The sequence below is a fragment of the Periplaneta americana genome, chromosome 3 (assembly GCF_040183065.1).
Source record: "Periplaneta americana isolate PAMFEO1 chromosome 3, P.americana_PAMFEO1_priV1, whole genome shotgun sequence".
Taxonomy (NCBI): Eukaryota; Metazoa; Arthropoda; class Insecta; order Blattodea; family Blattidae; genus Periplaneta; species Periplaneta americana.
In genome coordinates, this window is record NC_091119.1 from 162,670,608 (window position 1) to 162,958,965 (window position 288,358).

At 35.8% G+C, this 288,358-nt stretch overlaps 4 protein-coding genes and 2 non-coding genes across 18 annotated transcripts in view; 4 read left to right on the forward strand and 2 right to left on the reverse strand.

Annotated features, from left to right (window-relative positions):
- The first annotated feature begins 22,733 nt into the window (after positions 1-22,733).
- LOC138696794 (receptor-type tyrosine-protein phosphatase H-like) lies at positions 22,734-179,845 on the forward strand. 6 transcript variants are annotated; one of them, XM_069822198.1, is made up of 22 exons: positions 22,734-22,818; positions 22,929-23,070; positions 96,731-97,306; positions 101,246-101,518; positions 104,730-105,002; positions 109,346-109,618; positions 115,066-115,338; positions 120,345-120,623; positions 124,197-124,475; positions 128,075-128,353; positions 135,860-136,147; positions 140,296-140,604; positions 146,327-146,423; positions 150,417-150,646; positions 154,849-154,925; positions 157,744-157,878; positions 160,453-160,575; positions 162,056-162,207; positions 162,873-163,008; positions 164,119-164,185; positions 165,659-165,803; positions 172,949-179,845. In XM_069822198.1, exons 3-21 carry the CDS (start codon positions 96,823-96,825, stop codon positions 165,790-165,792), a joined length of 4,161 nt encoding a protein of 1,386 aa, XP_069678299.1. In that variant the 5' UTR covers positions 22,734-22,818; positions 22,929-23,070; positions 96,731-96,822; the 3' UTR covers positions 165,793-165,803; positions 172,949-179,845. The 6 variants fall into 6 exon arrangements, with proteins under 6 accessions (XP_069678299.1, XP_069678298.1, XP_069678301.1 ...); XM_069822197.1 differs by having other exon boundaries at positions 22,741-23,070; XM_069822200.1 differs by having other exon boundaries at positions 22,741-23,070; positions 165,659-165,747.
- Positions 179,846-244,086: 64,241 nt separating this feature from the next.
- On the forward strand, positions 244,087-283,223 carry LOC138696799 (thymidine phosphorylase-like). 2 transcript variants are annotated; one of them, XM_069822212.1, is made up of 9 exons: positions 244,087-244,248; positions 245,982-246,062; positions 248,756-248,947; positions 250,709-250,867; positions 253,378-253,496; positions 255,106-255,268; positions 258,002-258,229; positions 265,413-265,716; positions 275,500-283,223. In XM_069822212.1, exons 1-8 carry the CDS (start codon positions 244,116-244,118, stop codon positions 265,688-265,690), a joined length of 1,353 nt encoding a protein of 450 aa, XP_069678313.1. In that variant the 5' UTR covers positions 244,087-244,115; the 3' UTR covers positions 265,691-265,716; positions 275,500-283,223. The 2 variants fall into 2 exon arrangements, with proteins under 2 accessions (XP_069678313.1, XP_069678312.1); XM_069822211.1 differs by lacking the exon at positions 275,500-283,223 and having other exon boundaries at positions 265,413-265,859.
- On the reverse strand, positions 268,668-268,743 carry TRNAC-ACA (transfer RNA cysteine (anticodon ACA)). The gene has a single exon. It is a non-coding gene; the product is annotated as a tRNA-Cys (tRNA).
- Positions 269,012-269,087, forward strand: TRNAC-ACA (transfer RNA cysteine (anticodon ACA)). Its single transcript has one exon. It is a non-coding gene; the product is annotated as a tRNA-Cys (tRNA).
- LOC138696796 (uncharacterized) overlaps positions 275,657-288,358 on the reverse strand; it is a 420,480-nt gene continuing 407,778 nt past the window's right edge. For all 6 annotated transcript variants that reach the window (XM_069822205.1, XM_069822204.1, XM_069822203.1 and 3 more), the window contains one exon: positions 275,657-286,405. In XM_069822205.1, the coding sequence (XP_069678306.1) occupies positions 284,612-286,405 (1,794 nt within the window). In that variant the 3' untranslated portion in view covers positions 275,657-284,611. The remainder of the gene's footprint in view (positions 286,406-288,358) is intronic.
- Positions 287,154-288,358, forward strand: part of LOC138696798 (tigger transposable element-derived protein 1-like) — a 2,778-nt gene continuing 1,573 nt past the window's right edge. The window contains exons 1-2 of one of the 2 annotated variants that reach the window (XM_069822209.1): positions 287,154-287,324; positions 287,855-288,358. The exon at positions 287,855-288,358 is cut by the window's right edge and continues 807 nt beyond it. In XM_069822209.1, the coding sequence (XP_069678310.1) occupies positions 287,863-288,358 (496 nt within the window). In that variant the 5' untranslated portion in view covers positions 287,154-287,324; positions 287,855-287,862. Of the gene's footprint in view, positions 287,325-287,652 lie in introns of those variants that run through there. The other variant, XM_069822210.1, reaches the window with a different exon arrangement.

Sequence of the window (288,358 nt, forward strand, 5' to 3'; positions counted from 1 at the left end):
TGCACCCTGGTTCGAGTCCTCATTGGGGAAGAAATTTTCTGATGAAATTGTGGCCAGTGTATGGGACCAGTGCCCCCAAGCATCGTGATGCACTTGGGGAGCTATGATAGGTAGTAAAATCCGGTTGCGAAAGCCTGCTATAATGGCTGGGGGGATTATCTTGCTAACCACATAATACCTCCATTCTGGTTGGATGATCGTCCACCTCTGCTCCAGCATGTGAACGTGAGACCAGCAGCCAACTAGTCTGTCTGAGCTCTGAAAGGGCTGTGGTGTCACGGATTATTATTATTAAAAACATTACAATAGTGTAGGCTAACTTAGGAGTAAAGTACTGTATTGGTAAAATTTACTTCATTTGTGGTGACTAGTATAATCTAGATAAGCTGAGCATGCATACTTTCAAATTTGGGATAGTATCTGATTGGTTTCCAGCCACCAAATTGTGATAGTTAGCCATTTGTATTTAGATTTTAACGAGGACATATACTAATGTTTGTAGAAATTGCGACACCAAGAAGGATACATGTGACTGAAATGAAATTTATACCACAGATTAGGTACATGACAATACACAAATGATTAGAATTACAGAACTGTACATAATCTGTGACCGTGAGATTTCAGTATGGTGTGAAGCTTCCATGCACTGCTATCAGAGCCTCTAAGCATCGTGGAATGGATTCAAAGATATGTTCCTGGGGAATCTCCCTCCATGCAGTTTGTATGCAAGTCCATAAAGCGTCTAGTGAGTGCTGGAGGACCATGACAAGTTGCCGACCAACCGTATCTCACACATGTTCGATGGGCGACATGTCTGGTGAACGTGCAGGCCAGGGAAGCAGTGAACCTGTCTTTTTTCTTAGAAGACTTGCAGAATCCTCGCCACATGTGGCCGGGCATTGTCTTGCTGAAATATGGCATGTGGAGTTGCCTGAAGGAGGGGCAGTACCCAGGCTCTAAAACTTCCCTAATGAAGTGGTTGCTGTTCAGATTGCTCTGAATACGCAGGTGAGATCGCATATTGTATCCAATGGCACCCCCAAACCATCACACTAGGCATTTGTCCGCTATGCCACTCAACAATAGGCTCTCAGATTGTATTCACCACAGTAGCGTCTAACACGTATGCGGCCATCATTGTAGAACAAGTTGAAGCGGGACTCGTCCGAAAACACTACGCTTTGCCATTCAGCATGCCAGTGATGGTGTTCATGTGCCCGTTGCAGTCTGAGGCATTGGTGGTTTCTGAACAATGGAAGCTGATGCAGCGGCATGCGAGCCAGTAGTCCAGCCCTCAAAAGACAGTGACAAACCATTGACACAGACAGGTCCACACCCGTTGCAGTACTCCAATGTCGACTCAACACTGTGGATGAAGCTGTACAGTCACAGCCATGCAGAAAAGTTGGCAGTCATCTCGTGTTGTGGTCTCATTATGTGGTCCAGTACCCGCTCGTCTTTGCATACGACTCTCTTCTATCCACTGGTTCCACACACGCATCACTGTAGTAGCAGCATGCCCTTTACGAGCCGAAATGTCACGGTATGACAAACCTGCTTCCTGGAGACCAACCATTCTGCCTCATTCAAACTCACGTGCTAATATTGTGCCCTTCCACGATGATGAGGCATACCTGCACTAGCTTTTACATTTCCACTTCGTTTGGAAGCTCTGCACTGACTGAGCAAGGCATAACACTGACCTTGCTGGTGATGCAAGAGACGTCACTGTTGGGCCTATGTGTATGCCATCTCTCTGGAAACGTAATCAGTTATTGGTGGTACACTGTTCTACCATCTCCTGAGTTTGGAGTCGTTGGGGCCATTCTTTCTGTGTGTTGCACTTATTATAAACAGTAGTGTATATTCAACTTTTCTGTTGATGCACGGTGCTACTATGTGAGGTACAAGAAGGGAAATAAAATTTAATACATTTTTTTAGAACTGACAATATTTTATCTTCTGTGGTCAAACAGTTATATTAGCCTTCGAACCAGAGGTTCACTAGATCAAACCTGTCCGAGGGTGACAGATTTGTTGGGCAAGAAAAGCTATGGTAGAATTCCCCTGGGAGGAAAGTTGAGTTCTGGGTCCCATCAATTTGCAGCATGTAAAAGATCTTGGCTCAGTAATCGAATGTGTTAGTAAAATTACTTTGGCGGCCTTTCAATTGCAGAGATCTGTGCCCTGGCATTCTGAAGATAATTCTTGGGATACCAGTTTCCATTACATGAACGAGAAAGGACAAAAATTAGTGTTTCTTTTCACAAGATTTTTCTCCTTAATTTATGAGTACAGTAGCTCAAAAGAGTTGGGGGGGGGGGGAGTAGAAGAACTTTAATACATACAACATTGGATTTGAGTTCATGATTTAAGTAGGTTCATATTAAATGAAACCTATTTCATTGGTATGCCAGTGACAAGAGTTTGCTCAAGTCTGTCATGTTGGAGGCCTTTTTTTATTATTATTAGATTACCATTTACACTGGATACATAACAATGTAAAATGTTGAAAAATATTGATAAAATAAACATGAGATGAAAATGTGTTTAGTACTATATCGATGGCTAGTTTACATGACGACACTAGGTTTTGCAACTGGTTTTTACACTACTGTCTGTAGAAAGTGCAACAGCATGAAGGAATGTAGATAGGCATGTGAAAATTATACTAAATATAAAGCAGGATATGACAAGCTAGTGATTAAAATTTCAAAATGATTTTGCATCCCTGAACCCAGCAGTGCCCTCTGAACTATTGTAGTAGGTGCATAAATAGAAGGCTGTTTTGGAGTCAGACGAGCAGTATATTAAAGGCAGTAAACCTTTCTCTAAGAGTCACTATGCCTCGTGTTAAAAGGGCGCAGTTTGAACGGGGATGAATGATTGGACTGCGTAAAGGTGGATCTTTGTATTGTGATATTGCTGCTCGTGTGGGACATCATGCCACTACAGTGATGGGAGAGTGAAAGCAGTGGACCGAAGAGAATTGGACACATTGAAAATCAGGCAGTGGATTGTGATCAGTGACGAAACCATGGGATGACAAACATCTCGCCTACATACTAGTGACGGATCATTCAGCTTCATCACAAGTGTTAGCACAAAGGTGAAGCACTGTAACAGGTGTAGCATTGTTGGACATCTGCTTCGTAGAAGCTGGTTGCAGGCGGATTCCCTCGACCCTAGATCATCGTTGTCTCAGGCTACAATGGGCTCGTGAACACATAGAGAGGCGTGCAGATTGGCAACACATGTGTTGTTTCAACTTGGACTGCAATGATGGTCATATACACTTTAGACAATATGATCAGCGGTTTAATTCAGATTGCATTATCCAGCATCAGTCCACACCTGTGGAGTAACGGTCAGCGTGTCTGGCCGCAAAACTAGGTGGCCCGGGTTCGATTCCCAGTTGGGGCAAGTTACCTGGTTGAGGTTTTTCCGGGGTTTTCCCTCAACCCAAGATGAGCAAATGCTGGGTAACTTTCGGTGCTGGACCCTGGACTCATTTCACCGGCATTATCACCTTCATCTCATTCAGATGCAAAATAACCTAAGCTGTTGATAAAGCGTCTTAAAATAACCTACTAAAATAAAAAAAATCCAGCGTCATACTGGCCGAATGCCAGGCATAATGCTATGGGGTGTCATTTATGACCTCGGCTGCTATGTATTGAGAGTAGACTTAATAGCAACCAGTACATCGAGAACATTGTAGATGCAGAAGTCATATCTTCCTTCAGCACACTTCTGACCCATATTCCAGCAAGATAATACCCGATCACATGTTGGCAGGAATGTTAAATTTCTCTTCAACACACAGGACATTCAGCTTCCTCAATGCCCTGCCCATTTGCCAGACATGTAGTCTGTTGACATGTATGGGATATGGTTGATCAACAAGTAGTCCGTCAACAACTTTCAGCAGCCAGCTGAAATGAACTGTGGATATGTATGCAAACAACCTGGCAGGCCATTCCTCAGGAAGTCCAAGGCCTCTTTGATTAAATGCCACGATGTATAGCAGCTCTCATTGCAGCTCAGGGAGGTTTCACAAAATGCTGATGTATTCATGTGTATTGGTCTGAAATGTTAATTCAAGAAAGTACACCAATTTATGACAAAGGAAGACACAAAAACAGTGTTTCCGACATGCTATTACAAATGGATTAGAAAGTACAAAAGACATTTGAAAAAGCAACTAGTGTGACAGTAGTTCAGTTTCAAGGTTGAAAGAATTCGGATTCTAAAAGGAAGGCAGAAGAGAGGGAAGATGGAGAATGCTAGGTTTGCAGTCAAAGATCTGCCCTTGGGCAGAAAGCTATGAATGAGTGATTGATCGAAAGAAACACAAGTAGAAAGGGACTTCATCTGTCACTCCCAGCAAGAAGTAATACCCCCAAAAAATTATGATTCCACAAAACAGTTGCAGATTGTAAAATTAAAAAAAAATAATAATAATTTTGAAAATAGATCCATAAGTCATGAAAAAAATCATAAAAAATCTTATATTGAAATTGAAGACCGTGTTCTGTAGAAAATCACGAGAAAGCAAGAGAATAGACTCATGTTCTCGGAAGTATAGTAATACTTGAGTAAAATTTTTCGTTGTACCGTGGGTATGTTATAATGTGGATGTAAAGCATGTTTCCCAGCCCTGTGTTGTAATGAGGTTTTGCTTTAATTATAATGATAAGTAATGTCTGACAAAGTCAAGAAATATTTTTACTTCATTTTATTTATGTTACCACTGGCAGTCACTAGAACCATAATAGTTATTTATACAGTGCCGTCGAGAAGTCGTTCTGCAGCCCTGGTGCTGCTCGCCACCCACGAGAAGGTTGGTATTCCTTTCACATTCCTTTCAGTCCGGCAACAGGCAGCAGCTAGCTCTGCTAAAGGTTGGAGTGTGTAGTTGTGCTTGTAGCCTTGCAGTTGGCTGTTCAGTGAATTAAAATGTTTTCTATTGAACGTGTGTTTTTAGTGGAAAATGTTTTTGCAGAACATGGCAATTACACAGTAAAAGTGCAACAGAAGTTCGCCAAGAACTTTCCCAATTCAAGACTGCCACATTGTGATACTGTGCGTGATTTACTAAAGAAATTTCGATAGACAGGGTCAGTGCATAATGCCGCGAGGAGTGGTAGGCTGATCATTTTAACAGAAGAAAAACTAGTAGATATTTCGAATAAGAGTCCACACCTGTGGAGTAACGGTCAGCGCGTCTGGCTGCGAAACCAGGTGGCCCGGGTTCGAATCCCGGTCGGGGCAAGTTACCTGGTTAAGGTTTTTTCCGGGGTTTTTCCTCAACCCAATATGAGCAAATGCTGGGTAACTTTCGGTGCTGGACCCCGGACTCATTTCACCGGCATTATCACCTTCATATCATTCAGACGCTAAATAACCTAGATGTTGATACAGCGTCGTAAAATAACCCAATAATAATTTCGAATAAGATACCTACTAAAATGCCCCACGAAATCAATAAGCAAATTGGCCCAACAAACTGATATTTCGTATGGTTCCACATATAAAGCCGTGAGAAAACAACTCAAATTATATCCATATAAAGTGTTGGTAGTGCATGAATTGCAACCTACAGACTACGAGTAAAGGCTACATTATTGTGAATGGTTCCAGAGGTTTATTATGCACCATGGAACTGATGTGTTAGATAGGACATTTTGTACTGATGAAGCCTGGTTCCATCTATCAGGTTGTATCAATACACAAAATACCCGAATGTGGTCCTCTGAAAATCTCAGTGCAATTTATGAATCTCCATTACATACAGAGAAAATTGAAGTATGGAGCGTAATCTCTCATTTACGAATTAATGGGACAATTTTTTTCATTGCAACAAGACAATGCCATGGCTCAAACATCGCATCAATCAATGCGACTATTAAATGAAATTTTTGGGCAGAGAATAATTTCTCAAGGACTATGGCCACCATCAGGGGCGGACGCAGGATTTTTTTTCGGGGAGGGATTTGAGGAGATAGTAAAAATTGAATAATGAGAAATAAGTTTATATACTCACAATTTGTTTCCGAGTCACAAACATTTGCAAGTTGGCCTGAGTAGCGTAGTCGGTGTATAGCCTTCTGTGCTCGAAGTTGCGCGTTCTATCCCAGCACAGTTCGATGGCATTTAAGTGTGCTTAAATGTGACAGGCCTCATATCGGTAAATTTATTGGCATGTAAAAGAAGTCCTGTGGGAAAAATTTCTGGCGCACCAGTGACGCTGATATAACCTCGGCAATTGCGAGCGTTGTTAAATAAACCACAATTTTTAAATTTTAATATTTACAATGACTGCAATACAAAAACAATGACAGAGTGATATTTACAGAAGGTGACGAGGCTTCTTAGTCATTTCATCCAGTACTTCATAAGCTTTTATTTCAACATTTTTATGTATCATCATGAAGACCAGTCCATTTAATCTGTCTGCTCCTCAAGTAAGTCTTCAAACACTGCAATGTTGAGAACGACCGTTCTGGTGTTGCTGTAGTTACAGGCAATGTGCAGAAAAGTTTTAGCGCCTTGTGAGTGCAGGGAAAAATAATTTCATTGCACCTGTTCAAAGATGATATAAAATCATTAGGCATTAGGTAAAGATTTTTCTGATCAAGGAAATTTCTTCTCCACATCTTCAGTTCATTGAAGAAAGACTCTGGTGACGCATCAACATCACTGGGCCACTGATTTACTATAGCCTCAACAGCAGTTTCTAAATCTTCATCTGATGATCGCACTATGTTTTTAGGCAGCAAAGTTTGTATGGACTTTAGGATTCCCTTATGATTTAAAAAACCTGTCCTTGAGCTGACTAATGAAATAGTCCAAGAAGGGAAGGAGAATTGAAAGCCTAAAATACTCTTCAGGACTCTCTGTCTTGAAGTTAGGATGCTGTGTTTGTCTCCCTGCAGTTCTTGGAATTTCCAGCATAATTCCAGTAAGTTCAGCAACACTTCTTGCCTCTAGGTTCACTGGCTGAAAATTTAAACGAAAATCTTCCAGTTATCTTTGTAGATTCTCACATAGTTCAATGCATGTCTTAAGGTCCATCTGTTCTGACTGTAGTAGACTGGCTAAACCATGTGACAGGCTAAAAACATGGCTAGCTACAATCATTGACACTAAAAATGTTAGTTTCTGTATGGCTTATATTACGGTGTACCGAAGTACATATGATAATATTTCAGTGCAGAAATTCTGCGTCATCATAAGATGATGGAAGAGTGGAACAGAAAAATTCTCTCCGGCACCGGGATTTGAACCCGGGTTTTCAGCTCTACGTGCTGATCCTTTATCCACTAAGCCACACCGGATTCCCATCCCGATGTCAGATAGAATCCTCTCAGTTTAAGTTCCACTTCTTGGGTTCCCTCTAGTGGCCTACCCTCATGCACTGCGTCATAGAGATGTATGACTATGGCACAATGTCCAATACATGTGCAGAGGTGCATATCATGATACGCGAAAAATAATCACTTTGTGTTTTAAGATGGTGCTTATTCCGTCGGATCCTGGCCACTTAGTCACTCATAACGAGTTATATTATTAGTCCTCTTGCGTTGGATCTCTTGTAGTAAGTGTCAGAGAACATTGCTACTCTCCAGTGGGTGGTGGATCAGAGTTGCGAAGCAGAGGCAAGAAAAATCGCAGATATAGGGATTTCTTTCAATGCAAAGATACGTTTATTTAACATTTTAGCAAAGAGAATTTACGTGGAAAACCCTCTAATTCCTACGTACATTCACGAATTAAAATCAATATTATTTTTGTTTCTTGTTTGTATTTGTCCCAAAATTTCGGGAGGGGATATATCCCCTTAATCCCCCCCCCTTGCGTCCGCCACTGGCCATCATGATCCCCTGATCTAACTCCTCTAGATTATTTCCTTTTGTGGGGGGGGGGGGGGAGGCGCTAAATCATCAATCTATAGGGGCACTCCCAAAACAATTGATGAATTGAAAACGGTAATCAGTAATTACTTGAACTCTGTGATGAGAGAAATTTTAATTAAAGTTTTCGAAAATAAATTAAAGTGAGTGAATTTGTGTCTTCAAGAAAATGGTAAACATTTTCAACATCATCTGTAGTAGGCAAATTGCATATTATTTGTTTATTTTAATTTTTTACTTAATTCATTGTCACAGAACATTATCACTATACACTAGCTTTCACCTGAATTTCCCTTCCCTAGCAGAATCGCGGCTGCACACATGGTGCGGAGTGACTTCTCAATGGCACTGTACAAGTAGTGTATACAGAGATAACTTTTCCACTCAAGTAGTTGCATTTAAGGATAAAAATGTAGACAAAATGACTTAATAACTGGATTCTTTAATTTTAGTATTATTAGATAGTTTTAGGCCTATATATATATATATATATATATATATATATATATATATATATATATATATATATATATATATATATAAATACCAAACGGTTATAATGAGTGCCACTACCCCTTCTGGAGTCCTGATAATACATTGATAGCATGCATATGGCAAAATCAGAAGGAGATGTGAAAAATATGCCACAATTTGCTGTGAAGATGAAAAATGCAAAAATATGGAGGCCAGAAGAAGAAGATGATTCTGACTGCAGATGTGGAGGTTTCTAATACAGAAAATATAAAAGTAACGTTTTGTACATGCATAGTAGACTTTAAAGTAATTTTACCGAAACATTAAATTTTCCATGTTTAGGTACATTTTTCTCCAGCCATGAAATTATGCCCACAAGTTAAATGTAACAAAGGTGCATAAAATTAATGCAGGGCTATTTTAATACCTTGCTTAGAACTGATTTTTTATGCGTCATCAGCATTGTTTCTAGAGCTATTTCTTTGTCAATATTGAAAAAAATATATAATAACCGCAAAAGTAGTCTATATGCAGAAAAAGTGATTATAAAAAATTCAGTATATAGACACCACTTACAATGTGTATGCAAAATTGTAACTCTCTACAATGAAAACTGCAATAATGGCAACATATTTTGTAATTGACTGCATGTTTGCCTATGTCCCCCCAATACCTTAATGTAGAGCAGGTATACCCAGCTGGGGCAACTCTAGCCTTCAGACAAAGTGTGACGTAGAATATCTGTGCCTTTATGGTATTCTGAGATTCTAACGTCACTGTTGCATCTTGTTTGAAGGTTCGATCTGGTGTAGAGCATAGAATAACAATACAAATCTGAAGTAAATTAAAATTACGATGTGGTTATCATAGCCTGTCACAACTAAGTTGAACTAACAGTTCTTTGTTTTTCTAAATACAATAAAACCTTGGATTACGAGTAACTTGATTTGTGAATGTTTTGCAAAATGAGGGAACAATGAAGAAACAATTTTGTTTGATAAATGAGCAATGTCTTGCAATACGAACAGCATGATTTGTACATAACTTGCTTCGCTTGCGAGAAACAACAAGAGGCAATGGAGGGGATCTCATCTGAGGAGGAAGGGGAAAAAAAAGCAGACGAATTCCTCACTTCAAATAAGATTAAAGAGGTGTGTAAAAAGAGGGAAACTGTATAAAATTGTGTTCAAATTCATCACCCTGATAGGGTTGTAACAGTGTGTGCGATAAATCTGTTTAACAACAACGCAATGTCACATTTCCGCAAAAGCAGGTGTCATTGGATAGGTTCTTAATCAAAGAGAGTATTCTGAATCTGAGCACTGAGCAATCTGATGGCACACAGTGTTCCGAATTTCACCGATGGAGTCACTGATGCTCCACCGGTGTCGCACCGGTGCCATCAGCTTGCAGAGGTGGTGGCAGTCTCCATCAGCCGCCATCAGTGAATCTGATTGGTTCTTGTGTAGGGCGGGAATTAGCAGACAAATAACATCGTGCACTGTTGTGTCATGGCGGTATATTCTGCTTTAGTTCTGCTGTATTGTTTGTAATGAGCACAACGTAAAAACAATATGTTAATGGCTTATGAGCGAACATGTCAACGGACCAGTTATTACTACCGGTTCAAGAAATAAATTGTTTATGCTCTCTTTTCTTTGAACGAAGATGGCAGTACGGAAATTTCGCAAAATTTTGCTAGCGTAGCGCAGACAACAACTTATACAGTCGCCATGACAGCCATCGATCCTTCCAGCAGTTTTGTTCCTATTTCGCTGCAGCGTGACGTCATTGTTGTCCACCGGTCCGGTGAGATTCGGAATACGCTGAAAGCAAAAGATTCCAGTCAGTCAAGCAGTCTGAAGTGATTCCGTTAGTGACAATAAAAATATTTTCTTTAAATGTTCAAGAAGTTGACCAAACAGTAAAACAGATGAAAGACACTCAGAAACAAAATACAGTAAAGTAATTTGTGTTGCACTATTGTATTGAATTTTACCTAAATTATACTGTATTGTATATGATTAAAAAGTTGTGAAACGAATTAATCTGAGTTTGCATTGCTCTTTATGGAGAAAGTCTCTTTGAGCACGTTTTCTAAACGAATTATGCTCTTAATCCAAGGTTTTACTGTATTAGGTTTGATAGGTAACCAGTCAGTAAATAAGTTATAATTCACTACAAGATAATTGAATATAGGGATTGAAATGGTTTACTGTTGAAATTCATGAGGCAGCAAACACTGAAACTTCAAGCTTATTGCCTGAAAAGTCGAAGGATTTATGTAACATGGTACAGAAAAGGTTATCTATATGCACTCTCAACTATTTGGAAAGATCCACTTCAAAAATAAATAGTTGTTTCCAATAGTGTCTTGTTTAAATAAATTAAAGTTCAAAGTATGTAATATAATGAGCATTTTTGTTGTTTTATCAATTTTTACTGTTTCTAAATTCTTACGAAACACTGTTATTCAATTATTGTTGAAGTATTAAAAAGTAATATATTGGTGTGATGGGCCCTTGAAGGGCCAAGTCCGACTTAATTATAGTATAACTGATTATGTATTTTTAATCTAAAAAAACCATTAACTTTTACTTCTTCATTAGCCCCTTCATTAATTTTTACAATAAATTATTTTTTTATGACTCTTTCGCAGACAAATCAACTTGTGAATATTGAATACTGGTATGAAAAAATATGACCTGCAAATTTTACTTTCACTGTCAAGACCATTATTTAACTTGTATGTTGTTTGGTCAACAGTCCAAAGACAGGTTTGAACATCATAAATGACACCAATAACGCATCACTCATGAGGCCACTTAACCAGGAGATAATGGGTTAGGGTGGCCAGTTCCTTTCCCCAACGAATAATTATATTTAAAAAAATGCAAATTAAATTCTTTATACAGTCGAAGATATGCAGATATTTGCAATAATTATATATTTGAGTTCATTTAACAAAATGTGCATAAAGCAAAGAAACATGATTTTACTGCTAGGTATTTCTGTTTTAAAAATCTTAAAATGATGTATCTTGTTACTTTCGGGCTTCCTGCTTAGGTTCAACAATAATGTAGCAATTTGAAACTTTGGTAATGATTATTTTGACTAAGGATTAAGGAAATTGGCATATCATTGTTGATTCGTGCAACAAAAAGTTATTTCAGTTGAGTATTATATTTTGTTAGGAGTCTAATAGATAAATAGAACAATAAACAATAAGACACTGCTTCCGTCCGTTAGAAAGCGGAAAAAAGCTCTTGCTGGCCTCTAAGTTACTCAACTTCCTTGTCCGAGGAATTCCCCATATCATGTAAAGGATTGACAACTCTGACAACACTGATAAACTAACTGACTCTGAGTGAACACAATTGAAACATCAAGTGACGCAGATTTAGAACAATAAACAATAAGACACTGCTTCCGTGAAAAAGCTCTTGCTGGCCTCTGAGTTACTCAACTTCCTTGTCCGAGGAATTCCCCATATCATAAAGGATTGACAACACTGATAAACTAACTGGCTCTGAGTGACCACAATTGAAACATCAAGTGACGCAGATTTAGAACAATAAACAATAAGACACTGCTTCCGTCCGTTAGAAAGCGGAAAAAAGCTCTTGCTGGCCTCTAAGTTACTCAACTTCCTTGTCCGAGGAATTCCCCATATCATGTAAAGGATTGACAACTCTGACAACACTGATAAACTAACTGGCTCTGAGTGACCACAATTGAAACATCAAGTGACGCAGATTTTTGTAACAGTCTTTAGAAATTAAAGTTCATAAACCTCCCCTAATTCAGCATGTATTTAATTTCATTTTTAAATACATTATATTCACATACATTATCAGCATGTAGAGCTGAAAACCCGGGTTCAAATCCCTGCGCCGGAGAGAATTTTTCTCCATTCCATTACGCTTTCATCATACATTATATTCACCCAAATTTACAGCTTAAATTTTCTTTAGAACTATTAAGATGAAGGATCTTATTTGATATATCGCAGTGCTTGCACACTGGATGAGCGTAGGTTCTATCTTGCTTGTATCATACTTTCCAGAACAGTCTGTATGCCCAGGAACTCCTATTCTTGGGATCACTAATCTCTTTCAATACCGGTACCAAAATGAAAAATGGAAGCTTTTTTTTTTGCAGTCATTTCGTAGATTAGTTCAAAATATAGTGACTCTCCACTCCTACAAATAAGGTTCTTTTTGCCTTAAAATTTGTGTTATACCATTATTCCTGCTATTATTTTATTTAGTATTTCTAATTGTTACACTGGTGATGATATCGTCTACAATTAGAAAAGCAATAGACACGTTTGCAATAATAATAATAATAATAATAATAATAATAAAGGGAAGGGAAATGTTCCAGCTCGGGAGAAAACAATCGGAAATCATCGCTACATAAAATTCTTTACAAAGTTTGAATTAAATGTTTAGTTTTGTAACATGCAATAGAGTTTAATTTTCACGATGTTTCAGAAGAACGTAACGGTTACATCATCCAGATTGTGTTACTCGAAACCTAGATGAAGATAGCAATTTATAGAGGACAGGGGGTAGTGGTGGTTTCATCTGCACTGCAAAAAACATTACCGTCTTCTGCTGTTTATCCCAGCCAGAGATAATTCCTACCACCCACTGCATTTTCTTAAACGGATAACGAATGCAAGGTTAGAATAGGCAGTGAAGGTGGAAATGTACCGTTACTTCTATCTTGAATGGGGGTTCGAGGGAGAAACACGTGATTCACAAACTTTGTATTGTGGAGGGGGTGGAGAGGGTAAGTAACGGGAATTGTGCAGTGTGATAGATGTGCTAAAACAAGCATGTCGTGTAATAGTGCATTCTGTTGGTTTGTAGACCTACAAACCTGGAATAAGGTAGAAAATGTGTTTTAAACTACCTTCCGACCATAGGTAAATATTCACGTGAGAACTTTGTTCATATCTGCGAGTTAAATGTTAAATGTGAGCTAGTATGACGTCAAGATGAAATTTTGTTGTACTATTCAACAGCGCATTTTAACACTAGTTTGAGATTTAGAACAATTAAATAATAAAATTTATTATACGAACGAAAATAAGTTGTAATGTGATTTGTCGTCTGTCGTGATTTTGTATGAAATGGTGTTTTTATGCATTTATACTACGTTCACAATACGTAGTACTCAATTTATGAACGACGTGCATCCAGACCAAGTGTAATTAAAGTTATTCTGCGAGTGATGAATTTGTTCATTTGTTCGTGAAACCAAGAATTTGGAATCTGCAAGTACCGGTACCAGTAAGTTGTATAAAATGTAGACTTGTTGCAATTGTTATTAATATGGATACTTTTGTTATTAATTCATACATTCCGTTTAATACCAATATTTGGAATAATATTATTATATGTCTTTCTCGTGTTAAATTTTACCATACCTGGTTAACACGAGAAAGACGTATAATACATATTCCGAAGTGATATAGTGTCAAAAGTTGTGTAATCAAGATGAACCAATATTTATATGAGGTTATCACTCAATAACTTTGTACGTTCTTGTAAAATAACTTACTAGATTTGGTACAAGTTTACTCCATGTGTCAGTCCCCTATGCCTTAATTTTGGAGACAATAATATGCCATTCTAAAATTCAAAGTACCAGCACCATTCGTTTTTAACACGAATCTATATAGTGCCATGAATAATTGTAGATAGGCTACACATGCACCCCAGAATGTATATAATTATTACAAAAAGGATTGCGTTTTTGAATGCAATTATTTGTCTATTATATTATACCTGTATGACTGATTATTTTGGTAAATTATCATGCAACATCATAGATTTGGGATTTATATATAGGCCTATATATCAACATTTTGAATATGTGATCTTTCTGCATTTAACACACTTCACTATCATCTTCCAAAGTAGTTTATTTCTCGAGCTATAAAAAAAAACGATTTTAGAAAATCTCAAGCTCTGACTGCAAATATGTGTGGAATTTCCAAACGAACTTCAGAGATGCTCTCCACAGCATTGTGTATTTTTTGTACAATAGACTGTTTACATGTTATAACTTTCTTAAAGATCTTGCGGAACATCCCGAAAAAATTGCCACCATCGATTTTAGAAAATGTCAAGATCTGACTGGAAATAAGTGTGGAATTTCCAAACGAAATGTAAACAAGGTTTCTAGAAAGAGCTAAAATCTACAGAACATCTTGTAAAATTTTCTTCTCCTAGGAAAGCAATCAAACGACATCATCATGTGACAGATCTCAATGACTTCGATAAGGACATGTTGCGTCGTTGTATTGCACTGGGAATAAATATATTTCGTGCAGGCATACTACAGTGAATACATTTTATCTTTCCACGCTCGCATGTGAACAGCTGCGCTGTAGAGATGGGTAAAAAATAACACAACAGTTATTTTGGAACTGTTCCGGTCTCGGAACTGTTGCAAAAATGAACAGTAGGTCGGAACCTCCTGTTCCGAAATAACAGTGTTCCGACTCCGAGCTGCTCACTTGCCAACTGTTGCGGCCTCGCAGTACCGCGTGGCACAAGGTATGTTCCGACTCCCTCGGAACTGTTGCAAAAATGAACAGTAGGTCGGAACCTCCTGTTCCGAAACAACAGTGTTCCGACTCCGAGCTGCTCACTTGCCCAGCTGTTGCGGGCTCGCAGTACCGCGTTGCACAAGGTATGTTCCGACTCCGAGATAACAGTCGGAACGTCGGAGCTTGTTCCGATGAACCAACGACAGCTGCAGTTACACTGTACTTGAAACTCTCACGTGGTTGGAGGGGGGCGCATGGACATTGAAATCCTTGCGGTGGCGCGAACTTTAATATCAACATTTGTAAGATTGGCCAATCATCTGTAATGTTATAGTAAGTATTCAATAATCTGTAATATTGATTCCCGCTTTATGGTTTATTTCACCATTAGTTGACTAATTCTGTTTTATAAACATTCTACAAAGTCATAAAGTACGCATACTATTATTAATTAATTGATCAGCTGATTCTATACAAAGGTTAAAGTCGTAAATGGTAATGAGTGGTTTAGTTACAATGTCTGTATGTCGTTTGTTGAGGTTAAGTCTGACAAGCACAAGTTTTTGTGCTATCTTCTCTGTTATCAAAGAACGACAAAAATGTTGTAGCATTATTTGTTGGAAACTACCCATATAAGTACTGATTTGGAGAGCGAGGTTTAATGCGAAGTTTAAATTACACTTTGGTAAAGATGCGATTCCAACATTTTACTAACCCACAGCGGGGTTTCCAGGTTTCAGTACTGCCAATATATATCTTTTTTATTTATGAAATTGTAATATTTATTATTATTATTATTATTATTATTATTATTATTATTATTATTATTATTATTATAACTGTGCATTAAGAAAAGTAAAATTAAAAATTAATGATTTGTTTTTTTTTATTATGTAATAGAGAGAACAGAAATTACATACCATATGTTTTAAATGTTATGTTATTTTTTTTTAGTTGGCTACCATGTCTTTATAACTTTATGTACGAAAACAAAGTGTTGTATTCTGTCCTTGTAGTCAACAGCTGTGTAATTACTAACATTAAGCTTTTGAGTTCTGTCCGCATGCACAGCAATTTTCCAAAATCGATTCGAATGTGCATTGCAGTGCCATCTATAGATAAGAATGTGTACTATGTCATGCCTGTGAGTGCTCCAGTGTGAGCTGCATGGTGTTATTTGTCTATGGTGAAGAGGGAGGGTACTGTACCGTTCGTTTGAACGACTCCGACTCATCACCACTGGTGACTGTTATTTCGGAACTGTTATTTGGAACATAGTATTTTTTCGGAACCGGAACCGTCGGAACTGTTCCGGGAAAAGAACAACTTCGCCCATCACTACTGCGCTGTGCTCTGCCATTTCTGCTCTACTTCCGCGAGCGTGGAAAGATAACATTTATGCACTATATATTTAACATGTATGGACCAATGTTTTCGTAATGGGCATATTTCTCATTTATTGAAAGAACGGCTATATTTTATTAAGATTAATCTATTTTGCGCAGTCATATTATTCGAGTATTTAACATATTATATGGACAAATATCTCGAAAATATATATTTTTTATTTTTAAAGAAAGATCGTATTGTACTGGGGGTTAATCTATTTTGTGGAGGCGTGGAGCCAACGTTTGCATAATGTGCACATTTTTCATATTTTAAAGAACTGTTGTATTAATGCAACGAGCCTATAATGAAGGTAATTAAGAACAGAGTATGGATATTTATGAAACTCGCTTGCGCTCGTTTCATAATTTTCATACGAGCTTCTTAATTACCATTATAGGCGAGTTTCATACGACTTTTTATGCTCGACCATATTTCTAACTTGATATTATTAATTTTTTAGCAATGTCCCGTATGTTGTGAGATGTGCGCAGACGCGAAAGTATTGATTTTTTCCGAGGAACAGATGTCCACATTGACCTTGCTAGGCCATAAGAACCTTCAGGGATAACATTGAAATTAAATTAGACATTGAAAAACGAGATGACAAATTGAATTTATTTGAATATTATTTACAATTAACGCTAATTATTATAGTAACAGAACATAACCTTCTGCGACAGTATTGGTTTTCCAGCCTCCGTGACTTTTCGCTAATTCTCTTTCGATTGCATATCCGAGAATAATCGATACTTGCGGTTTTATAACGGTAGAAATCTGACCTGTCATTGGCTGAACAGTTGTAACCTGAGTCGTCATTGGCTGAAAGACCTGACCTTTAATGAGTAGGTGTACTTTAATGACATGCATTAAAGGTCTGCTACCAGGTGTATAATTACTACATTTCGGCATGGTCGAGCATAAACTATTTTATGCAGCTATATTATACAGTATTAAACATTAGGGCTCACTGTTTTCATAACGGGTACATTTCTTCAAGGATGGTTATATTGTACTGGAGATTAATCTATTTTATGCAGATATCACTTTTGTAGTAATAATATATAGGTCAATGTTTTTATTCAGGAGTATAGCACGCTGTGCATAAAGTTCGCTGGAAATTCTCTTTCCGTAAACATCTGGGGTACTATTCATAGACATTAAGCTAGCCCCCGCTACGAGCGTGCTAAACTAGCCCCGGTTATCGAGTGATTACTTGTACAGGATTCATATCATATCGCTAACACTGGTTTATGAATACAAAAAACTTTAGTTCGCTGATCATCCACCAGAAGTCCGCGCTAAGAATGTCTATGAATATGGCCCCTGATGACTGAACCGAAGCTGCAACTATGCATTGATCTTGAAGTGCATAATCAATTGATGCAGACTATAGTGATCAGGAGTACATTTTTGCCGATCCCTGCTTTACGTTGTCTTTAGGAGTAGATATGTGACTAAGCTTAGCAGGCCTAGTGGAAGGAGAATATCGTAGGGAAATCTGAGAGGGAGGAAGTAGTGAGAACTGATGAGAGAACTTGCTAGCGTAGCACAGGCAACAACTTGTACAGCTGCCATGATAGCCATTGAGCCTTCCAGCTGTTGTGCTCCTATTTCGCTGCAGCGTGACGTCATTGATGTCCACCAGTTCGCTGAGATTCGGAATACACTGTTCATGTAATCATCTGGTGCAGGTTGGGAGTGCGTCTAGCTGGAGTCATTATAAAAGTTCTCACAGAGGAACATCGCGCTAGGATTCGCCCTCCTCTTTCAGAAGAACTAATATAGAATAGCTCATCAGTGAGTCTTTGCACATGCCATCACTATTCAGCTTGGCTTGGCTTTTCAAGAGCTGGACCCTGGACGGACCGTACACTTAGGCCCGTAACACACTTGAAGAGTTTTCGCTAGCGAGAAATGTGTTGCGAGAAAATTGAAAAATTGATAACATGGATTCAAATGGACGTCCACACACTGGAAGAGATTCTCGTTCGAGGCAAAAACCTCGCGCGAGTTTCTCGCTGGAATCGGTAGCTCAGCGAATTTTCTTGACACATTTATCAAAGATGTTTGACATTTATACTCTTTATGACGATTGAATGTAGAAAAAGATATCACAGGTGGCGATGAATTGTATTGTTTTTATTTGAAAATGAGGAAAGATGGCTGATAAATGCAGTCAGAAACTTACCGAACTTATACGATGTCACCCGTAGGCCTATTTATAAGATACACGGGATGAAAACTATAAAAACACGAAACTTAAAGAAATCTGGAGAAAAATATCAGATTATCTGAAAATAAATAGGGCTATATTTTATTTTGACGAGATTTAAAAATATTAATTAAACATTTGAAATAATGTATCTATATGTCTTAAAAGTTTACATCATTTTAATCAGAAAATAGCAAAGAATTCTCTATTATATCATGAGTGGCAAAAAAACTGTGGTCCATTCAACCTGAAATAACGCCTAAACGTATCATCATTCAAATCGAAACCAGTGTCCAAAACTCGCCCTTATTTTCGTGAGATACAATGCGATTTTCAGATATTTCTGGCTTTAATTTTAGGCCTACTTTTTCTTTTCATTAACAAAATATGTTTATGTAACTCCATTTCCTCGTCATCTGAATACTTAGATTCAACATAGCGTTCGTACGTAATTTGTAAAGTACGACAATATATTTACAGGTTATATATTTAAGTACGACAATATACGTAAATACATAACCTATAATATTTCCCCCAACGAGTGATTACTATAATCAGAAAAATGCTTTCTGTATGAAGGCAGTGCATAGATGATCATAGCGAGGTGTGATCTGTGACAGCGAGAACTCGCCAAGTGTGTGTAGGGGTGCTCTTCGCCTCTTTCTCGCAACACATTTCTCGCTAGCGAAAACTCTGCAGGTGTGTTACGGGCCTTAGGCACGCTTTGGTCCATTGTGCGCCCTGTATGTGCAATGATTGTCCAAGTCAGACAGGTGGAATTCGTGAAGGTGGGCCATCCTGCCTCAGCCCCACATTTCTCATACGAATAGCCCGACAAGCCCCAGTGGCTCGGAGCTGTGTCAGCATCGGAAACTCCAACCTATTTTTAATCTTGCAGATGATAGGTGAAATGAGGGGGAGGTGGAGAGTGTAAGTGGAATGATAGATGGAAACGGGATACTGAAAAAAGTTTAGAAAATTTGGAACTCTATTTTGGAAAGTGTTTGAATATCGAAAGGGAAAATGTTCAGTATTATTTGTGACAGTAGTCGGTTGTGAAACTTGGACTCTCACTTTGAGAGAGGGACAGAGGTTAAGGTTGTTCGAGAATAAGGTACTTAGGAAAATATTTGGGGCTAAGAAGAATGAAATCACAGGAAAGTGGAGAAAGTAACACAATACAGAGCTGCACGCATTGTATTCTTCACCTAACATAATTAGGAACATTAAATACAGACGTTTGAGATGGGCAGGGCATGTAGCACGTATGGGCGAATTCAGAAATGCATATAGAGTGTTAGTTGAGAGATCGGAGGGAAAAAGACCTTTGGGGAGGCCGAGACGTAGATGGGAGGATAATATAGAAATGGATTTGAGGAAGGTGAGATATGAATGGTAGAGACTGGATTAATCTTGCTCAGGATAGGGACCGATGGCGGGCTTATGTGAGGGCGGCAATGAACCTGCGGGTTCCTTATAAACCATAAGTAAGTAAAATTACAGAGCAACTACATACTGTATTTCTGATTTGAATGTATTGCTTTGAACAAATGTCTCCAGGGTTGCCAGATGCTCTCTTCAGGAATCCTGGACAGTTGGTGATACCAGCGAATAGAGATTATAAAGAAAAGACACTGAGCGAATTTTCCTGTGTTTTGTTTCTCTGTGCACCGGCGTTTAGTTCCACTTTCAAGCGCTAGAGGTTAGTGTAATCGAGCATACGCTAAGCTAATAATTGAGTATAGAGTTGAGACACAGGATCCAAACATCGCCTACCTTATTGCATAATCCAGTAACGCTTTGCTTCAAATAAATTCAAGTTAACAGTTTTTTCTTATTTCTCAGTGACAAACTAGTTGTAATAATAATTTTTAATATTTTATATATAATAAATTATATTATAAAATAATATAATATATTATAAAATTATGTATCAAATTCGTTTAATATTTGTATATAATATTATATAATATACGTATATGGTTTCACTTCTCATAAGAATCTTGTTTTTCCATTTTCAGTGCTATCAAATCATTACATATTTTAATTGTTGTTGGGGGTAAACGTCTCAACTCTTATTATAAGGGAACTCTAGAGTCTAGATATTACAGTTAATGACTGATTTATTATTTTATGGATCCAGTTTATTTTATTTGAGTACATAATGTATCTAGATGTATTAATTATATGTGTTATATTTCCGCTGTGTCGGCTGCTAGCTGGTGTAATGTCAGCGCCAACTCTAGGGAGAAAGCAGAATCTCACGCTCTACCTGGCTTGAAGGTCATTGAAATTAGTCCGGCTACATCAAAGGTACTGACGCGAAGTTACCTATACGCTGGTGATACTGCGTACCTTAACGTAACTAAACATTTGAATTAATTCAATTTGCAATGCAGTTGATTTTATTCGTTTTATGTATTTCAACTAATTATATAGGCCTTGGACCTAAACTTTCAATTTTGTTACATTTTTGCTACTCGTAGATTATGAAATTTTCTTTGAATTACTAATGAAGTCTGGGAAAGTAGGTAATATATTACAGCCTGATCAATACAGAAAAAAACACACAATACAGTGTTTAAATCATATCAATAATAAATCAACTTCCAAAGAGAGTAAAGAATAAAGGTATTGTATTATAGCCTACCTAATTCATTCTACAGTATTATAATTTTTATTTCAATACAACCCGAAGGAGGCGCCAGGCGGCGTTGACGACGACATTGAACATAGGTTTGTAAAAGATCTTGAAAAAATTAATAAGGAATTTTAAAAATAATTTTATAGAAATTAGCAAAAAAAAATCATTTTTTCATTTCTTTTTTAACATTTCGGAACAAATATAACTCAATCCAGGAAAAAGGAGAGACCATTAAAATCCGGAACAATCCTGGGAAATCCAGAACGTCTGACAACTCTGATTGCCGCTGTCCAAGAAGGAAGCCATTGAATTGAACACAGCTATAATTTCAGATTATACTTTGTGATCAGCATATCGGCTTCAGTCTAGATTTTTCATCTGTCCACATACTCTTAGGCCTATTATTCACTGCTGTGAATTGTTGCCTATTGTTTTCCTATTCAGCAATTTTCTCTGAGAGGATAGAAAACATTGACATTTCGCTTCAAATTTTATTTCGCAGGACTTATAAAATAACACCCGGGAGGAAATTAAACGCAGAATAAATATGGGAAATGCCTGTTATTATTCGGTTGAGAAGCTTCTGTCATCTAGTCTGCTGTCAAAAAATTTGAAAGTTAAAATTAATGAAACAATTATATTATCGGTTGTTCTGTATGATTGTGAAACTTGGACTCTCACTTTGAGAGAGGAACAGAGATTAAGGGTGTTTGAGAATAAGGTGCTTAGGAAAATATTTGGTGCTAAGAGGGATGAACTTACAGGAGAATGGAGAAAGTTACACAACGCAGAACTGCACGCTTTGTATTCTTCACCTGACATAATTAGGAACATTAAATCCAGACATTTGACATGGGCAGGGCATGTAGCACGTATGGGCGAATTCAGAAATACATATAGAGTGTTGTTGGGAGGCCGGAGAGAAAACGACCTTTGGGGAGGCCGAGACGTAGATGGGAGAATAATATTAAAATGGAGTTGAGGAAGGTGGGATATAATGATAAAGGCTGAATTAATCTTGCACTGGATAGGGACCGATGGCGGGCTTATGTGAGGGCGCAGTGAACCTGCTGGTTCCTTAAAAGCCATTTGTAAGGAAGTAACTTAAGGACTTTTAGTGGGATAAAAAAAAGAATAAAAACAGGATATTTACAGAGATTTCAAGCTTTTTCTCTGGCCGTAAGGTAAGGGGCTAAAAAAAGGGGAGTATCCTGCGAAAGGCAGGACATCTGATCACCCTACGCTGTACTGTATGTAGGTTTAAAAATACACTTAATTCGGTGCACAAACCATACACTTTCCTTATTGCACTGTATTAGGGAAGTACAAAGAGTTCCTTATCATAAAAGACTGTATACACAGTTATTCAAACATTTTGATCAAAGAACATTGCCCTTCACATTTGTTTAAATAATATATACATATTTCATTCTTTCCCTTCTTGCAATCCTATCAGCTATCCCTCCCTTCCTCTCTGTTCCCCGCCGGAGCCTGAACTGCTATCGTTTCCTCCTGATAATACTTGGTGAGTAGTCAGTCAAGAGGCAGAGCATGACTAAAGCTGAACAACGTTTTGAGTGTATTCCCAGTGTTCTTGTGGAAATGTGTTTGTGAAGTATGTTATGAATTGTGAATTTGTGTTATTTTGCATGATAAACCAACCGCGTACACCCGAAATTCGTCTATATTTTGAGAATTTATTCCGTGACATTTATTCCTTAACAGAATTGTCAGGAGCATTTACATCAGTGAAGTGAATCTTGTTGAGGAGTCATAAAAAAGTGATTTACGACTCGGTGGACTGTTGCGACAAGAGTAATAAGTAGAAGGCTCTGTATTTTGCGTAAGAATATTTTATTGCCTGGTGGTAAGTGCATTTTTATTAGTTTGTGTACATAGAAATATGAACGAGCACGTGCGTACGTATGTGCATTTTACAGTTATAATATGAGTAGCTATGCACATAGGCTATACTTTTTTATGTCTGAGTTAGAGTACTTAACGAATACCGGCATATTTTAACTTTTAACACAAATAGCTTAATTGCTTGTGTGCAATCATAAATTAATGTAGATAAAATATATCAACTGGTATTTTATAAAGAGAAATCGTGCCTCCTCTGGTACAGTTTTCCTGGAGAATACAGTAAAACCTCCCTAAAACGAAACGCGATCGTTCCAGAATTTTTTTTTCTCGTTTTCACAGGTTTTCGTTTAGCAAAACTAAGAATAGACTACTGCAATATGTTCACTGTAGGAAGAACCCAATGAAGAAATAATTTGAAATAAAGTGCAAAGTGAATTTTATTTTCATAATTATTAACTTACCTTAACTTAACTTGCAGCCTCTCTCAGCGCCCTACTTTCTTGGCCACCACGTTTTTTTTTTAAGTGCATTGCCGCGACTTATTTATTTTTTTTGAAGGGAACGTTGTAGGATTTTCTTCTCGTCCTGTATCAATTCAGAGTGTAAATTGCGCCCTGATCCATCGGTTGTATAACAGAAGTTGTGTTTGATGGAAAATAGATTAACTTCACATTAGACAAATCAATCCTTGGATGGCAGGTAGCATTGTCTAAAAACAGTGTGACCTTACGACCTTGACATTTCATTGCTCCATTAAAATTATGAAGCCACTCTTCCATGATAGAACAGGTCATCTAGGCTATTTTTATTAAATCTTACAGTTTTACTTTATTCGCACTGTTATTTAACACTGTTATTGGCATATTAACACAAAACTGAGAATAAATAAACGGAAATGTGAAACTAAATTGGCACTACACTACAATTATTCACAGTTTTATTCTACTCGCACTGTCCTTTATCACTGTATTGGCTTGTTGGCACAAAACTGAGAATAAATGAAAGAAAATACAACAGGGTTGGAAGAAGTAACCTGCCTGGGTTCTTGACAATACACAAAGAATAGTGACATGGTTAGAGAAGCTTCACCCCTAAAGCCTGACAAAGAATAGCGAAAGTCTTCCAGATCATTGCATGTACAGTCACACAAAAAATTATGTTATGCTTCGTACAGTATTATCACAAAATGAAAAATGGTTTGAAAGAATTTAGCAATAGTTACGCTTAAAATTATCCGTTTTAGTCAGGTTTTTTTTTTAAAATCTAAATGGTGCCCAAAATGATTCCGTTTTCGCGTTAGGCAGTTTTCCGTTTTAAAGTTTTATTTTACATAGACAATCATTCCGTTCCCAAATTTATTTTTCGTTTGTGCAGGTTTTCTTTTTATAGAGGGTACGTTTTAGCAAGGTTTCACTGTATTAACTTAAAATATATTTCGTGATTTGTTTCAAATTTACTCATATAGATGCACACACATACACATAGTCCGGGGCATGAAGTTATGAATTACGAATATTATCAGAATATGTAATTTAAATTCTATTTCTTTGTTTATAACCGTAGACTGCGAAATTTCTACTAATATTAAATTTGCTCAAGAGTAACATTTAATTAATAATTTATTCCAGCATACTTTTCTTTAGAATTCAACATTTAATTTAAGAATGTAATATTTTGATATGTGACGTCTATATTAGACCTACATTAAGTTATAGGTAGAAAAATAAAAGGATTTGTTGGAATTAAACAGACACTGGTCGCTATGGAAATACTTACATACGTCACATCCGATAAACCTAACAATGTGAACGGGTCCATTCCTATAGGCCTAAGGAGTCCGCATGGTATGCATGTGACATAACCTACTTGGAAGAGTTTATTATAATCCATGGAGGGGTGTATGCATTATAAAATATTATTCAACTGTGCTTTGACATGAACCTGAAACAGACGCGTGCACAATACATACCTAACTATAGAAAGTTAATACAACGATGGCGTTACATCCAGATAGGTTAAAATAACAATACCAATATTTACGGGATATTCTCATGAATTTATATACAATATAGGCTTACCAGTTAACTGTCAATCGCTTGTCTTCCTAATAGTACAGATCTATATTGAATTACTCTACCTGAACTTAAAAAAACACATTGTAGCCTGCACTGTTATAAATGAAAAGGTGCTAGAAACCATCGTCTTCTTTCTTATTCTACTTACTGCGTTCGGATTATTGAGGTTTGGATTATCGAGGTTATACTGTATTACTATTTTTGGAGGGTTGACTTATTTGTACAGTAGTTTATGTAATTTCCCCTAATTTCTGTATAGACATGACATTCATTAAATTATAGGGTTTTCTTCAAATGCCCCGTCACTTTTTTTCTAGAGTATGTTACTGTAATTTATGATGTACGATAGGCCTCTATTAATATAAATTGAAGACTATAAACTTTTAGAAATGTACAAGATAAAAACATTTATTAATTTAATCATTTGTAGTCATATTGTTTCTCAATTTGTTTAACTTGATCGCAACACTTCTTCCCGTGTTCGAGTGTGTAGGCTACTCAGTGACGAATTTCCGGCACAATTCCGTTTTTTTTTTGTAGAAGCCGACTGTTATGTTTCGCATGCTGGGGAAAGTATTATAAAATATTTTGTTATGTAAATGAAATGTGTAACATTTATAAATAATAATAATAATAATAATAATAATAATAATAATAATAATAGACCTATTTTTATTTTGGTCAGAAAAAGAAAAGACTTACGTCAACGTAGCTAATTTAGACTACAATGAGTTCCCTTGTTGCTGAGATGCAAAAGTGGCCTGGCGAATGGCAGTAGAATAATACGATTGATGAACTCTTCATCATCTTCTCAATATCCATGGATTTAGTAGGCCTAAACTGCTTGTATATACACACAATATAAGAAGACTATTGAGTCCTCTGCTGTGGAATAACGGTTAGCACACCTGACCGTGAAACAAGCGGGCCAATGTTGAAATCCTGATTGAAGTTTTCCGGGGATTTCCCTCAACCCATTTAAAGCAAATGCTGGGTAACTTTCGGCGCTGGACCCTGGACTCATTTTGCTGACATCACCTTCATCTCATTCAGACGCTCGATAAACTTAGCAATTGATAAAGCGTCGTAAAATAACGAACGAAAAGCAAAAATGATTATCGAGATATTCTACTTTTATAGTTCTTCCTAAGTAGGTCTTCCCAAGCGCCATGACTGGTAACAGAATAAAAAATCATCAATTTTCAGTATTAAAGTTTTGTTCTATCGAGAAATACAGTTTAAGCCCTATTCCTTGAAAATCTGGATGAATAAAATTAACATCGATGTTGATATTCATTAAATTTTCTTTAGTTTGTTTCGATAGTATCATTTAGAGACTTGCGGGTTGATGGTCGAGGACGACACAGCAATTTCCAATGTTCCTTCACCTTCTTGGTTGGCGACGCATGCGACTTTTTTATTCTACTAACAGACTCATCTATCTTACTCTTATTTTAAATATAGTAATAGAATGATCAACTTACAGTTACAATATATGAGGGGCAGTCAAATGAAAACGGGTCATATGCCAAAAAATATAATAGAACATTTATTACCTCAAAAGTAATTTCCAAAACTGTTTATACATTTATCCCACTGCGAGACAAGTCGATCAGTCCCATTCTTGAAAAAGTCACACACGTCTTCGTCCGATGCAAAACGAAGTCCTCTAATGTCTTTCTTCAACTTTCCAAAAATATGAAAATCGCATGGGGAGATATCTGGGCTGTAGAAGAGGGGGTGTTGAAGCGTTTCCTAACCAAATCTCTGAATCGTATTCCTCACGGAGTTGGCAGTATGTGGGCGGACATATCATGAAGAAGGATAAAGGTACGGTCACACGTCGCTACTTTTGCAGCGATGCAGTACAAAAAACTGCGCAACTCTTGTACTGCGACGTGTGAACAACGGTGCAACCCGAAAAGTAGCGGCTGCCGAACCTGCTGCCCACTACTTTTCCATGCTGCGCGCAGCTTAAAAGTAGCGACGTGTGAACAGGGTTCTCAGGGTTGCAGCCGCAGCATTTTTGATATCGGTTTTGTTGAAAGTTTTGCTGCGGTTGCGACCAATGTTGCCACCCATATGTGCCAATGATACTTTTATTGTTTGGATGTATTTTAATGTTAGATGTAATGAAAATAAATTATTTGTAACAGTTATGAAATGCATAACACAGTCTGAGCATACTTGCTGACGATATAATTCATTTTTTTTTAATTTTCTGTAGTGTAGTTTCAAACAGGAGGGTTGCCAACATTGATTACGTGAATATGCTGTTTGTTATCATTTAAGTATATAGGCGTTTTTAAAAGCTTTATAGTAAAAATAATGCCAATTTCTGAATACTAGTTAGGGCAGAAAAGCAAATAATAGATAAGTAAACTTTCGCATGAGTTTCTTAATAATGCGAACATAACCACAAAATTTATATTGAGAAGTCAACACGGAGATGGAAACCTGCAGCATGACTGCGGCTGCAAAAGTAGCGCCTTGCGTGTGAACAGACTCGCAACCTCCAGTTGCAACTTTTGCTGCACACTGGGTTGCGCAGCACGAAAAGTAGCGCGCAGCGCGCTACTTTTGGCTTACGTGTGAACACGACACGCAACTTTTGCAGCTGCAGTACAAAAGTTGCGCAGCAAAAGTAGCGACGTGTGACCGTACCTTTTCGCCGTTCGATAGCATTCCAGGTCGTTTTGACTTCATGGTGCTCCTCAGTTTCTGTAAAGTTTCTTCATAACGCTGTGCCCATGCTCGAGAAATTAAACAAGTAGAGGACCTCTAGAATCGAAGAAGAATGTAAACATGACTTTACCGGAACTTGTGTGCATTCCTTTGGACTTTTTCGGTGGGGGAGAATCCATGTGTTTCCATTTTTGGCTCTGCCGTTTGCTCTCCATTCAAAATGGTGACACCAAGATTCATCGCCAGTGATAATACGGCAAAGAAATGCATACTCTTTCTCGTAGTATCGTTGCAAGTGATCCAGTGAAGCAGTCATTCTGTTTGTTTTTTGTTCCTCCAACTGATGTAGAACCCATTGGGCGCAGATTTTTCGGTAATGCAGGTGCTTCATCGCAATGAGTGTACGGAACCGTGACTTATTCCCACCAAACGACGAAGTTCTTCCACAGCGATCCGTCGATTTCCCCGTATAAGACCATCAACCTCAGCAATAACAGGAGTGATGGCACGATGAGCCTGTCCTGGACGAGCCTGCGGTAGCACGCGTCCCTCTCGGAATCTCTTGTGCCATTCTAATACACGCGAACGTGAGATGCTGTGTTCGCCGTAAACAGCAGACATGCGACGATGGATTTCTCGTCCTCCTACTTCTTCAGCAGTCAAAAATCGCACTACACCTCACTGTTCTTCTTTATCTGTCTTCATGAGTGATGTTGGAAGAATACACGTATCTCTAACCTCACTTCCAGCACAATAAACGAACTACAATCTTACTAATAAACCGTGTATAGTTTTTATACTAGACTTATGCAGAGTTGAGACAGAAAACTTTACTAATAAACCATGCAGAAGCGATGGACGTATAAACAGCCTGTAACTATACAATGGGAATTCCTTTGCAGTAGTTATATACACGAAACCCCTTGTTTAAGCGTTGTATATAGAGAAAAAATGGCCGCCCCTCTAACAGCTGTTCGTATCGACTGTCATTTTATGATGATGGTTGCCTAGTAACCAAAGAAGAACAAACCAAAGAGCACGGAATAATTAGAATAATATTACTGTAGCTTGTACTCTTTGACCAAAATATAGTATGGTAATCGATTAGAGCCAGTTGTACTATCGATACTTAACACGCCACACTAGAGCCCTCTACCGGATGCAATAGAGAACCTCAGATATTCTATTATCTTTCGTAACGAAGTAATGACGAAACTATGACGTAGCTGTGCAACATTTGTACTGTTATACGCGACGTATATAGTGATTATTAGTAAGAAATTTACACACCACGTATAAATGAGCTACTCATTGTATAAGATAGTTAAAGGTCTGTATATAGAGATTTTATTAGTAAGACCGCTAATGTGTAACTGTGCTTTCGCGAGTTGCCACTAGATGTCAGTTCAGCAATCAAATTCCAGTGGTACCAAATTGCCCGCCGTGAGATATACGCATGGTGACCCGTTTTCATTCGATTGCCCCTCATATTCGACAATACTACAAGACGTGAATAAAAAAAACTAAATGCATGCTACTAAATTAATAATAGCTACGTTTGAGTTTGAACAAGAAAGTTTGACTGCGATAACGGAGATATGGTCAAGTGGGGCTATTATGATACAAAAAATCAATCTTTTGCTGTAATTTTTCTATCAAAGCATATACAAATTTGAAAAAAACTAAGTCATGTGCTACTTTAGACACACATGAAGGACTTGGAGTTAAATTAATTTTTTATTTGTAATATTAGATACAATTAAAATAGAACCAGTGTATATACGATAGCCTTCTGTGTTGGCTATTGTGATACACCTAGAGGGCTATTCTAATACAGTGCTGTAGAGCTGGCCATATTATACAGATCAATGAAGTAAGGCTATTGTGATAAACACAGATGTTTAATCATAGGCGGAGAGAGAACTGTTTCCTTGGGGGGGGGGGGCAAAGCAAAACCATAGAATCCCGATATAACGAGATTATGGGGACATCGTTTATCTTCTCCCCCCATTATAGCTTGACCTTGGTACAGTATATCGGAATATGATCATTTAATAAAGGTATTTTAAAATAAAGTAAAATTGTAACAAAATATACAATGTTACTTTTTTTTCCCTCTTGTAAGGAAGAGGAACTCGAAGGCTTGCACTGCAGCCTGAGGCTTATTGTGCTTACCACTCCCATTTGTGAATGGGTAGCCGAACGGCTATGCTCTTGTACACGTATAGCACGCCACACAGTGAACTTAACCTGGGCTATTGTATGGATGGTGATATGTGAATTAGTGATGGCGAAATGAGTCCGAGGTCCAACATCGAAAATTACCCAGCAATTCTGCTTCAATTAGTTGAGGAAAAACCCGGAAAAACTCTAACCAAGTAACTTGTTCAAACCGCTCGTTTCATGGCCAGATGTGCTAACCATTACTGCACAGCGGTGGACCAAGTTTACATTATTATTTTATCTGTTTATTTAAAAGAGCAAGATATTGTATAAAATGTGAATTCTATAGTCCCGACGCTGTTATTTCCGGCGTGACTCCGCCTCTTTGCTTACGTTTTAGAAAGTGAAGGCTCTATAAAGTCTAGATAGGTAGTATCGTTCGCCATTTTTGTTCTTACGCTGCCGAACTACCATACGAGGAATCTATTTGCCACACCGTTAAACATTATCATGTCGTAGCTCCTATGATAATAAATCAAACGCAATGTAATTCAGCAAATAATTAAGCGGCAAATAACGTCTTCGTGTGCTTTCTGCGAACGCCAACGGAAGAGCTAAAATGGCGGGCGATTATTTTAAGTATTTATCGAGCCTTAAGAAATGAATCAGCGAATCACAAGACGCACACGTTTAAATGTAGCCGACCTGCAACGCGATTGGCTGCCGGAAATTGGAGCGACGGGACTATAATTATTTTATTTCATCTCGTCTTTAAGTTTAACCGGGATCACTTTTCTTTTTTCTGCATTGTTGTGCAGTATGTTATTCATATTTCTTCAAGTGGCTGCTTGAACACCAGCAGAGTTCTAACACATCAGTACAGTGTTAAAAAAAAAAAAAAAACATTATAGTGCTTCTATTCCTCAGATGAGGTATAGAAATTCTTATACATTCAGAAATTTAAAATAAATATTATAGTCCAGACACATGGTCTGAAGACAATAATTCGTCAATTTAAGCACAGAAACTTAATCATAAACAATAACAAGAAAAATCTTTTGAATTCAATATTTTCTAACGTTAATAGAAAACAAAAAAAGTGTTCGGCCAAGTTTGGGGGGGGCAGTGCCCCCATGCCCCCCCCATAACTCCGCCTATGTGTTTAATGTATTATCTATAAAAGTTTGGTTGAAATCACATTGAAATTGACTAAAATTTAGCAACTTTTGTAATGACCTTTTTCCCGTAAAAAATTTATATACTGTATATACAATTTACTGAAACTTTAACACTTTCTGCCAGTGCTAGGAAATTGTTGTATGTCCAAATATTTTTTTGTGTGTAAGGAAATAGATTGAAAAAATGATACAGTTTATATTGCTGAAATAAATTAAAATACGTTTTTAAATAATGATGAATGTATTTTCTAAGTTGTGTTAATGTTTATACCTGGTAAGGTTTATCTTGTCTCAGTAGCAATAAAACCAGGTCCCTTCAAATGAGGGTGGAGATTATAGGAGGGTTGTAAATTTTCAGGGTTCCTTTCAAAATCTTGTTATTGTACAGGCTGCCGAAACTCAGTTTCTTGAAAGACAAGCTCAGTGACGGAACTACACAGTACGAAGAGAGATATTTTGTTATTTTATTTTGCGCTACAGAATGTATCAACTAGTCTCTTCCGCCACTGGATGGATGGACGGCATTGCTCCATTCCCCCCATCGCCATAACAACACAGACGAAGATATCTCCTTTCTCTCTCTTTTCACAGTGAGACAAGATACATCACACAGCCTTTAGCAGAAAGGAGAGGATCTCGTCAGTATTTCACAAGAAGTAGCTATGACTTTATTTCAATTGCCCGTCCACGGACTCAGAACTACAATACACGATATCGTAATATATGATATGGCTTAATTATTTATCTTCATAACATGGTCATGAATAATAGTAAATTACAAAGGTCCAATTTCCATGTACTGAACGACTTTTATCTCTTGACGTGTGCTTCTTCGCAGAACAGTGATGCAATTTCATGCGGGTACATCCCCATCTTAGATTGTTCCAGCAAAATGAGGGCGTGTGAAATGGACTCAATTTACATGCTGAGCATTTGTATGTGATATGCCCGTAGTTTCAGTGACTTATCGGAAAATTGATGGGCTCCCCAACAAACATATTTGGATCTTCAACTCATTAACAAGTGTTGTAGTCATACCGGTATTAATAACTAGCCGTACCCGTGCGCTCCGCTGCACCCGTTAGAAATAAATATAAAGTAATTACATAATTAAAATAGGACATTTCATCCAGGCAAAATTCGTGTTTGATAGAAGGATAAATCGTTTAATATGTTACTTAATTTAAATCGGATCCAAATAATTAAAATGCGATCATTTTGGTCCAGAGACACTCATTTGGTGCAATGACAATTATTCCTTTAACATGTTTCTTAATTTTTATTACATGCAACCATAGTTTAATGAAGATTGATATCATTTAGATTTAATGTGTATATTTTATTTTACTTGTTATAGGTTTCAATTTAATTATGGAAATAACTTAATTTTAACCCTTGTTTTCTACGTATTCAGTAAATGGAGCTTGGCCCACTATGGTTCTGAACCCTTCAAATAACTTAAATTGTATTATATAATATTACATATAATATAATATAATATAATATAATATAATATAATATAATATAATATAATATAATATAATATAATATAATATAATATAATATAATATAATATAATATCAGAAGTTACTGTAATAATAGTATAGCATTATGTCCATCTAGAGAAACTACACTTTCCAATGGTGAAATAATAATTAATTATACAAATCGTTTAATTTAGCTTCCGATATTACTTCATACAAGCACAGAAACATTCTCTGTAGGTTATCTTTCATAGTTTTCGATTGTTGCTGTCCAAGGCCCCTTATAGACGAAGTCATTTGTTTTTAATTCATTACAATGCCTTAGATGGCAGTTATTTTAATTTTAAAATCCATTTATCTCATTAAATATCAGTCCTATCAAAATTTTTCAAGGGATAAAACTTATCGCAAATTATTTTTAAAGAAACTTTTGTTATGTAACATTTTTCACAAAAATCAATAATAAGCGAGATATTTCGATTTATTCAATTCAGGCCCCCTTATAACCCCCCTTTTAAATAACGTATTTTGAATGCCATATAGCCTAAAATCTAAGTTACAACGAACTTAATTTATATTCCAATTTTAATCGAAATCCGTTCAGCCATTATCGCGTGAAAAGGTAACATACAGACAGACAGACATGACATACAAACAAAAATTAAAAAAAAAGCGATTTTCGGTTTCAGGGTGGTTAATTATATATGGTAGGACCAATTATTTTTGAAAATTCGAAAATTACCAGAAAAATTTCGGCTACAGATTTATTATTAGTATAGATTAGTTGAACTAGTAACAACTCGCCTTTTCTTTATTTCATACAAATATAAGTTTTAGAATACAAGCAAAAATGTGAAATAAAAAATGGAATTGAATATTTTAAATTTAGAAGCTCTCTTCCCACTTTGCAGGGGCTATTGCGACGCCACTGCTTAGTTTGGTCTCAGAACTCGAACTTTTTCAATAGAGCGCCATCATTTTATCCGTGCTCGCTTTCAGCGGCGTCTTGGCCGCAGGAACACCACTCGCCTGCCGACATTATTAGTACAGTCCTCACGTGGTCAGCGGATCGACGCGATGCACCCACATTCTTATAGATCAAGGTAAATCGGATTAACGGAGAAGGCTAACTTAGTACTACTATTATTATGAAAATTAAAATTTTGGACGTGCATAACATTGCTTACTTTTTCAAAGAAGCTGTTAAAATTGTTCTCCTTGTCAATGAAACTGTTAAAATTGCTTACTCTTTCAAAGAAGCCGTTAAAATTGTTCTCCTTGTCAATGAAACTGTTAAAATTGCTTACTTTTTCAAAGAAGCTGTTAAAATTGTTCTTGTCAACGAAACTGTTAAAATTGCTTACTTTTTCAAAGAAGCAGTTAAAGTTGTTCTCCTTGTCAATGAAACTGTTAAAATTGCTTACTCTTTCAAAGAAGTTGTTAAAAATGTTCTCCTTGTCAATGAAACTGTTCAAATTGCTTACTCTTTCAAAGAAGTTGTTAAAATTGTTCTCCTTGTCAATGAAACTGTTAAAATTGCTTACTCTTTCAAAGAAGTTGTTAAAATTGTTCTCCTTGTCAATGAAACTGTTAAAATTGCTTACTCTTTCAAAGAAGTTGTTAAAAATGTTCTCCTTGTCAATGAAACTGTTAAAATTGCTTACTCTTTCAAAGAAGTTGTTAAAAATGTTCTCCTTGTCAATGAAACTGTTAAAATTGCTTACTCTTTCAAAGAAGTTGTTAAAAATGTTCTCCTTGTCAATGAAACTGTTAAAATTGCTTACTCTTTCAAAGAAGTTGTTAAAATTGTTCTCCTTGTCAATGAAACTGTTAAAATTGCTTGCTCTTTCAAAGAAGCTGTTAAAATTATTCACCTTGAGCTTCGAGATAGGTTATGTAACGTAACAAATTTTTATTCACACGTTGCAGCTCTGTGTGCGCATTTCTAATCGTGTGTTATTTTGCAGTTCCTAATGTTCACGGGTTTGATTCATACACTGCATTTAAAATGCCCCATAAATAAAAGTCATAGAGCGTTAAGTCTGGGGATCGAGGGCTACAACACTGTGCTAATTACTCTGTCACCAAAGACGTCACCACTCGCACGCAATGAAGTCCTAGCTGTATGAGTTTTAACCCCGTCTTGCTGAAGCACACCTTGCATTCCTTCCTTAAAAAATTACGGGTATCTACCAGGCAGCATTAATAATTTGTTTTGTAAAAATAAACAAAGTGCAAAATTGTATTCTCCTCTGCTGGTCCATGTCCTGTGTATGGACGAAATTTCAGTAATTTTGTCTCTTTATGTGCTGACTCGTAGCTGACGCCTGCTTGCGGGGTTAACTTAGAGACTTTCGTGGTGAATATTTTAATCGAGCATCGATAGGCCTATTATCAAGCTTTTTATCTGTTAAGACCTGATGTCTTCGATATTTTTTTTTCTGATTCAATACTGTTCCTGTAATTTTGAAAAGTCTTTGTTTTGTACTAAATTTCTGCACCATGACTCATTCACTGACAACCCAAGAGAACTGAATATCACGAAACGCTTCTCGACTACCTTATCTTGTTCGCAGCTGACCTTGCTTACCGTACTTATCACTACCCATTCGTGGGCGGGCGCGCTGTACTTTGCCGCGGAAATGTGCCGCTATACACGAGCCCGGATATATTGATGGGCCTGTATATCCAGACAGGATTCATCAGAAGAGCTGATATTATAGTCATTCGTCCGAAGAAAAGCAAAACTGTAGTTCTCGATCCTACAGTTCGGGTTTGCTTCCAGGACACTTCGGTCACTTCTCTTTGTCCCCCTCAAATACGGTCGTACACCTTTCGGTCATCGTCATATCGTCCACAACTTGAAAGTCCACACACAGTACGTCCAGCGTCAACAAGAATCTTTGAATATAATGTCCAGAGGCATGTAGGTAACAGACATTTCGGTCACCGCATATTTTCGGTAATAGACATTTTTGGTCACTGTAAAAACTCGTTGCTTTACCCTTCGTCCCATTAGATGATTTGGAAGACATATTAGATGGCCTATTGTACACCATCCGTGATGAAATACCATAAATAATGTTCCAACTTATATAGGAACTACTTTTATCATAGAACGTCCAGCCAGAAGTTGGAGACGAATTCTTTTACCACTTTTTGGACCTCAAATCTGGAACGTGTAGGCACAGTCTACTATATACAGTCACGAAGCTTGAGTTTTGAAGGTGCTAGAAACAATAGACTGTGACGGTACTATTTTGCATTGCCTGTAATGAGGCGATATTAGCGATCCTAGTGGTGAGCAACTATCTAATGTTTGCATATTTACTACGTATTGAGCTTCGCGACTGTATATACTAGACTGTGGTGTAGGTATGATCTGGTAATAAACAGGACGCAACCTACAAATATCTATGTTTAAGATTGGCATTCTCGTTTTGAGAGAATGTTAGTTACATATCACATATCTGTGTGGAAGTTTCTAGAACACATCCAGAAAGGCGAAAAGGATAATTCTGTATTACTATTACAATTGAAGGTCATGGCAATGCCAGCTATCCTATAAAAACGTTACATATAAAATCAGTAGCAAATTGAAAGAATTGTTGGCATATAGCCTATCAAGAACATAAAAGAAACGATGACATTGAATTGTACCTGCTTGCAATAAGTCATAAAATTAAATTATGGGCTTTGGAACCTGAAGGGGAAAACCAGAAACATTAGAAGTAACTGCGAAAAATTCCATCTTGTGTCAGTAAGAAACATTACGAACTCATTGTAATAAATTTCACTTTGTATTAAAATAGCCTAGTATCACTTGTAACAAATAAATTATGACCAAATAAAGTGGTGTGAGCTAAAATAAGTTGTGACCATAAAATGCATTTACTAAAAATAGTGAGAACGAAATCTATAGGCCTAGTAGACATAGTTTCAGTGACCAGGAGTGGCGTGAACAAAAAATAAAATTAACATAAATGTTAGTGGACTACACGTAGGGTGACCAAAAAAATTTGTTACCCCAGTGTTTATTACCCACTTGTCTGGGGATCTTCGGTTCGAAAGAACAATTGACCAGGCAAAGGAAGTTAACTTCGAAAAGAAAAGTATTTTGAACCTTGTATTCCTGACTTGAGCATGCGCTACGGTATGCCCCCCCCCCCCACCAGTAAAAGAACTGGCCAGTCATGAGACTACTTTTTGGTAGTGGAGTGAGGTAGTATTTCTAATTTTACATGGGAATATTAAAAAGTTTTGGTATTCACCACCAAACTGTGGAGAAAATTATCATAGGCATTATCAAAAATTCTTTAAGAATTTTGAATCATCATCTTTATTTTAAATCTTAATATTTTAATTTGATATAATATTGAGGCCGAATAATTCAAAATGTTCAGTTTTAATAGAAGTTACCTATAATTTTTTTTTAACATTCAAATATAATTTACTATTTTTCAAAACTCATAAATATCTGTTTTCTAGAATTCAGGATCCTTATGGTCTGCCAGTGTTATTGGTCTAGTATTTTTCACATAACATTAATATTGTTCGCGAAACTTACCTGGGCACTTTTTTGAGTGATGCGTGGGGGGTTGAGAGGTAGTTTCTAGCGGTAGCGAGGAAGGGAGAGGGGAGGACGGTCTACAAGACGGGGAAAATACATTTGCTTGTTTATTATGATCGAAGAGTTCGTTGTACTTACAGTTGTGTATTATTTTAATAATAATAATAATAATAATAATAATAATAATAATAATAATAATAATAATAATAATAATAATAATAATATCATTATTAAGTTACGGTATATTTATTAATATTATACTATATTCTAATATAACACATTCATGAATATTCTGATAAAATATTTGAAACGTAATTTTTTCACAGCCATCCAATTGTTTTGAATATTTTAACGTGTGTTTAATTTTGTATAATAAAAAATGCTTGTGTCATTACACAATAATTATATATATATATATATATATATATATATATATATATATATATATATAATCAACAGTTAATTGTATATGATAGCTAAGACACTTAACATTACAGGAAAATCCATAGAAACAATCAAATGTAATGAAATATATGTAATTTTATTTTAAAGTTCAAGGGAGGAGGGGGTTCAAACCCGATGATGATAATAATAATAATAATAATAATAATAATAATAATAATAATAATGTTTTATTTTCGCTGCAGAGTTAAGGCCATAAGGCCTTCTCTTCCACTCAACCAGCTTTAACCAATACAATACATATTTAAATTACGAATATTTACACTACACTTAAAAGATTCTCCAGCAATATTCTTCATTTAAGTTTTAACGACTAGTAGACTACATATTTATTTAAATTTAGATAAACCTATAGGGTAAAGTAGTAACTTAATTTATGAGCTAATTTAATTCAATCAATTATAATTAATTTGAGATTTGAGATAGCTAGTAAAATGATGAAAATTAATTTAATATAAGCTTACTAGAACTATGTTACAGGGAGAGAAAAAAAATATATATATATAAATCTAAAATATATTTCTATAATGAGAATATTAATGTAATTGGCATTAGAGGTTTTGTAAATCTATTTAGAGAAATTAATGATAATAATAATAATAATAATGGGCAGATGTTAGTTTCATTATATGTAATAAATATTAATCAGCAATTAATTTGTTAAGTAAGAATTGATGTAATCTCGACCTAAATGAAGTTATTGTCCAACAACCCCTTACATCATTCGGTAGCGAGTTCCAATTTCTAGCAACTGAAACTGTATAAGATGAAGAATATAAAGATGTCTTGTGGTAGGGTATAATGAGTAAATTGTTATGATGAGATCTTGTACTTAGTTGATGATATGCGGATAAATTTTGAAAACGAGAAGCCAAATAGATTGGGGTAGCGGTGCGCAGAATTTGAAATAAGAGAACAAGAGAATGCAGGGCTCGTCGATCGCTTAGCCTTAGCCAAGACAGAGTTTGGAAAGACGGTGAAACATGATCATTGATCATACTTACGAATATTACAAATATAACGGACGCACGCATTATGCACACGTTGTAGCCTGCTGCTCACATTTTCATTTAGGTTACTTAATATAATATCGCAGTAGTCGAAGTGTGGCATCATGAGTAACCCCCTCCCTTGCATACTTCCCCGTAACAGACCTATAGCGCTTCTAATTCTTACATTGGCGTCACTAGCATTCGATTGTTGTGGAGATACTCGGGTTTTCTCCAAACCCTTATCTGAGAGACCAAACGATCATCCTCATCAAACTTATGTACATTTTTTTTCTGCATTACTCTTAATTGAAATCATAATATATGAGCTCAGCTCTGATTTATTTTTATTTGTCATCATTTAATATTTCCTTTGGTTCACTTAAACTATAATTGGGATTTCGGATTAAAATAAAGATGATTCATAACTACTTTTACTACTACAATAACTACTATTTATTTGCGGTGTTATTATACTGCATCAATAACTCTGCTGTTAACTTGTTAATACAGTAGTAACATTACTCGTGAAATGGTAGAAGGGCAGATGCTAAATAACCTAGATGTTGATACATCGTCGTAAAATAACTCAATAAAATAAAAATGGTAAAAGGAGAAATACTGTTTTTAGTTGATAACAGTTCCGAGCACAAAACAGTTCTTTGTGTCTATTCTTGAAAATGAAAATGTTTGCGAACTTCTTGTTGTCAGTCCCATGAAGGAAGTCTACATGTCTGTGGATGTGACACGCTACTATAGGGTTCTGCCTTTTTGTGTTGCAGTTGACAGCAAGTTAAGTTATGAATCTGCGTAGTGTAAAGAAGCTTCTTTTTGCTTCACAGCTGGATGATTGACATGCCAGTAAAAGCCGGACATTTTCTACATTTCTGAATAGACCAGTGGCGAAGCACTTATGAGGTTTTTGAGGCTTAGCCTACCCAAAAAATTTTAATTATTATATATTTTAACAGCAGACCTATAAGTTCGTAATAAGTATTATCGTAACACTTGGTTTCACTCCGATCCTTCCATGTATTAAGTTCACTGTTGGCAGTCATTCCAAGCTGGAGTTCAGTGCGAGAGTCTTGTGGCAGAAGCCTCTGCAACGACGGCTACGACCTTGACTCGCAAGCGTGAGGGCGAACCGGCGAGGGGATATCGATTCGTTACAGTTCGGTGCGAAATGCGGCTAGCCTCTCCTTCACAATAATACATCGCGCGACATTGATGTTCTGTGAATGCGCTTCGTTGTTGAATGTTAGTTTAATCAAAAGTGCATGCGTGTGTGTGTTACATATTAATTTTGTGTTAAATTACGCATAATGAGATAAAATTGAGGTCATTATTTGTAGAATTAAAAGAAAAACCGTTTTCAAGTTGGACGTATGAAACAAAATGTGGTTACAAAGAGAGGAGATCGACACCACATTTACATATTAAAACAGCGGGTGAAGGAAGACAAAATAGAAAATTTCAATTTTCATGGTATAAGAAATATCCTTGACTAACAAGGTGCTGTGAGACAAATAAGTTATATTGTTATATCTGTATTGTGTTTAGAGGTGAAAATGAAAACCTTCTTGTGGGGTTTATGTCACAAAAAATTGATAGAAAGCCGAGAAATATCTGCTGTATAAACAGATATACATGTAAGGTAAGCAGATTTTTTCAGCCTACCCAGACACCTGAATTCTTTTGTCATTGACTTCAAAGCTTCTCTAATATTATTTAAGCAGGAAATCTTTTTTTTTTTTTTTTTTTTTTTTTTTTTTTGGAAAAACTATATTTTCACTTTAATGATGTAGCCTATCTATTTCAGAATAAGATTATATGTAACATATTTTCCCTTTTCATCAGGATATTTTCCAGCAGAACTTTTTTCGTTACACCACACCATGTGGATTCAGGACTAGAGTAATAATAAGACAACTCACTCATTTCCCACTTCTACACTCCTGACAGCTAGACGAGTTCAAGTACGAAGGATGAACGCTCCACTGCCATGACTATCTTCACAGACTTAAAGATTGTCGCATCCTTAAATTGAGGGGGTCCCGGCAAGAAACTGCCAAGCCACATTTTTACACTTTTGAGATAAGGCAAGTTGAATGTTTGATCAAATCCTCAAATCACAGAAAAAGTTAAATTTTGATTCTACATGCATAATGAGTTTCCTTGATACATTTTAAATTAAAATTTTAAATATATTGTACATATTTTTTTATTATTTTATATTACAAATTTATATTTAGATCTATACTGTTCTCTGGTTTGACAGTATCTTGGCCAAAACAATTACTAATTATATAGTGTGAAGTTTTATTAACATTAGAAATGTTATATTTTCAACTATTGTTTATCATTTTTAAGACAAAGAAACTTTATATTAATTTCGTTACTTCACAAAAGACAAACAATAACCTAAAATATAGGGTATTTCAAAAGTCAGTTCAAACATTAAACCCCTATAAATATTATATTTCAGATAGGGAAGAAACAAAAACATCACAGTGTTGGGCAAACAACGGGGTTTACAAAACATTGGGAAGATGTCCGCCGTTCTCTTCTTTAACGTACAGCATTCTGTCTGCGACACCATGCACAGCATTTTGCAGATAATGTCTTGGAATATTGACTTTTTTTGCTAGATGGCATCTTTCAGTTGCAGTAGGGTTGTTAGATGAGTGAGGAAAACTCGTTCTTTAAGGTAACCCCACAACCAAAAGTCGGCCAGATTTAAATCTGGAGATCGCGGAGCCACACTATTCGGAAAGTGCCTACTGATGACTTTGGTCGGAAAACGAACCTCAATTACGCGTGTTAATTGCACCATTAAGTTTTAGTAGGTTATTTTACGACGATTTATCAGCATCTTAGGTTATTTAGCGTCTGAATGAAATGAAGATGATAATGCCGGTGAAATGAGTCCGGGGTCGAGTACCGAAAATTACCCAGCATTTGCTCATATTGGGTTGAGGAAAAACCCCAAAAAAAACCTCAACCAAGTAACTTGCCCCGACCGAGAATCGAACCCGGGCCACCTGGTTTCCCGGCCAGACGCGCTAACCGTTACTTCACAGGTGTGGGGAAATAAAGGAATAAGGCAGACTGTTACAGTAAACGGGGAGCGCTACTACAGCATGTTACAGATCTTCGTCATCCCTAGACTGAGGAATTATGATATGGAAAACATAAAGATGGCGCTCCACCCCACATCTTTATCCCTGCAAAACAATTAATTACACAGATGTTTGGCGATCGTGTCATCAGTAGGCACGAAAATGGGTAAATGGACTCGCTTTTTAATGTCAGGACGCACTACACTCTTCAAATCGCCGTGTCTCTCATCCAGAACCTAATTTTAATCTTTTATTTTCCTTCGATACTAATTTTCGGAAAATTATTGCGGGGGGGGGGGGGCAGGTCATGACCCCCATGTAATCTTATAAATACTCTAGTTTACACAAATTCATTGTACAGTTTTCAAAAATAAGGTTTTAAAATCTTTGTTTTAGTAAACAAAATTAAGTTGCATTCTGAAAGGTTCCTGTAACATTTGCATCTGTCAGACAATTTTTCTGTACCTAGCTAAGAAGATTGATGTGTCAATTGTTTCTCATGATGTCGGTATCTACTACTTCACAATATTATCAGAAAAGTGATCTTTTCTTATCATTAACTAGTGTGATTCGCTATCTGACATTTTAACTTCATGTGGAATGGCCATTGAGACAACCTTTAGCTAGCAAGACGAGTTCCGATTCTACTGTTCCAAAACAGCACGTTCTTATTCTTTTGGGACGCGTTTGGCACGAGAGCGCTAGCTACCTTCCTTATCGCACATTAGGTTAATTATGCTTAAACCTCTGCTCAGTGATGTCATAGCAAGATCAAATAGATAACGCTAAGCCTTTGCGGCATATGGCATCAAATATCATGCCGACACTGTTGCACTATGGTGACAAAATGGCTTCTCTTCCTACGAGCGACCAGTGTGAATCATACATTGCATAAAATTGGCAAATTATTATCTTTTGGGAATATTTCGTCTTATAGGTTTGGGATTTTGATTCCTTTAAGGGGAGAGAACGATATGTTTTTGGTGAAAAATGAGTAAATTAAAAAAAAAAATTCTTTAGAATACTCTGTGATATGTGTGGAATGCATTGCATAACATTTTGTGGGTATTTGTGTCCTTAGCGGATGTTGAGACGCCATTTTTAAACTTTCTGCTCTATGGATTTTTAAATCACACGTTGTTGCTTCCGGTAAATTAAATTTTCAAAAAAAGAAAAAGAATTCTTTAAAATACTCTTTGATATGTGCGGAATGCATTGCATAACATTTTGTGGATATTTGTGCCCTTATCGGATGCTGAGACGCCATTTTTAAACTTCCTGCGCTATGGATTCTTAAATCGCACGCCCCCATTATCGTTGTTTCCGATAACTTCATTTTTTTGCTACATTGCCAGACAAAAATGAATATAATTTCTGAACTATTAAAGATACATGCATGGAATTTAGAACACACATTCTTTAGACTATTAGAAAACTTTCCGCTGTAACAGAGTTTTGTTAATTGATTTCATTTTAAAAATATGTCCGTTTGTTTGCGAAAAAGGAAATAAAAAAAGTGTTATTAAATTTTAATTGTTTATTTTACAAACGTAGGGACTAATATCAAAATTCTGTAACAGAATTTTGTAGAGCATGCTTTTGCAAGTATATTGCAAAAAACTGTTTGAATCTATCTTTAAAAATGGTTCAGATATATCGGTTTTAGTAAAATCCTGTATTGGGTATATTTTTTTCAAATCTGGGCCTCCAATTTTTTTTTCAAAATATCTATATTTGGTTGAGTTGCTACAGCCATGAACTCTCTACATACAAAAAATTAATATTTTACACCAAATAGGAAAAAGTTTAAAAAAATACCATCCTCTCCCCTTAAGATAATTACACACATCTTTTGTTTTCTATCGTCGCCTGGCAACCTGGATTGTTGTTATTGTTGATTAGAGCTGAAGAGAATAAAGCTACAAAAACTTATTGAGCATTTATTGCAAAACTTGTGTTTGTGTAGGCCTATTAAATTATTTGAAAATGGTGTATACCTTCAAGAGAGAGCATAAATCATCCTTATTGATTAAATTTAGGAAATTACACAAAATAAGCTGTGTATTCATCCTATAATCAACTGATGATAATAAAAATACAGGTTGTCAGGCATCGACAGAAAACAAAAGATGCGAAAACGAATGAGGTGTATAAATAATTGAATGCTCTTTCATATTTAAGTATAAAAATGTAGGGATGCCTTTTGCAATTTCAAAGTGAGGGTGGCTGGGGGTGGAAGTGAAATCTAAAATGCAATTAAGCCTGGTTTCAGACTTCCCCCTCAATATCTAAATTGACGTGTTTTTTTTTTGTTTAAATTGAATTAAATTTAAATAATTAGTTACTTAGACTGGGAAGTTTTGAAATAAGCCCTGTATATCTAATTCCTTAATATGTTAGACCAATGTGTATTATCGGTATTTTGAATTTCTACTTGTATGTGTAGTGTTTTTTATATTACTTTCATTTTTTCACACGTTATTATATTAGATTAATTTGCATGCTGATGATGTACACTTTTTCTTGTAGTTGTATTACATTTCTGGTGGTGTGGAAGAGAAGTTCTGAGTAAATAAATAAAATAAATAAATTTGTTATGCATTATTCCTACGTAAATTGATCTGCAAGTATTGAATAGGCCTATGAACAGATTCTCTCAATAGTTTAGAAGAAATGGCTGTGCACACATAGACGGCATAACCAAGCCCATTTTCTTGGTATCATGGACGCTATCTAAGTTCCCTGAAAATCTAGAAATTGACGTTTTTCAGCATCGCAATACTTTATATACTTCGTATAATAATAATAATAATAATAATAATAATAATAATAATAATAATAATAATAATAATAATAATAATAATAATAATCATAATGTAATAATAATAATAATAATAATAATAATAATAATAATAATAATGTAATAAAATGTACTAAATTATGAATCGTTTTATTGACTAGTTTAATAAAATTACAATGGATGCTCTCCATTGCATTTTGTATGCATCTGAAAGTTAACAAGTCAGAATATCTAATGCGTATTTTCACTGCCAGTCAAATGTGAGGATGAGATACAATTTTATGACAAACATTTCACTCGTATTTAACTCAAAACGGAACTCTTATTTCCGGGAATGTATTGGCGTGACCTTGTGTTATCTCAGATATTGTCACAGCTTTTTTAATTCCGCCTCATACATCGTTGACATTATTTCGTAAAATTAAATGCATCTTAGTCATTCAAATTGCAATAATGTTACAGTAGTTGTGAAAATGTTCTAAATGTATAGATAATAGCATTCAACTAAATTCATAATAAAAAATTGAGGTCGAATTCTAGTATAAATTGAATCGATTATTTGAGAAACCACACATGTTTTGAGAAAACTGGAAAAATCTCTCTGCAGCTAATAAATGTTGGATTATGTTCTTATCTTTTTTAGGGTGAATTTTATATGAATTGCAACATTTCTGAATATTTTAAAACAACCTTTAATTATACTTGAGACCGCCAGGTTACCCTAAAGTTTGTGGACATGTGTTGTTTCTGAAATTCCTTGAAATATTTGCTATTAAAATTGCAGTAGTTTTTATTTGTTTTGTATGTAAGTTAATGAGAACAAAAGCTATTTAACTAATTTACTTTTCGTTCTTCAAAGGAATTTTAAAATGTTACTTTTGTTCGGATCAAATTTCTGCCCATTAAAGGACAAAACTAAAATTCTTTCAATCGCTTAGGGCCTATTATCATAATAAACTGCTCTCTTAAATTGACTGAGCATATTGGGAATTAAAGCAATGGCTTTCCCAAAGATACTATGAAATGTTTCATATAAAATAAATTTTTTCTCGAAAAGGAAGCGAAAACGAGCAAAATTATGTTAAACTTTTTTGTCTGACATATTCAGAGAATAACCTCCTGAAGTTAGTTAATTAATTAATTTAGTAGGTTTATTTCTACTGGCAGAGTTAAGGCCATTCAAGCCTTCTCCTCCATTAAACCAGTACGTACCTATTGGAATAATAGCAAATATAAAAATGGCAGAAGTACAGGAACAATATACAAGTAATAATAATAATAATAATAATAATAATAATAATAATAATAATAATAGTAATAAAATGAAAACAAGTTTAGTTACATGTAATTCTAAGAATCAAACAATTATAGTAATGTGAACCAAAGTAATTGTTAAAATGATAAAGAAAATTTGTATGTTAAAAATAAAAATCATGTATTAGAAAAAAATTATATTTTAGGAAAGCTCACAGTCTAAGCAGTCTAGCTGACAACGGGTTTTGAAATTAGTAAATGTCTCACAGGCCCTTAGAGTATGAGGTAGGGAGTTGCAAAATGACGAGAAATTGAAACGGCGAATGATGAGTATCGGGAAGTGTTACGATGAGATATATTCAATGTACCGGTGATCTGAGATCGAGTATTTAGGTTATGGTTGGAGCATAAATAGACGAGACGACAGATAACTAGGGGTTGAGGTGCGCAGAATTTGAAATAGAAGAAAGAGAAAGTGTAAAGTTCTGCGATCGTTGAGCCGGAGCCAAGATAAAGATTCGAAAAATGGTGGAATATGATCGTATCGTTGGACATTGCACACATACCTTATACGCATATTATGAACAAGTTGTAATTTGTTCGAGAGTTCGGTGCTTAAGTCAGTGAAGAACACGGCATTACGAATGTTTGAACTGAAGTCAGTTTCAGTGGCGCGGGGAAGAAATGCTTGAACCGGCTTAACGAGTGAATAGACGAGCAGATTTTTAAGTGTGCTTTACTTGGTAATTCCAACTTAATGCGTTATCAAAATATATTCCTAGATTTTTAACGATAGGTGAGTAAGGAATTTCAATATTACTAAGCGTTATGGCCGGAATTTGACTATCGTTCAAAGTGTTCAGTAGTCTTTTGGCTCCGATGATTATGGCCTGAGTCTTAATTGCATTAAGTCTAAGTCCGAGTCTGCTGGCCCAAGTCGAGACTGAAATAAGATCGCTGTTTAATTTTTGGATAGAATCATTTAATGTTTCAGGTCGGAAATGTACATAGAGTTGGAGATAATCAGCATACTGTATAGGTGGTAGCGACAATGTACTATGTTCGTTGTTTATGTGAAATATCTTGAAAACGTATTTGTAAGCAAAATAATTTTGAATTCACCTGACATAATTAGGAACATTAAATCCAGACGTTTGAGATGGGCAGGGCATGTAGCACGTATGGGCGAATTCAGAAATGCATATAGAGTGTTAGTTAGGAGACCGGAGGGAAAAAAGACCTTTGGGGAGCCGAGACATAGATGGGAGGATAATATTAAAATTGATTTGAGGGAGGTGGGATATGATATAGACTGGATTAATCTTGCACAGGATAGGGACCGATGGCAGGCTTGTGTGACGGCGGCAATGAACCTGCGAGTTCCTTAAAAGCCATTTGTAAGTAAATAAGTAAGGCTACTAATTTCTATCTACTTACAAATAGGGGTCATACCTTTTAAAAGTAAACTTTTTTGTACTGTATTTGGTTACTTAACGACGATGTATCAACTACTCTTTTATTTATCGTCGATAGAATTAATGAGAGCGTGATGGTATTTGGCGAGATGAGATCGAGGATTCGCCTAAAAGTTGGTGAAAAACTCTGAAAAAGTCCAACTAGGTAATCAGCCTCAACGGGAATCGAATCCACATCCGAACGTAACTCCGGATGAGGGGATCCTCTTTTCCTCAGATTACTGCAGTGAGGAGCACTGGTCCTGATCTAAACTTCAAAGTTTGTTTGTTTGTTTGCATTCCATAATGAAAGTAAAGAATCATATCCCAACAGTGAACGAAATGGAGACACCCGAATCTGCCTAGCGGTACCGTATGGTACCATAGGTACATATAGTACTTTCCAGTCGCTGTGTTGGCAACAATGACTATTTTTACAATTTTTCATTGTTTAGTTTACTCATTGACATTCCAGTCTTTGTTAGAAAAATAATATTTTGAAATTATTTGGCTTTGAACAAATGTTGAAGAAATTACAAAAATTCGCCACATGTCAGAAAACCAGGCAGATTAGGGTTAATTCTCTTCCCCTCTTTCACTCTGATCTAACGAAAAGAATGTTCCCTTTGTTAGACAAGGGGGAGGGGAAACTTCGTAGATAATACAAGTTTATAGTGAAAATGATGTAATTATTTTTAATGCGGACTATCCAGAAGTTCAAATTTTCGCAGAACAACCATTAGATTTATTATTATTATTTAATATTATTATTATTATTATTATTATTATTATTATTATTATTATTATTATTATTATTATTATTAGGCCTATGTTCTTCACGATCACCCATTGGCTATTCTTTGTCCTCCCAGAGGGCCGAAGCCCATTCCCCGGATGAGAAACATCTATCCCATGCCTGTCAAACTCTTGCTCTTAAGGCGCGAACGATTACGGAGGGAGTGGCTACTAGTATCCTGATTGCCTCATGTCCCTTGAATTGACTCAACGTAAGGTAAGGCCGGGCGCGTGAACGTAAACGCAAGTGTTGTACTAGAGTCGACGGCAATTCGGAAGGCGGTAGTCTGCTAGCGTTTGCGTCGAGAGAGACAGATAGCGAGGGGTAGGCAGCGTACAACATTGCCACATCGTACTTCACGCGCACGTGCGATGCAAATAGCTCAGGTGAGAATTTAAATTATCAAAAGACAATAATGACCTTAGCCGTTGATTACTGTAAGCATGACACCAAACAAACCCTGTTTTCTTCACTAACAATATTCTTTGCACTGTTCTCAATCCCACACCACATGCTTCTGCAGTCTTTTCTTGCGTGTTGGCAACGTTGCAGCCAGCATCAAGATGACCTGCAGCGTTGTGCTCATCAACGTTTTTAAAATAATTATACACCTTAAACAATATTTGCTGCACCTGTCTGTGCAATACTTGTTGTTTTACAGTCTCTTCTTCCATTTATTTATCTTACACACACACACTCAGTAAATGTTAGTTTTACTTATTCAATGTATTGAAACACTCACACGTGAACAAACGAACTTGGGAAGTACTTGTTACAGACTGATTCCGATTGGTTCTGCTGTACAAGCTTGTGACGTCACATGCCAAAAATGCTACGGCGCATATAGCAGCCGAACGCCTTCCGAACTGCCGTCTAGTCCAGTAACAGTGGCGGCTGGTACTGTGGGTCTACTTTGCAGCCCTGTTTTGATATAATACTCGTACTTATTACTGTAATAACTTTATCATCATCTTTCTCAGTAGGCCTATTGGTCCGTAAAATGTATAGGCCTACACTGTTTTTTATTTTAGTGACCACCTCCTCCGTATTCGCTCGCGCCTTTGGAGCACGAGTTTGACAGGCATGATCTAAACAAAACTTTCCTTCCCAATTCAACAGACTTAGGACTGTCTGTACAACTATTAGGCTATACTTACTGTAATATGTACATATTTAAGCTGCACTAATAATATCCTATTGGTCAGTACACTCGTATTTATTTATGGTGTTGCACAGGTTTGGTTAAAAATCTTGTTTAGCAGGATTCTTAGTTCCAAATGTGTAATTTAAAAACTGCCATAGCGGTCAAAATTCTTAGAAGACATTGGGATGTCACTAACAGCTTTAATGAATAGAATGTAATTCTACAGAAGAACTAGACCAGGGGAAAAGAGCTTTATGCTCCGTCCTATTGCAGTACCACAGTCTAGTATATACAGACACTAAGCTCAATATGTAATAAATATGCATCCATAGATAGTTGCTATAAAAGTTAGTGGAACACAGAGTTCTGAAGTGTTTAAGGTCGTACGTAGTTTCGCTCGCTTACCCACCTTCCTCATGTACTGTTCCCTTTAGAAGTTACACTGGAAAAAATATTTTACCGCAAGTGTTGCTCATACGCAGGTGAATTTATTTAACATAATTTTGTTTTTGACTACCTCTGTGGTGGAGGGGTCAGCATGCTCGTCACTTACTCAGAGGACCCGGGTTCGATTCCCGGTCGGGTTGAATTTCCTGGTTGAGGTTCTTCATGATTTTCCTTCAACCGTAAGGCAAATGCCAGGGAATTCGGACCACAACATCCCTGAATATCACCGGCCTCATTCATCACCAACAATCATATTAATAAATCTGTAATATATCTACAGACGCCATGTAGTTCACAACAATATAACCAGTCTCAACAATAGTACACAGGCCTTCGGATTTCACCCAAAAGATTATAAGACCAGAGATGTTAAAGCGAGTACAAGTAATAGCGAAAAAAAATTGTTTTAATAATAAATATTTTGTTTTAACGTTTAATATGTTCAGTATGTTTAATGTACTTAATGGTTTTTGCATATTATTCTTTTGTTTTTATTTCCTGTAATTTCAATTGTAAATTTCTCATGCTTTTGTTAAATACGTTATAATATTTAAATAACGATTGTGAACATGAGTGAGAATGAATTTAAATTTAGTAAATAAATAGGCTAATTGAGGACCGTTTTTGCAAAACTTGCTAACTGAAAAAACTAAATTTTACAGGAGAGACAAAACATTGTATAGTCCCGCCGCTCTAATTTCCGGCAGCCAATCGCGTTGCAGGTCGGCTACATTTAAACGTGTGCGTCTTGTGATTCGCTTATGAAGACGTTATTCATTTCTTAAGGCTCGATAAATACTTAATATAATCGCCCGCCATTTTGGCTCTTTCGTTGGCGTTCGCAGAAAGCACACGAAGACGTTATTTGCCGCTGAATTAAAGTGCGTTTGATTTATTATCATAGGAGCTACGGCATGATAATGTTTAACGGTGTGGCAAATAGATTACTCGTATGGTAGCTCGGCAACGAAAGAACAAAAATGGCGAACGATAGTACCTGCCTAGACTCTATAGAGCCTTCACTTCCTAAGACGTAAGCAAAGAGGAGGAGTCACGCCGGGAATAACAGCGTCGCGACTAGTAGGTAAATAGGCTAATTGCGTCTTTCTTAAAAAAAAAAAAAAAACATGTAGCCTATTACTTGGAATTATTTATATTAGTGGTGGGACAGAAAATGACTTACGATCTCGTCCTAGTCGAATTACCTCATGCCCCAGCTCTGCAGATATTTTATCCAATTTGTATGTTCTGTACTTCTGCTTATGAAGTCGTACAAGAGCCAATAATTCATTCCTGGTTTTAGAATTGTCATGAGGAATGGACTTCTCCTCGAGCCACTTTCCTAGTTCAGCTTTCCTAGTGTTTGAGGAAGGTGTTTTTCTGTAAGCACAGAATGATAGCTTGCGTTATCCATCACTACTACGCATCCTTCCTCCAAACTGTGCAACATGTTAACATACCACTGTTTGGAAATATCTTACGTCATTTCACTGTGGTAGTCATTGTTGTTTGATCCAGATCAAAATACGAGTTTGGCGCAAGAAATGAAACCGAACTTAGCGGTGCCCGCATTGCAAACAATAAGACGACTCCCTTTAAACAGAGGGACTTTTAAACCCCCAGAATGATTATCTTGTCAAATGAACGATTTTGTGTGGTTCTGATTAGCCCACGTTTCATCTAGATAAACGATAGGTCTTGTGTCTTTATTCATTCTTAAAGACTGCATCTTTATTAAAAATGCAATCCTAGTTGCAACAATGTCTGTCCTCTCCATCAAGAATTTACGACCGTCGTTACATTTCTTGAATGAGAAACCAAGAGATCTTAACAATCTTCGAGTAGACTCTGCCGAACCACTGTAACCAATTTTGTCTCTTAATGCCTCTGAAATCTTAGCACACGTCGGGAACTGTCCAGAGCGTAAAATTCGTGCACTTTTCGACGTAAAATGTCCTTATTAAAATCATCCCTACCAGTCACTGGCTTTTTATTGGAAGTTTTCCTCTTCTGGGGAGAACGAAAATATGGGCGTGGTTCATCTTCTTCTAGAGAGGCCGACTCATTCGCTTCAATGCAGATATTTCTTACGGTGTTTAAACTCACATCATAAGTTTTCGCCGTAACTTCTTGTGTTTTACTAAAAATGGAAGAAATAGCAGGCCACTCACCCACTGGTAGAAAGATCTTTAAAGTATTTGTAAACGTTAAAAATAATCTCTTTTGTCTGACTGCGTATATTTCGACTGTGAGGCATACTTGAAGTACGTACACATAAAACACAGAACAAGACAATGTAAGTTTAGACAAGGCACTTAACTGTGTACGTATGCAGGGCTATAGCCCTGGTACGTATGTACATAAAACACAGACGAACACAATGTAAGTTTAGATAGGCACTTAACTGTTTACGTATGTAACAAGGAAGAGCACTGCACAAGCTTAGACAAGACACTGAATTTCAGCTTATTCTTTACAGTGTAGGAAGCTCAGATTTTTACCAGAGCTCTGTTTTTACAATAGAACCGGGCCCCAACCCCTCGCGGTGACATGAGGGTGAGTAAGATAGCAGTGAAAAGAGGGAAAAGTAAGTGACCTTGGCAACCATAAATGCTTGTGGACGACTTATAGCCACTAGGATCGCTACTACCGCCTCATTACAGACAATGCGAAATAGTACCTGCACAGTCTATCGTTCCTATACCCTATGTGGTGTAACTTGCCTCAGAGGCAATAAAACGTAAGACTCAGAGAGTGGGTGCAGGTTGGGCAAGCCGGTTTAGTGGAGGGTTGAAAACACAAGTGATCTCTTTTAAATAGTGACTTCTTATTGTGTAGCCGTAGAGAGGGTGAGTACTAATATCTCTTTCTCTTCAGGCAGGGAAAAGATACAGCAAACAGAGACTGTGACAGTACTTTGCACTTCTTCTCTCTGTAGCTTTATGAACGAGTTAAGAACATTGTAGGGGTGGTGGATGAGGGAGGGTTGACAAGGTCATGAAGCACTGTAGGAGTGGTGATTGAAGGTGGGGTAAGGACAAGGTCGTGCAGGGATCTAAAGGTTCAAGAATATAATGACTGAGATACGACTTGCACAAATGTTGTCCAGGAGATTAATAAAACTTAAACTTTAAAACATGCATAGGCTTACAAGTTAATCCATACAGAGATAAAACTAATTGTAAAACCATGTTGAATCTTTCGTACACTACTTTTAACACTTGAATATAAATAATTGATTAAATGACGATCTTAATCGTATTAATTATGTAAGCCACACATGCTTACATAATTAACACGAGTAAGATCGCCATTTAATCAATTATTTAACTGTAAAGAAACTGTTTGAAGTTGTGCTAACGGATAGCTAATAAGTATAATTAAATTATAATAATGATATTTTAAAAAATAAACTGAGACACAGTTTTATTAGGATAAACTAAGCATTTATATACTGTATATACAGTAGCCCTACATTATATTATTCAGAGCAATACTGAAACAAGATTTTCTTTGGAAAGGTAACCCCTTTCCGCATACTGGGACAGATATGGCACATTCCGGTTTTATATTCATATAACTTATAATATAAGAGTATAATATTTCAAACTGCATACTGGGACAGATATGGCATACTGTCAATAACTGAATTTGACCATATGTGACATCAGTTGAGAAAGATAGTACTACTTATGTTATTTGAATATAAAACCGGTGTGTGCAAAACTGTCCTATGCAGTAAGGGGTTAATAAACTTTGCTTTTCTGATTCAAGAAGGTGTGACCATTAAAGATTAATACGATTTTCTGGACTTTTAAATTCTCATTGAATTCTTTTGAAGGCAAGCTTACACTTTCAAAATCTCCTTTCTAAAGGATGTTGATTTAAAGTACTCTAATACAATAAAGTAGGTATTAATTAACTTACTAAAATTCTATTTAACTAATATTAGCTTCACCAAAACGTTTGAACGGAGCCGCCATTTTCAGTTGACTATCTAAGCGGGAAATAAATGAGCATGTTTTTTAGTACCGTAAAGAATTTTCATTTTGAAATGTTGGCAAACAAATGTTAGGAAGTAATAAAAATAAAAAAATGCAAGGGAAGTAATAAAAACAAACAAATGCTAGGAAAGTGATAAAATTGTAGCGATAAACAGCCATGATTGGTTAAAACACGTCCTTTCGTACCGTTTTATTTGTCAAAAGTAGTATGACGTAGTAGAAGTGTAATAGTCTTGTCAATCACCTTGGAAGAAATGAAGAATATCTTTAAAAGGCGCAAGTGGCGCACTTTATGGTTTAAAGCCTCTTATAGCCCATACATTTCTCTACAGTAAACTAAATTTTTGGATATGTATTTCTTTAAAGTCTGTTTAAAGTTCTAGAATAAAAATAATAATTATTACTTTTTTTTCCTAACGAATACTAGTTAACATCACAGATATACAGCTCTCAGTATATGTATATTATTACACCGAAAAGTTAACGTACTTTATCTTAAAAATCCAGTAGGAGTGGAAGCTTGCTCTTGTTCAGACTTCCTTGCAGCCACTAACTAATCTCACAATGACAATAACAGTGTGACGCCAGATGCGACGTCAGCATCTAAGCCTAAACTAAACATTCAACTTTCAGGCTCTGCCACACAGTATTATTTTAAATTACTCTTGTTTAAAGACTGAATCATGATAGGGCGGTATGTTTAGAGTAATACTGAACCATTTTTACTTACATCTTCAAGAATGACCAACATTTTTCTGTCCAACTAGTTTCGTGATTTGGACCACTGTGGATCGGTCCCTATCCTGTGCAAGATTAATCCAGTCCCTAGCATAATATCTCACCTCTCTTAAATCTATTATAATATTATCCTCCCATCTACGTCTCGGCCTCCCCAAAAGTCTTTTTCCCCTCTGGCCTTCCAACTAGCACTTTATATGCATTTCTGGATTCGCCCATACGTGCTATATGTACTCCCCATCTCAAACGTCTGGATTTAATATTCCTAATTTTGTTAGGTGAAGAATACAATGCATGCAGTTCTCCGTTGTGTAACTTTCTCCATTTTCCTGTAACTCTATTCCTCTTAGCCCCAAATATTTTCCTAAGCACTTTTTTCTGAAACACCCTTAACGTCTGTTCCTCTCCCAGAGTGAGAGTCCAAGTTTCACAACCATATAGATAGAACAACTGGTAATATAACTGTTTTTATCAATTCAAACTTTCAGATTTTTTTGAGAGCAGACTGGCATTCATATAATATGCAGACTGACATCATTTAAAAAAATAAAGAAAATGCCCAATTATAAATAAAATTAAGAAAATTAGAGATTTAACGATGTTTCTGGTAAACATTTCCTCCACCCGGCTGTTACGGATATTGCAACATTAAGATTACTGGAATCAGGTGGCCCGGGTTCGATTCCCGGTCGGGGCAAGTTACCTGGTTGAGGTTTTTTCCTGGGTTTTCTCTCAACCCAATATGAGCAAATGCTAGGTAACTTTCGGTGCTGGACCCCGGACTCATTTCACCGGCATTATCACCTTCATCTCATTCAGACGCTAAATAACCTAAGCTGTTGATAAAGCGTCGTAAAATAACCTACTAAAATAAAAAAAAAATATTACTGTATATATGTGCTTTGATTAAATCCTACATCACCTTCGAATGTTCCCTTTCCTTAAATTAAAAATAGTGACGTCATCTCTGATTCACATATGCTTTGGAAAAGGCGGAGGTGATGCTGAAACAGGACTTCTTGACAAACGTAAAAAGAAAGGTTTTCACTTAGGCCCATGTAGAATCTACAATTTAGGATATAACTTAGTAAAAATACGATGAAAGAGCAATGGAACGGAGAAAAATTCTCTCCGGCGCCGGTATTTGAACCCGGGTTTTCAGCTCTACGTGCTGACGCTTTATCCACTAAGCCACACCGGATACCCACCCCGGCGTCGGACAGAATCGTCTCAATTTAAGTTCCAACTCTTGGGTTCCCTGTAGTGGCCGCCCTCGGCACTACGTCATAGATGTCTATGAACGTAGGACTGAAGTCCACACATGTGCTGAGGTGCACTCGTTATGAGTGGCTTAGTGGATAAAGCGTCAACACGTAGAGCTGAAAACCCGGGTTCAAATCCCGGCGCCGGAGAGAATTTTTCTCCGTTCCATTACTCTTTCATCGTATGTTGATGCAGAATATCTGCATGGAAATATCATATGTACTTCGGTACATTAAAATAATATATTAGTGAAAATAGTTTAATTTCAGTGTGGGTTGTAACACAAAAAAACTACCGAAAAATTAGTTACCTATTCACTTTAGACCACAAGGCTGTGCTGACTCTTATCTTGTGTGAAGGACATTACTGACCCATTAACGACAGCTGATAAATGAAAATCGACCGTGTTTACAATTTGTTTGTTGTACCTGTATTGTGAATGATGATAACGATGACATTTGAAGCCTGCTTTGTTTTCATATTTAGCAATTTCCCGCCGTACTGTGGTTCCAAAGGTAAACAGATTCATCTGTAATGATTCAGCTACGTGTTCTGTTACAATTTTATTGCGTACTTATAATTGAAGACCTCCCCGGAAAAAGGATATAACATCAAATTAATGAAATATTTGAATTATAGTTTTGAAGCATTCATTTACAGCAATAAATTATTGCATCCGGTAGCTGAATAAACTTGTATCCTTGATTAGTTAAATGGTTCTAATAAATATAGGTCTAACGAAATATGCCCCTGAAATTATTTTCCTTTCTCCTGAAATAGGTATTTCAGATCTGCTGGTTACACCCTTTTTCCTAGGAGGTCTTCAATTACGCAATTTAAAGTGTTGAATTGAGACGTTTTCCTGGAATGAATATAAATCCAAGGTTGGTGTGAGCTGTCAATATGTTGTAAAGTCATTTAATGAAAAATAAGTATGAACTCTAACAATTCTTTCACCAGTATTCTTCCAGATACATTCATACTGGTTATCATTTTCAAACCAGAAATAAACTAGTAAGCAGTGTACTTTGCAATAGGGATTAAAATTTATATTTAGTCTTGTTTACATTTACATAATGTATTATTTATTTCTAACTTAATCCTCTTTATCCCAAATTATTTTGTGAAGTTAGAAAATGTTTTCAGGCCTCTACATTAGTTGATAGTGATCTAAATAGCACATATGAGTAAAATTATTATTTTTGGGTAATTTTTATTTTACGTGACATGGTTATGACTTCCAGGTAACGTTGGTCTTCAATGACTTGGTTGTAAAATAAATATTGACATCTAGAGGGCAAAATATGAACTTGGAGAACATTAAAAAACTTAGAAAACTGCAGTCATATTGTAACTTTGAAGTCTGGTCAACAATAGAAAGAACCAAGACCGTCTCCAATACTCAGACCTAAATACAGAAAAAAGATGGCCGCCGCTGCGGTCCAACCATTTCCATTTATATAGACGGTTCCGCCATATCTTTATGTCAAAATAGTTAAATTTTTCGCATCTATTAAGTTGAATTACTGAATTATGCCTCAAATAAACGTTAATTTATGAGCAATGTTATTTATTTATTTATTTATTTAACCTGGTAGAGATAAGGCCATCAGGACTTCTCTTCCCCTCTACCAAGGGATTGCAACAACAATATTAAGACTACAATTACAATTATAATTACAATTAAGATTGAATTTACAAATACAATAAAAATCAAAGTACTAAAAGATTAACAGACTAATAAAAGCTAGACAGTTCATTGTAAAAATTAAGAAGAGAGAATTTTTTTTTTATTAACTAAGTACAAATTAAACCTACTCTACGCAGTAAGAAAATGCTTAATAAGTTTGCTTTTGAACGCTACTAAATTCCGACAGTCTCTGATGTCACTGGGTAGGGTATTCCACAAGCGCGAAAGCGAGATTGTGTATGATGATGAATACGATGATGTCTTATGTGTTGGTATGTCTAGTATGAGGCTATTTTGCGTGCGTGTGAAGAGGTTATGATATGATGACAGGTAACTGAAACGGGAGGCAAGGTAGGTAGGTGTAGAAGTGTGAAGGACTTGGAAAAGGAGAACAAGAGAATGAAAATTTCTACGTTCGTTAAGCCGTAGCCAGTTTAGAGTTTGGAAGGATGGGGCAATGTGGTCAGCGCGACGGACATCGCAGACGAAGCGAACACAAGAATTATGAACACGTTGTAATCTTTGCGACTGGTTGACATTGAGGTCGGTCAGTAGAGAATCACAATAATCGAAGTGGAGCATTACTAGTGTTTCCACTAGTATTTTCTTGAGTGATAGCGGGAGAAATTTTGGAATGTTGTTTAAGGAATGTAGTATGGAAAGCACTTTTTTGATAATATGGGTTACTTGATAATTCCAGTTTAAATGCGTTAGGTTACATTTCAAAAGCGAGACAACAAGATAAGTACGGTACGAGTAGAAACAAATTACTATGAAGTTATGAACTTGACAGTGCAAACGCAGCCTGAAAATAGTTTTCAGTAAGTTGAAAATCATACCCAGAACTCCGTGTAAGTTACTGCAGTAAATGCAAACGTCCACTAATAGTTGTTGGGCATACAAAAAGATAACACTACTCAAAATCAATAACACAATTTATTAAAGAAGGTCAGCCAATATTAGGCCTATAATGTCTACTAAAACTACTACTGCTAATAATAATAATAATAATAATAATAATAATAATAATAATAATAATAATAATAATAATAATAATAAATCAGCTTAATAGATGGATATTGACAACCTAGGGTCTTTAGCTTAATTCGTCTTGAATTTCAATTCTTTATGTTTTGTCACTTTTAAACTTAGGCCTAACTCTTCATGACTTTTTTTTCACTTTTTTCGATTATTGGTTTGAAATGTTTTTCCCTTGTTCAACACCTTTGTATAGTTATTAATGATGGAATTTATTCTACACTGTCATCTTTCATATTTAAGAAAATAACATAGTCACCTTAAACAACAGTCATAAATGAAACCACACTTCTTTCCTGAACATCACTTTGAAACTGATCAAAAGTGCTAATAATATCCCTTTCACACCATTCCCTGAAAAGTTCTTCTCTCTCCATGTGGATTCTTTCTGGAGCTAGAATGACTGACAGTACGGTATGAAATTTGGTTAGGAAATATGGTTCTTTAGGCGTCATGGGTAAGACTCGAAATTTCCCGAGGAATACGAGAAGCATCACCATTTACGATAGGAAAAATATCTTTCCTAATAACTAATCTGGATTCAAAATATTTTATGTGTAACACAGTCATTTTAGAAAGATAGGAACTGGCCACTCTACCCCTTTTATCTATTGGCTTAGTTGTCTCATAAGTGGTGCATTGTTGGTATCATTTGTTAAGTTCAGACCTGTCTTCGGACACTTGACCAAGCTACAACAAACTGTAATTTCCGTAACTTTGAAGTTGTCACGATTATGCACCTAAACCATTTGTCGCGTAGTAAAGTTGTATTTTTCGGAATTTTAAACGCTAAATATGAGACACAGACCCACTATTATAATTATTACAACAATGTACACAACACGAACGGCCATTTCACGACGTAATTAACACAAGAAAACATCATAACAAAACCACGTGGTAATCATTCTTGGACCTCTACCGGCGCCATTTTTACCACTATCGATATCTATATTAAGGTCTGAGTATTGAAAGAACATTCCTTCTCTTGTTAAAAAAATAGAATTACTGAACGTGACTTTCAGGTCCCACGGACCAATAGAAGGTTAAGCTAATTTTATTATTTTTTAAATAGGATAAATGCATACTTAGAGTGCGGCAATTGTATGTGACGATTTACATAGCCTTCCTATAGGACACAGAGTCGAATGAAAAGAAAACATTTATTCTGGAAAAGATAACAGTACAATGGAATTTATCAATCTGTATTATTTTTAATTACCCGGGATACCCCATGTGCGGCCCAGATTCGGATTGTGCAAGCCCCCTTCTACCAATCCAGCGTCCTCCAAATGTTTGGAATATATTAATCAGGGTAGCTTTCTTCGTAAAATCGGCAAGCAACCCTCTCATTTCTTCCAACTTCCCGGTAAAACAGGAGCATGTCAATGTATTCAATTTTACTTATGATTGGAATTAGAAATTACAGACGCGTTTTACTACAGGTTGATGTTCTATCAACTGAACATGATATATAATATCCTTCACATTCTGCATTCGGGTCAGTATTCCCTTACTTACACTATTTACAGCTTAAAACACAGACGAATAGTGACCTTAATACCTGCTCTTAACTATGTCTTTTATGTCCTTTCACTTTCACTTATCCGTTCTAATTTATCACACTTTATTAAACTACTTCACTTTCTTATTCTCAGCTACACTAATAACTATTTATACTATTTTTTCCATTCAACTTCACTCTATCTTTCTCATAACTAAGTAAATAATTTGCCCTTACCTTTAAACTTATTAACTATAGAAGATCAATTCCTATTGACTATTTCAGGAAAAACATAACCTGTTATTAAATTCACCGTCGAAACAGTTTTAACACAATCACATTATCGCTCGTAACCTAGAACATTGGTTTCACTTGATTTATAACTTGGTCTTAAACAAAACAATTACATAACATTGACAAAGTACATCTGTTGAAATCCATTTTTACATTATATAACTAACCCTGCTATTATTTCGTCCAATAATACATCATTTCCTCAGATTGTATACTGTTTTTCTTTCCCTACTGCCCCCTCATTCCACATTCGATTAACACTTCCCGAACCTCCCCTTCTACTTCCCGCATTTGTTTCATTTCCCTTTCCACCATTCTCTTCTTTAGTTGATTCACCATTCTTCTCTCCCTTCTTCTGACTTCCAGCTCCAAGTTCTCCACCTCGGTTACCATCTGATACTTTACCTATTTCTCCACTTTTCTGCAACTTCGCACTTCTGACTTGGCCTTGGGGTGACGTCATTGCTGGTCGTCTCTCCGATGACGTCGTCGCCGCCGCCGTCACCTGAGAGTTCTTTAACGCCTGAGCGGAATTCGCTGACATTGATGATTTCTTCCGACATCCTTCCATCGCAATATCGTGTGACTCTGCCCTCATGCCTTTCTATTCTTTGCACTTTTATTTACAATCCCTCTTACTCTCTTCTTTATCTCTATTCTAACTCAATTTGTAAAAGAGTGTTGACGAATACACTTGCGCTTCCTCAACCACACTCACCAATTCCTACAATATTTACTTTTAAAACAGTCTAAAATAGAGCGACGCTTGACCTACACAAGGTCAATTCTCCTAGTGATGTCAAATAACACCTTTTGAATGTCGTGCACGTCGGGAGACCTATGTGCTAGGAGCGATCTTTTGTATGCCCTAGCGGAGAAAGGAGTGTTATCCGGTAAATAGTGTTTTTTTTTTGAGAAACGAAGATAATGGGATTAATTTTAGAGTTGCCACTTTACCTTGAATAATAATAATAATAATAATAATAATAATAATAATAATAATAATAATAATAAGAAGAAGAAGAAGAAGAAGAAGAAGATGATGAAACATTGAACAGCTAGTGGTGGAAATATACGATTTGCCATATGTGAAAGAACTTTTGAACTTTTGACGCTAGATAACCCAGTTGCTGAAAAGCGATCTCAAGGGGACACTCCACTAAAAATGACAACTTTTATCCTAACTATTTTTTTTTCAACCAAATTTTGAGAGAATGTTTACTATGTAAATGACTAACAAAATACAAATTTTGAACTTCCAGATATTTTTAGATTTGGTTTTTTTATTTCTATTCTCTTTAAAAAATATTTTCAAACTTAAGTTTTTATATATAAATCCCACAAGGGTAGCTGCCCTTCAGTAAAGGTTGCCAAAAGACAGCATACTAAGCAAATAAAAATAAACATTTGTGTTATGATTATTATTTTTAAATGGAAGCTACCCTTGGGAAAGTACGTTTATTCAATAATTACACTGAACAACAAATTTTTTCTTTTTGTCTTGCTCCGAAATAGAAATAGGTGAATATTACTAATATGTGTGCCCTAAATCTGAATTTAAAATCCAAATTGCCCCATCACGTACCATTTTCCGGGGAAGATTAATTGAATTTTTTATGAAAAAACTTATTTCTTTTAAATTTTTCACTGCTACTGATAAAATTACAACACACTAGGGATTGAAAATTCCTCATAATTCTTGAAAAATGTGTACTGGATACAAAAATGATTTTACATACTCGTAGTTTAAAAAACAACAACAAAAATATTCCATGCCTATAATGAGAAAAATCTCAGAATTTGAACTTACATTTAAAATAATTTTCAGGATGACTTCTGTTTATAACTAGACCCGGGACTGTATCTTACAAGGAACCAACAATAGTCTGCAAGTATGCTGGATGATGATATTCCTTTATATCGCCTTTCCATTTCTGATATTTCTTGATGAAATCTTTCCCCATGCTAGTCGCTTATCGCTCCATTATATTACACTTCATTTTCTCATATGGACTTAACATGGTTTCCACAACAAGATTTATGTAGTTCTCTGCCCTAGAATTTCCAAGGAAATTTGAGCAAACACCTTTGAAAGCGCGCCATGCCATTTTTGCTGTAACGGAAACTTTTTCCTCAAACAAAGGGTCAGCCATATTTTGTGAATTTGTGGACCGATGAAAATGCCCACTTTTAATTTGCCTTCACTCAAACTGGTAAACTTTTCCTTCAAATATTGAAAACCACACCCTTGTTTTTTCATTGCGTAGACCTCACTTGAACTATTATGAAATTAACTTAATAGAAGGGACCAATATCTGTTGATTTATTAGAAGTACGAAATAACATGCCAACAACAATAAGAAACCTGAAATAATTTATAAACTCATAAAATGCATTAGTTTTTGTTTTGGTTTATACCCCCAACCCGCGCCAGGTGTTTCCTGGGGGAGCGCTTATCGAAAAGTGAAATCATAGTATATCTTAAAAACCCTACGTGATACGAAGAAAAGAGATGCATTTTCGGATTCAGCGCACATCAAACCATAAGGGACACATTGTTTTAAGTCGAAACAAAATTCTTGTTGTTCAGTGTTATTAGTAATCAGATAGAATATAAAGAAATTTAGGTGTACAGGAAATTACGTAAAATCTGAACAGAATATTTAATTACGTCTACAGCATCAATCTGTCCTTTTATATGGTAATAATCCCTGAAGTATTCAATTGTAGGGTCATAGATGGTCTTCTTTTCTTCATGTACTGCTATGGGTTGTTCAACTGCAGTTTCAAAGCGCACGGTGGGATCGATCTAAATTTTTAAGCTCAGCCAAATCATTTTCCTCTTCCTCATCAGTTTCAGCATCATTCTTTCTTCACTCACTCTTTTCAGCACAACTTCATTTCTTATTCTGTCCGTCCACTTCACACGTTTCATCCTTCTCCATATCGACATTTCAAATGCTTCTATTCGCTTCTCTTCACTTCGTCGCAATGTCCATATTTCTGCTCCATACAATGCTACACTCTATACAAAGCACTTCACTAGTCTCTTCCTTAGTTCTTTCTCCAGAGGTCCGCAGAAGATGCTCCTTTTCCTATTAAAAGCTTCCTTTTCAATTGCTATCCTCCTTTTCACTTCCTGGCAGCAGCTAATGTTACTGCTTATAGTAGATCACAAGTATCAGAAGCTGACTACTTGCTCTACTGCTTCATTTAGAATTGACAAGTTAACCTTCTTTATTTTTCATTCTACGACCATGGTCTTCGTCTTGTTGGAATTTATCTTCATCTCATACTGCTTACAGCTGTCATTTAGCTCCACTAGCATGTCCCTTAGTATCATCTCCTCTTCTGCTAAAAACGCCAGTCATCAGTAAATCTTATGCAGTTTATTCTTCTTTCTCCTACTATTACTCCTCCCATGTTTTGAAAGCAGTAAGTTCTTAACTAAATCCCCCAAGTAGATGTTGAACAGGGTAGGTGATAAAGGGCATCCTTGACGTATTCTTCTCCCTATTTCACTTCCTTCTGACATATCTTCTCCTATCCTGAGTTTGACTCGTTAACACATTATCGAAATAATTTTATATTCAAACACACATTATTGAATACAGTTTTCTTACTTTTTAAGTGTTTGAAATTTTGAAAACAGCTATATATTTTTTATGCTCGACCATGCCGAAATGTAGTAATTATACACCTGGTAGCAGTCATTTAATGCATGTCATTAAAGTACACCTATTCATTAAAGTTCAGGTTTTCGATTATTCTCGGATATGCAATCGAAAGACAACTAGAGAAATGTCACGGAGGCTGGAAATCCAATACTGTCGCAGAAGGTTATGTTCTGTTACTATAATAATTAGCTTTAATTGTAAATAATATTCAAATAAATTCAATTTGTCATCTCGTTTTTCAATTCTAAATCAATTTCCAGGTTATATCAAGACTAATGTTCTCTCGGTGTATCAAGGTCAATGATATTCGTGCCTCGGAAAAAATCAATACTTTCGCGTCTGCGCACATCTCACAATTCAGTTCCGTTCGTGACTCACATAACCATAACATGAAAACTTAGAATAATTTCAAGTTAGAAATATGGTCGAGCATAAAAAGTCGTGAAACTTGTCTATAATGGTAACTAAGACGCTCGTATGAAAATTATGAAACTCGCTTGCGCTCATTTCATAAACAAACATACTTGCGTCTTAATTACTACCATCATAGGCTCTTTGCATAATGTACTATTATATTTCATGGCTTTTTAAGTAGGTTTATCAACATCTCAGATTATCTAGCGTCTGAATGAGATGAAGGTGATAATACCGGTGAAATGAGTCCGGGGTTCAGCACCGAAAGTTACCCAGCATTTGCTCACATTGGGTTGAGGGAAAACACCGGAATAAACCTCAACCAAGGAACTTGCCCCGACCGGGAATCGAACCCGGACCACCTGGTTTCGCGGCCAGACGCGCTAACCGTTACTCCACAGGTGTGGGCATTTCATGGTCATCCATAGTTTTGTTTCACACTGGCCCACGTACCACCAGTGGTACACGTATCATAAGTTGAGAACTGCTGCTCTAGCCTATATTAAAAGTTGAGTTACTGTTACAAAAATATTAAATTTATTTTGACGTTGTTCGGAATGGAATTATTGTGGCTTAAGTATACTTCCTTCCCTACTGTCTCTTCGCCTGAATTTGAAAGAAAGAGTTGGTAGGGATTGCCAATAACCGACAAAAAAATTTGGCTCCAGAAATGGAACACAGCACCTAAAAAAAAGTCAGATAGCACCCAACACTGGAACAAAACAGCTAAAAATTCCGGTGACGGCTAGATTAAATTTGTGTTAAAAAAAACTAGATCTAGCCGGAAAACGGTTATATTGGCAACAATGCATGCAACTCAACTGGAAGATAAGATGCACGATTAACTTAAACATGCAGACTGCCTCATTTTTGCGGTCGCAAGGCGTCACTGGGGAAACGCCTCCTCGCGAGACTTCTGTGGTTTTCTTCGAGATCGAGAAATACGCACACAAAATTTCTTCCTTCAGGGTCTACAGCCAATTCTGCCAGTTGGAGATCTGAAACGTTTGAGATCTGTTGTCAGGCGGATAAGATCAGAAAGTGGAACTGCGTTCCTGCACCACAACAATGCACCCGGTCACAGGCACTCAATTTTTTTACCAAAACATCCATCTCAACCGTAATACGCCCACCCTGTTCGCCCGACTTACACTAGTATTTTTTTTGTTTCCTAAAATGAAGGGTTTGATGAAAGGACAGCATTTTGAGTCTGTGGAATATATTATAAGCTCTGCGGCAACGTTCTTAAAGACTGTCAACAGAAAGGACGTCACGGAGTTTTTAAACAGTGACAAGAATGTTGTAAAGGAAGAGAGATAGCAAGGATATCTAATCATCAGGTGTGAAGGTCAGGTACAACAAGAACCAGAAAGTTTTGAATATCGTGAACTGTAATGAGTAGGATGGAAAAATATATCAAGAAGTACTGAACTACATAAAGAATACAGTACCGTTAAGTGGGGTTGCTATGGTCACTTTTTGGTTTTCTTTAAAAATACAAGTTGTATTTTGTTCCGTATGTAATTGAAAAAAATTTGGGAACATAGTTCTAGTGAAAAGTCATGCAATGGGTGTTTCAAATATTTTTAGCGTAGTAACTGTGGCTATAAAATAATTCTACATTGTGACCATACTCACCTACCAATCTGGGTACACTATGCTCACATTGTAAAGCACCATTTAAAACGTTAGGAAGAGGTATGGGGTTACAATGGTAATGAAGAGAATTTTTTCTGAACAAAATGATATGTACAGTGCGTATACTAACTGGCTCCGCAGGAGAAGTGGCAAGCAGAACGCCGGGACTCGAGCAGTTGTGTTGGTATCTTGGAGGTGTAAGCACAGTCTGGTATGTACAGTCACGAAGCTTGAGTTGTGAGGATGCTAGGAACAATAGACTGTGCAGGTACTATTTCGTATTGTTTGTAATGAGGCGATAGTAGCGATCCTAGTGGTTAGCAACTATTTATGGATGCATATTTACTACGTATTGAACTTCGTGACTGTATATACTAGACTGTGATGTAAGAGTCAATGACCTTGGCCGCTTTGAATGGTGGAGGGTGGGAGAGAGCGAGAGAGGAGATGTAATATTCCTACGTGTTCAAACCGGGCGCTACGCAGTATTTACCAAATTTACATCGCTGCCGGGTCGAATACTGCCGCTTGCTTCACTGCGGAGCCAGTTAATATACGCACTGTATTGATCTTTATTTTAGCTCCATTTTTAACAGTGAAGTAGTCAGCTTTTGAACTGAAATTTATTTTGACATTTTGCAAGACTAATTAAGACAATCAATATAATAGTAGAATATGACATAAGTAAATAAGTTTTAACGTAAATTGAAACCAGTACATCTAAGAAAGAAAGTTTTCCACGTCTGTCGTGTACTGGCTGTCTCCATATTTGAACTGTGTGATTTTCATTTACTACAGAAATGTCCGCAATTGCAGGCCACACAAAGTAGTTTTTGCACTCTACACATTCAGCATTTTTTACCTGTAATCCCAGATATTTCCTGCAGATTCAACGATAGTTCATACTGACGCTGATATAATCTTATACTGACATTGAACAGTTTAAGCCAACTAAATAAGTCTATTAAATAAAAATAGTTCCCAAATGTTAAGCAAATCATATAAAAAAAGTCAATGAAAGGCGTATACATGTAAAAAAGGAAATATACACTTCGGCAAACTTATAAGATTGTTCCTTTATCTGGCAAGGAAACTTACTTTTGTGTTTGTGACTATAGTAACCCCACTTGACGGTATCTGCATATTATGCGATATACGGCACCGTGGTTGGAAGAAAGGACGTCAGTACGGCCAAAATTAAGATATACTGTATAAATTAGTTATATGAATAGTACCTGTAACAAATAGAAGCAGCAGAAATTAACTGCCGAGAGGACTCGACGAGACCGAGTTAGAAATGAAAGGGGTAATTGGAGAACGGCAACTGAAATGGTTTGGCATGCTGTTGTGTGTCAAGGAAGGAAAGTAAAGCAGGTCAAGGAAGTGCGTGCTGAAGGGGTAATATGAAGAGGAAAACTTAGGATTACGTGGGAGAATACAATAGAAAAACAGGATCCGAAGAGAGGGAACAATGGTAGAGATAGGCAGAGAAACGTTTGCTCTCGCATGCATATTTTCACCTAAATCCCCACTCTTGTTGCAGCCTTACTCAAAAGTATACATTAGTGTAAAATGTTATCAGTGGTCTGTATATTACTGCAGGGTCCGGTATTTGGTTCTGACGAGTTTCAACATACTGTTATAAAGGGATTATAGCCTAAGGTTTAAAAATAAAAAACTAACACAGTATGTAGCTTGAATAATGCAATTCATTTTTTTTTAATTACACATTTTAAGTGATCCCCTTGGTATCTTATGACCTGTTGTAATCTTACATGAAAATTGTTCATGACACTTTGCAATAAACCTGGAGTTTAGTTGATTTCTTCCACTTCAGCCTGTATCCTGTTCTTCAGATCCTGGATAGAGTGTGGGCTGGTTTTAAACAGTCTTGCTTTGAGGTGTCCCCACAAAAAGAAGTCAAGAACTGTTAGATCTGTGGATCGAGCTGGCCAATTGATATCTCCAAACCGAGAAATTGTGCGTCCTGGGAAGAAATTTCTCAACAATCGCAGTGTGTCTCTGGCAATATGGGCCTTGTGCAATATCCGACGAACTGTCCTGTCAGATATGTCGCAACATGTCGCACTGCAGATCTTGACGGAGTTCGTTGCACTGCCAATCTCACTTTTTGGATATTTTCTGGAGTACGAACGTAACACTCACTACCATGAAAAGAAGGTCGTAAAGTGCTTCTGGCATTAAACATGTTAAACCAACTCACTATTGTGTTCCTAGAAGGAATCCTACCGTGTCTCTGAACCATAGAAGCATGTGGTTATGGGGAAGCATGGGAGGGGCACTGGCCCCCAAACTTGTCTGAACTTTTTTTCTCTATTAACATTAGAAAATATTGAATGCAAAAGACTTTTCTTGCTTTTGTTTATGATTAAGTTTATGTGCTTAAATTGACGAATTAATGTCTTCAGATCATGTGTCTAGACGTCTAGACTATAATATTTATTTTTAATTTCTGAATGTATAAGAATTTCTATACCTCGTTTGAGGAATGAAAGCACTGTAATGTTTCTTTTGTAACAGCCTGTGCTCCTGTGTTAGAAGTCTGCAGCGGCCATCTACTGAATTAGGTGTTAGTGAAAAAAAAAAAAAAAAAAAAAAACACCACAGTCTCGTGTTAAAGGAGTGAACATTTTCAGTAGTTTTCATAAAACAACTATAGTCCAAAGATTTGTTTGTGAAAACAGCCATTTTCTAGGAAGATGGTACTGTGGTAGCATTTACAAATAATATCCCATTCATAAACAAAAGCAAGAAAAGTCTTTTGAATTCAATATTTTGTAATGTTAATAGAAAAAACAGAGTTCAGACAAATTTGGGTGAAGGGGGCAGTGCTCCCACATACCCTCCCATAACTCTGCCTATGGTTATGCCCTATTTTAATTTGTAGTAGACTTACAGTTGAAGCCCTATATAACTCGGTCTGAAACATCGTGGATATGGATGTAACACTAGGCCTATAAGAAATATGCACCCCAAAAATACTTTTATTAAATGATCATATTCCGATATACTGTACCACGGTCAAGCTATAACAGGGGAGTAAATAAATGATATCCCCCGTAACCTCGTTATGTCAGGATTTTTTGCTTTGACCCCTCCCCCCCAAGGAAATGATTTTCCCTCTGCTATGCTCTGAACATTGAACTCTCTGCGAAATCGACGTTGTGTTTGAACATCGGACTTACTTTCAATATATACTGATACCACAAAAATGCGTACGTTAATTGGCCAAGCATCCATGATTAACAAAATTGCATGTTTGGAAGTTCATGTTACCTTGACAACGTTTCATTTTCGCTATTCTCATTTCATTTTACAGCTCTACCAAACTAATAGAACCAATTGCCGGACCCTGTAGTATTGGTCTCAGTCCATGCGCATACTCTTTTGACTTTTGTTTCTTTATAATTATGAAAGGTAATAAATCCGAGCTTCATTCCAGGGTATTAAAAATCAGTATGACAGTCTGGCCAAGCAAAGTAACCGATCATAGATTTACTCAAGCTCTCATGTATCGTACATCGAATACCATGAAATATTTGAGCTTATGTTGCAGTTATTTTCTTCCTAGATTCATATTTTGAACGTCTTCTTGTTCCCTTTGTGTTATTTGATTGCAACTTTACTTATTTTAATTAATTTCAAGTAAAATCTATTTTAGCATCTCAATATTCTATTCTGTTTCCCACAGATATTACCTAGGTATAAATCTATTACGTGCAATATCAATGTCGAATTGGCCAGTGTTATCTCCTCTGATATACAGTGAATGTAAAAAAGTATTCGCACGACGACTTTTTTACTACAAATTAAGACCTAAATGAAGTAATAATAACTGTTGGTATGAAATAAACTGTTCACGTATAATAAAAATGCATCATATAGCAAATACACATAAGAAATTTTCATAATTTTGCGTGTATGTTCTGTCACAGTTCAATAAATTGAATGCCTAACAAAATTACAGCGTAAAAAGTAATCGCACGCTCAACTCTGTTGACGAACAGAAGCACTCACGCGGAACGCAGTAGGCACGTGGTACTAAGGCAGCCGAGGCGAAAATGCGACTCACGAGCACATTGTGGCTCGCAGTGCTTTTCTCTCGCTTCCTACCTACAACCCCCACCCTCTTACTCACTGGAGTCAAACTCCGTTCTATTTGTATTTGTCTCGGACCTGCGAGTGGCGTATCGTCGCAATATCTCTCTCGAAACCATGTACCTCTATAAAAAAACGAAAGTTTCAAGTAGGATGGGAGGACGCATTCTTTTGCTTACAATATGATGAAAATATTAAATGTATGATTTGTTCACAAACATTACTAGGAAAACTGTTGTATAACATAAAACGGCATTATAAGTTACTACATGTTACTGATGAAACATTAAAAGGTTAAGTGTTGTTATTATTATTATTATTATTATTATTATTATTATTATTATTATTATTATTATTATTATTATTATTATTATCATCATCATCATCTCTGTACGTCGATTCTTTTACAGCAGATGTACGAATAATGCGGTTAGATTTTCAATTTAAACTCACAGATTTACAATGTGACGTTAAATGAAAGCTAGATGTAAGGACTTGACAGATATTGAACTTTTCAAATCTTTGGAAAAAAATAAATATTTGAAGCTTCGTTGTTTCGCTTGCTCTGTTGAAGCCATGTTCGCTGTAACTTACGTTTGTGAAAAATTATTTTCAACAATGAAAATAGTAAAAATCAAATTTAGATCACGACTGACAGACAAATAGGCCTACCTTTGTGATCAACTACGATTGGCAGTAAGTGACATAATTCCTGATTTTGAAACTTTGTCGCAGAGACATTCTGAAGACAGTTAATTTTAGGTTGTGATAATGTGTCCTATGTTTTCTTGTTCATTTCTTTCTTCGTTACACGTCCTAAACATTAACTTCCCCTTCGGTTGTCCGCCTCCCTCCACAGGTGCTATACACGTTGCAGCTTACACAGTGGCTCGGCGCACCATGGCCTTTTCGCCACGGCTTTACTAAGGAAACGCTCGTAATGCATGTTCCAAGTCAGTTTGATTCTAAAATCACACGTAGTGTACATCTATCACGCGAAATGTGGCGAAAAGGGAAAGAAACTTCTAAGGAAAAAAAAAGGATACTATCATTCGTCTGCATAATCAGTGTAAAACACGAGTGATTGTGAATAGAGGTAAGTCACCCATCAAGGGAATCATAGACACGGGGAAAGAAAATCGAACGAAAATTTAAGGAGAAGTGGCCAGCCGAGAAAAATAAATGAATACAGTGGCAGAGCAATCATACGAAAAATGAAAAAGAATCAACATATTAGTGTACCAAAAATTGCGGCAGAGCTTCAGTGTGATTTCGGTATAAGTGTATGTGACATACAATCCGAAATTACCTAAGTAATAGCGAATACCATGGTAAAATTGTCTGTAGGAAATACTACATCAGTAAAGTTAATAAAAAAAAAAAATAAACTTTGCTAAAGCAAATCTTAACCGGCCCCCAAGAATTTTGGAACTGAATGCTTTTCATTGATGAAAATAAGTTCAATATATTTCAGTCTGATTGGAGAAGTTTTGTGTGGAGAAAAAAAAAAATCTTCGTCCCACAGTAAAACACGGTGGAAGTGGAGTGCTAGTATGGGGGTGCATGGGTTCAGCAGGAGTGGGGTCGTTGGCTTTTATAAAGGGCGATATGGATCACCAACGTTACATTGATATTCTGAAGTAGTGCCGAAAATTTGAGCATCAGAGACAATTTCATATTCATGCAAGACAACGACTTCAAACATACGGCCCACAATATTCGATTGTGGATTCTCTATAACATCCCTTCATACCTTCAGACACCTCCCCAGTCACCAGACATCGATCTAGCACCTTTGACATTATTTAGAAAAAAAGACTTAGAACCAAGCATATTACCAGCAAAGAGTCTCTAAGGGCTTCAATCATAGAAGAGTGGAAAAGCATTCCAGCAAGTATTACTTCAAATTTAGTTAATTATATGGCCAGAAGGTTAGAGGCTGTTGTAAAATGCAAGAGCTACCCTACAAAGTATTGAAACTGAAAAGGAACTCACTAAAGTATGACCAGTGTGCGAATACTTTTTTGTTCCTATTTTTGTTTGGTATCGTATTTTAATCAAATGGAATGGTTTATTTTGAGAATTGTGCAATTAATTTTGTGTTTATATGTAAACAAATAACAGAGAATGTATATACTTGTACGTAACTTGTGTTCATTTCTAAAAAGTTGAGAGTATACTATTTGAAACACATTTATTATTGCTACATATTATTACCCGCCGTCCCGCGCCGTGGCGTCGCGGTCTAAGGCATCCTGCCTAGGACTCGTGTTACGGAATGCGCGCTGGTTCGAGTCCTCGTGGGGGAAGAAATTTTCTCATGAAATGGCACCAGTGCCCACCCAGCATCGTGATGCAGGGAGCTACGATAGGTTGCGAACTCTGGTTGCGAATGCCAGCTATAACGGCTGGGGGGATCATCGTGCTAACCACACGATACCTCCATTCTGGTTGGATGATCGTCCACCGACATGTGGGCGTGAGGCCAGCAGCCGGCTGGTCGGTCTAGGCCCTTCACGGGCTGTTGCGCCACGGATTATTATTATTATTATTATTATTATTATTATTATTATTATTATTATTATTATTATTATTATTATTACCCTCCGTGCGAATACCTTTTATACTCACTGAATATTACAGCAAATTGCTTTAAAGTTTATTACAAATACTATATGCTGCAGCGAAGAGAGGAATGGGTGTGAAAGCTTTATTACATATTCAAGTAACGAGATTTTGGCAAATAGATTAGTTGGAATTAACTTTAAAGAATATGCCACTGAAATTAACTGACGTCATTGATTTAAGAATTATGTTATCAATTAAGAATTAAGAAATAAATATCATCTTATTTAAGTTTTTGACGTTAACGTCAGTATACTGCATGTTGTTTATCTCAAAGTAGATCTGATAAATCATCCGATTAACAGCTGGGTTACAAATTTCTAAATACGTATGACAAACCTATCGTCAAGATACAACGAGATTTTGTTATCAGTGATGTAGTCTACACTTATCTCTGCTTTTGTAAATGAATTTAGTACGCAAACATCCACATCAGGTCTAAAAATCAAATGAAATGTCTTAAATTTTATGAACATCATATAGGCTAGGAGGTATGTTATTCTGTTTATTAATAGTTTGAATTGCACATGATGTAGAATTTCGGTAAATGTGTAACCACGCCTGCCGGATCCTTAGCCTTGTCTCGTTGTCACCAATTCAATGTATGCCAAGTAACCTAGTAGTTGGTACAGCCATAAGCGGAGAGAGAACCGTTTCCTTGGGAGGACAAAGCAAAACCATAGAATCCCCATATAACGGGGATATGGGGGACAGCATTTACCTCCCCCCCCCGTTATAGCTTGACCGTAGTACATTATATAGGAATATGATCATTTAAGGGGAGAGGATGGTATTTTTTTTTTAACTTTTTTCCTATTTGGTCTAAAATATTAATTTTTTGTATGTAGAGAGCTCATAGCTGTGGCAACTCAACTGAATAAAAATATTTTGAAAAAAAAAAAATATATTTGGGGGGCCCAAAATTGAAAAAAATAAATCCAATTTAGAATTTTACTAAAACTGATATATCTACACCGTTTTTAAAGATAGATTCAAACAGTTTTTTGCAATGTATTTGCAAAAGCATGTTCTACAAACTGTCTGTAACAGAATTTTGATATTAGTCCCTACGTTTGTAAAATAAACAATTAAAATTTAATAATAATTTTCTGATTTCCTTTCTTGCAAACAAACGGACGTATTTTTAAAATGAAATCAATTAACAAAATTCTGTTACAGAGAAAAGTTTCCTAATAGTCTAAAGAATGTGTGTTCTAAATTTCATGCATGTATCTTTAATAGTTCAGAAATTATGTCCATTTTTGTCTGGCAATGTAGCAAATAATATGAAGTTACTGGAAACCGATAAAAGCGGGCGTGTGATTTAAAAATCCATAGCGCAGGAAGTTTAAAAACGACGTCTCAACATCCGATAAGGGCACAAATACCCACAAAATGTTATGCAGTGCATTGCACACATATCAAAGTGTGTTTTAAAGAAAAAAACAATTTTTTTTTTTTGAAAATTTAATTTACCGGAAACAATAAGAGTGGACGAGTGATTTAAAAATCCATAACGCAGGAAGTTTAAAAATGGCGACTCAACATCCGATAAGGGCACAAATACCCACAAAATGTTATGCTATGCATTCCACACATATCACAGAGTATTTTAAAGATTTTTTTTTTTTAAATTTACTCACTTTTCACCAAAAAAAATACCATCCTCTCCCCTTAATAAAGGTATTTTCGGGGGCATGTTTCTTACAGTGATATCCGCGATGTTTCGGTCCGAGTTGTATAGGGCTTGAACTGTAGGTCTACCACAAATTATAATAGAGCATAACTTAAAACAATCTTCCTCTTTTTCTCTCTCATACAGAAACACATGTATACATCAATAAAACTACGTAACAGTGCTAACAGAAACTTTTTTTTATATGAAGCTTACTTTTCTGAAAACATCATATGAAACGTAAACTCTAATTATTTTATTTAATCTCATTAAGTTTACACATTATACCGGGATCACTTTTTTCTGCATTATTGTGCAGTGTTATTCATATTTCTCCAAGTAACGGCCTGAACACCTGCAGACTTCCAACACATGAGTACAGGCTGTTACAAAAGAAACACTACTTTTCTCCAACCAGGAGATCAGTGTTGCCAACACATAAATTGTATTCCCGTCAGTTTAGCACCTGGAAATCCGTCGGAATCCGTAAAAAAAATGTAAACAAGTCCCACTCAATGTATGTATATGTATGTATGTATGTATGTATGTATGTATGTATGTATGTATGTATGTATGTATGTATGTATGTATGTATGTATGTATGTATGTATGTATGTATGTATGTATGTATGTATGTATGAATGTATGTATGTGTATATGTATATAAGAAGCAAATTTTAACACAACTTACTTACAAATCTTAATTAAAATAATAATTCTTCAACCTCTGACTTGATTAACGGGATGTCTGAAACAGGGGATTCCTTAACATGGAACCGCACGAGCAGGGCTGTTCAAAGAAAAAGTAAAATCCCTACACAATTAAACAATTACAAACGACATTAGGTAAAAAAGTCAGAAGGCGATGTAAATCGTAATTTCCGCCACAAAATACGTCACCCGTCAAAGTCATTCTTTTCCGTCCGCTATATTGAAATTCCGTCACTTTTGACGGAATTTCCGTCCAGTTGGCAACACTGCAGGAGATTAACCGTGAAAGGAATTTGCTTACTATTGCGTCATCTATTGGAGCGAAGTAGATAGATAATATTACCGTTATAACGCCATTTTAAAGAACATGCCCTCTCCTGCATATGTTATTACCTTATGGAGAGATTAAAAGACCAGGAGATTAACCGTGATCTAATTTTGTAACTAGAGTAGTATAAGTATGTATCAGTGTTATCGTTGTTGCTTTGAGAGTTAGCCAATGGAGATGCGTGTACCCACGTGCGTGACCTTATGACATCTTACGACATCAACATTTATTCACAACATTACCCCGCTGCGTCTCATTCCCCTGAGACTTTCTCCTGGTTGGAGTATACTTCCATTCCTCAAATGAGGTATAGAAGTTCTTATACATTCAGAAATTTAAAATAAATATTATAGTCTAGACACATGATCTGAAGATATTAATTCATAAATTTAAGCACAGAAACTTAATCATAAACGAACGCAAAAAAATATCTTTTGAACTCAATATTTTCTAACGTTAATAGAAAAAAAAAAGAGTAGAGACAAGTTTGGGAGGGTCAGTGTCTTCCATACCCCCCATAACTCCGCCTATGGGTACAGCGTCTTTAAATAACGGTCTAAAGAAGTGTCTAAGAAGAAAAAAAAACATAATTAAATTTCCCCAATATACCCAATTTTAATTTTGAGTGAGTATGAATGCCAAGAAATGTTGCCAGTGCCTTATTTTTGGTATGTCCATTGAGATTCAGGGTGAAGTTTAAATTTAGCTGGGATAGCAAAAAATAAGTAACCGCCCTTTTTAACATTCGTTGTTGATTTTTTTATTCTGAAATCAGTTTTCTAATTGTTTAAGTGATTTAATTGCAGTGGTTTCCGCAGCTGTTAGACTTGGTTCATTGACTAGTACATTTGTGTCATCAGCAAAAAGCATTAACTTTCCTGGTATAACAGTGCTGACTAATACTGACTGACTTTTAATGCATGCGAACATAACACGTCGGGCTAACAATAAAGAAGTCCGAGTTACTAAAGGGCATAGGCCTAACATGTGTGCAGAAAAACGTCAGTGTTTTGCCTACGCTACAAGAATAACGTAAGTGCGAGATCGTTAAACTTTACTTTCTTAATATGGTTTGTGCGTATCAATTTTCTCACGTAACTTCTTTTAATGCATTACGTACGGTATGATTTTTATGTGAGCCTTCTTACAGATTTGTGGCTGCAGCTTCGAGTGCCAGCTACTTACTATTTGGACAAGCGCCCTCTGAAGTTCACATCTAAGTTTTAAGGGATAATGCAGTAGTTGTTTATCATTCCCCATAAGTGTGTCTTTTCTTCTTTCCTTTGATATGGAGGATACAAAGGGTAATAACATTAACTGGCGAAATTTTTAGGGTGTATTTGCTCAACCTATAGTCGCGACGCTGTTATTCCCGGCGTGACTCCTCCTCTTTGCTTACGTCTTAGGAAGTGAAGGCTCTGTAAAATCTAAGTAGGTAGTATCGTTCGCTGTTTTTGTTCTTTCGTTGCCGAACTATAGTCCCGTCGCTCTAATTTCCGGCAGCCAATCATGTTGCAGGTCGGCTACATTTAAACGTGTGCGTCTTGTGATTCGCTGATGAAGATGTAAAGCATTTCCTAATCCTGGATAAATACTTAATATATAATCGCCCGCCATTTTGGCTCTTTCGTTGGCGTTCGCAGAAAGCACACGAGGACGTTATTTGTCGCTCAATTATTTGCTGAATTACAGTGCGTTTGATTTATTATCATAGGAGCTACGACATGATAATGTTTAACGTGTGGCAAATACATCCCTCGTCTGGTAGCTCGGCAACAAAAGAACAAAAATGGCGAACGATATTACCTACCTAGACTTTATAGAGCCTTGACTTCCTAAGACGTAAGCAAAGAGGAGGAGTCACGCCGGAAATAACAGCGTCGCGACTATACCAGACGAGGAATCTATTTGCCACACCGTTAAACATTATCATGTCGTAGCTCCTATGATAATAAATAGAACGCACTGTAATTCAGCAAATAATTGAGCGGCAAATAACGTCCTCGTGTGCTTTCTGCGAACGCCAACGAAAGAGCCAAAATGGCGGGCGATTATATTAAGTATGTATCGAGCCTTAGGAAATGTATGACATCATCATCAGCGAATCACAAGACGCACACGTTTAAATGTAGCCGACCTGCAACGTGATTGGCTGCCGGAAATAAGAGCGACGGGACATAGATCCATATTTTATATTTAATGGCATGTGTTTAAATACGATTCAACATGATTTTTTTTTGCGCGTTGTAATATTACAAGACTTTGCCCTTTATAGACACAGCGGACTCCATTAATTAATTAATTAATTAATTAATTAATTAATTAATTCCTTCGTTCATTCATTCATTCATTCATTCATTCATTCATTCATTCATTCATTCATTCATTCATTCATTCATTCATTCATTCATTCATTCATTCATTCACGTAACAGACCTAGATAAACTACTCAGTGCCCACGGAAGTAGCCTCGATATGACAAACAAGCATACAAGCAAACCTTTCCAGTAGAAAATTTCCAGAAAACTCATTCTGTATGTACGAGTATACAGAGTGAAAGTGGAATAATCCCGCATATTTTTAGAGCGAATAGCTCATGTTGTATGTAACAAATAATGTAATACTATATTGGCGGAAAGTCTATAGTTTTCTGAGAAAAAATCTTTTCCCCAAAATGTTTAACACCTTCTTATTCGTTAACTATTGCGATTAAGATAGTGATTTTTGTCCTTATCGATAGAAAATCTAATAAAGAATCATTTATCCCTCTGGCGTATTTCAATGGCGTGGACGGTTTTCGTGTAGATTTAATTTAAAAACCACTAATTTGAAGTCACTGACCGATGCGACCAGCTTGCAACTTTGTGGCCAGAAAGGAAGATGGGAAGTGGTTCACTAAGGCAGACAGACCAGCTTAATTTTCTAATTATCCGTGCATTTAATCTCAAAACGAAATATAGTTTTTCTATTCATTTAAGTGTAGGTACACTATCGTCCCTTTCAATCTGCAGGATAATTTCACTTCCACTCTGTATGTCAATGGTTGCCAAACACCACGAAATCGTGACGTAATAGAAATGCAACCCACTCACCACTATCGCAGGGAGAGGGGTGGAGTGGGTATCTCCTCAGGTAATGCAGTGAATAACAGTGCAGACACGGACTGTGATAAAAAAAAATAGCAACATAATATTCTTCTACTTATTACCTATACACACTTTTTAATGTTAATTTTTTATCCTCCTATTCATTATTTTTCTATTATTAATAAAATAAATTTGTCTTATTTACTATAAAAAGAACGTATACTTTACATCAGCAGATATTTGAAATTAGAAAAGCGTACCAGGCTGGTCACAAAGTTGTAAATTACACTACATACTTAAAAAAGTCAAAGTATTTTACTCCAATTAAGACATTACACTACATACGTCGAAAAAAAAACGTGGAAGTATTTTACACCGATTAAGACATAGAAGCCAATACTTTTTATTGTTCATTTATTAATTAAATATTCAAATTACACTACATACGTCGAAAAAAGTCGAAGTATTTTATCCTGATTAAGACATAGAAGCCGATACTTTTTATTGTTTGTATATTAATGAAATGTTCAAGTTACAGGTAAGGGCGTGGTAGTCTTCATAACAAGAAGAATAATGACAACGTACACTGTTCTTTTATACTTCATTTAAAATTTACAACAAATTATGTATCTCATATTTTTGCCATCTGCACAAAATAAATACTTTTCTTCCCATACTCCTTAAAATTAAGTTTTTACTTATTATCTGTTTTCGAAAATACATCGAAACATAGGCCTATTATCCTACACACTTGTAACATTACATGTGTACGCCCGCTGCTGATAAATGTCTTTACTTATATCGAAGAGCTGGCTGTAAACAGAGGTTGGGGGTATGATGCTATGGTTACGCTTGAGTGGAGGCAGGGGCATGTGTCGCGACACAGCTTTTGGCGATCACTGCTGTATGTAATCCAGATACGACACTTTAATTTTTTTATGTACAAAATACTTGTGTATGGATATCTAAATGTTATTCGTAACTAGCCTTTAACTTCTAAATCGAATAGTACTAGGAAGTTACTACCAGAGTTTCGAAGTGCGGTATATGTTTATCATATTTGACGCATAACCTTAGTCTACCTTAATGACAGCATTTAAGTGCGGCGTGTGTCTCACAGTAACAATTCATTATGGACCACCTGTGGTTGACACTATAAATATACCTGTCGCGTTGCTGTTACAATAAATGACTTCATTGCCGGACAAGTATGAATCAGGTCACACAAATCAAGATAATCTCGCTGAGTTTGCACGGGAAATTTGAGTGTTATTTCTATTTGAAAATGTAAAGGCGATTTTCTTAAGAAAAAGAAGTGCATAGTAACTTAGTGAAATAGTGAACGGGTTGTTTGGAAATAGCACAAATCTCATTTAAGATGGATAAATACAACTTAGTAAGTTGCATTGAATTAAGTAAAAGTTTGTACACATACATACATACATACATACATACATACATACATACATACATACATACATACATACATACATACATACATACATACATACATACATACATACATACATACATACATACATACATACATACATGCACGCACGCCCGCGCGCACACACACACACACACACATACATACATACATACATACATACATACATACATACATACATACATACATACATATATACAGTACATGAATTGTTTGTATAGGCCTAAGTTACAATTTTGTATAAAATTATCAAACACAAAATTATTAAACATTGATGCATTTGTGTGCCAACAGTTTCTCTTATCTTTACACAAAAGACAAACAAATGCAGAATTTTATTGCGTGTCGTATTTCATGAAACTTTACACTGCTTATTCGAAAGTTCACGCTGGAGTGATTATAAACATAATCATAATTACGGTTCGAAGTTTGTACAGCATGTTGCTGTACTGTTCTGTGTGTCTTGATTTGTTACGTAATTTATATGCAGTTCTTTAAGTCTGGTATTTTGAAAAGGCTTAAAAGTTCTTTGCCTATATCTTGTCTCTTGGATGTATATTATGATTTTATCCATTCTCATTTAATGTATATGTCATTTATTTGGTGACATAATAAGAAAACTGCTTTGAGACCTTTACAAATTATTCAAAATAGAGCTGTAAGAAATTTATTGGGTTTTCATTATTTGACTCCAGTTAAATATCTATATCAATTTTTTTTTCGTTCTACCAGTTGAATCAGTTATCAAATTAGGTGCTGTTATTTTCATGTACAAAGTTATTAACAATTTAATACATAGTAATATTATATTTCAGTTTAATAAAGATATACATACTTATTTAACAAGACAAAAAGAAAATATATATTTTTCTCAGGAAAGCTCCGTAACTTATGGAACGAAAGGACAACCATTTTTTAACAACAACTTTTAACCAACTTCCTTTAGAATATAGAATTTTACCAAATTGCAGGTGTTTAAGAATTGTTTAAAAATACGTTTTTGGGAAGATTATTTATTTTAATTCTCAGTTGATTTATTTATTTCATGGTTTCAAACTTTTTCTTCTTTCTGCTCAAAACTTTATGTTATCTTACTATTTGTTCTTATTTTGCTTTATTTCTTTAATAAGTTCTTGTGTTATCATTTGTTTTTCACAGACTATAGTTTCATGACTTTTCAATTACATTGTACAAGATATGTATGTGTTCTTGTATAGCCCCTACATATGAGTTATACTCGTTGGGGCATACTCAAATTAAAAAAAAAAGGTAAACTTCTTAGGCAGAGTACGAGTCGAACGCTGTGAAACAAAATTTTGTGTGGGGACTTTTTAAGAGGGCTTTGCGTGTTGTTGCGGCATTGTGTATGTTGTTATGTTATCGTAAAAAAAGTTGTTACTTGCAGTTCTCCACCAGTTTACACAAATCATCATCGTAACACTTTTCATGGATTTGGACCAAATGGTTGATCCGTTCCGGTCTCAGTTGTCTAGTAGTCGTTTCAGCGGTCATCCCTGACATCTTGTTCCCCAAAGTTGGTAATTTTTCATTATTCCTGGGAGACGGATCTCGTGACATCCATTGGTTGTGTTCAAACCAGTTATATTTGTATTTTATCCAGCACTGATGTAACTTTTAAGTAATTGATTAACTAGCGGACTTACTCGTGTTAATTATGTAGGTTTGTGCAGCTTACAGCTGTTTCGGTGCTTCATCACCATTCTCAGAGCCTACTAGATCTCGGCGTCATCCCGAACTTCTCTGCCTGTTGTGTGGATGCGTTTGATTGTTGAAAGGTGTTGAAAGGTGGAGTCAAAGAGAGAGAGAGAGAGAGAGAGTGTGTGTGTGTGTGTGTGTGTGTGTGTGTGCTGAAATTGATCTGTGTGTTGAGAATTTGATCTGGGTGTGTTTTAGTGTTTTTGTATATTTCGTATTGTTCTAGTGTGTTGAGTTTTTGGTTCTTGGGTTGTAGCCTATGTGTAGGATTTCCATGTCCGCATTTATGTTATTGTATGTGTGGTTAGCATTGGTTATGTGATCGGCGTATGTAGATGTGTTGTGTCCTCTGGTTATTGCATTAATGCATTCTTTGTAGCGTGTTTGGAATGATCTGCCTGTCTGTCCAATGTAGAACTTGTCGCAACTATTACATGTGAGTTTGTATATACCTTTGTGGTCGTATTTTTTTTTTGTTTGTGTTTTTTGTGTGTTGAGATGTATTTTTAGTGTGTTTTCTGCTTTCTGAATGAAGTTGCGATCTTATGTGTGCTTTTGTTTTCATATATAACATATAACAAACAAATAAATACGACCACACAGGTGTATACAAACTCACATGTAATAGTTGCGACAAGTTCTTCATTGGACAGACAGGCAGATCATTCCAAACACGCTACAAAGAACGCATTAAAGCAATAACCAGAGGACACAATACATCTACATACGCCGATCACATAACCAATGCTAACCACACATACAATAACATAAATGCGGACATGGAAATCCTACACATACAACCCAAGAATCAACTCAACACACTAGAACAATACGAAATATACAAAAACACTAAAACACACCCAGATCAAATTCTCAACACAGATCAATTTCAGCACATACACACACACACACACACACACACACACACACTATTTGACTCCACCTTTCAACACCTTTCAACAATCAAACGCACCTACATAACAGGCAGAGAAGTTCGAGATGACGCCGAGATCTAGTAGGCTCTGAGGATGGTGATGAAGCACCGAAACAGCTGTAAGCCGCACAAACTTACATAATTAACACGAGTAAGTCCGCTAGTTAATCAATTACTTATATTCAAGTGTTAAAAGTAGTGTACGCAAGATTCAAAATGGATTATGTAACTTTTAGTTCATTTAAAATTTATTCATTAGTCTTGTGATCTAACAAAATATATTGCGCAGTTTTTCTCATGAATTTCATTTCAGCCGCGCCTGTTTTCTCTCAGCAAAGCTTTGTAGCGCGAAAAACTTCGTTCTACGTAACAAGAAGTAAGAGGGGTTTGCACAAAAGCTGTGAGCTGTTGTATAGAAAATTTTGTTGATTTTTAGGGTGTTTTTCTTTCGAGAATATCTTGAATTTCTTTAAGTTGATAATGGCCAGGGTTTTTGAAAAGAATATTTGCTGTTTTCTCGTTCACTTTATCTCCTACATTTCCTGGAACTGATGTTAAACTGGATATTGTTCTACCGAAATCTTCTAAAGACTGCAGTAAAGGAACACCAATTGCTAACTTGAGAGGCTCCCTATGAGGGCGTCATCGTTACGTTCAAAATTCATAAACATAAATTAGTCGTGTTTACGAGGTTACACATTTAAAAATGAAGGAAAGACAAACATACATATTATACAGTTTCCCTGCATATATGTTAAAATATGATGCTTTTATAAATAAAGGCAAAATATGCACTTTTATGCACAATAAAAGTAATATCATTGTATTCAGAAATTTGTGATTCATGTAGATAATCTTTCAACATATTCACACAACGATAGAGAACAAATATGCAAATCCATGAAGTTCCTTTCCCTATTAATAACCAATGGTAAACATTACAGATAATTCTATAGGACAAAAAAAATTAATCTTTATGTAGTTCATGATGCTAGCTCTCTTAGTATCATGTGTGGGCGGTGCTCATAATCTTCAAAAGGTTGAGTACCCCTAGTCTAAAGTTTGCTTTAGAATAACTTTTTAAATTAAAGAATTTTCAATACGTTATAATCTTCTACATAACTGAACGTAACAATTCGTATTTTATATGGAAATTAAATTCGACGTTTATTAGTGTTAAAAAGAGAAGAGAATAAATTATTAGATTATTTTACATGAATAACTAACTTGTCCATTTCCTTGTAGGCAGCCTTTCTTTGTAGTTCAGATCTCTCTGAGCAGGAAATGGTATGAAGCATTCGTGTTTGCAGGATGTAACTCGGTTACTAAACTTCCTTCTACAACGTTATCCTTTTGTTCTAACAGGATAAAATAAATTCATTATCTCTTTTGCTTAATCTTTATGATGAATACATTAATCTCCTTTAAATATTTACAATTTATTTACTCTTTTCCCTGTGTGTTGAAATTATTGTCCCATTGCACTTTTCTTGGGGACTTACGTGTTAATTGTAAACATAATTATTAGACCCTAATAAATGCGAGGAATGTACAGGAAGCGAAATAAAGGAGTGTCGCAAAGGTGACGCACTTTTTTATATTACGTTTTATGCGCTTCGCAACAAATAATTTCTTTCTTTATATATCAGCAATATAATAGTTCTTTTTCCACGCCCACTGCCCTAAGTAGCTATGTTCTTATTAGAGAAGTAAATGGATTTTATCGTGATAATGTTGGTTACTATTGACGAATTAAGTGAAAACATGTTTCGTTCAATAGTTATATATCTACAAACATAGGGACAGGCTACTCAAAACTCGACGATCCATTAGTTCTGATATTAAATCAAGTAAAATGAAAAATATATTTTGTGCGAGATCGTGCGTACTTGGTTTCCGCACAAAACCAATCCGCGGTAAGTCTAAAATTCCACATTCAGTATTCCCAATCTAACACACACAACAATTTCCCTCTTCTTACCGCTTAAGTGACATATTGACTTTACTGCTTTAGGCTTTTAACATATTATTTTTAGAGACGTTCAATATAGTAATAATTATAAATTGGAAACTTACCACTGCAATTTCACCTAAATTGCACTGTTAATTATTGTTTTTAAATATTTGCAAAAATTAAGTAAACTCTAAATCATTACATAACCTTAGCGTTTGTTTTAAGTTCGCATTTATAGACTGGGGGGGAAAAAAAAAGACAGACGTATATCACGGAATATGGTAAACACAGAAAACATTTTAAAGCAACAATGTTGAAGATAGATTTTGTTTTGCAAATTTGCCATCATTGAACAGAAACCAAGATGGAGATTTCATTGCAACTAATTAGAAATCTTTCAGGTATGTAATAAACGATCTTCGCACAAAATAATGTACGATACACGAGGGGCATGTTTTCTTTCAATTCTCGGAAATTAAAAAAGCTCGACTACGTTTCGCTTTTTCAAACTTTTCCTCGAACATGAAAACTTCAACATACCGCTCTAGTAACGCATATTACTATTTTGTATAATCATGCTCTTTTTGCCATCATAGTTGCATATCATGTAACTTGATGGTACAACACATTCAATCGTTACTATGGAAACGCTGGAAATAACAGTTCAGTAAGTAAATTAGAAACTTGAAATACAGTCACTTGTAAATTAAAAAAGAACAAGAACTCTAAGAGAACAAGCTGTAACTGTATTTACGAACATTAAAATTGAACGTGAAGTTTGAACAATTATTAAAATGTCGAAACTTTAATACAAAATATTCCTACAATTCAATTTCCTATATTGCAATAGCTTTTTATTTATTTGAACAATAAAAGACAGTCGTATCCAACAAATAAAACAAAAGAATATAAAAACACGGTCATCTAGAAAATTACACATTGCCATTAACAAAATGACAAACGTTCCGTTCAAAATTAATACACAACTAAAATAGGCCTACATAATAAATAAAATAAATATATAAATTATGATTGTGCAAAAAATAATATACAATGCACGGGCGTTAAGTGCATAACAGTCTCTCGGAAATTAAAAAAAAAAAAAAAAAAAACTCTGCACAAGCGCCTCATTTTCCAAACTTTCCCTCGCCTCTGTTATAGAGCACTTACCAATCCAGTATCGCAATATATTGTACCATTTATTACGTAAAATGTGGAAGTGGAAAAAACATTATATGCAATTCGTGAGTTAAGTAGAATTTCGGAATACTTACAGTAGACTCTAATTGCAGGCATCACTATCGCTCGGCCACAAACTTGTCCTCGACTAGTAAAAACTACTTACTTTTCTTAATACATAAATAACTATTATGTATTAAGGGAGGTAAGTAGTTTTTACTAGATGAGGACGAGTTTGCACCCGAGCGGTAGCCAGAACGGTAGGGATGGGAGGTTATTCGAAAATAACCGGTTATTTTAAAATTAATTTAACCTGAAGGAAGTTCAACGATCAGAAATAACCGGTTATTTTCCAGTTATCATTTTGTACCATTTTGAAGTCAGCAAATTAGTCGGGAAAACAAAATGAGAGGTTATTTACAATATAAATCAAATAACAATTAGCAATCAACTGTGAATCAATCAGAAGATAGTTGAAAGAACGTCATTAGATGCTGAAGATAATCAATTTAGTTAATTACTTCAGTCACATTAGGGTCATAGATAAGATAAATTAAAAATAACTTAAATTCCAAAATGTGTACAAATATAATCTTGTCTAGGACACATTCCGACGGACAATTTATTTTCCCGTAAGCAGATTTTTAATTAATGTCTTCTCCAACTTGTGAGGTTGCCATAAATAATAATGGAAATAAGATTTAAATCGAATAAAACCCGATAAGAAATCAGGAATTTTTCAATGTAGTGATCAAAATAAATTTTAACGTGGTAAAAGAGTGAAGAAAGTGGTACTAGAAAGGTAGCTCAGGACATGGAATAAAGATGATGTAGGATGTAAATTGGTAGCTTCAATGACTCAATAGCTGCTTCGTAAAGGGGTTAGGTACAGCTTACAGCAGTAAAATTTTTGGAAATATTCAACATTTTTTTCCTCCATTACTGTATCTTGTACAATAATGAAAATTGGTATGTGTAAGACACTGTCCTTCTGCTCTACGGAAAAAATAATATTACGATATTTCTATTTTTTTTTTTCAAAATTCAAAATAGTAGCAGTTTACTGTGCAATGATGAAGCGTTTCTCTCATAACTAATAAACTGAACTTTTTCATGTTCTCTCTTTTTTTATTTTACTGTTGAAACTCATGTTTACAATATCATGCTCTTTAAACTACATTCCTTAATAAATAATATATTTTTTTTTATTTTGTGTTAGAAGAAAATACTGATATTTGACCATTTTTGTAAAGAATTTACTTTTAATCAGACAATCCGTCAAAGATAGAGAAGTGATTTTGCATCATATTGTAGATATGACATGCATAAATACACACAAAAGATTTCATCACGGAATATTGGATAGTTTTTTAGTTATGTGAAACGCTTCATCACTGCACAGTGAACTGAATTAAAAAAAAATGTAAATAATTTTTTTTTAAATTGTAAAAATATTTTTTTTTCATATAGCAGAAGGACTGTGTTTTACACATATTAATTTTCATTATTGTACAGGATACAGTAATGGAGGAAAAAAATGTTGCATATTTACAAAATTGTACTGCTGTAAGCTGTTACCTAACTCCTTAATGATGGTACCTAGTTTGTATTTGAAAGCGTATGCAGAAAGAAAGGAGACGAGTAGTGATGGTTCCTCTTGCATCAATAAACAAATCAATAATTTTTATATCGCTAAGATGGTAGGCATTTTTACAGTAGGGAATGGTCGGCTCATAGATGGATTTTTTTTCCCGCGTCCTCGTCAGGTTGGCTTCTGTGAGACTCAAATCTGATAGTTGGACCCACTGTATTATATCATTTTGTATTATCAGGTTTAAAGGCGATAATCTCGATTCGACGTACACTGAAATGAAAATTTCTCGCCGTTTGAAATGTTCCAACAACCGCAGATATATTATAAGCCAATCGGAGAAAGTGAGCGATTAAAATAAGCATAGATTATTGATATTAAATCGAAGTCTAATTTCATTTTGCCACCTGTGGACAGGCGAAGTAAGTAAAGTATACCCTGTCTAGTAATGGCCTCCGAGATAATTTTTATACAGAATTGATTACATAGAGTACAAAATAATAAAATGTAACGATGTTCGACTGACATTAAATTTGAGATGGACTTAAAATAAATTTGATTCGGTGTCTATTTAAAAAAAAATAACCGGTTATCAGGTTAAACCGGCAAGTAAAAATAACCGGCAATTAATAACTGATTGTTGTCGTTTAGTCAACTGTCCGAAGACAGGTCTGAATCTCACAAGTGATACCAAGAAGGCACCACTTATGAGGCAGCTAGGCCAGGAGATAATGGGGTAGGGTGGCCAGTTCATTTCCCCTTCCATTGCATACATCGCCGACTAGCTACATATTACACTTGAGATGCATACAAACAATTGTTCTTCCTCTGACACATCGTCAAGTGAGATGTACTGCCTGATAATAGATGTACATATCAGCCAGAATCTCAATCAGATTAACCGCATGAAAATAACTGATTATTTTTATCCATCCCTAGAGGACGGGAATTGCTGTAAGTAGTTCGAGACTATATCTATTTTTTTCTAAAGATGAGACATGACATTAGCGCTGTGATCAGAAAAAAAAAACTGAAATCACGTAGCGTGGAGGCCTGTTGCTATGGAAACTACGATTGTGTTGCCAGAATTACATTTCCCACGTGATGAGTGCTCAATAGCTCTCTTTGCGCCATTTGTTGTGCACGCAGTGTCAGCTGCCTGCCCGCTTTCCGTGCTACATTCTGTGTCGATTTTTGTATTTCGCGACAATGAAAGTTTTAAGTGAGCTATCTAACGTCAACTGGTAGCTCGCATCAGCTGATCGCGTGGTCGTCAAAATTGGCAACATAGCGCTGTAGTTCCAAGTACGGCCGCTTTTGTCTTGCCCATCTTTCGAAAACAAAAAAAACACACACACAAAAAGAAAACAAAAGACAGGTGTAGCAAATTCTACTTAACTCACGAATTGCATACAATGTTCTTTCACTCCCACATTTTACGTGATTTAATATCAGAACTGTAGGCAGGGTAATGCAGATTTGAGTATTCTTTTGTTTGTTAATATGCGACTGTTGAACGAAACATATTTTCACCTATGTTTTGATTAAAATTACTTTATGATCGCCAGCGAATGCATCCTTAGAGCATTGTTGCTCTTCCGATACTTGATGCACGCTCACGATCTGTCGGTGTTTTTCGATATCAAACAAACATCATACCGCGAAACTGAGTTTCATTCCATAATAAAGACATGTCTGAACAAATGTTGACAAATTAAAAAAAATCGCCACATGTCAGAAAACCAGGCAGATTAGGGTTAAATAACTGCTGTCATAGCAATCCATTCTTCATAGACCATCGTATCAAACTACCCGTAATTACAAATTTATATTTTATTTCTTTATTACCTTACCTAATTATTTTATAATGCTGTCGTACAAAAAAATAGCGTATGGAACACGTTTATAATGTGACACAGTTATTGTATTCGTCAAAATTAGGAAAGAGCGAATCCAAAACATTGACTTGTGCAATAAGGTGTAACATTATAAACAAATTTCATACCTACTAGTATCGTGCTACGAATAATATTATTGTTTATGATGCCTTTTCTTGAACTGTTACCAAAAGAAATACAGCAAGGAGATGATTAATCCTACTCAGTCACCCTGTTCTGCCCTGTTTTCACTTACTCTCCCCAGCAGATTGTGTAACCTCGGGCTTTCAAAATGTAGGATGTATTAGAAAAAAAGTAAAAGTAATTTTGTATGTAACAATAAATTTCTGTTATACGAACGTTTTAAGTTGAATGCTTTGATTTCAAATAAAGTGATTTTATGAGAAATCGCTTTATTTATAGAGACAGTACGTTCAGAATCACTTTTTTGGTATCAGATGCCAATTCTACTGCCTCTTGTAATCTGAAGATACATTAGCGTGTATAATAAAAGCAAAGACGACTTGGATGAGGAACGTCCTCCTCACATTTTTCTTCTTTTGAAAGTAAATACCAAATAAAATATGTGCCTTGAAATTCAAGGACGATTCGATAATTTTTCACAGCTATAAGAGGTTGATCGAGTTTTAAACGAATCGCGCTCATGTGCTGCTAGAAAACTGTGAGAAAGATGCGAGATTGTTTATGTGGAGGAAAGTCAATCCATTCCTCCTTTACTGCAGTTAGCACACACAGACAACAGCGCACTCGCGACCAGAGAAAGAAGCACAGTTTTAAAGCGAGTAAATGAACGGAAAGGGAGGAGATCCTCCTCTGAATCAGTGCATGGGCGGGAAATAGAAACCGACTGGTCGTGCAGCAAGCTCGCTATTGCTGCCATCTAGCGATCTTGCATTCAACCAGACTATAACACATCTAGGAGGCACAATAAAAACAGTTTTAACGCAACGCAATAAAAACACCATAATATAAACATTTTTTAAAATTATAAATCAAAAATATTATTCATTGCACTTTATGTAGGCTACTATTCATGGTTTGAAACTTTCAAGGATATTTGAAAGTTAAAGTCGGGTTTATATAAAACAAAGAGGTAGTTCTACGTTAGTATCGCAGATCTTTTTGGCCCCTGAAATTCACTTCCATTCATTGTGTACTAGACAGGGCAACAGCCAACTTTGTCAGTTTTGTACAAATATATTTGAAATTGAAAGTAGATACTCCAAACTACATTATTTTTAACATAAAAAATTGGCCACCGGCAACTTTGAACAATAATGGTAGTATGACTTTACAAAAACTGATATTCTTCAAAAGCATGTGATACTGAACTTGTAAAATGTACATGTGGCAACACAGACCACGTGGGTGGGTACAGTGTTCTCGCTTTCCTCAGATTATTTCCCATTCCCGTTGTTCCGATTACGTGTTAGTAGCTATAGTTTCTTCCAATACATGTGATGCTGTAGTGTGCTCGAAAAATGCTGCCAGGTGAATTTCCTTGTAATTGTTAATTTGTGCAATTATTCAACAATAAATGGAAATGAAAACATTATATATTTTGGACAATTTAGGAAACTCAGTTTACAAGAACAGATTATTGCTATACAGAAGGGAAGGCCAACCTCAACACTACCTGGTCTTACATGTATGCATGTTGGCTAATTTATAGCTTGTTTCATTCAAGAAGGTGTCATTTCGTCCTGTTATCTTTTTTTCCTCCTCTTAAGAAATACGCAGGAGCCGCCACTGCTATTAGGTATGGTCCAGTACGTATTGTATTAACTCATATTTATGCTTAAGAATCATGAAATTTAATATATATATATATATATATATATATATATATATATATATATATATATATATAGTTATGATTCAACTCTTCCATCTTTCTCATAAGATCAAACCAGACAGTTGCCTCCTTGAAACTGCAGTTTCCGGCATACTATCTAACAGTTGCTCTCTCTCCTTCTGTGTGCAGCGTCTGTCTCCTTCAATCAGTCTGCATACAGCAGTATCTCCTAAAACCATTTCATAGATTTTGTTCATATTCACTCTGTTTCCAATAAACAGGGTAATTTCAAATTTTTGTCATAAAGATCTACAGATTTAATACCACTCGACTTTCTGTAGAGCCTCCATAAGGAAAAATATATGGAAATAAGCAGCCCTCAGAGAAGTCATACTGGTATGCAAGAAGGTATAGTCATTAGTAAGGATACTGAAAAAAGTTTAGAAAATTTGGAATTCTATTTTGAAAAGTGTTTGAATATCGAAAAGGAATTTGTTCAGTATTATTTGTGAGAGTAGTCGGTTGTGGAACTTGGACTCTCACTTTGAGAGAGGAACAGAGGTTAAGGGTGTTCGAGAATAATGTGCTTAGGAAAATATTTGGGGCCAAGAAGAATGAAATCACAGGAGAATGGAGAAAGTAACACAACACAGAACTGCACACATTGTATTCTTCACCTGACATAATTAGGAACATTAAATCCAGACGTTTGAGATGGGCAGGATACGTAGCACGTATGGATGAATCCAGAAATGCGTATAGAGTGTTAGTTGGGAGACTAAGGGAAGACCTTTGGGGAAGTCGAGACGTAGATAGGAGGATAATATTAAAATGTATTTGAGGGAAGTGAGATATGATAGGGATTGGATTAATCTTGCTCTGGATAGAGACCGATGGCGGGCTTAAATGAGGGTGGCAATGAACCTCCGGGTTCTCTAAGAGCCATTTGTAAGTAAGTAAGTCTATTGTATAAAGTTCAAGATATGTATGTAGAAATAATTGTTATACAGATTAAAAATATATTATGACTTTATTGCGAAAAGTTTGGGACCACTAGTGAGTAAATTATTCTTCATATCAAAAGCAGAGACTCAGAGCACAGTAACCAGAGAACTGCTTCTGTAATCTTCCACGTACCTGATAAAGGTATTTGTCTATCCTGATATGTTTACTGCATTGGTAAATACATAAGGAAAAAGAAATACTTCTTGCCCGATTGTAAGCTTCACGACAGACATAACAAACTACAAAATGAGGAATAGTACATATTGTTGAATACTGAGTTTAAAGTCTGAAAGTAGGCTACTCAGGTCAGTAGCGATTAACTGTGCCTAAAAAAAAAAAATGAACTAATTGTTAAAATTTTACCTCAAAGTGTAGTACGTAGTTCTCTATATTCGCTTGTTATGTACGAGAGAGGATAATTTCAATTCTGCTTCTGGGTGTATAATATAACCTGGTGATCTGTTTTACTTGGTTGCTAAGTGCTGTAGCAGGGGCGTATGTAGTGGGTGAGGTGGGGAGCAAGAGGTTCTTTCCTTCCCCCGAAAATTCAACCTCTATGGAAATAAACAATTGTGAGAAGTTCTCGTATCTGGCAATTGTGGGACAGAGCCAGTGCCGGATAATTGGAAGATACGTTTATAGGTTAGGCCTATATAAAGACATACTGTACTGCACAAACATTTTTTTCCATGTTGAAATTTAGTAATTTTCATACAGATATTTAAAAATAAAGTTTTGAAATACCGGTACCTACTATGTTTATTTTTACTACTGAATACGGTAATATACAGTACGTTCATCAGTTCATAATTATTGTAACACATAATAGCGTAAAAAATTCGAAACATTTTCGTAACCTTATGCCAATTTTAAATAGTGGCCATGTGACATGAAGAACAGTGTAGCTAACGTCGCAACTATAAAGATGAAGTAGCGCTCGATGATTTGAACCTCTTTAACATAGCTCTAATATCTGCTTGTTTATATTTATACTATCTCTCACTCGAATGAAACTTTTACGCGCTGTAGGAACAGATAATTTCTCACTACTTTTTAGACTCGTCCAACACTCTTTCGAAACGGGCGAGTTCAAGTGATAAATTTAAAGATATCTTCTCTGCGCATTTTTTGCGAGACCCAAGTGACAGCTTACCGATGCTGATGCTATCGCATCTACGCGTGAACAATGTAAAGAGTAAACAATATGTGGCATGTGCGATCCACGAAAACCACTAACATCTTCCTCCGACTCTACCCTTACGCATGAATGACTTTTTTTTTGGCCTAGCCAAAAGTGCCGTTGTTTTGGTATTGCCGCTTATTTGGGTGCCGGATACGAGGGATTTTACTGTAATTTGACCACATTCTTAAGTTCTCCTAAAAATGTACTCCGGTAATAAATAAATACAATCAATGTTATAATAATTATAAATATCCGTATTTTTATAATGGTGTCTAATGCAGCGACCAAAGGTGCAACCTTCAAGCAATGATGAAAATTTTCGTGCATTGTTGCGCTACTGAGCTTAACAGTGGGGATGAAGTCCTGAAAGATAAATTACAAAATTGTGATGGGAAATTAATGTAGCCTACACTAGCTCACTTATTCAGAATTAATAATTGAGTAATTGTTTTGGTAAATTAATTTAAAGAAAATTGTGTATAAAATGAAAAATTCAAGATTTTATACAGTTTTAGCTAATGAGACTACTGAAATTAGCTAGGTTGAACAGTTTTCATTGTGCACTAAGTACTTCAGTCAAGACATTAAAAAACTAAGAGAAGATTTTCTTACTTTTATTCCCGTCAAAGATCTATCTGTTTGTTACTGGATACCTTGTTTAGGCTTGGTTTTAATGTGAATGACTTGAGGGGACAAGGATATGATAGAGCAGCTGCAATGCAAGGATCGTTCCATGGTGTACAGACTAGAGTATTCCTTTAAAGGAAATATTTCCTAAAGCTGTTTATACACATTGTACTTCATCATTGTTCTGAGCTATATGCTTACAGAAACCTACACTTTATCTGAAAACTTGCAGAGAAAAAGAATACCGATATCTCTCTTCCTGAAGATATGTCACTGGTAGATGACATCATCGGCATATTCCAGTTAATGAGGAACGAACCTGAAGAACATTTCAAATCCACTTATGAAATAACAAAAATATTAGATGAAGAAAAGCTCAAAAGAACATGTGCAATATCCCTTATCATACATTAGACGAATACTTCCAAAGAGAAGTTTTAATTCCCTATCTGGATGACTTCATTGCAGCTCTACAAGGACGATTCCAGTCGCACAAAAATACATTTTTTGTTTCTCTTCGGAATTTTCTACCTGTTCCTGGTCTCCACTAGAGCCAGCAGTAACGTTTTATAAGCCTGACCTGGAGTATCCTGAAATAGTAGAAAGTAAATTTAGTTTATGGCAAATAAAATGGAGACAAAGAAAAATTCTTGAAACTGCAGTGGATGCCTTGATTAAGTGTACGAAGTATCAACTGCATCTACTGAGAAAAGTTTCTCTGGTCTTCTTAGGTTAAAAACTTATTTGATCATGAGGAGAGATTTGAAAATCTAAATAAGTTTTTTCTCTAACATTTACCATTTTAGAGGAAGTCATTATGTTTCTGTGAAGCATTTGGCAACATTACGGCAACTGCAATAACTCTAACCAAGCGCGGCCTGCACTCCTTACCTTCCTATCCCCCTCTGCTGTACTCCGTAACACGCGGCGTGTATTGCGTTGCAAGATTTATTTAAACGATTTTTGGTATTCTGTTTAAAGTCATGGCTAGACGGTTTAATTTGCAAAAAATGATTCAAGACATTAACTGTTCAGATTATTTTTACCTATCTGCTTGTATAGCAATGAGCCATTTCTCTCGGGCCATTAATGCAATAGAGCGCTGCAAACATTGGGCAAAGACTATTTTTTTCCTGCTTAACAGTGCTTCATTGAAGAAAAAGTGTAATAAAAGTTTGTTATATTTAACATGTAGAATCACCTCTTAAATTTTGGTGCATAGATTACCATTCACCGTGTATTTCTTTAATTTGTATGTATCTTAATGTTCTATTTAGCAATTTATTTATATTATTTAAAAATCCAGTTGAATGTGTCTCAGAACTTCAAATAGCTTGGATAATTATTGAATCGTTTTACCGTTATATTTTATAATGACACAAGGAATTCTTTACTATTTAGTTATTAAATACAATAAGTACAGTAATGTTTTAATTTTTCAATCTTATGACTTATCAATTTAATATTAACATTTGTTAATACATACATGTTAAATATTAAAATGATGTATGAACGTTTTCACCTATTATACACATATATAATTGTTATAACACCAATTTGATGGTTTACTATAAGAGTAGCTTGAGGAGTTGGGTGCAATAAGAGAATAATTCCGCTTGTGTAATGAAATAAGTTCTATAAAGGGTTGCAGCTGTGGGATAGTAAGCATTAAACTCGCACATGAGAAGAGCAAATTGAAACACTTAAAATGTTGGGTGTTAAAATAACTTAAAATAACAAATAGATAAATAAACTTCCGATTTATTTTTAAAAGAAAAAAAAAAGGGCAAAAATAGACATTTGTTTTTATTTATTTAAAAACGCTATATCAACTACTGCGTCCACACCTGTGGAGTAACAGTTAGCAAGTCTGGCCGTGAAACCAGGTGGCCCGGGTTCGATTCCCGGTCGGGGCAAGTTACCTGGTTGAGTTTTTCTCTGGGGTTTTTCCTCAACCCATATGAGCAAATGCTGGGTAATTTTCGGTGTTGGACCCCGGACTCATTTCACCGGCATTATCACCTTCATCTCATTCAGATGCTAAATAACCTAAGCTGTTGATAAAGCATCGTAAAATAACCTACGAAAATAAAAATAAAAATAAATAAAAAATCAACTACTGCGTTATTTAGCATCGTTGAAATTGGGATAGTGAGATGGTATTTGGCGAGATAAGGCTGAGGATTCGCCATAGATTACCTGAGATTCGCCTTATGATTGGGAAAACCTCGTAAAAAAATTCCAACCAACCAAAATTGAGCCCAAGTGGGAATCGAACCTATGCCTGAGCACAGCTCCGGCTCAGCAGACAAACGTGCTACTGACTGAGCTACACCAGTGTCTCACTTGTTCTTTAAATAGGCAAAATAAAAATGGGTGCTATCACTTCTAAAATATACTTCGAAACACATTTAAAATGTATGTAATTTTGACATGATATATCAACCCAGTAATAAAAGGCATTTTGCCAAACATCTAGGCTGTAACAATTGAAGAGTCCACTGCAAGAATGATGGATGTCACTTTCTTGTCGAAAATGAACCAGGACTGTCAATGCATAGCTTAAGACATATAGAATGTACATAGAGAATTATATGACATTAACACTGATGGTCATTGTCCAGTAATGATCGGAAAATCTCAGTTAGGCTTTGAGCGCTAAGCATTTCAAACTTTCATTTGCTTCTCCTGCAAAATGTATTCCAAATGACATTCATCATTCTTGCAGTGGACTCTTCAATTATTATAAAACATTAGATTTATATACTTTCTACCTAGAATTATGCCCACATGTTTCACGGGCAGAGGAATGATCTTTACCAGTAGCATTCTACTTGGAAGCTGTTGTGTAGCTCAAAAATGACACTGTATTAATACCACTTCTTGTTCCATTTATTGATTTCAGGTAATGACACCCACTACATGAGTTGCAGAAAGATGCATAGAAGAGATTCAAGTGGCGATTAAAATTACATTTTCTGAAAAGTATAATTCATTATGCTCTGCCAGGCCTCAGGCGTATGTTTCTTGTTGCTCGTCTCTGCAATCAACTTGTCAACGTCAGACAACTCATCACTTCCTAATACTATAGCTGAAAATATCCTCTTTGATACAAACACCACATCTATTAAGAACAAACTTCAGTCAACGAATAATGAAGACACAGAATATTCAGTACAGACAGCTACAGAATTAATATATGATGGTTTAACAACAGAACTAACATTTAATGATATAGCAGAGTTTAATGATTCATCAACAGACTTTACATCCACTGATTCAACAACAGACTTCACTTCCACTGATTCAACAACAACTTTAACATCTACTGATTCAACAACAGCCTTAACATCTACTGATTCAACAACAGCCGTAACATCTACTGATTCAACAACAGACTTGACATCTATTGACCCAACAACAGAGTCAACTACTATAGAAGTCACGAGTACAGAATTAACAACAACAACATGTCCAAGCAGTAAGTAATTACCGTATTACCCGAATATAAGACGACACCTAGTTTTCCAATGGCTTCTATAGGATTAAAATTTTTAAGGTATTTTTGTTGATGAGTTCACTGACAATTAACTCATTTTTAACTACGGTTCTAAAAGTCGGAAAATTTCAAGTTTACCAGTAGGTCTACTGACTTCTGTAAAATTTCTTGTAGGGCCTAACAGTCCAATATTCTGTTTACAAACAAAAAAAAATTGTGTACACGAACTAACTGCTAGGGGTTGAAGTCAAAGTATGGTAAATATTTCGAGCATTTTTTTTTTGTCCTATGCCATGTAATTCGATATTATTATGAACAGGTGGTCTGTGGGAGAAATGACAGCATGTATGGCATTGTTTCGTGTACAACATAAACAAATTGACGCAACTTGTGTATTTTTCTTAATACCTGTGCTCGAATTTAAGACAACCCCCTCCCCCCCCCCATTTTTCAAATGCAAAAAAAAAAAAAAAACTCGTCTTATATTCGGGTAAATAGGGTAGCCATTAGCCCTTTTGCAATAGTAAGATCACATTTATACCAGTCGTTCCCATAAAATATTTTACAAATAACGTGGAATTTGTAAAAAACATTTTAATAAATTTGAACAGAATAGGATTATCCATAGATTAAGAAATTAAAAGAAAACAAATAATTATCACCAGACGTGTGTATGGTGATTTATGATTCTTGTTTTTATACAAATTTCATAAAGGTAGTTATTCTGATACTGAAAATATGTCGATATTAGACATTCAGATACCTAAAGTGCGCTCATTTATTATGCATCACTTTACTCTGTAAAGGACATGAGTAGCTCAGTTGATGGAACCGGCTATAAACTGAAAGGTCCTGGGTGTAATCCCGGATGGTGACAGTTTTTTTTCTCATTGCCAAACTTCCAAAACGAATCCAAGATCCACTCAGCCTCCTGTCAAATTGAGTACTATCAGGTCTCTCAAAGAAGTGGAAGACGGTCTGAGCATGGTGCCGACCGTACCACCTTATTTTAGTGTCAAGATCATGAAGGTATGGAACTCTACCTCCATGTCGTCTTATACTTTCATGATGTGTAAAGGGGATACCTTTACTTTTTATGCTTTATATTATTAAAGCATGTCTAAAAAAATTTTATGAAAACCTGAAGTTATGCAATAGTCGGTAGGAGGCTGAGCTTGAGTGTAATTTCAAATGTTGCTTGGGCTGGTTACCAGATTGAGTTTATCTCCCAACTTTTCTCCAACTGGAAGACGAGTGTCAAGTATTCCCTGACATTCTCAGACTCATCCCGCCAAAATACCATCTCACTGCTATCGGTTTTACCGTTGCTAGAATTCAGTACTCATCCTTCTCATAGAAGGTACTGAAAGAGTTGGCATTTTGTGCGATGCTCAATCTACATCTTCTTAAAAAACTATCACTTACACGCGTCAGTTTCTCTGCATTAACGGACCTAATTTCTGTTCGAATATTTCCTTTTAGTTCATCTAGAGTGTGAGAGTTAGTTGCATACACTTTACTACACTTCACTTTTTGATCTTTCTGTTGTCGATTGCAGAACACAATTACTGAACCGCAATTGAGAAAGCTAACCTAAAACCCGTATTCCATATCTCGATAGCTCAGTGCTAGCGTGTTGGACTTATAAGCCGGGGGGCCTGGGTTCAAATCCTGGTCGATCGACCCAGTATTTATAACTGGAGCTTGTGTTGAATAAACCTCTTGTCTAGGCAGCACAAGAGTTTTCTCTGGGTACTTCGGCTTTCCTGTGATACACAACAACTCTCCATCATCATCATCATCGTCGTCGTCGTCGTCGTCGTCGTCGTCACCACCACCACAATTATCATCATCATCATCATCATCATCATCATCATCATCATCATCATCATCAATTATAAGTTTAATGTAGACCCAGTGCCTGTGGTGCACTCTGGCTAGTCTCTGACGAACTAAGTACTTTAAACTTCTTGGCTCTAACAACATTTATGAACCACTTTCATATACAGGGTGAACCGTAAGTAGTGCCATTAATTTCAATTGAGATATTTGAAACAAAAAGGTTTAATACACTATTGCTCGTTTTTGCTTCCTTTTCGGGAAAAAAATTGTTTTGTATGAAACATTTCATAGCGTGTTTTGGGAAAGCTATTGTTTTCATTCCCAATATGCTCAGTCAATTTAAGAAAGCAGTGTATTATGATAATAAATAATTGAAAGAATTTTAGTTTTGTCATTTAAATGTGCAGAAATTTTATCCAAACAAATGAAACATTTTAAAATTCCTTTGCAGAATTAAAAATTATTGTACGTTTTTCGGATCACATTTCTGCACATTTAAAGGACAAAACTAAAATTCTTTCAACCATTTGTTATCATAATACGAGGGGGATCCAGGAAATAACGACCGTTTTGTTGTAATAATTAAAAAAAAATATTTATTTGAAAAAACCAAGTCTGTTACATAACTGAAGCTTCCTTTACTTCTCTACATAATCACCGCCTACATTTAAACATTTGTCGTATCTGTTCACTAGCTTTAGAATTCCCGTGTTATACTCCTCTGCCGCCAGTTCATTAAGCCAGGTGTTCACTGTATTCTTCAACTCTTCATCACTTCCAAAACGCGTACCACCCAGAAAGTCTTTCAGCTTAGTGAAAAGGTGAAAATCGCTAGGAGCAAGGTCTGGACTATAGGGCGGATGATCAAAGATTTCCCAACCGAATTGATCCTGCAATTCTCGAGTTGAAGCAGCAGTGTGCGGGCGGGCACAGATTTTGTGGTAGCCAAGATGTTGCGACACAATTTCACCAAGCAAAGAACGAGAAATGTCAGGAGAGGCAATATGCAATTCGTCGAGTGATGTGCGCCTGTATTGCAAGATTCTGTCGTTCACTTTAGTCTTCAGGTCTTCTGTGATGAGTGATGGGCGTCCGCGTCGAGTTTCATCGTGGACATTTGTTCGCCGATTGTTGAACATTTCGCACCATTTTCTCACATTTATTTCATTCATTACAGTATCACCATACACTTCTTTCAATTGCCGGTAAATTTCTGCAGGTTTCAAATGTCGGGCATTCAAAAATCGAATCACACTCCTCACCTCACAGTCGGCGGGATTATCAATCACGTCGTTCATTTTGAAGTAACACAAAATGCACAATGGCGACTTGTTGCAACCAGTACTCACAACATTATGAGAACACATGTTAAGGAAGCCAGTTGACCTTCAAACAAGGAAGGGGAGTCAGCTGCGCGGCGGGTATGCGCGAACGGTTGTTATTTCCTGGATCCCCCTCGTACACTGCTCTCTTAAACTGACTGAGCATATTGATAATTAAAATGAATGGCTTTCCCAAAACACGCTATGAAATATTTAATATAAAATTATTTTTATCTCGAAACGGAAGGAAAAACGAGCATAATTGTATTAAACTTTTTTGTTTGAAATATCTCAAAGAATAATTCCCTGAAATTAATGACATTACTTACGGTTCATCCTGTAGAGTCAGGAGTATGTCGTCAAGTTAAGGACATTGCCATTGCACACACAAAACAAATTCAAGTTCTCTTGCCCACTATATTATATGCATTTACTCTCCACCCAGGAAATTCCATTACCCCTCTCTTTCTCTGTCTTCAGCCCTACTACATTATCGTTGTGTCCTCACTCTTCCTTATGTCAATGCCCCAGGAAAAAAGAGCCTTCTGTTATAATATTGATTTTCACCGTGGAAACCCTGTTTCTCGTAACTGGTGAGCCAGTGAAAAAACATCTAATGTAATATACCAGTGTTATGTAACAATAATTTTTCCTTTCTTTATTATTGCATCCCCACCCCAAAAAAGTTCGAGCTCTCTTGTCCATGATCCCGTGTTCTGTTGTTGATAATGATATTTAAATTAATATTATTTTACAGTTCCTGAAAATGTTGAAACCATAACTTTGGAGCCAGACAAATATTCCATAATGGTGCGGTGGACAAGTAATAGCAACAGTGATTGTGTGTCTGAATATAATATAAAATGGAAGCCAGTTGTCAAAGATGACATTATGGAGGAGTACACAAGTGCATCGGAGTATAATATAACAGACCTTGAAGCTTGCACAGAATATGAAGTAACTGTTACTGCGATTTATGATGGTAGTATGTCGAAACCTGTATCACAGAAAAATTTCACAGAGACAGGTGGTAAGTAAGAGCGACAAGCCATATATTTGTACTATCAGAAGTTGTACTTAAGATATAAGACCTATTAAAAAACTAACAGGATGAAGGTTTTTCAGGTCAGGCAGAGCAAAATATTTTCTGGTGATGGTTTGCAAGTTTTTGTAATTTGTTCATTCATTCATAGTGTTCTGCCCAATGGCAGGTATTTCACTGCAAACCCAGCATTCTCCAGTCTTTCCTATTTTCTGTCTTCCTCTTAGTCCCCGCATATGATCCACCTTAATTTCATCTATTATTTGATATCTTCTTCTGCCCCGAACTCTTCTTCTGTTCACCATTCTTTCCAGTGCATCCGTCAGTAGACAGTTTCTTCTCAGCCAGTGACCCAGCCAATTCTTTTTTCTCTTTCTAATCAGTTTCAATATCATTATTTCTTCACCCACTCTTTGTAACAGAGCTTCGTTTCTTATTCTGTCTGTTCATATCACATGCTCCATTCTTCTCCATATCCACATTTCAAGTGTTTCTATAGGTATCCTACAAACAAAACTCAGGTCGGACTCCTTGCGGCGTGCATATTTTACTCCTCTTACTCCTCTCCAGTAGGTGGAAATGGGAGCATACGTCATCTGCGCGAGACAGTCTCACCCGCTGGTTTCTGTGCACTGAGTTTTCCTTATTGGATGCCTATAGTTGCTTCTCTTCAGTTCGTCGTTATGTCCATTGTACTCCACACAAAGCATTTCACTAGTCTCTTCCTTAGTTCTTTTTCCAGAAGTCCGCAGATGATGTCCCTTTTTCTATTAAAAGCTTCCTTTGCCATTGCTATCCTTTTGACTTCCTGGCAGCAGCTCATGTTACTACTTATAGTACACTCCAAGTATTTGAAGCTGTCAACTTGCTCTACTTCCTCATTTAAAATTCGCAAGTTTACCTTCTTTCCTTTTCTTCCTATGACCATGGTCTTTGTCTTGTTGGCATTTATCTTCATCCCATACTGCTCACTGTCATTTAGCTCGAGTAGGATATCTCTTAGTATCATCTCCTTTCCGCTAACAATGCCATATCCTCAGCAAATCTTATGCACTTCATTCTCCTTCTTCCTCCTACTATCAGTCCTCCTATGTTCTGAAAGCAGTTCTTCACTAAATCCTCCAAGTAATGTTGAACAGGGTAGGTGGTAAAGGGGATCCTTGCCCTACTTCTCTCCCTATTTCGCTTCCTTCTGACATTCCTGTTCCTCTCCTGACTTTTACTCGTTTCATATAGAGGTTACAGAACAGCCTCCTCTCTTACCAATCCACACTAATTTTCAGTTTATTCCAATCCACTCCGTCAAACGCCTTTTCTAAATCCACAAATACTACATACATTTATTTGTTCTTCTCTAGGTACCTTTTTCTGATTGTTTGTAGCAGTCCAATTGCATTCTCGTACTTTTTTCCTTCTTGAAGTCAAACTGCTCTTCTTCCAACTGTTCTTTCATCTTAGAATATAAATGCCGATTCAATATTCGCAAGAGAATCTTCGCCAAGTGATCAGGCTGATAGTCATGAACTTGTTACATTTCTTGGTATTACTTTTCTTCGGTAGTGGAAGCAACACTGTCTCCGTAAAATCTTGAGGCTAGTCGCCTCTGTATAATGACAGAATTTCCTTCTTGTCTTCACCCAAGCATTTCACAAATTCAATGGTGATTCCATGAACTGATGTTGTCATAAAAGTCAATACCAGTATAAAAATAGTATTGGGTTGGTGCATACGTTCGTAGCGTTTTTGTTTCGTGTGTTAGTACTCCGGTTGCTATGGGTTTATTTATTGATTGTATTTTTTTATTTGAAGTTCAATTATTGTTGTGCTTGAGTTTACATATTGAAGTTTTCATTTTTTCAGATAGTGAATGGAGCCATGGACGCTAGAAAAATGGAGTGTCAAGTGGAGAAAGTGGAACATTTCCGACATATTCTTCTTTTTGAGTTCAGTAGAGGTGCAAAAGCAGTGGAGGCAGCCAGAAACATTTGCGCCGTGTATGGGGATAATGCTATCGGAGAGAGCATGGCAAAGAAATGGTTTTCTCGTTTTAAGGAGGGTCGTTTTGATATTAGTGACACTCCACGTTTAGGAAGACCTTCAGGGTTTTATGAAGACCATTTAAACACATTAATCCACAATGGTCAACATTAGTGTACCCGAGAACTGCCAAATGTGATAAACTGTGACCATTCCACTATCGTGTGACATTTGCATTCAATGGGAAAGGTTAAAAAATCAGGTATATGGGTACCGCATGCTCTAAGCCAAAACCACAAAAATCAGTGTAGATCTTTGCTTGCTCATCATCGATTAGCTCGTGAATAACATCGAACATTTCTATCCAATATCGTTACTGTGACGAGAAATGGTGTCTTTATGCTAACATAAGGAAAAGAAAGGAATGGTTGAGCCCGAACAAAAAAGCAACTCCCTATACAAAGGCCAGCCTTCATCCACAAAACATAATGTTATGCATCTGGTGGAACTGCGAGGATGTGCTGTACTACGAATTGCTTCTCCGAGGTGTAACCATCACTGCCGACATTTATTGCCACCAACTGAGACGTCTTGCACACGCAATCCAAGAAAAACGACCGAGACTGTGTGAAGTGATGCTACTCCACGATAACACCTGTCCGCACTCTGCTAACCTGACACAAAACACTATCCAGGAGTTGGGTTGGGAAGTCATTCCGCACCCACCTTATTCAACTGATCTTGCGCCCTCAGATTTTCATCTTTTCTGCTCTCTATCGAACAACCTTCAAGGAACTTCCTTTCTGGATGAAAATGCACTTCGAACATGGCTTGATGACTTCTTTAATTCAAAACCACGCGATTTCTACAGGCGTGGAATCGAAAAACTACTCCAGCATTGTCAGATTGTTGCAAATAGTGAAGGAGAATATATTGTTGATGATTAACTTCTCTCTTATGTGTATCTGATGTATTGGATAAACTTATGAAAAATCGATATGGAATTATGCACCAACCTAATAATTTCTTAACATTCTTCTTATTTTCTTGATTAATAACCCATTTTCATTTTATGGTAACTGATGTTACAGATGAACGAAATAAAATCTTTTTTCATTTAAAAATGTTTAAGAATAATCTTACACTATTATAATTGGAATGATGTTACATTGAATTACTATTGATGTTGTTATTGGTATTTACATGAATGTATATTTTACAGATCTTCGAAAAGTTGAAAATTTGAAACTGAGACCAGAAACAAATTCCGTAATAGTGACGTGGTCAGAACCACCACATAGCGGTGCATGTGTCGAAGAATACTACATAGAATGGAAGGATGAATCTGACAGTCCCAGTAATGTCAGCGTAAAAGAATTATCTCATACCATTCCAAAGCTCAGAGCTTGTACAGAGTATGAAATACATGTTACTGCTGTGTATGAAAGTGGAGACTCTGAGTCTGAATATGCAACAACCAGTACAGATTTTGCTGGTAAGTAATGATAAAGACAAAGTGGTCAAAATATTTTTATATATTTATGCTTATATGTGCTTACATGCTATTTGTGTGTACCCTATTTACCCGAATATAAGACGAGTTTTTTTTTTTTTTGCATTTGAAAATTGGTGAGGGGGGGGTTGTCTTAAATTCGAGTACAGGTATTAAGAAAGATACACAAGTGAAGAAAGAATAATGCTAGAACTGATCAGAAAGAGGAAAAGAGACTGAAGGATACACTGGAAGGAATGGAGAACAGGAAAAATCTTCGAGGCAGAAGAAGATATCAGATGATAGACAACATTAATATACAAATCTAGTCTTCCAGGTAAAGCTCCCTGTAAAGCAGATTTGAATAATTTCAAGGGAAAAATTGTTCCGGGGCCGGGTATCGATCCCAGGACCTCTGGTTGAACGTACCAGCGCTCTGCCAACTGAGCTACCTGGGAACTCCACCCGACACCATCTCAACTTTTCCCTTTATATCCGCACAACTCGCGTGGGCTGACGAAATGCCAGAGACCCACATCGAGCACACACAATCTCTGTGACTTGGAATTGTGGTTTTCTGTTAAAGTACACAGTGACCTGGAAAACTAGATTTGCATAATATATACGTCACTGCGTACGTTAACAGAAAACCACAATTCCAAGTCACACAGAGATTGTGTGCACTCGATGTGGGTCTCTGGCATTTCGTCAGCCCACGCGAGTTGTGTGGATATAAAGGGAAAAGTTGAGACGGTGTTGGGTGGAGTTCCCGGGTAGCTCAGTTGGCAGAGCGCTGGTACGTTCAACCAGAGGTCCCGGGATCGATACCCGGCCCCAGAACAATTTTTCCCTTGAAATTATTCAACATTAATATATATGGATCGTATGTGGAGACTAAGATGAAGGTGGAAAATAAGAAAGATTGGAGAGTGCACGGCTGGGAGCTCCATTGCATGTTGGATCTCACAATACAAGTGAAATGAGATACTTAAGATCCATTAAAGACTTTACTAGGCTAGAACAAATAGTTGGGAGGCTGGAGGGAAAAAGACCTTTGGGAAGGCAGACGTAGATAGAAAGATAATATTAAAATGGATTTGAGGGAGGTGGGATATGATGATAGAGACAGGATTAATCTTGCTCAGGATAATAATAATAATAATAATAATAATAATAATAATAATAATAATAATAATAATAATAATAATAATAATAATAATAATAATAATAATGTTTTATTTTCGCTGGCAAAGTTAAGGCCATAAGGCCTTCTCTTCCACTCAATCAGCCTTAATCAGTACAATACATATTTAAATTACGAATATTTACACTACACTTAAAAGGTTCTCCAGCAATATTCTTCAGTTAAGTTTTAACGACTAGTAGACTACTTATTTATGTAAATTTAGATAAACCTATAAGGTAAAGTAGTAACTTAATTTATGAGCTAATTTAATTCAATCAATTATAATTAATTTGAGATTTGAGATAGCTAGTAAAATGATGAAAATTAATTTAATATAAGTTTACTAGAACTATGTTACAGGGAGAAAAAAAAAAAAAAAAAATATATATATATATATATATATATATATATATATAAAATATATTTCTATAATGAGAATATTAATGTAATTGGCATTAGAGGTTTTGTAAATCTATTTAGAGAAATTAATGATAATAATAAGAATGAACAGGTGTTAGTTTCATTATATGCAATAAATATTAATCAGCAATTAATTTCTTAAGTAAGAATTTATGTAATTTTGACCTAAATGATAGGGACCTATGGCGGGCATATGTGAGGGCAACAATGAACATTCGGGTTCCTTAAAAGCCAGTAAGTAAGTAAGAACAAATAAAATCAGGATATAAGAGAGGAATAACTACAACTCGCCCTCTTACCAAGAAATTAGACGATTACAAAAATTTGGTTGGACAGAATACAAGATCATGGATTAACTAAACAAATTTTATTTTACAAATCTAGAGGAAGCGGATATCAAGATCGACCTTAGAACATTAATTAATTAATTAATTAACTAATTAATTAATTCATTCATTCAGTCGACCTGGTTGGCGAGTTGGTATAGCGCTGGCCTTCTATGCCCCAATGCCCTCGATCCCGGGCCAGGTTGATAGCATTTAAGTGTGCTAAAATGCGACAGGCTCATGTCAGTAGATTTACTGGCATGTAAAAGAGCTCCTGGGAGACAAAATTCGGGCATATCTGGCGACGCTGATATAACCTCTGCAGTTGCGAGCATCGTTAAATAAAACATAACATTTTCATTCATTCATTCATTCATTCATTCATTCATTCATTCATTCATTCATTCATCCATCCATCCATCCATCCATCCATCCATCCATCCATCCACCCACCCACCCACCCACCCACCCACCCACCCACCCACCCATCCACCCACCCACCCACCCATCCAGGCACTACAGACCATGAAGGACCTTAGCCTCTCCTACAGCTCTCACCCAATCTTTCTTGTCCACAGTACACCTCCAATGCCTAATTCCCAGCACCTGTACATCCTCTCTGACATCATCCATCCAATTCTTTCTGGGTCGCCCTTGTTTCCTCCTACCTTCTGGGTGTAGTTCAAGGGTCTTCTTGGGGACTTTCTCCTCTTCCATTCTCACAACATGACCCAACTAGTATAATCGTCTCTTCTTTGCCTTAGTCTGTTGCATAAAAAATTGTGTCACTAAGCTATTATAACATTTCATAAAAATTACAGGACAATGGTATTTTCATTATGATTTAAGACTCATGATGTCCAACATCGTGCGAATTCTAGAGAATAATGCTTGCTAATGAATCCAACAGATAGGTTACCCACCGCTTATATTCCTTGATGCTGATGCTAAGATCCAAAATGTTGGATGTCTCTTATCTTTGACATGCGTCTTATTTTCCCTTTGATGATGTTATAATTCTACTGCATCCAGTGAGGGAAGTGAGACTGTATGCTCCGGTATGGAATGCCATCACTGGTTTCTATGGCCAGAAAACATACCATTAGTGAAAAATGACATACTGTCACTGAAAAAATGTAATCCCTAAAAATTTGTTTATACTTTCTTTCACAGTAAAGAGTACTATCTGTTTTCTTCGTGGATCTAAACCACAGCTTTCTGGAACTGTATTCAACGCGTATTTAGACACGTTTATTTGATAAGCCAACCCCTGGAATGGTTAACAATGGTAGCATTTCAAGTATAGAAGGCTGTTCTCTGTAGCTTGTGGTGGCCATTATTGCAAATTTAATGACTATGTCATCAGTTCTTATTCTTTTAAAATATTTGTCAGTGACAGATATCGTTACTTATCTATTATTTAAATAGGGTTACGTACAAGTACCCTATTTTAAGTATTCTCACTTTGAAGCTTTAACATTATTTTAAATGATAAATCTCAATAATTTTATGGGGAAATGGAACCAAAATTGGAAGCGTCTTGATTTTACAAAAGAAAGCCATTAGAATTTTATGTAAATCAAACTATCTGGAACACTGTCGGCCACTTTTCAGGCAATCACGGATTTTAACAATCATAAATTTGTATATATATGATCTAGTACTTTACACTCGACAAAATATCGACAATTACTCATTAGTGGCCAATATACATGATCATGAAATTAGAAATAGTGAACAAATTAATATTCCATATTGTAGATTACACAAGAGCAACACAAACTTTTTAATTATGGGGATGAAATTATATAATAAGCTCCCAAGTCAATATTATAAATTACCAATCAATAGTTTCAAAACTAGATTTTGCAATTGGTTATTAAATAATCTTTTTTTATTCTGTTGCTGAGTTTTTCAATACAAATTTGTATGAAATTGTATTTTAATAAATAAGTTTAATTGCAATTTAGTTAGATTTCTTCAATTTAAAAGTTTCAGATTATTTCATGTTTTTATTGTATTACTTAAATTTTACCGTTTCTGTTATTAGTGTTTTTTAAAATGTATTTTTATGTTTTTTCAATGTATTCTGATGAAGCCTAAAACTGTTTGTCTAATGGCCAAATAAATTGAATTGAATTGAATGAGCATTGCAAAATAATCTATTAAATGACTGAAGTAACTTGAAATTATTTTATTAAGAAGTTTAATGTGTTGCATAAGCTTCAAAAACTCGCGTTACTGACTAAACAGAACAATTTATTGTGTATGTCACGAACGTGTATGTTGTAAAGGGAGTGGTAGGCGTAAGCCTTTTTAAATCGAGGTATGCCACGGGAAAATCTCTGGTTTTTTCCCCAATTCCCTCAATGACTGTATCACAATTTACATTTATATGAACATTTATTTTACAGATCCTCAAGAAGTTGAAAATTTGTTAATGGAGCCAGACACACGTTCTATAAAGGTGACCTGGTCAGAACCAAACGGTAGCGATGCATGTATCAGAACATACAACATAAAATGGCAAGATGAAGCAGGCAATCCTCTTCAAGCCAATACATCAGATTTACATTATAATATATCAAATCTCAAAGCTTGCACATTTTATGAAGTAAATGTTACTGCTATTTATAAAAATGATGAGTCTGTTCTTGCATCTATAATGGACACTACAAAGACCGCTGGTAAGTAAAGACGGTAATATAATGACATCTGTGTCACCTATGACGTTTGTGTGTGTTGCACCAGGAGTTGTGAGAGAAGCTATGCTTTACCTTACAGGTGTATTAAGTTTTTGAAATAGTAATAGACTATTTTAATTACTGACCTTTCAAATGCACTAAAAGGACGATACATGTGCAGTCAATGGATTTTAGGACTGGCTGTATAGGAGATTAGAGTAAAATCAGGATATAAGAGGCGAATTATTAGTTACCAGTACCCTATTACTAAAAAAATGTATGATTACAAAATAAATTGGTTGGGGAGAATGCAAAATCGTTGATGATGATGATGATGATGATGATGATGATGATGATGATAAACTTGGAGTACATGTTCTTAGCATTGTCAATATCTAATATGGGTATGCATATTAATCATTCTTATTTATATGACAATTACTTACTTACTTACAAATGGCTTTTAAGGAACCCGAAGGTTCATTGCCGCCCTCACATAAGCCCGCCAGTGGTCCCTATCCTGTGCAAGATTAATCCAGTCTCTATCATCATACCCCACCTCCCTCAAATCCATTTTAATATTATCCTCCCATCTACGTCTCGGCCTCCCTAAAGGTCTTTTTCCCTCCGGTCTCCCAACTAACACTCTATATGCATTTCTGGATTCGCCCATACGTGCTACATGCCCTGCCCATCTCAAACGTCTGGATTTAATGTTCCTAATTATGTCAGGTGAACAATACAATGCGTGCAGTTCTGTGTTGTGTAACTTTCTCCATTCTCCTGTAACTTATTCCCACTTAGCCCCAAATATTTTCCTAAGCACCTTATTCTCAAACACCCTTAACCTATGTTCCTCTCTCAGAGTGAGAGTCCAAGTTTCACAGCCATACAGAAGAACCGGTAATATAACTGTTTTATAAATTCTAACTTTCAGATTTTTGGACAGCAAACTGGATGATAAGAGCTTCTCAACCGAATAATAACACGCATTTCCCATATTTATTCTGCGTTTAATTTCCTCCCAAGTGTCATTTATATTTGTTACTGTTGCTCCAAGATATTTGAATTTTTCCACCTCTTCGAAGGATAAATCACCAATTTTTATATTTCCATTTCGTACAATATTCTGGTCATGAGACATAATCATAAACTTTGTCTTTCCGGGATTTACTTCCAAACCGATCGCTTTACTTGCTTCAAGTAAAATTTCCGTGTTTTCCCTAATCGTTTGTGTATTTTCTCCTAACATATTCACGTCATCCGCATAGACAAGAAGCTGATGTAACCCGTTCAATTCCAAACCCTGCCTGTTATCCTGAACTTTCCTAATGTCATATTCTAGAGCGAAGTTAAAAAGTAAAGGTGATAGTGCATCTCCCTGCTTTAGCCCGCAGTAAATTGGAAAAGCATCAGATAGAAACTGACCTATAAGGACTCTGCTGTATGTTTCACTGAGACACATTTTAATTAATCGAACTAGTTCCTTGGGAATACCAAATTCAATAAGAATATCATATAATACTTCCCTCTTAACCGAGTCATATGCCTTTTTGAAATCTATGAATAACTGATGCACTGTACCCTTATACTCCCATTTTTTCTCCATTATCTGTCGAATACAAAAAATCTGATAAATAGTCGATCTATTACGCCGAAAACCGCACTGATGATCCCCAATAATTTCATCTACGTACAGAGTTAATCTCCTCAAAAGAATATTGGACAAAATTTTGTACGACGTCAACAAAAGTGATATTCCTCGAAAGTTACTACAGTTGGTTTTGTCCCCCTTTTTAAAAATAGGTACAATTATGGACTCCTTCCATTGTTCTGGTACAATTTCCTTTTCCCAAATAGCAAGTACAAGTTTATAAATTTCGCTATATAATGCACTTCCACCCTCTTGTATTAATTCTGCTGGAATTTGATCGATACCTGGAGACTTGTACTTTTTCAGATTTTCTATCGCAGTTTCGACTTCTGAAAGCGTGGGTTCGGGTATAAATGGCTCAGCAGTTTGTATTTCAATTTCGTCCTGATCATTTCTATTTGGCCTATGTACATTTAGTAGTTGCGCAAAATAGTTTTTCCATCTGTTTAGGATTGATGGAGAGTCTGCAAGCAAGTCACCATTCTCATCCTTGATCATGTTTACCCTTGGCTGATATCCGTTCTTAAATTCCTTTATACCCTTATATAAATCTCGAATGTTTTTATTCTTACTGTTTGTTTCTACCTCATTCAGTTTTTCCTTCAAGTAACCTCTCTTTTTATTCCTAAGTGTACGACTTGCTTCCCATCTTTCATTGAAATAATTATCTCTCTTCTCCTCAACTGGATCCTGTAAGAATTTCAATTTTGCCTGTTTCCTTCTTTCTACTACCATGCAACAATCTTCATCAAACCACGGTTTCTTTTTCTTAGTTTCATAATAACCTATGCTCTGCTCAGCTGCAATTTTGATACTATCTCTGATATTTTCCCACACGCTATTAACATCTAATTCTTTCTCAACTTCGTCGGAACTTTCTAAAGTGGCAAACCTATTCGAAATTTCGACCTGATAATTTTGCTTAGCTTCCTCGTCCTTTAATTTCAAAATATTGAATTTAGTAATATTAACTTGTTGCTCTACTCGCTTGGCTACTGATAATTTTTCTCTTAATTCTCCAATCACCAAATAATGATCAGAATTACAGTCTGCACCCCTGAAAGTTCGAATATCTACTATACAGTATGTCTCCGTTTATCTATCAAGATGTGATCTATTTGGTTGTGTGTCAATCCACCTGGAGAAGTCCAAGCATATTTATGTATATCCTTATGGGGGAATGTTGTACTTTTGACAATTAAATTTTTCGATGTGGCAAAGTTGACTAATCTAACTCCATTGTCACTACTAATTGCGTGTAGGCTCTCTTTTCCAATAGTTGGTCTAAAAATATCCTCCCGTCCTACTTTAGCATTGAAGTCCCCCAGTAAAATTTTCATGTGATATCTAGGGAACTGATCAAAAGTATGTTCCAATTCCTAATAGAACCTATCCTTTATATGGTCGTCTTTCTCTTCTGTAGGGGCGTGAGCATTTATAACTATGATGTCGCACCATCTACCCTTAAGTACTAAATATGATAACCTGTCACTGATAAATTCGACCTTTTTTACTGCTGATTTTATTCTTTTATGAACAAAGAATCCTGTTCCTAATTGGTGATTATTGTTTTCTTCCCCATAATACAACAAGTAATCTCCTATTTGTGATATGCCATTCCCATCTAACCTAACCTCTTGTACTCCCACGAAGTCTATTCTATATCTAGCTAGTTCTTTAGCTACTAATGTTACCCCTCCTGTTACGTTCCAAGTGCCAAATATCAAAACCTTATTCCTTTGCCGTGGTCGTGCCAGAGAATCAGTCCTATTCCGAGGCTTATTGTAGGGATTTGTAACAAGCTGTTTTTTACGGTGATGTGTTGTTAGCCCTTCGCCCAACCCCCAAGCTGGAGGACCACCCCTTATCTGCTGTCCACGACTGCTTATTCAATATATTCGCAGCTACCCTCCATATCTGGAGGCCGTCTCCTCTATCCGCAACCTGAGGATTTATATGACAGTTAATATTACAATTTAATCGGAGATAGTAATACAGTTACAGAAAACTTAATTATAGCCTATGATTTAAAAAGACAATATTTAGGTACCGTCATTTCCCATAACTATGGTCCACTATATAACTATTCAAAGAACATAGACCATTCGTAGATAGCTGCAGTGACTTGACTTCAAACTACAGTACAGCAAAAATATAAACGAGATACTACGTTATGGAGTACAAAATTTGAATGGCCCATACTTGTGTTCCAGAACCATAGTTATGAGAAATGACGGTACCCTGATTATATTAATATTATTATAGAATTACTTGATTTTCATATCACATTTACCTGTAAAACTAATTTTATTTATTTAATAGTTATAACAATTATCTGTTCATATACATGTACAATTTGTTTATTTATTAGCAGTAAGTCAATGACATTTATCATATTTAGCCTACAAGATCGTCTTATTTAGTAAAATGACATAAAAACAATTAAACTTTACGTAAAGATTAATTTTTGGTCCTACAGAATGTATCTGTTATGGTAACAATTGATATTAAAGGAGAAAAATTCGCTCCGGTACTGGGGATCGAACCTGGGTCCCAAGCGCTTTAATCACTGAGCTGTGCCAAAGTTCAATTTGCAGCACTGGATCGAATCCCTTTCCTCTAATGTTTTTCCCTTTGTGGCCTTACTCCATGTTTAACATACATGTTGGCGTATTATTAAGTCAACTGCCATTATACAAGAAGCACACTCATTTGAGTGACTTAGTGGCTGGGATTCCACAGTATATGCACTGTTGGGCGAAGATTATACATAAAGATTAATTTTTGGTTCTACAGAATATATCTGTTATGGTAACAATTGATATTAGAGGAGAAAAATTCGCTCCAGCTCTGGGGATCGAACCCCAGTTCTTGGTTCTATGTACCAAGCGCTCTAACCACTGAGCTACGCCGAAGTTCAATCCACAGCACCAGGTCGAATCCCTCTCCTCTAGTGTTTTTTCCTTTGTTACCAGCCTTTGAGTTATGTTTTTTAAATTCTATTTTAAATCTACTACTTTTTATTGCTTTAAGTTGTATTGGTTGCAATATATTATACAATTTTGCTACATTTACTAGTGATTATTTTTCCATGATTTTTTTTATGTATCCTTGTATATTATATTACATTTTCTCCTTGTGTTACAATCATGGATACCAATCTGAATTTATTGGAATATTTGGAGCATTTTTCGAGTTTTGCAACAGTATCACTCTATACACATAGAGAGATACAACTGTTAGAGTCCACACCTGTGGAGTAACGGTCAGCGCGTCTGGCCGCGAAACCAGGTGGCCCGGGTTCGAATCCCAGTCGGGGCATGTTACCTGGTTGAGGTTTTTTCCGGGGTTTTCCCTCAACCCAATACGAGCAAATGCTGGGTAACTTTCGGTGCTGGACCCCGGACTCATTTCACCGGCATTATCACCTTCATTTCATTCAGACGCTAAATGACCTAGATGTTGATACAGCGTCGTAAAATAACCCAATAAAATAAAAAAAAACAACTTTTATCTTAGAAAATCACCTGCAAGAATATTTAGCGTTAATATTTGATATTATTTGTACTCATTTTTTTTTTTTTTTTGAAGAACCAATAACCTATTATTATTATTTACATTGGGATCCAATAGATAGGTTATCCATTACTTGTATTCCTTTTGATGCTGGAACTAACACATAAAATTCAAAATGTTGATGTTTCTATATCTTTGACATGCTTCTTGTTTTCCTTTTGATGTTGTTATAATTAACCTACTATTTCAATTTACATTTATATGAACATTTATTTTACAGATCCTCAAAAAGTTGAAAATTTGGTAACGGAGTCAGACACACATTCTATAATGGTGACCTGGTTAAAACCAAAAGATAGTGATGCATGTATCAAAACATACAACTTAAAATGGAAAGATGACGCAGGCAGTCCTCTTCAAGCTAATACATTAGATTTATTTTATAATATATCAAATCTCAAAGCTTGCACACATTATGAAATAAATGTAACTGCTATTTATATAAATGATAGGTCTTTTCTTGTACCTATAAGGAACACTACAAAGACTGCTGGTAAGTAACGGTAATGTAATGACATCTGTGTCACCTGTGACGTTTGTGTGTGTTGAAGAAGCTGTGGTAGAAGCTATGTTTTGCTATATATACCGTATAATGTTTTTGAAATAATAATAGACTAATTTAAATTACTGACCTTTTCATTGCACTAAATACATAGTGCAGTCAGTAGGTTCTAAGACTGGCTGCATAGCACTGCTATTGCTTGTAACATGCTTTTGAGCTGTTAAGTGTAGTAGATATCAATTGACTTGCCTGCTAGAATGTGTGTTGATAAGGCAAATAGTTTTAGATTTACGAATTTCCATTTAGTGTTCCATTCCAGGCAGATATTAGGACGGTAACCTCTGTAGACGATGTCACAGAGAAATCGAAACTCTTGCTCACGTTCTGGGATCATGTCCATCCATATGGAGAGGTTCTGCATAACAGACATTATAAAATTTGATCTGAAATTGCTAGATTTTCATAATGTTATGAAATCAGTCTCACTTTCTGGCACTTTTAGTGGCAATTAAAATAATTGAAATTATATAAAATGCTATTCTTGCAGCTGTTATTTGTTAAAGATAATCTCAATAATAGAATTTTTTAAATATTTTTAATACTTTATCAAATTAAGATATCATAATCTAGGTTAATTTTATGAAATGCATTTGTATTCCACTATGTCAGACCAAAGATATGACTAGAGATTTCTTAGTCCGAAAGAAATTTCTTAAGTAGATTTTCATCACTTGATGAAGTCAGCCTTAAAAATTTACGACACAATTTGTTGTAATATGTAGTGTAGGCCTACTTTCCAAATTTAGTTTACATCGAAATGAATCTTTCGATATTGTTAGAAATCCTGTCTTGCTCCATCATACTTACAGCTTGATTCAGGAATTTTGGCCCTTGCAAAAAGTAAATAGATAGTCTGTCGATTAAACAGTGTCATGGTGACTTATATTTTCTTGATATGAGTGTCGCTCAGCTACGAGCGAAGATATTATTTTCATTCTTTCTCTTTCCTCTTCCCCTCCTTTGCACGTTTGTGATCAAATTTCTTTCTTATGACGTAACACACAGCTCGCTCATTAGCCAAACAACCAAGGACAGGGGCCAATAACGTTGAATCAAGCTATACCATTATGATTTCCCTTTCAGCAATAAAAGGATACAAGTAAATGATGCAGAAGTTTTTAAATTCTCATTTTCTGCAGTAATTATTATAGCATCATCACGTGCGATAACTTTCATTACCGTAATTATAATCAATTAATTTCTTCACTTTTTAGCGTACTTTTACAACTTCATTACACAAGGCGCGGCGAAGGAGTTTGATAGTTTTAAAAGGCCATTTACTAAGCAACATGGGGGCTTATGGACATTGATCGACCATCATTAACATTTTTGATGACATTTTGTGTAATCGTGGAGGTGTGGAGTGCGGAACATCATGCTTTTATCTTCAAGACATTTTTCAAGAATGGTGATTCAGTTTTAAAAACACGTTGGCCGCCATGGAGCCATTTCTAGTTGCAATATCATACTGAGATGGGTAAAAAATATCGATTAACATCATTAGCTTCCAATAAGAAACTACCAGACCAAGTTCGAAGTGTACGGACGCTAGAAAACATTGAGCGAGTAAGAGAGGCAAATATGAGGAGTCCACATCAATCAGCTAGACGACAGGCTACAGTGCTGCAACTTGCAAATCGTTGTGTGTGGCGAATCTTACATTTAGATCTCAGGTTTCATCTTCATGAACTCATGATTGTTCAGCAATTAAATGAGAGAGAGACTATGCCCAATGTAAGACATTCACCGAGATAATACTCAATATTTTGGTAGACGAAATGGTTGTGTTCACGAGTGAGAGGCGCATTTCCATTTGATGATTATGTAAATAAGCAAGACTTTAGATACTGGACGCCCAAGAGTCCAAAAGAACTACACGAGCAGATGCTTCACAGTGCAAAGGTTACAGTTTGGTGTGCCATGTCTAGATTCTATATCATAGGCCCTTATTTTTTTAGGAGAACGGGAACACTGTGACAGTGACTAGTGAATGCTACATATATCGAAATGCTGACCAGATTTCTTCAACCATATCTGAGTAGGCGTCTTCCTGGGATTAATGGGCAGATGGTATAGTTTCAGCAAGATGGTACCACACAGTGGCGGCTCGTGGGTATTGAATTCAGGGGGGCTGCATACAATAAACCATGCAACTTACCTTATTTAAAGATTAGTTCTATGCGCCTTGTCTTGTAGGTTGCAAACTTTTGAATCATCTTATTAAAATCCGATATGTTGTTTAACATAGTCTTTACAATGGGAAACATAGCTAATGCGGTCAGTCTCTTTTCTCTCATCGTATTTCTAAGATAGGATTTCACTCTTTTCAAACACGAAAAACAAAGTTCTGGTTCGGAAGTTGTCATTGGCATGGTGATAGCTATGCGTAGTAGTTTCACAACTTCTGAAAATGAGGCCTGCAAGTTCTCAGATAGAAGAAACTGCAAGAGCTTGACTGCGTCACTGATATTTCTGAATTCTTGTCTCTGATACAACACAGTGAGTTCCGTTTTTAGTTTGTCTTTATCGAACATTAGAAAAAGTTTCACACATACATTTAGGTCATTTTCAGGAAATGAGCTTCTGTAGCATTCAAATTTTTCTTGACACAGAAGAGAAGATAATATTAGATTATCTATGAACTGGAATCGGGTGTTAGCTTGTGTGATAATGAGGTCACACATTTCCTTGGCTGCCGCAACCCTTGTCTGAATCCCTTCGACCTTACGACGCTTTTTAGGGTTTTCATTTTCGCAGAGTCGGCCTCGGTAGCATAGTCGGTTGCGAGTTCGATCCCGGCCCAGGTCGATGGCATTTAAGTGTGTTTAAATGAGACAAGCTCATGTCAGTAGATTTACTGGCATTTAAAAGAATCCCGCGGGACAAAATTTCGGCACACCGGCGACACTGATATAACCCCTGCAGTTACGGGTGTCGTTAAATAAACCATAATTTAATTTTTTTACATGCAGATTTGAACCTTAGAAATATCTAACTGGCGATGTTGTAGTTGGTTGTATAATATATCTACATGATACATCAATAAATGAAAAAAACTGATCCAGAAATTGAATTCAGGATTTTAAAGAGCACGCACCAGGGCGCTTGGCTCATTTATTGTGATGTTGTTAGATGTTTCAGATTCAATTATGGTTTGAAAACATTCTAGCAATGGCTCCTTCTTCTCATGAACAACATTTACTGTTCTTATTTTAAAACTCCATCTTATTGCCCCAGCTGATGGAATTGTCTTTAAAACACGTTAATCTAATATAGACTGTATGGAGATCGAGAAAAGAAAGCGGGGATACTGGATAAATTAGCAAAAAATATGCGAGCCTTTGTATTTTGTTTAGCGGCTCTTTTCATTATGAGATTCAACTGATGGGCACTTAATTTCACATTTCTCCTGAATTGTTAAGGTACTGAACTGAATAGACTGTAAATATTGTACAGAATTAAACATTGTTGCACTTGTTACACTCACAACGTTAAAGAAAATGTATTTAAAACTGCGCGCTAGAGATATCTGCTGCAAATTTTGCAGCTCTTGGAAACTCTGGATTCAAGGCCAGGGGCAACAGGGGGAGGGAAAAAACTAACGCGCAAAGCATCCGAGACGAGACTGGCAGCTCCAGGGGAGGAAGTGGCTTCACCCATAGTCCTTGTCTCTGGCTTCACTCTGGCAGCACCAGAGGAGAAAGTGACTTCACTAACGATTGCGTGGAAGTCAATGAGAGTGAAATTTAAAAAAATTCGAGCCGCTAAATAGAGACTGTATAATAAATGTATTTCAAAACATAAAACGAGACGAGAGCCACAAATGTCTGGGGGTGCTGCAGCTCTGCGGCCCCTCTTCGAAAGCCGCCCCTGGTACCACAGCTCATAAGACAGAAAATTCCATGACAGTTCTGGGCTGCATGTTCTCAGAACACACAATTTCTCGGTACAGTGACATTTCCTGGTCTCCCTGTTCGCCTGACTTTACCATCTGCGACTATTTTCTGTGGAGTTACCTGAAGTCAAAAGTGTATGTAAACAGGCCCCGAACAATCGATGACCTGAAGATTGTCATTGACCAGGAAATCGCTAACATTTTGGCGAAATGTTGGAAAGAGTGATATGTAACTTCAGGGAAAGACGTGAAGAGTGCATGGAGAGGGACGGACAACATTTGAGGGATGTAATTTTCAAGACAGCCTAAATGTATGTACAAATGGCACACATAGCCAGATTTTTCGGCATTAATAAATTTGTTATGATGTACAGTAGTGGCAAAAAAAAAAACAGACCGACCCGTGTAGCTGATTTCAGAGCCTTGTTCACTCCAGAGCACGATAGACTGGTAACTAAGATTTTCGTGGTTCGATATCTGCCTGGGAAGGAAACTTTTTTTTTGTTCCTTATTCAAATTTATTCCTAATATTTTCGATTGCAGCGATATTTTACTACTTAATTAACTTATTATTCCCAGAACATGAATTTTTACCAGCAATCGAAAAGTATTGAGAATAAATTTGAATAAGGAACAAAAAAAAGTTTCCTTCGCAGGCAGGATTCGAACCACGAAAGTCTTAGTTACCAGTCTATCATGCTCTGGAGTGAACAAGGCTCTGAAATCAGCAACAAGGGTCGGTCTGGTTTTTTGCCACTACTGTATATAACCACATCACGTCATTCTGGTGCCGAGGTCATGGAAAGCATGGGGCTCTACCTCCATGCCCCCCAAGTGCCTTCATGGCATGTTACGGGGATACTTTTACCTTTTTTTTTTTTACTATACATAACCACTATTACTTCCATTTGAAAACTGTCCAACTCTCTTGCCGCACCTTGTAGTATTATTTAATAACGTAGGCCTATTGCTATGACATTATTATAACCTAGGTATCTCATTAAGTATATTCAGATGTGTGATTTCAGTATTTATGTTACAGTACCTGGACACATTACAAATCTAAGTTTGAAACCAGACCAGTATTCCATAATGGTGAATTGGAATAAACCATTAGCTGATGCTGAATGTGTTGCTTCTTATATTATTCAATATAAAAGCACTGCAAGCAACGATTTTATACTAGGAAATACAATGGATTTAAGTTATAAAATAATAAATCTGAAAGCATGTACGGATTATGAAATACAGGTCTTTGCCAGAAATGAAGACTACAATGATTCTGTTCTTATGTCTGGGCAAAATAGAACATTGACTGCTGGTAAGAAAAATTTCAGTGGTGGTTTTATGCGTATCCAGATTGCTTACACATGCATACATGTACACAGAATTAGGTTTGAGTTCTCTGTCTCTGACTTAATCGTCACATTACTTACAGTAATTCAAAGTAAAGGCAGAAAATTGGGGGTAACTAGTGAAATGTGGGGTGGGTGCTTCTCTCAGTTTTGCAGCTACTATTGTATTCATGCAAGAAACATATATTACCATACCTGGTCGGAATCTTCCGCTGAAGTTTCAGAAACAAATTATCTTTGAGGTCAATGTCAGAATCCATGTTTCAAAGAACTATGCCTCCTGTTACGTCTTAAACGACTCCTTCTCTTTCCCAATGCTGCTTTTCCATCATTTCCACATGCTTACAGAATCACTTAATCATGCACATTGACTTGATCCACACCCCAGTCAAGTAACCTAACACGTGACATCTGCACCGACATTGTTGTCTGTCATTAGACACTTTATTTTTCCACACTAATTCAATTGGATTTAGTTGCACCGTCAGTAGAGTTCATCTTTTCCCAGAACGTCATTACGAGGGCTAGATTTATATGCATTGAAAATTAGTATTTTCACTCGGTATAGTTTTTAAACCTATAAGAAATTTTTTTTTTCAGTGCCATATTTCGATTCCGATAAGTCATTGTACTACAAATTTCATAACAATATTTCAGTATATACTCATCATTCACCTACTTTGAAAGTTAAGTATAAACTGAAATATTGTTAAGAAACTTGTCTGGGTCTTACCTTTGTCCCTTTAAGATTACTTACTTACAAATAGCTTTTAAGGAACCCACAGGTTCATTGCCGCCCTCACATATGTCCGCCATTGTCCCTATCCTGTGCAAGATTAATCCAGTCTCTATCATCATATCCCACCTCCATCAAATCCATTTTTATATTATCCTCCCATCTACGTCTCGGCCTCCCCAAAGATCTTTTTCCCTCTGGTCTCCCAACTAAGCATCTTACTCTCAAACACCCTTAATCTCTATTCCTCTCTCAAAGTGAGAGTCCAAGTTTCACAACCATACGGAACAACCGGTAATATAACTGTTTTATAATTCTAACTTTCAGATTTTTTGACAGCAGATTAGACAAAAGCTTCTCAACCAAATAATAACAGGCATTTTCCATTTTTATTCTGCATTTAATTTCCTCCCAAGGTCATTTATATTTGTTATTGTTGCTCCAAGATATTCAAATTTTTCAACCTCTTCGAAGGATAAATCTCCAATTTTTATGTTGCCATTTCGTAGAATACTCTGATCACGAGACATAATCATATACTTTGTCTTTTCGGGATTTACTTCCAAATCTATCACTTTACTTGCGTCAAGAAAAATTTCCGCTTTTTCCCTAATCGTATGTGAATTTTCTCCTAACAAATTCACGTCATCCACATAGACAAGAAGTTGATGTAACTCATTCAATTCCAAACCCTGTGTGTTATCCTGAACTTTCCTAATGGCATATTCTAGAGCGAAGTTAAAAAAGTAAAGGTGATAGTGCGTCTCCTTGCTTTAGCCCGCAGTGAATTGGAAAAGCATCAGGTAGATTTGGCCTATACGGACTCTGCTATAAGTTTCACTGAGACACATTTTAATTAATCGAACTAGTTTCTTGGTAATACCAAATTCAATAAGAATATTATATAAAACTTTTCTTTTAGCCGAGTCATATGCCTTTTTGAAATCTATGAATAACTGATGTACTGTACCCTTATACTCCCATTTTTTCTTCAGTATCTGTAGAATACAAAAAATCTGATCAATAGTCGATCTGTTACGCCTAAAACCGCACTGATGATCCCCAATAATTTCATCTACGTACAGAGTTAATCTTCTCAAAAGAATATTGGACAAAATTTTGTACGACATCAACAAAAAGTGATATTCCTCGAAAGTTACCACAGTTAGTCTGTCCCCCTTCTTAAAAATAGGTACAATTATGGACTCTTGCCATTGTTTTGGTGGCTCTTTTCATTATGAGATTCAACTGATGGGCACTTAATTTCACATTTCTCCTGAATTGTTAAGGTACTGAACTGAATAGACTGTAAATATTGTACAGAATTAAACATTGTTGCACTTGTTATACTCACAACGTTAAAGAAAATGTATTTAAAACTGCGCGCTAGAGATATCTGCTGCAAATTTTGCAACTCCTGGAAACTCTGGATTCAAGGCCAGGGGCAACAGGGGGAGGGAAAAAACTAACGCGCAAAGCATCCGAGACGAGACTGGCAGCTCCAGGGGAGGAAGTGGCTTCACCCATAGTCCTTGTCTCTGACTTTGCTCTGGCAGCACCAGAGGAGAAAGTGACTTCACTAACGATTGCGTGCAAGTCAATGAGAGCGAAATTAAAAAAAATTCGAGCCGCTAAATAGAGACTGTATAATAAATGTATTTCAAAACATAAAACGAGACAAGAGCCACATATGTCTGGGGGTGCTGCAGCTCTGCAGCCCCTCTTCGAAAGCCGCCCCTGGTACCACAGCTCATAAGACAGAAAATTCCATGACAGTTCTGGGCTGCATGTTCTCAGAACACACAATTTCTCAGTACAGCGACATTTCCTGGTCTCCCTGTTCGCCTGACTTTACCATCTGCGACTATTTTCTGTGGAGTTACCTGAAGTCAAAAGTGTATGTAAACAGGCCCCGAACAATCGATGACCTGAAGATTGTCATTGACCAGGAAATCGCTAACATTTTGGCGAAATGTTGGAAAGAGCGACATGTAACTTCAGGGAAAGACGTGAAGAGTGCATGGAGAGGGACGGACAACATTTGAGGGATGTAATTTTCAAGACAGCCTAAATGTATGTACAAATGGCACACATAGCCAGATTTTTCGGCATTAATAAATTTGTTATGATGTACAGTAGTGGCAAAAAAAAAAAACAGACCGACCCTTGTAGCTGATTTCAGAGCCTTGTTCACTCCAGAGCACGATAGACTGGTGACTAAGATTTTCGTGGTTCGATATCTGCCTGGGAAGGAAACTTTTTTTTTGTTCCTTATTCAAATTTATTCCTAATATTTCCGATTGCAGCGATATTTTACTGCTTAATTAACTTATTATTCCCAGAACATGAATTTTACCAGCAATCGAGAAGTATTGAGAATAAATTTGAATAAGGAACAAAAAAAAGTTTCCTTCGCAGGCAGGATTCGAACCACGAAAGTCTTAGTTACCAGTCTATCGTGCTCTGGAGTGAACAAGGCTCTGAAATCAGCAACAAGGGTCGGTCCGGTTTTTTGCCACTACTGTATATAACCACATCACCTCATTCTAGTGCCGAGGTCATGGAAAGCATGGGGCTCTACCTCCATGCCCCCCAAGTGCCTTCATGGCATGTTACGGGGATACTTTTACCTTTTTTTTTTTACTATACATAACCACTATTACTTCCATTTGAAAACTGTCCAACTCTCTTGCCGCACCTAGTAGTATTATTTAATTGCGTAGGCCTATTGCTATGACAGTATTATAACCTAGGTATCTCATTAAGTATATTCAGATGTGTGATTTCATTATTTATGTTACAGTACCTGGACACGTTACAAATCTAAGTTTGAAACCAGACCAGTATTCCATAATAGTGAATTGGAATAAACCATTAGCTGATGCTGAATGTGTTGCTTCTTATATTATTCAATATAAAAGCACTGCAAGCAACGATTTTATAGTAGGAAATACAATGGATTTAAGTTATAAAATAATAAATCTGAAAGCATGTACGGATTATGAAATACAGGTCTTTGCCAGAAATGAAGACTACAATGATTCTGTTCTTATGTCTGGGCAAAATAGAACATTGACTGCTGGTAAGAAAAATTTCAGTGGTGGTTTTATGCGTATCCAGATTGCTTACACATGCATACATGTACACAGAATTAGGTTTGAGTTCTCTGTCTCTGACTTAATCGTCACATTACTTACAGTAATTCAAAGTAAAGGCAGAAAATTGGGGGTAACTAGTGAAATGTGGGGTGGGTGCTTCTCTCAGTTTTGCAGCTACTATTGTATTCATGCAAGAAACATATATTACCATACCTGGTCGGAATCTTCCGCTGAAGTTTCAGAAACAAGTTATGTTTGAGGTCACTGTCAGAATCCATGTTTCAAAGAACTATGCCTCCTGTTACGTCTTAAACGATTCCTTCTCTTTCCCAATGCTGCTCTTCCATCATTTCCACATGCTTACAGAATCACTTAATCATGCACATTGACTTGATACACTTCCCAGTTAAGTAACCTAACACGTGACATCTGCACCGACATTGTTGTCTGTCATTAGACACTTTATTTTTCCACACTAATTCAATTGGATTTAGTTGCACCGTCAGTAGAGTTCATCTTTTCCCAGAACGTCATTACGAGGGCTAGATTTATATGCATTGAAAATTAGTATTTTCACTCGGTATAGTTTTTAAACCTATAAGAATTTTTTTTTTTCAGTGCCATTTTTCGATTCCGATAAGTCATTGTACTACAAATTTCATAACGATATTTGAGTATATACTTATCATTCACCTACATTGAAAGTTAAGTATGAAGTGAAATATTGTTAAGAAACTTGTCCACCTTTCTTTCTACATTACTGGGTCCTACCTTTGTCCCTTTAAGATTACTTACTTACAAATAGCTTTTAAGGAACCCACAGGTTCATTGCCGCCCTCACATAAGCCCGCCATTGTCCCTATCCTGTGCAAGATTAATCCAGTCTCTATCATCATATAACACCTCCATCAAATCCATTTTTATATTATCCTCCCATATACGTCTCGGCCTCCCCAAAGGTCTTTTTCCCTCTGGTCTCCCAACTAAGCATCTTACTCTCAAACACCCTTAATCTCTATTCCTCTCTCAAAGTGAGAGTCCAAGTTTCACAACCATACAGAACAACCGGTAATATAACTGTTTTATAATTCTAACTTTCAGATTTTTTGACAGCAGATTAGACAAAAGCTTCTCAACCAAATAATAACAGGCATTTTCCATTTTTATTCTGCATTTAATTTCCTGCCAAGGTCATTTATATTTGTTATTGTTGCTCCAAGATATTCGAATTTTTCAACCTCTTCGAAGGATAAATCTCCAATTTTTATGTTGCCATTTCGTAGAATATTCTGATCACGAGACATAATCATATACTTTGTCTTTTCGGGATTTACTTCCAAATCTATCACTTTACTTGCGTCAAGTAAAATTTCCGCTTTTTCCCTAATCGTATGTGAATTTTCTCCTAACAAATTCACGTCATCCACATAGACAAGAAGTTGATGTAACTAATTCAATTCCAAACCCTGTGTGTTATCCTGAACTTTCCTAATGGCATATTCTAGAGCGAAGTTAAAAAAGTAAAGGTGATAGTGCGTCTCCTTGCTTTAGCCCACAGTGAATTGGAAAAGCATCAGGTAGAAATTGGCCTATACGGACTCTGCTACAAGTTTCACTGAGACACATTTTAATTAATTGAACTAGTTTCTTGGTAATACCAAATTCAATAAGAATATTATATGAAACTTTTCTTTTAACCGAGTCATATGCCTTTTTGAAATCTATGAATAATTGATGTACTGTACTCTTATACTCCCATTTTTTTCTTCAGTATCTGTAGAATACAAAAAATCTGAACAATAGTCGATCTGTTACGCCTAAAACCGCACTGATGATCCCCAATAATTTCATCTACGTACAGAGTTAATCTTCTCAAAAGAATATTGGACAAAATTTTGTACGACATCAACGAAAAGTGATATTCCTCGAAAGTTACCACAGTTAGTCTGTCCCCCTTCTTAAAAATAGGTACAATTATGGACTCTTGCCATTGTTTTGGTGGCTCTTTTCATTATGAGATTCAACTGATGGGCACTTAATTTCACATTTCTCCTGAATTGTTAAGGTACTGAACTGAATAGACTGTAAATATTGTACAGAATTAAACATTGTTGCACTTGTTATACTCACAACGTTAAAGAAAATGTATTTAAAACTGCGCGCTAGAGATATCTGCTGCAAATTTTGCAACTCCTGGAAACTCTGGATTCAAGGCCAGGGGCAGCAGGGGGTGGGGAAAAACTAACGCGCAAAGCATCCGAGACGAGACTGGCAGCTCCAGGGGAGGAAGTGGCTTCACCCATAGTCCTTGTCTCTGACTTCGCTCTGGCAGCACCAGAGGAGAAAGTGACTTCACTAATGATTGCGTGGAAGTCAATGAGAGCGAAATTAAAAAAAATTCGAGCCGCTAAATAGAGACTGTATAATAAATGTATTTCAAAACATAAAACGAGACAAGAGCCACAAATGTCTGGGGGTGCTGCAGCTCTGCGGCCCCTCTTCGAAAGCCACCCCTGGTACCACAGCTCATAAGACAGAAAATTCCATGACAGTTCTGGGCTGTATGTTCTCAGAACACACAATTTCTCGGTATAGCGACATTTCCTGGTCTCCCTGTTCGCCTGACTTTACCATCTGCGACTGTTTTCTGTGGAGTTACCTGAAGTCAAAAGTGTATGTAAACAGGCCCCGAACAATCGATGACCTGAAGATTGTCATTGACCAGGAAATCGCTAACATTGTTGGCGAAATGTTGGAAAGAGCGATATGGAACTTCAGGGAAAGACTTGAAGAGTGCATGGAGAAGGACGGACAACATTTGAGGGATGTAATTTTCAAGACAGCCTAAATGTATGTACAAATGGCACACATAGCCAGATTTTTCGGCATTAATAAATTTGTTATGATGTACAGTAGTGGCAAAAAAAAAAACATACCGACCCTTGTAGCTGATTTCAGAGCCTTGTTCACTCCAGAGCACGATAGACTGGTAACTAAGATTTTCGTGGTTCGAATCTTGCCTGGGAAGGAAACTTTTTTTTTTTTGTTCCTTATTCAAATTTATTCCTAATATTTTCGATTGCAGCGATATTTTACTACTTAATTAACTTATTATTCCCAGAACATGAATTTTTACCAGCAATCGAAAAGTATTGAGAATAAATTTGAATAAGGAACAAAAAAAAGTTTCCTTCGCAGGCAGGATTCGAACCACGAAAGTCTTAGTTACCAGTCTATCGTGCTCTGGAGTGAACAAGGCTCTGAAATCAGCAACAAGGGTCGGTCTGGTTTTTTGCCACTACTGTATATAACCACATCACCTCATTCTAGTGCCGAGGTCATGGAAAGCATGGGGCTCTACCTCCATGCCCCCCAAGTGCCTTCATGGCATGTTACGGGGATACTTTTACCTTTTTTTTTTTACTATACATAACCACTATTACTTCCATTTGAAAACTGTCCAACTCTCTTGCCGCACCTTGTAGTATTATTTAATTGCGTAGGCCTATTGCTATGACAGTATTATAACCTAGGTATCTCATTAAGTATATTCAGATGTGTGATTTCATTATTTATGTTACAGTACCTGGACACGTTACAAATCTAAGTTTGAAACCAGACCAGTATTCCATAATAGTGAATTGGAATAAACCATTAGCTGATGCTGAATGTGTTGCTTCTTATATTATTCAATATAAAAGCACTGCAAGCAACGATTTTATAGTAGGAAATACAATGGATTTAAGTTATAAAATAATAAATCTGAAAGCATGTACGGATTATGAAATACAGGTCTTTGCCAGAAATGAAGACTACAATGATTCTGTTCTTATGTCTGGGCAAAATAGAACATTGACTGCTGGTAAGAAAAATTTCAGTGGTGGTTTTATGCGTATCCAGATTGCTTACACATGCATACATGTACACAGAATTAGGTTTGAGTTCTCTGTCTCTGACTTAATCGTCACATTACTTACAGTAATTCAAAGTAAAGGCAGAAAATTGGGGGTAACTAGTGAAATGTGGGGTGGGTGCTTCTCTCAGTTTTGCAGCTACTATTGTATTCATGCAAGAAACATATATTACCATACCTGGTCGGAATCTTCCGCTGAAGTTTCAGAAACAAGTTATGTTTGAGGTCACTGTCAGAATCCATGTTTCAAAGAACTATGCCTCCTGTTACGTCTTAAACGACTCCTTCTCTTTCCCAATGCTGCTTTTCCATCATTTCCACATGCTTACAGAATCACTTAATCATGCACATTGACTTGATCCACACCCCAGTCAAGTAACCTAACACGTGACATCTGCACCGACATTGTTGTCTGTCATTAGACACTTTATTTTTCCACACTAATTCAATTGGATTTAGTTGCACCGTCAGTAGAGTTCATCTTTTCCCAGAACGTCATTACGAGGGCTAGATTTATATGCATTGAAAATTAGTATTTTCACTCGGTATAGTTTTTAAACCTATAAGAAATTTTTTTTTTCAGTGCCATTTTTCGATTCCGATAAGTCATTGTACTACAAATTTCATAACGATATTTGAGTATATACTTATCATTCACCTACTTTGAAAGTTAAGTATAAACTGAAATATTGTTAAGAAACTTGTCTGGGTCTTACCTTTGTCCCTTTAAGATTACTTACTTACAAATAGCTTTTAAGGAACCCACAGGTTCATTGCCGCCCTCACATATGTCCGCCATTGTCCCTATCCTGTGCAAGATTAATCCAGTCTCTATCATCATATCCCACCTCCATCAAATCCATTTTTATATTATCCTCCCATCTACGTCTCGGCCTCCCCAAAGATCTTTTTCCCTCTGGTCTCCCAACTAAGCATCTTACTCTCAAACACCCTTAATCTCTATTCCTCTCTCAAAGTGAGAGTCCAAGTTTCACAACCATACGGAACAACCGGTAATATAACTGTTTTATAATTCTAACTTTCAGATTTTTTGACAGCAGATTATACAAAAGCTTCTCAACCAAATAATAACATGCATTTTCCATATTTATTCTGCATTTAATTTCCTGCCAAGGTCATTTATATTTGTTATTGTTGCTCCAAGATATTTGCATTTTTCAACCTCTTCGAAGGATAAATCTCCAATATTTATGTTGCCATTTCGTAGAATATTCTGATCACGAGACATAATCATATACTTTGTCTTTTCGGGATTTACTTCCAAATCTATCACTTTACTTGCGTCAAGTAAAATTTCCGCTTTTTCCCTAATCGTATGTGAATTTTCTCCTAACAAATTCACGTCATCCACATAGACAAGAAGTTGATGTAACTCATTCAATTCCAAACCCTGTGTGTTATCCTGAACTTTCCTAATGGCATATTCTAGAGCGAAGTTAAAAAAGTAAAGGTGATAGTGCGTCTCCTTGCTTTAGCCCACAGTGAATTGGAAAAGCATCAGGTAGAAATTGGCCTATACGGACTCTGCTATAAGTTTCACTGAGACACATTTTAATTAATTGAACTAGTTTCTTGGTAATACCATATTCAATAAGAATATTATATGAAACTTTTCTTTTAACCGAGTCATATGCCTTTTTGAAATCTATGAATAATTGATGTACTGTACTCTTATACTCCCATTTTTTTCTTCAGTATCTGTAGAATACAAAAAATCTGATCAATAGTCGATCTGTTACGCCTAAAACCGCACTGATGATCCCCAATAATTTCATCTACGTACAGAGTTAATCTTCTCAAAAGAATATTGGACAAAATTTTGTATGACATCAACAAAAAGTTATATTCCTCGAAAGTTACCACAGTTAGTCTGTCCCCATTCTTAAAAATAGGTACAATTATGGACTTTTTCCATTGTTTTGGTACAATTTCCTTTTTCCAAATAGCAAGTATAAGTTTATAAACTTCGCTAGATAATGCGTTTCCACCCTCTTGTATTAATTCAGCTGGAATTTGATCGATACCTGGAAACTTGTACTTTTTCAGATTTTCTATCGCAATGTCGACTTCAGAAAATGTGGATTCGGGTATAAATGGCTCAGTAGTTTGTATTTGAATGTACATTTAGGAGTTGCCCAAAACAGTTTTTCCATCTGTTCAGGATTGAATGAAAGTCTGGAAGCAAGTCACCATTCTCATCCTTGATCACGTTTACCCTTTATATCCTTATATAAATCTCGAATGTTTTTATTTTTACTATTTGTTTCTACGTCATTCAGTTTTTCCGTCAAGTAACCTTTCTTTTTATTTCTAAGTGTACGACTTGCTTCCTGTCTTTTACTGAAATAATTATCTCTGTTCTCCTCAACTGGATCCTGTAAGAATTTCAATTTTGCCTGTTTCCTTCTTTCTACTACCATGCAAAAATCTTCATCATACCACGGTTTCATAATAGCCTGTGCTCTGCTCAGCTGCAATTTTGATACTATCTCTGATATTTTCCCACACACTATTAACATCTAACTCTTTCTCAACTTCGTCGGAACTTCCTAAAGTGGCAAACCTATTCGAAATTTTGACCTGATAATGTTGCTTAGTTTTCCCGTCCTTTAATTTCAGAATATTGAATTTACTAATATTAACTTGTTGCTCTACTCCCTTGGCTACTGATAGTCTTTCTCTTAATTCCCCAATTACCAAATAATGGTCATAATTACAGTCTGCTCCCCTGAAAGTTCGAATGTCTACTATACCAGTATGTCTCCGTTTATCTATCAAGATGTGATCTATTTGGTTGTGTGTCAATCCATTAGGAGAATTCCGAGTATATTTATGTATATCCTTATGGAGAAATGTTGTACTTTTGACAATTAAATTGTTTGATGTCGCAAAGTTGAGTAACCTAACTCCATTGTCATTACTAGTTACATGTAGGCTCTCTTTTCCAATAGTTGGTTTAAAAATATCTTCCCGTCCTACTTTAGCATTGAAATTCCCCAATAAAATTTTCTTGTGATATCTAGATAACTGATCCAAAGTATGTTTTAATTCCCTTTAAGATTACAGGATCAAAAACCACACCCTCCATATTATCCGAATTTTTGCTTATCTGGATTGCCCTCAGCCTGTATAATCCGGATAATTGGGACTGTACTGTATATAGATTAATTTCTATGTCGTTTCGAAAAAGCTAATTATGAAATTAATTTTAATATTTATGTTAAATATTTCAGTTTCTATATTGATTTAAAAAGATGACATAATGCCATGTAATAGTACAAAATAGTTAATTCTGTGATCTTGACACAACAAATTTATAGTTCTTTGTAAATCAGCATTTCGACTGTAGTTGGCTTTTTGCTTTTTTGTGCTTTGAGTCGTAGATACATAAAAATACAGTTAAACTTTATAACAATTGTAACCTTTGTTAGTTTATGAATAGCCTATTTATATGTGCTTATATATGTGCTTGCTTTATAAATATATCCATGTTTCCAGATCCGTATTCCTGCAAGAGCCCTCTTTTTCATACCTTAGACCTAACAGATTTGGCTATATTGATATCCCAGTAAGATTTTGATATATTTTATCCATTCTTAGGCTAAGATTAACTCTGTAGCTTTTTATGTATAAAATTAGCATAACTACAGTACATATATTGTTATTGAAATGATCGATTTGAGCTGTGAGTTATCTCTAATTCCTAATTAACATTTTATTCAAGTTAATTTGATTATTTGCTGTTGGGGATTAAATTATAGCTCTGGAGACAAAAGGATTTAAATTTTTACTTTTGTTATTATAGTTCAAACTTTTCTCTCCATTGCAGAGAAATCATTTTTTATTTATTTGCAGTATTTTGACTCATCTTCTCAAATATGTGTTCAGGTTACCAGACTTGGCATTTAAAATTTTTCAGTCAACTTTCATCTTTTGTAAGTTTGTCGTTCATGTTCAGAAACTTGTATTTGCATTACAATTCGGAAAACTTGTGGTAAACATTATGTGCCAACATAATTGCTACAGCATTTATGCTCAATTAATGAGCGTGGGGCAGATGAAAAGTGGGAGGAAAGGGAGTGGAAAAAAGATTATTTTTATTATGTATAGAATAAAAATTAAATTAATGTACGGTAATACTTTTGTGAAAAGTATTTAAGATATGTTGTTGTTGTTTTCTAATGCCAGGAGTTTGACAATAAAGCCATTTGACCTCTTGCACTCCAATATTTTTCAAAGATATTATCATGGTCAGCCACTGAAGCACAGATTTTGAGGTGTTCCGAATCCATTTCTTGGTTTGAGTTGCACAATGATATTTGAGTACCATTAACTGAACTGTTAAAGTGTCGGCCTTGCTCGCTGGTAATCCGGTTCTAATCCTGGTTTATCCATGTGGAATTTATTGTGCTTGGTGGTAGGTTTCCGCAAGGTACTTCCATTTCCCTTACCAGCATTCCACTATTGTCCCATTAATATCATAATCATGGAGGGAGTGCTATATATTTCGCCTCCTATGATGTACTGAGGGCAATGCCTACAGTGAAAAAAAAAAACAACAGCCTCACCTCATTGTTCATAGATGGGGATGCTTGGGTGAATGACGCAGTCGTGTACCCGCCATTGGATTAAAAATACATTTGAGTAGGCCTACATGTTAACGAAAACTTTGCAGAGTACTATTATAGAAGCTGTATTACTGTAGCCGTCATTTTGAACTATAAATAGCCTACATTAGGGATTTCTAAATTCTAAATACTGTTTTATAGTGACGAATTACAGAGTAATTCAAAAGTCCTGATACATTTTCAAAAACAACTTATTTATTGAATAATTTGAAGGGAAAAATTGTTCCAGGGCTGGGTATCGAATCTCGGAACCTTTGGCCGAACGCACTAATGCTCTACCGACTGAGCTACTCAGGAACTTCACCCGAAACCGTCTCAATTTTTCCCTTTACTTCCATATAACTCGAGTGGGCTGACAAGATGCCAGAAACCCACATTGAGTGCACACAAACTCTGTGTGACTTGAAATTGTGGTTCTCTGTTAATGTACCAGGAACGATATCTGGTCCTGGAACAATTTTTCCCTCGAAATTATTCAAGTCTGCTTCACAGGGATCTTTATCTGAAAGTTAAATTTGCACAACTTACTTATTGATTGCAAAACATCACAAATCAAACAAATTCCTCCATAGGATGTGGAATCAGTATAATTCAACACGATCTCCTTGCATTTCTAGGCACAATTACCACTGCTCCACAGTTGATCTGAACACTCGTTGCAAACGTTCTGGTGTAATGGTGTTCACAGCAGCTCGAATTCGATTTTTCAATTCGGATATCCCCCCACTTATCTTCACCTGGTAAACCTGTGTCTTGATATATCCCCAGACAAAGAAATCAAGAGATGTCAGATCAGGTGAGCCTTGTCCAATCCACCTGCCAGGAAATGCTGCATTCAAGTGCTCATGTATGCTGTTAGCAAAGTGGGGCAGTGCGCCATCCTGTTGGAACACAGCTGTATCGAAAATCTGATCTTGAACCAATTGTGGCTCTAAGAACAGTTCAAGTATATCCTGATACTTTGCACCACAGATTGTGGGTTCAGCGAACATGAAAGGCACATACACTTTTGTCTTAAGGGGACTGGGTAGTCTGAGCATATGGCTGTTGTGTATAAGTGAAATATGTGAAGAGATTTTGTTATTACTCTTCAACTCTTGAATTTATCAATTTACAATTTTTACAGCATACACAGTGTTAGAAGGTATAATTTGGTTTTTAGATTATCTTTCTTCCTCACATACTTGATTTTATAAAAAATTGTAAACCTGAAAAATATTAATTAAATATAAGTTAAAAACATGGATAATTTAGGAACTTCTTTCTCAGAAACTACAAGGGCTAGGAGGCTAATATTTTGCATACTCCTATTTCATATGGTAGTGAAGAAGCATGGCCACTTTCGCATGGTTATCAAAATTATTATTGATTTTTCAGTCAAAAAATTATGAAGAAATATGAGAATTTTTAAACATTTTTTTTTCATGATGGGATGGAAAGTAATTTCTTTCTAACGAATGAATATTTATAATGTGATGAAAATGGCGGTAAATATAGTCAACTGCATTGAAAATATGCTTGAATTTTTAGGAACCTGTAGTGCAAAGGGTTTCTAAAATGCCTATGTTTTTAACTTACATTTAATGAACATTTTTCAGATTAAACAGTTTTATAAAATAAAATATATTAGGTAGAAAGATAATCTGAAAACCAAAATATACCTCCTAATGTAGTATTTATTTATTTATTTATTTACTTACTTACTTATTTATTTACTTATTTATTTATTTATTTATTTATTTATTTACTTATTTATTTATTTACTTATTTATTTATTTATTTATTTACTTATTTATTTATTTATTTAGGCCATAAGGCCTTCTCTTCCATCCTACCAGATAGCACATATAAATACAAAAAAAGAAATACAGACGCTGATGAAAATAATACAAATTAAATTAAAGCCCTATAGAGGGTCAACAGGGTCAAAAGAACAATATAGAGCTCTCATCGAGCTAATACAAGAAAAAAAGAAAGAAAAACAGAGATAGCAATGATGATAGTGATAACTGATAATAATAATAATAATAGTAATAATAATAATAATAATAATAATAATAATAATAATAATAATAAATACATTACATATTAATTGTCAATTTTACAACAGTATAGTTACAATATTTACTATATGTCATAAGTTAAGCCGAAGTTGCGCAACCTGACAGGTGTTCAACAAGCAATTCCATGAACTAGAATGTGTGTATGCTGTAAAAATTGTAAATTGATAGATTCAAAAGTTGAAGTGTAATAGCAAAATTTCTTCACTCATATACAACAGCCATATGCTCAGACTACCCAGCCCCCTTAATCACACCCCACTCAAAAGTATCATGATGCTGTTCTTCATCCCATAATGCTGCTATTGTGACGGTTTACCAATTCACACACATGGAAGGTTGCCTCATCACTAAACAAGCACTGTGAACTTAACTCTGGCTATGGTAATGATGATAATGATATGTCAATAAATGAGTGCGAAATATGTCTGAGGTCCAGCACTGAAAGTTACCGAGTAATACTGCTTCGATTGGTTGAGGGGAAATTCTCGGAAAAAAAAAAACTCAACCAGGTAGCTTGTTCCAATTAGGATTTTAATATAGGCCCGCTCATTTCATGGTCACACATGCTGTTACTCCACAGCTGTGGACGTATGTACATTTAATTTATTACTGGTGAGTTAAAATGTCAAGTCTGATCATATTGTAAAATGTGTTGTAACATACTTGTACGTATTTTAAATGTAGATAAAATATGTATATTTCGATTCTTATATTCTTTTCTTTCTTTCTTTTTTAATTTTCAGTGCCTGAAATCGTTACGAATTTAAGTGTGAAAGCAGTTACTTTAAGCAGTTTATCTGTACAATGGAAGAGGCCAGAAAGAACTGGTAACTGTATAAAGAAATATAAATTAGAGTGGAAAGATGTCGCAGGAAACTATAGTACCAATAATAATACTTTTCCTAACACTGAAAGCTATGAACTGAAGGATCTTATTCCTTGTGCTACTTACGAAATATCTGTACAAGCTGTTAATACTGACGAATCTTATTCGGACAGTGTAAGTGGGAAAGAAAAGACATTGGCAGAAGGTAAGTGAGAGTGAATAATAATGTAAACTTTATAGATTATTTAATTTTATATTTCATAGGATAATGCAGTAGGCCTACTTATTACAGAGCATTCCAGCGATAAGTATCGGTTTATTTGTCGGCCACTGGGGGCACGGTGCTTGAGCAACTGCTGGCAACCGTGCCCTTAAACTCATGGCACTTTACCGAATTAAAACACATGCATGCTTATTAACCATAATATGTTGTATTTAACATTAATTATTGTGTGTTATATTAATTACAGAATTTTGTACTCACCCTCATGACAGTAGCTGTAGGAAGTGTTGACCATTTTGCGTGTGTATGTGAAGAACTGACATATCATGAATGGTTAACTGGGTATTTTCAACAAGATAATGCAACCGCTCATACTGGCAGTGCATCTATGACAGAGCTCAGCCGCATCTTTGGGCAAAGAATTATCAGTAGCAGATTATGGCCAGCTCGTTCCCCAGATCTAATATCGTTAGATTTTTATTTGCAGGGAACACTAAAAGACAGAGTGTATGCAAATAATCCTCGCGCAATTGAACAACTGAAAGATAACGTTCTTGATGCAATTAGACAAATGAGTGCAGTGGAGCTCATGAATGTGAACAGTGGCTTTTTTTATGGTGATGTGAACTGTGTATAGCGTAAAATGGTCAACACTTCCAGAAGCTATTGCCATGAGGGTGAGTACAAAATTATGTAATTAATGATTAATGTTAAATACCGGTACAACATACTGTGGTTAGTAAGTACACATGTAAGTAAAATTTGGTGAAGCGCCATGAGTTCAAGGGCCCAGAAACATTTCATAACATCTTTTGGAAAAGCCATTGATGTAATCCCAATATGCTGAGTCAATTTAAGAGAGCAGTGTATTATGATAATAAGTGATTGAAAGCGTTTTAATTTTGTCCTTCAAATGTGCAAAAATTTGATCGGAACAAATGTAACATTTTAAAATTCATTTGCAGAACAAAAAGTTATATTTGTTAAAAAAAAAATTCTGCACATTTAAAGAACAAAACTAAAATTCTTTCAACTATTTATTGTCACAATACACTGCTCTCTTAAATTGATTGAGAATATTGGGATTAAATCAATGGCTTTTCCAAAACACGCTGTGAAATGTTTCATATAAATCAATTTATATAAGAATGCAAAAACGAGCAAAATTGTATTATATTTTTTGTTTGAAATAGCTCAAAGAATAATCCCCTGAAATTAGTGACATTAGTTACGGTTCACTCTGTATATTAACTATTAGTCTTAGGTTTATTGTGTGAAGATTAAATTTCATAATTTATTTTATCTTCATTTATGCACGTGATGTTTTCTTTGCTTCTGTATAAACTTCGCTGTGTATTTGATATAATTGTATTAATTCTAGTGTCCAATCATTTGTCCAATATTGTATTGAGCATTAGGCACCATGTTGTTATTATATATATATATAAAATTTTTATTTACCTACTAGCTGTACCCGTTAGAAATAAATATAAAGTAATTACATAATTAAAATAGGACGTTTGATCTAGGGAACATTCGTTTTTGATAGAAGGATAAATCGTTTAATATGTTACTTAATTTAAATTGTATTTAAATAATTAAAATGCTATCATTTTGGTCCAGAGAGCACTCATTTGGTGCAATGACAATTCCTTTAACATGTTTCTTAATTGTTATTACATGCAACCATAGTTTAATGAAGATTGACATTTCATTTAGTTTTAATATGTATACTTCATCATATTACTTGCTATATGTTTCCATTGAATTATGGTAATAACTTAATTTTAACCCTTGTTTTCTACGTCTTCAGTAAATGGCGTTTGGCCCACCATGGTTCTGAACCCTTCAAAAACTTAAATAGTGATACAGCATAAACAGTGATATGTAATTATATTCCTTTCTTTCGAAAATGTAAGAATTTACGATCTCCTATGTACCATTGCCATGGAATGAATAAATGTGTTTTTTTTTTCCTACTCAAAAATTTTATATTTTGCACATAGGAGTTACTGCAGGAACAACGCTATAATCTGAGGTGACGGTGAAAATGTATTGTATTGTTATTTTGAAAGTCTTGTATATCCTTAAATTTCACTCAGAAATTACTGTAATAACATTATAGAATTATGTCCATCTAGAGAAACTACACTTTCCAAAGGTGAAATAATAATTAAAAAATTAATTAGCTTTCGATATTACTTCATACAAACACAGAAACATTCTCTGTAGGCTATGTATAATAGCTTTCGATTGTTGTTGTCCAAGGCCCCTTATAGACGAAGTCATTTGTTTTTATTTCAATGCAGCACCTTAGATGGCATTGTTATTGTAATTTTAAAACTCATTTATCTCATTAAATATCAGTCCTATCAAAATTTTGTAAAGAATAAAACTTGTCGGAAATTATTTTTAAAGAAACGTTTTTTATGTAACTTTTTCATGAAAATTAATAATATGGGAGATATTTCGATTTATTTAATTCAGGCCCCTTTATAACCCCCCTTTTAAATAAAGTATTTTGAATGCCGTATAGCCTAAAATCTAAGTTACGACGAACTTAATTTATATTCCAATTTTCATACTGGGTGTTCAGTTCAAAGTGTGTCATGGCTCACTGTATGCCGTCATGTGGCTAGCCGATGAGCCTAGAGAATTCAATCTTCCTACACTTCCGCAGAGGTGTATAACCTATGAGGCAGAGAAGTTGCCTAGCAAGTACGGCATTCATTCTGAAGCGTACGTACCGATACGTACGGTAACTCCGATAGTGGCAGGAATGTGAACTGTTTGGAAATACGTACTGTCGGGATATGGGGAGAGGGTTAAGATGATTACTTACGTATTTGTTGATATTAACTTCGACGGTCAACATGGACACGGAGCATTTGATTTGTGTTGTGGAATGTTACCGTACGCAACCGATGATAACAAATACCCTGCGTACGACTTGCCGGCACAAAATACAGTTCGAAAGAGGTTATGGTAGAACACAGACCGTACAGACCGCCATCTGTTGCTACTACATTCAAGTTATACCATACACGTTCTCAAGTTCAGATTGAAGAACGCCTTAAATAATGGCAACTTCTCTGACATATAAGCTGAAACTCGCTTCAAATCGGTGACCCAACAACAGTGACGTCATGACACACTTTGAAATGAACACCCAGTATAAATCGGTTCAGCCATTATCGCGTGAAAAGGTAACAAACATCCAGACAGACAGACAGATAGACAGACAGACATAGAAACAAAAATTTCAAAAAAGCGATTTTCGGTTTCAGGATGATTAATTATACATGTTAACACCAATTATTTTTGGAAAATCGAAAATTACCAGAAAAAATTTGGCTACAGATTTATTATTAGTATAGATTATTTTGCTAATGTGTATTAGTTTTAGAATGGAGAAAGTTACACAATGCAGAACTGCACGTATTGTATTCTTCACCTGACATAATTAGGAACATTAAATGCAGGCATTTGAGATGGGCAGGACATGTAGCACATATGGGCGAATCCAGAAATGCACGTAGAGTGTTAGTTAGAAGGCTGGAGGGAAAAATACCTTTGGGGAGGCTGAGACGCAGATGGGAGATAATATTAAAATGGATTTGAGGGAGGTGGGATATGATTGTAGAGACTGGATTAATCTTGCACAGGATAGGGACTGATGGCGGGGTCATGTGAGGGCAGCAATGAATCTCCGGGTTCCTTAAAAGCTATAAGTAAGTAAGCAGGTATTAGTTTTAGAACTAATTCTAGTTTTAATATCTTTTGATGTGTCCAACATCATCCTGTGTGATTCTTACAACGAAATAAAATACATACCTACACATACGTACATATATTTTTTTGAAAGAAAATTAGAAAAAGGAATGACATTTTTAAAATACGGGACATTTAGCACCCCATTCATATTTTTCTCGAGACACTGGACAAGAGGCTGAAAAAAGGGACAATCCCTTTGAAAATGGGGTATCTGGTCACCCTAGTCTGTGGACAGTTCTGAAGTAGATATTGAAGTGTAGTTTCTGTGTATGCAGTAATGTTATATATTTTACTTGTATTACTTCTATTCTGTTTATTGTACAGAAGTCATACTTAATATTGTCTTATGATTACAGTGTCAGACGCACCTTCTGATCCTCAGCAAGTATGCACGGGAACAGACAATGTTTGTTTGAGGTGGACGTTGCCGGATATTAATTCGAACAGATGTAATCGTTTAAAGTTTACAGCTGTGTGTACTGAAAAGGACACACCTGAACAATTAAAATTTGAAGCCACATCTTTTGATTTGAACAATGACACTATTGATATAAATGTCATGGGACTTTCATCCTCCACTGCTTATTTGTGTCAAGGAAAAATGGAAAATAATGCTGGCATTTCTAACTTAAGTGAAATCATTGAAGTTGTTACTGAATCAGATGGTAAGTTTCTGTAAATACTACACTAAGTTAAGTGCATAAAATTGTAGTGTATATTTTACTTGTTTTTACTTTGTGTTACAAGTTTGTCATGATAACAATTTCTTTTACTTTCTCATAAGTAAATTGGAGATTAGGATAGTCTGTTGTAAGATTCCTTCAAGAGGTTCGAAACAAATGTGATTGCAGTCTATATAAAATGTAGTAAAAATAGCAACTATGGAAATTTTATTTCTTTTTTTGTTTTTGTCGATACCCTGACTCAGAATTAAGTGCATTTTTCTCTGTATGTTACGTTTCCAATACATTCAAAACAAGGAAGGATTGATTATATAAGGAACAACAAAAAGGGTGAAATAATTACATAAATATTTTTCTAAACGATAACAAAAATGATAAGGAAACTGTTGTGGTGCATATTTCTACTCGTGATGATCATTGTAGTAGTGATGAAGACCTTGGGCGTAGCCAGATAGGCAGCTATCCACTCCACTAAATCAAATAAATACGAGTATATAAAAATACTTCACTAAAAGCGGAACTAATACATAGGTTGGATAAAAAGTAATGGCAACACTGCTGTCACATGACGATGGTGCGTTCGAGAGCTGCCAACTGTGTGGACATGAACAAGGACTGTTAGATGAGTTAGTGCAGCCAACAGCGACAGTACTCTGTCAATCTACTGCAGTGTGTAGAATGTTGACTTTCATAGGGATAGTGTGAACGCCCTAAGACCACGTTTACAAAACTAGAGCAACGTTTCTGGATCAAAATTGAAATGGCACGAGGTCGTAATGCACAAGAATGTTTTCAGGGACTATGTGGCGATGCAGCGTTGCCATAACGCACAACGGCACGATGGGTTAAAGCGTTTCGAGAAGGCCTTGTTGGACTGGTACCAAAGGGAAGGTGACGACTTTCTTGGACGAATCGTCGCTATGGACAAAACCTGGGCTCGCTCATATGAACCAAACTTAAAACGCCAATCAAATGAATGGAAGCATCCTGGTTCTCCTCGTCCAAAGAAAGTGCGCCCTACACAAAGTGCTGTGAAGGTGATGTTCATTGTGGCGTATGACATTGATGGTGTAATACTGCACCACGCTCTAAGTCCAAGGCAGACGGCAAATGCGGACTACTACTGCAGGTTCCTGCAGCACCACCTTCGTCCAGCCCTCAGGAGAAAACGACGACACTTGGTGGTACAGACACAAGTGGTATCATTCTTCATGATAATGCAAGGAGTCACACCGCTGCTGCTGTCAAGGACCTCTTGCGCCGCTGGCAATGGAAGATTCTGGAATATCTACCGTACTCCCCCAATATGAGTCCATGCGATTACGATCTTCTCACCAAGTGAAAGAACTACTGGGAAGGACCCGGTACAATACCAGAGATGAACTTATCTGTGCTATAGGGCAGTCAATACAGAACATCAACAAAGATGGACGCGCTGATGGTGTATGATGCCTTCCAAACATTTGGCAAAAGGTAATAAATAAGGGGGGCGACTATAAAATGTTGTACTCCTGTGAATAAAGCCATGTCAGAAATATCGAACTGTTGCCATTACTTTTTATCCAGCCCTAGTATGTACGAGACGTGGGAAAAATTAAGTTTTGAAATCTCTTAAATTTGGCAACACATACCACAACAGTATGCCTTTATTAAGGCAGAGAATAAGGGAGGGTAGGTGTTCTGTCTCTTCCCCCTACTTAACATAAATCCTGGCTACACCCACGATTGAAGACAGCAATTTTGATGGTGGTGATGAGACTATTCTCGGGATTGTCCCATCATTCTACTGTCGCTCTACATTTCAATACTCATTGTTGTCATTACAATTTATTTTATTTATTTAATGCAGCAGAGACACTTGATTTACGTCACTGGTCTCAAGGAAAGCAAAGAAAATGAATATAACAATGTATCAAGAAATACATTTTATAGCAAGACAAAATAGCTACCGGTAATTATGATGAAGAGATTGCAAGGTTGTCTCTGACTTCCCAGTAACTCGTCTTTGTTAGAGCAGTGCAGACTTTTAGATGTTCTGCATCCATGGTGGAATTCTTGTTGCAGAGGTTTCAGAGAGGGCTGCTGCAGATGCCTATTCGTTGGAGATGCTTTGCCATGCAGTCATTACTTGTTGTCATTCTGAATTCTCCAATTGCTTCACTTCTTGGCCAGTCAGCAATATCTGTGGGCTTGGTTGTCCACGTTCTGCCCCGAGTTCTGTCTTCAAGCTTTTGGTTGTATTCATCTGTGATTTCTTGGTATATATTTCTTGCCGTATGATAAGATATTTTTTCCTTCTTGAGATAAATCCAAACAAGACGAAGATCATGATTACCGGAAGAAAAATAAAGAAGGTAAACCTGCGAATTCGAAATGAGGCAGTAGAACAAATGGACAGCTTCAAATATGTGGAGTGTACTATAAGTAGTAACATGGGCTGCTGCCTGGAAATCAAAAGGAGGATAGCAGTGGCAAAGGAAGCTTTTAATAGAAAAAGGAGCATCTTCTGCAGACCTCTGGAAAGGGAACTAAGTAAGAGACTAATGAAATGTTTTGAGTGGAGTGTGACATTGTACGAGGAGAAACATGGACATTACGACGAAATGAAGAGAAACAACTAGAAGCATTTTAAATGTGGATATGTTGTTGTTTTCTAATGCCAGGCGTTTGACAATAAAGTCATTTGACCTCTTGCACTCCAATATTTTTCAAAGATATTATCGTGGCCAGCCACTGAAGCACAGATTTTGAGGTGTTCCGAATCCATTTCTTGGTTTGAGTCGCACAATGGGCAGTTAGAGGACTGATATATTCCAATTCTATCCAGGTGTTTGGCCAAACAATCATGGCCTGTTGCCAATCTGAATGCAGCTACAGACGATTTTCGTGGTAAATCAGGAATTAACTGTGGATTTTGATGCAGAGAGTTTCATTTTTTCCCTTGAGATTGTGTTATCAAATTTTGTTTGTTGAAGTCTAAGTATGTAGATTTAATAAATCTTTTCACAGAGTAATACGTAAATTTAGTAACAGGTCTGTAAGTAGCAGTGCTGCCCTTTTTTGCTAAAGCATCCGCATTCTCGTTTCCCAGGATTTCACAATGGGATGGTATCCATTGAAATACAATTCTTTTATTGAGTGATATTAATTGAGAGAGCATTTTAGTTATTTCTGCTGTTTGAGATGAAGGTGTGTGTTTAGAGACTATTGATAGAATAGCTGCTTTGGAGTCTGACAATATAGCAGCATTCTTAAATTTATTGATGTGGCATAGAAGATTCCTGAGACTTTCACTTACTGCAATGATTTCACCATCAAAACTTGTTGTTCCATATCCAATAGATCTATAAAGTGAGAAGAGAAGCACGCAACACCTGCACCGGCACCTTGTTCTCTGGAGATCAAGGATCCGTCGGTGTATAAATGAAGCCAGTTTTGTGGAGGGTACCTAATATTAATTGTCTCTAAAGACTGTTGTTTCAGTGTTTCACTGTTTACTTCTGATTTCAATATTTATTCTGTTAAATTTAGATTATATTCTATATTTAATAGAGTTAAAGGGTTTGGTTTAATTTGTAAGTTTTCTTTTAAATTTGGGATATTGATTTTCTGTTTTAATTCTTGAACAATGGATATGACACTTTTTTGAGTTTTCAATCTACAGAGAGGACTGTATGAATGCCAATTGTTTCCTGGTAATCTGATAAGTTTTTCATATTGAATCAGTGCTTTTTCTTCTATTGTCATTTTGATGCTGTTAATATTAGTGAGAAATCTCATAGAATTTATTGGAGTTGTTTTGATTCCACCAGTAATGAGCCTGAGAGCTTGGTTTTGAACATATTCTATTTCGTTTATGAAAGGTAAAGTAATTAAAATTTCTCCGCACTGGCTGTATAAACATGTTGTATGTAATGTTCAAAGTATTCCTAGAGCATCCCCATTTCTTTCCTGCTAGTCTTTTTAGAAGGGAGAATCTTTTACAAGCTTTTTCAGAAATGTATTTCAAATGGTTGCTCCATGTTAACTTACTATCGGAAATAACTCCAAGATATTTGGATTCATAAGTCCTAGGAAGGTGTTGGCCATTGTTATTGCAGTCTATATAAAATGTAGTAAAAATAGCAACTATGGAAATTTTATTTCTTTTTTTGTTTTTGTCGATACCCTGACTCAGAATTAAGTGCATTTTTCTCTGTATGTTACGTTTCCAATACATTCAAAACAAGGAAGGATTGATTATATAAGAAACAACAAAAAGGGTGAAATAATTATATAAATTTTTTCTAAATGATAACAAAAATGGAATGAAAAATGAAGAATGAAACATGTGAAATGGAAAGACAAAATAAGAAATGAAGCTGTGCTAGAAAGAGTGGGTGAAGAAAGAATAATGCTGAAACTGATCAGGAGAAGAAAAAGTAGATATTAAACAGGGTAGGTTATAAAGGACATCCTTAATGTACTCCTCTCCGTGTTCCACTAGTATTCTCTCATTTCTATCCACACCAGTTTTCTTTAGAATTTCCATAAGTTTATTTCAATCCTCTGTGTCAAAAGCCTTTTCCAGTTCCACATATACCTAATATGAGCAGTTATTATTATTTTTTTTTTTGGTTTATTTGCTGTGAAAAACTACAAATAATGTGCTCAGTAAATTGTTATGTGAAGTTATTTATACTTCCCATGGAAGTCCTTTTATGGCAGTATAAAATGTTAAACGCCATGTATTGAATAACTGTTGCCTGTTCAAGTGGTTTGTTAGTGATTAGGTACAATTTTGCATCTGACATGATTCTTCCTCGCAATGACATTTGTTTTTTATTCCTTGTTTGATATTTTAAGATTATATTCTTCTGGCGCACAGTGGTACACTTTCCGAATTTCCTGCCAAAACCTCCAAAAGATGAATTACGATTCCGAAAGAACTTAAGAATGGATATAAAGTTGAATGGTTGCGAAAACTCATATTTAGTATATATTTATAGCCTTTTATTTACACATTTGTTTAATCTAATTGATAACATTTCAAATAATGGAATTAAAATCATTTAATGATAAGAACATCATTGGTTAATGTTGAGACATACAGTTTTTACATAATGTGCATGAAGTACCTACTGAAAATAATTAGATCATTTGCAAATGAGATTGTGTTTAAAATTGTCATTCATTTTTAAATCTTCGGGTCAAATGTTTTGACATATTTATATAGCATCATTATTATAAATACAAAAGGGAAGTGGAGAAAATGGACACCCTTGTTTTACATGTTAATATTAATATTGATAATTTGATTGCTTTCACTGGCTACATTGTCAATAGATGTAGATATTACTATTTTCATATCACGCTTTGTATTATTGGCATGAAATCTGTACATACATTTTAAAAATCTATATCCTGAAACCTAATTTTAGTACGGTAGCTACTTCAGATTCAAAATGCCAGGGCTTAATTATTACATGTAAGGTAAGAGAAGATGTTGAATGAAAATATAATTTAATTACCTAGATACTTTTGCGGTTAGCGATAAATACCGTAAAAAGACACACGGTAAACGATAAAATTATATCCCGAATTCTTTTCATGTGAAATCTGTGTTACCTAAATATAATATCGCGAATTTCAGATGAGATTAGTTTTTTAGGAGTTATATTTACTTTATATTTAAATAAATTTACCGTCATTTATTTTTTTTCAGTTCCAGTTGGAATGATCGTTGGTATTCTGCTGGCTGTGGTAGCATTGGGAATCTTTGCATTGCTGTATGTCTCGTATCGGAAGGGAGCTTTAGTGTGGTAAGTCTGTCAAGCATCTTTCATGATGGTGATTGTTCGAATGATATTATCATTCCTTGGTTCATAATTTATTTTCTTGAACTGTTATTCAACAGACATACCTGAATGAAATCATTTAATATGCAATTGGTTACACACAAAAATCATTCTCTGGCATCCAAAAATTGAGACATTTGACTTCATTTCTGTTGCTCAGGAGCTCTCATTGTGGAGAAGGTTTAACTCGAGCGAGTTGGGGGTGGGGGTGGGTGCGAGCTCGATTTTTAGATAGAAAGAGAAAGACAGAAAATAGAATATTCACAAAACTTGTTTTTTACCTGAAAGATGAATTCTGTTAAATCACATATTATTGAAATGAGTCATCAGCGAGTTTTAGCCGAGTATGGACGTGTGCTGAAGAAGCGGAGACCGAACAGTGTAGAGAGGCATTGACCTATGAGCGAGTGATTGAGCAGAAGTTACAATATAAAATGGAAAAAGTGCTACAACGAGAAGTGATAAAGAAGGGGAGAAATGAAGTTAGGAATGGAGGACTACAAATGCAGAACAGTACAGGAAACTCGAAGAATCAAGTGGATATAACATCAGAAAGCTGGAAGTGCAAAATGGAAGACATCAGTGCGAAGATCGATTATCTGGTACGGGATAATGAGCAAATGAAAGAGAAAATCAAATATTATGAAGATAAGCAAAAGAAAGAAGAATTTAATATTCTTCAGGGTGGAAGAAGAGGGTCATGAATATGAAATGGATACATATGAGACTGTATGTAACGTGTGCGATAAGATTTTTGGTATCGATGTGAGAGTGGGCCATATTGAACAGACTTATAGAATTGGGAAAGGAAAATTCAGACCTATTTTAATATCATTCGTAAGCATGAGAACAAGAGAAGTTATCTTAAGGAACTTAAGAAAATTAAGAATGACGAAATTAATGGTTGAAAAAGACGTAAACTATGAAACAAGAAGCAGACGCAAATCACTGATACCGTTCATAAAAGCAGCTAGAAATAAGGATATATGAAGACAAACTGAAAGTCAGCGGGAGATACTATGACCTGGAGTTTTGTGAGAAGAACGTAAATCATCCGAATTTTTGATTAAATAACGTGGCAGAGAAACATCAGAGGCAGACTGACAAACACGCGCAGTGGGAATCGAAAGCAGGAGAGGAGAATGAAATCAAGTGAACAGAGCAACCGACTTTGAAGGATAACATTGGAGTTAATGTAGAATATGTAGTGGATCAGGAGATGTGCAAGGTACAAACTAAAGAGAATAAAAATTTCGCAAAGCACAATGTGGAAAGCCAAGAAATGTTGGTAAAGCAATGGTTTGATTTAATACCGAGTAATGGGACGAAACAGCTGTTACAATCCGAACGTGATGTGAAGCATGGAGTGAAAAATGATGAATCAGGAGTCGGAGCAAGAAGGCGACAAACGCAGAAAGAAGACATTGAACCAGGGAGCAAAAACGGAACACCAAGCAAAATTCTACCAAGCTAGCAGACAGTGAGAAGCACACTTCAAAGAAGAGTGGCATAAAGGCTACAGCGGGAAAGAAGTATGCGAGTGATAAGAGAAAGAATGGTTTAAGTTGTGTGATGATGAATGAGTCTAGTGAAGAAGGGGGAGCTACTGATGGTTATGAATCAAGTGAGAGGATAATAGAGGTAAGAAGAAGGAGAGAGAAGGAGAGGAGTCCAGGGTTGGGAATAATAGGAGAATCATCTAAGGGAAATATGGAGAGTATAAGGAAAGGAGTCTTTGCGAGTGCAAGTCCGAGTGTAAGTTACGTAAGGGACTGCGACTAAGAGAAGAAAGAAGTCGAGAATACAACAGACAACGAGAGCGCAGATGATCAAAGGCCAGCAACCGTGGGTGATATTGAGAGGGAACTAAAAAAGATGTGCGAAAAACTAGATGAAACTTGTATAAAAATTCAGCGAGTTATGTGATAGTTAAAGAAACAAGGAAGTGCAAACTAAGACGTGTGAAGTGTAACAAGTGAACTAGAGGAGAGATCTGACTTAGTCTGAGGCATTAGATGCGGTCAAAAATGTATTAGATCAATTAGTGTAACTGAAGTGGAACTGTGAATAATATAGAGGAACAAGTAATGAAGTGTTAATAGAAGATGAATAGAGTAAATTAGAGAGAAGAAAAGCAATATGGTAGTGAGACTAATAAGAGTAGGAGATAGTATGTAAATAATAGGTAGGGTTTGATGTAATTGAGAAGGAAAATATGGGAAGTGAGGAGGTAGAAAGTGAGTGCAAGTAGTGAGAGTGAACCGTAAAAGTTATCCATTAAAGTGAAAAAGTGATAAGTGAATCGAACAAGAAATAGCAAGGAGGTATCACAAATATTAGAACATTGCATTAATAATTGAGACAAATAATATAATAAGATAAAGTAGATGAGATAGCAGAAATATTAGTGAATACTAGTCAGAGATAAAAAGGTTTTTTAAGATAAACATAAAAGTAAGGATAACAGTAATGAAAGATGACAATGATAGTAGTAGAGATGGAGGAGTAGATGTAGACGAGAATGTTTCTATATAAGAGTAAGGTGGACAGTATTGCATAGCATTCGGGAATTGTATTTAGGGAAGACAAAGAAGGTTAAGAGTTGTAAATACTGTACATCAGAAAGGATGGAGGAGGAAATAGACAGAAGCAGGGTTAAACTTTAGATAATTGGAAGATTTGGGGAGACATAGATGATAAGAGAAATATAAAGGATATATGATGGAATGTAAGCAAGGTAGTGGTGGACCGTATGCGGAAATGTGAGGGAAACCACTACCTGAAAGCTGTATGATGACAATAAATATGAATATTATTGAAATAGTAATTATGTTTCCATCGAAGTTAAGACTTTTCGTCACTCTACGTATTATTGTAGCTTTTGGTGAATGTAGGTTCAATAAACTGAAGTTAATCAAGAATCACTTGCGAACAACCTACCGAGCGTGAACTGGTTTCATAGGTAAACTTCAGTACAGTAGGGTCACAGAACAATTATTTCTATCTGCCAGATTGAGACAATTCAATATGCTGTCTGCTTAGAATTTATTTTGTGATTATCATGTGACTGGAATGCATATTAGAACAGCGACTGTTTATGTTTGTTATGTACTGATACTCACTAACACTGCCCTACAAGTATAAAAGAGGTTTGCAGAGAATTTTCCAGATGTCAAAGTTCTCATTCTTCGTACAGTACTACATAATCTTGTTAGAAAAGTGAGAGAATTGAAAGCGTGTAGGACAAAAGCAGAAGAAAAGAAGGTGATATGTCTTGACTCAGGGAACTCTAAACAATAGAAAATTTGGTGCAGAACATTTTTAAATAAAGCTATGTATTTAATTTTAATTTTTAATGTACCATAATAAGAATTAGTGATAATAATGAGTGACTGCCCAAAAATTTCGTTTGCTACTGTTTTATGGGCCACACAACGAAAGCTAGTACCAGTAGTGAACAAATATGCTTGTACTTATGATATAGCGATATGTTTATACTATTGTTTAGTTGGGGGACCAAATATCTACCAGTAAATGGCACTCCTTTTACCTCAGACCTTGCATTCATTCACTTTTATACTGGACTACAAAATATTTAGTAATGTTCACCAACAGAAACTAAATAGAACTAATATTATATAAAAGAATCAGTATATTTTTATAATTATTTTGGACGATACTAGTAATTGTTAAGTGGTCATTTTAAATTAAATATTTAACATCTGCCTTATTTTTAGTCAGAATTTCCATAGCTGTGTCCTAAATTACTTCCATAAAATAAATGTTCGTTTCAGATTATGGTAACTCTTAGTCTGTACATGTATTAGGTTTTCTAATTGCCAATTTTGCCAGTCTAATGGGTAGAATTATGATGTAATTTGAACAGATTTTGATTCTTTGAACATAAAATTTGTGGACGTTGTTTCTGTATATAATAACTATTTTTCATTTTAACAGGCCACCGAAGTTTTTCTCAGGTGCTAAACAAACTACAGTTCGACCTCAGCCAGTTCTGGTGAGGAAGTTTCCAGAATATTGTACTCGAATGTTGGAAATACCAACCAGACTTGACAACGAATACCAGTTGCTGAAAACTCTGAGTGTTGACATAGAAACATCTAACACATTTGATAATGGAAAATTGCCTGCGAATAAAAGAAAGAACAGATATGTCAATATACTACCATGTGAGTTCTACATCTTTACTACTTTTTATCCCTTCTCTTTCAGAAATGCTGAAATATTTTATCATGACCATCTTGGCATAGATTTCTTTTCAGTGTTGCAGTGCTTTATTTGTTATTTATATGACTTGTTTCTGGAGAATAACAATAAAACACAGTTGGCCTGGGTAGCATAATCGGTATAACGCTGGCCTTCTGTGCTCGAGGTTGCGGGTTCGATCCCGACCCAGATTGATGGTATTTAAGTGTGTTTAAATGCGACAGGCTCATGTCAGTAGATTTACTGGCATGTAAAAGAACTCCTGCGGGACAAAATTCCGACACACCAGCGATGCTGATATAATCTCTGCAGTTGCGAGCATCATTAAATAAACCATATTTTTTTTAACAATAAAAAAAATAAAACTGACTTCAAATGGATTGATTAATGACTGAATAACTTATGATATCATTACTGTGTTAACTTTTGCAAATTACCTGGCTGACTAGTTTCGAAGTGGTATCCTTCATTGTCCAAAGCCTAGTGAAGATCCGACGCTGTCTTATAGTTTCCTGTTATAGTGAGGTGTGTTCATGATTGTGTCGAAAAGGGTGTGTGTTTTGAAATTTAATTGAGTGTTCAGGATGTGATGTGGGTGTGTTTATGTATGTTTATAAATTTAATATTGTTCGAGGGTGTTAAGTTTCTGGTTTATTTTCAAGTCAGTGTGTATGTTGCTATAGTTGTGATTGGCCTTACTTACTGACTGGCTTTTAAAGAACCCGGAGGTTCATTGCCGCCCTCACATAAGCCCGCCATTGGTCCCTATCCTGAGCAAGATTAATCCAGTCTCTACCATCATATCCCACCTCCCTCAAATCCATTTTAATATTATCTTCCCACCTACGTCTCGGCCTCCCCAAAGGTCTTTTTCCCTCCGGCCTCCCAACTAACACTCTATATGCATTTCTGGATTCGCCCATACGTGCTACATGTCCTGCCCATCTCAAACGTCTGGATTTTATGTTCCTAATTATGTCAGGTGAAGAATACAATGCGTGCAGTTCTGCATTGTGTAAATTTCTCCATTCTCCTGTAACTTCATCCCTCTTAGTCCCAAATATTTTCTTAAGAACCTTATTCTCAAACAACCTTAAGTTGTAATTGGCCTATAATTATAAAATCTCTGTAGGAAGAAATATTTAAATAGATTGTCAAAGTGTATTCCGGAAGAACGAATGTAATTAAGCAGTGTAAAATTGTAATATTTTGTCAGTTTAAAGTATGATTTTAAAATGTTTAAAGTTTACCACTGGACTAACATAAAAAGGGAAAGTGATTCCACATTGCCGTTCCAGTAATCTTTTACAATAATAATGTGACGCATATAAGTATACAGGGTGTTCAAAAAAAGGATATAATCTTTTAAGAGGTGGTAGAACTCATCAAAACAGTTTATAAAAAGTCTAATAAGCATGTATTCTGAAATTAATATCTTCCGAGTTATTAGAACTTAATTGTTAATAGCAGATACTGGATGTGACTTCCATTCATCATAACACATCCTCGTGCTCGACGTCTTAGGTAACGACACAACCTTTCGGACATCTTTGGTTGGTCTCTGATATACTGACAAGCAGGGTGCGAATTAACGGGGTGGGAATGGGGGGGGGAGGTTTCTCCCTGTTGGAAAGTTATCCCCCTCTCATAAATTCATATTAACATCCCTACCAGGGATAACTTCTATCCCTCCTTCACAAAATGTAATTGTTTTAATACGAGTATACTTTATAATATTCATGTATTATCACCAGCAAGCTGACAACAATCAATAACTTAGGAATTACACATCTTATCTTAAACATGCTCATAGATATTATTATTATTATTATTATTATTATTATTATTATTATTATTATTATTATTATTATTATTATAATCAAGATGCAAGACAAAAAACTCTGTAGAACCAAGCGTTGAGGCATATCGAATGAGGATAATAATAATTTTATGTATGGTATTCTCTGTCTAGGATTCTATCCTCCCCTCAACAGAAATCTTAATTCGCTCCCTGCTGACAGGCATTGAAAAAACGCTCCTATAGTGTTTGAGGATTTTCAATGGGTGTTGCATACACTAAGGCTTTCAGATGTTCCCATAACCAAAAGTTCAGGGATTAAGATCTGGGGAACTAACAGGCCATGGTACAGGACCTTCTCGTCCAATCCATCAAAGATTAAATATCCGAAATATCCGTGTTGGATGTTGTCTGACTCTGTTATGGTAATGGGCTGGTGCTCCGTCATGCATAAACCACATTTGTAGACAGGCATTGGTTTGCTACAAAACAGAGATACTGAGAACCAGTTATTCTACTGGGTAGAATGTGTGACCTTATTTACCTGTCACCAGTTTTAAAGTACGTTTTCTGTAAAAGCTATTAATTTTAGAACTCATGTTTATTGGACTTTTTTTTCTAGTTGTAGTGCATACAGAAATTCAGTAATCAGAAAAATTGCAGAGTATAATAAACAGTATAAAAACAGTTTTATGGTAAGCTTTGTCTTTTAGTCAGTCTCTACTTGGAGGAAGCTGAATAAATAAAGTTTATTCAAAATAGATATGTATATACACTAGTGGCAAAAAAAACCAGACCGACTGAATAATCAAAGTCACTGAAATGAGCCGCTGCACATGCCACGCCCGCATTCACAAGATAGTGAGTAATCTATTGAAATTGTTGTAGTTTTGACTGCTGACGTAGCCCATTTCGAAAGCTATTAGAAAATAAGCTGGTAAAATTCATGTTCTGGGAATAATAAGTTAATTACTTACTTTTACTTTTGAGGGCTTCTCCACTATTTTTCAGTGGTTACCCTGTATTCCCATCTGCCAATCTTCCCGGTCGAACCATTCATCTCCTTCCAAAGACCTGTCACTCATCAATCTATGGATCTGTCCTCTCCAGGTTGTTCTTGGTCTATCCCGCTTCCTTCTACCATGAGGTGACCATTCCAAAAGAGTTTTAGGCCACCTACTTTCCTCCAATCTTCTGACATGTCCATACCATTGAAGAGTTCGTCTCTCAATTCTGTCCATCACTGTCTCCTCCATATCCATCATCCGTCTTACTTCTTCATTTCTCCTTCTTTCTAATCTGGAAACTCTGGCGCTACGTCGTATTCCATCCATTTCCACTGCCAAAATCTTAGATTTTTTACTTTCTACCAACGTCCACCCCTCTGCACCATATGTCATTATACTTTCCACAATCGCCGTCAAGATCCTCTTCTTGGTGTCATTCAATATCGTCCTACTCCACAGTACTCCATTCAACATCCTTATGTCCACACCTGTGGAGTAACGGTTAGAGCGTCTGGCCGCGAAACCAGGTGGCCCGGGTTCGAATCCCGGTCGGGGCAAGTTACCTGGTTGAGGTTTTTTCCAGGGTTTTCCCTCAACCCAATACGAGCAAATGCTGGGTAACTTTCGGTGCTGGACCTCGGGAGTCATTTCACCGGCATTATCACCTTCATTTCATTCAGACGCTAAATAGCCTTAGATGTTGATACAGCGTCGTAAAATAACCCAATAAAATAAAAAAAATAAAATCAACATCCTTATGGCTTTTCTTGCTTGCACCAATCTACTATCTATTTCGGAATTACAACTCCCTAAATCATCAATATATGACCCCAAATATTTAAATTTTTGAACAGCTCTAATAGTTCCTTAATTAAGTAGTAAAATATCGCTGCAATCGAAAAGTATTGGGAATAAATTTGAATAAGGAACAAAAAAAAGTTTCCTTCCCAGGCAGGATTCGAACCACGAAAGTCTTAGTTACCAGTCTATCGTGCTCTGGAGTGAACACAGCTCTGAATTCAGCTACAAGGGTTGGTCCGGTTTTTTTTGCCACTACTGTACATATGCAAGTTCCAGTTATATACTGAGCATGCACAGTATGTTATAACTGGAACTTGGAAAATTCAGGTGGCCCAAATTTTGTTTCTAGGTCTGTACAAGAATGTTGTAAAAATTTTTTTACAGAAGGCATAGACAATGTTGTTTTTAAAAATTTGTATTTCATTTGCAGTAATATGAATAAGTACAATCTTTCTTGAATAAATTTATTTTTCAATTACTTATATACACCACTGTCACATTGACAATTATATGAAATTAATGATAGAGTTTTAATTTAATCAATTTTAACTTATTTCAGATGATGCTACGAGAGTAACACTGGATGTGATTGATGGAGATCCAACATCCCACTACATTAATGCATCTTTCATTAAGGTACATAGTACTACATTTAAAAAAAAGTATCAGAGCAGAGGTTACAGATAAAAACATCAGAAATTCATCAGTTACATTTTGTAATTGTGAGAAAAGTTTACAAATCTTTTGAGACGCTGATGTGGAAAATATTGATGACTTTGTAGATTTAGCAAGGTTATCCCCCATCCAGATTTTACCAGAGAATCCGGGAATTCAAATATTTGCCCAAATCTTAACCCAACATCAAGGTCGCAAACCCATTTATCAATAACAACTCTCAAAAAAGATTATGCTGTTATCCCTAAGGTAATTTAATCTTATAATCAACAAAAATGGATCAACTATTCATAAATAAATGTCCGGAATAATGCAACTCCAGACGTGTGAAAGTTTGGAAATATCAAGCATTTGGGCCATACTTATCAGTTGTATTATTGGGGTGATGCTGTAAGAGTCTCAGTACAAATGCTGGCATTTCTGGGGAGCAATATAGACGTATAAAGGACACTTTTACTTGGGTTCATTTCAGTTCTTGTTCTCCCATGAAGGTTTTAAACAGTGTATCAAAAATTACAACAAAGACATTTTTGGCATATAAATGTTAAATTTTCCTAAATGTAAAGATAACTGCACAAATCTGTGAAATAAAAATTAAGAACATTAGTGCTAATTACTTACTGTGAGGCCAATTATGGACGTAACAAAACTTGTGACAGAAGTTTACTTATAAGAAAAACAGTCTCTATATGTCTATTTGTCAGATTTTATTTTTTGTTTACATTTTATTAAGAAAATACCGTACATTAATTATGTATTCAGCTTTGTCTCTGACATACTTTAAATCTCTCTTGTCCACGCCTGTGGAGTAACGGTTAGCACGTCTAGCCGCGAAACCAGGTGGCCCGGGTTCGATTCCCGGTCGGGGCAAGTTACCTGGTTGAGGTTTTTTCCGGGGTTTTCCCTCAACCCAATATGAGCAAATGCTGGGTAACTTTCGGTGTTGGACCTCGGACTCATTTCACCGGCATTATCACTTTCATCTCATTCAGACGCTAAATAACCAAAGATGTTGATAAAGCGTCGTAAAATAACCTACTAAAAAAAAAAAAAAAAAAATCTCTCTTTCTCTCTCTCGCTTTTTGGGGGGGGGTGTCCTGTTTAAAAGCTATTTTGTAGTTTAAAAATGGCCATAAACCTGCCTGTGAAATGTACGGCAACTCTTGATAAAAAAGTACATGAAATCATATTTTTGCTAATACCAGTAGTTAATAATATTACTCATTTATTTCATAACAGTTTCTGAAAAGGTGCTGGAGAAACTTCTCTTCTAATAATGTCATCCATTTCTTCTAAAGTGCGGAACTTACAGTTATACACTTTGTCTTTTAAATTTCTCTACGTGGAAAAGGCATACAGTGTGAAATCTGGAGAGAGATTTCTCTCTTTTATTACCTAAGATCACAGTATTCATTTTGTTTCTAAAATAAGCATGCCACTTTCTGTTTTGTTTACGATTTTGTATATTGTAGTCTTGCTCTGGATGACTACGAGGAAGAATTTCCTGTGATTTTCTTGTTCCCAGTGACTCAGTTTTCACTTAGGTATCACACACAAATGTTGCTAATGTGTATTGTATTCACAGCATGATCAGTTGATCACGTTTAACAACTGATTATAAACAACTTGGTTTCTAACTAGAGTGAAACATTGTTTGTCCGAACTTGAAGTGCAGGCGACTTGATAATCTTTTCAATTTGCTTAGAAGTTATAGTCCCGTCGCTCTAATTTCCTGCAGCCAATCGCGTTGCAGGTCGGCTACATTTAAACATGTGCGTCATGTGATTTGCTGAGGAAGACGTTATTCATTTCTTAAGGCTCGATAAATACTTAATATAATCGCCCGCCATTTTGGCTCTTTCATTGGCGTACGCAGAAAGCACACGAAAACGTTATTTGCCGCTCAATTATTTGCTGAATTACAGTGCGTTTGATTTATTATCATAGGCGCTACGACATGATAATGTTTAACGGTGTGGCAAATAGATTCCTTGTATGGTAGCTTGGCAACGAAAGAACAAAAATGGCGAACGATACTACCTACCTAGACTTTATAGAGCCTTCACTTCCTAAGACGTAAGCAAAGAGGAGGAGTCACGCCAGGAATAACAGCATCGCGACTATAGATGCAGATGTGTGTTTTCACCGCAAGGTGGTTCTCAAACTTTTTCAAGGCGTGACCCACTTTTGGGTAAGACATTTTTTGCAACCTCCAATTATCATACTTTTACTCAATTCCATATAAAAAAATACAAATTACTGTAAAATCGAAAACAACGATAATTTTATTCAAAACCAGTGGATACCACCCACGTACTGGTACCTGCAAGGGAGAAATCAGAATATGCAAACCTATTTTCCAATTTTCTTTGACTTCTTAGACTTACCTTCCTTGCTTTTATATTTTTCGAACATTTAAACATTTTGAGTAGTAGTTTGCAAGGCCAATATGTTATTGTAATAACAGCCAGAGATAAAATCTTCGGATTTGTAAGAAAATTTGATTTCTGGTCGACATCACTTGACAAAAGAAAATTTGATTGATTTCAGTGTATTAAAAAACCCATGGAAAATTTAGCTATGTATCGTATGATATGACAAATAGTGAGTTTGTTTTTACGGACATACAATTAAGTTTGCACAATTTTAAACAACAGTTTTTTTTAGTATTGTCTTTGTACTCTAAATTTAGGGTACTGGTGTAACTTCGTACATACTAAAGTTATGTTATGGTTATAAATACAGTAGTATTATTTTTGAGTGGTCGGTCATGTTTCAGGGATACAATGATGATATTGAATACATTGCTGCACAAGGACCAACAGAAGACACTACTATGGACTTTTGGCGTATGGTGTTTCAACATGATGTCCGTGTTATTGTTATGGTTACAAATCTTGTAGAACAAGAAAGAGTGAGTTATAATGAAAGTGGTTTAAATTTGTTATTTATATTTTTACTGTAATGTGTCAATAACTGCTTTCCATTTTACTGTATATTGAATTCAGAATTATGGGGTACTTTGTCTCAAATTATTATTCATTGTTTGTTGCCAGAAAAATACAATACAAAGAAATTATAAATTTACAAAATTCTAGCACTCCCCTGAAAGAGATTGTTCCTGTGCTCGGGGAGGATTTGTTACATAATAAATTTACATGCATAAATTAAAACAAAATAACATCTAAAAAGTTATAATTACTCATAACATATTTACATAAATTTTTTAATTTCATACCGTTAGAGGTAAATAAACGTAGGTATTTCTTTATTAATTTGTTATAAATTCTAGGGCCTATATGGTTGAAAGCAGTACTCGTTAAACACTTGGGTTCAAACAGACGAATTGGATCTATGCATTTGGTTTTGTGTTTGTGAGTAATTATATGATCTGAAATATGTGTGATTTTTTTTTTTTGTTTAAAATTTAATAATTCATTGATATAAATTTGATGTATTTTCAAGACTTTAAATTCTAAAAACAATTTTTTTAGTAGGGTAATCAATAGGTTTTTTAGGCATCTTTTAATTATTCTTCTCTGTAATAAATCTAGTGGATTAAGGTTAGTTTTATAAGTACTATCTCATCGTAATATTCCATATTGGGTTACAGACTGAAATAAGGCAAGGCAAACTGTTTGTAATACATCCATTGCTAAGTAATTTCGTAACTGAACAAAGTAATACGTAATTTGTTACAAAGGTAATTGATTTGTTTGCCTTATTTCAGATGTTTATCATTAATGATTCCTAAATATTTAACCTCTGGAGATTCATTTATAATTGGACAACTACAGCAAATTGCGGAACAACCAAAGTTGTGTAGTTTAATGTTTAGGGGAGAATTAGGCAATTTATAAGATTTACTAGTTCATGGAAAAAGAATAACTGTAGTTTTAGCAGTGTTAAGAAAAAGAATATTCGAACGGAACCATGTTGTTATTAATTTTAAACGATTATTTGAATTAAAATGAGTTTGTGCTAAAATTTTTCCCCAAACAATAATACTGTACCAGCTGCATGAAATATTTAATTAAAATATGTTAACTCACTTAAGAAAAATATTCATTTAAAGTATTGTAAAATTGTCTTCGTTACATTTTTGTCTCCCTTGCTTTAAACAGTAAAAAAATTATTTAATTTTGATTTTTTTCACGTATTATGATATAAACAATGCAGTGGAATCTCATTAATTGGGAATAAAATGGGGGAAAATCCAGTCTGAATTAGTGAAAGTAGTACGAATTATAGAGAATTTACAGGAGTAGATTATTTCCACAATTGAAAAAAATAATGATATTATATAGCCGTTTAATTACTAACTTAGTGTTTAATCATTCTATGTTACAAACATACTTGTGGAACACACATCATTAATTTTAAAAAAATGAGAAGAGGTAAGTGATTTCTGCATATATTTGCGCTGCTGCTCTTCACATACATCATGACGCATTTCTTGGCAAGTAAAATTTCTTATATATAGTTCGGTTACAGACTACAAATTCAATTAATGTATCTAAATGAATTTTATGTTGGATAATTTGAATTTATCACCACTTTTTCTACTTCATAATTTACTAATTACACCAGTCTTTTTGTATACATAAGTGATTTCTACAACTTTCCTGCGATTTTCTAAATATGATTGAACCAATTTAAGGCTATTCCTCTAATTACAAATGAAGGATCCATGGAAAGAACAAGCTAAGTCACTTTTTGTTTATTTTTGTTTTTTGGTCTCCTCTGGTAGCTCATAAAGTGAACTAACTATCTTTCTAGTAAATCAGAATGGCAAAAAGCCTGCATTGTGACATGGTAACTTAAACTGAATGAAATGTAAACTAATGATGTCTTATCAGTGTATTAAAGTTAAAAAATGCTCTGCTGTAAAATGTAAGAAAAGTAACTTGGCATGTTCTTTCCATGCACCCTTCAAATGCTTATAACTTTTCTAGTAAGGTAGTGTGGCTCCGTGACATCGAAAGCTTTTGACAAATTTAGAAATAGTCCTGTTGTTGTTTTCTAATGCCAGGCATTTGACAATAAAGTCATTTGACTTCTTACATTCCGTTACTTTTCAAAGATATTGTCGTATACTTACATCTTTCTTATTGTCCACGCCTGTGGAGTAATGGTTAGCACGTCTAGCCGTGAAACCAGGTGGCCCGGGTTCGATTCCCGGTCGGGACAAGTTACCTGGTTGAGGTTTTTTCCGGGGTTTTCCCTCAATCCAATATGAGCAAATGCTGGGTAACTTACGGTGTTGGACCCCGGACTCATTTCACCGGCATTATCATCTTCATCTCATTCAGACGCTAAATAACCAAAGCTGTTGATAAAGCATCGTAAAATAACGTACTAAAAAAAATATTTCTTATTCATAGACTCATATACATTCTGTTGTGTCACTGTGGATTTCCCTTGCTAAAAAATATGTTTAGCATTAAATTTAAAAGTAGACTTTTTAATGCGTGTACATTTATTCCAGATAAAATGTCACCAGTATTATCCAAATCTTCGTGAAAATGTTACTTATGGAGATATGACAATATGTTGTACAACAGAGATCAAGTTCCCCATCCACACTGCCAGAACACTTGTTCTTATGAAGGTACAGTATTACACAATAAGATATTTAAACACTATGTAACACATTTATAGTTTATAAATAAAGTTAATGCTAGTGGACTATATAACCAATTATAGGCCCTACAGTAGAATTGTTATATAAGGTGTCTATAAATGGGCTTTTTTAATTTGTTGAGAAAATTTTTCCTTTTGGTGTTGCCAACAATTTTTGACCATCATTTATTTAACAATACTATGCCATTTGCAGAAACAATGTTTGACCGTCATCTGTTTAACAATACTATGCCAGAAACATGGATCGATGGAATGAATTTCCACGAGCAGTAGCTGTTAAAGCTTTTTATAAAAATGGTGATAGTGTGGCTGCTGCTCAAAGGGAATATCGGCGTTATTTTAATATCAGAAGAGACAGTCCTGTCCCACAGTAACATCTAGGTATGCCAATATGGTAAACACATTCTTCGTACGGAAACTTGCTAGATTCCAGCAAGATGGGGCTACGTCGCATTCAGCGAGAATTTCTATGCAAGCAGTGCAGCAAATTTTCCACAACCACATCATCTCTAGGAATGATGACATTGATTGGCCCCCCAGGTCACCTGACTTAAATGCGTGTGATTATTTCCTTTAGAGGCACCCGAAAAGCATATTGTATGCAAGTTGGCCACACACCATTGAAGACCTCAAGAATAACGTCTATGTTGTAATCAAATCTATCACTATTGCGATTATTATGATGTACCGAAGTACATATGATATTCCTTCGTATGGACATTGTGCTACTGTCATACATCTATGACGCAGTGCATGAGGGTAGGCCACTAGAGGGAATCCAAGAGGATCCAATCTGACATCGGGATGGGAATCCGGTGTGGCTTAGTGGATATAACATCAGCACGTAGAGCTGAAAACCTGGTTTCAAATCCCAGTGCCGGAGAGAATTTTTCTCTGTTCCACTCATCCTTTACTATTGCGATGTTGGAACATGTCAATATTGATCTCCATCACAGGCTCTCTGAGTGTGAACATTGTCAAGATTGTCACCTGCCAGACATAATCAAAATTTGAATGTGATTGTTGTTACACAAATGGCGATATGTAATGTTACAATTCTTATATTTTTTTCTGTCTTATTATGCAGCGTATTTATTTTAATGTATTTAGAAAAGCCTGTTTATTTGAGACACCTTGTATTAAGGGGATACATATATCTTCATTTTAAAAAATACTGATTCAGCATTTTTATTAACTTACTTTTGCACAATAGCAACTTGTGGTTTTAAAATTAGAGAAGACTGTAAATGAGTACGTAATAATGCCTATAAGTTGTCCCCAGAAGCTATAAGTATAACTTTTGGGTTTCATTAAAAAGTATTAATATTTTCAGTCATTATTCAATAAGAAGCAGTTAGCCAGAAACTGGTTGTTACTTTTGTCATCTGCTGTATCCATTTCTTGAAGATATTCATTTTTATTTTAATTCGCCATGTAATTTTTTTAAGGGCGACAGGAAAAGAACATTATCACACCTGCACTTCAGGGAATGGCCAGATTTTGGTGTCCCACATAGTACAGATCTAATGATTCAGTTCTGTCAGACAATGCGGCACCATGCATTTGCAGCTGAGCTGGGGCTAATTCTTGTGCACTGCAGGTAACTTGTGGAGCTTATCAGTATAACATTTTTTTTTTTTTTTTTGCTAATACTGTAAGTTGTCAGAAATTAGTTATACAAATTGGTTTTTGTATTGACCACATGATGGACATCTTTATTTTCAACTATTAACTTTTTCATTGACGAGAAACACTTTCTATCTTATTGCACTTGCATACATATGTATTGAAGAATGGACTTGATGCACCATGAGTCCATCCAACCTGCTGTCTAACAGTGTTGCATCTTTGCTGACTGAATGAGGTCTAGCAATGGCAGAAAAGTACATAAACAGTATTTCGAAATATTAATGTTCGAAGTTAAACTAGGTGTATGTTTGTAATCAAATGAGCAATATTTGGATATATGGTATGACTAATTTTGACCTGAAATTAATGTAGACAGTGTATAAATAATAAGCAAACAAATCTAAAATTGTAGTAATAAAATTTGATAAAAAATATTTAAATTTTAATGAAATAGTTTTACATCTTGATTACACAACTTTTAACACTGTATCACTTTGGAGAACATATTATATGTATTTCACATGTTAACACGGTAACATAAAATTTAACACGTGAAAGATACATAATACATTTTCCAAAGAAATAGTTTTTATATTTTTTTATGGCTAATCTGTTAATATTTGTGTGTGTAATTAGTGCTGGAGTGGGAAGAACTGGCACACTCATTGCTGTGGATATTTTGTTACAACATATTTGTGAAAACAAGAAGGTGGATATTTTTGGAACTGTTTTCAAGTTACGTAAGCAACGAATGAATATGGTACAAACTGAGGTGAGTGAAGTGTTGTATAATTTGATAAAAATATATGCATAAAAACTTTCTTAGAACGTTTTGTTACACAGGATATGTCTGACTTATCAGCTACTCTTTTAGAGTAAGAAGTTTTGAAATTACTTAATTGCAAAGATAAAAGATCACTTACTTACTGGGTTTTAAGGAACCCTGAGGTTCATTGCCAACCTCACATACGCCCGCCATTGGTCCCTATCCTTAGCAAGATTAATCCATTCTCTATCATCATATCAAACCTCCCTCAAATCCATTTTAATATTATCTTCCCATCTACGTCTCGGCCTCTCTAAAGGTCTTTTTCCCTCCAGCCTCCCAACTAACACTCTATATGCATTTCTGGATTCCCCCATACGTGCTACATGCCCTGCCCATCTCAAACGTCTGGATTTAATGTTCCTAATTATGTCAGGTGAAGAATACAATGCGTGCAGTTCTGTGTTGTGTAACTTTCTCCATTCTCCTGTAACTTCATCCCTCTTAGCCCCAAATATTTTCCTAAGCACCTTATTCTCAAACACCCTTAACCTATGTTCCTCTCTCAAAGTGAGAGTCCAAGTTTCACAACCATAAAGAACAACCAGTAATATAACTGTTTTATAAATTCTAACTTTCAGATTTTTTGACAGCAGACTGGATGATAAAAGTTTCTCAACCGAATAATAACAGGCATTTCCCATATTTATTCTGTGTTTAATTTCCTCCCGAGTATCATTTATATTTCCATTCCGAGGCTTATTTGAAGGATTCGTAACAAGCTGTTTTTTTTTTACGGTGATGGGTTGTTAGCCCTTCGCCCAACCCCCAAGCTGGAGGACCAGATAAAAGATCACAGTCTAATAAATTTAATACTTCTAAGTGAGACATATTCAGAACAATAAAATTACAGTCAACACAGCATACTGCGTATCATGTTAATATGATCAGTAGGCTATAATATAGAACTTACCATGATTATTACAGAGTATATATAACTTACACTTTACACTGATTTTTTTATGTAGCATATTTGAACCATTCTTTGATTGTATTATGTATAAATTACTTAAAACTTGCTCGTCAAAAATGTTAAACTAATGTTATTCTTTACAGGGTCAATATGCATATATTTATAGATGTATCAAAGATGCTGTCGAAGATCCAACAATTGTAAAGAATGGTGAGTTTAATAAAATTAAATCTTCGTAATGAAATGCAGTATTTCTGATGTATAAACCTCAGAACTTAACATCATATTATTTTCAATAATTATAAATTATTTCAGTAATTTAAATTTATTAAATATCTTCGAAAAACTTTCCAATTGATTACTTAATACACAAACAACAGACATACATGTTCTGGTACAATTCTCAAGAGCAAATAACTGCTGGGATGTTTTGTAGAACTGGCTTTCTATGCTGCGATTGGGAGGAAAGAAAGTTGGCCAGCAGTGGAATGATGCGAAGTTTCCTCATAAAATGAGAGCACTCGATATATTATTGTTATTATTATTATTATTATTGTTGTTATTGTTATTATTATTATTATTATTATTATTATTATTATTATTATTATTACATGTTCGTAGAAATATTTGTTGTTATTTTGTATCCAGAAATACACGCGCAAAGTTCTTTTAAGGCAATAATAGAATGGTGAAAATATGAAAAATCTTCAAAAAATGAAAATTCAGTTGATTGTTCCAAAAATAGTTTAATGATTCACTTTTCATAATCTGTAGTTTGTTCACCTCTATGTCAATTAAGTCCAAACATATGGAGTTGGGCGATTGTAAGGTGAATACATATTGTGACGTGTGTGTTAATGTTCATGTCATTTTCTCAACTTTCTGGTTTTCAGCACATTTTATACTTCAAAATACTCTGATGAATAAAGTTTTTCTTCAAATGACCTGAAATTTTGCACAGGTCATAAATGTTGTAAATAAACTTACTTATTCTTTTTATTGCACTAATTAAAATGTTGTGACCATCAATTGTTTAAGTTATAATGGTTAAAAAAAAAAGTGAAAAAAACCTGGAACTTAGAAACTAGAAAATTAAGTATTTTTGTCTCAGAAACTTGCTTTCTAAATGCAAAGAGCGTATGTAAGTTTCCTTATTCATGTATTAAGAATAGAGGAACATTTTTTTGGGGAAAAATAATTTGAATTATGAAAATTAGTACAATATTTATACTATGTAAATTAAAACAATATAGAATTAATAACCCCAAAATTAATAGAGATATGAGAATGAAAATTTGTATGATGCGTGCCCATATGGCCTGTAATGTATGATAAAAATTTCAGTTTTGTAGGACTGAAAATATAGAATTTGCAAATTTCAGAGGCCCATCACCTTCAAAGCACACATGCGACTGAAGGCTGGTTCACAATAAACTGGGAACGGAAGCGACAAAGAGAGCGAGAACGGAAATATTGTTAAAATAAATATATTTAAATGTGAGCATTCACAATTAACTATTGTGAACGCCCACATTTAAATACATTTATTTTAACATTTCCGTTCTCGTTCTCGTCGTTTCAGTTCCCGGTGTATTGTGAACCAGCCTTGACTCTGTATGTGCATAAAAGAATAAGAATAGAATAAGATACCATTTTTATACACATTACATTTCTGACCAACAGGCACACCCACTAATAACTCTCTGGAGCCTATTTATGAGAATGTGGGCACTTCTCTGAATACTCTACAACAGTACGAGAAACTACCCAAGGTGAGCTCGAAGAATAGCAGCTCGGAAAGTGAATGTGAATTGTAGAACTTAAACATGTAAGTCGAACAGACCAGGCCAACGATTGGTTAGAGCTCTTTTCCCTGCCACCATTAATCTCTTCTGGTTCAGTATGAAGAGAAATGTATATTGCTTATTAAAGCTGAAGTTTCTACAGGCAGAAAGCAGCAATGAGAGCAGCAAAATATATTTATTTTGTCAATATGGCAAACGCCTACAGCTTTGTTGTCGCTGTTGTCTTCAGCTTCTTTGTTGCTTCTGCTTCTTGACTTCTTTTGCATCATCTATTGTCTTCTTTGTGTGAGCACTAGTAATTTCCTTCATCGTGTATTTTTTTCTTACTGTGAGTACTTTATTCAGAATTTGTAAAGTAATAATTATCTAATGTCTCAAATCTGATTTTATTGTAGTGTTAAGTATCTAGTTGTAATTTTTAGTATTTAATTAACTTTAAATTTATTTACTCTTATGTATTTATTTACATTCATGCCCACAAAGCACCTGTATGGGGATAACTTTACTTTTATTTATACACATTATCTTTTTTCGATGAAGTAGACATTTCACAGAAAATTTCTAAATGCATCAAAATAATGGGAATAATTAACACTATTATGAAACCTTCCCTAGTACAAAGGCATACTCGAATTCGCCTTTACAAGACCTTGGCGAGACCTGTACTTTGTTACGGCAGTGAGGCATGGACATTGAGGAAGAAAGACGAAAGCAGAATAATGGCTAATGAAATTAAATTTATGAGATATAGTGCGGGATATACGAAATGGGGTCACAAACGCAATGAAGATGTAATGGAAGAATTACAACTAGAACCTGTAATTAATCACGTAAAACATTATCAGAACAACTGGATAAATCATCTGCATCGCATGCAAAGAGATACCGGAGTAGGGGCTGCTATAGCAGCAGGAAGCCATGATGAAAATGGAATTTGAGCTCTCTTAGTTATAGCTGCTATAACTACAAGAAAAGAAATAATTTATATTTCAAAACTACCCTTTAATAATTCCAAATAATAAATATAATTCCATCTTCCAAAATTTAGTATTCATGAAATAGCTATTAATAAACAAACATCCGTAGAAATATAAGGTATAAATCATATAGAACCTATAAATCTTGAATATAAGTAAAACTTAATAGACAACAACTTATTACCAATATTAATCCTAGAAATTTCATATCCAAATCAACCGCCTAGAAATCTAACCAACAATACTAAAGTTTTTAAATAAAAAGGCAAGCAAATTAATAAAGGAGTAGGAAAAATAATTCAACTAAGGAATCTACCTCCTATAATAGCCATAATTAATAAACCTAATATTCCCTAAGAATCCCAAAAGTTAAGCTCCACTATCGTCCAAACAGGAAGAGATCTCTCGGTCGTCCAAAGAAGCGCTGGATTGAAAATTCAACTGTGAGATCGTAACAGCCCATTTGGCCTAATACTTGAAGGGAAGAAGAAGAAGAAGAAGAAGAAGAAGAAGAAGAAGAAGAAGAAGAAGAAGAAGAAGAAGAAGAAGATTAATATATAGAGGGTGATCCAGAAAAGCACTGACTTTGCAGACTTGTACGAGTCTTTTGAAGTAGGAAACATATCTGCTCATGTTTTGTTTTGATGCTGTGAAGTTCTTAATGAAATGGAAATGCATAATTCATTCTAATCCATTAATATTTAATTAATTTTGTAATGTAGAATAATAAAGGAGCTAGTATAAATATCACATATCTCTTTTGCGTTTCCCAACACTGTACTACAGAGAGAAGCAGCAAAAATTTACCGCACTATGCAGGGAATGTTGGGGAACAAATTACCTGCAATCCATTGCTCGACTCAATGGTAAGCTATAGCAGTGCGGGTGGGTATTCAGTTTCATTGTGGTAGGCCTAAATTATTAGTTAAGAGTTACATAATGAATGAATGAATGAATGAAGTGAAGTGGAGAACTGATGTAGATCTTACCTTTCATCAAAGCAGCTTTTGAAAATGATGTCCAGCATTCTCGATACAAACGTTGCATCATGTTAAAAAATTCCGAAACACTCGTATCTCCGCTTCTGAAATTTCAGATATCACTTGTCTGATTTCTTTCTCCAGAGCTGCAAGAGTATGTGGATTGTTCTTTTACATTTTCTGTTTTGAAGTTCCCCACAAATAAAAATTACAGGCACTTAAATCGGGGGAATGATTGTACCCTCTTCTATGGTTCTCTCTTTTTGTTTAAAACAGACCCTGTTTCTCGCCATTTTCTGAATAATTTGGTTATGTATTGTCTCTAAGGCATTGCAGCATCACAAAACTGACGTAGAAACTTGCGTACTGTCATATGATGTTTTCTTTAGGATAAATGTCTCAACTATAAAAATCCGTTGTGAAATACTATACGTCACCATACTGATAGCGAACATAACACAAATAATATTCAATAGCAAGTGTAGTGATGCAACACTATATAATAACGTGTGCTGAACATCAACTAAATGGATGCTTCCCGCTGTCTGTGCACTCCATCCCCACCACTCGAGAATTTTAGGCCTACTGTAATGAAACTGAGTGCCCACCCGCACTGCTACAGCTTACTGGTGAGTCGATCAATGGATTGCGGGCAGTCTGTTACCCAACATCCCGTGCATACTGCAGTAACTTTTCGCTGCCTCTCTCTCTGTATAAACAAAGTGTATATTTGAAATCTCTGTCCATGTAAAACGATGCAGTTTCATTAGTCTGAATAACCTACTAACATAGGATTACGCTAGATTTTATACTCTTATTTTAAAGAGTTGAGAAAGGAGAAGTAGGCCTACTGTGTATAATCCATTAAGAACAGTGGTAGCTCTCGAATTTTTAATCTAGGCTCACATTCGGGTTGGCAGAACTTAGTGTGGGTAATCTTCCTACCTTGCTCCCCACATCATTGAATTATTTTGGTAGTAGATTATTGTTGGTTAAGTTACTTCGTTTTCCATTTGCATACCGCCTAAATGAGAAAAAATAAATAAATTATAATAAAATAAAATAATACAAGATAGTAGGAGCTAGAGTTCAAAGAAGATTTAACAAATTAAAACTTGCTGCATTTCCTTTAGTTATTGTACGAACCTCCATTCCATTTACACTAATGAGCTAAGTAGCTTAGAACTTAAACGCTGTATTTTTATTTAGAGGTTCCGAGTTGAGATTTTTCTGTAATTCTTTCTTTTTTACCATTTTTTTTTTACGATTAGAGTTGAAGCTGTAATTTACTTACGGATGATTATTTACTTGTTTCCTATACATTTAAAATAATAAAGGAGCAGAAGTATTGTTTCTTTTCTATACTGCGTTCTTAATGATAGACGAAATAAACATTGCCAGCAGAGGTAAAGTGGTGGATAATTGCTGAATAACCAATGGCAAAGATCATAGTCCAGGCTTATCTTGACGTTGGGCCGTAGCAGAACACTTCAGACTGCTCAACTTCAAAATAAGTGTGGAATGTAACCTCTGCCATTGGTTGTTTAGCAATTATCCGCCTCCCTACCTCTACTGGCAATGTTTATGTCTCCTGTCAGATATTATGGAATGCAGTATAGATAGACTGCCTTACTGTGAGCAATAGGCCTACTATTTCACCTTCTAAGGTGTTCAGACGGAAGGTATCCAAATGTACTTGGGGAGGAAAAAAATATATAAATTTCCTATGGTTCTCAGTTTGTTGACCCAGATTCCAATTCCACGTTGAAGGCTCAATTTCATATTGCGTTCTAAAAAGACCTGAACAGACTTTAACTTCAACTAGCACATAACTTTGTCCAGTGGTGTCGAAATTGTTTACTGAGCTCGGGCAAAATCAACAGAGTATGGTTAAAAGTTAAGAGATTCCCTTTACGATGGAGTAAACCGAAAGTGTCTATAATACACTGTGTTTCAAAATGGTGGTAATACTTTTATATGATTATTTTTAAGTACCGGTATTGATTAGAGACTAACATGGTACATGTCAATTGATAGTCAAACTCTCAAAAATTTCAAATTTTAAGTTTCGGAAAACATATTATTTCTGTTGCCATGAGAGACATTGTTGAAATATGTCAACTTCAAACATAAATTGTTTTGCTTTCTGCAGCTTGCAAAAACAAATTCAATTACAATTGTATAAGGTTGTTTCGCAGACATTTTCGAATTTATCATCTACCACATCGTTGAATTGGACATGCTGCCGCAACTAATCTACCCTATTACCCTTGACCTCCTAGGTCGCCGGATTTGACATCATATGACTTCTTTCTTTAGGGGTATGTGAAGGATGCAGTTTAAGTGCCACTTCTACCCCAAGACCTTGAAAATCTAAAACATCAGTTCATTGCTGCGATTGCATCCATAAACGGATGTGTTGGAGAGAGAGTGTGGCAAGAATTTAATCATTGTGTTGATGTATGCCATGTAACAAGAGATTTTTCACATTGAATGTTTAAAACGTGCGAATAAAATCTTTGAACGTTTTTCAAACAAATTATATGTGCCAAGTTATTGTATCATTGATACTTACTTAATAATAATCACATGAAAAGTGTCACTATAATTTTGAAACATAATGTAAATACTTTTTATCACATAATTTTTTTATTTAGGATACCTTTTATCCTGACACCCAGTATCATCTCACTACTACCAATCCAACCATTGCTAAATACTGTAATTGTACAGTACAGTTAATATAGCTTCGTTAAATAATAGATTTAAACAAATGGCTGTGCTTTAATTCGTTTTAATAATTACATTGTACCTGAAACAAAACTATTAAAATGGGTGATCCCTCTTTATGTTAGACAAGATTTTTCTCTTGCACTGCATAAACTCTTCCGGCTTATGAGAACAGATGATTTAAATGTACTCTGAAAGTGTTCAGTGTAATTGTAAGTGTGTTAATGCAACAAAGTGATGCACGTATGTGTTTATACTAGATTCGAAATTTTTCTGGCTTCTAGGCCAGACATGGGCATCAGTAGTACATGTCGAACTGAGTCGAACGCAAGGACATGATCTCCCTCCCTCCACACCCCTAGCTGGGGTACCTGTCCGACCGGTTGAAGTACTGGCAGTCAGCGGTGGATTTCACTAAAAAAAATGTCGCTCTCTAAGGAAGCTCCTGAAGTAAAAAAGTCCAAAAATATTATTTCCACAAAGAATGGGAAAATGAATTCTTTTGTTGCGAAGAAGGGGAAAGCATTAGGTGCTTATTATGCTACAAAATTTTACTAGCACGTTGAGCGACATTATGAAAAGACTCGTTTTAATGGAACAAATTTTTTTTATTTTATTTTTTATAATAGTAGTCCACACCTGTGGAGTAACGGTTAGCGCGTCTGGCCACGAAACCCCAAGTGCAAGTGCACAAATATGGCTGGTTTAGATGTATATAAGCTTAAACAACTTTGCAAAGTAAAATATTCACATCTTCGGAGTTTTGTTATGGAAATTGCTTCTATGTTTGGCTCAACCTTTATTTGTGAACAGTTTTTTTCTCAGTTGGCCATTGTAAAATCCAAATCAAGATCACGCATTTCAGACGAAAATTTATTCTATCAGCTCACAATTGCAATGTCTGACATAACTCCAAATTTTGAAACATTTGCTGATTTACGTGACGAAGAAGAATAAACGAATCCTTTCTTTTAAGGGCATGAGTCAATTGACATAAATTGACAAAAAACAACAAAGAACTACAGTAGGAAGTTTAAAAAATAGCCTAATTGTTGTTTTTCTGTTTCTTAGTAATCTTCTTGATATTTTGTTAAGAATCTATTTTTCCTTAGTTTCTTAATTTTATTTTGAAAGGATGCAAATTAGTGACTGATGCCCTTTCAAAACAAATAGGTTCAGATTATGGCATTACTTTTTAACTGTTGTGGAATTGTACGTTTTATATCATTTTATAAGGTTTTTACAGTAATTGTTTAAATTAGAAATACAGTTATGTTTCAGCTTTTTGTAAAAAAGTTTGTATTTGTTTTGGAAAATTTGTTTTCTTTCATTGTCATTATTCATAAAAATAACATTGTAGAAAACTGTGTATCTTTTTGTCCTGCGTAATTACTGAACGTTCCGTGTTTCAATACTTCACAGGATCCACCGCTGAGTATTACGTTAACAGGTGATGCGTGTTGCAGCAATCAGAGTAGTATGGCGCATCTCTTTAAATGCCCACGTCTATTCTAGGCGCTTGTTTGGGTAGTGTATTTAGTTATTTTACACTCTTCCATTCATTATTCTTGAGCACTTCTTACCAACTGTTCAGGTATTAGAATGACGCATTTGAATTACGCAGGTAGCTGTAATTTATCATGATAATCATAATCAGTCCTCTGATTGAGATTCTGGCTGATATGTACCTCTATTATCAGGCAGTACATCTCACTTGACGATGTGTGTCAGAGGAAGAACGGTTGTTTGTATGCATCTGAAGTCTGACTAGTGTTATATGTAGCTAGTCAGTGATATATTCAATAGAGGGGGAAAGGAAGTGGCCATCCTATCGCATTATCTTCTGTCCTAGTTGCCTCATAAGTGGTGCCTTCTTGGTATCACTTGTGAGGTTCACACCTGTCTTCGGGCAGTTGACTAAACAATCATAATCATCATCATCATCATTAATCTTACAAGGTGTAGGCCCAGAAGATCTGTTCCGGTTGCAGATCACAACTATTGTTCTATCTTCTGACTGGTCTTCCGCTGTTACTGTATCCTTTATATAGTGAAGTAAATTGTATAGAATTCTATTTTCTTGCATTATATTTATGTGCTGGAATCACTTATGATGTTACTCATCTATTTTATCATTTATTGAAAATATAGAGTTCTTCTTTTATTTCTTTATCTGCTAATTTATATCCAGCCATTTGTTATATCCAACCTCACTTCTGCCACTTCAATTCACTTCCGTATCTTTTTAGTGGTTACCCAGCATTCTAAACCATATATAAATATTGGGACTGCCATAATTTTATAAAATTTTAAAATTATTTCTCTTCTGACCTTTCCAATTAGTCCATCTTATTGTCCCGCATAAATACTGAAATTGGCTAAGTTTGTTATTTATATCTTGATCTTTGTTACACCTAAATATACTCCCATATAGCAATAATTTATTTGCTTTTTAATTGGGTTCTTTGTTATGTTTTACAGTGGCCAAATAAAGATGGCGAAGTATAGCAGACTAAGTAATGGATACCATCCAGGAAGATTGACGATTCTGTCTGATGTTCGTAACTTTCTGAGGAAGGACTATTTGGACAGAAGAAACACTGATCAATATGTAATCTCTTACATAGACATCAGTATGTAACAAAATGGGGAGCTTTATAAGTACTTACCATTCTTATTTCTTAAAAATAACAGTAATAGGAACATAGTTTCAAATGGGCTGCATTAGTGATGACAAAATGAAGGAATTTCGAAAGTTCCTTACCTAGTAGAACTTTTTACTCTGTCATCACTAAATGAATCCTCAGAACATGTGTGTCGTGGGTAAGTGATATTACAGCCAGAATACATACCAAACTTTTCTGACCAAAGGTTTATTTTGTATTAAGTGTTTACATCTTTCAGGACGAATAGATACATATTTTTAAAATAATGTACTGAACAAAACTGTTTTATAATTTTATTATCCTTGCATTTATTGCCATGTACATACCCAAGAGTGCCTAGAAGTGTAACTTGTAAATATATACGTAACTTCAAAGTAATATACGAGGCCTGTCTAAAAAGTATCCGATCTTTAGCCAGAAAAAATATTTCAAATACCTGACGGGGTTGGGACCCTAATCCCCTTCAAAGTAGGCCCCTTGTACTTGCACACACTTAGCTCACCGATCCTTCCACTGCCGGAAACATCTCTGGAAGTCTTCTTTTGGAATGGTGTTCAGCTCTGTCGTCGCGTTCCGCATTATCTCTTCTCTACTCTCAAAACGGGATCCTTTCAGTGGTGTCTTCAATTTTGGAAACAACCAGAAGTCGCAAGGAGCAAGGTCTGGAGAGTAGGGAGGTTGGCGAACGGTTGTAAATCCATGTTTGGCCAAGAAAGTGTGGATCAATTGGGATGAACGTGCGGGGCGTTGTCGTGATGCAAGTGCCAGTTGTTCGCCGTCCACATGTCTGGTCTTTTGCGCCGAACTGCATCACGGAGTCGCTGGAGAACATCGTGATAGTACTCCTTTGTCACCGTTTCTCCTTTCGGTGCGTATTCGTGATGCACAATTCCACGGACATGAAAGAAAACAGTCAGCATCACCTTGATTTTGCTTCGCACCTGCCACGCTTTCTTCGGCCTTGGAGATTTGGGATGCTTCCATTGCGGCGACTGTCTTTTTTGTTTCTGGGTCGTACCCGTACACCCATGACTCATCTCCAGTTATCACGGTGTTCAGAAACCCAGGATCAGTGTTGGCAGTGTCCAGAAGGTCCTGTGCAACGTCACGAAGGAGGTCTTTTTGTTCCGGGGACAACAACTTGGGCACGAATTTCGCGCCACTCGGTTCATGTTCAAATCATCACGCAAAATTGCATGTGCAGAATCTTTACTCACTCCAACCTCTTTGGCAATCTCCCGCACGGTCAAATGACGATCTGCCATCACCAAATTTCGCACCCTCTCAACAACAGCTGCACTCCGAGCAGTTTGGGGCCTGCCACAACGCTGCTCACTCTCTGCTGATGTGCGGCCATCTTTGAATCGGTTGAACCACTCCTTAATTTGTGTTACACCCATCGCATCTTTCCCAAACACCTGCTGAATCTTACGAATTGTTTGACTTTGAGAATCAGCAAGCTTTTGACAAAATTTGATGCAGTATCTTTGCTCAATTCGTTCAGTCATCTTGCGAGAAAACTAAATCCGACAAACACTTAGAACAGCACCTTACTTGGCGACCACCAGCCAGTGACTGGCACAAGCGAATGCGGTGAAAAAATTCAAGCATGCACATTACGGTTCCTCCTTCCACCGTGCACAGTGGCGCCGCCTTAGAATCACTACTTTGCGCGGGAAAATTTAAGGTCGGATACTTTTTAGACAGGCCTCGTATATCAAAATGGCTGTGCAAATTTAAGTTTCCAGAGTAATGTTATCACATTAGTTATTTCCTTTTAGTGTTTTCATCCTTTCGTGTAAATAAACGATATTTAACGAGGATGTCATTTCACATAACACGTCAAACTGATTTTGTCTGAAACTTTATATAGATACATGATTTTAAAAAAAGGTGTATGCTGGAGACATTAGCATTATGATGTAGAAATAGTTCCATTAAGTTATTACCTTTATATTTTATAGTCCGAGTTATTCTGTTTTTAATCGCGTTATTGTGAAAATGAACTTAATTTCTTTCATGAAGAAACTTTGCTATATGTACAGTAAAACCTCTCATTTACGGACATCAAAGGGACGTAACAATCTGTCCGCAACTGGAAGGTGTCCTTTATTGGGAGGGAGGCTCCCCAGTTAAACAGTAAATTTATAATATGCATTATGTATCTCTTCACGCTTTAAATGAAATGTATTACTGTAGTTTAATTCTAAATACAATATACTATACTACAGTAAATTCTTTGCAACTTTGAACTACAGTAGCTAAGGAAAATATAGTACTGTGCCATGCAATTTCATTCTAGGGCTACAGTTATGCAGTACTGTAATTTACAGTTTTCAACTTAACCTTTATGTTCAGGTGCCATGTCTCTCGAATCAGAAAAACTGGTTGAATTGAAGAGAATAATCCTACTAACTCTATCATGTGTCGAATACAATTTCACGATCGCGGAAACCTTGGACCCATCAGACAGGTTAAATGTTATGACTTTGTTTATTCACCCGCTTCCAGTAACAAGGGGTAGTTGGCTGGGCTAGTGGTAGCCTACGAGACCCTTATTGTTTTCTTCCATGTTAAAGAATTTCTGTACTAAATTTTTCATTTTTTTAACACATTAGGTCTTGAAATCCAAGTTCTGTCCGCAGTCAGGAGGTAAAGGAAGCTTTAGGACTGTGAAACAGCTGACCGTGTCAGTGTCTGAGAGTGTCCGTAAATGAGAGTTTAATTTATCATTATTTCTATATTATTTCAGTTGGGACATAAAAATCTGTCCGTATATGAGGAGTGTCCATATCTTAGGGGTGTCCGTAAGGAGAGGTTTCACTGTACCAGTATAGTGCAAAAAAATAATATATATACCTCTATTCTAAACTGATAGCATATTTCGTTCATGTAACAGCAAGAGTTAAAAAAGCTTTTGATGAGCTGGATCAACTCTTCTGGCCCAGCTTCATGAAGAATATATTGATGGCTAAGAGCACGAAGGTTGTATGTCCAAAAATTGAGGGGTTGGGGAAGAGAGAGAGTTATTGGTATTGGTTGATTTGTCTTGGTGTAATCTTCATTCTGAACAAATGTAACTAGTATGTCCTTCCTTGAAGGAAATGCCATAAAAATGATCATGACAGTAAGGTAAAATCCCAGGATTGACTACTCTCAAAAACTTATTTTGCCATTACCCAAAAATTGTATTTTATGGACATATAACCTTTGTATTCTTATCCATCGATATATTTTGGTACAATATCTTTTTGAAGAATATGAACCTGATTGTTTTTATGAAGTCTGTTATGTGTTACACATGAATGTCGTATTTCAAAATCGTTAGTCTGTATTTTGAGGAACCTTTGCTTCTGCTTAGTACTCAAAATGAAAGCAAAAGTGTTAAGGTAATTTTAGTGGCTTGTACTGATACTGTATATGTACAAGTTTTCATACAAGAATAGGGAAGGATTTTTCTTCATTTTTTCAAACCATTAGCCACATGTTTAATTAACAGAATAAAATTAATACTTGTATCATGAAGATGCATGCCTACATTGAGATACATAGTTAGAGGCTAGTCTGGTTCTTGCAATCCAATTTTAGTTTAAAAATATAATTTTTATCGCTTCCTGATATAATAATAATAATAATAATAATAATAATAATAATAATAATAATAATAATAGAACTGGGGGTCCCGAGTTCGATCCTTGGTGCCGGAGCGAATTTTTCTCCATTAATAACAAATGGTAACCATACCATTTGCAATACAACAAACTCTCGATTATCTATGTGCATATTATCCATGCACCGCTGAAGTCTATTTTACTTTATTTTTGTCACGAAATACATGTGAACCGAGCTTGGAATTCGAGTGCACGAATCTCAAAAGTGATTTTAATGTAAAAATAGTCTGTTCGTAAAACGACACTTCTTCCAGCTTTATTTCCTGTTCGAAATCTGTTAACGTGTTATATATATTATATTTCTCAACTGACGACGAGACAAAACGATTATTGATTGGTTGAACACTTATAATTGTTCACAACAATAAATCATTGTTATCCTTATCGTTCTCTCTGCTGTATGTACTCGTACAATAATAAGAATAATGTTATGAAGCGCAACAACTTCAGTGTAATTAAAATTCTATTGTTCCACATAATCTAGAACAGTACCAACACATCCCAAAGCAGTGGCGGTTACTCTATTATAGCACTTGAGCACGTGAACCCCCAGTAAAAAATGTAGTAGAATAGTATTCAATAAATATATTACAACAATAGAAAAAGAACGTCGTAGAATTATTTGCTTCTGAGCGCTCTAAGAGAAAAGATAAACATTCTTGCACTGCGGCAGAAAGATTGCATTTGTCGTCTGCTTAGGAGCATGTGCTATGATACGTCAGTGGGAGAAAGACTGGTTGACTCTTAAAAGTGAGATGGTGGGGGTAGCTTCCCTATAAGCTACCATGTGAGCAAATGCCATTCGTGCCTAAGGATCTTGCGAGGATGGCTAGTAAAGTTAGCGAGTTGAAATGCTGCTGTTTTCTAACTTATCGTTGGATAAGAAGTTAGAATTAAATAAAAGGATAGACAAACATCTCAGCTCAATATTGTGGAGGTAATAAAATCCAAAAAAAAAGAAAGATTTTAAAAGAGAATTTGAGTGTGATGTTCATGAAGGAAATGCATGGATTTGCGGCTGTGAGGCGACCAATTGTTTGTACTGTTTTCCATGCTTGTTATTTGAGAAAGAAGTTGGCAAACCTGATTGGTTAAAGCTTGGTGTCAGTGATTTGGCTCACTTTAAGTCATAAAATAAATAAATATGAAAATGCGCAGTCAGACCTTTATTCTCTCCTAGAGTTAAATATTTTAGGGAAAGTGGACTTTAACTACAGGTTAATAGTGTTTATGGCCGCAATATAAAGATACATAATGAATAAATCTCGGAAAATCGTTATGTGCTTTCTAAAATTGATGAATGCATTAAATTTTGCGGTGCATTTGAACTAAAACTTTGAGGCCCAGATGAAAGTGCAGATCCAAGCAATCCAGGTGTTTTAACTCAACTTCTCGGCAGAGTTAGATGCTTCTTTAAGGAACCATATATATTTTTTTTGGTTATTTATCGACGCTGTATCAACTGCTGGATTATTTAGCATCAATGGAATTGATGATAGACGGTATTTAGCGAGATTAGGGCAAGGATTTATTATAGATTATCTGACATTTGCCCTATGTTTAGGGAAAATCTCGGGAAAATCCCAATCTGTTAATTATACCAAGTGGAAATCGAACCCATGCCTGAGCACAGCTCTGGATCGGAAGACAGGCATCTTTGTTGACTGAGCTACACCGGTGGCTGGGGACCACCTTACCAATGCTACCGTCAAATTATACGAATATGAGTGGCGCAATCGGTCTTTTGTAGTTACTTATAGAAAACAACTTACAAAATACATTTTCAGAGACTTAAAAGATTCTCGTTGTTACTACAATAATTTGATTTTTCCCTGTAGTAGTCTTCATATTTATTATTTAAGTTTAGTGTCAGACCTTTTCAAACTGAGTTTTATTTCCAGTATTTTGAAAATATTTGTCTTAAATTATTGGAAATTAAAGGCACCTTAAGAAAGGGACAACATTTAAATAGTAGTCTTTTTTTATTATTCATATACCATTGTGAACCCCCAATTTAATAACTCACGAGCCGCCACTGCCCCAATGCTTACTGTTAAAGTAATATTAAGTGTGGCAATGTTTGACATATTAAATTTCCTAACACATTGCTTAGTATAAAGGTTCATTCTGCAGTAAAAAGCGAAAAATAATATTATGCGTGTTTTCAGTTACTCATATGCATTTGTCCAGTGACTAGTCCAGATAATCTAGAGTTTGTTGTATTCTGATAAATAATTAGGTACTGAAATTAGTTATAATGAAAATATTTCAGAAGAGTAACTTTATTTGTAGGCCTAACGTTAAATTCGCGTGGCTTCTCTGAGACATATTTGTTACTCATGTAACAGTTACTTCCCACTATCACAGTTAGACAAATTGGCATGCTTTCCCTTTGATATATTAATTATGAATAGTTGATTGAACCTAGATGACAGTTCAACACAATGGATTTGCAGGCTTTCTTGCAATGACAAAAATAATTAATGCTTCTCTAAAACGCCAAATGATTACTGCAGGGTTAATAAGAAGTACACAGTGTGAATTTTCCTGAGGTTGATCTTATAATATTTACTGCATAAAATATACACTGATAGAATATGTGAAATTTATATTGTATTTTGTTTTTATAATGTGGTAACATTGTTTTGAAGTTTTCTCTATTGAACATTGAACATTTTTCTATTAGTGATTGTGAATTATACGTATTTTGAAATGATAGGAGTATGTTAATGAAATATTTTGGAGATATAAGATAAAATTAAATAATTTCCTAACAATATTATGTTCAGTCCATACCAATATACTCTGTATAGATAAAAAAGAAAAGTATTATATTATAATCTGTTAAGCATTTGAAATCCTAGATTACGAAAGGTTGTGAAACATGTGTATATTAATGTATCGAGGAGAACAACATGTCTGTAAAATAAATTTTGTAAGTATAAAAGTAAGTAAATATGTGTTTGTAATGTTATAGATAACATAACTTCTCTACTCTTAGTAATCATTAAAAAAAAAAATAAAAGGCATCTTGTCATTTATGTACCGGTAACTTTATATTCTATTTGGAAAATCTTAAATTCAAATACAGTAAAACCTCGATAAGACGCGCCCACTTATTACACTATCCCATGTAATACGCGTTTTTTGTCTGGCCCCTGCACATTTCATATACAGCGCCTTTATAAAATACCCCATTTGTTGCGGTCAAGTCCCGCATAATTCGCTGTTTTTGTGGAATATTTTCGATGTAATTTTCAGCAATGTACTGTAACAGCAATTAAACACCTTAGTCATTGAACTCACTGGTGCCATTAATCTGGAAAGTATTGGTATTCGACCTTTTACCTGCGCATTTAAACCTTCATACTTCATACCTTAGTATACCCCACCCTCTTGTTACGCTCTCTTATTCGACTCCTTATCTGCGTGGTTAAAGCCTACATACAGTTACAATACCTCACCCTCTTGCTAACCCTCTCTCTTAAACAACATTCCTCACTCGACCATAATAAAATTCTGGAAATTTTTGCTGGCCAGTTTGTTGTCCTTTAGTGTATTGAAGTGTCTATGAATGTGATTACAATGAGTCATCATCATCATCATCATCATCCTTCACGAATTAGGCCTCTGTAGACCTGTTTCGGCCCCATCTAGCAGTCTTCTTAAAGGTCTTCCTGGTCGACGATGTCCTCTAGGTTTATACTGCATCATAATTTTTGGGATTCTTGAATTTTTCCATTCTTCTTACATGATCTAGTCAATTGAATTTGTATGTTAAACAAAAAGTGCTTTCTGTATCGGAAAAATTGGGAATCTTACGAAAGTACGATGAGAACAGTACTCTTACTCAGAAACAACTCTCTGATGCATTAGGAATCCCATCATCGACATTAAGAATGATAATAAAAAATCACGACTCAATCACTACAGCTGCGATGTCGGGCGAATGTAATCGCAGAAACTGAAGTGTGGTAAACATGAGCACTTGGAGTACACGCACATGGCAAACAATTATAAATGACTTTTTTTTTTCGAAAGAATTAAGTACAGTACATATTGTAAATGTCTTTGACGTACAGTACAGTAATTACATAATGGAGTAATACTGTATTACCTTTCATGAATCATGTATTTCAATAAAGAAAAATGTTAATAGACTGTATATAAGTCAAAATTAGTATACCCGCCTAATACGTGGTCCTGGCTAATAATCATTTTGCACCCGGCCCCTTGAGCAGCATCTTATCGGGGTTTTACTGTATATGAAAATATTTCCAGTTTTGCGTCACAATTTGTAATATCTTCTATAAAAGCACAGTGTCATTTTTAAGTTGCAAACATTGCAAGCTACATACTTGCAATGACCATTACTCTACCTGCGGAACATGTGTATAACTTTCTTTAGGAAAGCAGTTGGAGTTGGATTTAATACTAGATTAACATCAATACCCATCCATTTCATGACAGTAGCTGTAAATGTTCTCTGTTAGAACCTAGGCATGATAGTTTTGATACATTGTGTACAGCTGCTTGTAGTCTACGTGATCAGATTCACAGGACTTGTCAAAACTTTACAAGTTGTACTGTCAAATCACTTACAATAATTTAAAAATGTTTGATTGTTTTGAAAGTAAATAATAACATGTTCTAAGTGATCAAGTACTTGACAATTCTTTGAAGGAATTGACCAATGGGATTAAAAGATATTACGGTGCCAAGAACCACACATAAAAAAAATGTGTCTGTGTCGGGGACACAGCCGTGAATACGTAGACGAGAGCTTTCGTTTGTCACACAAAATCAGGACCCTAGCATATTAGAGTCGCGATGTATAGGCCTACTGCGCATTTCCATTTCGTGAGATTATTCGAGCCAGGAACACCTCGTTTAGAACGTCTAAGAAATTATCACAGTGTGAGCTGTAGTCTTGTCCTGCTGAAACCAAAGATCCTCGAATTCAATATCACGTTGTAACTCTGGTTCAAGAAAGTTGTGCAGCATGTCGGTGTAGTGATCTGATGTTATTGTAATTACTTTTTCTTCTTCATCTTTAAAGAAGTAGGGGCTAGTTACCCCAAAAGATGCCATATGACACCATGCAATAATCTTTTCAGCTGCCCAGCAGTGATAGCTCTGGATATTGTTATATTAAATAAAAGAGGGATCCTGCCAGTACTCGAACCCTAGTCTTTACCTGGAAACTGACACGTCATATGGTCGCAAGTGTTGTCAGCAAATGCCTTTGACGCTGGGCATGCATAATGCTTAATTCTTCTACCTAGAAATATTTCAGCCCGATAATCGTTTTGCCTGCCATTGTACAAAGCTGGACAATGAGTCTCCTAAGTTACCCATTAGTTTTTAATGTAATTGTTGGTGTATTAATTTCATCTGTTAAATATAAAAGTCGCAAAGTTGGTACTGCAATCACGAAAAATTCCAAGAAAATATGATGAGTATATAGGCAATTTCAAAAACAATTTTACTAATCACTACTGATACTAAAGTTAAAAATGGAAAATTGTATCACGAAGTTATGGATCTAAAAATTGCCAGAAATTAAGGTTTAACCTAGAAATTTCTGAACAGTATTTTAGTCTATACTTATATTAGATGAATACAACAATTTTACAACTTATATATATATATATATATATATATATATAATTGAACTAACATTTTCGCTTTTACATGAAGCATCTTCAGGTTCTATAACAAGAATTTTTCTCCGACTTAAAACAATGTGTCCCTTATGGTTTTGTGTGCGCTGAATCCGAAAATGCATCTGTTTTCTTCGTATCACGTAATTTTTTTAAGATATATTATGATTTCACTTTTTGATAACTGCTCTCCCAGGAAACATTTGATGCGGGTTGGGAGTTGTACACTAAAATAAAAGCTAATGCATTTTATAAGTTTATGACCTATTTCCGATTTCTTATGGTTGTTGACATGTTCATTTGTACTTCTAATAAATAAACAGATATTGGTCCCTTCTATTCAGTAAATTTCAAAACAGTTCAAAGCGAGATCTATGCAATGAACAAACAAGGGTGTGATTTTCAGTATTTAAAAGAAAATTTTACCAGTTTGAGTGAAGGCAAATTGAAAGAGGACATTTTCATCGGTCCACAAATTCGCAAAGTTATGGTTGACTCTTTGTTTGAGGAAAAACTTTCTGTTACGGAAAGAATGGCATGGCACGCTTTCAAAAATGTTTGCTCAAATTTCCTTTGAAATTCTAGGACAGACAACTACATCGAACTTGTGGAAACCATGTTAAGTGCATATGAGGAAATGGGGTGTAATATGTCTCTCAAAATATATTTTTACATTCTCATTTGGATTTCTTTCCTCCTAATCTTGAAGCGGTAAGCGATGAGCATGGGGAAAGATTTCATCAAGAAATATCTGAACTGTAAAGGCAATATAAAGAAAGATTATCATCCAGCATCTTTGCAGACTATAGTTGGTTCCTGGTAGAAGACTGTCCTGGGTCTAGTTATAAACAGAAGTCTTCCAGAAAATCCTTTTAAATGGTAAGTTCAAATTCTGAGATTTTTCTCATTATACACATGAAATATTTTTATTGTTGTTATGTGTTTTGTGTTTTAAACTATGTAACATCATTCAGAAAGAGAAAAACCTGCTTCGCTTGTGCCAGAGGAAAATGGAAAGGAAAGTCCTACAACTGAGACTGCAAGACAGGATAAGAAACACCGACATCCGAATAAGAAGCGGTATGCAGGATGCAGTGATGCTGGCACAACGACTCAAATGGAAATGGGGCGTACACATGAGTAGGATGGACTGCAGCAGGTGGACCTGTGCCTCGATCATGTGAAAGAAGCAGACGTCCAAGGAGAAGGTGATCAGATGCTTTCTGGAGAGAGATTGGAGCGCAGTGGATGAGTACAGTGAGGAAACAGGCAGGCATGAATAGACTGGAAGAAATTACGAACACTATTTAAACTGTGTATAGTTGTGTACTGTTTATATAGTTCTTTTTCTGTGTATTAGTTTGGATAGCTTGTTTCCGTGTTTAGTTGGTATAATTTATGTATTTAGTTGGTATAATTTATGTGTTTAATTGTATAGTTTTTGCATAGGTTGTGTGTTTAGACTGTATAATTTATGTGTTAAGTCTGTATAGTTTTTCGTGTTTAGTTTGTATAGTTTGTTTATGTGTGTAGCTCGTAATTATAATGTAGGCTGTCTTGGACTGGCTCCCCAAGTGTAGCAGACCTTCAGCTCACCCTACACTCCTGTAGGAGGTGTTGCCCTTACGGAATTTCAGGCTTTTGATATTTCACATAACATCATTCTTGTATTCAGTGCACATTTTTTTCAAGTATTATGAGACATTTGAATCGCTAGTCTGTTGTAATTTATCAGTAGCATTGGGGGGGGGGGAAGTTTCTTCATTAAAAAAAATCAATTCACTTTCCCCGGAAAATGATACGTGATGGGGCAATTTGGATTTTAAATTCAGATTTAGGGCACACATATTAATAATCTTCACCTATTTTTATTTCGGGGCAAGGCAAAAAGTAAAATTTGTTGTTCATTGTTGTTGTTGTTATTATTATTATTATTATTATTATTATTATTATTATTATTATTATTATTATTATTATTATTGAGAACTGTACTAAGGTTTGACAGGTTAATTTCGTTACATACTTTGAAGCATAGTTTAATACATTATAACCTCTATTATCCATGGTGATGAAGGGGATGTACTGAACAGTTAATCGAAAAAATCGGATAATCCGTACCATAATATATTTTCATAAATTTAATGTATAATACAGTTTCGTAATTTTCTCCGTGATTTTGTATTTAACATGCTAGATAGTGGATCAAAAGTTCACTAATTTAAGTCTTGTTGTCAATGACGGGTTTTTAAGAGTCAAGGATTTTCCTTGTGATGGTTGTCTGTGGAAAGATAGGAATAGTACAGTTTTCGTGTTGCAGACTTACGTACTTTATTTACTTTATCATTTTTTATTAAATCGCGGACATTTGTAACGTCAATATCATAGGTCTATTCTGATGCAAGATAAGTGACAGTTTTTCCATTCCCAAACTGCTTAATTATTTGCACTTTTTTCAGTACTTGGCACGTTTTTTTGGCACCCATGCAAGACATTCTGTATAGAAATTATATAGTATCGCCACTCAAACAGTAGGACAAGAACTGAATTGTGCACGGTTTGCAATTGTGTGAACATTTTTGCGGTCATTTCTTTGAAAGCAGGTAGTACGTATTTTACAAGTTGAAACACCCTCTCCCGCAAGTAACTGTTTCTCCTTGTAATGACCCTCGTTAGAAAAAATACGTATTAAGATCATGCACAATACTTGATATTTTTTCTACAGCAAAAAAAGAAAAAAAGAGTGAGAGAAAGACAGTCGGATAATCAGCCGATCAGTTAATAGGGCGATGGATAATCAGGATTCTACTGTATTACAATATTACGCTTGCTGTGAATGGTACAATTACAGCACCAAACCCACATGGTTGCCATGCTAATTAAGAATACCATACAATAACAGCAGCGCAATTTTAGCAACAGAGTCATCCTTACATCAAATACAACAAGATGCTACAACCTGAAAAAGAATTTGAGAACATGTATATGGGGGGGGGGGAGAAATTTTGGTTAAATTCATTGCTAATAAAACTAAGGTCTATAGGATTTACAATTTATATAATTTTAATCTGTTCACTTTTAACTTATTTTGTTCTAAAAAATAAATATATGTCTTTTAATCCAACACTTCAAAGTCTGTACCCAAATTAATTTATCAAATCTTAGTACAATGTTCAATATAAACAACAACAACAACAATAATAATAATACAGTAATAATAATAATAATAATAATAATAATAATAATAATAATAATAATAATAATAGAACCTGGAGGAAAGGAACTGCAGACTACCCCATTAACTCCTGGCTTAGTTGCCTCATGAGTGAAGGTTTATTGGTGTCACTTGAGAGGTTGAGACCTGTCTTCGGACAATTGACTAAACAACAGCAATAGGACCTGATGATGTTTTATGTAAAAGGCGAAAACGTTAGTTCAGTTATAGATATGCATAGTAATGTGTAAAACTATTGTATTCACCTAATGTGATAAAAAAAATTTAGACTGAAACATTGTTAAGAAATTTGTAATACAAACAAAATTATCGGAAAAGAACAACGACAATGAAAATTTAACATAGAAGTTGCAACATTTCTGTAGGAAATAGAAATCTTTGTTCTTGGGGATGATTAATGTTTTCAAAAAAATCTTAAACTTTACTAAATTGATATTGATGGCGACTGCTTTCCTCTGCACATAATAATAATAATAATAATAATAATAATAATAATAATAATAATAATAATAATAATGCAGAAAAAATGGGAGTATAAGGGTACAGTACATCAGTTATTCATAGATTTCAAAAAGGCATATTTCTCGGTTAAGAGAGAAGTTTTATATAATATTCTTATTGAATTTGCTATTCCCAAGAAACTAGTTCGATTAATTGAAATGTGTCTCAGTGAAACTTACAGCAGAGTCCGTATAGGTCAGTTTCTATCTGTTGCTTTTCCAGTTCACTGCGGGCTAAAGCAAAGAGATGCACTATCACCTTTACTTTTTAACTTCGCTCTAGAATATGTCATTAGGAAAGTTCAGGATAACAGACAGGGTTTGGAATTGAACAGGTTACATCAGCTTCTTGTCTATGTGGATGACGTGAATATGTTAGGAGAAAATTCACAAACGATTAAGGAAAACACGGAAATTTTACTTGAAGCAAGTAAAGCGATAGGTTTGGAAGTAAATCCCGAAAAGACAAAGTACATGATTATGTCTCGTGACCAGAAAATTGTACGAAATGGAAATGTAAAAATTGGAGATTTATCCTTCGAAGAAGTGGAAAAATTCAAATATCCTGGATCATACTTACTGGCTTTTAAGGAACCTCGAGGTTCATTGCCGCCCTCACATAAGCCCGCCATTGGTCCCTATCCTGAGCAAGATTAATCCAGTCTCTACCATCATATCCCACCTCCCTCAAATCCATTTTAATATTATCTTCCCATCTACGTCTCGGCCTCCCCAAAGGTCTTTTTCCCTCCGGCCTCCCAACTAACACTCTATATGCATTTTCTGGATTCGCCCATATGTGCTACATGCCCTGCCCATTTCAAACGTCTGGATTTAATGTTCCTAATTATGTCAGTTGAAGAATATAATGCGACCTGGAGCAACAGTAACAAATATAAATGACACTCAGGAGGAAATTAAACGGAGAATAAATATGGGAAATGCCTATTATTATTCGGTTGAGAAGCTTTTGTCATCAAGTTTGCTATCAAAAAATCTGAAAGTTAGAATTTATAAAACAGTTATATTACTGGTTGTTCTGTATGGTTGTGAAACTTGGACTCTCACTTTGAGAGAGGAACAGAGATTAAGGGTGTTTGAGAATAAGGTTCTTAGGAAAATATTTGATGCTAAGAGGGATGAAGTTACAGGAGAATGGAGAAAGTTACACAACGCAGAAGTCATGCATTGTATTCTTCACCTGACAAAATTCTGTGTACGCCACTGTTTCTCACTTTCATATTACATAAAACCCGATCTCTGCTAATAATAATGTGTAGCTAGACTGAAGATTTTGTTGCAAAAATCATTTACTAGACTTCATACCAGAGAAAGTGAATTTTTAAAGATAGCGTTAACAATATGGTAGAACGTTCATTTTATTGTTTCTGAAGACTGAAGAATAACTGCGATCAGCAATGCCTCAAACATGGCTAAATTCCATTGCTGTCACAAATTGCTGCAAGGAATGGACTCCACTGCTGATGGGTCTTCTGGTTGTAACGAGCACAGGAGATTCACATTCTCTGGAAAAAATTAAGGTAAGATAATTATAATTTTTTCTCCACCTCCCAAAATATTGTTTCCAAGTCTGTGCCACTCGTCCTTTTAAATACAAATCTGTATCTGTAAATACATAGGCCTAACTAGTTCGCAATTACTGTAGTCTGCTATAACTTGAGTGATACACTTGTGTAAATATAGTTGAACTTGGTTAATAGGGCCTCAAATGTGATGTTGCAATGAACTAATTGAGCCTCAAACGTGATGTCGCAATGAACTAATGTTAGTAGTAATAATAATCCGTGGTGCTATAGTCCTTTAAGGGCGCAGACTGACCAGCCGACTGCTGGCCTCATGGTCACATGTTGAAGATGAGGTGGACGATCGTCCAACTAGAATAGAGGCATTGTAGGGTTAGCACGATGATTCTCCAACTGGCTTTCGTAACCGGATTTCGCTACCAGTCATAGCTCCTCAAGTGCATCACGATGCTGGGTGGGTACTGGTTCCATACACTGGCCGAAATCTCCTGAGAAAATTTCTTCACCCATGAGGACTCGAACCAGCGTGCATTCCATAACGCGAGTCCTAAGCAGGATACCTTAGACCAGGCATGCCCAGCCAGAGCAACTCTAGCCTTTAATCGAGGTGCGACGGTGACGTAGAATATCTTTTATGCGTGTGCCTGCATGGGATTCTGAGATTCTACGTCACTGTTGCACCCAGACCAATATACTGCAGTTTTGTTAATTCGGCCACAGAAGACGGTGATATTATGTTAGTCATATAAGGAATGAAATTTATGACCCTAAAAAATACTGCTTGAAAGTAACATCATATAAGTAGCAAAATTTGATTTGTTATATTGAATTATTTCAACATTACAATTGCGTGTTTGTTAAAATGTGTTTGTGATAAAGTTATGCAATTTGTGCTCTTTTGTTTTGTGTGTTTTTGGAAAATATAATTTCAATTAATGCTCCATCATAAATGTTGTAACTAAAACCTTGTGCATCCCTCGTGTTTATCGTACGGCTCGTACTCTCCCATACGTTACCTGCACTTTCTTTAGGTTTCACTGTGCCTAAAGGAGATGTTCTACTGCAGTCTTGCGATGGTGACTAATATTTGCGGGCGAGAGCTATTTTCTGCCCGCAGCGCGCGCAGGGAGCTCTTTTACCTATAAACATTGCTAAAGGATGTACAGATCTTAGAACACAGCACATCATGACGGAACAAAAGTGCTCATACAATAAAGTTTCAAGGAAGAGTGGAAGATACAATATTTATGCTTCGAACATGGTGATGAAGTCCAGTGTTTGTGTAAAAAAAAATATCATTTGTAAAAAAAGCAACATAAAATGGCATTATGAGATGCAACATTAAAAAAAAAATATAGGCATTTTTCAGGAGAAGAGAGAAATCAATTTATTTCGGAATTGACATCGAAGATAAATTAATTTACATTTGGGTCAGTAGATTGTATCTAGATTCCTTTTATTTCTTTATTTTAAATGTATTGTTTTTTTTTTGTTTGTTGCTTGTTTCTGGATATTTACTTTTATTAGACTGACAAATTTATCAAAAGAGAATTACATAAAAACAATAAAAACAATATTACTAGTACAAAATCTGAAATATTTCATCAAAATTTTACTTCCAAAGAATTAACTCTAGCTATACAAAATTTAAAAACCAAGAAATCTCCTGGCCCTGACAACATTCATTCCGAATTTTTTAAACATCTGGGGGAAAAAGCCAAGTCTGTACTTTTATCCATTTTCAATTTATCATGGAACACCTCAATTCCTGTAGCTTGGAAAAAAGCAATCATTGTACCAATTCACAAAAAAGGGAAACCTGCTCATGATGTTAATAGTTATCGACCAATAGCACTATTAAGCATGATAGCAAAAACCATGGAGTCCATGATCTCCAACAGATTAACTTGGTATTTAGAATCCCAAAATCCATCACCAAGACAACCCAGTTTTCGACAACTACACTCTACCAATGAACAAGTCATACGCCTCGGCCAAGAAATAAAAGACAGTTTTAACAAGAAAGAAGATACCTTGGCAATATTTATTGACTTTCAGTTAGTATATGACTCTGTTTGGAGAAATAAATTATTACTAAAACTCCAGAAATTAGGTATCTCCAGCAATATGTTCAGATGGATATCAGAATTCCTTAGTCAAAGATTCATTGCCACTAAACTCAATAACTCACTTTCTAGTTATAGACAAACATATCGAGGTCTACCTCAAGGCGCTGTCTTCAGCACAACTTTATTCAATATTTATATAAATGACTTACCCTCCCTATTAGAGGAATAAAACATGAAAACAGCACTATTTGCAGATGATATAGTTTTGTGGACTTCCGGATCTTACAGACATAGAGACAAAATTCAAAATTCTGCTCCTAAAGCTCTAAATCAACTACATGAATGGAATACATCAAATTTGATGACACTCAATTTAAGCAAAAGTAACTACCAAATATTTTCACTCGGTAAAAAAAGAAAGAGAATTCAATATCCAATGCAATGGCCAACACCTTCCTAGGACTTTGGAATGCTCCAAGCTTTCGACTGCTATCTCTGCAGCCATCTTCAGGGAAGTGATGTCCGAACAGAAAGTCGAAAGGTTATATAGATGTGGCTGTCTCAGGTGAAACGGGATTGGTTGGCGGATCGGCCAATCCGGGGCCGGGAATTGTCATCGCTCGTAAGCTCCGCCCCTCCCGGGATTACTGCGTGAAGTTTGGCGGGCGGCGAGCCCTGTTCCGCCGGTTGGAATCGGTTGCCGTCCTCGGTCCGTGATCTTCATGACCTTGATTGTAAGAGGGCCTGAGTTGGTCTAAGGCCGGTGTCCATGCCTGACTGAGCTGGAGTCCACTGTCTCTGTTAAAGTTGTTTTTCTCCAGCTTGATCTCTATGGCCTCCTTGATTGTACGATCCCAGTAGTGGCTTGATTTGTTAATGACCTTGGTGTGGTCAAACAGTATTTTATGCTCCTTTTCTATGCTGTGTTGCGCCACTGCAGATTTTTCCGGGTAATACAGCCTCAGGTTCCTCTTCTGTTCTTTGATTCTGTCTTCTATTGTGCGGCCAGTCTGCCCTATGTATACTTCGCCACACTCGCATGGAATCTTGTAAATCCCTGGAGTCCTTAAGCCCTGACTGTCTTTAACCTGACGTAGATGACTCCGGATTTTGCTCTGTGGTTTATGGATGGTTTTGATATTAACCTTCTGGAGGATTCTGCTTATTTTGTGTGACACGCTCCCGCAGAATGGAATGAAAGCTTTCTTTGTCGGTTCTTGCTTGCTGTCTAAGTCTATTGTGTTACATCTCGTGGTAACTTGTTTGAGGGCTTTGCTGATGTCTCTCCGGCTGTAGTTGTTTTGCTGTAGTGTTCTACGAAGATGGTCCATTTCTGCAGGCAAGTTGTTGATATCGGAAATGACTATGGCGCGATGTAGTAGACTAGTCAGGACGGACTTCTTCTGCGAAGGGTGGTGGAGGCTGAGCGCATTCAGGTACAGATCTGTGTGCGTCGGCTTTCTATACACGCCATGTCCGAGAGTACCATCTGCTTTCCTGTGTATGTGGATATCCAGGAACGGCAGTGAGCCCTCTGACTCCACCTCCATGGTGAACTGGATATTCGCGTGGATGCTGTTGAGATGTTGTAGGAACTCTTGTAGCTTGTCTTGTCCGTGCGGCCAGACCACGAAGGTGTCGTCTACGTAGCGGAAGAAGTGGCTCGGCTTGTGTGTGGCTGAGTCTAGGGCCTGGTGTTCGAAGTGCTGCATGTAAAAGTTAGCAATAGCAGGTGACAGCGGGGAGCCCATTGCCACGCCGTCGGTTTGTTCGTAGAACTCACTGTTGTACGTGAAGTAAGTAGTAGTCAAGGCCAGTCTGAAGAGTTGTAGAATATCATCCGGGAATTGTTCCGCTACCAGTTCAAGAGCCTCTTTTATCGGAACCTTTGTGAAGAGTGAAATTACATCGAAGCTCCCTAGTAGATCTGATGGGACCACTGTGATGTTCTCCAGAATTCTAACAAATTCTGTAGAGTTTTTCACATGATGTTCACACGTTCCAATCAGGGGTTGGAGCATGTTGGTTAGATGCTTGGCCAGGTGGTATGTGGGCGACCCGATGGTGCTAACAATGGGTCGTAATGGTAGCCCTTGTTTGTGGATCTTGGGGAGCCCGTAAATCCGAGGTGGTGTGGCCGAGTGTGGTAGTAGAACTTTTATAACCTCGGCAGGCAGCGAGGAAGATTTCAGCAGCGTGGTGGTTCTTCTTATGATCCTGTTAGTGGGATCACGTGTCAGTTTCTTGTAGGTCGTGTCTGCTAGTAGTTCAACAATTTTCTGGTGGTACGTTGAAGAGTCCAACACCACCGTAGCGTTTCCTTTGTCGGCCTGGAGAACGACTATACTCTCATCTTCACGTAGCTCCCGGAGCGCTAGTCGTTCATTCCTCGTGATATTGGGTTTGGGTGGTCTGGCTGTGTTGATTATTCGGCAGACATCTCTTCTCACTTCTTCAGATATTCCAGGAGGAAGAGAGGAGATAGCTTGCTCCACTCCACTGATAATGTCCTTGACTGGATATTTTCTTGGAGCTGGAACGAAATTTAGGCCCTTGGCTAGTACCGATATGGTGTCTTCGTCCAATGTTTTACTTGATACATTAATGACAAGTTTGTTCTTGTCCAGCGGTTGGATGCCTGGCTGTGAGGGGGCCAATCTGTGGAATTTCTCCATTTGCCTCCCTCTGACTTTCTTCATATGCATCTGCACCTGGGCGGTTAGTGACCTGTCGATCCATTCTTGATCAGATGGTTGTAGCCTCCCGTAGCATTGTAAGCGTAGCTGTAGTAGCTCCCGTGAGATGTTGTTGAGTTCCAGGTATGTGTGATGAATTCTCTCCCTTATGAGGGCCAAGCTGGCTCGTCTGCATATTCTCTGGGCCTTCACTGTTCGAATTTCATGTTTAACGACAGCAAATTTAGGGACGACTTTCTTGTCTCGACATCTACGTAGGAAGGCAAGTGTACATAGTAGACTTGCCCTCTTCTTGTGTCCTTGTTCCAATCTCTGAAGGACATGGTATACTTCCTCCCCGTAGAGGTGATGTATGTATGATTTGAGGCTTTCTCGGCGTTGGTTCGCTAATATGTTTTCGCGGGATATCAGCCGAGTTAAGATTTTGGAATGCTCCAAGCTTTCGACTGCTATCTCTGCAGCCATCTTCAGGGAAGTGATGTCCGAACAGAAAGTCGAAAGGTTATATAGATGTGGCTGTCTCAGGTGAAACGGGATTGGTTGGCGGATCGGCCAATCCGGGGCCGGGAATTGTCATCGCTCGTAAGCTCCGCCCCTCCCGGGATTACTGCGTGAAGTTTGGCGGGCGGCGAGCCCTGTTCCGCCGGTTGGAATCGGTTGCCGTCCTCGGTCCGTGATCTTCATGACCTTGATTGTAAGAGGGCCTGAGTTGGTCTAAGGCCGGTGTCCATGCCTGACTGAGCTGGAGTCCACTGTCTCACGACTAGCGCTCCGGGAGCTACGTGAAGATGAGAGTATAGTCGTTGTCCAGGCCGACAAAGGAAACGCTACGGTGGTGTTGGACTCTTCAACGTACCACCAGAAAATTGTTGAACTACTAGCAGACACGACCTACAAGAAACTGACACGTGATCCCACTAACAGGATCATAAGAAGAACCACCACGCTGCTGAAATCTTCCTCGCTGCCTGCCGAGGTTATAAAAGTTCTACTACCACACTCGGCCACACCACCTCGGATTTACGGGCTCCCCAAGATCCACAAACAAGGGCTACCATTACGACCCATTGTTAGCACCATCGGGTCGCCCACATACCACCTGGCCAAGCATCTAACCAACATGCTCCAACCCCTGATTGGAACGTGTGAACATCATGTGAAAAACTCTACAGAATTTGTTAGAATTCTGGAGAACATCACAGTGGTCCCATCAGATCTACTAGTGAGCTTCGATGTAATTTCACTCTTCACAAAGGTTCCGATAAAAGAGGCTCTTGAACTGGTAGCGGAACAATTCCCGGATGATATTCTACAACTCTTCAGACTGGCCTTGACTACTACTTACTTCACGTACAACAGTGAGTTCTACGAACAAACCGACGGCGTGGCAATGGGCTCCCCGCTGTCACCTGCTATTGCTAACTTTTACATGCAGCACTTCGAACACCAGGCCCTAGACTCAGCCACACACAAGCCGAGCCACTTCTTCCGCTACGTAGACGACACCTTCGTGGTCTGGCCGCACGGACAAGACAAGCTACAAGAGTTCCTACAACATCTCAACAGCATCCACGCGAATATCCAGTTCACCATGGAGGTGGAGTCAGAGGGCTCACTGCCGTTCCTGGATATCCACATACACAGGAAAGCAGTTGGTACTCTCGGACATGGCGTGTATAGAAAGCCGACGCACACAGATCTGTACCTGAATGCACTCAGCCTCCACCACCCTTCGCAGAAGAAGTCCGTCCTGACTAGTCTACTACATCGCGCCATAGTCATTTCCGATATCAACAACTTGCCTGCAGAAATGGACCATCTTCGTAGAACACTAAAGCAAAACAACTACAGCCGGAGAGACATCAGCAAAGCCCTCAAACAAGTTACCACGAGATGTAACACAATAGACTTAGACAGCAAGCAAGAACCGACAAAGAAAGCTTTCATTCCATTCTGCGGGAGCGTGTCACACAAAATAAGCAGAATCCTCCAGAAGGTTAATATCAAAACCATCCATAAACCACAGAGCAAAATCCGGAGTCATCTACGTCAGGTTAAAGACAGTCAGGGCTTAAGGACTCCAGGGATTTACAAGATTCCATGCGAGTGTGGCGAAGTATACATAGGGCAGACTGGCCGCACAATAGAAGACAGAATCAAAGAACAGAAGAGGAACCTGAGGCTGTATTACCCGGAAAAATCTGCAGTGGCGCAACACAGCATAGAAAAGGAGCATAAAATACTGTTTGACCACACCAAGGTCATTAACAAATCAAGCCACTACTGGGATCGTACAATCAAGGAGGCCATAGAGATCAAGCTGGAGAAAAACAACTTTAACAGAGACAGTGGACTCCAGCTCAGTCAGGCATGGACACCGGCCTTAGACCAACTCAGGCCCTCTTACAATCAAGGTCATGAAGATCACGGACCGAGGACGGCAACCGATTCCAACCGGCGGAACAGGGCTCGCCGCCCGCCAAACTTCACGCAGTAATCCCGGGAGGGGCGGAGCTTACGAGCGATGACAATTCCCGGCCCCGGATTGGCCGATCCGCCAACCAATCCCGTTTCACCTGAGACAGCCACATCTATATAACCTTTCGACTTTCTGTTCGGACATCACTTCCCTGAAGATGGCTGCAGAGATAGCAGTCGAAAGCTTGGAGCATTCCAAAATCTTAACTCGGCTGATATCCCGCGAAAACATATTAGCGAACCAACGCCGAGAAAGCCTCAAATCATACACCTTCCTAGGACTTATGAATCCAAATATCTTGGAGTTATTTTCGATAGTAAGTTAACATGGAGCTGCGAATATATTGAATAAGCAGTCGTGGACAGCCGATAAGGAGTGGTCCTCCAGCTTGGGGGTAGGGCGAAGGGCTAACAACCCATCACCGTAAAAAACAGCTTGTTACGTATCCCTATAATGAGCCTCGGAATAGGACTGATTCTCTGGCACGACCACAGCAAAGGAATAAGGATTTGAGATTTGGCACTTGGAAAGTAACTAGTCTTTATAGAACAGGAGGGGTAACATTAGTAGCAAAAGAGCTAGCTAGATATAGAATAGACTTCGTAGGAGTACAAGAGGTTAGGTTAGATGGGAATGACATATCACAAATAGGAGATTACTTGTTGTATTATGGGGAAGGAAACAATAATCACCAATTAGGAACAGGATTCTTTGTTCATAAAAGAATAAAATCAGCAGTAAAAAAGGTCGAATTTATCAGTGACAGGTTATCATATTTAGTACTTAAGGGTAGATGGTGCGATATCATAGTTATAAATGCTCACGCCCCTACAGAAGAGAAAGACCACCATATAAAGAATAGCTTCTATGAGGAATTGGAACATACTTTTGATCAGTTCCCTAGATATCACATGAAAATTTTATTGGGGGATTTCAATGCTAAAGTAGGACGGGAGGATATTTTTAGACCAACTATTGGAAAAGAGAGCCTACACGCAATTAGTAGTGACAATGGAGTTAGATTAGTCAACTTTGCCACATCGAAAAATTTAATTGTCAAAAGTACAACATTCCCCCATAAGGATATACATAAATATACTTGGACTTCTCCAGATGGATTGACACAACCAAATAGATCACATCTTGATAGATAAACGGAGACATACTAGTATAGTAGATATTCGAACTTTCAGGGGTGCAGACTGTAATTCTGACCATTATTTGGTGATTGGAGAATTAAGAGAAAGATTATCAGTAGCCAAGCGAGTAGAGCAAAAAGTTAATATTACTAAATTCAATATTTTGAAATTAAAGGACGAGGAAGCTAAGCAAAATTATCAGGTCGAAATTTCGAATAGGTTTGCCACTTTAGAAAGTTCCGACGAAGTTGAGAAAGAATTAGATGTTAATAGCGTGTGGGAAAATATCAGAGATAGTATCAAAATTGCAGCTGAGCAGAGCATAGGTTATTATGAAACTAAGAAAAAGAAACCGTGGTTTGATGAAGATTGTTGCATGGTAGTAGAAAGAAGGAAACAGGCAAAATTGAAATTCTTACAGGATCCAGTTGAGGAGAAGAGAGATAATTATTTCAATGAAAGACGGGAAGCAAGTCGTACACTTAGGAATAAAAAGAGAGGTTACTTGAAGGAAAAACTGAATGAGGTAGAAACAAATAGTAAGAATAAAAACATTCGAGATTTATATAAGGGTATAAAGGAATTTAAGAACGGATATCAGCCAAGGGCAAACGTGATCAAGGATGAGAATGGTGACTTGCTTGCAGACTCTCCATCAATCCTAAACAGATGGAAAAACTATTTTGCGCAATTACTAAATGTACATAGGCCAAATAGAAATGATCGGGACGAAATTGAAATACAAACTGCTGAGCCATTTATACACGAACCCACGCCTTCAGAAGTCGAAATTGCGATAGAAAATCTGAAAAAGTACAAGTCTCCAGGTATCGATCAAATTCCAGCAGAATTAATACAAGAGGGTGGGAGTGCATTATATAGCGAAATTTATAAACTTGTACTTGCTATATGGGAAAAGGAAATTGTACCAGAACAATGGAAGGAGTCCATAATTGTACCTATTTTTAAAAAGGGGGACAAAACCAACTGTGGTAACTTTCGAGGAATATCACTTTTGTTGACGTCGTACAAAATTTTGTCCAATATTCTTTTGAGAAGATTAACTCCGTACGTAGATGAAATTATTGGGGATCATCAGTGCGGTTTTCGGCGTAATAGATCGACTATTGATCAGATTTTTTGTATTCGACAGATAATGGAGAAAAAATGGGAGTATAAGGGTACAGTACATCAGTTATTCATAGATTTCAAAAAGGCATATGACTCGGTTAAGAGGGAAGTATTATATGATATTCTTATTGAATTTGGTATTCCCAAGAAACTAGTTCGATTAATTAAAATGTGTCTCAGTGAAACATACAGCAGAGTCCGTATAGGTCAGTTTCTATCTGATGCTTTTCCAATTCACTGCGGGCTAAAGCAGGGAGATGCACTATCACCTTTACTTTTTAACTTCGCTCTAGAATATGCCATTAGGAAAGTTCAGGATAACAGGCAGGGTTTGGAATTGAACGGGTTACATCAGCTTCTTGTCTATGCGGATGACGTGAATATGTTAGGAGAAAATACACAAACGATTAGGGAAAACACGGAAATTTTACTTGAAGCAAGTAGAGCGATCGGTTTGGAAGTAAATCCCGAAAAGACAAAGTATATGATTATGTCTCGTGACCAGAATATTGTACGAAATGGAAATATAAAAATTGGAGATTTATCCTTCGAAGAGGTGGAAAAATTCAAATATCTTGCAGCAACAGTAACAAATATAAATGACACTCGGGAGGAAATTAAACGCAGAATAAATATGGGAAATGCGTGTTATTATTCGGTTGAGAAGCTCTTATCATCCAGTCTGCTGTCCAAAAATCTGAAAGTTAGAATTTATAAAACAGTTATATTACCGGTTCTTCTGTATGGTTGTGAAACTTGGACTCTCACTCTGAGAGAGGAACATAGGTTCAGGGTGTTTGAGAATAAGGTGCTAAGGAAAATATTTGGGGCTAAGCGGGATGAAGTTACAGGAGAATGGAGAAAGTTACACAACACAGAACTGCACGCATTGTATTCTTCACCTGACATAATTAGGAGCATTAAATCCAGACGTTTGAGATGGGCAGGGCATGTAGCACGTATGGGCGAATCCAGAAATGCATATAGAGTGTTAGTTGGGAGACCGGAGGGAAAAAGACCTTTAGGGAGGCCGAGACGTAGATGGGAGGATAATATTAAAATGGATTTGAGGGAGGTGGGGTATGATGATAGAGACTGGATTAATCTTGCACAGGATAGGGACCGCTGGCGGGCTTATGTGAGGGCGGCAATGAACCTTCGGGTTCCTTAAAAGCCATTTGTAAGTAAGTAAGTAAGTAAGTTAACATGGAGCAACCATTTGAAATACATTTCTGAAAAAGCTCGTAAAAGATTCTCCCTTCTAAAAAGACTAGCAGGAAAGAAATGAGGATGCTCTAGGAATACTTTGAACACTACATACAAAATGTTTATACAGCCAGTGCTGACATACTGCGGAGAAATTTTAATTATTTCACCTTTCATAAACGAAATAGAATATGTTCAAAACCAAGCTCTCAGACTCATTACTGGTGGAATCAAAACAACTCCAATAGATTCTATGAGATTCCTCACTAATATTAACAGCATCAAAATGACAATAGAAGAAAAAGCACTGATTCAATATGAAAAACTTATCAGATTACCAGGAAACAATTGACATTCATACAGTCCTCTCTGTAGATTGAAAACTCAAAAAAGTTTCATATCCATTGTTCAAGAATTAAAACAGAAAATCAATATCCCGAATTTAAAAGAAAACTTACAAATTAAACCAAACCCTTTAACTCTATTAAATATAGAATATAATCTAAATTTAGCAGAAGAAATACTGAAATCGGAAGTAAAGATTGAAATACTGAAACAATTGTCTTTAGAGACAATTAATATTAGGTACCCTCCACAAAACTGGCTTCATTTATACACCGACGGATCCTTGATCTCCAGAGAACAAGGTGCCGATGCAGGTGTTATGTGCTGTCTCTTCTCACTTTATAGATCTCTTGGATATGGAACAACAAGTTTTGATGGTGAAATCATTGCAATAAGTGAATGTCTCAGGAATCTTCTATGCCACATCAATAAATTTATGAATGCAGTTAAATTGTCAGACTCCAAAGCAGCTATTCTATGAATAGTCTCTAAACACACATCTTCATCTCAAACAGCAGAAATAGCTAAAATGCTCTCTCAATTAATATCACTCAATAAAATAATTGTATTCCAATGGATACCACCCCATTGTAGAATCCTGGGAAACGAGAATGCGGATGGATGCTTTAGCAAAGAAGGGCAGCACCTGCATAGAATTGGAATATATCAGTGCCCTAACTGCCCATTGTGCAACTCAAACCAAGAAATGGATTCGGAACACCTCAAAATCTGTGCTTCAGTGGCTGGTCATGATAATATCTTGAAAAATATTGGAGTGCAAGAGGTCAAATGACTTTATTGTCAAACGCCTGGCATTAGAAAACAACAACTTTTATTAGACTACGTGTTTCTTTAATTTAGAAATAATATTTTATCTTTGATTGCACTTTAACTTATACTATTACTAAGCTTAAAAAGCCAATTCACTTTTATTCCAATAACTATTTTCAAGATTTTGAGCAAATATGAACTAAACATTTTGAAAACTTTGATGCAAGGAGCTTTTTTAGTAACGTCAATATAAAATATACTTAAAAATATAATTTCAAAACTATTAGACCTAATTGCACCCAATTTTGTACAGATATTATTATAGATCTGTTTATATAGTTTAAATTTCACAAATTTTTGGCTGAAAAGTGTGGAAGTTTTAAAAGTCATACATATCCCCTTAAATGATTGACCCCAAAAATTATGATGGCTCTCAATATCTTAATTTAGTCAATTTGTTTTTTTGTGTTACATGCATCTCACAAATCACTCTAAGAAAACTCATTACATAATCACGACTGGAGAGTAAGGATTACATTTTCACAATCACACAATCAATATACTCTATTTCAATCAATATTGTCATTATTATATTTTTCAACAAATACTCAAAAGTACTTAGAGATCACACATGTCGAGCAGGTAGACCCTATTAGTGTCTCCTAACCAATGAAGTGAAGTATTTACATAATAAATAATTGCTTTTAACAAGAAAATGGTTTACATACAATTAACTTTTCCTATTTCTCTTTTTGTTCCTAAAACACCCTTAACATTGCGAATTGTTTATATATGTACATGTATATTAAATAACTGAATAATTAGCCCTATTACATAGCCAGAAATTTAGTAACGCAAGTTATTGTAATAATTGCTGCCTTTATTCGCTGCATGTGCATGTACATCCCTGTTGTCTACGTTACAGTGGATGCGCTATGCGCCCGTGATCAAGGTCGAGCTCTTCTACCGTGATTGGCAGCTAATATCGTCTCATCCCTGCTCTACTGTATTTGGTAACGTGTACAAGTGCAATATCGAAACACCAGTCGTATTATTTGCATTCATCATTGACATCCTGTGATGCTGAACGGTCGTTCTTCAGATTCCCTAAAGACCAAGAGAAAATCATAACTCAGTCATAACTTATAATTCACGCTGTAGGTAGTTATGTTACCTATTGAACTAGACTGTACTACATTTGTTTATGTCCGCAGTGTGCGCCCAGTACCTAGTGTGTAAAAGCTATAGTCAATGCTTGCGTACATTGATTGCTAAAGTATCCTGGTTCCACCCTCTACATATGACATAAGCATTTTTATGACGACCGAAGTCAAATAACTGCAATGAATTTTCCGTTCTACAAAATCCTTTAATTTTTTTTCCAGTAATGTAGGCTATTTGTATGTCAGGAAGGAGAGTTTAAATAAAAACAAAGTAAATACCTGTTACAGTATATTATTGTTTTGCGGAGATCATGTGTAAATGTGTAACCATTCCGATTTTTGATAATGTATCTACAGTTTTTAATGCAAGTAATTCCATAATTTTTGTATTCGTGTTTTTTTCTTTATATTTTTCAAAAGTTGAATGTTACATTGCATTCAAATAGGGATTATGGTGTTATTTTTTTCAAGAATTCATGGCGTATTATAATCCTTTTGCAAAATATTCACTTCTTGAATAAATCCAGACTGTGTCGATAAATTTCTGATGTGTTGGTGTAGATTCATGTGGCAGACGTATTAAGTTCTCAAGAAATAAAAGAGCCTTTTTAAATTTAATATAAAAAGCAATCTTTTCTGTAATAATTTGCATGACTGTTATTGGTGTTGATTTTACGTTACCAGTGATTATTTGAGCCGTTCAGAGCAGAAGTAGTGTAAGTCAAAATTAGGTAATGAGGTTTAAAGTAAAAATTCTGTAAAATACAGAGCAAAGTAGCAATTAATATATCCTTCGTGCTATTCACTGACTACTAATAGTTTATATAAATTCAATATTAACTGCTACTTTGCGCTGTATTTTACAGAACGTTTACTTTAACCCTCATTACCCATTTTTGACTTCTGCTCTGAAAATAAAATTAGGCCTACATTTTCTGAGTTAATTGAAGTTACAATTTTTTCAACAAAGTTGTGTATTCATTTGTTCTCACCTACGTCATAATAACAGTAAGTGCATGTAAATTACGTATTATATAGGTAGGGTAAGTTAAAATTAAGCTTATGTGTGAAAACTGGAAATGTAATGTAAAATGCGGTAAACTTCCCATAAAAATTTAAACCATAATATCAGCACTATTAGAGACTCAAAATAATAATAAAAAAATTGAAAAATAATGAACGTCATAAATCAGTGTCTGTCAAATTAAGGTTTAAATCTTCCCCTTTTTTATTTTTAAGTTTACCTCAGCGGCCGAGTTTACCCCAATTTGCGGTATGGAAAATAGTTAATTTCTCAGGAAGTAGGGAGAGGAGTCCACCACGCGATGTACCCTACGAGATATGCCCTACAATTTTGACTCTTCTCACAGGAAATATAGAGTTCCAATGGTTTATAAATATATTTAGGAATGAATTGAATTAACTGTCCACGTACAAACAATTATATTATTTCAAACCATGATACGTGATCAGGGCCATGATTCAGTTGTAAGGAGCAGAAAGAATTACGTTTATTCCCAGCTTCTGAAACTTGTAGATTAACTGCATGTGAAATTCTTCCAGGATTCTAAAGTAGAATTAGTAAGAACCATATACACTTATTGTATAGCATAAAAATATAAAATAAATTACGCAAAACCCGTTTTCTGATGTGTTATCATATGTCGTGTGCACACTTTTAACTTGCCTGCCGCTAGAGGGCTACTGTCGCTCCAGCTGTCAAATGTTGGCATATTTCATACGTGAGTTGCGTGACTGTATCTATTAGACTGTGGCATGACTTCTTGATTTTACTGTAATATATAACGCTTACGTTATGTTTAATTTTCATTATGAATGAGCCTTTACACGTCAAAAATTGGGAAGACAGTATTTCATAAAAACTCATAAAATAACTATTTTTCTCCTTAGTGCTAGATAGTAAAAAATTCAAACTTTTTACAACCAACTACTAGAATTACTAGATGAATGGATAGAAGAGAAATCTCAACCTGCCTCTCGGCCGAGTCATTCTCAGGTTTCGGTTACGCAGAGTGTGTGTTATTGGCGATACCATGCAGTGCATTATCTATAATTCGACACATATTAATGTAAATCATTATTAAATATAAACAGTTAAAATATCATTTGCTCATCCATATTAAGAAAGAAGACAGTGAAACTACTGCAACTGCTGCCTTCTTTCAAATATTTATCGTACCATTGAAGAAGTGACGAAACACTCGGTGCAGTCTCCTTCGACAAATGAAGATGCTCTTTTGTCGGATGCTATTTTTTAGTTCTTCAAAGTTATGCAGATTATTTGTTGCGCACATTATCTCCAGAGATATAAGTCAAAAGGGGTAATTCTACCAAAAGTATCTTATTTTTGTTTTGTTCTGGGGATCTTACGATATGTCCTATTCACGTTAGCCTTTTTAGCTTTGATTTTTTGCAACTGTTTTTCGTTTGTTAATTGGGTCGCATACTGCAAAAAATACTTTTCTCAAAATATTACTTTCAAAGAGTTTCATTTCGTATTCATCTCTTTTCGCGATTGTCCAGGGATCAGATACATTAATCAATGTAGGTGTAATTAGCAATTTTTATATGTGCAGTTTTTTCTTGAAATTAATTTAATCTTCAAGACGTTTATTAAAACATATTGACATCGATTTGCATTCTGAATTCTAATGCTAGTTTATTTTAAATTGTTAATCAAATTTATTTGTGTTCCTTACTTACTGTACTTACTTTCTTACAAATTGCTTTTAGAGAACCCGGAGATTCATTGCCGTCCTCACATAAGCCCGCCATCGGTCCCTATCCTGAGCAAGATTAATCCAGTCCCTAGCATCATATCCCACCGCCTCAAATCCATTTTAATCCCAAGTATTGGTATTTAAAATCATCAACTTTTCAAAATGTAAGCTATTTGTGTTAATGTTTAGGTGATTGCATGAAGAAAGGCTTCGAGAAACTATTACCGGTAAATACTTTTGTTTTTCAGTAGGCCTATTCATTTCCAAACTAGTTGCAGATATAATATTGCAGAATTTTATTCAATTTTAACAACTTTTATGTTATATTCATTTTTTTTTTCAGTAATACTAAATAGTCAGTACAAGCCAGGCCTGGACGTTAATATGTCAATTGAGGTATTACTGCAGCCTGCAGACTACTTCCCATTTCACATTCCCCGACAGAAACAGTAACTTTTATATATATATATATATATATATATATATATATATATATATATATATATATATATATATATATATATCGGACCGATAAGAGTAGATCTGAAAGCAAGCATTGCTGAGTGACGGATTATACAGGGACATCATTTTATTTTTACTTCAATTTTTATTGCACCTGCGTTTTTGAATGTACTTCACTCCCACCCCTTCCACTAATGAAGTTCAACCGTCCTCCACACAGATTCAAGATCGCATATACAGTCATAGTAGCCTTACGGTCATAGTAAACAGTACGTTCCAAAAATATGTTCGCGTTTTCCAGACGAAAGAGCTTTCAATATTGGATCATTTTCGCACAGGTATGGAAATACTGTCGTCCATTTGCTTACGTCGTATCCCGGTTTCCCCCACCAGCTTTTATTCGCCAGCTAGTGGCTGGGCTGTCTTAGCTCTTTTCTGAGAACATTAATTTCTGTTAGGAATTGGACGTCTACGTAATATTATACAACTGTTTAAAATAACAAATAAAAAGGCCTCCTTAAGTAATTAATTGTCACGTGATTTCCTCCCTTTCTACGACTCTACGACATAACCACTTGGCCGGACAGTAGATAGTATGTCTGAGTAATTTTATCTTTTTGGATCGGGCAGAAGTGAAGATTGAATTTACAGTACGTAAGGTACTCTTTTATACATAGAGTAGGTACAAAATTATTTCAACATGAGTTACTAGTACAAAGAACGAAACTAGTAATTGGGATTAGGTACAGTAGTCTGTAGTGCGATAATATGTACGTTAGAACTGAAGCCTGTATCGGAATGAACGGCCACCATTTTTTAAAATGTGTTTAAATATCCATATTATGATAATTTTTCAATTTAACTTCATTCTCTATATTGTACGCTAATGTACTATAGACAGTATAATATACACTTAATAATGAATACGTCCACATGGACAGCTCAGTTCGTGAGTAAAAACACTCATTGTTAATACTGTACTGTATTTTGATTAAACAAAAACCTAATGAAAATGATGAAACTCAAAAACGCAATATTTCCTAGTTTACGTAAATGGATGAACTACTTTTCTTCTCTCCTTTACCTAGTAAAGTGATTCGTTTGTACATTACGCCAGTATCGTCGAACTCCAGTCGTGGAAGGGGATTGCAAACGGCGTTGATGCAGAGGTATAGGCAAGTTAATATTAGAAATGTTAGTAAAAATAAAATAATGTCCCTGTATAAGGCATGCATCATAGCTTTCGACTTTCGCTAGTTGCGTAAAATTCACCACCGAAGCAGTGAAGCGGAAAGGATATGGGCGGGGGCATCTCCTTTCCTTTCTTCTTCCCCTCTTATGTCCAGGGCTGCCATTGTATTATTAATTTATTAATAATATGTTAGGGTAAAACTAAAAATTATGAAGTTACGGTTAAGACTGCATATTTTTTTGAACACTTTCTAGGCCTATATTAAGTAGACAGGATCTTACGTTGGTGGTCAACCTATTGAGGAAAGCCCGTGCGTAGAAGTGGAGTTTTGTTGGTCCCATGATAATGCGGACAACTAAGACGGCCATGTTAAGAGTGGTTAATTTTTTACTTTACTTTTTTCTTTGGTGTCTACAGAAGGTAAAGAAGAGGGAAAGCATTTATTTTAGTATGTGTGAATACTCGCTCTGAGTGGTACACACTTTCGTACTGACGTCATGAAGTAGATAGCAAGGCCATGTTCCTGAGAGAAAAATGTTGTTACGTAAATATGCGCTGTACTTTGTAATCAAAAGATAAAAACCTTTTCTGTGTCAAGTGTTTCACTTCCGTGTATGCCATTCAACTTCAGCACGCCTCAGTACGGTAGGCCTACTGTTTATTAAGACGTAATATCATTATGGTCTAAATCTCAATGCAAGAACATCAGTGTGGTTTTAAAGATACAGTAACTGATTACTAGACTTCGTGGAATTGTCACGAGAATCGTAAGGTTTACTACGCACTGTATGAGATGTGCAACGGATGGAGTATGCCTCTTATGTAAACACTGAGCAGTACACTGCGGTTACAATAAAACCTGTATCCTGCATTCAAGAAATATAATGAATGATCATTGAAGTAGGAAACTTCTAAACATGTAAATACACAATTATTTTCTAGTGAGATAAATTAACTCTTAAAATCTAATGTAATATGCTCACATCATCCTTGAATATGTGCATTGCAGTGAAGAGTTACGTACATTTTGAGCGACTGCGATGGTCACTCAAACAGTTTTTATATTGAGAAAATGTACGTTCAACATCACACGATGTAATAGGTGCATATTTGAAGAACGGAAAGTCACTACTTTTTAGTATACCAACTTCAGACGTCTTGTCGTGACCTCATAGTACATCATTTATAATACGAAGTTGTGAATAGGCAGAATTTTTAGCAATAATGTTTCTCAACTTACATTTCACTTTTTCTGAAATTAATGAATTGTTATTTTGGATAACGGTTTGTGATACTTTATACACTATATTAAGGGCTTCTGAGAGTTATAGTTTAGACGATTCTAACAGGATGATGCTTTTGGACACGATTTTAAAATTAAAATCAATGAACAGAATATCTTCCAATAGCTGTTCAGAAGGCTGCAACAGCAAAACCGTCTGTGCTATCCAATGCATATACCGTATTACCTCCATTATTTTGCCGTAATATTTTGCATAATAATTAACAGCATCCAACAACCACGTTTTCTAACGGGTCAAGACTGGTTGCGGGGGTAAGGGTATTCCAGGGGCAATTGTTTGGAACAGCAACACTCTCATTGTAGTATGTTTGATTGAATGCTTGTCTGCACTGAACAAATGTTAAGCTTTCACTATTCCAACCATAATAATGCAAAAACAAGTGCTTACATAGGTATACATTAGCTGTAGCTGCTCTATCTATTTGGACCGGTCACATCTCTTAACATGAACATTAACTTACGAGACCGGGAAGTCGCTCACCTCTTCTATACTACCGTACATCGGCAACCTGATTGCATGCTGCGTGTGGCAATTCAACGAAGTCTACTGATTACAGTTTTACGCAGGTAAAGAAGTTTTACAATCATACATTGTGTGTTCCTAATTTTATGAATATAAAATTTTGTTTTAATCGTTAGGCCTATAGTACAGGACAATTGAAGAGTGTGATCCCAAAACGCGTTCAGCCCGTTTTTATGAAAGGACTGGGCTAATTTTTTTTATCCACCGGCAGTAGCTGCCCGCGGTTACAAAAAGTTGGCAGTTCTGCATGAAAAAATAAGTGTATTCAGCAAACGCATGTAATCATAGCTCGCCTTGTCGTAGTTGACTGTGCACCCGAATATTGTGCTCCAAGTATCCGCGCGCCTTACCCATCCCCTGCGCAACACCTCCCACCCGACACAACTAAACGACATTTCATACAAGTTGAGAGGATGTGAAGGCATTTCTTTCCCCTTATACTTGCACCTAGTGCGTCAGCGACAGAGATGGTAGCTGTTACCTCTTATACCTGCACCCCCAAGCTGGACACACGAGAAAATAAAATATTAAATAAAGTACTAAGTAAATAATAAAATACAGCCATACAGATGTTTGACAATTACATGTTTGGGCATATTTTAGTGCCGTTCATACAATATTTTCAACTAATAATTAATTAAATGAAGGAATGTTAGCTTCTAAACGGCATTTCTTGCAAGTTGAGAGGGCGCGAAGACATTCTTTTCCCCCTCCCTATTCCTCAGATACAGCTGTTACTTCTTATACCTGCACCCCCTACGCTGTACACAGAACAAAATAAAATATTTAATAAAGTACACTAGGGGATATAAAATGCAGCCATACAGATGTTTGACAATGACTTGTTTCAGTATATTTTAGTGTCATTGTTATAATATTTTCAACTGGCTACTAATAAAATTAACGAATGTTGGTTTGAATGTTGGGGAGCGACACAGTGCAGATTGTCCCAGTGTGTATGTCGCAGTGTAGCAACTAGCGGTGGAGAAAACATTTATCTTTTGCCCTGAGTGGTTTGAGATTTGTTTCGTCCTGACAGTTTACTTCGTAGTGTTTTGTGAATATCGGTATAGGAAATAGTGTACATAGTGTAGTGTTAATTTCTTATACAAGTACATAGTTTTTTTATTTAGGATTAGGACCGTATTTTATCGTAGTTTGTAAATTATTTAACGAACATTATGGGTTCCATCAATGTTATAAAACATAAAAAAAAACAATGCGAAGTGGTCAGAAGAGATGTGTGTTGAATTTATTTCAAACGTTATGTACTGAAAATCCAACTTACAGTTTAGAAAAGGTGGCTGAGATAACGGGGAAACTGACGGGAGTGGGAAAAGCAAGTGTTTATCGCATCAGAAGAGAGGCGAAGATGAATGACAATAAATTAGAGAGTCCGGTGAAATTTCGCAAAACTGTTCCACTATTAGAAAAATACGACGAATTCACAAAATCAGCAATAAGATCTAAAGTTCGCCAATTCTTTTTTCGTCAAGAACTGCCAACTTTAGACAAAATATTAGCTGCTGTGAACGGTGATGAAGATAATAGTGATAAGATAAGACGTAAAAAGGTATGTTAATTTAAATTAATTCTTGATTTCCTCACAAAACAGATTATGAAAGTCTATAAAAATATTTCTAGTTCTAATTTTATTATAATGCATGTCATAATACAGGCTTTGTATTATAATGTTATTATTCATAATTCCACTTAAATTCACTGCATAGTACTATAATTTGTGTAGCTGAACGTAGAAACGCATTACTACTGGTTCATTAGACCTATGCTTATTAAGATCGAAATACTTAAATTTAATATGTCAGTTGTACGCCTGTTTTAGTATTTATTTCTTCTTACGTTACAAGTAACTGTCGTATATTGAACTCATTAAATATTTTAATATGCAAATTATTGATATAGATAGTAATAAAAATAGAATTGACTTCTTAGTATAGACTTTCGAAATATAGATTTTGACACTTTGTGTTGTAAGTCAATTAGTCGAACGTTTTTACGACGGACTGTAGCACCTTCCCCTTCACTGACGGTAGAGAGAGTGAATAGAGGGGAAAGCCTCTCAACCAAACTGAAATAGGGATTAGTATGCATTTAGAGGGGAACGACACAGTGCAGACTGTCCCATTCTATATGCCGTAGAGTAGCAACTAGCGGTGAAGAAAACATTTATCTTCTGCTGTCAGTAGCTTTTTAATGTGCCTGTTGATTTTAACAACAATGAAAATTAAATATAAATGCTTAGTGTAGACTTCCGAAATAAAGATTACTGGTAGGCCTACAAATGTTAAATAATGAAATTTGTCACTGTGTTGAAAGTCAAATAGTCGAATGTTTGTGAAATGGACAGAAGCATCTTCCCCTTCACTGATGGTAGAGAGTGTGGGTAGAGGGGAAAGGGCTATCAACCAAACTGAAATGGGGTTTAGTCGCTTAGTGGAGGATATGCCCCACATGTTGATACCTGAAAGAACAACCATCAGGAACTATCTATCGAACTCCTACCGAATTTCGTTACGCCAACTTTTCTAGCCTACATCCGTACCGACAGATGAAATAATAAGACACTATCACGTCAAAAGCTGGGAGTTCCTACAGATTTGCAATAAAATATCGTGCCCTAACTTGACTAGCTTGTGAACGTTGAACACACACACACACACACACACACACACACACACACACGTACGTACAGTACGATTATTTAGTCATGACAGTCGCCGGAGATGTGCGTCTAGGTCAGGCTAGTCCATTTAGTTACGCCAAGGGGTGTTTGGGTTATTCACTCGCTTGCCTTCGGAGCGATCATGCGTGCACTAGAGCGGTATGTTTCCAGTACAATTAAGCTGTATTGCATTCCTTTACCGACCGCTCGCCCTTATCTCTACTCCGGAACTCTCTCCACTCCCCCTATTACTTCCCCTCTTTCGCGTCGCTGAGCTGTCAGGACTAAATAATCGGTCTGTACGCACGTACAAATGTATGTATGTTTTTTTTCTGTAACCCCTGATCAGTATATAACAGATTGCTCAGCCTTATAGGCTTTGACGGCAACAACTTTTATCAGTTTCACTGTGCTGCCATCTAGCTACTGCATAAGAAGTCGCGTTTTAACTCTCATTTAAATTGCATGGAGCAACTGTACTTCCATCTAGCGGTCGTTCCCAATCGACGGTGACGATTCCGGTGGTTCTCTTTCCACATGTTACTGCTTTTAACATTGGGATGGCCACTCTGTTATGTATGTATGTGATCTGGGCTGTAACTCTCCATGTTTCCCACTCATTACGTTAGCCCCACCATTAACACAGAACAATTAATTTATGTGGTTCAATATCTGGCTGACGATTGATCAGATGCAAAAAAAAAAAAAAAAAAAAAAGAACAAAACAAAACAAAAAAAAAAGTCTATTGAAGTTTTATTTGAAACACAGAGTTTCTGTAATGAGAACCAATGCGAAGTAACTCTAGTTTGTAATGAAATTCAACAAGTCCGATTCGAGTTTGAAAATAATATAATACCATTTCTTATCATAAATATAAATTGATTAAACACCGTCCCAACAGATTACGTCGACTTTACTAAATGCATCGACTCAGTAGTAGGTTAAATAAACATTTGTTACTATGATAGGGCCTACCTGAATATTTACATTAATAATTTTATTTTGTAAAAAAGTGTCCTCATTTTGAAGATCGATTGTTATACTCTTTCTTTCTTCGTTTGCTTAACGTCCCCTTTTAATCGATTTACATACCACTGAGGGTAGGTGAAGGAGATTCAATTGATCGTACACTAGACATTCACAAGTGCGGGCCTCCCTGGTCATGGGATCGGCATGACGCCGGACCACCGCTGAGCAGTGGCGTAGCGTCAATGTAAGCTAAAAAGCTCAGCTTCCCCAGTTAATAATAATTTCATAATAAACCTGCCGTTTATGAACAAAATTATTTATTAATTTTAATAGAGATTATATTTATGCGTTAAATATTGTGATGCGGCAGCTCAGGATGATTTGTGATGCAGCAGTAAACAAGAAGCCTGCACACGTCAGCTTCCAAGCAGACTAGTTTCTTTCACTCATTCTTCTATGTAACCCAACCCGCAGATTCTCCATCCCTTTGTAACTAAACTACCCTTGTCACAAGGCACGGAAGAAGCTAGCTTTTACATTGAAAGTTTCCGAGTTATCCCTTTGGTGAGGGTTTGTTCAGTTGAAGTGTTAGTGTGCATTGTGGCTGATATAATAAATAATGAGTGAAATAACAGTTCCTGACACCAATTTACTTGAATTTTTAGGACAATTCTATTATCAAGACTGACTTACAAACAAAAGTGCGATTTAAAAAACAAATGACCGTGTCTTGTTGTTAGAGATATGTGTAAACCATGAAATCATATTTTACTACGTACCATTTGAGGTCATGCCTTATTGGTGTTACGAGGTTCCAACCAATCTTCGGACTGCTGGCTTGACATTGACTACTATTTATTTTAAGACTATATTTTTGTAATACGTTTTCTCATATGTACATGAAAGAGAACTTGAGTTAGCTTCCCCTGCTCAAAATTTCATGCTACGCCACTGCCGCTGAGACATCACAAGACAACGGACAAACACTCAGTCCCGTGGACAGAAGATTAATAATTTCTTCAATTGCCACGCCAAGAATCGAATTTCAGACCGCTTATGGGAAACGCAAGCACTATTCACCTCAATTATCGTATTCTTTATTTATTTGTGTATTTATTTACACGTAGTTTCTCAATCACTTCTTTTGTTCGTTATTTATTTGTGTATTATTTTCACGTATCTTCATCAGTTCTTTTGTTATTGTTTGTACATTTATTTGCATGTATTCCTTTTGAGCAGTTATTTTGTTCATTATTTATTTATGTCTACACATGATCTCTTGTTCAGTTCTTTTGTTCGTTATGTATTTTTGTGTTTATTTACCCGTACTGTAGGCTTTTGTTCAGTTCTTTTGTTTGTTATTTATTTATGTACTAGCCGTACCTGTACGCTCCGCTGCACCTGTTAGAAATAAATATAAAGTAATTACATAATTAAAATAGGACATTTGATCCAGGGAAAATTCGTGTTTGTTAGAAGGATAAATCGTGTGTATTTTAACATGATTCAATTGAGCTTAATTAAAATTTGAATTATAAAATAATGGATTGCTAAGCTAACGTACTATTACTGCATACTAAATCAAAACACTCTCGTTGTTTGTTAATTCTCTGAGATGAAAATGAGTGTGTACATAAATATTATTTTAAGAAATACAGAAAACGAATGTACAAAATAACCTATCAAATTTTCTGTGCATAAGAAGCTATTTTAATATTACCTGTCCTCGATTTACTCAGAAGTTACTGTAATAACATTATAGCATTATGTCCATCTAGAGAAACTACACTTTCCAATGGTGAAATAATAATTAATTATTATACAAATCGGTTAATTCAGCTTCCGATATTACTTCCTACAAATACACAAACCTCCTCTGTAGGCTATGTTTAATAGCTTTCGATTGTTGTTGTCCAAGGCCCCTTATAGACGAAGTCATTTGTTCTTATTTCATTGCACCGTCTTAGATGGCGTTATTTTAATTTTAAAACTCATTTATCTCATTAAATATCAGTCCTATCAAAATTTTGTAAGGGATAAAACTTATCGTAAATCATTTTTAAAGAAACTTTTGTTATGTAACATTTTTTACAAAAATCAATAATATTATTTATTTAATTCAGGCCCCCTTATAACCCCCCTTTTAAATAAAGTATTTTGAATGCCACATAGCCTAAAATCTAAGTTACAACGAACTTAATTTATATTCCAATTTTCATATAAATCGGTTTAGTCATTATCGCGTGAAAAGGTAACAAACATCCAGACAGACATACAAACAAACATTTCAAAAAAGCGATTTTCAGTTTCAGGGTGGTTTATTATATATGTTAGGACTAATTATTGGTAATTATAGACGAGATGTCGCTGAGTCAATGATTCAATTTAATGAACGACTCCTGTTGCTAGGTGACTCGCTCAGAATTAAATAGTTCACTTAAAGCAACGATTCTTGTTGCTAGTGACGCTCAGAATTAAATAGTTCACTTTAGTGAATGATTCTTTGGTGACTCCTGTAATCAAAGATGATTTGCTTATTGTTTATTACACGCACATGATGTAAATAGTGGGGTATCGGGGCTGCAAGTCCCGATGATGATCCGACGTGTAGCACATGATGTAAAAAGCGGGGTATCGGGGCTGCAAGCCCCGATGATGATCCGACGTGTAGCACATGATGTAAAAAGCGGGGTATCGGGGCTGCAAGCCCCGATGATGATCCGACGTGTAGCACATGATGTAAAAAGCGGGGTAATGATCCGACGTGTAGCACATGATGCAAAAAGCGGGGTATCGGGGCTGCAAGCCCCGATGATGATCCGACGTGTAGCACATGATGTAAAAAGCGGGGTAATGATCCGACGTGTAGCACATGATGTAAAAAGCGGGGTAATGATCCGACGTGTAGCACATGATGTAAAAAGCGGGGTATCGGGGCTGCAAGCCCCGATGATGATCCGACGTGTAGCACATAATGTAAAAAGCGGGGTATCAGGGTTGCAAGCCCCGATGATGATCCGACGTGCAGCACATGATGTAAAAAGCGGGGTAATGATTCGACGTGTAGCACATGATGAAAAAATCGGGGTATCGGGTGGAGGTCAGGGTTTTGGATGGCTCGCAAGCAACAAGTTATACTAAATATGTTTAGGATTAGTGTAAAACTGGCATATGTCTCCTATAGTGGGCGGGACATAAGTAACATTCACCTAATTGAACACTTCTTTAACTGAACACTTCTCACAATCATTGTTCTCATTGTAATACGAAGCTAGGTAACACGCTCAGAATTAAAGTACCAATAGTTCATTATAAATGAGTGATTCCTTGGTGACCGCTGTATAGTTCACTAGGTATACTATTCACTGTTAACTGAAGATTTCCTACAATTATTGTTCGTATTATAATACGTAACACTGTATAGTTCGCCAAGTTTTTCTTTCAATAATTGAACACTTCCTAAAAAAAAAAAAAAACATTGTTCGTATGACACTATCACTCATTGCTGAGGAATGTAGTCTTTAGGTTTTAATCCTTCTGTTCCGTACCCTGGATATGTGTCGTGGATATGCTGTAGAAACTGCGGAAACATTTCACTGGGTGTAGTCATTCCTTTCAGTTTCTGTTGTTCTCGATATAGGAACTCATACACGTATAAATGATCATTTTCACTTTCCCTGCCTTCTCTTTTTAAAAGCGATTTCAGCGTTTTCCACATTCGTTCCACTTTTTGGATGTGCACAGAACGATCATCTTCACGTACAAATTCTATCGAGTTATTCACAACTTCATGGATATATCCTTCATCTTTCAAATCACTGTAAGACTTCCAACCATCCGTCATAATTTTAGTATGTGGTTTGATGAATGACTTAATTATGGGTATCAAGGTATTTTTATCTCTTGTTTACACTTTCAATACAAACGATTCTTTCGTCTCTCTATCGATACCTCCAAAAACCTATACGCTATTTTTCTCGTTTTTGAGAAGTCTGCCCCTTTTATATGTTCTGGTGTAGAAATGTGTTTCATCTAATTCCACGATGTGTCCTTCTCCTCCTATGGGTTTGGTATTTTGTGTAATTATAACATAACATATTTCTCTGCAGAAACAGAAATAATCTAGTGCAGTACTGAAGTGAACTTCTGCCTCTGAAGCAGCTATCTGAAGAGTTGTTTGAAGCAACCACATATAAATAAGAACCAAGCTTTGACGTATAGTTATTTTTGTGTTTTCGAACCACGTGTTGTGGGTTATAGACGTTTTCTGTTTACACTTCAAACAGAATGAATAGTTAGAGTATTTTGTCCTTCTCTGCCAATTCACACTATCGCTTGATTTGCAACTCACACATTTCTTTGCACTTTTGTCAGGTATTAGTTTATGCGACATGGCGAAATCAGTCTCTTCTTCTTCTTCACTGCTCAAATTACTGAAAAGTTTTCTTAAATTACAATTATTTTTACTTTCCATGGCTAATGCACTAAATTATTAGTACTGTCGTTACGTCGTAGTATCTTGAAAATGGCGCTTCAACCAACAATGCTTGTTTATCAGGTTGCTTTGGAAATGTGACGTCATAGATAATGTACGCCAATGTTGTCCTCTTTATGCACATTTTTCCAGCTTTTTTTTTTTGCTATAAACAAGTAAATTATTAGACTCCGGCCGTGAAAGCCTACACTGCAAGTAAATTATTGTTTTTTAAACGTCAAGAATACCTATTTTAAACTTTATTTCACAACGTAGCTTTTTAGCCGAGCGTGTTAAGGCGAGGTATTATGGCGCCAGAGGTCCCAGGAACGAATCCCATCCAAACCGCCAAGGTAAGTAAAATTGGATTTGTATGATATAGTAGTATAGTTTGAGATATGTAGAATTACGTGACAATAGATGTAGTAGTAAAATAAAAGTAGAAACATGTATAGGAGAGAAGTGGTACAATAAGAGGTAGGGACATCTAGGAGAGAGAGAGAGAGAGAGAGAGAAGTTGAAGAGAGAACAGAAGGGGAGACGTGCAGACGTGCCTTAAAATTATTTTAATTCAATTCAAAAGAATTGAATCAAGAACTAATTCAATTGAATCATTGACTCAGCGACATCTCGTCTATAATTAATTAATTTTTGGAAAATCGAAAACTACCAGAAAAATTTCGGCTACAGATTTATTATTAGTATAGATGTTTATTTACACGTGATCTTTTGTTCATTCTTTTGTTTGTTATTTATTTTTGTGTTTATTTACACGTAGTTTCTTTGTGAGTTCTTTTGTTTGTTTGTTTGTATATTATTTATTTGGTTCGTTATGTGTGTATTTACGAGTATTTACCTTTTGATCAATTATTTTGTTCATTATTTATTTATGGGTAGGCTATTTACACGTAGCTAGTCTCTTGTTCAGTTCTTTTGTGTTATTTATTTTACTAGCCGTACCCGTGCGCTCCGCTGCACCCGTTAGAAATAAATATAAAGTAATTACATAATTAAAATAGGACATTTGATCCAGGGAACATTCGTGTTTGATAGAAGGATAAATCGTTTAATATGTTACTTAATTTAAATTGTATTTAAAATATTAAAATGCGATCATTTTGATCCAGAGACCACTCATTTGGCGCAATGACAATTCCTTTAACACGTTTCTTAATAGTTATTACCAATTATTTTTGGAAAAGCGAAAATTAACAGAAAAATTTTGGCTACAGATTTATTATTATGTTTATATTATATTATATTATGAAAAAGTGTGTTGATAACGGATGTACTCGAATTAGAAAGTTTTTAATTTGTTGTGGGAGCTCTTGAATCTCAGGAGGAACAACTTTTACAACAGCGCAATATAATCTGCTTGGCACATTACCCAATTTTTTTGCATTGCATTTATTGCATATGTATTTTATGTATTTTAACACGATTCAATTGAGCATAGTTAAAATTTGAATTATAAAATAATGGATTGCTAAGCTAACGTACTATTACTGCATACTAAATCAATACACTCTCGTTGTTCGTTAATTCTCTGAGATAAAAATGAATATGTTCATAAACATTATTATAAGAAATACAGGAAATGAATATACAGAATAACCTGTCAAGTTTTCTGTGCATAAGAAACTATTTTAATCTTACCTGTCCTCAATCCACTCACAAGTTACTGTAATAACATTATAGCATTATGTCCATCCAGAGAAACTACACTTTCCAATGATGAAATAATAATTAATTATACAAATCGGTTAATTTAGCTTCCGATATTACTTCATACAAGCACAGAAACATTGTCTGAAGGCTATGTTTCATAGCTTTCGATTGTTGTGTCCAAGGCCCCTTATAGACGAAGTCATTTGTTTTTTATTTCAATACACCGCCTTAGATGGCAGTTATTTTAATTTTAAAACTCATTTATCTCATTAAATATCAGTCCTGTCAAAATTTTTCAGAGAATAAAACTTATCAGAAATCATTTTTAAAGAAACTTTTGTTATGTAACATATTTCACAAAAATCAATAATAAGCGAGATATTTCGATTTATTTAATTCAGGCCCCCTTATAACCCCCTTTTAAATAATGTATTTTGAATGCCATATAGTCTAAAATCTAAGTTACAACGAACTTAATTTATATTCCAATTTTCATCGAAATCGGTTCAGCTATTATCGCGTGAAAAGGTAACAAACACACAGACAGACAGACAGATATGCAAACAAACATTTCAAAAAAGCGATTTTCGGTTTCAGGGTGGTTAATTATATATGTTAGGACCAATTATTTTTGGAAAATCGAAAATTACCAGAAAAATTTCGGCTACAGATTTATTATTAGTATAGATTTTATTTACACATAGTCTTTTGTTCAGTTTTCTGTTCGTTATTTATGTGTATGTGTTTATTTACACGTAGTCTCTTGTTCATTTCTTTTGGACGTTATTTATGTCGTTTATTTACATAATTATAGTCTTTTGTTCAGTTTTGTTTGTTATTTATGTAGGGCTATGTATTTATTTCACCGCTTGCTCGAACGCTGCAGCTATCGGATGCGTTCGAACAGGTGGTAGTTTATTTACGCGTAGTTTCTTGTTCAGATCTTTTGTTTGTTATTTATTTCTGTTTTTCGTTTACACGTAGTCTTTTGATTAATTCGGATTACGATTACCGCGACCCAAATTCGTGTGAGTGTAACGAATTCAATATGACTATAAAAACAGAATTTAACGGTTGTTAACAACATTAAAAAAATGACGGCATCAGAATTGTGACGTGATACCACGTGATACGTACATTTATTTATTCATTCAATTTTGTGTGGAATTGGAAGGCCATGACTTCCACACGTCATATATTATTGCGTTCGTGATGATATGATCGGTCCCATTAAGCAGGAGTTGACTTGAGTGAATCATTTAGTTTAGAGGACTGTCTTTGCATTTTTTGTACGTTCGCGTCAGTGTCTCAGAGCTCGTGCTTCCTTCTGACAGCAAGCGGTATCGTTCTGTGGAAGCAAAGGTAAGGCAAAACACGCATAGAATTCCTCACAGATCTCAGGTCATTATAATTTGATGTGGTAATAGATATTTCTAGACATCTGATAATGGGAAAATGCTTAGATAGTTTATGCGAATAAACTTTATGAGATTCTGAACGTAGTTATAGGCCTACATGAAACATAAAAAAATGATCAATATAATGAACAGTGTGTTGTTTATTTTTGTCTTATGTGCTTAAAATCTATTTTTTTTTTTAGTTTTAATTTATTCAGATTTAAATCACAAGACAAATGTAACAACTGCCGTATGTAGGCTATTTCTTTAGATATGTTTTACTAATAATATTACTCAATCGGTCGAATGTTTATTTGATATTTAAATGCATTATAATTTTATAATTAATCCTTTTTAGATTAATTACTTTCATGAAAGCAGTACCTAATTTATTATTGTGTTTCATTGTGGATACGTTTTTGAAGATTCATGTTCCTGAAAAGTTTCTCTGTAAGTCTGTTTCAGCAGTGCTACTTTGATTTCGTTTCTTAAATGCAATCTTTGGTGTATTTTGCTTGTGCGTATGTGTGTACAATATCGAATTTTTAAATTACTGTAATCTGAAAGTACGATCTTTATAGGCAATGGTAGCATATTTTTTTTTAGTTATGTAGTCGATGACAGTATCATAATGTGTCAATTATCCACGAAGCTATAGCCTACGTTTTATTTGTGGTGTCATCATCATCATCATCATCATCATCATCATCATCATCATCATCATCATCATCATCATCATCTTGAACACATCAGATTTAGGAGCCTTAATGTCCTATTCCGGAAAATTCAGCAATGAAAATGTTTCTGGTCTATTCCGCTTGGCTTTGGATGCCCCAAGTATTCGTTTATTTCTTAGATATTTTTGTTTTGTTTTTTTTTTTTAAGTTTTTCTAAACGAGTGAATCCTAGGCAGGGTTGGGAAGTTACGTAAAAAATTCACTCCTACACGACTTGTAAAATATGCGCAAAAATACGTAATTTGTCGTAAACGTAAAATGTAATAAATTCAAAACTTGTTTCAATTCACTAAATAAAGTGTTTTCAGATTATCAGCGTGTATTACTTGCGCTAATTCATTCTAGCTCTTCATATTAAGTCTTCATTTCGTCTGTCCTTTGAAATGATACTCCGACACCACACACTGTTTCCGCGCATTGCTACGACCGCGCCGATTCAAAGGCTGACGATTATTTTCATCACGTGAATTTTGTCACTGTGTTTTCCACGGATCCCATCGGCATCTTATGTCTTTATACAGTATTTTTTGCCTAACTCTTTATAACCTTGTAGCTTAATGTTTTACTCGTTCAAGTGCTTTGTGAGATCAACTCTGCCGCGTCCCCCTCCAAGCCGATTTACTCCCACCATAGGGGAAGAGGAAACGCACAGCTCATAGAGACCACTACACAATGTGCAGGTTTTCGGCATTGCTGGTATAATGACTATAGAGCCGTTATTGCGATCACTAATCTGCAGTTGCACACAGCATTCAAAACATAGCGCTTCCGTTGTCGACTGGCACATGACGTCATTTTTCTAGGATAGAGTTCACTCCAATCTGACCGGTAGGAGCATTTGGTTTCTGCGCACTATGACATGTTTGTTGCCGTGCTATAGAATCGGTTCGGTGACAAGGTTAGAGGGTTTGTTGAGGCTATAGTTATTCCTTATGCAAACAATTGGCTTGGCTTAAGTTCCTATGGCAGGATTAGGGTTTGTTGTGGCAATAATTATCCCTTGTACAAACGATTAGGTTATCTTAGCTTGGCTTAGTTCTTGGTTCAGTGATATTTTTAGAGGGTTTGTTGAGGCGATAGTTACGCCTTTTACAACAGTTAGATTAGCATGGCTTAGCTTATTCCCTAGTTCGTGACGTCACTATGTTCGTGCAAAGCTCAAGTCGCGTTGCATATATTCTAGATTTTGAACCATTTTATCGAAATTAGACACGAGTTCTGAAGCTAAAACGATTTAATTGTATTTTAATTTGTTTTAAAGGAAGAAAGTGCATAATTATAAAAACCAGAATTAACTAAGGATTAAGTTACATAACGTTATTACGATATGGGCTCGAAATACCATTTTATTCTGTTCAGATTTTCGTTTTAAATTAGTAACACTAATGAAGTAAAACCATAACTGACAATAATAATCAGTCTTAGGAAGTTCGTACCAAAACATTGTTTTCAGGTTGAGTGCAGCTAGGTGTAGGCCTCTAGATCAGGCCTGCAAAAGGTTTGCGCTCTCCGAGCCGGCTCACAGCTCATGAGCGGAATGCAGATATTAGCTGCGCTCTGTATAAGGGTGGACTGGAAGAAGGGGTGATCTCGTACAAAATAAACACAAAAGGAAGTAGATCCTACTATTACGAGTGCTTATGAAATGAATTCCCGTTCAGTGTTTGCAAAACTATCTTGGATTATTATTAATTAATAAAGAAATATTTATTTTACTGAAGTAATAGAAATTCTATAGCTACTTAAATGTAGGCCCTACAATATCATTTTGCTATATTTTTATTTATCAGTACATCAAAACGAGGTTTTATGCTGTTGCCGCTGAAAGAAACAGTAGCCTACTGATCGTAATGAAACATCAGTTACAGATGTTCGATGTCTGCCTTTATTAAAGTTGATTATAGAAAACAGTTGCTCACAAATATAAATGTTGAGCCAAACATAGCAATCATTTTCACAGCCAGCCTGTGTAGTCGTGGATATTATTGCTAATGTTCAGTCTTGTAAAACTCAACCAGGCTAGTAGCATTATTCAAACGATCTTTAGCCCTTAGGTCACATTGAAGATCAGTAATTTCGAGCTGTAAATCGTTAAATGTTATGTTCCGTCTTTTAGATTCCTCCATACTGTACTGTAGCAGTAGGTAATCAACGTGAAACAGTTACTGAGAATAGGCCTACACACTGCACTCCACTAGATAACTGAGTGGTCGTTTCCCTTTCCTCTACCTATAGCAAGTCTATGTCATTCTAACGTATCTTCCTCTCCGTTTCGGCGAGCGGTAAACACCGCTCTCCCGCTCCGAAGGAGCGCGCGAACTCGTAGAGCGTTGTTTGTGCAGGCCTGCTCTAGATCTATTGCGCTAGCAGTCTATACTCTGTTCATATAAACAAGTCACAGTATATATATCTGCAACTATGGGTGGATAACTCCAGTCAGTACATTACAATAACATGCACAGTAGAGAAGCAGTTTAATTACGTACTAACGTCCGTAATGGTGCTGTGCAGTTTAATAAGCGGTTTTTAACATAAGTTGAATCCTCAGTTGCACGAAGTTGAATGTAACTCTTCAAGAATTTGCTGGTAATCATAGTAACAAAACCTATGATCATCCATTATCAGGCAGTAGGCCTATATCTCACTTGACGATAATTATGTGTCAGGGGAAGAACAATTGTTTATATGCATCTGAAGTCTGATTATTAATTACAGTATGTAGCTAGTCAGTGATGTATACAATAGAGGTGGAAAAGAATTGACCACCCTATCTCATTGTCTTCTGGCTTAGTTTTCTCATAAGTGATGTCTTATTGGAGTCATTTGTGAGATTCAAACCTGTCTTCAGACAGTTAACTGAACAACAACGACATAGTAACAAATGGAGAAATATTTTACTGGAAATTATGTAATGTAGAAATATAATCTTCTTCTTCTTCTTCTTCTTCTTCTTCTTCTTCTTCTTCTTCGCTTCAAGGGTTAGGCAATTTACCCGTTCTGGCTTCACAGCTGTTGTCTCCAGCGTTTCCTGGGTTGTACTCGATCTCTTCTTCCCCTCGGCATATAGTTTAAGGCTACTTTGGGAAGTCTATTGTCTTCCATTCCAGTATTTAATATTAATACTATTAATATTATACTATTAGAAAATAAACTTCCCTGAGACTTAAGACATTAACATATTGTACCTAAATACTTAGGGGAGAGTCGGGTAGTATCGGACATCGGGTAATATCGGACAGTGAGTTTCTTTCATCTACCACACGATGATAGTACCTGATTGACATGGTTACGTTTCTGTGATGTCGCATAGAGAAACGTAACCATGTCATTTAGGTACTACCATATGGTGGTAGATGAAAGAAACGCTCTGTCCGATATTACCCGATGTCCGATACTACCCGACTCTCCCCTAAACTTATCATATTTCACAATATTTTATCTTAATTTCTGTACATGTATACAATTGGCAAAAAAATTATCTCATATGACTTGCTATCTTTTAGAACATCCTTATAAATAAACTTTCACCGAGACTTAAGACATTAGGCCTAACAAACTGTACCTAAATACTTAAAAATCATATTTCACAATGCTTTATTTTCATTCCTATACATGTACACAATTGACAGAAAAAAATACCTCAGATAACGTACTATCTTTTAGAATATCCTTATGTAAATATTATTACGTTCACTTTTAGCCAGTTTTTTTCAGCATCTTGTGATAAAAACACTTGCGTGTCCACGTAAGTTACTTTATATTATAATGACTTCATCTGCATGAATAAATTGTAGGTAAGCTTGCACTTCTGGATTTGCAGAAGATCGTTTTGTCATCTGTAGTAAAATTTGAATTATACCCTGAACCATTATCTAAAGAAACTAGTGACAATATTACCGCGTACTTTTGGCGTATTCAAGCTGCTTGTCTTATTTAAGAACGTTTCATAGCGTTCGACTTGTACACGGCTAAAGAAGTTTCACCTCAATAATACAATTATAAACAGTTAAAGATAGTGTACAGACAGTCTGTACGAAAATACAGGAAGGTACACAAGGCTTTTTAAATCCCCCCCCCCGCGCTCTATTACTAGTTTTTTAAAAAATCCTGAAATATTGCTTTCCATTTCAATGTCAAGACCCGCGGAATCGAATCGAACAGGATAGCAGGAAGCGTCGCGTCGAATCGAATTGAACCGAATCGATTCGAATAGAATTTATGAGGTAGAATATATTTATTCCACTGCCGGAACAGAATTTCTTGTTTCGGGTATGACCGTATGTTCTCGTGAAGCCTTTATTAAAAAACAAATGAGCCATATCCACTTTTGGTAGTGTAATTTGTTTATTGAAATTCATTGCTGAAACAGTACGTAGGCTATACAGAAAATTACAATTCAATAAAATTAACACAGGAAAATTAATAAATTTTGTTCAGAATTATTCGCTATTATATGACAAAACACAAAAGTTCTACCGTAATAATTATGCCCGTGATACTGCTTGAAGCGAAATAAGTAGATTAACGAAAACATCAGGTAAAACTTGAAATCCAAAGAAGCTACATACAGAAATTTTGTTTCATCTCTCAGAATATAGTGAAATAAAGTAAAAAAATGCATGTATAACCCTAATTTAAAATGTTATGAATTCAGTATTTCCTCTTCTTTTTCTGGATAAATATTTCTTCTCTTTCCGTCTCATCACGTAACTGCAAAAGCTTTATGCTATCCATTTCACTGCAACACGCTTCGATTCGGTTCGGTTCCATTAGATTCTAGTAGATGTGAGCGGCGGCAGACGGTTCGTTTCGATTCAATTCGATCCCACTAACTGGGAGCGGGCACTCGACAAAGATTCTCCTGCAAATGCTGAATCGACGTTTAGGCTATATTCTAAGATGGAGGGACAGTTGGAAGAAGAGGAGTTTGGCTTCAAGAAGGGGAAAGTTACGGGAGATGCAAATTGGACTGCTGCGAACAATCGGCGAAAGATATCTAGAGGAGAATAAAGAAGTATATATTAGTATTTGTGGATTTAGAAAAGACATTTGACAGAGTGGACTGAAATAAACTGATGGGGTTCCTGAAGAAAATAGGTGCGGATTGGAAAGAGAGGAGGCTGTTCAGTAATCTCTATGTAGAGAGAAGCGACTAAAAGCATTTGAAATGTGGATGTGGAGAAGAATGGAACGTGTGAAATGAACAAACAGAATAAGAAATGAAGTTGTGTTGGAAAGAGTGGGTGAATAGGGAATGATGCTGAAACTGATCAGGAAGAGAAAAAAGGAATTAGAGTCCACGGCAATTCGGAAGGCGGTAGTCTGCTAGCGTTTGCGTCGAGACAGATAGAGAGAGCAAGGCAGCATGCAACATTGCCACATCGTACTCCACGCGCACGTGCAATACAAATAGTGCAGGAGAGAATTAAAATTCTCAAAAGGCAATAATGACCTTAGCCGTTGATTACTGTAAGCATGACACCAAACAAACTCTCTTTTCCTCACTAACAATATTCTTTGCACGGTTCTCAATCCTACACGACATGCTTCTGCAATCGTTTCTTGCGCGTTGGCAACGTTGTAGCCAGCATCCAGATGGCCGGCAGTGTTCTGCTCGTCAGCGTTTTTAAAACAATTATGCACCTTAAACACTATTTTTCGCGCCTGTCTGTACAATACTTGTCTTTTTACAGTCTCTTATTCCATTTATTTATCTTGTACACACACACAGTAATTGTTAGTTTTACTTAGTGTATTGAAACACTCACATGTGAACAAACGAACTCGAGAAATACTTGTTATAGACTGATTCCGATTGGTTCTACTGTACAAGCTTGTGATGTCACATACCAGAAATGCTACAGCACATATAGCAGCTGACCGCCTTCCGAAATGCCGTCTAGTCTAGTTGGGTCACTGGCTGAGAAGAAACTACCTACCGGAGGATGCACTGGAAGGAATGACGGACGGCAGGAAAGTTCGGGGCAGAAGAAGATATTACATGATAGATGACATGGATCGTGGGTAGAGACTAAGAGGAAGACACAAAATATGAAATATTGGAAAATGCTGGGTTTGCAGTGAAAGACCTGCCATTAAGCAGAACACTATAAATTGATGAATAATGCCTATTTTATTTGCCAGGACTAGAGGATTTATTAGCATTGCACAAGTTTCGTCCTTATTTACGTTTCACTATGAACAAGCGAGCTTTTATATCAATTAATTAATTATTTCATTCATTACTCTTACCTCTTCCCCTCTCCCAGGGGATTACAACTATAATATTAAGAATACAATTAAACTATACAGTAATTACAATTAATATCATCATTCACCAAACACGAATTTAGGCCATAAGTTGACCCTTTTCGGTCTCAGCTAGACAGGTCTAAGAGTCGTTTTTTGTAGAAGGCCAGGTCAACATCTTCCTTGTGGATGATAGATCCTAATGTAATATAGCATTAGGTATCCTGGTTGGTGGCATTCGTGATACGTGTTGGAGCCATTTTCCCTATAACTGAAAAGTTTTTCTTCTAATGGCTGCATGTCGAGTTCCTCTAAAATGTCCTCATTTCTCTGCTGTTCGACGCATATATCTCATTTCAGCAGCTTTTAATCTACAGATGTCTTTCTTCTTCAGAACCCAAATTTACGTCCATATAGGAGAATTGGGAAGGCTAGTGTTTTATACAATTTTAATCTGGAATGTTAATATTACATTTACAATTACAATAAAAATCAAAGTATTATATAAAACAGTACCTGATTTATAAAGACTAGACAATTTCTTGTAGAAGTTAAGAACAAAGAAAATATTATTTACTGAAGTACAAATTAAACGTAGAATAATTTTATAAGGATGAAATTATCAGAGATTGAAATATTTTACGCTAGAATAAGAGAACTGCTTACAAGAAGCTATGAAATTAGTAGGCCTACGTGGCGGTAGAACATAACAGCGCCCACGCATGAATAAACGATATGATGCAATTATTTTGTTGAGACAGTACGAAAGATGAAATAGCTTCCCCGTTACCTCAGATCTCAGATTCATTCTTTTGCCTGTGACACAGTAGAGTCTGTAACAAATTGACCCGAACGCTCTATTTCTCTGTCGATATAATCTGCAAACATTCATACCTTTAAAGGCTAAATACAAATATAAAATTCACAAAGACAAGAAGAGGAAATAGCTGCGTCTTTTGCTCGCAGAAGAGAAGTTTGAAGTTGTAGGCCTATGTACTGTACCTCTCCCGATCTAATGTCTTGTGCACTTCAAAAGAAGTGAGAAACAAATGAAAAAATATTGGAAGATACATTTCTCTTCAGTCTCGTGGAAATCCTTCGCGTAAATCCTAATTATTATAAGCAGGAGAAAGTTAATGTCTAGGTGGAGATAGAGAACTTTTCCCAGAAATTGTCATGAATTCGGTAGATGCTGATTTCTGCCAGGATATTATGCAACCATGTTTATAGAGTATTCCACCCAAAGAGTTTGTAATATATAACTAGAGACACCAACGGCGCTAGTTTCGCGTACAAAATTGAACCGCTGTTCGGCCGCCATTAAAGGGAGTTGGTGCTTCGCCAGGAGTGCAAGCAGTTCATGCTTATTGAGGAGTACGAATAAATATAAGTACACTTGAAGGGAAATAATAAGGAAATGGTGAAATACTGCGCCGCAAATAATTGTTCGTACATATGTACTATTGTAGGATGCTCAGGAAACCATCCATATCTTAATATTTGGAAGAATGTTCCAAATGCAGTTCTTCCTTTGAATGTGTTTACAGAATGTCGGAATATTTATTGGATAAAGTTTTTCCAGAAACACATTAATCAGGTTTATAAGGTTGATTTCAACAATGTATGTCAAGGTTAGGTGCCATCACATTACAGTGGATTATAATAGCAGAGTGCATAAGAAAATCCTCATACTTTATGTCTAAAACTGTTTTATTTCACAATAAATGAACTAATCATGCAATTTTCGTTTTGTATAGTATGTACTTCTAGTTTTTGGTTGTATTAAATCCAAAGAAATTAGTGAAAATATAGCTGATGGCCTAGCTAGGCCTATTATTACCACTACTACTAGGTCTACTATGACCACTACTACTAGGTCTATTATTACCACTACTACTAGGCCTACTATTACCACTACTACTAGGCCTATTATTACCACTACTACTAGGTCTATTATTACCACTACTACTAGGCCTACTATTACCACTACTACTAGGGCTATTATTACCACTACTACTAGGTCTATTATTACCACTACTACTAGGCCTACTATTACCACTACTACTAGGCCTACTATTACCACTACTACTAGGCCTATTATTACCACTACTACTAGGTCTATTATTACCACTACTACTAGGCCTACTATTACCACTACTACTAGGCCTATTATTACCACTACTACTAGGTCTATTATTACCACTACTACTAGGCCTACTATTACCACTACTACTAGGCCTACTATTACCACTACTACTAGGCCTATTATTACCACTACTACTAGGTCTATTATTACCATTACTACTAGGCCTACTATTACCACTACTACTAGGCCTATTATTACCACTACTACTAGGTCTATTATTACCACTACTACTAGATCTATTATTACCACTACTACTAGGCCTATTATTACCACTACTACTAGGTCTATTATTACCACTACTACTAGGTCTATTATTACCACTACTACAAGATCTATTATTACCACTACTACTAGGTCTATTATTACCACTACTACAAGGTCTATTATTACCACTACTACAAGGTCTATTATTACCACTACTACAAGATCTATTATTACCACTACTACTAGGTCTATTATTACCACTACTACTAGGTCTATTATTACCACTACTACAAGATCTATTATTACCACTACTACTAGGTCTATTATTACCACTACTACAAGGTCTATTATTACCACTACTACTAGACCTACTATTACCACAAAACTAGGCCTAATACTACCACTAATACTAGGCCTACTATTACCACTACTACTAGGCCTACTATTACCACAAAAACTAGGAATACTGCTACCACCAATACAAGGCCTACTATTACCACTACTACTATGCCTACTATTACCACAAAAACTAGGCCTACTACTACCATTAATACTAGGCCTACTATTACCACTACTACTAGGCCTACTATTACCACAAAAACTAGGCCTACTACTACCATTAATACTAGGCCTACTATTACCACTACTACTAGGCCTACTATTACCAGTGCTACTAGGCTTACTATTACCACTACTACTACGCCTACTATTACCACTACTACTAGGACTATTAATACCACTACTACTAGGTCTATTATTACTACCAGTACTATTAATAGACCTATTATTACCACTACTACTAGGTCTACTAAGTATTACAAACTCTTTGATTCCACCTTAAGAAAAAAGCTTTGTTCTTACGGGTCTTGGCTAGTACACTGTTGTCATAAGATGCCTCCGTTAGTAGAAGGAGTGAGGTATAGTAGCTCTATCTCATTCTCTTTCTAATTCGTACAGTGTTCTAGCAAGTTTATCGCACACATTGAGTCCGTTGAAACGATAAAACAAACCTATTAATGCCATAATGATGCCTGCAAAAACATACATTGTATTTTATATACATTATAACTAGACTTCGGATATTTAGGCCATTAACCAACTTTGGACACCTCAAGTAGGCTCCATAATGATCGAAAGTAGGCATTAAAATACAGTTTTAGGGACCTAAAAAGTTACTAATACTACTACTACTACTGCTACTGCTACTGCTACTACTGCTACTACTACTACTACTACTACTACTACTGCTACTACTACTACTACTGCTACTACTACTACTACTACTACTACTACTACTACTACTAATAATAATAATAATAATAATAATAATAATTCATTCATTCATAGTGTTTTGCCCAATTGCAATTGCAAACCCAGCATACTTCAGGCTTTCCTATTTTCTGCCTTCCTCTGTCTCCGCATATGATCAATATATCTCAATTCGTCTATCATCTCATATCTTTTTCTGCCCCGAACTTTTCTCCCGTTCAACATTCCTTCAAATGCATCCTTCAGAAGGCACTTTCTTCTCAATCAGTGACCCAGCCAATTCATTTTCCTCTTTCTGATTAATTTCAACATCATTCTTTCTTCATCCACTTTTTCCAACACAGCTTCGTTTTTTACTCTGTCCATTTCACACTGTCCATCCTTCTCCATACCCATATTTCAAATGCTTCTATTCGCTTCTCTTCACTTCTTCATGATGTCCATGTTTTTGCCCCGTACAATGCTATACTCCACACAAAGCACTTCACTAGCCTCTTCATTAGTTCTTTCTTCAGAGGTTCTTTTTCTATTAAAAGCTTCCTTTGCCATTGCTGTTCTCTTTTGACTTCTTGACAGCAGCTCATGTTACTGCTTATAGTACACTCCAAGTATTTTAATAATAATAATAATAATAATAATAATAATAATAATAATAATAATAATAACAATAACAATAATAATAATTTATTGGGTTAAGAAGTGCTTATAATGCAGACTTAAGATTATTTGCAGCACACGTTTTCCGTTATTAAATGTTACGGGGAGCTTATAATACAAAATTAAGATTATGTGCAGCACACGTTTTCCATTATCAAATGTTAAGTAGCGCTTATAATGCAATTAATTTAAGATTATTTGCAGCACACTTTTTCCGTTATTAAATGTTACGGGGCGCTTATAATACAAAATTAAGATTATGTGCAGCTCACTTTTTCCGTTATTAAAAATGCTAAGAAACGCTTATAATACAAATTTAAGATTATTTGCTGCACACGTTTTCCCTTATTAAATGTTACGGAGCGCTTATAATACAAAATTAAGATTATGTGCAGCACACGTTTTCCGTTATTAAAAATGTTAAGAAGTGCTTATAATACAAATTTAAGATTATGTACAGCACATTTTTTCCATTATTAACTTCACACTATAATCAAACAAGAACCTAAGATACATAGGCCTACCTAATGCCTTTGTTGTTTTGCTGACAGTTAAATTTTGTGTACTTTTTCAAATAAGCGTGTTTTAACAGTGTGAAATCTTAGCCTTAACTATACCAGCCCTACTTGTCTGTTAAGTTTTTCATCGGAGATCTTCGGCAAGAGAGCGGAAGACTATTCCATCAATTTAGCTGTTACCCCGTTATTCGTAAATAAAATATAAGGTAATTTTAGAGGTGTAACACAATTTTAGCACACGAAATCTATCTAATTCTCATGAAATTATGTTCTATGAATTAAATGAAACTAATTAATTCCTAGTTCTCAAGAAAAATACTTATAAATAGTTAATGGAACAGCTTCCATATGTTCAATGCTATTAGTGTTGCCAATTCAGCGGGTTTCCCGCTAAACCTAGCTTTTTTGGATAACCGTCTCGCGGGTAAAATTACATTATACCGCTTAGCGGGAATACTAACGGTTTTTAATCTTCAAAGTTTCTGAAATGAAATTCAAATTAGCATTATTGGCGGCTTTCATAATTACATTTAATTCGTTCAGTGTGTGTTCTGTGAAATATTGGATGTGTTGTGATAATTCCATATATATGTTACCGTTAAAACCCGAAATCCGTCAAAACCAGTTTCAACTAATAAAATCTAGTTTAAGCAAATATAGATACTGTAGATAGAAAGTGAGTTTTCGTAAGATTCTGAATCAGTGACAGGTTAAATTTGGTTTGTTTAGGTTTTTGTTTGGTAAAAGCCTAAAAAAAAAAAAAACAAACAAACAAAAACTTAAACAAACCAGACCTAACCTCTCATTGATTCTAGATCTTACGAAAATTTGCTTTCTATCTACATTTTAAAACTAGTTTTTACTAGTTGAAACTGATTTTATCGGATTTCGGGTTTTAACGGTAACATATATAGTGCATGGACTGGGGCAAAAAGAGATACGGGCTGAACATCAACGGTAGGATACTATCAAATTTACGCTTTGCGGATGATATTGTACTTTTCGCCAAATCAAGACAGGAACTACAACAAATGCTGACTGAACTCTGCGAGAAAAGCTCAGAAGTTGGGCTCCAAATGAACCCGGAGAAAACTAAACTAATGACAAATGCAGACAACACCCCTATAACGATTAACAACATGACGCTGGAATACGTCGACGACTATGTATACCTGGGACAAATTGTGTCACTCTCCTGTAGGAGAGAGAAAGAGATACGAAGAAGAATATGTTTGGCTTGGAAAAAAATTTGGAGCTTGAAATTCATCCTGCAAAGCCAAAACATCAGCACCAAACTAAAATTTGAAGTTCTGCAAACCTGCGTAATCCCAGTAATGTTGTACGGATGCCAAGTTTGGTCTCTGACAGAGCAACAGAAAAACCTGCTTCGTGTGTGCCAGAGGAAAATGGAAAGAAAAGTCCTCCAGCTGAGACTGCAAGACAGGATAAGGAACACCGACATCCGAATAAAAAGCGGTATGCAGGATACAGTGAGGTTGGCGCTACGTCTCAAATGGAAATGGGGTGGACACGTGAGTAGGATGGACTGCAGCAGGTGGACGTATGCCTCGACCATGTGGGACCCACGCATTGGGAAAAGAAGCAGAAGACGTCCAAGGAGAAGGTGGTCGGACGCGTTCCGGAGAGAGACTGGATCGCAGTGGACGAGAACAGCGAGGGACAGGCAGGCATGGAAAAGACTGGAAGAAATTATGAACACTATGTAAACTGTGTATAGTTGTGTATTGTTTATATAGTTATTTTTGTGTGTGTCAGTTTGATTAGTTTGATTCCGTGTATAGTTGGTATAGTTCATGTATTTAGTTAGTATAATTTTTGCGTTCAGTTGTATGGTTTTGTGTGTTTTAGTTTGGATAGTTTGACTCCGTGTGTAGTTGGTACAGTTCATATATTTAGTTAGTATAATTTTTGTGTTCAGTAGTATGGTTTTGTGTGTTTTAGTTTGGATAGTTTGACTCCGTGTGTAGTTGGTATAGTTCATGTATTTAGTTAGTATAATTTTTGTGTTCAGTTGTATGGTTTTGTGTGTTTTAGTTTGGATAGTTTGACTCCGTGTGTAGTTGGTATAGTTCAGGTATTTAGTTAGTATAATTTTTGTGTTCAATTGTATGGTTTTGTGTGTTTTAGTTTGGATAGTTCGACTCCGTGTGTAGTTAGTATAGTTCATGTATTTAGTTAGTATAATTTTTGTGTTCAATTGTATGGTTTTGTGTGTTTTAGTTTGGATAGTTTGACTCCGTGTGTAGTTGATATAGTTCATGTATTTAGTTAGTAAAATTTTTGTGTTCAATTGTATGGTTTTGTGTGTTTTAGTTTGGATAGTTTGAGTCCGTGTGTAGTTGGTATAGTTCATGTATTTAGTTAGTATAATTTTTGTGTTCAATTGTATGGTTTTGTGTGTTTTAGTTTGGATAGTTTGACTCCGTGTGTAGTTGATATAGTTCATGTATTTAGTTAGTAAAATTTTTGTGTTCAATTGTATGGTTTTGTGTGTTTTAGTTTGGATAGTTTGAGTCCGTGTGTAGTTGGTATAGTTCATGTATTTAGTTAGTATAATTTTTGTGTTCAATTGTATGGTTTTGTGTGTTTTAGTTTGGATAGTTTGACTCCGTGTGTAGTTGATATAGTTCATGTATTTAGTTAGTAAAATTTTTGTGTTCAATTGTATGGTTTTGTGTGTTTTAGTTTGGATAGTTTGAGTCCGTGTGTAGTTGGTATAGTTCATGTATTTAGTTAGTATAATTTTTGTGTTCAATTGTATCGTTTTTGTGCGTTTAGTTTAGATAGTATGGGTGTTTAGGCTGTACAATTTATGTGTGCAATTGATATTTAGTTTGTGTGTGAGTTAAGACTATGTATATGTTCAGTTTGTGCAAATTTTTTTCTTTTTCTTTTTCTTTTATCGTGTGTTTAGTGTGAACAGTTGTGTTCGGATTATAATTTGTGTGTCCAGTTTGCATATTTTTGTGTGGATGTTTAGTTTGCATAATTTATGTGTTTAGTTTGTATTGTTTTTCGTGTTAAGTTAGTATAATTTGTTTATGTGTTTAGTTTGTAAGTGTATAGTGTAAGCTCTCTTGGACTGGCTCCCCAAGTGTAGTAGACCTTCAGCTCACCCTACACTCTCCTGTAGGAGGCCGTTGCCCTTATGGGATTTAAGGCTTTTCGTATTCGTATTCGTATATAGTGCAATAAGAATTGAAATATGTTGTGTCTGTGATAAAAGTGTTCAAAATTGCTTTATAGCGCCACATTGGCAATGATAAAAGTGTGCAATATTCGTTACATTGGCGGGTGGATGCTCTTCCTTGACCATTATTACTATTAGGCCTATTATTATTATTATTATTATTATTATTATTATTATTATTAGCCTATTATTATTATTGAATTATAAATAAGTACACATTAAAATCTAGAGATATTTGTTAGAAAATCGCGGGTTTTCGAAAGCCATCTAGCAGGATAATATGAACAACTGTTGGCAACACTGAATGCTATTTTCTTAAAGTGGAATCCTCTATAATAGGTGGTGAGTTTGCCGGTGGCGATAAACTGCCAGCTTGCTAGCCTTCACGTGGCTTAAAACTGACACTGTAGTTCTTTAATTTTTTGCCTACGAAACGCAATGAACAAATTATTGCAACACTTAAGAGAAAGCTTAAACCGAGGAACTTCGGCAACCTCCGTCTTAATTGCAATATAATTCGCAGATCGACCTTAGTGACTCTAAAAATATTCATTAATTTGACATTAGCACTCGTCGTCTTTCGGCATAACGCAACATGGAGGAGGAATAAAGAGGAAGACAGATAAACTTGATGGCGAGACTAATGACTGCAAAAATTACGATTGCAAGAGAGTTCTCACATTGCGATGTGTGGACGAGGAAAATTGAACGATGGCATAAATACAGGGTGTACCGTGTGAGCTTTTCTCATTCTCTGGAGACTGATTAACAGGTGTCAAAAGAAAGACATTTTGCCAATGAACTCGTATGCAGTGGTATTTCATTACGACGCTTCAGATCCTTAGAAACGTTGCACGGAAAACTCCAAGAACCTTGGCTTTGTCTACCGCAAAAACGACTCCGCTATCTCCGGGGTTTGAACCCAGGTCTGCACTCTTCGTAAATCCGTGCTCTGTCAAATGAGGTACCAAGACGGTATGACCGGGTCCTATTGCCTGACCACCACGCTCTCCAGATTTTGATCTTTTCCTCTATGACCTTGTTGAAAGTATTATCTACGAAATATCATTGAAAAAAAACATAGAACATCTTTTAATGAGAATCTTAGCCGCTTGTAATGACATGGAAAAGGCAACAAAGTTTCTTTGAACGAGTCCGCCTGGGTAGCGCAGTCGGTATAGCGCTAGCCTTCTGTGCTCGAGGTTGCAGGTTCGATCCCGGCTCAGGTCGGTGGCATTTAAGTGTGCTTAAATGCGACAGGCTCATGTCAGTAAATTTACTGGGCATGTAAAAGGACTCCTGTAGGACAAAATTCCGGCACACCAGCGATGCTGATATAACCTCGGCAGTTGCGAGCGTCGTTAAATAAACTATAATTTTTTTAATTTTCTTTGAACGAAAAAACTGTAATAATAATTTCTAATACTTTTCTGCTTATGAAACACGGCGGGTAAAACGGTTTCCTTATGGGTGAAGAGTTTCTTTGTTCCAAGAAAATTAACATTACTTTGTTAGTGTAGGTAAAAAATGGCAAAATTGTTTGTTTTAGACGCTAAAAACATCGATTTTGCAATTCCCTTATCAATACGATAATATCGAGTAAATCGTAAGTACAGTAAAACCTCGTTAATTCGGACCCCGATAAACCGGACCGCTTAATCCCGGCAGGCAAAAAAAAAAAAAGATGAGTTAGGGAAAATTGAAGAACCTGGTTTTAAGACTAACTTTTTGCATTAGAACTATGGAATTACTGTCTCAAAAGAATACAGACATATACTTCAAACCAACTTCCTCAGCAAGAGTTTCGAGTGATGCAGAGTCAGGTCCGTCGGGCACATCATCATAATTATGGGTAGCATATATTATGTACTGCATGGTATGTTTTGCTTTACTTTTTACTATACAGTACAGTATATTTAGGCTTATGCCCTTTAAATACACCATAATAAACGTGTTTTGTTGCTATAAACGAAGATTTAATGCGCTTTCTACTGTTTCGTTTAGGTTATTTCAGTTAATCCGGGCTTTCGTTAAACCGGTCAACTTATACCCCCAATCAGTCCGGATTAACGAGGTTTTAATGTACCAGTAACAACTAAAATTACTGAAAACAGTCAACATTTATGTTTGAACGTATGTCTTATTTCCGAGCAGAGATCATGACAATATTCTTCGTTACACTATGTAACATTTAAAAAAATGCTGTGCTCTATCAGGAATACACTGGCACGTAGAAAAGTCACACAGTTTTGGTAATGAAACTACAGTTATGTTGGTTTGAATGTTTTATGTATGTTTCCGTTTACAAATGGAGAGTATGTGTATATGGTAAGAGAAGTAATTAATGAAGAGCATGCGATGTATTTTCTCTTCGTATGAAGGGAAATTCCGAAATTATCTAAGGTCTCGACATATTGTTCAGTATGGTTCACTCAAGATGAATCGTATGTATCTATTATCACATTAATATTGCAGAACTCGCTATTGCAAATCAAACGAGTGGTCGCATAGGTCTGTGGCTGCTCTCGATGCCGAGATATTACTGAGAGGCCGCGCGGAAAGGCTAAATTTATACGCAACATATTTTATTTCTGTTGTAAGATTCGAATTTCACCAGTTTTTTCAACGTTCGTCTTTATCACAGCTGGGGTGGCTTCATCAATATTTCGACAAGTTTTAACGTCATTGTAATATGTTATTATGACTAGATTATCAACACAGTGTACAGTCAGGTCCGAAAGTCTTGTCCCCCCCCCCTTGTTTGCATGTTGATGTGCATCTATTTTGAACATGTCATAGCAGATGTGTGACAATGGTTGATACTTTACGTTCCAGCTCGTTTAGTGACCCAGACAGTGGCGGTGCGTCAATAAGAGCACAAGAGCACGTGAAAACCTTGTTTCCATTAATCCACGACTAGTTTTATTATTTAATACCGTATTGGCGTAGTAGGGATGAATAATATCAGGATCGAGTATTTTAAACTTCCCGCATCTTGCATAAACTTCTTATGTAAATTTGGCAACATCCGTTCACGTACAAGCCGTGCTCTTTTCAAGAAGAGTACAGAAATTTCACGCATGCGCGGGAGAAAATTGTCTTTCGCTAGCCGCTTATGATTCGTCAAGAGCACAAAGCATTAAGTGAACAGTGAATCTATCCTACAGATGTCAGGTGCATCGATGCCTATCGTTTACACGTGCTATATCTCGAGAAAATTTAATAAGTCTGTATTTTAGCCTGCAGGTGTCAGCATCTCACTGTCGGAACGTTTACTTTATGTGGATGTGTGTACAGTGCAGCTACGAGAGTGTAGTTTGTGAATTACTATACTTCAGTGTCGCATATAGCATAGTTTGGCTTTCAAAGACGTGCTGGCTGAATGTGATGGTGGTATGAATTTAAATATCTGTATGGTGGTGTATATTATTTAAGAATAATATTTACTGGCATATATTTATAGTAATCAATCTATGCGAATGGGATTACAGTACTGGTATAGGCTATAGTGTATCAGTGTGTTGTGAAACAAAATACAGTATACTACTGAACACACGCTTTTGTAAATTGTTTTATGTATTATTTTTTAACAAACGTAAACAATGAACTCTGTTCAAGTAATTTTGAAGAGTAAAGAACTGGGTAAACTAGCTTTCCAGGAAAAATTGGAAATAAAAAGACTAGGTTTCATTATTGTTATTATTATTATTATTATTATTATTATTATTATTATTATTATTATTATTATTATATGTTGTTTTGAATTTATATACGGTTTTTTCGACAGTGAAACATTGGAATCATGACATTTCATATTAGTCTAAAAACGTACGATTTCAAATTCTCTTCGATTTTGGAACACAAAATTGTGAACACACATAATATTTTATCACGAGCCGCCACTGGAACCAGAACATCAGTATGGGCACAATCATTGTTGCGGCGCCATGTCCTGTGTGAAATTTTCCGCAGCAAAGACGGTGTGATTTCCCTGAATGCCTCCCTAACAGCTTGCTTCAAATCTTCAATTGTCTGGTATCGATGTTTCGAGACATGCTGCTTAATTATTCTCCATAGAGAAATCACACCGCCTTTGCTGCGGAAAATTTCTTACAGGACTTCGCCGCATCATTTTGTTTCGTGACAATGATAGTCCCATACTGATGTTCTGGATCACTAAACAAGCTGGAACGTAAAGTATTAACCATTGTCACAAATCTACTATGACATGTTCAAAATGGATGCACATCAAGATGCAAACAAGGGGGGGCGGGTGACAAGATTTTCGGACCTTACTGTACAGTGCAGTGTTATTCTAATTCAGGCATGTCAGAAATCAGACACTGAAAGTGCAGTGTATGTGTGCGGAATGCCGGTCTGTACAGATTGCGTCATTCACGTGTTGCTCTTACCAGTTCTTAGCGGGAGGGATGTACAAGAATCTATTCTGCGCTTCTAGTGTTCAATTGAATTGCCATTTGGACATTATAAACATACTTAGCAGAAGGAAAAAACACAATTATCGTCAGTGTCTATATTTGACAATAATTGTAACACAAGAAACAATAGACTTACTCAGTTACAATTCACAAAGCAGTCGTTTGTAAAGAATAATTTATTTACATGATTTGTATACAGTATTTGAAGAAAATATAAATGTTGCAGTAATTTCGAAACAACAAAAAACGAACACAGTATTTCATTTTACGTAGTAGGTACTGATTATTTCAAAGTAATACTCTTTCATTGTTCGTCAAGCATTATTGGGACCATTGGTGTACAAATGTTAAAGAAAATATTTTACTCCCAATTACATGCAATAAGACATTGTGAGGCTTTTACACTGGAATCGTTTCCTTGCTGTATATTAATATAAATTCACATTATTATTATTAATAAATTGGATAAATTAAGCTTGAATTTAAATTTATATATATATATATATATATATATATATATATATATATGTATATATATAGTTTAGAGCAAGTATCAGCAAGTTGGAAACGTTACTGAATTGAGTTAAAAGAGTACTTCACAAGCTGTGAAGCGAGGACAGTTTCTTTATGTCAGGTTTAAAGATTTATGAACGTAAATATATTAAGATAATATAGTAACGTGAGATGGAAAATTCTCCATTGTGTATTATGTTCCCAGAAAATTTTTACGCCTTACAAATAGTTGCTTTCTTCCTTCCCTTACAAACTCAAGACCCTCACATGTATTCTCCACTCAATATTCTCATCACTTCTCAGCTTATCAAATAAAAGTTGTAAGTCGTCTAACCTTTGATGGCTGTGTTAGTACAGACTCCAAAACAACGCCATTGTCATGTTTGTCTTGCCGTGAGAGTACTAATTAAGAAATAAGAGCTGGCGAATATTATATTTTGAGAACTTTACTAATCTGATTTAAATTCTCTCATCACTATTAGGTCCACATGATATGATGAAAACCTTTCATTTTAAAATAATTACTGTTGGCTGAGAAAAACATCATGACAGTTACGCTATATGATTCGTGATTTCTCTTCTTCGTTATATCTGTGGACTCCTCACTTTATTTTTCATAACGCATTCACAATCACAGCTCAATGAGCACACCCGTACTGATCTGTGTTACTGAAACCAAAGCTGATCTGCTACTGCAGGTAATGTACAGCCCTGTCGCGTTCCCCTCCAAGACGATTCACTCCCTCCAGGTAGGGGAATAGGAACTGCACATTGCACAGAGACCAGTGCACAATGTGCAGGGTTTTGACATGCCTGTTCTAATTAATTTCTAGTATAAAGGCTCCCCCAAACAGACGCGATACGGAATGCGTTACGATAGCGTTACGATTTTGCGATAAATGTTTTCATTGCGTTCAATGATTGTGTTCACACACACACGCGATTATCGCAATATGCGTTATTATCGCAGCAAGTAGAACGCGACGATTCTGCGTTCTATTCTCCCGGAGATGTAGATCGCGAAAACGCCACGCGTTTATTTTGATGCTGGGTTGAAGTGTGTCATTTATGGATTCATCTGCAAAGGAAGAGGAACATCTCTTTCTTGGATGAGGATCGTCGCAGGCAAAGCAGGCGCAGGTAAGTCCATGGTAGTCATGTATGGTTAAGATAAACAATATAAAAATGTATAAAATGATTTAGCTTTTCTTTGCCAAGAACGTGAAATAAATAACAAGTACGCCTACCCGATTATAAACTTTATTTTATTTTTTTAATTTGCTCTTTTTGTTGCAGGAGATTGTGGATTCACGAGTTAAATGCCACAAGGGAAGAAAAAGATGAATTTTATACCTTAGTTCAACAACTAATTAGAAATGAAAAACATTTTTATATATATTTCAGGATGACAGCTCAATGTTTTGACGAGATTCTGGGTAAAGTAACGGAAGACATAACGAAGAAGCATATTAATTGGCGTAGTTCGAACCCACCCAAAAAATGACTTGCAATCGCAATAAGATAAGCGAAACACAGTAATGTATGTAAGAAACATATTTAATTTAGCTTAACGACCCAAATCAGTTACCAGTCATAAAAATATTCAAATTTAATACTGACTTTCTATAAAAAGAATAACATATGAAATATACTTTTGAATTTACAAGAATTAAACACAAAATGAAATTTAATTACATCTGAAACTATGAAAAACAAATTTGTGGAGTGTGAACAGTTTAAATGCTTAGGCCTATATTTTAAACAAAAAATAATGAATCAAAAAGTGGAGGTACCGGTATTATAAACATGAAAAATATAAGTTCGCCTAATTTAAATCAGCAAAGAACTTCTTTGAAGAAAATCATATTGTGTTTCACCTTGATCTTCATTGTCAGCGATTTTTTGCTCTAAATAACAAAAATAACAATCTCTCATGTTTTTCCATCTATTTTTCACAGCATCGGCTGAAAGTAAAAAAGGTAGGCCTACCAATTATTTATGTTTGAGTTTGTCGTATCACAGTGTTAATATGTTTTTCTTCTTCTTTCAGATTTTTAGCGATTGGAGATAGTTTGTACACCAACAGGCCATAGTTTTAGGGTTGGTTTTCAACCATTAGTGCAACTGTGATGGAAGTTTGTGCAGCTATGTGAGAAAACATGAGATCTGAATTCATGCCAGAGCCTTCACGACAACTATGGGAAAGTTGAGCTCAACGATTTGAAACCGTGTTGACGCCATAGATGGGAAACACGTCACCATCAAGTGTCCTGACAACACTGGGTCATCTTACTTCACATATTTGAAGAAACATTCCATTGTGCTTTTAGCTGGAAAATTTGCAGCCTACTTCAGTCGAACGGCTTAAAAATGAAACTGCTGTAGACGTAAATCCAGGGTTTAAGCCACAGTCGCATTTGTCGCATTTTGCTACTCTTCTTCTAAAAAATGTAACAAACTTTGAATGTAAATGTGTAAAAATGCGACAACCACAATGGACTTCAGAGACGAAGATGGTAGTAGAGAAAATGAAATCAGAGATGTGTATGAACTAATTTGAATTTAAATGTAATGCTAATGGCATCATAGCATGGGCATGTTAAAAAAAAAGTATTGAGCAATAGATGTTCAGAAATTGATATCAAAGAGTGGCGCAATTCATGTAAGTTAAGTGAACAGTTTCTTCTAATTGATTTATATAATTCCATCGCATACTGTAAATTGTGAGCGAGCATTTAGTTGCATGAATCTTGTAAAAACTGGAATTAGGAACCTCCTTTCAGTACAAATAGTTAGCACTCTGCTAACCTTGAAGAGCCTACTAGTAAAGAATTTCAATGTTTAGAGTACTCATAAAATAACGAATTTTAATGTGAAGTAAATTCAGTAGTAATTTATTCTAAACATACCTACGTCTAATGATTTACTTACATAAGTATATCTAGAATGTGGTAAGATATTGAAAGTAATAAAACTCCGACAAACAAATTACATAACTTTTTGTTTCCACATACTTTATTAATTTTATATTTCTGCACAATTATTTATAATATTGTACAAGCATTTTGCAATTTGCACAAATATATATTTTTTTCATTTGTGCGACAGTTATTTATTTTCTAGTTTAAACCCCTGTAAGTCTACAAGCCAGTATGACATCAAATTATAAATAAATAATTGCACTTATTGTTTACATCTAACTTTGTAGCTACTCCTTCTATTTCTTCTCCTTTTCCATGCCACGGATTTTCCTTTACGAACTCAATAAAAAATTCCACGTTCGTTTACAAGTAATCCGGAATCGCAATCTGTGAGCACAAGTGTTATACACCTGCTGAAGGTAATTGGTCTTTGCGCTGTGACTGGAAAACTAAATTCCGCATATGTGGTCACCCATTACGATAATCTGATTGGCTGGGGACGTTAGAATATCGTGTATCGCGGACGCGCCAGTTTGGGCACCTCTTCGCGATAGTGCGATATTGCGTTATCGCGAAATCGTAACGCTATCGTAACGCATTCCATATCGCGTCTGTTTGGGGATGCCTTGTCCAGTCAAACAGAACGCGGACAGTGCAGGACGAACCAGTGTGGAAACAATTGTTGCCAAGTACACTACTCATCGTATTTGCTCGATTTGTTTCTAAATTTCTTTGAAATTGTACTTTTACTTTCGTTTTTTCTCCTGGATTAATTAACAAGTCCAGCAGCTCCTTCTTTTGTTCGCTTTGAGCCGTTCATCAAAGCGGAAAAGGAAAAGGAAGTGGGTGAATGAAATAAATGATAAACAGAGGAACTAGGCGAATTTCACAGACTGTGTAATGAACTGGATTCGTTTGAAGACAGTTTTTACGACTATTTTCGAATGTCTAAACAACAGTTTGAGGAATTACATAGCCTTATAGAACCAAAAATATTGGAAGTGACAACAAACTGGAGGAGATCGATTGGAACGAAGGAAAGACTAGCGATCTGCTTGAGGTAAATAAACGATTTTCGTTTGTATTTTAAACTATATTTATTACTAATCAACTGAAAAATAAGTATGAATATAGAAAAGAAAACACGACTCAGAAAACAGTATTATTTCGTAGACAAAATTACTATTGAGAAGTACTGTTATTTCCCTCTTGCGGTTTATTTTCGAGCTGCAGTACGTTTTCGTACAAATCTTGTGCAGAAGAAAAAATAGTGGAAAAAAACATAATGACATTGGAGGTGTGGTAGCTATCTCTAAGTCAATATAATTAATTTCATTGGAAGGATTATGTATATAATTAGGATTATCTGACCACGATGAGTTGGTTGAAAAAAAAAAGGAGACGATGGAGGTGGAGTCTAGATGCCGTGTATCATATAAATGAGCATATTCCCGCACAAATTCAATTAATTTTTCCGTTTCATTGGCCATTTCGAGATGTCCGTCGAGAACTGTGTAGAAAAACACAACTCCGTATCAGTTCGCCGCGAACCAGACTAGATCGCGGCATTGGGCCGCGCGCTGGTAGACTAGGATGATGCATTCTTACGTAATACAGAGTTCGCGGCGGACGGTCCGCGAAGTCCGCGCGGACAGTCCGCGTTCTGTTTGACCGGGCCTTTAACTGTAAACTAAGTACTGTGTTTATGTATAACAGATATGTAAATAACTATAACCCCAATTTACTTTGTAAAAAAGGTTTTTCTACAGTACTGGATATGGATATTTAATAATAATAATAATAATAATAATAATAATAATAATAATAATAATAATAATAATAATAATAATAATAATAATCTATACTAATAATAAATCTGTAGCCGAAATTTTTCTGGTAATTTTCGATTTTCCAAAAATAATTGGTCCTAACATATATAATTAATCACCCTGAAATCGAAAATCTTTTTTTTTTTTTTTTTTTTTTAATTTTTGTTTGTATGTCTGACTGTATGTTTGTTACCTTTTCACGCGATAATCGCTGAACGGATTTCGATGAAAATTGGAATATAAATTAAGTTCGTTGTAACTTAGATTTTAGGCTATATGACATTCAAAATACATTATTTAAAAGGAGGGTTATAAGGGGGCCTGAATTAAATAAATCGAAATATCTCGCTTATTATTGATTTTTATGAAAAATGTTACATAACAAAAGTTTCTTTAAAAATAATTTCCGATAAGTTTTATTCCTTGAAAAATTTTGATAGGACTGATATTTAATGAGATAAATGAGTTTTAAAATTAAAATAACTGCCATCTAAGGCCGTGTAATGAATTAAAAAACAAATGACTTCGTCTATAAGGGGCCTTGGACAGCAACAATCGAGAGTTATGAAAGAGAGCCTACAGATAATGTTTCTGTGTTTGTATGAAGTAATATCGGAAGCTAAATTAACCGATTTGTATAATTAATTATTAATACACTATTGGAAAGTGTAGTTTCTCTAGATGGACATAATGCTATAATGTTATTACAGTAACTTCTGAGTGAATCGAGGACAGGTAAGATTAAAATAGCTTCTTATGCACAGAAAACTTGATAGGCTATTCTGTACATTCGTTTCCTGTATTTCCTAAAATAATTTTTATGACCAAATGAGTGGTCTCTGGATCAGAATGATCGCATTTTAATTATGCAAATACAATTTAAATTAAGTAACATAATAAACGATTTATCCTTATATCAAACACGAATGTTCCCTGGATCAAATGTCCTATTTTAATTATGTAATTACTTTATATTTTTATTTCTAACGGGTGCAGCGGAGCGCACGGGTACGGCTAGTAATAATAATAATAATAATAATAATAATAATAATAATAATAATAATAATAATGTGTATTGCATTATTATTATTATTATTATTATTATTATTATTATTAGGCGTGTGACTAAAATTTCCCGTTATTAGACCTATGTATTTAATGAAATCTACTCTTGTAATTTGCATTTTCGAAGAAAGTCAATTACTGTAAATAGATTTAATATTTTTGTTTTACAGGTTCTATTCTATTTACTGAATTAAGGCAGAAAATGAGCAATACAGCACCAATAACGTGTCCTGATTTGCTTAGGAAGAAGAGAGACGGTCACGAGCTTACAGAAGAAGAAATAGAATTGTTCATAAATTACGTAGTGAATGGAGTGGCTGAGGATTGTCAAATTGGTAAATACATTATTTTTTATTTCATGTACAAAGAAAGTATTGCAGTGCTGTAAATCCTATTCCGAGACTTTCATGTACGTAGGTAGGCCTATACGTTTCCAGTATCCTTGGTACAGGAAGAATGCTTCTGTGTATGCCAGCTGTCTGTGTTCAACGATGTCTGCTAATCTACTATTGGTCGCATTTTTTTTCCTTGGTCAGTATCTACGAGTCGATATATCCGCGAATGGTGCAAAATAAATAGTGTGTGACTAAAAGTCGCTTGCCGTATGGGGAAAACAATACTATTATTTTGAAATGAGAAATGTATGTACCGTATACTATTTTCTTTGAAACAAATCCTGTTAGCGATTACATTCTACTATGAAATACAACACAGAATTATTACATTGCATTAGCCTCAGGTAAACAGGACTATTATCTGTGTATTTCGAACTGGCGGATCAAGGTCACGTAGAAACGTACAAAAGTACAAGCCACGCACGAGTCACTGAACTGAAAACTGTGAACTGAAACACTGATAATCCCGGTTGTCCCAGCTGACTTTAGTTGAGAGAATGGTCCAGGATTTGGGTAGGCACACGTGGCAAATGCAGTTCATTGCTTGTTTCATAATAGTACATTATGCAACGAGCCTATAATGGTAGTAATTAAGACGCAAGTATGTTTATGAAACGAGCGCAAGCTCGTTTCATAATTTTCATACCATTATAGGCAAGTTTCATACGACTTTTTATGCTTGACCATATTTCTAACTTGAAATTATTCATAAGTATTTATGTTATTCTTATCTGACTGGGGAGCGGAACTGACCTTGTGCAATATCTCGTAAATTGTGAGATGTGCGCAGACGCGAAAATATTGATTTTTTCCGAGAAAGAAATGGCATTGACCTTGATATAATCTAGAGAGTAAAATGAACGGTAATCTTGATATAACGTTGAAATTGATTTAGACATTGGAAAACGAGACAACAAATTGAATTTATTTGAATATTATTTACAATTAACGCTAATTATTATAGTAACAGAACATAACCTTCTGCGACAGAATTGGATTTCCAGCCTCCGTGATGTTTCGCTAGTTGTCTTTCGATTGCATATCAGAGAATAATCGATACTTGCGCTTTCATATTGCTACAATGATGTTTTCTGACTGGTGGAACACCTAAATTTTAATGAATAGGTGTACTTTAATGAGGTCCATTAAAGGGCTGCTACCAGATGTATAATTACTACATTTCGGCATGGTCGAGCATAAAAATCTGTTAGATAGGAGAGAAGTTATTATTTTTATCTAAAACCACCCCTATAAAGGAGTAGTTCCTCTTACACAAACGTAATCAGAGCTTGTAGACAAAAGATATGTGATACCTATAAGGTCTGTACAAAGTTTCGTAACAATTCGTTAGAATGCAAAGAAGTTACTGATTTTGTCCAGCTAGATTTGCGTTATTGCACACTGTGCGCCAGCTCGAAATGCACAGATAATAGGTTTGAGTTCTCTTCTAAAGTTTGTACCAGTAATTAGCTTTAGTGATGTTGCAACTTATTACAGAGGAAAATTCCATCATTTATGAATCAACGTCAGCTATCATTTTTTGATGCTCTGCACTTGGATGAAGTAAAATAAATAGTTATGTGTACACACATTCGTTATTTTGGAATTCAGTCTCTTACTTATTGAGAAACTATACATATAAGTATACTTTTCAATTGTCCTATTTGTTACAGGGGCTATGCTGATGGCAATATATCTGAACGGGCTTTCAGAGAAGGAGACGATAAACCTTACTAAGTCTATGGTTAATTCAGGTGATTATAAGAAAGTAATACACAATTATTAATACATATTTAATTAAAGTTACATCGGTAATTTAGTACAGTCGTTTTTGTTTTTATTAAGTGCGAATACCAAATAATTCTTTCCGGAATAATACAGTAGGTATTATGATATAAAATAATTAACACTTTCAATGTTAGTCATTGAGTCTAAGACACATCTCTTACACTGTCATTTGATGATGAATTATTCCTCGCCGTAGCGTCGTGATCTAACGCATCTTGCCTGGACTTGTGTTACGGAATGAGTGCTGATTAAACTTCGGGCATTGTTTATTTTAAAGAAATTACCCCCAAACTAAATTCAGCTTGTTTTGCTATTAGATCTATGCAAAAGATAGTAAATATCAATACCTTAAAAACAATATACAGTACTTTGCATACTTCCACTCGGTAATGAGTTTTGGAATAATATTCTGGGAAAATTCCACAGATAGTAACAATATATTTCTATTACAAAAAAAAAGAGTAATTAGAATAATAGTAGGTGCCAAATCTAGGGAATCGTGTAGGACTATTTTCAAAAAACTACAAATAATGCCCATGGCGTGTCAGTATATCTTCTCATTAATAATCTTCCTCGTATGTAATCGTGAAAACTTTGTAACTAATTCAACAGTTCATAGCATAAATACACGTAAAAAAAATTACTTTCATACTCCATCGGCAAGTCTATCGTGCTATCAAAAAGGAGTGCGTTATATGGCAGTAAAAATTTTTAACAGCCTCCCTATCGATATAAAAAATGAAACTCAAAACATAAAATTATTTAGAGCCAAATTGAAGAAGTGCCTAATTTCTCACGCCTTCTATTCTGTAGGTGAATTCATGACATTCAATAACACTTCATGAAAATGATACTAAAACTTTGTGTTGTACTAGTAGACTATATTGTAAATCTCATCTGTATATATTTCATCTAGACTGTGACTATGAATTAAGATTTTATAATAGTATTAAGTTTTTTGACTTGTTCCATATTCTAGCTGTAAGCAATGTATGAATACCATGGAATGTTAATAAATACAATACAATACAAAGGACCGGTTCCTATCCAGCTACAGTGGGTGCAGTGAGTAGCGAAATCCTGTTTCGAAAACTAGCTATAACGGCTAGGAGATCATCGTGCTGATTACAAGTTACCCGAATACTGTTTAGGTTATCTTCACCTCTGCCGAGGCATGTAGGCGTAAGGCCAGCGCCCAGCAGTCGGCTGGTCGGCTACGGAAGAAAAGAAAAAATTAAGCCAAGAGAAGTGCAATAAATGTCGTGTCCAGAATTCTCTTATATTTTATATAATATGTAATCCATTAACTAACTTAACGATAGTACGATAATAATAAGCAAAGAGAATCTCTTAAACTTTGGATTACAAACAATATAATATAATTATATAAAAGAAGCATCTTCTGCGACATCTGAAAAAAGATCTAAGGAAGAGACTAGTGAAGTGTTTTGTGTGGAGTGTGGCATTGTATGGGGGAGAAACATGGGCATTACGACAAAGTGAAGAGAAGCGACTAGAAGTATTTGGAATTTGGATATGGAGAAAAGTGAAGCGTGTGAAATAGACAGACAGAATAAGAAATGAAGCTGTGTTGGAAAGAGTGGGTGAAGAAAGAATGATGCTGAAACTGATCACGAAGAGAAAAAGGAATTGGTTGGGTCACTGACTGAGAAGGAACTGCCTACTGAAGGATGCACTGGAAGGAATGGTGAACTGGAGAAGAATTTCGGACAGAAGAAGAAATCAAATGACATTAAGATATATGGATCATATGCGGTGACTAAGAGGAAGGCAGAAAATAGATTGGATTGGAGAATGCTGGGTCAGCAATGAAAGATCTTCCCTTGGGCAGAAAACTATGAATGAATGAATGATAATATAAAATCCATTGACTCCAGCTTCGGCTCGAAAACGTATCGAAAACCATTCAAACAGGACAGCACGAAGGATTGCCTGTATTTAAGGGACAACGCATTTATGAAATCAACGAGATTGTCTCTAATTCGAAGATATTAAAACTAATAAAGTAAACTTGAAACAATGATTTTATTTATAGGGTCACCATATATCTGGATATAAAAATAGCGACATTTTTGTTTTCTCAAAATTTTGCGAATATTATTTACGTTAAGGAAGACTATGTACTTCAGGTATTTCCAACTGCCGACTCTGTGACGTCACACTTCTCTGCTCTCGAGCTCCTTGAGAGGAGAAGTATAGGTAAAAGAGCAAAGTAGAAGGAGTGGTAGTGGAAGGGATGGAGATAATAGCGGAGATACAACATTACCCTCACGCACTCTACTAGCTCTGCTCCGAGAGGAGAAATGCGTTCCGACGTCACAAGTTTGCAGTTGGAAATGACTGATCTACTACATTATACCAGTAAATAAACAATACAGCGAATCTGAATATATCATAATAATTAATGTGCTGATAATTGCTAACAGATATAGAATGTAGTTACGAAAAATAATAACTCAAATATTCTACTTAATACAGTACTTAGTTTAATATTTTCATCACCATAAAAAATGTGATCGCTTGAGCAAGTGACTCTAACTCCTTTTATGTTAGGATTAGCGAAGAACTGTTGAGTAATAATTATTGATATTATGTGATAAAAATAAATGGCAGTATGGTTATTTTTGTGGATTATTAGGTGAAAAACTGGAATGGAATACCAAGTGGGAAAACTTACTGGTGGACAAGCACAGTACAGGTGGCTGTGGAGACAAGATATCTTTAATCTTAGCTCCAGCTTTGGCAGCATGTGGCTTCAAAGTGCCCATGATGTCAGGCAGAGGCCTTGAACACACAGGTGGAACGCTGGATAAACTGGAAAGTATTCCAGGTAAGTTATGTAAGCAGAACTGTGGGACTACAGTATATTGAGGATGTAAGAAAAGAACATTGTTGGTTCAGGCCTATCTTCTCCCGACACGAACTTGATTAGCCAAGTTTGTTAAAATTTTCAGGATTTAAAATTTATTTGTGAATTAAGCTACGGTTTGTTTACGGCGATCGTCGCCGGACGCACATCGCCGGCGATTATAAACGCTGGCAATGATCGTCAGGAAGTGGTTTCTTTATCAGCTTACATCGCTGTCAATTCTCATTTGTTTTGCTGCCATAACTCTATTCAATATTTCTACATGGCCTTCTCTAAATATCGATTACTGAACATGTATGCAGCGATGTGCGTCCTGAATTTGCTTCAGAAGCAACATCCAGTGATCTGCGTCGCGTCCAGCGATCTACGTTGGCGATCATCGCTATAAAGAAACCATGAGCATTTATTTTAACTGCTAGCAACTCCAGGCGACAATTGTCAGTGATGTGCGCCCAGTGATGATCGCCGTAAACAAACCACAGCTTTAAGGAGAAATATTCAAAAAGGATATAGAGCCTACCCATTCCAGACATGCATATGGGTATGCAGTCTGTACTAGTTATAGAGAAACTCATCTCACAATTCTTCCGTGCATCTATTTTCGGTCACACTACACATATCCAGGCGATGGATAAATTCATCTCACATTAGATCCAATGTATCACCTGTTATTTCTCCAATAGCTGCTACAATTCTCCTCTTCAGTTCTTGGAGAATTGCATGTAAAGGTGGCACATAGACGATGTCTTTCAAATATCCACACACAAATCGCACGGTGTTAAGTCCGCAGATCCCTATGAAAGTGGGGTGGGGCATTGTCTTATTGGAAAATGAAGCCATCAGATTCACAGTCTAGATACAGGAATAACCCACGTTTCACGAACGTTTCACAATAAAGTCGGAACTTCAATTACCATAAGGGATAGTTTAAAATCGACAATGCACAATATTTAACATCTGTACTGTAGAACTAGAACTGTCAAAATAACCTTTTAAATATGTTTTACAACAAGTTAAATTTCATATTGTGTCAGCTTCATTTTATTACAAGGTCGGTACTAGGTGATAGGTCTCTCTGTAATAAAGATAGCATTGTTATAATTCGAACGTACCGCAGTACCAAGCTCAGGGATTATATTGAAGGAGGAGTAGGAGGACTATATCTTATGTCGATATAGATTTTGTTACTCTGACAGTGAAAAATTAGAGAAGGGAAAACGATTATGGATAAGAAAAACTACTCAAATCTAAATAAGCTCGTCTTTTTTTAAAAAAGTTCAAGGGGAGAGGGTTCGAACCAGATAATCCCCTCTCTTGCGTACGCCCCTGCTTCCAAACAAGACGTATTAAAAAATATGATATTCACTAACCAGAAAATCTTGTGCGATTGTATGCTTTTCAATGTTGTAGTAATTTAATTTAACTTAGTAATAACATTATTATAATAGCAAAAACAACAACAGAAGCAGAAACAACATCGATAATAGCAATACAGTGATACTACTGTAGAGCTCAACAGTGTCCCCAGGTTTTAGGTAGAAAATCTGGTACCCTTGTAATACAAACGATTGATATATTCAATAGCTGTGAAAACAGCTGACAGGAAACTCGAAGTATCAAATGCTGTAAAATGTGTAGGTATTAGTAATAATCATAGAAACAAGAAATGTTTTTAATACGGTATTTCTTACTGCTGTTATTATAATGGTTTTACTGTTGTAGGATTCCGTGTGGAGTTAACGAATAGCGAAATGAAAGCAGCTCTGGAAACAGTAGGCTGTTTCATTGCCGGAACAACATCGACATTGTCACCTGGTGACAGGGAATTGTACAAACGAAGAGACATCACTGCGACTGTGGACAGTATACCTCTCATTGTAGGTTAGTTTAAATCCATGTTCTATCTTTCTTTCATTTCATTTCATTTCATTTATTGTATTTCATAGATCTTACATTAGCAATGAAGCTTTAAGATGTGAAACAAATCAAAATTTTACAAGATTACAATTACAATTTTTGCAATTTTTTACAATTTCAATTTCAATTTGTTACAATCTATGAGAGTGTAATGGGTCCCATACATGCACAGACTTACTACCTGGAGATTGAAACTATTGTGTAGCTGTGTTATGTTATTAAGGTGGTATCATCAGCATACATGATTAGATCTTGTGACAGACTCAAGGACAAATAATTTATTACTATGAGAAAGAAAAAAGAGCCTAGTATGCTGTTAATACTTATCAGGGCTTTAGTTGGGCCAGTACTCACCAACTGATTGTTATAGTAGAATTGTCCGAAGAAAGTACTGGAAGTTCTATGGTGGTACGCACCGACTCTTACAAGACCAATGCTGTTGTTGAGGCAATGATAGACAGAAGGAGTGGTTAGAAGTGGAACTTAAAACATCATTTCCCTCTATTATAATTTGGCATTGTAGTAGCTATAGGCTAGAGCTAGCTGTTAATGATTCCATCAGGGAAGTCAATGGAATAAATTATACATCTTGATTACACAACTTTTAACACTGTATCACTTCGGAATATGTATGATAAGACTTTCTTGTGTTAAACTCCAACGTACCTCGTTTACATGTTTCGACCTATTTATGGGTCATTCTCAGAACTGCGGATGACCCATAAATGGGTCGAAACATGTAAATGAGGTACGTTGGAGTTTAACACAGGAAAGTCTTATCATACATATTCCGAAGGAATAAATTACTTTCAGATATATTTTAGAAAAACTATATGATCGATAGGTACTGTACAATCGATATCCTAAGAACCAAAGGAACTAAACACCTATGCCAAATGTCTGGGGGCAACGAATTTTGCATATTGATAAAATTTTGACAATTCGGTGAGTTTCATCAACTGAAAGAACTCTGCAGGCTGTGTGGAAAAACTTTAAGAGTTTATATTCCCATTTTAAAAAGGCTCAGATCGGAATGATATTACAAGAGATCAAAAAGAAAGAATCTTCTGGTTGAGATTCTGGCTGATACGTACCTCTATTATCAGGCAGTATATCTCACTTGACGGTATGTGTCAGAGGAAGAGCAATTGTTTGTATATATCTGAAGTCTGACTAGTGTAATATGTAGCTAGTCGGCGATGTATACAATGGAGACGGGAAAGGAACTGGCCACCCTACCCCATTATCTCCTGGCTTAGTTGCCTTCTTAGTATCACTTGTGAGGTTAAGACCTGTCTTCGGACAGTTGACTAAACAACAACAAAAAGAAAGAGCTAAATATTCTGGTTTACGGAAATATCAACAATAGATAAACTGATAAAAAGTACTATTGGGGTATTTCATCATTGCAGAAAAATCCAGGCTATTATGCCAAGATATCTAATAGTTTGACTAAATTTGGTAAATTCATATCTGTGCCTCTGTCAAGATGCAATAAAATACAAAGCATCAATGAAGGACAGTTGTACAAGAGTCTTGCTGCCAATTTGGAATCAAGATTATTAACTACTCTGTTATCTCACAGAGAAATGAATGAAGATTTTCAAAATAGTAGTAACTATAATGATCTTCTCTGTCACTTAACTGTGTTAAATCCATCCAAATGGCCTGAGGAGCTAGATGTAATGTATGGGGAAGGAAATATAGTAGACCTCTGTAATAAATTTAGAATGTCCGGTAACAGGAAAATTATTAGAGTTTTGAGAGAGTATAAAGAATATAGAAATTATGAAAGAAAGTCAGATGATCTATTGCCACTTCTTTGCGTTTCAGACACTATTGCCAAATCACTAGCTGAACGATCATTTAGCTCCATAAATGAGATTGAAACCCCAATAAGAAATGCTCTTTTGATGGAACATATAGCCGATTTGATGTTCATCAATAAGCCGCTTGCCTGCCAGCCTGAAGTTGCACTCGGGCACGGGTTCGATCCTTGCTTGGGCTGATTACCTGGTTGGGTTTTTTCCGAGGTTTTCCCCAACCGTAAGGTGAATGCAAGGTAATCTGTGGTGAATCCTCGGCCTCATCTCGCCAAATATCTCGCTATCACCAATCTCATCGATGCTAAATAACCTCGTAGTTGATAAAGCGTCGTTAAATAACCAACTAAAAAAAATTAACTGGACCTCCTCTTTTTGAATTCGACCCACTGTCATATGTGAAATCCTGGTTGTCAACTGGGAGGCAATCAGCAGAAGAACTCTCCTGTCATACAAGAAAAATGACTGCAGAACAACATCTCTTCGACTCAGTGTGGAAAATTTTAAAGGGTTAGGAGAGTACCGGTAGTTCTAATTTTCCAACTACTTATACAGAGGACAGTTGTATGTCATTCTCTGGACCTATGCACGTATTCACCACTTCACGCATTTATTGAACTATGGTAGTAAAACTTATCATTGTAATTTCAGCCTCTATAGTTAGTAAGAAAGTTGCAGAAGGAACGAAGACTCTCATAATGGATGTCAAAGTCGGATCTGCAGGATTTATGAAATCAGAAGTTACTGCTCGTGATTTGGCTTCAAAACTTGTAAGTTAATAAATTACATTTAATATACCAGATGACTGAAACTACTAAGCTGTAGGCACAGTAATTACGGTACTTTTATAAAATCTTATGTTCAAAATGCTTTACTCTTGCATTAATGGAACAAATTAATAATCAGCTGATTAGGCCTACTCTTGAAACAACACGACCAACATATTATGACAAAATTATCATTCCTTGGTGATTCTAACTTAAGCCTTAAGCAGTTGTGCGAGGTGTTGTCAACATCCCAGTTACATATACGGAGTTGTTAACATATTGAGTGAGCCTGTACTTATGAAACTTTCAGTATCTTTCTTAGAATTGGTAAGACAACATTAACTGTAAACATGTTTGAAATTGGAATCGCATACTCGAGATAATAACGGTTTAAGTGGTGTGGGGTGATGAAGTGTTACAACAATGCTCCTTTTGTAAATAGTGACAGTGACTAAACTGACCATACTTATGTAACAAATAATAATGGATGTTACGTAGTGACTGTATAGCCTACACAAAAAATCATGGCAGTGGTTTGGGAAGGAAGTTAAAAAGTAAATTATGATTAGGAGTGAATAGATGTTCGAATATTACATGTGTACTGTACCAATATTGAAATATTACCATTACTGTACATTAATTATAACCTGTGACAAGTATTAAAGTATTTCATATAAGCCTAAGTTAGTTTAATAAAAAAAATAGCGATATTTTAATTGTTCACTAAAAAGTAGCCAATAAGAATCCATCATATTTGGGGTGTCAGCACCACTCCGTAGTTACAAAGTTAGGCACGACTGCTTAAGAGTTAAAATGTAAAAATTAAATGGCTTGTACTCCTCATTGTCAATGTTGAATTGTGATATTGATTGAAATAACAAAAACAACCATGTTCTATATCAATTTTTGTAAACAGTGTTTCGATTTCAATGACAGGTTGTCATTTTTCCTTTGTGTTAGAAAGACTCAACATGGATTATGTTAGAGAGATTGTTTATGGTCGCCGTTTTCTATAAATGCATAATTTATATGCCTTTTTTATTATCTCTAGCTGTTTTCGATATTTTTTTTTTTCAATTTTAATGTGTATGTATGTTTTTAAGTTTTTTCATTATTTGTATCATATTCTGCTTTTCATAAACACGCACAGCTAATTTTTTTTTGTAATACTTTTTTATTAAGTCTTGAACGAGAAAAAATTCTTTTCGATAGTATCTTCATTCCTGATGAAGCTAATTATAGGCCTATCTAGGCTATAACAATGTTGTTCATTTAAATTATTATAATAGATACTGTATGTCGGTAAATCATGACATCAGAATGAATGCACCAATTTCACATTGTAGTCGACTATAATAAAATCATTAGAATTTAAGTTTTATCTCCTAGCACTTATTGTATGCTGACATCTGAATTGGTATTTATATCGAGTTGTCTGCACTGACAATGAATAATATTGGTATTCGACTGCTGACATATTTATGCTAAAGAAAGTACCTTTTGTACTAAATTCAAATGCCAGTTTTCATATCATTTAGTGAAGTATCTTTACTGTATCTGATACAAAGCCTTCCAAAGCAAGTCACTTACAGAAAGTGTGAATTGTTTCCAGATAAAAGTATCGGCAAGTTTGGGTGTTCAAACAAGAGCAGTTCTCTCAACAATGGACAGTCCAATTGGTCATAATGTGGGAAATGCTCTGGAAGTGGCTGAAGCAATAGAATGCTTGAGGGGAGGTGGACCAGATGATATACGTGAACTCGTCACAACTCTTGGTAAGATGAATACCAGTATACTGTGTAAATACAGCACAGTGGTGCTGTTAAGCACCACTTCCTCCCTCAGTTGTGTTATGACTTTCTCTTACTTGCTTCACACTGAGTACTCTAACAAGACAATTGGATTAATCCAATTTCTATGGAAAGGAGTTAAGTTCCCTGCTGAATCAGGTAATTGGTACTACCATTTCTTCTGTACTCATTAACTCTGCCTGACAAGTGCAAAGGAGGTTTGTAGAGAATTTCCCAGTTGCCAGATTTCTTAGTCATCCTACACTGCATGATCTTGTAAGAAAATTGAAACTGGAACCGTAGAATACAAAAGCACAAGAAGAAGTGACACTTTTTGACCTGATATATCCTAAACCTTACAAAACTCCTTATAGAACATTTCAAAATAAAGTTAGGCCTAATATTATATATTTTTGTTTTTAATCTCATAAAAATTGTACAAAAACTTGGTCTGTGGATAAGCTTCGGGACTTCTACTGCGTTGTCTTGGTGTTGGTGGCTGACGTTTCGACCGCTGTGTTGTGGTCATCTTCAGAGCAGTTGTACAAAAACTTGCCCAGACATGTTCAAACGTTTTTAACAAGAGCCAGAACAGGTCACATTGTCACTCAATTGTACCTACACCGATTTCGTATTTCTGATAATCCTGACGAAGATCTGGAACACATTCTTGTATACTGTCCATCCCTAAACCACAAAAGAAGTACCGGTAAATTAAAATCATCAGTACCTACCGGTACCAGTTGCAGAAGACACAGCCCTGCAATATATATTAACTACACCCCAACTCTGGCTACTAGCAACAGGCATCTGTAATGAACACCGATCAAAATACCCCTCATTTCTCGTGAAAAACAACAACTGAATAGACTACAGTGGACTTTATGTTGTTAGCAAACAGCTGGATACATTAAGAAGATTGATTGATAAATATTGTTGGTAAGGCTAGATGATTGACAGTTAGCATGCTTAACTGTGAAACGAACGGGCCCAGGTTCGAATCCTGGTTGGAAACAAGTTACCTGGGTTTTCCCTCAACCCATTAAGAGCAATTGCTGGGTAACTTTCGGTGCTGGACTCTGGACTCATTTTGCCGGCATTATCACCTTCATCTCATTCAGACGTTAGTTAAACATAGCAACTGATAAAGCATCGTAAAATAAACCAATTAAAAAAAAAGATAGATGATTGTTATTTACTATCTTACGGACAGCATGATGATAGCTAATAGTACAGCTGGGGACAGTGTAAGTACCTCTTATTGGTAAGGTTATAATTTTGGAGCACTATGTCATTACATTAAAAAATTCTATTAGTTTTGAGCTATGAACCCTACAAATAATCTGTTTTCATCTTCAAAAACAGTTAATGATTAAAAAATGGCGATGGTATAGGAATTTTATGTAAATTACTTTTATAAAAACAAGTCCTTTCTTTTATGAATTAACTTATGCTTTTATTCCTAAGTAAACTTCACTTTCGAATAATCTCTGATAAAGTACCAATACAGGTTGCCTACATTTGACGATCTTCCCGGAAAAAGGATGTAACATCAAATTATTGAAATACGTAACTTAGGTGGAAAAAGTAATTTTGACGCATTTATTTATGCTTACTTACTTACTGGCTTTTAAAGAACCCGGAGGTTCATTGCCGCCCTCACATAAGCCCGCCATTGGTCCCTATCATGAGCAAGATTAATCCAGTCTCTATCATCATATCCCACCTCCCTCAAATCCATTTTAATATTATCTTCCCATCTACGTCTCGGCCTCCCTAAAGGTCTTTTTCCCTCCGGCCTCCCAACTAACACTCTATATGCATTTCTGGATTCGCCCATACGTGCTACATGCCCTGCCCACCTCAAACCGCTGGATTTAATGTTCCTAATTATGTCAGGTGAAGAATACAATGCGTGCAGTTCTGTGTTGTGTAACTTTCTCCATTCTCCTGTAACTTCATCCCTCTTAGCCCCAAATATTTTCCTAAGCACCCTTAACCTATGTTCCTCTCTCAAAGTGTGAGTCCAAGTTTCACAACCATAAAGAACAATCGGTAATATAACTCTTTTATAAATTCTAACTTTCAGATTTTTTGACAGCAGACTGGATGATAAAAGCTTCTCAACCGAATAATAACAGGCATTTCCCATATTTATTCTGTGTTTAATTTCCTCCCGATTATCATTTATATTTGTTACTGTTGCTCCAAGATATTTTAACTTCTCCACCTCTTCAAAAGATAAATTTCCAATTTTTATATTTCCATTTCGTACAATATTCTGGTCACGAGACATAACCATATACTTTGTCTTTTCGGGATTTACTTCCAAACCTATCTCTTTACTTGCTTCCAGTAAAAGAAGCATTTATTTATAGCAATAAATCGTTGTATCCTTGATTAGTCAAATGGTTCTGTTAAATAAATATAGGCCTATTGAAATATGACCCTGAAATTATTTTCCATTCTCTTGAAACGTGAATTATTATAGATTTGTTGGTTACATCCTTATTCCGGGAAGATCTTCAATTTTTAATTTACACATTAACAGCAATAATAATAACAAAAGTATTAAAAACACAAAAAACACACACTATTACTTGTATCTTCTATTAACACGGTACCGTAGTACATTTATTTCCATTCATATATCAAAGTGAAGATAAGTTTCTGTTCTTCTTTAAAACAAATCAGATTTGTATGTTATTTGAATTTCAGGGGGAGTGGTTTTACAAATGAAAGGGCGTGTTAAGACACTTGACGAAGGAAAGAATGTCATACTAAATGCTATAAAATCTGGAGAAGCTTTAAAGAAATTCCAATCAATGCTGACATGTCAAGGCGTTGTGAAGAAAGTAGCAACTGAACTATGTCAAGGAAATATGTGGACTGTGCTTCCTGCAGTTGCCCCAGGGCAGATAACTGTCATCAAAGCACCAATTTCTGGTAAGAAATATGTTACCCGGTAGGCTATATATTTTAATGTAACTTGTAATCACTCCAAGTCGTCATTGGTAATCTAACAGTTAACATGTTGGCTGTTGGATCCAAGGTTCGCAGGTTCAAAAAGGCGATAAAAATTTTAGCAAGGCTTCTTCTAGAAGGGGGTAAAACTGTGGATCCTGTATCATTGATTCCTTGTATTTAAGGGGAGGCAGAGGTGAATATTTCAAAATCCACAAAATTTATCCGATTTGTTTGAAATTGATCATGGATACTAAGTATGTTATTAGTAATGGACATACCAAGTTTCAACTTTCTAAGTTCAATAGTTCTGTAAATATTGATAATTTTATAAAACTTTATATCGTTTGATATGAAATGCTCCATGCACCATATTGTAAGAAATTTTCAATATTTCTTTTTATTTATATGTTCAGAGAAGGTATATAAATAATGATAAGTATTAGTTTATTATGGGAATAATATAGTAATACAGTTATCTTGGTTTTAATTTCATACTTTTAAAGGGCACAAAATCAAAAACTAACATCGGAATATGAAAATGAAGATAATAAAAATGGAAAAAACCAAATTTTCATTTTTTCTTCAGTTTTGTTCGAAAATTTCACCTCTGCCTCCCCTTAAAAGAACATTGTACCTGATACAAAATTTGTCTGCAATTTATCATCAAGTTCAATTTCGACATTAAATCTCTACAGAATATGTATGATAAGACTTTCTTGTGTTAAATTCTAACGTACCTTGTTTACATGTTTCGACCTATTTATGGGTCATCCTCAGAACTGGTCGTTGTTGGTCTTGGCGCCTCTTGTTTTGTTTCCTGTGAGGGTGTGTTCGTATAGTATAATGTAGAGTCAAAGAGTGTGTGTGTGTTCTGAAATTGAGTTTTGTGTTGAGAATTTCGTTGGGGTGTGTTTTCGTGTGTCTGTATATTACATTTTGTTCTAGTGTGTTTAGTTTCTGGCATCTCAACACACAAACAACACAAACAAACAAATACAACCACACAGGCGTATACAAACTCAAATGTAACACCTGCAACAACTACATAGGACAGACACGTTACAAAGATCATTCCAAACACGTTACAAAGAACACATCACAGCCATAACAAAATTACAAAACACCTCCACATATGCAGAATACATCACAAATGCTAACCACACCTACAGAAACATCAACACAGACATGGAAATACTACACATCCAACCAAAAAGCCAGAAATTAAACATACTAGAACAATATGAAGTATACAGACACACGAAAACACACCCCAACGAAATTCTCAACACACAACTCAATTTCAGAACACACACACTCTTTGACTCTACATTATACCACACGAACACACCCTCATAGGAAATAAAACAAGAGGGGCCAAGACCAACAACGACCAGTTCTGAAGATGACCCATAAATAGGTCGAAACATGTAAACAAGGTACGTTAGAATTTAACACAAGAAAGTCTTATCATACATATTCCGAAGTGATACAGTGTTAAAAGTAAAGATGTAAAATCTCTACAGTTGAAAGTATCTTAATAAAATATCTACTGCTTACTGGGACTATTAATAATCTCAAAAGAGCCGCTATGGTAGTCCAGTGGCTAGAGTCCTGGACTCATGATCCTATGCACCCTTGTTCAGTCTCTGATGTACCCCCGATTTATGATTTGTGTTGGGCAAGCCCATGGTCCAGATAACACAGCGATTTTCTCCAGGAGTTCCGGTTCCTTTGTGGCATCCCAATTAATCTCCATCATCTCATCTCTTTGCGAGTGTAATGTAGACATTGTAGACTAATCTCCTCTGGCTTACCCTGGGAAATGACTGTATCAGTAAATTTGTCTACACAAGTAGCTTCATATGGATGAACGATGAATAGTCCAGTGTCTGCCATTAGTAAATAATAATAATAATAATAATAATAATAATAATAATAATAATAATAATAATAATAATTTACTGGTTCTGATCTCAGCTGGCAGACTTCTATGACACAGGGATACTAAAGTTTATCCCATGGTATGACGAATGTGTCAATTCCAGTGAGGAATATGTTGAAAAATAGCTCAGCAGTTGTTGTCTTTTCCAATACATATTTCCATGAAATTGTGACTTCATTCTCTAAACGGCCTCAGGAAAACTTATTTTCTGGATGCGCCTCGTACATTTACAGATTAAACCATTATTAGTGCTTTAGTGAGGAATGTTGTTGTTGTTTTCTAATGCCAGGCGTTTGACAATAAAGTCATTTGACCTCTTGCACTCCAATATTTTTCAAAGATATTTTCATGACCAGCCACTGAAGCAAAGATTTTGAGGTCTTCCAAATCCATTTCTTGGTTTGCGTTGCACAATGGACAGTTAGGGGACTGATATATTCCAATTCTATGCAGGTGTTTGGCCAAACAATCATGGCCTGTTGCTAATCTAAATGCAGCCATAGACGATTTTCGTGGTAAATCGGGAATTAACTGTGGATTTTGATGCAGAGAGTTCCATTTTTTCCCTTGGGATTGTGTTATCAAATTTTGTTTGTTGAAGTTTGAGGAATGTACAAAATATCCTACAACTCTATCAGTACGGTATTTGTATTCTAAAAAAATATGCAAATTAAAAACAAAATAAACATCGTTTATTGGCATTTACTTTGAGAAATTAATCAAACCTGCAATTTATCTTGTATTACTTTGCTTAAATCTTAAGATTTTCTGCTTTACTTTCTACCAAACAAACTGATCACTTATATCGGAGATGTTTAATTCTGCAAACATTTAGTTGAGATGATAGTAAGTTGAGGTGACCCTTTATCAAATTCTTAAGCATTATTTATTCTTCTCAGCCATGAGAATGTCCGTTCCTCTCTGCAGTTGGACACAGCATGGTTGGAAATATTGCTGCAGTACGTGCTGTGCCGGGAAGATCTCAGGACAACCGTTGTAGGCATTGCCACAACGAGATTGAAACTCTTGCACACGTCCTGGGATCCTGTCTGCAAGGCGAAGGTCTGCGAAACGCTAGATCAATTATAGCCACTGCCCTTAAAGATGCCGATTACAACACCTTTGAAGAAGTACATGGTCTCTCCAGCGAATAGGGATTATAAAGAATGGACACGGAGCGAATTTTCCTTTGTTTTGTTTCTCTGTGCGCCAGTGTATAGTTCTACTTTCAAGAGCTAGAGGTTAGTGTAATCGAGCATACACTAAGATAATAATTGAGAATAGAGTTGAGACGCAGGATCCAAACATCGCCTACCTTATTGCATAATCCAGTAACGCTTTGCTTCAAATAAATTAAAGTTAACAGCTTTTCCTTATTTCTCAGTGACAAACTAGTTGTAATAATAATATTTTATATTTCAGATATCATAAATTATATTATAAAATAATATAATACATTATAAAATTAAGTATCAAATTCGTTTAATATTTGTATATAATATAATATAGGTATATGGTTTTACTTCTCGTAAGAGTTTTGTTTTTCCATTTTCAGCGCTATCAAATCATTACATATTTTAATTGTTGTTGGGGTCAACGTCTCAACTCTCATTATAAAGGAACTCTAGAGTCTAGACATTACAGTTAATGACGGATTTATTATTTTATAGATCCAATTTATTTTATTTGAGTACGTAATGTGCCTAGATATATTAATTATATGTGATATATTTCCGCTGTGTTGACTGCTAGCTGGTGTGATGTCAGCGCCAACTCTAGGGAGAAAGCAGAATCTCACGCTTTAGCTGGCTTGAAGGTCATTGAAATCAGTCCGGCTACATCAAAGGTACCGACGCGAAGTGTCCATTCTTTATAATCTCTATTCGCTGGTCTCTCCGTCACTGGCAGTACACGGCACATAGATATAATAGCTTTCAAGGAATCTACAAGATCTGGATTCATAATTGATCCCACTGTGCTTTTCGAAACGAACGAGGAACAGTCAGCAGAAGTGGATAAGGAAAAAAAGAATATTTACAATCCTACCATTCCATATTACCTCCAAAAGTACCAGCTAGAAGAGCTTGAAATAATCGGACTTCTGGTTGGAGCAAGAGGTACCACTACTCTGTTCATGAAAGATGTGTTCAAGAGGCTTGGAATACCTACATCTATTATTCCGATTGTAACTTTAGCTGGATTGAAAGAATCAATTGCTCTCCTGAAGCATCACCTATATTCGAAATGAAACCAAGTTCATTAGCATTCTTTACTTTTTTGTAACACTTGCCTCTCTAAAACTAGGTATATTTCCACCAATCACAAAATGTATTTGCAACTATGTACTTGTAGGAGTTTCATTGTGAAAACAAAATTAATGGTTCACTGAACTTGTAAACATTTATATGGTTAAGTACTCTTTGTCCCTTGTGGCAGCTCACGAAAAGTGAGAAGATTTCTAAATTCCTTGAAATTAATAAAATATTCTCAGAATAATGTCAGCATTTGAATAGGTCCGACATAGCTCCAATATTGGTATTTTGCTCTTTCCCTGTGGTTTAGAGTTTGAAGATGAGTTTTTAAGTGAACATTTCTTTCACTAAGGTATCTTCAAGGCCCTCAGGAAATTGAATCTAATACAAAACACAAGAAAATGTGATGTTTAATAAAGATAGAAAGGAAAATGAAGATAGTAGACATGTTTATTAGTCATAAATCAACACTGTTTTCCTTTAAATCATTAAAATGACTGTATATTATGTTAAAATTTAACAGTATTAAAACACTAAACAAACAATTAAAATACTGTTGTACAGTAGCGTGCAAATTAATCCGAACAACGTAATTACTTATGCAAGAACACTCAAACGGGATAAAAAAAAAAGGATCTAAGATATACCTCAGTAATCTATGTGGCCTCCCTTGTTCCTAATAACAGCTCTGAGACGATTTGTCATGGATTCCACTAATTTCCCACAAATATTCTTCATTTCTTCATCGCGAAACCATACACCAATGAGGGCAGAAATCATCTTCTCCTTTGTAGAACAATCCATTTTTTGCATTCTTCTTTTGCAAATTGACCACAAGTTCTCAATGGGGTTGATGTCGGGTGAGTTGCCTGGCCAGGGGAGTACCTGAATATTTTTCTTGTTGAAGAATTCTGTAGTTTTTCGAGACGTATGGCATGGTGGCAGGTCTTGTTGGAACACACCTCTGCCATCCGGAAATGATTTTTGCAGCTGGGGTACGATTCTGGTTTCCAATAAGTGAATATATTTGCCAGAATTCATCATTCCCTTGTTAGGTATTAATGCTCCAGGCCCTTCATGTGTAAAACAACCCCAAAACATTACTTTAGGGGGGTATTTGGGTGCTTGTTGGAGATGAGCTGCTGTTACTTTTTCGGATCCTTTCTGTATGTCAGAAACACGGTGGCCGTGGACCTCGAAATGAGACTCATCGGAAAAAAGTACATTCTTCCAGTCATTCACTGTCCAGTGTTGATGTAATTTTGCCCACATTAAGCGTTTTTTTGCACATAACAGGGGTTAGCAGTTGCTTCTTAATAGGCTTACGAGTCCTTCGTACAGCTTCCAAAAGCCTACGCCACACTGTTGTGACGTGAATATTCGCCCCAGTGGTAGCCATTAACCCGCAGGTTAAGTTGACAGCAGTTAGTCTAGGATTTAATTTACTTTTCCTGACAATTAAACGATCATCTGCAGGTGAAATCTTCTTTTTCCGGCCAGAGTTTCCTTTTTTCTGGGGTGTGATGGATCCAGTCTCCCTGTATCGTTTTATGATCGAATTAACAGTAGCCAAACCGATGTGACATTCTGCAGCAATTTGCCTCTGTGTCATAGAAGAATGCTCTGCTAATGTTATAATTTTAGACCGTTTTCGTGGAGTTGTATCCATTTGTGAAGACGACAGAATGTACACAGGATTGCAGTATTAAGTCTTCAACACAACTGAAATGCTTATAAGTACAAAACGACAGGCAAAATGTCACATATTATAAAAAAAAATAATAACAACAGACCTTCAACAATGGAATTACACGTGTCAATTAAAGTGGTATGAGCAGCTGTGAGGCCAACAATGACAGAAAATGTAAAAATATGTCGTGTTCGGATTAATTTGCATGCTACTGTATTTTAACATAATATACATTTTAATGATGAGGAAATGAAGAAATTGAAACTTCATTAGTTCCAAACAATGTTTGTGTTTATTGATTTTCTAAGATCTTATTGTTCCCGTACATTTTTGTCGGTATATGGTTTACACAGCTTCCAAATAAGTGCAGGGGATACAAATTCACTCTTGCATTCACATCATGCGTTCACATCAAAGCTTATGAGCTTTATTTATGTACCCATGATGATCTTTATAAGTGTACTAGTACAGGCGCTTGTGTGTGTATTGTAATCTTTATAAGCGTAGTACTGTACTTGTTTTTCTATGGTGACTTATGAGCTTATTTCTGTATCTATGATCATCTTTATAAACTTACCAGCACTACTGGGTGCTCATGTCAAAGTGTGTCATGACGCCACTGTTGATGAGTCAGCGATTTGAAGCGAGTTTCAGCTTTTATGTCAGAGAAGTTGTCTATTAATCAAGGCATTCAATCTGAACTTACGAACGTGTACTGTATAATTTGAACGTCGTAGCAACAGATGGAGGTCTGTACGGTCTGTGTGCTACCATAACCTCTTTCGAACTGTGTTTTGCTCGGCCAAGTCGTAAGCAGGGTATTTGTTATCATCGGTTGCATACGGCAACATTCCACAACACAAATCAAATGCTCCGTGTCCATGTTGACCGTCGAAATTTATGTCAACAAATACGTAAGTAATCGTCTTAACCCTCTTCCCATAACTCGACAGTAAGAAAAAAACTCACCTCAGTACATGTTTCGAAACAGTTCACATTCCTGCCACTACCAGCGTTACCGTACGTATCGGTAAGTACTCTTCAGAATGAACGCCATACTTTCTAGGCAACTTCTCTGGCACATAGATCATACACCTCTGCGGAAGTGTAGGAAGATTGAATTCTCTAGGCTCATCAGCTAGCAACATGACGGCATACAGCGAGCCATGACACACTTTGAACTGAACACTCAGTAGTACTTTGTGTATGGTGATCTTTATGAACGTACTTATGTATCAGTATTTCTGGTGATGTTTACTTTGTATCTGTGGGTTTCAGGTAGAATAGTTGAAGTGGATGCATTGCAAGTAGCTAAAGCAGTTTGGAAGTTGGGAGCAGGACGCAGCAAAGCTGCCGAGCCTATAGACTACAGTGTGGGTGTTAAACTTGTACATTTGAAGGGTGATCGGGTAGAAAAAGGTGATGATTTGATGGAAATTCATCATAAATCGCCTAAACTCTCTAGCAGTATACGTAAACAGCTAGAAGATTCCTTTGTTATACAGTATGCTCTTGATAAGCCAGTGCAGTCGCCTATCATTACTATAATCAGTTGAACATCGCAGTAAAATTACATCTGCTGGTAAGTAGTCATTGATTGAACGTCAGTAATGTTAATTTGTTTTGTGCTGTACCCACAAATATTAATTTGTACAATTTCGAAATATGGGGCCATTGAAATTTTATACTCTAATAAAATGGAGGGGAAAAAATTGTGTGTAGTAACTCTTCCAATTTTTGTTTCCTACCTCAGTAAGTCTCAATGTATTCACTGCAAACATCCAGGCGTAACTTAATTTACTTTGAAGTGATGCGATCATTGCTATCAATGCGAACTTTCAGATGATGCAAGCTAATGTGTTTTTCGCACATCCTCGCATGAAGAAATCCATGAGTGTGAATGGTCGTAACATACTATCATTAGACCTCGGATTTTTAGGTTCAAATAGGATAGGTTGCAACAATTTTATGTTAAAATCCCTAAATGTATGCAACATGAGAAACTCTCGAGCAATGATATTGCCTAAAACTAGGTGTATTAAAGGACATATGTTTCAGCCAACACTAAACGAGCCTAAAGATCCGAGGTCTAACTATCATGCATACCAACCTCCACACTATACAGTACATTCACTTACAAAATATCATGATTGGTTTCGTTACAAAGAGCCCAATGTTCTGTAAGTGTAATGATTAACGCAACTAATAATGTGGAACATAGTTTTGTCAATGAAAATGAATTGCTTTAAGTTATCTTCATCATTGCCAATTTCATTTAGCAAGTGATCCATAAATCATTTGTGGGAACCCTGTATGTAATTCAAACAGTTGAAAGGAGGGTGTTAGTTTACTTTATTTTTGAATAAATGAAATGAAATGCGCACAATGTGCATAGGATTTATAGGTTAGTCTTTGCAGAAGTTTGTGAGCGAGGTTTTCCTTTCTCGGCAGTTTTCAACGTGATATCGTCCACACGGCTTCTGACACAGTTCACACACACATTCGTCGTTGGGTTCGTGGTATCTCTTGGTGGTACAGATCTTATGGTGAAAACCATGTACTGCGTAACGGGTCACTATGTGTCTCAGGTCGTAGTTTGTGTTTGCCCAGTCTCTGGTTGTCATGGCGTCTGTTATGTAGAACTCGCTCCAGATGGCGTTCTTCTTTCCTCTGAGTACTTCCAGGGCTTTCTCGTATGCTGGGGTGTTCGGCATGCAGAGTTGTGTTCTAATATCTTCGATGAAGAAGCGTTCCTTCATTAGTTCGTATGTTAGTCTCGAGAGAGTTGTTCTTCCTACTCCTAGTACTCTTTTCATGAATGATGATTTGACTCGTTCAATTTTTCCCATGTCGCTGATTGTTAAGTTTCCCCATATGATATTTAGTCCGTAGGTTGCTATTGGTGCTATAGCTGACCTAAATAAGGTCATTGCCGTTTTTGTTTCTAGTTGTTGCAGATTCTTAATATTGTACATAGCTTTTATTGCAGCGGCTGTTCTTTCTTGAATGTGGATTCTGTATGATTTTAGTGTTGTTTGAAGCGTTACTCCTAAATATTTAAATTTTTGCACTACCTCAAGTGACTCGTTCTGCAGTGTCAGGTTTTTTTTTTTCTTTGTTTGCCGCCGTTTCTGAAGCTCATTTGTTTTGTTTTGTGGTGATTTATCAGTAGGCTGTTTTCCTCGGCCCATCTCACGAATTTATTTAGGACCTGTTGTAGTTCTTCTATGTTGGACGAGCCTATCGCCATGTCGTCTGCGTACATAATCATCGATGCTGTGGTGTCCTCTGTGATTTTTGTTATGTCTGTGGTCATGATATTGAAGAGGACCGGGCTGATAGGATCTCCTTGTAGTACCCCATTTGTCTGTATTATTTTGTTAGATAGTGTAATTTCGTCTGATACTTGAATGTAGTTGCAGCTTAGAATGTCTGCAATTATTGTTGTTAAGGCATGTGATTCGCCGATCATGTTGCTTAGTTTTCTAATTAGTGTTTCCCTGTTTATAAGGTCGAAAGCTTTGCAGTAGTCGACGAACACTACATGGTATTTCTTCCCAGGGTGTCTTAGGGTATTCTCTATTTGTTCTATTAGGTAGCTTACGGCATGAAGGGTGCTTCTGCCTTTCCTGAATCCGAACTGGCATTCCGGGATACGGTTGTCTACTTCCACTACTAGTCTGTTAGTTAGTATTTTTGTGAGTACTTTGAAGGCGACATTCTCGAGGACAATACCTCGGCAGGAGTGAGGATTGTTGGTTTCTCCTTTTACTTTATTTTTAGAGTGCTGTTTTTTCAGTCTCTTAAAGAATCGAATATATTTCTGTGTCGAAATTACATTGAAAACTGTTTTAATGTCTGGACAAAATCTACTTTTGTAGCAAATTTAAATGATAAAAAGGCTTTATGATAGGTTCCCAATTATGTTATATGTCAATAAATAAGAGAGAGAGAGCGGGGGGGGGGGGTTGTAAATTTCAATATGTTAAAATTTAAATTTGTGCTCCTGAAATTAACATACTCTTTAAAAAAATTATTTCCCACATGTAACTTACTACATTGTTTAGGTGAACAGAGATAATGTCCAACACAGAAAAGTCCAACATACGAAAATCTCCATATGTTCTTAATGTCCAGAGTACGAAAAGGTCTGTTACATTATGTCCAACGTAAAAATGTCCATACAGTAATTAATGGCCAAAAGTCCAATTAATAAAAATGTCCATGTGATTATAATGTGCAAGGTACGAAAAGTTCAATCTAAATACAATATAAGAACACAATTACTTACACTGTAATAAAACTTTATTTGGTAGTGTAGACCTAATAGTTACAATAGAAATCTTATAAACAATAAATTTTTATGGACCGGATACACAAGGTAAAATAATTTAATCTTCATCAATATTTTCAGGCTTATCTGAGTTACGTCAAATATTCATATATATGAGGTCTCGCCCACGTCATTGAATATTACACGACTAATATGAATTAGTCAGTTGTATTATTACTATTAAATACGAGAAAAATTCGTACCGGCACCGGGAATCGAACCCAGGACCTCTCAGCTCTGTGCGCTGAGCGCTCTTACCAACTGAGCCATGCTGGGACACGAATTTTTCTCGTATTTAATAGTAATAATACAATTGATTAATTCATATTAGTCGTGTAATATTCAATGAGGTGGGCGAGACCTCATACATATGAATATTTGATGTATTAACTGTTAGCAGTTGTCATGAAACTGATGTTGAATATGGCCATAAAGTCATTCAAATATGCGCTCCTGCATATATGACGTATATCGTCTCAAGTGCAGGTAGTAAGGCCGTAAAATAGCATTACAAGAGGGGTTCAGCCGGCGCCGTGGATCGTGTCCCGGCATGGCTCAGTTGGTAAGAGCGCTCAGCACACAGAGCTGAGAGGTCCTGGGTTCGATTCCCAGTGCCGGCACGAATTTTTCTCGTATTTAATAGTAATTATCTAAGTTACTATATAATTTGAGATGATATGAAATTGTACTTAAACAGCAAGGTAAGTCATTTTCATCTTTATATTGCTGATACTGGTAGTTGTTTACTAGAATGGCAATTCTTTGTTGTTCTCTATGTAAACAGTTTTTAGGGGCTGTTTTATATTAGAGTGACCTGCACGTAATTGTAAGACTATAGCTTATGTTTGAGATGTTCAATAAAACGCTATATATTTTGGGGACCACATATTATATTATCACATATTGAACTTTCCTACATATTGACCTTTTTGTATATCGGACCTATTCCGTATTGGACCTTTTTTATATTGGAATATTACATTTTGGTCCTTTTTGCTTTTTGGACATTTACTGCTTGGACGATTTTTACTTGGACATTTTTGACTGGATCTTTTCTGTCTGTGGACATTTTAAATTGGATGAAATTACCTGTAACCCATTGTTTAACATACTTTACGTGTTAGAACACTAAAATTAATACAGAAAGTGCTAGATCTAGTGGAAAGCACTAGACTAGACGGCAGTTCGGAAGCTGGTCGGCTGCTATATGCGCCGTAGCATTTCTGGCATGTGACGTCACAAGCTTGTACAGCAGAACCAATCGGAATCAGTCTGTAACAAGTATTTCCCAAGTTCATTTGTTCACGTGTGAGTGTTTCAATACATTGAATAAGTAAAAGTAACATTTACTGTGTGTGTGTAAGATAAATAAATGGAAGAAGAGACTATAAAAAGACAAGTATTACACAGGCAGGTGCGGAAAATTTTGTTTAAGGTGTATAATTATTTTAAAAACATTGACGAGCACAATGCTGCCGGCCATCTTGATGCTGGCTGCAACGTTGCCAATATACAAGAAACGACTGCAGAAGCATGTGGTATGGGATTGAGAACTGTGCAAAGAATATTGTTAGTGAAGGAAACAGGGTTTGTTTGGTGTCATGCTTACAGTAATCAACGGCGAAGGGCATTATTGTCTTTTGATCATTTAAATTCTCTCCTGCGCTATTTGTATCTGATGTGCGCGTGAAGTACGATGTGGCAATGTTGTACGCTGCCTTGCCCTCTCTATCTGTCTCTCTCGACGTAAACAGTAGCAGACTACTGCCTTCCGAATTGCCATCGACTCTATGGATGGTCACTTTGTAAATGGAGCATAAAGAGCTTACTGGTATTTAAAGATCTAAGAGCGCTTATAACTTCTCCCTGTAAGTCAAATTAAAAAGAAAAATTCGAAACACATTTAGATAGTCATAATAATTTATATATACTGTGCAAAATACATTAAATATTTGAAATATAGTTACAGTAGAACTTGCAGTACCGGTATTTGTTATTATCAAGAACAAAGAATGAATACAACTACAAATAAACTACTCTAGTGTCAATGAGTAATGGTGAACAAACTGTTTTGCAGTACTAAAATACTGAGGTCACTCTTTCAGGAGCGATGGAAATTTGAAAGAACACTTTTCAGTATTTAAAACTTGCTAGTTATTCAGTACACCGAAATAAATATAATATATAATATTTCAATGTACTCTTAGTTGCAGCAGCAGAGAACACGTGTAAATTAGGAAAAAAATTAATTCAGTGAACTTGTAAAAACTACTACAACTAAGAAACGTTTGTGCACCACCACATACTTTCTACTAATCGGTTTTAGGTTAAAGAGAAAATAGTTTTTATTTTTATACTGAAGAAAATTATGAAAACTCTTTAATGGATAGCCAATTCTAAATATACTCCATAAATATTGCTAACTTATTTACAACTAATTGATACTAAATATCATAGATATTCAAAATCTTCGGAATATATAAAATGTATGAACAGCAGTAGGAGAATACATTACAACTATTAGTCCAATAGAATTATAAATAGTTTAAAGCCATGACTATTGACCACCTTGATTAATATCCATGCAATTCTGGTATACATAATCGATTTCCTTTTTTGTGCACAGATGAATTTCCCTGATCCATAAACTTTCACTTATGTTTTACAACAGCATTTTACAAGTTTCTAACAAAAAACCTCTGTCCAACTACTGGTAACTCTTAAGTTCTGTTTGATACTTTTAACACTAAATTTTATCAGCTTAATTCTGTGGTGAATTGTAAGATTTTCTTTTAACTATAAGGAATATTGATAAAATTACGTAACTTTACTTACCTCTAATTCTTACCATCAAATTCACTTACATCAAATTAACTTAGATGTAATTATTAAATAAAGGAGGAAAATTTATAACCTCTTGCATTTAAAATTCACTTTCATTTCTAGTCATGAATGAATTAACTTTCCTATTGTAGATATCCTTTGCTATAAATATTAGAAACAATTAAAATAAATTGTAATATATTTTTTTTCTTCACTCTACATACTAATTAAATTAATTTACTGTTTCCAAATTTTCCTTCACAGGTTATAAATCTTTGTATTTCTTGATGGTTGGTACAAAAAAATTCAATAGCACTAATTATCAGTATAACATAATTAAACATATGAAATAAATTTCAAACATTTCATGCATGAAGAAAATTTGTCACTTTTTGTTGTTATATATTGCTCAGATGTTTGACTGTGAAACCATATAAGTTTACCAGATTTTTTTCACAATTTCCAGGGACATATACGGTATCAGTATATGACAAAACTACTTTTAACATTTCTGTTAACGAGAGTTTGCCATTCACATACATTGTTTATATGCGATTTAAGAAATTAAAATAATCACTCAACTTATACACTAAAAATATTCATTCTACGTAACTACTACTTAAACTACGGTGCTTTCAGAAGAGTAAATTTTTTTAAGCAGTCTTCTCTAGATCCCAATCTTGCAACAAATTCCTGACAGGTCATATTGAAGTTGGTTAAGATAGCAAACATGACTCGAACAGTTTCTAAACTCATTCTGGATTTTTTGAATCTCCACATCATGCTCATAGAAGAAAAAAATTCTTTTCACTGAAGCATTACTTCTAGAAAGACATGGACATATTTCAATCAACTTCTGAAATAGTGCATAAAAAATAATTTTATCAGAGAGAATTTTTAAAATTTCACTCCATTTTGAGCAAAGGTCAGCATTTTCTTCATTCCATTTTGCTATTTTCTCAATTCACATACCTACTTCTTCAAACAAGAAATTTCATAATGTTTTTTCATCTAGGTCAAGTCGTATATTGGAAGAAAAATAATATACTGTCTCTTCAAATTTTTATCTTTCCGGAGAATCTCTCAGCAATACACATTCCACATATATCTTATCTTATGGATGAAAACTTCAGGCACTAAAATATGCAACATCATTAAAAAAAATCATATAATTAACAATTAAAATCTAGGGATATCTGGGGACAAATTAAATTCGGGGACATTTCGGGGTCTGTCCCTGGGAAATGGGGACGTCTGGTAACCATAATACAGGTGTCCAGGAAAGACCTGACGAAAAAGAAGTAATTATATATCTGAAACTCTTACTGTTATTACCTCAATGTTTTCACAGTTAGAAAGAGAACCTCAATAAGTTTTGTTACCTAGCAGCAGCATGTTACACGCGTGCGTAGCGTATATAGTCAGCCTTGCTCTCAGAGCTGGAAATGCAAGTTGTGCGTGTACCAAGTGAACAGCCGAACAATGTTTACCACAGTAGAAAAAGCAGAATGCGTTTTATGACTGGCTGAATTTAAGTTAGTCAAGCGTGTACAACATCGTTTCCAAATGGACAAAAGCTCACAGTAACAGGTAACACATACCTGGATATGCTGCGAAATTATGCTGTCCAACAACTACCACCAGAAACCGTGTTTCAACAGGACGGAGCCCCCCACACTATGCTAAACCTGTGCGTGCTTTCCTCGATGACACGTTTCCTGACCGCTGAATTGGAAAAGGCGGACCTACACCATGGCCATCACAGTCGCCGGACATGACCCCACTGGATTTCTTTCTGTGGGGTTTGTGAAGGACGTGAGTTACGTGGCCGAATCTATGAAGCAATAAGACTAGTCACACCGGAGATACTTTCGTATGTGTGGCAGGAGATTGAGTATCGCCTGGACATAGCCCTGGTCAAAAATGGTGCTCATATAGAGGTACATTAAAACTTATTGTGTTTCTCTTTGTAAGTGTGAAAACTTCACGACAATAAATGAAACAGTTTCAGAGATATAGTTACTTATTTTTCTTCAGGTCTTTCCTGGACACTCTGTACATGTATAATATGCCATCTTGCAGTCAAGGTAAACATCAGTTGATATATTTGAATAATTATGTTTTTTCCTTCTTTATCATTTAATGCAAGAATACTTATATTGTCGAAGACAATTTTATATAGGCCTACATTTGCAATAAAATTAAATAATATTTCATTTATGTTTTTTTTCCCCCCTCTCTTGTATGGAGGAGGGACCCGCAGGCTTACACTGCAGCCTGAGGTTTATTGTGCTTACCACTCCTATTCTGTGAATGATTTGGTAGCCAAACGGCTGCACTCTTGTACAAGTACAGCACGCCACATTGTATTTATGTTACCGGTATCCAGTGTTATAGAACTTAAAAGTAATAGGTATAGCAAAAACTACATACAGTACCGGTATTTCATCATAAAAGCACAGTAAATGGCTTGAGGAAGATGTTAATATATTAAACATATTTGTGTATTCAGTAATGTTTTTGATTGCACTTGATATAAATAAATACTAAATTTAACAACTTTTAACACTGCATCACTTCGGAATATTATGGTAAAACTTTCCTGTGTTAAATTTCAACGTACCTCGTCTACATTTTTCGACCTATTTATAGGTCATCTTCAGAACTGGTCGTTGTTGGTCTTGGCGCCACTTGTTCTGTTTCCTGTGTGGGTGTGTTCCTGTGGTATAGTGTAGAGTCAAAGAGTGTGTGTGTTTTGAAGTTGAGTTGTGTGTTGAGAATTATCGTTGGGGTGTGTTTTTGTGTGTCTGTATATTTCATATTGTTCTAGTGTGTTTAGTTTCTGGCATTTGGTTGGATGTGTAGTAGTTCCATGTCTGTGTTGATGTCTCTATGGGTGTGGTTAGCATTTGTGATGTGTTCTGCATATGTGGAGATGTTTTGTAATTTTGTTATGGCTGTGATGTGTTCTTTGTAACGTGTTTGAAACGATCTGCCTGTCTGTCCTATGTAGAAGTTGTTGCAGGTGTTACATTTGAGTTTGTATACGCCTGTGTGGTTGTATTTGTTTGTTTGTGTTGTTTGTGTGTTGAGATTTTTTGTAGAGTGTTATTTGTTCTGTATGCGATGTTGTAATTTAATTTCTTGAATGAGGTTGCAATTTTGTGTGTGTTTTTGTTTTCGTATATTAGTGTGATATATTTTTTGTGTTCTTGTGTTTGTGTTGTATTCTTATGTTTTTTTGTGATTATGTTTTGTCTTACGTATTATGTTGTCTATTATGTTAGGGTTGTATCCGTTTTCTTGTGCTATGTATTTGATTGTGTTTAGCTCTTCGTTGTAATCTTGTCTTACCATACATATTCCGAACTAAATTTAAACCTGAAGTACATAAGCTTCAAACTGTGATGCTATTAAGTATGAGGAGAAGCAGCATACTAAATACAATAGGAGTAATATTTAACTTAAGATTTAGTTATAATAACAATTTTCTAGTTTTACAATGAAAACTAAGTGGTAAATTACCTCAGTTGACTAGTTTTGACTGCACTGTCAGTCGTCCTTTACTTTTGAAGATGACTAACAATGCAATCGAAACTAGTCAACTGAGGTAATTTACCACTAATTTTTAAATTTAATACTAGAAAGTTCTTATTATTCAGTAATTTTAATTGATGCAAAGTGTTAAAAATGTGAAATAAAGGAATATTTAACATAGTAAGTTAAATAAAATTCATATTTTTGTTTTCAGTACTAGCCGTTCTTGTAAAGATAGTTTTCAAAATGGTTGACTTATAATCTTAAATACAATTAAGATGTTCCTATATCATTGATCTTTTTGCTCAGTTCATATTATTTTTAATATAGTGCAGTCAAAGATGTTACATTATGATTAATGACAAAATGTGTACAAAATGACAAATACTTCTAATGTAGAGAAGTTTCCATTCCTCAGACCTTTAAAAATACTTTCAGTCCTGTCATTGTGCTGGTAAATGAATTCAGCAAGTCTGTTAAACTTAGGACAGTGAATTCTTAATTGAGGTTATTGCATGAAGAGCATTAAGAACATAATTTATACGAAATGATATCGTATGTAACTAAAGTTTGGAAAGGTTCTCATACAAATGTTGTTAAAGTTTTAGGTTTTCGTAGTCATCCTATATAAATAAGTTGGTAATAACTGTAATTCGATCAATCACTATACAGGTGCGGTATATAAGGACTACATGTGTGGTCCAAGCAGATATTGGAGTGTGTGACCTGGAGTCCAGTTGAAGTTATGGACTATTCGTTTCTTAGGTAAATGAGTTAATTTGGAAAAAGACATGTGTTTGTAGTTCTTATCGACATCTCGCTGTGTTTGTTTTGTTTTGTTTTTTTTTTTTAATTTTCACAACTATATAAGAAATTACTTTCTTCTTTTAATTTGTTGTAATATTATGCAACATTAAAGGACTTTTCCATGTATAGTTAGATTACTCAGTGTAAACAATAATAATTACTGTAAGTATTAAAGAATCAGTACTGGTATTGAAGGCTTTTATCCCACCAGTGGTATTGTGGGGTCTGACATACTCACTTCGAAATACTTTAACCAATTCATAGAAAACTGTGTAAGAAAGTGGACCATTGTTTGATGTAGCTGTGGGTGGTACTCTAACAGATGCCTTGAGCATGTTTAAGATATTTAGTTTTCTTTCATTGTTCATTGTGACAAGTTCAAAAGTGCTTCAGGTATCTTAAACCCTATGATACCAGTTACGTCCCATCAAGTGTGTGCTTGAATGTAAGTTTTACAGTTACTTTTCATATTTTTTTTTACATATACCGGTAACATGGATAATTTATTTACTCTCTATGGAACGGTGATGGCATCACTGTTACTCATCAAGTAAGACCCGGTTCGATTCCTGGTTGGTGTAGCTTTGTCTGCAAGTACTATTTTTTCTGCGCAGTTATTCAAAACCATTTTTCATCCTTTGCTGGTCAGCATAGATCAGTGGATAGTATAAGATTATAGCTATATGAGGAAAAGAACCAATCGATTCTATCTCAGCTACTGAGGATTTGATATATCATAATGTAAGTTTTGATGCATCTACTGGAGACAAAGCCAAATCAGAAATTAACACTTTCTATAATAACACTAATAGAGGTGATGACGTTGTGGACGAGTTATCTGCTACTTATAATGTAGCTAGAAGCAGCAGATGGCCAATGATTGTACCGTATTTTATGCATTGATGAATATCACGGAAATATTATGCAAAAGTAATTTATGACACCAAAAATTGTGAGCAGCAGTCAATAAGGAGAACGTTTTTGAAGAACCTTTCCTTAGCTCTAGTGAAAGGACAGATCAACAAAAAGCTGCATCTTTTAAATTTTCCACGGGAGCTGGCCATAAAAGTTACGAGCATTGTAGCAATGCACCCAGCAGGGACGAGCCAGCAGCAAAAAGACGATCAATTTTGAGGCGCTGTCCATAGTGTCCCGGAAGCAAGGATCGGAAATCCTGTTAATGCTGTGTGAAGTACAATGTTTGTTTGTGAATGGAACATAGCCTATCAACCCTATGTGTCGACAGTGTGTAGGTCGTATGTCAGAAGAAAGCATTTGAACTCACATCTTCATTATGAAAATTACACTATAATGTAAACATGTCTTTATTGTAGTGATATGATTTTTGTTTTCTTTATTTTTATACTGAACATGATCTTTGAAGACCATTGAAAATTGTAAAAAATTAAATCTCATATATCAAGAATAGTTTATAAAATATTATTGTTTGTAATCATGGGTTTCTCAAACTCCACCATACTACTAGTGTCACGTTTCTTCACCATACCACTGGCAGGTTAAGAATGAAATGCATTACAATATAATTTCAACAGTGATCATAATACATTCTGGGTTCAGGACTTTGGTAAATGACTTTACATACCAGTATTAATAAGTCCGATATGTTTTATATTATAATAAGAAATAGCCTATTATCATTCAAGAAGTATATGTAGGCCTAATGTTTTGTATTTAAAGTAAAATAAGTACGGTATTATTAGAAATAGAAAAATGCATTGCAAGTCAGTTTCTTATCAGTGTCTTAACAAAGACGATCCTACAGTGCAATAAAAAGTGAACATCTAAATTGAACATGTCTTGCATAATATCATAATATGACAATGTACTGTAACAGTTTAAAAAACTGTAACAACACATAAATAAATTTGCTAAAAAATATTATTTCAGATAATATACTGTCATTGGTGTTTGATATTTAATATTCGGGCCAAATTTGAATATGTGTAAGCACCACTTTGCCTGTGACAGCAGTACACTAAGGTTTGTGACAAGGTTAGAGAAGGAATGATGAGGGGTTAGCTAAATGACAGGTCGAGCTCTGTGACATATAGGCCGAGGTCTGTGACAGCTCGAAGTGATTTCATGACGTTTCTTGTGTGCAGCGATGGTGCTTACCCCTATTCAGGTTTCACCAATACTTGGAATGTTTACTAACTTTAGAAACAATTTACAATATTATAAAACATTAATAACTGCAATTTTTAAAAAAGGGCCTAATAATAGTATGAAAACTGGGTTTGCAGTGAAAAACCTGCCCTTGAGCAGAACACTGAATGAATGAACCAAAATTGTGTGTTGTACATAGCAAATTTATAATGAATGTGAAACACATCTTTTCTTAGTCCAAAACTTCGAATAATACGAAAATGGCAGCAGAGATCTGTTGTAACATTAGTAAATGAATGCTCGTACATGAAAAATAAATACTTGGTTAACTTAGCTTATGAAGAAAATAAAGAAAGATCAAAGTACATTTAGCTACTGTACTCAAGTACTTTTACAAGACACTTCTATAAGATGATTGTTTAAAATAATCATGATATGCATTTGTTACTCTCAAAAGTATAAAACGGTTGCTGTCAGAAAAATGAAGATGTTATTTACCTGAGTGGGAAGGATCGGTGTGACTGAGGCATTAAATTTTGAAACTGTAGGCCTACTGTGAAATAGATATTAAATTTATTCGTTTTTTTTTTTTTTTTTTTTAAGATTGTGGACGAATACCTAGTAATTGGTAGGCCTAAAATTAAACTTAAATATTTTAACGATTACACTAGTCAACAGCCATTTTGTAATCTAAACAAAAACATGTGATCTTACATGATTTTTATACTTCAAATTCGAATATATCACCAAAAAGTCTCTATCGGGCTCTGTTTTTGAGTTACAAGCTATATGTGAATAAAAACAAATATAAAACAGACATTTTTGTGCATGTTATTTAGTCTCAAAAACCGCCACTGATCGCAGAAAAAAATTCTGTCTTTCGGTAAGGATTTGTATATTGTTCTATGAATAAATGACAAGGTAAAAATTTCCTGATGAATATAGGCTAGGTTTACTGGGGGAAGAGTACTGGTACCTTAGTGATACTTCAACCCGTAGCTCAATATCCTATCTTTTCAGTCAAGAAGTGTGATTGAATTAACAAGTGCGAGTTTCATCTAATAAAGTATTTTATTGTGACGGTATGTCTTTTAATTAATTTTAACGAATTTAAACACGGATAAAAATAAATGATTATGGTAAAGGTTCATAATAAGTAAACACGAAATATCATGTCAAGTTCTGAATTACCCAGTCTTTGTGAAATGTAAATGATTTATTATATATAAAAGATTGTATTTAAATTACATTTTTGTAGTTTACAAAATGAAATGTAACACACATATTATTTAAGTAGCAATAACACGCCTACAGTTCACTGAAATATAGACACAAATTAAATTTATTTTAAAGTTACTGTATGTTTCGATTTTATAACAAAAATTCGTCTTTACAGCCAGCTTGCTATTATCTTTAAATAACCTTATGCTCACTGAGCCTTAAGTTTATTGAGAAGTAAGTACCTATATGGACAGATTGCCTTCAACTTAAAAAGATTAAGGTACAATAGTTTGAATAATTAACATCTGCTGATTAATTTATAATAGTTACTACTGCGTTATATTACTCTATTTTAAGATTTATAAATTAAAAATGTTGATATGAAATGTTAAAGTTTGCAACAAATGACAAAATTATCTGTAAGTAATATGACTGCATTAATAATACTATAAGTTATCATTTTTTAAATTAAAAGTACCATACAAATATTGTAGTATTCTTTATAATGTAATGCTCATTATTAGTGTTTTTTTCTTGGCTTCAACAACTTTTGCTACAATCTTAACTGTTACCTAAACTTTCCACTGCTCATTAATCTACGTTCATAATTTCAAAATCAAGTCAGAGGCTAAATATGAAAAATGAGACTTGTAGTGTCTTACTTATAGAAATAATAATGTACCAGTAATAATCTAAATAATTTTGACATACCGGTACCAGTAATTAAAAATTTTTGTGTCAAACATGAATGTTTGGTGGTCTTAGTATAAATTCAAAATTGATAAAATGAATACCGGTATCAACCATGATGATAGTTACTGCATGCTGAAAGAGAAGAGCGATATAAACTTAGTGGTAGAGACAGAGAGGCGGAGAGAGTTAAGTGTACAATACAAGAAAAAGATATGAGAATACATATATTTTTTATGACGATTGATCTTGAATCTTTTTTGCCTAGAACTATTTACACATTATTTGTCGAATACTGGTACTGATAGGAATGTAGCAGTGTATAAATATTGAAAATGGAAGGCTGCTGAGCTCTAACCTAACGTAAGCTAATATACAATAGATATTTAATTATACTTCCTAGTATGGAAATCATTTTCGTAAAACTTTGTTTACCCTCACGAGGCTTAGGATTTTTTGCGTTAAAGATGAGTATTTTTTCTGGACCTAAAGTGTTACTATAATCTGTGAATAAAATACGAGTATTTTATTAAAAGACGAGTATTTACCCTGGACCAAATAGAATATAAATGGAGTAAACATTAGTAGGCTATTTTACTGTGTACCAAAATGATAAAAATGGAATATTTTCCCTCGATGTAATTAGTGATAGGGTCAATGTAACCTACATTTCAGAAGACTATGATACTGTTAATTTAGAGAAAAAATTATACACGATAATTTGCTTCTTTAGTTACGGTGAAGATCACCGAAGTGTAATCACCATTATTATTATTATTATTATTATTATTATTATTATTATTATTATTACTATTATTATTACTATTATGGCAGAATAGTGAGAAAGTGAAAGTGAGCGCAAATAGGAATGAGTGAAAATAGTGAGAAAGGGTTAAGTGAAGTGAACAAGTGACAGCATAAAATTAGTAACATTTGAACGTTGGAACAGTAAGTGAAAAAAAAAGTCAAAGAACAAATAGGACAAATAATTCAATGTGATAATTTATAGAGAAAAATTGAAATTGAGATTTTAGTGAATAGTAGTTAGAGGAAAAGGGGGGTGGGAAAGGAATATATAATATTAGATATATTAGGATTAATGAACAAATAGAGAATAGCAAATGAAATGTAGGAGAAATACTGAAGGGGAGATTGATCAAGTAACAAAAAAGGTACATAGTGTAATTGGGAGTATTTGTGTAGACGTATACTGCAAATAATGCGTTACTGTAATAATATGTTAATGGTGGCACCGGATACAGAAATGTGAGGTACACCATTACATGTAAAGAAGTGCTGTGAAGAAATATATATCATATTATTATTATTACTTGTATTAATGAATTTATGATTTTCTTCATCGTGAATGGCAAATCCCCATGTCTTCGTACAAGACAGGCTTAAGACCAACTGCCATGAAAGAAAAACAAGCCAAGATAATATATTTATAAGCAACTGCGCAGTAAAGCCACTCTGTATTTAATATATTATTGTGAGTAAATTAAAAGTAAGTTAATGAACTCCTGTTACAGATATATAGCAATTAAATATTATTTCTATTCTATCGTACTTGTAACTCTTGGAGCAACCACTTACAGTGCCACATAAAGCAGAAGTGACATTACACTAGCTACAGAGCATTCCAGCGATAAGTACCAATTTATTCTTTGGCCACTGGGCGGCACGATGCTTGAGCGACTGCGGGCCCTTAGATTCATGGTGCTTCACCGAATTAGAACTTACATGCATATTTACTAATCATAATATGTTGTATTTAACATTAATTATTATATGTTATATTAATTACAGAATTTTGTACTCACTCTCATGACAGTAGCTACTGGAAACTCCATTGCACTGATTTGTCTAATTGTGTCACGAATGTTACCTTTCAGTTGTTCGTGGAGGATTATTTGCATGCACTCTGTTTAAATAAAAATCTAAAAGACCTCATAAATGTGAACGATGTTTTTTTTTATGGCGATGTGAACTCTGTATAGCGCAAAATGATCAGCACTTCCAGCAGCTACTGTCATGAGGGTGAGTACAAAATTCTGTAATTAATATAACATAGGTATAATAACATATTATGGTTAGTAAGTATGGATGTAAGTTTTAATTTGGTGAAGCGCAATGACTTTAAGGGCCCGATTTCTGGCAGTTACTCAAGCACCGTGGCGCGCAGTGACCAAAGAATAAACTGGTACTTATCACTGGAATGTTCTGTAGTAAATGCTAGCACTGGTCAAATAATATTATAATAACATAATGTAGGTAGGCCCTAAATATGTACGAATTAGCACTAGTAAAGTTGAAAGTGAGTGAACTATTGTGTGCTAGTTTACGAACTGAAAATGGTAGAAAATATGAACGAACATGAGAATAAATTATTGGGAAATTAGTGTCTTTGAATAGTCAATGAGAAGTTCTATGAAATTTTCGCGATGTGGACAACAAAAACAAAAGAGACAATGCATTTGAATATGTAGTAAATGAATGATTTAACTGTCGAGTCCGTTAAAAAAAAAACAACAAAAATAATATGACCTACACATACAATTTAGAGAAGAATTGTATGACAAACAGTTCAGCGGATCAGGTACTTGTCTGATAAAATTACAAATCAAGTCTCATTATGTTCGAAGAAATAGCTTTCATGGGTTATTGTTCGGGGAAAATATCTGCAATTAATCCAATTAATGACGATTATTTTTCTTTAACTGAAAAATCTTTATTTCTTTCTGTAAGACATTTACCTACTACTATTGGAACTTCATTTTCAAAAAGTTCACCATTCATTAAAATAACACTACATTTACTTATCTATTTTAAGTGTTACTTGTTATAAAACAACTACAGTACTTTCTCTGCGTAATAGCAAACTATCGACTTGCAATAATGTAAACAGTTTCACACGCGATAATTTTCTTGCACTAGTTCAACTATTGCTAGTTACTAATATAATGTCAATTCTGCTTGAGGGATGAAATAGCGAATTCTTTATCTATTAAAATCTTGGTATTGCATTTGTGAAATATAACTAGAAAGTTTAGTAAACAATATAAGAATCATGTTTTAATTAAATGACAAAAGTTATGAAGCCAAAATTTTTAAAGAATTTGTATTTTATTTATGACACATGTTATACTTGAATCTTTTTTTGTAGTTTAAATAAATATAACTAATAACATAAATTATGAACGATATGCAGTGTAAATAGTTGAAAGAACTACACAAATAATACAGGATTGACAAAACTGGAGCCTGTTTAATGATTATCTAGTTGAGTGAAGAATGTAAGGTAAATATCGTGACTTTAATAAATGAATACTCTTTCGTATAATATGTTGATACCGGTACCACATGTAATTTCTTCGAGCTTTATAGTAAAGACATGGCTTGTAAATAGTATTTATCAACTTAGATTCAAAATTATTTATATTTTTTCATTTGAGAACCTATGTTTAAAGGGTTTGCAAATAAAAATTATTTATAAATTTATTAAATGTTCAGCACATCACAGCCACTTTTTAGCAATGCCATACAATAATTTTAGTCCAACGAAAATATATGCTTCTTTTACAAACGCACTCGGAAAAATAGGAGTGTTTTCGTAAAATACGACTGTTTTCCGTGGGCAAAAAATGCAATACAGTGTTGCTACAAAGTGGCAGGGGTGAGTTTCTTAATAAAAGACTATTATTTTTCCTGGACCAAAAAAATGCAATATGGCGATGCTACGAAGTGGCATTGATGTGCTGAACATTTAACATAAGTAAAATGCAGAAATTTACATTGATGCAAGAAGAACATTATAAAAAATGTAATTACCTGAAGAAATTTTCACTTGTAGCTTTGCTTAGAATGCAACCATTCAATTTTATTCTTGCATATATTCCAGAAGGCACAAGTATTGAAGTTTTGTGTAATAAATATATCATGTATATAATAGTTTTAAAAAAAGAATTCCCAAGTAATAAGCCAATGCTGCATAGATTTATTTCTTGACATTTTGAAATTGTGGTCAGTTTTAACATATCTGAATAAAATTGCAATATCAGTATTTCACTCAGTTTTTGTAAGTTGGTGTATTAAACATTGTGAAGAACGCACACATCTATTATAATTACATACTAATTTCATTTCTTGCACTAAACGTAATAATACTGCGAAACTTTTAAAGTACATCAGAGGAAATTATGTACCGGTATGTACTTAGAGCTGTAATATTCTAGCTAAGTTCTCTGTTACTGAAAGCATGCCTATTTACCCAAATACAAGATGAAAAATTTACTCCATGTAGAAAAAGAAGACATTATTTTTTAGTAGTGTACCATATAAATTTATGCAAGTTACAAGCACATGAACTATTTATAATCTATAGAAATATTATTTTATGAAAGCCATGAAAATATTATTAAAAGCGGTAGGGAGAGAGAATCCAACTAAGAGGCAAAATCGTGAAGATATTTAGCAATGATGTGTACAAAGTGGTGAAATTATCTTATTTCTAAGGTTCAGGTAAAAGAAGACATGAATACTATTGTGAAAGATTGCATTTTATTTTTCTTTCATAATGGCGAGTTCTTTGATTCTCATCATTGACCCAATTGTTCCCCTTTAGAAGTAACACACTGAAGTTCTATATCAGTTCTATAAATATTGTCTACTGCTACTGATACTACTATTGCTACTGTTAATACTGTGGAATACCGGTTGTGCAATGCTATATGGGGAAATGAGTACTGCCCGACTGGTGCAATCACTGTCTTTGTCCTTAATAAATCTTACTGACGTGTCTGGCCAATCATACATCTCACTTTAGATTACGCAATGCAGTGCAACAAATTCCTGTAAATAGGAATGTTGTTTCAATAATTTCAAAGCAACCTTATATTTGGGTAATACAGACATTGGCTTAATATCTGAAGTTTTATTTTTAATCTGGACTTTCAGTCATACTTGGAGGGAAGGTGCTGGAGGAATTAAGAGTCTTTTCTGAAGACGTAGAAGTGATGCTCGAGGAGCTGTCTGTTGATTTCGAACTAAGCAAAGACACTGTTGGGCTAGTGTTAGGCGACCCCATTATTTGATAGCTAATTGAATGTTCCACTGTGTTTGTAGAGCTGGAAGGGCTACATATCTGTTCTGGAACACTGATGCTATGTACAGCACCAGAAATAGGCGTCAAAATAGGAGCGACAGAAGAACTTAAATCTATCTGTACGGCAGTAGAGTCACTACCACAGTCTGTTACCGCAGAATTCTGAGGAAGTTCATAATTGTAGCTGCTTTCACCGCAAGGCGGCATTGTTACTGTAATCACACAATCTTGTTTGTTCTCCACGTCTGGATTTCTTGAATAGTTCGTTGTGTTTTGTAAATGGAGAGAGAGAGAATCAAGATTCGTTGTTTCACTAAGAGTGGAAGGTTTAGTTACTTGCTGGTTGCTACTCTGGTTATCAATACTGTCACAGTGAATTCCTGCCGTGTTTGTATCTATGTTGAGATCTATAATTGTGCTATTATTTGTACCGGTCACATCCTCGCCTGAAATAGTAGCAGTTGGATTCTGTTCTTCATTAGGTTTGTTTTCTGATCGCTGGTTTATTGTATCTTGTGCGTTAATATCATTTGGAGAATTTGTGTTGCTTGATACATTTGATGAATGCACAACATTTCTGACGATAACGTCTTCAGCCTTATCTTCAGTTGGTCCCTGCTGTGTAACTGTGTCAGAATGTTTTGCTGCTACATCGCTGAGAACAAGTTCGGTAGGAACACTTTTGGAATAGTCAATTTGATCCTTTGTTTTCACCGTCACAGCACCATTGCCATCACTAGCAGACAATTCGGAATGTGTAACATTTGAGTTTTTGATGTCTGCGGAACTGTTAGTTTGATTTAAATCACTGGTATCTCTTAATATGCTTGAAGACAACTGTGGATTTGTAATTTGCTTTTTGGAACTGACATTAGGGCTTGATTCATTTTGGTTCCTTAAATCATCTACGGCACGAAATTGAGACCCATTGTCTAATTCTAACGAGGAACTATCTCTGTCTTCTAGTATAGAATTCTGAGAAGTTGAAAGTACATGAGCAATGTCGACAGAAACTGTGTCATTATGAAGTGGGATTGTCCCTGCCTCGCAATTATCAAGCGTTTCTAATTTCTGATACTCGTTTTCAAGCACAGAATTTGTACTGCCATCACTTGATGAGTCTAGCTTGTGTTCGGAGAATGGATTGTCACGCTCACATTCGTCCAGAGTTTTAACTTCTGAAGGGTGTTCGGAAATGACAGTAATGTTTGTACTACAGAAGCTAGAATGTTGAAGCTGGTGGCCAATTAGAGCTGGTGCGTGTTTGCTGGGACTTTCGAAGGCCCGCAGCTCCTCAGGGCTGATGGGTCTGACGGCTCCTGGCAGTATGCATTCACTGGCTGCTCCTCTGCACACCAGAGGACTGTCTTGACAGGCTGGATTGGATATTGACCGCGGGTCTATGTAGCTGGCAGGCCTAGTGCTGGGGAGCACGTGGTCACCTGTTGTTGGCCTGTACACCACTGGACTGGCAGGACTCGTGGGACTGGTGTTGGAGTACGATTCTATGAAGCTGGCAGGCCTGGCAGCAGACAGGAGTCCCACCAGTGAGCGGCTAGATCGCCGTGACGAGGAGCAGGACATGGCTCGACGCCTTGGACGCCATAACTCTCCGCCTACCTCTTCATCCTTTAAACAGGTAAAAAAATAGCAATCTTTATTATCAGTTCTCAACTGATTTTTATTCTAAGTATAATTACAATGAGTGGTCCACATCTGTGGAGTAACGGTTAGCATATCTGGCCGCGAAACCAGGTGGCCCAGGTTCGATTCCCAGTCGGGGCAAGTTACCTAGTTGAGGTTTTTTCCGGGGTTTTCCCTCAACCTAATATGAGCAAATGCTGGGTAACTTTCGGTGCTGGATCCCGGACTCATTTCACAGGCATTATCACCTTCAAGTCCACACCTGTGGAGTAACGGTCAGCGCGTCTGGCTTCGAAACCAGGTGGCCCGGGTTCGAATCCCAGTCGGGGCAAGTTACCTGGTGAGGTTTTTTCCGCGGTTTTCTCTCAACCCAATACGAGCAAATGCTGGGTAACTTTCGGTGCTGGACCCCGGACTCATTTCATCGGCATTATCACCTTCATATCATTCAGACGCCAAATAACCTAAGATGTTGATAAAGCGTCGTAAAATAACCTACCGTACTAAAAATAAATACAATGAGTGGTGGCTATAAAAATCAACAAACATATTCCATTTGAAATTGTCCAATAACTTTAATTTGATAGACTCAATTTCCAAGTTACGTTTCTACAAGTTCAGCATACGTGAAGTAGATTAGGCAGTAATGCAGTGACACTTGGACTCAGAGAGTTCCCATGATAGTGAGTGCAACACTAGAGGAAAGGTGGTGGTTATGAAATAGGGGTGCTGTTATGGGATACGGTCATATCCCCTCAAGGAGGTGCTGCACTCTTGTACTAGTCATCACAACTACTAACTTTCTCTCTGGTTTGGCGTCAGAACATGGCGATTGACTGTTAATGTTGTTCGTGTGGAAGAAGGAGCATATATTTAATATTTCGCTTCGAAGAAAGTTCTACAGGTATGTATTGTTTATTGAATTTTGTGTAAAGTGTTTAACATTAATCTGAAAGTTTGGCACTCAACTGAAGTGTTTGAATTCTGCTTTTCAGCGATGTAATTACATTTCCCGTTCGTGACAAAATGTGTGTGCATTCTTTGTGTTGCTTCGTAATGGCTACGGGAGAGGGTTATGGGATACTTCTGCTTGAAAGTATTCCATAACCCCAGCCAATATTTTCTACCTTTTAAATAATATTTACTATTTCTATAATTATTACTATAATGAATATTATCAACAATGTAGCACGAAAGCCATAAAATATAATTATTTCGCACATAAAAATTATTAAATTTAAATATTTTAAATAAAACAAAATAACTTATGTGGATTCATCTGTAGAAAATCTCACTAGGGGTTTTGATTTGATCGATAAATTACGAGTGACGTAGTTTAAAATATTATGGCGTAATAGGAATGAAATAGACTACTAATTGATAATAGACTAATGTTTTGTTACACTAGTTCTGATAAAAAAATTCTTCTCACAGGTTGAATTATGCCGGGTCATAGCAAGCTCGTCCCACCAGATCAAAGAAAACGAAAGACATGGGATTCATCAAAAATGGCAATGGCTATTAAATGTGTAAGAAACAAACAAATGGGATACCTTAAGGCTGCTAAACAATTTGGAATACCCAGGGCTACATTATTTCGCCTGGCAAAGTCTGAAGAGCCTGACGAAAACGTTGCTGCCGCAACGAAATTAGGGGGCAGAACTGTTCTACCAACAGCTTTAGAAAAGGAGCTGGTCGCTTACTGCATAAAAATGGAATCACTTTTCTATGGTTTGACTAGAACTGACGTCCGTCAGATGGCCTACCAGCTGGCAGTTAGAAATAATGTTGATAATCCATTTGGAAAATCCGGAATTGCTGGAAAGGACTGGTTATGGAGGTTTATGCAAAGGCATAAGGATGTGTTAGCCATTCGTAAACCTACGGGCACATCACACGCCAGAGCTACCGGATTCAACAGAGAAGAAGTTCATAAGT

Coding starts and splice junctions, on each gene's coding strand:
- LOC138696794 (XM_069822198.1), top strand. CDS start 96,823: ATGCTCTGCCAGGCCTCAGGCGTATGTTTCTTGTTGCTCGTCTCTGCA. Junction 150,647..154,848: donor ATATGTCAATATACTACCAT/GTGAGTTCTACA, acceptor AACTTATTTCAG/ATGATGCTACGAGAGTAACA. Junction 157,879..160,452: donor ATCTTGTAGAACAAGAAAGA/GTGAGTTATAAT, acceptor CATTTATTCCAG/ATAAAATGTCACCAGTATTA.
- LOC138696799 (XM_069822212.1), top strand. CDS start 244,116: ATGAGCAATACAGCACCAATAACGTGTCCTGATTTGCTTAGGAAGAAG. Junction 248,948..250,708: donor TAAACTGGAAAGTATTCCAG/GTAAGTTATGTA, acceptor TTACTGTTGTAG/GATTCCGTGTGGAGTTAACG. Junction 255,269..258,001: donor TGAACTCGTCACAACTCTTG/GTAAGATGAATA, acceptor TTTGAATTTCAG/GGGGAGTGGTTTTACAAATG.